The 288,358-nt window shown below is 40.8% G+C and overlaps 3 long non-coding RNA genes across 3 annotated transcripts; 1 reads left to right on the top strand and 2 right to left on the bottom strand.

Annotated features, from left to right (window-relative positions):
- Positions 1 to 136,917: 136,917 nt before the first annotated feature.
- On the bottom strand, positions 136,918 to 254,870 carry LOC120398471. The gene is made up of 5 exons (XR_005594460.1): positions 254,774 to 254,870; positions 219,843 to 219,958; positions 213,707 to 213,766; positions 170,120 to 170,199; positions 136,918 to 137,043 (listed from the first exon to the last, which is right to left on the bottom strand). It is a non-coding gene; the product is annotated as an uncharacterized LOC120398471 (long non-coding RNA).
- A 2,115-nt stretch (positions 254,871 to 256,985) lies between these two features.
- Positions 256,986 to 274,137, bottom strand: LOC120398470. Its single transcript, XR_005594459.1, has 4 exons — positions 274,090 to 274,137; positions 266,738 to 266,828; positions 266,349 to 266,420; positions 256,986 to 257,499 (listed from the first exon to the last, which is right to left on the bottom strand). It is a non-coding gene; the product is annotated as an uncharacterized LOC120398470 (long non-coding RNA).
- A 1,401-nt stretch (positions 274,138 to 275,538) lies between these two features.
- LOC120398472 lies at positions 275,539 to 288,015 on the top strand. The gene is made up of 3 exons (XR_005594461.1): positions 275,539 to 275,591; positions 285,381 to 285,454; positions 287,960 to 288,015. It is a non-coding gene; the product is annotated as an uncharacterized LOC120398472 (long non-coding RNA).
- The last annotated feature ends 343 nt before the right edge of the window (positions 288,016 to 288,358 follow it).

Here is a 288,358-nt window from a genome sequence, read left to right as displayed (position 1 = left end):
CTTGAGGCTGAAGAGGATCCTAACAGGAGCGGGAAAGAATCCACTGATTGTCCTTCATGTGGGAATGAATGATATGGCTAGATTCTTGCTGGAACATATCAAGGGAGACTATGCCAGGCTGGGGAAGACACTTAAGGAAATCGAGGCTCATGTGATCTTCAGTGGTATTCTGCCTCTTCCTAGAGAAGGGTAACAAAGGTATGACAAGATTATGACGATTAACAGATGGCTTAGGCAGTAGTGCTATAAGGAGCACTTTGGGATGTATGGCCACTAGGAGGGATTCATGGACATAGGACTGTTCTCTCAGGATGAACTTCACCTGAGTAGGGACAGAAATAGACTTCCAGGATGGAGGCTGGCACAACTGATTAATAGAGCTTTAAACTAGGAATTGGGGGGAGATGGTTGGGAGATGTCCAGGTAATCTCCATGACGGATTTTAACATTGAGAGGGAAGAAAACGAAGTAAGAAAGGATACAGCCATGGGTAGGAGAATGGACATAAGGAGGAAGGGTAGTGTAGATACCATTCTAATAGGTGATACTGGTGGTAGAACGTCTGGGCCTAATCGGGTAAAGAATGTGAGCGAAGCTAAACAGCAAGAATTAAGATGTTTGTATACCAATGCGAGGAGCCTAGGTAACAAAATGGAGGAACTAGAGTTACTGGTGCAGGAAGTGAAACCAGATATTATAGGGATAACAGAAACATGGTGGAATAGCAGTCATGACTGGAATACAGGTATTGAAGGGTATGTGCTGTTTAGGAAAGACAGAAATAAAGGCAAAGGTGGTGGAGTAGCATTGTATATCAATGATGAGGTAGACTGTAAAGAAATAAGAAGGGATGGAATGGATAAGACAGAGTCTGTCTGGGCAAAAATCACATTGGGGAAGAAAGCTACTAGAGCCTCCCCTGAGATAGGGCGTGGGGTGGTCTATAGACCACCAGGATCTGATCTGGATATGGATAGAGAGCTTTTTAATGTTTTCAATGAAGTAAATACTAATGGAAATTGTGTGATCATGGGAGACTTTAATTTCCCAGACATAGACTGGAGGACAGGTGCTAGTAATAATAATAGGGCTCAGATTTTCCTAGATGCGATAGCTGATGGATTCTTTCACCAAGTAATTGCTAAACCAACGAGAGGGGATGCCATTTTAGATTTGGTTAGATTTAGATCGAAGAAATGGTTGTAGGGGACAACCGTGGTTCAAGTGATCATGAGCTCATTCATAAACCTAATCATAAACTAAATGGAAGGATAAACAAAAATAGATCTGTGACTAGGGTTTTTGATTTCAAAAGGGCTAACTTTAAAAAATTAAGGAAATTAGTTAGGGAAATGGATTGGACTGAAGAACTTGGGGATCTAAAGGTGGAGGAGGCCTGGAATTACTTCAAGTCAAAGTTGCAGAAACTATCAGAAGCCTGCATCCCAAGAAAGGGGAAAAAATTCATAGGCATGAGTTGTAGGCCAAGCTGGATGAGCAAGCATCTCAAAAAGGTGATTAAGAAAAAGCAGAAAGCCTACAAGGAGTGGAAGATGGGAGTGATCAGCAAGGAAAGCTACCTTATTGAGGTCAGAACATGTATTGATAAAGTGAGAGCAAAAGCCATGTAGAGTTGGACCTTGCAAAGGGAATTAAAACCAATAGTAAAAGGTCCTATAGCCATATAAATAAGAAGAAAACAAAGAAAGAAGTGGGACTGCTAAACACTGAGGATGAAGTGGAGGTTAAGGATAATCTAGGCATGGCCCAATGTCTAAACAAATACTTTGCCTCAGTCTTTAATGAGGATCTTAGGGATAATGGTAGGATGACAAATGGGAATGAGGATATGGAGGCAGATATTACCACATCTGAGGTAGAAGCCAAACTCAAACAGCTTAATGGGGCTAAATCGGGGGGCCCAGCTAATCTTCATCCAAGAATATTAAAGGAACTGGCACATGAAATTGCAAGCCCATTAGCAAGAATTTTTAATGAATCTGTAAACTCAGGGGTTATACCATATGACTGGAGAATCGTTAACATAGTTCCTATCTTTAAGAAAGGGGGGAAAAAAGTGACCTGGGCAACTACAGGCCTGTTAGTTTATAAGGTCTGTAGTATGCAAGGTCTTGGAAAAAATTTTGAAGGTGAAAGTAGTTAAGGACATTGAGGTCAATGGTAACTGGGACAAATTACAACATGATTTTACAAAAGGTAGATCGTGCCATACCAACCTGATCTCCTTCTTTGAGAAGGTAACAGATTTTTTAGACAAAGGAAACGCAGTGGATCTAATTTACCTCGATTTCAGTAAGGCATTCGATATGGTTCCAAATGGGGAATTATTAGCTAAATTGGAAAAGATGGGGATCAATATGAATGTTGCAAGGTGGATAAGGAACTGGTTAAAAGGGAAACTACAATGAGTCATACTGAAAGGTGAACTGTCAGGCTGGAGGGAGGTTACTAGTGGAGTTCCTCAGGGATTGGTTTTGGGACCAATCTTATTTAATGGAACTGGCACATGAAATTGCTGACCTTGGCACAAAAAGTGGAAATGTACTAATAAAGTTTGTGGATGACTCAAAGCTGGGAGGTTTGCCAATACAGAGAAGGACCGGGATATCATATAGGAAGATCTGGATGACCTCGTAAACTGGAGTAATAGTAATAGGATGAAATTTAATAGTGAAAAGTGCAAGGTCATGCATTTAGGGATTAATAACAAGAATTATGGTTATAAGCTGGGGACGCATCAGTTGGAAGTAACAGAGGAGGAGAAGGACCTCGGAGCATTGGTTGATCACAAGATGACTATGAGCCGCCAATGTGATATTGCCATGAAAAAAGCTAATGTGGTCTTGGGATGCATCATGCGAGGTATTTCCAGTAGAGATAAGAAGGTCTTTGTACCGTTATACAAGGCACTGGTGAGACCTCATCTGGAATACTGTGTGCAGTTCTGGTCTCCCATTTTAAGAAGGATTAATTCAAACTGGAACAGGTACAGAGGAAAGCTACTAGGATGATCCGAGGAAAAAAACCTGTCTTATGAAAGGAGACTCAAAGAGCTTGGCTTCTTTAGCCTAACCAAAAGAAGGCTGAGGGGAGATGATTACTCTCTAGAAATATATCAGAGGAATAAATACCAGTGAGGGAGAGGAATTATTTAAGCTCAGTACCAATGTGGACACAAGAATAAATGGATATAAACTGGCTCGGCAGCTGGTTCTGGATGCAGGTGTGTGTGTGTGAGGCTCAGGGTATACGGTATGGTGTGTGTGTGGGGAGTCCAGATACACAGGTGTTGGGCAGATGGGGTGGGGGTCTGACCTGGCCCTAGCCCCAGGTGGATCTGCCCTGGCATTGCTGGGGCATCCCCAGCACCTTGCCCCCTTCCTCTGCAGAAATTTACCTCTTTGCCAGCTGCTCCAGGAGCCTGAAATGATGCTCCTGTGCTGTTGGGGAGAGGTGCATGACCACTCCTATGGCTTCCCTTTGCTTCCCCATCAGAAAGTTATTTTTCTGCGGGGAAACAAAGAAATTTGTGGGGGACATGAATTCTGTGCCTATGCAGTGGCATAAAATCCCTCCAGTAGAATATGAATCTCTCTCTCTCTCTCATTTTTTGTGACAAAATTTCAAAAGTTCTCACTTTTTAAAGACAGTGAATTCTTGTTTTTTGGTCAGTCCTAATTGTGAGTCCACACTTACAGGCTTTGAAGGGAGTGAAACTGTAGCTAACAAACTTTAGGGACATCTTAACAGTTACTGATAAGCACTTTTTGTTTATAAACATCATAGTGATTCAGTTTGAGTGTCCGGTATCATGGAATGCCCGAGATCTAGAATCCAAGTATCTTGTAACAATGGAAAATGGGGACTACCTGCTTTCTAATGGAATAACTCTCCCATGTTTAGCCCTCAATGAGTTTCATGGTTTATGTAAAATGACACCTTAAACCATTCATCAACTTAATATTGTCCATCCTGGACTTTGGGACAATTCTGGGGAAGAAATTCCACATTTAGGAAAGGAAGAAGACAGTTTATTTTATTTTTTTAATGGCACCTTACTGAAGAGGCTTAAAGCTTTGGAATGGCAGGACTAGTCAAGGACAGAGATGGATTAATGGGCAGAGTGCACCAGGGGCATGATTAATGTAACTGTATTAAAAGATGCATGATAAATGTAATTTGTCACATGGCTATCAGCACTGCATGTGCACTATATAGTGTAATATTAAATTATTGTGGGAGATCGGCTACCAAATAGCATGAGTGGGCATGTGGGACTGGGTGATTGAGGGGTTAGAGGTAGGAGTGATAAAAGATGTATTCATTGATAAGAGTGTAAAGAATGATAATTGCAAAGGGACTGCTAGGTAATGCAGAATAAGCAAATATTGCTTCTTGTATTATCATGATTTATTGTCGTTCCCTGATGTTAAACCTGCTCAAGGCATTTTATACTTAGGAACCAATTTTTGGAAAGGTCCTATCCAGTTTTAAGAAGCCTACAGATGCACCCCCCCACTTTGCATAATTGTTCATCTACTTGTTGTGCCCTCAAACTTTCATAAGGGAAAATAATATAACAAGGGAATTGCATTATGCTGCCTGTGGGGATTTTGTTGTTGCTTAAATTATAAAATATTAGGGTACAGAGATGTGGGGCATTAGGAAGATCAAAGAGTATCCTTAAAGATGTCTCTTTTGGCCAGCTATTTTCCTGCAAGACTTCAGAGGGCCTGTTTTGAATTGTTTAGTAGATAACTAGATGTTTTTCTGCCTCTTAGGAAACATTTATTATTTTAAGAAACAGGGATTTATATAAAAATAAAAATACTATATAAAATTTTTAAATATGAAACTAAACAAACAGCAGGTCTACACAACAAGCAGCAATGAGCAAATCCTCTGAAGTGCTGCATCTAATTAGTGGAATTAGTGTACTGTTACTATTGTGTGTGGTATTCTTAACTGAAAATGACTAGACTGTGTTTACTGTTGGCAAACATGTATTGTTCAAGGAAATCACCCCGGCGCCTTGTAGATGTTCTGCAAGACCACAGAATGCTTCCATGTTTCAACGAAGAAACAGAATGCAAAAGTCAACGAAGATTTTATTATTAATTACTAAAAACATGTCCTTTTTTTTAAAACGTCCTTGTGTGGAAAAAAAACTTTTTTATGATCAGGCTCTCTTAAAAATCAAGACAGTCACACAGGTTACCTGCTGCTGCGAAAAAACTTTCAAAGCCTCTCTGATGCATATCGCGCTTCCTGGCTGGGATATTCTCTCAGCACGGGTGTCTGATGATCACAAAGCAGCAGCGCGATTTGCTCACCTCAACTCCCAAAAGGCCTCGTCTCGCCCTTGCTCTCACAGGAGCACAGCAGCACAAGCAGCAACAACAATAACTCTTCTCTTCTTTCTTGTCGCTGATGTCCAAGCGAGTCCAAAGGTCCCCTCCTTCCCCCGTCGAAGCACACTCCACCACCATCACCACTTGCTCAGCCGGTAGTTGAAGAGTTCCTTTTCAGTGTCAAGGCGCCCAAGGCTAGCTGTCATGGAGCAGAGCGGGGGTAGGCCGGGCAGGTCCCCGAGGATCACTGTAGGCTGTAGCACATCTCAAACCCCATTTTTGTGTTCCGGGAAAAAAGCCTGCCCCCTGCCGCGTCTAAAACAGACCAGAGTTGAACACACTGAACACACGACAACCCCGCCCCCCCCCGACGCCCATGTTGGTAAAACGAGCCCCCACCTCCACCACACAGCACCACAGCACATTGAAAAGTAGCCTTGGCCTTCTATGTTAATGCTGGCCTGGCTGGTGGGGCCAGGGGTAGGATGTGGATGTGCCAGTCCCATCTATGGCCCCCCCATCTGGGAATCCCGCGCGGTGATCTGAATCTATGATGACCTGGACAGTCACTACAGTCACTACCTTGATTGAGAGCATGCGTGGATTGCTGCTACTTGAATGACAGCAATCCCATGACGGTAGATTTTTTGCCGCGCCAGTGTTTCGCTGTGGACCGGTGGCTGTCTGGGCGCGTGGCAAGCAGGCAGAGGCCTGGCAGTCAGCGCTGGCTGATCCTGGTGTCCTGGCGTCCTTGCGCGGGACAGCAAGTCACACAGTTCAAGGAAAGTGTTCAAGGAAAGTGTCCTTACGCATCCCTACCTGTCAGCAGCCAGTTGTCATCCACTGTGTGCAGCCACCAGTCTCTGCCACCAGTCCCCCCAGTCTCGGCCCTCCACGGCCTGAATCGCACCCACCCATGACATGACCCACATGCCTGCCATGATCTCACTGCCCGGCCCTTCTGCTTTGTGAGAGCTCTGCCCTCTCACTCCTCACCGTGCCCGGAGCCTCTCAGCATCTGACTCTGGAAGAGGACTGGGATAAGGATAACGATGTGCGAGACGGCCATAAGTAGCGGCGAAGTGCAGCGGCAGTATGGCTCGGCCCATGCTCGTGCGCCGCTGCTGAAGACTGTACCGAGCAGAGAAAGGCGCCGGAAGATTTCGCCCGCGCCAAGGAAGAGGAGAGAGGAGGCGGGATTCACCATGCATTCTTAGAGTAGTTCTTCAGATACAGTTTCAGGGTTTCTTTGTTCACACTGTTATGCTTTCTGTGAGAGTCCAGGCCACATATCCATGTTTTGATTAAGACACTAATGCTTTATTAAATTTGGAGCAAGGTCAGTTATTGAAGTAGCAACAAAAATGATCTAGAGTTGGTTTGTGAAAGAATGATGAAAGGAGTGTGTGTGTGTGTGTGTGTGTGTGTGTGCGCGCGCATGTGGGGGTGGGGTGTTTGGTGTTTCTTGTCCTATTTAATCTACATTTTTATGGGACAAATTCTCTCCTGAACAGGCTATTCTCAGGAGTGGAAACACCACAAATGGAAAGGTAACCTATGGCATTTCCCAGCAATTCCTTCAGGAAGAGGTGGGATTTATTCCTTCACAAAAGGTGACTGGTTGCGGTGGTGAATCACAGGCCTCTAAACCTGCTGATCTCAGAAGACCTACCAAAGGCAAGAGACTTCTTCAGAGAGGTACCATGTCTCTGCTCTGCTCCTGCACACTGGATCCCAGACAGAGCAACTTCCGCAGGACCTATGCAACCAGGCGATCTCTTGACGCTGGAACACGCTCAAAGTAGTGTTAGGTCGGGAGGGGGAAACAGTGTTAAGCTGAGACCTGGGGCTTCCTCCCCAGCCCAGTTCCCATGGCAGGGAGATTGTACAGACTCAGGGGAAAATCATGCTGCAGAGGCAAAGATCCTTAGGCACAGGCTTGTCCCACTCAGGTGCCTTTAATGCTGTGGTGTTTTTTGTTTTTGTGTTTGAAGCCCTATCACCAGTCGGAGGGCAGACTAGACTGGAACATTGGCTAGCTTTGGATGGCTTGTGTTATTTGTACACTTGTCAGACAATATTTTACATTCTTTGTAAAATCTTTATTATTTTTGAGAGAGAAATCTACATTTACAGTGCAATTGTCCTCTCAGGTGTGCAAGTGAATCTGAGGTACAGGAAGTGGCAGAAATAAGGGCTTCTCTTGTCTGCAACCCAGCCATTATTTCTGCACCCCATTTGATGGCTCAAGCAGAGATTTGCATTGCATGCATTTCACACCTGGACAGGGGCAAATACATTATTGCTAATCCCAAGCATTCAAAAATCATGAGATTTCAAAAATAAATTAAATAAATTAATTAAAACATACTGCATTATTTACATCTTGGTTTTTGAGCCTATAGGGAGGGAGCTCTTGGATCATGTTTTCAAACTTTTCTCTGCAACCACAAACAACTAGAAGCTTACTTTTTAAAAAGGAAAGCTGAGATTCTCACATATTCACATGACTCCAGAAGCTGGGTCTTTAATAAAGCCAACAAGTATCCTGTGGGTTGGCAACACAGCAAATAAATTACTATTAGGTGTGGCCTGGCCAGAAAGAGCACTGCCCCCACCCCGCCCTAATTCACATACTCCTGTCCAAACACCAGCTGAAAGGATGGGAAGCCCTGGTATCAAGGCTTTGTTGGAGTTGCTGCTAGGGCGCAGGGGTTGGGACTTGAGTTGTGGGGGCTGCAAAGCATGTGAAGAGATCTGTGTAGATTTTTTTGGAGGATTTGGGGGCTAGATCCATTCCTCATTCTGCAAGGAACTAAATCCCAAATACGGGGGAAACTTTGAAAGGGAATCATTACTGAGTTTGCCTCCCTCTTAGCCACATTCTCTAGGTTTTAAGGAAGATCTGGCCAGATATCTTCTGCACAGTGCACTTTGGGACTTTCACAGCACTGTAGCAGTGTCCACACAGGACATCACTGCATGGCAAGCTGGTGCGCTGCATATGGACACCCCGGTTTGTTGCTGTGTAGACAAGTCCTTATACCTCAGGACTATTTGGACAATGTGCATTCTGGGTTGCATACTACAGGTTACAACATTTCTGGGTTGCATACGATGGAATCTGAAAGTGCTTACAAATAATAGGCATATGGAGCCTGGCAGCTTGCAATTTTCATCTGGGCTTTCAGTTCTATTTTTATTGTTATATAGTATTTATGGAATTACATTTGTGTATTGTGGCTACATTTATGCTTTTATAGGAACCCCAACTCCTGCATTTCCTGACTTTAAAAAAATGTGGCCTGTGCAACATTATCATGGCATAAACAATCACATCATTTAATTGCATATACTGCAGTGATATCACAAACACATTATAAGTACCAGGTATGCATCAGTAAAGTTTGAATATGATGAAGCACAACATTAGGTTCTTACAGACCAGTAGATCAGCATTCAACCCTATGAGGAAAATGCTTTCAATTCATTATCTAAACAGTGAGCATTTTCATACAATATTAACCTGCAGTGCGCAAAGCATCCTCCTATAGGTTATAGGCAAGTGAGACTGCATAAGAGTGATTGGGCCGTGTTGTTCTGCAGAGGGGATAATGTTTGTGCTTATCCAGTAAGATTTAGAAATCTGACTTCAATGTGAGTGCCTGAATTTATATTAACACACTGCTGATTTCTTCAGGTCGCAGACATCCCTTTGAAGAGATTTGTCATTGCTCCATGCAGTAGTCCAAAAATACTGCTCTTTTTATTTTGAGAAGTGTTTTAAAAACAGAATTATAAGCAGTAGAACTCTCCATCCCTTTCCCAGCAATACAATGTGATATAGAAATCAAAAGAGTGATTTATTTCATGGGGAATATCATCAGGAAGGTACAGTCCAATTTATGGTCTGAGACATGGAGAAATAAATGTCAAAGTGATGGTAATAAATAATAATAGTCCATTAGAAAGAGAGAGCTTTAATAATTGACATTTGATGGCATGTTGCAATACTTAGGATCACTGTTTACCTTGAGGAATTTTCAGTATTAATTCTTGATATAATAAATCTGAATAAGTTACTGTTTTGCTTAGAGGGTACAAAATAAGTTTTGACAATTAAAACACTGATGAATCCATATGTGGAACATACCTTAGAGAACAGAATATGTAAGATCTAGGAATGAGCCAGCAGAAATTAAAATGACAGTCTGTAGTTTATAACTTGAATTGACTGAACATTGGATCAACAGTGCATAACAGGGTTTAAGTATTTCTACATGCTAGCCAAACACACTGTAAGTGGGATCTGAGAGTCAGTGCCTGGCAGGAAGTTCTCGCATGCTTACAGAGTTGGGCTCTTTGGCCCCAACTCAGCAAAGCAGATAACTCTAAATATGTGAGTAGTTGCTTTGACTTCTGCAAGGCTACTTGCATACTTAAGTATCTTGCCTGTACTGGAGCCTTTGATGGTACCAAGAGAAATTGAGCAGGAGCCAAATCCTGATTGTCTTTCTCACATGTGAGGTCACGATAATTTCATTTCTTGTGAATGAAATGAACAAGGATTCCACCCCAGATCAACAATGCTGTTTCAGCAGTAACGGCTCAAACCTCCTCCCTTCTATGGAAGGCAGGCTCTGGCACTACATTTCACATCTGGCTGCTGTTTCTGAAATCATAAATAATGTCACTGTAATGTTTATTTAGAGTCAAAGGTTAAATAAAAGGTCTGTCCTTGCCTATAATTGATATTACAAAAGAGAATTGTTAGTCCTCATTGAATACTCAAGATAGAATGGTTTGCTATAAACACTCAGCTACTGAAATACCTGTAGCCACAAAATTCTTAAGACTGCCTCGAATGGCTAAGGTGCACTGAACTAGTGGTGACAAGTGGTTTGTAAATAAATCGACCACTTTCATAACATTGTCTCAGAGCTTCACCAGAGCATATGTATTTGAATCATTAAACACCTTTCATATTTCTTCTAACTCTCTTAAACCATATTTTCCCCCTCAGCATTCCTCAACATGGTATTGGCTATAAATCTTATTTGATGTTTATAAAACATTTCTCAGCTACTGTTGCTGAGGCTTTTTGGATTTTTTTGTTTTTGGTTATAGAAACATTGCAGTTTTGGGAAATTACAGTATTTAGTCATGATTTTCAAATATATATATAAAAATAAAATGCTCCATATGATTGTGTATTATCTCAGCCAATGAAGTAAAATTACATACTTCCATGTTAAGGACAGATGTTTGCATATGTTTTATGCAGGCTACTTTAATTTTTTCCGTTAAAAATTTATGTTTCTCAAATATCTTTCGAAGACAAAAAATGCAGCAGCAAACTATTAATCAGGAATGTAAAATATAGATAAAAGATAAGGGCTATTGATACAGAGTTACCAAGCCAACATTAACCTTGCCATGGTCTTCTGTAAGACACATTTGTGTGTGTCTGTGTCTATGAGAGAGAGAGAGAGAGAGAGCAAGAGAAGAAGAAGAAAAGAGGGCTATACTTCAGTGAAAATAACAAGCCAAATCAATCCTGTTATTTTTCTAAAGCATGAAAATCACAGCCTTCTGATGTCACAAGTGCAGACATGATATGCCATTTTGGAATTTTTAACCATAGGAAGATGTATGTTTTACACTTTGTAATCTGAATTTTGATATGTAGGAACATAATTTCTTATGTGTTTTATCAGAGCTCTCCACTAAAATTAAATCCTACATATTTTTATTGGAAACTTAGCTTAAGTCTGGTGTTTTCATGTTTTTAAGGAAGCAGTTCTCAGCTTCTGTACTATTTTAGTAGTTCACATTTTTATTTAAAAGATCAAATTAGGGTGACTTTTAATACCATAGCTAAGTAGCAGCAATGAAAATGCTTTTTCAAGCCATGGTCTTACTGATACCAACTCTATGGACATGCAGATGGCTCTAAAAATAAAAAATATATTTTTAATAATTTACAAGTTATTTTTTTTCAAGTAAAGCTGACTTTTGAAGTGCTGTCTCTACTTTGGGCTTAAGGAGTCCTTTTACTAGCTTTGTATTCAGAAAACTCATTAATATTCATTAATAAAATGTAAATGAAAAAGACTTTGGGCCACATACTGCCCCATGGAAGAAAGAAGTGATTAGGCCAATAATTTCAGCAGATCTTTATATGCTGCAAGGGCAACAGAACTCCTGCTGAATTATGGCTTGTTGGATTTTCACAGATTTGGGTTGTTTGAGATCCAGCTATTTGTGACCTGTGCAAGGTGTTTGTAAATCCTTACCTTCAAAACACATGCTCTTTCAACTCATGGTGAATCCCATGTCTGGGACTAGGTTAAAGCAGTTTTCCTCATTCAAGGTGCGCCAGTCTGGCTTTGAAAGAAAGAATGGGCTCTCTGCTAATCTCTTTCTTGGAGATACACTAATTTTTATCATAACTGGGGACACAATGTGATTCACATAATGGATGTTTGTGCCTATATTCTAAAGGCCCAATGGATAATTTAAGCAGTGATTCCACAATTTACCAAAAATGTCACATAGAAAGGCGAAAAGTATGTACCAGGCTATGCACCAGAAAAGTGTCTATGGCAATGAAATATGTACATGTGTACAATGTATTGCCCAATATCTGGAGTGTAAGAAGTTTGCACGCACTTTGTTCAGACAGCAGTCTAGTGTCCCTTTCAGTATTATCATTGTTTAAATTTCATCAATGTTAGCTTGTATCTAAATGCTACATTATGTATAACCATGCCCATGTATTCCACAGTTCTGCAGCCACAGAATATGCCATAGAAGTCACCAGTTGTGAGGGCTGAATTAATGCAATCTGTGGCCCTATGCACACTCCCATTATCGGCCTGTCCCTAACCTGTTATCCTGTCTTTCCTTGTGGTAGCAGCAGGTCTCAGAGTTAAGACAAATAGGGAAGTTCACACCTCTTGGATTGGAACTATTGTTTCACACTGTCTGTAGACTCAGACAGGCATCAATTACATTCAGGTTATGTTTTCAAGCTTTTCTTTACACATAGGAGGGCTAGAAACACAATATATAGTAACAACGAGGAGTCTGGTGGCACCATAAATACTAACAGATTTATTTGGGCATAAGCTTTCATGGTTTTTTACCCATGAAAGCTTATGCCCAAATAAATCAATTAGTCTTTAAGATGCTACCGGACTCCTCATTGTTTTTGTGGATACAGACTAACATGGCTACTCTTCTGATACTTGATGTACAATATATAGTGACAGTTTGGGGGATTTTTTTTATGTAAAATATGAATTCTGATTGATCTTAATGACTCTTTGTATAACTCTAACTCTTTGTATGTGTTGAATCAGCCATTTGCTAGCAAAGCCTGGTCCCGTATCTCACAAATGTACTGAAAACTGCTACAGGACAATCAAAATGCCATTAACATTGAATGGCTCTGCCCTGGTAGAGCAATGAGTATGCTGAAGAGAGTGGCCAAACTAAAGGAAACTGGTTCTCCCAGATGATCTGCAGGAGGTGAAGCTGGAGCAAAGGAAAATCCGGAGCAGGAAGAAGGAGTAAAGAAAGAGATGCTCGGACTGGAGCAGCTGTTAAAAGGGGACATACTCTCTAGCAGCAGAACCTTAGACCGTGGCAACTGAACAAGCTAAGTGGAGCTTGCTGAAGGGGAAAGAGAGACCTGATCAGAATCAGAAGATTCAGGAGAAGGAGGCAGGAAGGAGCTGGGACTCTTAAAAGAACTGACCAAAACCCAAAGGCCTCTCAGAGTGGTGAGGACCCTGAGGGGAGGGATTTGTGAGCAGGTTGTGTTATTTTTCTGTAAATCGGTGCTTTCTTTTTGAGTAAAGTGTGTATATGTTTAGAAATTCCTTTGCAGAGTCTGTGGGTTACTTGCTTACACTGTCATGTAGCCCTCCCCTTCCCCCCTGTAGAGGGGAACAGTAAACCAGCATATCCACTATTGTTTGTGCAATCCTGAGTGGATGCAACAGTTACTGGCAAGGCTTGGGAGAGTCAGCACTTGTTTCAGGGCCTAGATGACTTGACTGTGGGGTCACCACTGCTAAGAGGAGTGAAAGACACTGGGTCTGCCCCTGGAGGGTATGCCATAGACCCAGGGCCAGAGAGAGAAGGCCTAAACTCTGCCCAGCCCCAGTAAGTCAAGAGCAAGTGGGACCCAAGTTTGGGTTCAGTACAACTGCCTGGAGAGCATCCCGGAGGGAGGCACTTATCAAGGGTTGTGACATATCTCTCTATATAAACTGAAAGCTAGGGTTTTGATCTAATCATGGGACTCCAGCAGCTGGAGCCCTAGTCACTGGCCTAAAGTGCCTACTGCTCTTAATTCAGTCCTGACCCTGGTAACAAGATTATGCACCAGAATCTCAGCTTCATTTAAAAAAAAAATTCTAGCCCTCTTGATTGCAAATAAAAGATGGAAAACATGGCTTCAGTGTGACTGATGCAGTATTGTTTTCATGAGTTTGTAGACAATCTGAAAAAATACTCTGTATGTGAAAACCACCTCATTCATCTCAATGAAGTGGATTGCTCTCTCTCTCTCTCTCTCTCTGTGTTCTGTGATGATCTCCGTAGGCTCTCTCTGGGCGTCATGTCTGCTAGCTCATGTCTCCTGTTATTTGGATCACTTGCCCTTCTTATGTAGTCACCTCGTATGACCTGGGTTCTACCTCTCCTTTAGTTCACTCCTTCTGGTGTCTCTCTAATGGCTGGATTCTCACAGGAGTGCCTGTTTCCAGGGCTGGTGGGTTCTTGGCTGACCTCTCATTCTTTAATGCCTGCTTTCTCTGATTGTTGGCTATCTCCTTTCTGTAGTGTCTCCATTCTTCTGGCTGCAACAGGTCTCCCTTCACTGGTATCAAGGTTTTGGTCCTTCATCCCATCAATGCCTGTGCTGAACTGTTTTGGCACCCCTGGGATGGGTTTTCCTTTATGCCAAAAATGCTAACAAGGGGTCTGAAACAGAAGAAACAGCCTTGTGAAACAGTCTCTTAACTGTTTTTACAGCTGGTTCCACTTTACCATTACTCTGTGGGTATGCTGGGGAGCAGGTGTGATGATCAAACTCCCATTTGCATGCCAATTCCTTTAAAATCTTCTGAGGCAAACTGGAGTCCCTCGTTGGTGAATACAGTGTCTGGAATGCCTTGTCTCACAAAGTGAGCCTTCAGTTTGCCAATCATTCGCTTGCTTCTTGCATCCGGTCAGGCATCAACCTCTGGAAAAAAATTGGGTGGTAATACACTGTAATCAAGTATTGCTTTTCCTTGAAGGTAAATCAGTCTGCACCCACCTTTTCCCATGGTCAGGTGGGCAGCTCAAGTGGTCACAGTCTCTCTCTGGTGGTGGTGATTACACAACCAGAAGGTGTCACACCCTTCTACCAAGGAGCAGATTTGTGTATTCATTCTCCAGTAAACACACTCTTGAGCCTGTCTAAGGTCTGAAGCACGTATTTTTTGCATTCCATGCTTCTGTAATGAGGCGGGGACAATGGCTTTCTGTCTGGAAAATATGATTCTATCCTACTCATTCAGCTCATCTGTAATTTGAAAATATTATTAGTCTCTTGCCGGTATTTGGCTTCTGCCTTCTGGCTACTCTGCTAGTATTGCTCTCTTGATGCCTGTAGCTGGATGTCCTTTTCTGTAGGCTCTTTGATTTTCCTCAGCTTCACTGTTGAAACTGGGAGATAGTGCAGTGTGTTAATGGAGTCAGTGTCCTGATCCTCTTCCTTCAGCTCTCTGATGCTGGGGATATATGCCTTGCTCAGGGTGTTAGCTCACACCAGTAGTCATCCTGGACAATATTTGATCTCTACTGGTAGCTCTGGAGATGCAACATGCATTGCTGTTTCTTTGGAGCACTAAGAAGGGCTTTGCCTGATTGTCTCTAGGTGTTAGTGGTCTGATTGCACAGTTGCTGGGTGGCCATGGGTTTACTGATGGAATCACTCCACTCTAAATACCACAGCCAGAAGCTCTTTTTGGGCACACCCCTGTTCAGTCTCTGACAGGGCTGTGCTTGCATAAGCAAATGGCTACTCCTGCAAAAGAGCGATACCCAATCCTTTCTCTGATGCACCGTGCTGGAGTGACAGTGGCTCTCCTGACCGGTAGTATTTCAGGACGGGGCTTCAATTATCATTTGTTTGTGTGAAATATTTGTTCTTGGGAACCTGCCCACTCCCACCCAACATCCTGCCTTGTGAGCTGATATAGGGGTTCTGCTACTGCAGCCAGTTGTGAACAGAACTTGGACACAAAATTTATCGTGCCTTAAAAGCCCTGTACTACTTTCACACCCACTGGAGCTAGCATGTCTCTGACTGCCTTGCTCTTGTTGGGATCTTCTTTCAGTCCCTCCGTTGCAAGCAGATGTCTAATGTATGTCACCTTCTGCTGTTTGAGTCATATTTTTTCTGGGTTGAATTTTATGTTCTTGTCCCTAAAACACTATAGAAAAGATTGTAGTTTTCTATCATTGTCTTGTTCAATGTTGGTATCATTGATCCCTTCACCTACAGTGCAGTTATTTTCACCATAGGCAGACCTTTCAGTGCTTGGGTGAGCATTCTCTGGATCATCTCTGGGGCTGGGCTTATGCCCATTGGCATGTGCAGCAATTTTTGGTGACCAAATGGTGTTGCAAAGGTTGTCAGCGTGCTGGATTCTCTATCCAGATTTATCCCTGGTCCAGCGGCTTTAGGTCTATGCAGATGTGTAATTTGCTGATAGCTTATTTACCACCACTACCCACGTTGTAGTGGCCTCTACAGGTATTATGATACCCGTGGTCTGTGGACTTTTCAGCTCCTTTTGTGCTGGATTATATAATGCCACTGGACTTTTGCTACTGCCTTATTCCCCTATAAGGTAAAATAATTGTTATACTTTCCTGTCGTTGTAGTCCTTTTGCAAGGCAATGTCTGTATACAGCTCAAATTCCTCCTTCCACTAGGTCCATCGCTGGACTAGGTTTATGTCTGAAATATCCAGGGTTCTGGGGACCTTCTGGCCGAGTTCCATGGCTGACACTGCCAGGTACTACACTTCAGCAAACTCACAGCTCCAGCACTGCCACAATGTTTCATTTGCAAAGAGGGAAGCTGAATGCATGATAAGTGGAACTTCATTACATCTGTACACTGCTCTGTCCATGTGGCTGAGTTCCTTCCAGCCAATCTCCCCAGTTCCCTCTTTCCATTGATGTGCCATCAATAACAGTCTGTCCAGGGAACATGGGCCCTCTGACTCCAGTTTCACTGAACATGATGCAATGTTAACTCTTGAAGATGTCAACCTGTAGCAGATTGAAAATTGAACCCAACAGGCAGTATAAAATAAGCAAGATAACTCATTGCATTATTAATTTTCAGCAAAACCCATGTTCCTTAAAAACCTCCACTTCAATTATGTATCTAAAGTTGCTGCAAAATTTTCATCAGAGTGCTGCAGAATTCAGGGACTTTGATGCAGAATTTAGGTCTGACTTGCCACACAGTCCACTGGGTCCTGACTAAAATCCAGAAATGAAGTATTAATGAGTTTTATATATTGCACGCTATGCACTTGTAACTGTCCTATTTTGTGGCAGAGAAGTCACTGAAGGCAGAGGAGTGATCCACACCTGTATTTGGCAAAGGTCAGTCACTACATGGCACGGTCTAGATTTCATTTCCTTTTAGATATGTGCAATCTTTATTTGTACTCTCATATAGAACATGATGTTCTGAAACATGAACTATAAAAGTCATAGAGACACAGCTATGCATGTTACAGATGGCAATATTAACTTTATGTAGAACTGTAGTAATCTGTTCACTGATTTACAGAGCCTAAATCCTGCAGGGAGTGTCAGAAATCCACATGATGTTTTTGAATGCTGTATTTTGCATTTCTATTCCTTAATTAACTGAGATGCTTAAAATATAGATACACTGGCAGTTTTCTGTTAGTAACATAACTAATGATGCTCTAGAGAGTAACATATTCCAAAAAAGGTTGTGTACTAGGAGTATACTATTATGTTTGCAGTTTATGCTCCTAAATTAGCTGAATGGTCATTTGTTCAGGAAATAGCATTAAGAATTTAAGTATGTGGTTAAATCCAATCATTTTTTGGTTAAACTGCACCTTTTGGAGCTGGCCATAGCATTTTGGGGCAAGTCTCCAAAATAGCTTGTCACTGCCCTCACCCAAAATATAAACAGACTCCTCTGGTCCACTGCAATTACACCATTATGCTTGGGGGGAGCTCAGAGGCTTTTGGGAAGGGTGAGCAAAGGTGATTTTACATCCCAGACTTTTTGGACTCATTAAAAGTGTAGGTGGGGCCAGGGAATCTTTATGCTGCACAAGTGGATTCCACTTGTTTAGACTAGAAGGTTGTGCGTAGATGCCAAAATATGTCTAAAGTTCTACAAGGAGCATTTGGGCTATTAGACCACTAATCAGCAGAGGTTTGAGTGTGTAGTCTGGTGGATTTTAGCACTCATATAGCACTTTACAAATGTTAGCTACTTTATCATCACAGACCATCATGATCATCCAGTCTGACCTCCTCCACATGGCAGGCCACAGAATCTCACCCATCCACTCCTGCAGGAGGTCCATATCCTCTGGATGAGTTACTGAAGTCCTCAAATCTTGATTTAAAGACTTCATGTTAGAGAGAATCTACCATTTACATTAGTCTAAACCTGCATGTGACCTGTATCCTATGCTGCAAGTACAAATAAAGAGGAAAGGAAAAAAAAACCCAGGGTCTCGGGAGGGAAATTTCTTCCTGACCCCAAATATGGTGATTAGTTAGACCCTGAGCACATGAGCAAGACCCACCAGCCACACACCTGAGAGAGAATTCTCTGTAGTAACTCAGAGTCCTCCATATCTAGTGTCCAATCACCTGGTGTTGGAAATATTTGCTGCTAGCTGTCACAGATCGGCTACATGCCATTGTAGGCAGTCTCATCATACCATCCCCTCCATAAACTTATCAAACTCAGTCTTGCAGCCACTTAGGAACTAGTCCTTTATCCCCCTTTCAGTTCTCATATTAATCCCCATCTTCTCCAATTTAACCAATAATTTCCCAGGTGGAACCGTATCACATCCAGATCTACTGCATTTCCCTTGTCTAAAAAAATCGGTTATCATCTCAAAGAAGATTAGATTGATATGGCATGATCTACCTTTTGTAAAACCATGTTGCATTTTATCCCAGTTACCATTTACCTCTATGTCCTTAACTTTCTCTTTCAAATTTTTTTCCAAGCCCTTGTATACAGTTGAGGTTAAGTTTACAGGCCTGTAGTTTCCCGGATCACTTTTTTCCCCCTTTCTTAAAAATGGGACCTATATTAGTAATTATCCATTCCATCACTTCTAATTTCTTTACAGTCTACCCCATCATTAATATACAATGCTATGTTTTCCTTTATTTCTGTCTTTCCTGAACAGCGCATGTACCCTTCAATTCCTGTACCCCAGTCATGACTACTATTCCACCATATTTCAGTTATCCGTATAATATCTAGTTTAAATTCCTGCACCAGTAGTTATAGTTCCTCCATTTTGTTACCCAGGCTCCTTGTGTAACCTTTGGGTGCATTAGAGTTTACTTTATTGCCCTTCTCTAGTGCCTAAAAGGCCATCTCCCATAGAAAAGCAGCTGGAGACCCAGAATTCAGTCACTGAGGATTTTCAGCAAGGCTTGCACCGGCTCAATCTCCCCACAATCAAGTCCAAAAAGAACAAAAGGAATGAACTTAATTCTTAAGTAGCAGTGACATAAAATCTTATGATAAAGAAACAATGTATAGTAATAATAACAATTTAATATTTACAACATAGCATGGCTACTTTATGAGTCGCATACATTATCTTCACAGTTATGCATAAATATAGGTAAAGCAAATTAAATCTAAATAGGTCAGTCCCCACAGAAACACAGTGAGAAGAAACTCAGAGTTCCCAAAAGCTTAGTTTGAGTTCACCTGAGCTTATGCTCAAATAAATTTGTTAGTCTCTAAGGTACCACAAGTACTCCTCATTCTTTCAGTTAGAGTAGTTGATCACCAAATCTGCTGAGTCAAAAGCAAAATCTTCCCTCTATTTACTTGTAGAAATCTTCAGCTGGAATCCATGCAGACTCTTCCTCCTTCTCTGCTGAAACCAGTCAGTTAGCTTGTCAGGTAATCAATTAACCAACCACTCAGTTAAGCATATAGATTAAAAAAAACATAAGAAAATACAAAACTGAGAATAGCAAAATATAAGTGACTCTTTCCCCATTATCGCATTTAAATAAGAGAAAAGTTGGTGACTCATACTAGTGGAAACAATTTAACTAAAACAGTTTGGCTAAAAATCAAACATTCAAAGTATACAATTAAATTATTTTCCCTCTTTTTTCCCTTTCTATAATTAACATGGCCAGGGCTTCCTTTTGGAAGGTTAACAATATCAGTAACCTGTTGCAAAATGCTTCAGAGCTAGGGAAAACATCCTGCTTTCTGCTCATGGGGCTCAATTCTCCCAACCCACAGAGTGCACATGGCCTTTTGCAAAGCAGCTGTCCTGTCTGCTTGCCCTCATGGAGTAGGAGTCCACAACAGGGAACCTACTGAGAATACCCAAAACTACCACACTCAATTCCAGAAACTTCTGAGTGTGGAGAGCTAACTGTGCATCTGCCTACCAACAATGAGCCAGCCACAACTCATTCCTATCCCCCTTCCCTAATAAATTTTTTAAAGAGAGAGCTCTCTATTAGGTATGTGGGTTACACTTGCACTGGTGTTCAAACATCTCAGTTGTTTCTGCTTAGCTTCGCCCACATTTCTCACCCAATTGGGTACAGTCATTCCTCTACCAGTATCGCCTACCTGACTGCTGATACCAATGAAGCTCTATCTTTCCTCTTAACATCCATTCTCCTACTCACAGCTGTTCCTTTCTCCATTGTTGTGGCCTTTCTTACTCCTCCCGCTCAATATTAGAATGAGGGGTGGAGATTACATGAGAATCTCCCAACCATCTCCCCCAGTTTAAAGCTCTTTTAATCAATTGTGCCAGCCTCTGTACCAGAAGTCTATTTCCCTCCCTACTCAGATAGGTATATCTCCATATATTTTAGACTCTATCTCATAGAGCTGGAAGGGACCCTGAAAGATCATTGAGTCCAGCCCCCTGCCTTCACTAGCAGGACCAAGTACTGATTTTGCCCCAGATCCCTAAGTGGCCCTCTCAAGGATTGAACTCACAACTCTGGGTTTAGCAGGCCAATGCTCAAGCCACTGAGTCCATCCCATGAGAATAGTCCACTGTCCATTAATGCTTCCCAGTGGTCAAACTGTTTCAAAACACTCCTTATAACCACTGCCTGAGCCATCTGTTCATCATCATAATCTTGTCTCGCCTTCACTCTTCTCCTTTAGGGACAGTTAGAATCCCACTGAAGATCACCTGAGCCTCCATTTCCTTAAGCATTTCCCCTAGCCTGTCACAGTCTCCCTTGACATGTTCCAGCAAGCATCTAGCCATATCATTTGTTCCCATGTGAATGACGGTCAGATTCTTTCCTGATCCCATTAAGATCTTCTTTAGCCTCAGGTCCACATCCTATATTTTAGCTCCCAGCAAACAGAACTCCCTTCTGTTCTCTGGATCAGCTCTGGTGACAGGTCCATCTGTTCTTAATAGGGAGTCACCAGTCACATAGACCTGCCTTTTCCTGGTGATGGTGTGATTCTCCAGCCTTCCCCCTTCTGTTCTTTCTGGCTGCAAGTCATCCTGTATCCTCCAGGGTCTCTGAACTCTGGCTATCTCCATTGACTTTTCCCCCTTTTCTTATAGGACTAACTGCTCTTCTCTTCTTCCTTGCCCTCCCACCATCAGTTACTGCCTGTTGTGCATCTTCTTCATTTTCCAACTCAGCAAGCCTATCCCTGAGCTCTGTTTCTCCTTCACTAGTCAGTCTTTTCCTCTTCCTGGTTCTTGTAGTCACATGCTTCCAATGGCCATTTTCCTCACCCAGAAGTCTCTCCTCAGACTTCTTCAGTCCAGCTTCCATCTGCGAGTATTGACTTTTCCCTTCAGCCTCTTCTTGCTTTCCCTCCATCATCTGCTTGAATCCTCTTTAAAACTCAACCATAGTTTCCACCTGCATCTCCAAACCTTGGATCTTTTATTCTGTCAGCTCTATCAGATGGCACTTCATACTCGTTTCAGGTACTCACTCCAGGATCATGTACATCCTGCAGCTTCCACATCCAGGCATCTTCATTGTCTCTTCTATTCCTTAGGTCACGTCTTTCCTGCCTAAAGTCTTCTCAAGAAAAAAGAAAAACCAAAACCAAAAAAACAAAAACCAAACCAGGCCACCACATACTCTTCTCCCCCAAGCTCCTCCAACAGAACTCCCATTCAAACTCCCCTTTTTACAGCTCTGCTTACCACTGGCTGACTTTTTGGCTGCCTTTATAGGAATCCTAATCAGGGAAGCCCTGCCCCTATGCAGGGCTCTGTGTCTCACAGCACACTGCCCCCTACCAGCCCCAGCAAACTGAACAGGAAAAAAAAAGGCAGAGCAATAAAACAAAACCACACAACACACACCAAACTCACTTACTGCCCATAAGGAACAGGGGCTTGTCTCCTCCTCCAGAGAAGTGCTAGTTTCCCCTCTGTAAAAGGATAATACTAAGGCAGAAGGTTTGTGACTTGACCAAGGCCACAGGGTGAGCCAGTGTCAGAGCTGTAGTTAATAATTCAGAGTCTCTCATGCCAGGGCTACACAGCCTCTCTTTGCTACTGAGATCCCCCTTTTTCTAGCTAAGGGTAACATTGGCAGTTCAGAGAGGAGCTGGCCTAGCTGGAGGCATCCCTGGAGGCAGCCAACAGAGATGGAGCTTTCATCATCCATAATGTGTGACCCAGGAACCCCTTGGTGCCAATTAGAAGAGGGCACAGGGGTGCATAGGGGTTTACAGGGATCCCCTGGGTCTCATTTCTACACAATAGTGTGCCAAAGGGTAGCATGTGAGGTCTCTTCCAATAGCCAGTAACACACGGGTGATTTTAGTCACTGTGAAATGTACATATGAGTATTATTCAAGTTATGTATCTACACTAGAAATGTATGATCTGAAAACACTTATCGTTAAAAGCATGTCACCAAGAGGTGACTGGCCTTGGACAGATTCTGTTCAGGCAGGGGATAGGAGACACTTATCTCTTTTTGTCTGGTCAAGTGTGTAGGCTGCATTGTGAGATACACAATGCACAATATCTACATGTGGAGCCTGAGGCTAATTAAAAGATTGCCAGATCAACAAGTGAGGGAGGCCAAAGGAAAGAACATTCAGTAGGGGAGTGTTCTGTTTATGAATCAAGATCAAAGGACTCTTTTGACATATCTTGGATTGCAAAGAGACACACGAAATCTTTCTACTGAGGAGTCAAGAGGAAAGCATGACTTGTCTTATGAATAGAAGGTCACAACCAAGCCTGGCTGTAATATGTTGGAAGGATTTGGGGTGAAGCTTTTGGTCTGTATGACATGACAATAGCTTGTTAGTTAAGTTTAGGCTCTAGAAAGTGTGTTAAGGTTTTATTTTCTATATAGCCATTTGTTGACTTCCTGACCCAAATAAACATGTTTATCAACCTCTTGGATCTGCTCTCCTCCAAGAGTTATTTGGGTTCTTGGCAGAACATCTGATCTCATGTATTTTGTTTTCAACCGATTCATTTTTAATCTGACTTGACTACTTTTCGCATTCAGTTCTTTAAGCATTCTCTCAAGCTGGACTGTATTTTCATCTATCAGCATAATATCATCTGCGAACCTGAGATGGTTTAGCTGCTTGCCGTTGATATTAATCCCACATGCACCACGATCAGAAAGGCGAACTGTCGCGCAGAATAAAAGCTGGATGGTGCACATTCAATGACATCAAGGACATCCTCCAAGGAAAGATCAGTAAAACAGCTTGTGCCAATCTTTTCAACTCGACCGTGCTTCCAGCGATGTTATATGGCAACAAAACCTGGTCGCTGATAAAGATTGAAGAACATCAACTGTCTGTCACACAGAAGGTGATGGAACAAACATTTTTGGGCATTTCACTCCGCGATCATATCCCCAATGAAATAATTAGGCAGCAGTCTGGAGTGCGAGACGTTGTTGAAAGCAGGCTCAGCAAAATGCAGTGGGCGGGACATGTAGTCCGACTCAGCGACAACGGGTGGACTGCAGCTATATCCGAGTGATATCTGGAAGAACAGAAATGGCCACGCGGTCGGCCTCCAAAGAGGTGGGATGATTTCCTAACAAGGAGATATGGACAAGCATGGCAAAGGATGGCCAGAGCGAGAGACGATTGGAAGACATGCTGTGATCGGCTCAGTCTCAACTGATGAAGGACCGACAGTCTACACATAACCATTTGTTTCCATTATTTCTACTTGCTTCTTCTTGAATCTCTGTTCTGTGTTAAATAAACTTTTTGTTTTTACTATAAATACATCTAAATGCTGTGTGTGTTACACAGAGTGGTGATCCTGAGGTGTAACTGGAAAGCTGGTGTGTACTATTCTTTCGGGAATGGCAGCTCTGGGCATTCTCTGAGTGTATAGAGGGTCGAGGCTGGACACTCCAGGGAGATGCCTGGAGTGCTTGGGAGCTACAGTGTATTTATTGCTAACGTGTAAAGAGAGAGTGGGGCCTAAGAAGGCCCGGAAGTCAGTGCTGGCATCACCTGTGGCTGGTAGAGCTGGGGAGCTGACCCACAGCAGGCAGACAAAGTTTCCTCATGCTAAGAGCAGGTGGTAGCGAGATGCCTGACAACCCTAGGTACCTCTGGGAAGCTTGGACAGCCATGCTTCCCACAGCTGCAAACTGTGTTGAAGTCCTCCCACAAAATCAAGGTACCTGTGGGCATGTTTTTCACAGACCCTGAAGGCTAACCCTGGGTGGCTGTAATGAGTGTGAATAATCTGTGATCTTCATGAATAACCAACACTAAACTTTCAGCCCTAGTGATCAGTTTGTGTAGCTTTACATCTGCAAATTTTAGAAACGCAGTTACACTAAGATACTCCTTTATGTCTCTAGGTCCCCAAATCAGGAGAGGGCAGCAGCCATTGGATTCACAGGCCACAAAGGCTGGCTTTGCAGTCTCCTAAGAGGTCCACTATCCCTAACATGAAAGATGTGCAAGGCCATAGTTTACAGTCTATATGGAAATCCCATGATAGAGAGTGCACACACAGCTCAAGGTTGGTATATGTCCTGTGGTTCTGGATGTCAATGCTTAAAGAGGTATCCCCGTGGAATAAAAAGTACAGGGGAGATACTTGGCTTATTCTGTATTTTTGTGATACCGTGTATGGTGCAGATCTGAGAGCAGGCCTAGACTTTAATGGATCTATTCACCCTTCAGTATTCAGGTGTAATTCCCATTAACATCAGTGGGACCTATGTCTGTAGAAAGGAGAATGTAGCCTTAAGTAATTAAAAGGCTTTGTTTACTAGAAAAATACAGTGATGGACTGTGGTATAACAATTTCCCCCCATATGTAAGAGAGCTACTTCCACACATGTATAATGTGTTGTTTGAAGATGGTGGGAGTTTGGTCCTACATATGTAAACACTGCATGTGTCAAGGACTAAATAAAGCCCATAGGATTGTGTCATACTGACAGAAGGGAGGTTCCCATCATATATTCATTCCATTCATTTTCTTCTGACAGTGGCTGTTACTCTGCTAACAATTGGATGTTCAGATAGAAGCAAACGTTGGACATATATTATAGTCATCCTTCATTTCCAATCAGTAAGGGGCATAAGCTAAAGTGTAAAAATGTGTCCCTGTAGTTGATTTTTCTAACATGTCTTAATTCCTTTCACCAATATTGTAAGACTTTTAGCTGCAATCCTTACATATTAGTGAAAAACCTATCATGTGATAGTACCATATTTGCAAGTCTTAAGTGGTGCTTGACATCATTGTAAGAACAGTTTATCTTTGATTTCTGCTGTGAGATGTGGACTTCATTATTTGAGCAACTATATAGCCAGGCTAACATGGTTTTGTTAGGCTGCAGAAATGTTTTTATTTTTTTCAGAATGCATTGTGCTTTTAAATAATCTAGTTGGAATGAGACTGATAGCAATAAATATTGGCAGTGTAATAAATGTTCTTAACATCTACATTTACAGTTTCAATGAAGCATCCAAGTCACGCAAAAGTTTAGCAAAACAGTTTTTCTCTAGCTTTTATGGAATACTCGAAAGAGCTATTAATAAAATGTCTTTGATCTGCAGTGCATTTGTTTAGGCAGAGTGTCAACAGAGAATCAGCTTTTTAAACTTATTTTCTAGCTGATATAAATGACTTTTTTCTTTAAAGGGCAGCATGGAAATGGTTACCAAAAAATTATAAAGGATTATCTGCCCAGGTCAACATATGCAAAAGCACAAGGACTTGGCTATGCATGAGGCCTATTGGCCATTTCAGAGGAGCCCTTGGTGTCACGGAACCCAGCTGATGACAGATGGTCAGATTGTCCTTGCAAATTTTTCACCTTACCAGGCTTTATGGAAATGTCCTATTACCACTAGGGATACTCCAAATGTCCCTTGATAATTCACATAAACTGCCATAGTTTTTAATTTAGAACACTTAGCAATAATTTAATGATTTCTTTATATCTAAAACTTGTATCATGTACATATCACTATTTCTGGCACATAAACAATACAAATGGCTGACTACATATTATAATAAATCTTTAACTATTTAGAGAGGTGGGACAGTTTAGTACATGTGTCTACTCAGACAGTAATATGCTCAGAAAAAAATCAACAACAAGCATGACATAAATGAAAAAGGAAACTAATATATTTCATAATTTATATTCAGAACCCACCATTCACCTCATTTGATCAAGCACTCTTATTCCATTAGCTCTGTGCAAGAGACAGAATTCTTTAATGTTGTGTTCCATTTCTTTTCAACAGGAAAACATTTTCTGTGAATTCAGGACCAACTCCCACTTGATTTAGCTTATTCCCATCAACTTCAATTGGAATACTTCAAGAGCAGGATCCAGCCTTTTAGAAAGCTTAATGCTGCTCAGGGTTACAGCTGACATAAATCATTGTGTAAAACAGTTAAATCTCCCACCAGGGGCATAAGTGGCCTACTCAAAAGCAGAACATCAACTACACATCCAGATCTAGTCTTGGCATGTTACCAGCCACCCTCCCCTTATGCCCTCATGCCACGTTCCTACTAAATTTGCAGTTTTGAAAAGGGAGGGCATGCTGAAGGTGAAGATAGGACAGGACCAGAAATGGGCATTAAGTCCAAAACGTTGCCCTAAATCACGATGAGTAGCAGCCCTGTAAAGAGAAAATCTTGTCTCAGTGGCAAAGTGGATCAAACGAGGGCCTACGCTGTAGTGAGTGCTGTCCCAGGGTGAGTCGCAGACTACACTTTCCTCCTGGGTTTCCCTACTGTGTATTTTACCTGCATGGGTACTAATTTCAATAGGTTCTTGTTCAAAAGGCTGCCCCATGTTGGTTGGCCAGGTAAATGTTGAGATACTGTGCTGATAGGTAGGATAGAAAATCCCAAGGTACAGGGATAGACTATTTTATCAGTGCTTTTGTCTTGAGGAGATGGTGCTTCCCCTCAGTGCAAGCTGGCAGGGCCGCCCAGAGGATTCAGGGGGCCTGGGGTCTTCGGCGACAGGGAGCCGCCACTGCCAAATTGCTGCCAAAGACCTGGCACTTCGGCGGCGGGTCCCGGGGCGGAAGGACCCCCCGCCGTGGGTCTTCAAGGCACTTCGGTGGCAGGTCCCGGAGCGGAAGGACCCCCCGCCGCCGAATTGCTGCTGAAGACCCAGAGCGGAAGAAGCTCCGGGGGCCCGGGCCCCGCGAGACTTTTCCGGGGCCCCCGGAGCGAGTGAAGGACCTACCACCTTTTATTTTTAATGAAAGGTGAGAGTCTGATCTCATCATGCAACTCCAAGAGCTAGGGCCTAAAACACAGGCTATAGTGCCTGAATCTTAATCTAGCCCTGCCCTATGGTTGAACTAAATTTTTGTTTGGAGAAAATTTAAGGACAGGGCCCAAGGGACATCAGGCTAACTCTCTTTCTTACCGTCTTCCTTTGCATTTAGATAGGATGGTGGTCCTCCGTGAAAGAGTGGATGGCAGAGTGAGAGCATGCATCTGAGTCAGTGGGAGTTTTGCCTGATTAAGAATGGCAGAACTGACCTCACTTGAACATACTTGAACATGAAATCCATATTTAGGCACCTAAGTAATTTTTCCAGCATTACAGAGGTGCTGAATACTCAGAACTCCCTTTAAAGTCAATGAAAGTTTTATTCAACAACTTTGAAAATCAGACCACTTCAATTTAGATGCCTAAACATGGATTTAAGTGCCTAGCTAATTTATGTTCCCACCCAGATTTGACAATTTTGGCTTTTCAAAATGTATTTACACAGGCTTTGTCTAATTCTCTGTAACCACATCCAACGTAGATATGAAAATTATAAGGATAGATTTCTGACTTGGAAATAAAGATGGCTTAGGTTCACTAGAAATTCAGCTATTCAGCTATATATATATATTTATTTATTTATTTTGTGTGTGTGTGTTTGGCCAGAAATGAAACATACTTGATTTTTTGTTTGTTTTCTAGAAGAAAAAGTTAGCTTTTACATTTTCCCAGCATGGATTTTAATGAGGAAAAACTCTGCTGTCATTTCTTCACTGTCAGCATCAGCTACTGTAATTTGCTCATGTAATACATTGTGGCCCAAAGGTATATTGCCGACCAATAGAATGATTTCATAACAAAAGAATCAATAGCTCATTAGTTTTGGATTCAGAATAGTTTTCATGTTACTTGAGAGATGTCATTACATTTAGGAGATTATTTGCAAATTAAAACAATCTTTGGATCAATCCGTTAAATTGTCAGCTAATCTTCTTAAATTAGACTTTGTTTCAAGCTCCATGTAAAAGGAATATTAATTTTCTTTTTGCAAAACATGTAGCAGAAGATTAAACTGGTTATCTAAGAGCCTGGATGATGTTGTTAATGTCTGAGTAGTTGTTCCTCCTGTTCCATATAAAAAAATATCAACAGTATATTAATGGTAAATATTAAAAGTCATTTTCTGAACGATTTGGTCAGACAATTCCAACATGCTGTACTCTAGTAACTAGATCCCCCCCAAGCAATGTTGCATTGCTATTTCTGTTACCCAATAGTTGCATTTGAAACAACTTTCTGGTCTAGTCTCCTACTTGAAAAATGTTGTGCAATGCAGAAATACAAGTTAATAAGACACTGAAAAACTACATATGTTTTGAGGGTGTTTTTCAAATTCATTTTAATAGTTTAGAAAACATCAGTATTTGGACGTTATTGATCTACTAAACAAACAGATAAATAAAGGCCTGATTCTATAGCCTTTCCACAAACAAGTAATCCGTATGCATGCAGCTAGTCCGATTGATTTCAATGGGCTACTTAGGTTGGAGGTTTGGGACCCATATTTTTCAGTGGGCCTCTGATTTACTGGTAATTAAGGCCCCAGTCCTGCAGTGTGTGCACAAGTAGACTGAGCCTGCACAAAGCACTGAAGACAAATGTGGGACTTGAAGCTACTTTTTCATGATAAGGTCTCATCCTCTTCCCAGCCCGCAGCCTGAATAAATGAGAATGTGCTCTGAGGAGGTCTGCCTGGGGAAGAGATTCGTCTTCCTAGAGGCTATATGGAATAACAGCTTCAAGGCTGAAGTTTGCTCTCATGCCTTCCCCCTTAACCTGGCAGCAGGAGGGATGGTTCTGCATACACAGGCCCCAATCCTTCCCTAGCAAAGCCCCTGCCCCTATAATTTTTTGCTTGAGAAGGAGCCCGTGTCTATCACTGTTCTGCTGTATGCACTGAATCATGCCCCCATCCCCAGCTCACACAATGGAGCCATGCTGCTTCCTCTCTAGTCACGGCCTTCTGTGCCTGCAAGGGAGGGAGAGGGGAGTTTTTCTCCAATGCAGTTAATCTGTTTGCCTGCAGTAATTTTGGGTGCATAACAATCAGAAGTCCACTGAATATTTGGGCAGTGATGTTTCTAAAGTATCTTTTTTGGCATCAGGCCTTGCACCATGTGGAGCATATGCACTAATAATTAGCATATGTCCTACCTTCAAACTGAAAATGGCAGCTGTCAGATGTGGAGGAAAAGCCTGCCAAGTGCGTAGATCGAGTCCTAGAGGCCAAAACCAGGGTAATATCAGTGTATATCGGATGTATCACAGGCATGAACAATTGAAAGGTCTGACCACTACAAGTCAGAACTGTGCTCTCAGTGTTCAGATGCCACCATGTCACCTAAATGTCACATATATCAACATTCAACCTTTCCAGTTCTTCAGCCAGGAGAGTAATTTTTCTCAACAGATTTTTAACGATCAGACAATTGATGATCCCATCTTCAGATACTAATGTCGCTGCAGAAGTGGATATACAATCTTTCTATTGGGTGCTTCCCCCTGTCTGTGGGTTATGGAGGAACCATCATCATGTGGTCCGCCTCCTCTGCATGTAGTAGAAGATTTAAATGAATACTGATGCCTGGTTCCATTGTGCGTAGCAGAGGAAACTGCCCAAGAAGATGAACCTGACAAAGTGTCATGTCAAAACTAGAGATGCTTTGCCAGGTCATTGCCCAACTCTCCCACTTTAGCCGGGCATGAGACTGGCATTAAGAACAAGAAACCCAAAATCATGTAGATTTTATGCCATATTAGATGACATTATATCCAATATATCACCTTAATTATATAGTCATCTTAAGAGATATGAATGCAAGAATTGGCCATGCTACCTCTGGATTTGAACTGGGACTGGGACCACACAGCTTACCAGAAGAGGAATCAGATAATGATGTGCGTCTATTAGAATGTGCTTGGCCTATTTTTAATGGTTACCTGGTTTCAGCACAAGAACTGCCCTACATATACATTTCAATATCCATTGGGTGACAATGCAACTTTGACAATGCACATTTGGATCACATTCCAGTTCAGAAACACTTGACTGAACTCATTTTAATAAAGTTCCACGGATGGGTAACTATTAAAGCAAAATGCTTCATTGATGATAAGCATTATGATGAAGCGATTGCTAATAGTTATGCAATAGTGATTTTCAACTAATATTCTCTATTGTATGCCAGGGCTTCTCAACCTTTTTCTTTCTGAGGCCCCTCTAACATGCTATAAAAACTCCATGGCCCAGCTGTGCCACAACAACTATTTTTCTGCATATAAAAGCCAGGGCCAGCATAAGGGGTAGCAAGCAGGGCAATTGTCTGGGGCCCCACACCATGGGAGGCATCACAAAGCTAAATTACTCAGGCTTTGGCTTCAGCCCCAGGGACCCAGGCTGCAGTCCTGCACGGGGGAGCTTTGGCTTTCTGCCCTGGTCCCGAGCAAGTCTAATGCCAGCCATGCTTGGTGGACCCCCTGAAACCTGCCTGCGCTCCCCCCCAGGGGGCCTCAGACCCCTGGTTGCATACCACTGTTGTATGCCATCTACCTACCGTGGAGGAAGAGTGGATTTTATTTAGAGATTCTGTCTCAGAGATTGCTAGAGAATAACTGGACTAAGGACAATGAAAAAGCAATGTTGGCTTATAGATGATACCATCAAATTATGGGAGAGAGAAAAAGAGGTGCAATGAAGAATGGATGCATTTGAAGGTCAGGGTCAGTGAAGAATGGAGGAAATGGGCAGTACAGAAAAAGAAATGTCTTTGAACAGTCAGGAGGCCTTGTCAAAATTATCATAATCAATTGTGGGAATAGTATGGTGCAATGCATTGAAGAAGCTTCTGAAAGACATGGCCAGAAGTGTGCATTTGAGACTTTGTGGGGTTCCTAACTGGACATCCACTCTTACAGCTTCTGCCACTTAAGGACAAAAATGGGGAATACAGCCAGGAAATTAATGCAGAATATAAGTGTTGGCATGAGAATTTGTGTGAATTAAGGAACAGATCCTTCCCAAGATATAAACTACAACTTAATTCAGAAATGAATCCAGCAGAAAACAGGCCAGTGACACAGGAGGAAGTGATGCTTGTGTTCAAACAGTTATAAAATGATAAAGCACCTGTGTCAAACTGTCCTGCAGTGACTCAGGAGTGCAAGTACCAACTTCAGGACAGACAGTTAAAAACCAGGGCACAAACCCCAAGTTGGGTGACTTTTATACTTAGATTTAACCAACCAATTATCAAGGGTAAACTTCTCAGGCACTATAACAGCCTAATCATGGAGCAACAGACAGTCCCCTTGGGTACTCTGATCTGTCTTACCACCCAAATAAGCCTACCTTTGTCATAGATAGTCCTTTATACCAAGAGTCACCGCAATATTCAGGTTATTCCCAGTCCCAAAGGACCAGTCACTTATTCCAGGTCAGTTACACCTTAGATCTCACATCAAAAGCAATGCTTGTGGCCAATCCTATCATAAACTATCTAATGATTTATTAAGTAGGAAAAGGAAATGAGAGTTATGTACAAGGTTAAAGCAAGTAAATATACATGCACAAATGAGTTACAATCTAAGTTTCAAAAGGTAATAGAAGCTTCTATAATAAGCAAGCTCTATATGTCCTTTAGGGCTTTCCCAGGCTAAGCATCTGGGGATCCCTTGCTTATGCTTAGCAAACTCACTTCCAGAGTCCAAGAAGCATAGAGGTCCAGTTCCTTCTTGTTAGGTGTTTTTTTCACCTTGTCCCAATGTGCTCTGAGCTGTGAACTCAGCTGTTGGGAGGAACTCATTTGCATGACTCATCTTCATGGGGAGGGGGAAGGGTAGAACAATAAAGTCTTGTTTTCTTTAATGTTCCAACAGTTTACACTAGTTAACGTCTCTCTCCTGTCTAGTGATTTACACAATCCCAGAAGCTTACGTCACAAATATTAAAATATTACCTTACAATATGGGATACAGATGCTATAGGTTAGATTAATGCATGCAGTAACTTGCAAGCATTCAATAAAATTTAAATACTAAACACATTCTTATATATTCCTAATACCTATTTTAACAATATGAACACACTGGTGAACCAGATTGACTCCAGCTATGTATTTGTCAGTGTTCAGTTGAGACCTGGAGACCTTGGCATGAGATGGCACCTGGTCTACCAGCATCACAACCTGGTCTTGGCAATATTTAATCAGAACTACTTAAAAGTGGAAGCCCAAAGTTGATTCACTGGCTTCATAGAATAGTTTTTAAAGTTTGTGAAACCGATCAAGCTCCGGAAGAGGCTGTATCATCCCTTCATTCAAAAAGGAGAGCGATGAGCTTGCTCAAATTATAGGGAAATAGCGCTGTTGTCAGTCCCAGGGAAGATATTTACGATCATACTATTGAACCAACTGACACATTATCTCAACCCAAAAAATGGGAGACAATCAATATGGTTTCTATACAGGTTGATCGACAATCCACGCTGTATATGCTCTGTAGACTGTTACTGAAAAATGACTAGAACGACAAATGGAAGTTAACATCACATTTATAGACTTTGGAGCCATTTTTGACTCAGTGCATCAATCAGCACTATGGATACTACTATGTCAGTATGAGTGCCTGAGAAGTTGTGCCTAGTGGAGGAACTGTACTGCAGTACATTTAGCTGTGTGCGGGTCAATGGTTGTTTTACAGACTGGTTTTCAGTAGAAGCAGGAGTACACCAGGGATGTATTCACTCACCAACGTTATTTAATGTTCTAATAGGCTGTCTGATGACAAAGCTTACTGAGGCCAAAGTAGAGGATGAGCTGTTTAAAGATCCATCTTTTGAAGAGTTCAAGTATGTGGATGATATTGGCTTACTTGGAGAGACAACTCACTGACTGCTGGAAATGCTGGAAGAGATGCAAAAAACTGCAGAATCTATGGGACTTAAGACCAATGGCAATACAATCAAAGCTATGCACGCCTCCTATAAAATGGAAATGAATGGCCTGCCAACACTGCATGTAGATGGCTATACCATTGAATGGGTAAGTAGTTTTCGCTATCTGGGTAGTCAGTTGACAGCAGGAGACTCTATATCTGAAGAAGTCACATGTCAGATGGGTTTATACTATATATAGTGCATACACTGATCAAAATCATGGTCCTGTTCAGGTCAGTGAGAGTTTTACCATAGATGTCAATGGAGCCAGGACTTCACTCCTAATGTCTTACAGTTAGATAATCTTTTTTATTAAAAAACAAAAACAAACAAAACCAAAACCTTCTCAAATATATGTATGATCACTCAGAACATTTATAATGCATTTTAGCTTTGGCACTCGTATTTTCCAGTAAATAGAGTACATTTTAGTGTACTGATCAAAAGTTAAAACTGCAGGACGATATTGTCATGTACTCTATATTTCTGACCAACTATGTGTTAGAAATGCAGATTCGATTTTAGTTCACAAGAATACTTTGTCCAACAAAGACATTATAAAAACATTATTATGCCTCTTCATACATTCATAATACAAATAGTTAATTCTAGAATCAAGTAATAAAAGCAAAAATTTGAGGGAATCTAACATTTTGTCTTCCAAAATCTGAGTGCCCTGAAATAACATAAGTGGTTTCTTCTTTTTTCAAATGTACCATATTGTATCAAAGTACTGGGGGCTGATGGCAGAGATGTTTATTCCATTAGATGTCCTGGAATTTATTATTGTCTGTACTGTATTGTCAGAGTCTTTTAAGGAGATTTGCAGGCTAAAATAATTTGCCATGTCTTAGAGTTGATATTGTTGTGCAGTTCTATGCATAGAAGATACCCTAACTGCACAAATTCTACTGCTATTATTATTTATATTTTGGTAGCATCTATGAGTTCCAGTCATGGACCAGGACCCTGTTGTGCTAGGAGTTGTACAAACACAGAACTAAGAGAAGGCCTGTTCCCCAAAGAGCTGACAATCTAAATAATAGTCTTGCCCCTTCCTTTATTACTGTTCCTGACACTGGTTTGTATTCTCCATCTTATTCAGATATATCCCATACCCAGAAATGTTACTTTTCCTAAGGCCATGTCTACACTATCACTTATGTTGGCAAAACTTGTGTCGCTCAGAGGTGAGAAAAAAAGTCCCTCTGAGTGACATAAATTTCACTGGCATAAGCAGTAGTGTGCACAGCACTATGTTGGCGGGAGAGCTTCGTTGGGGGTGGTTTCATTATGTCGACGGGAGAACTCTCTTTAGTTGGCGTAGAGTGGCTACATGAGAGATCTTACAGCTACATTGGTACAGCTTTGCCGCTGTAAGCTGTCTAGTATAGACATAGCCTAAATGTTGAGCTTGCAGTTTGCTGGTGGGTGATAACTGTACCTCAGCACCTGAACTCCATTTCAACTGCAAATAGCATTTTTTAAAATGAGTGCTCAAAGTTTGCACCATAAAACATTAGGATTGTCTGTCATGAAGATTTAGGGCTCGATCCTGCACACTTTCCTGCATGTGTGGCCTCCATTGTAAAGCCCCTGATTGCTGTTATCTTAGCTGACACACACAGAAATGAATTGTAGACCTCCAGAACTAAAAGCATGAGCTTAGAACAGCTTTAGTTAAAACTCCCTAGCTAGGGCTGTAACAGACTCAAATCCTCTGTGGATTGGGCACAGAGGGAGATTGTAATACATATGAACCAGTGTTTTACACCTACGCCTGCACAGATCCATTTCTCCTTGTTGTTTCTCACCCACTTTCACTGTGATGTACAATTGGGATAGGGTGAGGAACAGTAATAAGGGGAGGGGTGGGAGCCTCGTATGCCTGATCATCATGCCTGAGAATAGCGCCTACTAGCTGGGAGGAGGAGCTACATACAGCACACCCCGCCTATACTAGAAAAACTTGAGATTTTCTTCCTGGGTGTCATGATTCCCACCCCCATTCCCCACTTTTATGTATTTATTTAGATCAGGTAAATATAGCCCTCTGGATCATGGTGAGGCTTAAGAACTGGCTTCATTGCAGCCCACCGGGCTTCTCTGCTCTGTCTCTTTCCTACTTAACATCTCTCTCTCTCACACAGTTGCAGTGTCTGAGGCCCTGCTTACGAGGGACATCTCAGCTGAGATGAGTGGCAGAGTGACAGTGGTAGTGAATCTGTACCTGCCACTCAAATAATTCCATGAGATGAATGACTCCTGGCAGTTATGTCTCTCCTCCACCAAGGTACTGGAAGAAGGGATTGATCTGTCTGGAATCCCTCTTTGAGGCCCCTCCCCCCACACCATTAGTTTGCTTAAAGTGTGCAAAATCTCTGTTTTACCAATGAGGGGGAGGTTTTCCTGTATCTCAGAGCTGAGGAACATTTTTTAATAATAGCCACAGTGAAAATAATATTATTTGCAGCAGTAGTAGCTAAGGGGTGCACCTCTTGCTACTAGGACTTGCTGCTCTGTCTGCTCTGAGGCAGCAGCCTTTCTTTCTTCCTTGCTGTACACATTATTCCCTTCACTAGGCCCCTTCCCCCACACAGAGGGTACGTCTACACTATGGGATTATTCCGATTTTACATAAACCGGTTTTGTAAAACAGATTGTATAAAGTCGAGTGCACGCGGCCACACTAAGCACATTAATTCAGCAGTGTGCGTCCATGTACCGAGGCTAGTGTCGATTTCCGGAGCGTTGCACTGTGGGTAGCTATCCCATAGCTATCCCATAGTTCCCGCAGTCTCCCCTGCCCATTGGAATTCTGAGTTGAAATCCCAATGCAAAAACAGTGTCGCGGGTAATTCTGGGTAAATGTCGTCACTCAATCCTTCCTCCGGGAAAGCAACGGCAGACAATCATTTCGCGCCCTTTTTCCCTGGATTGCCCTGGCAGACGCCATAGCATGACAACCATGGAGCCCGTTTTGCCTTTTGTCACTGTCACCGTATGTGTACTGGATGCTGCTGACAGATGTGGTACTGCAGTGGTACACAGCAGCATTCATTTGCCTTTGCAAGGTAGCAGAGACAGTTACCAGTCATACTGGACCGTCTGCCATTGTAAATTGGCGATGAGATGATGGTTATCAGTCATTCTGTACCATCTGCTGCTATCATGGGTGCTCCTGGCTGGCCTCGCTGAGGTTGGCCGGGGGCGCATAGGCAAAAATGGGAATGACTCCCCGAGTCATTCCCTTCCTATGTTTTGTCTAAAAATAGAGTCAGTCCAACCTAGAATATGGGGCAAGTGTACTAGAGAACCAGAGAGCACAGCCGCTCCGTGTCAGAGCCCCAGAGATCCCACAGAAATGATGAGCTGCATGCCATTCTAGGGGGTGCCCCTGCAACAATCCCACCCATTGCTTCCCTCCTACCCCTGCAACAACCCCACCCGTTGCTTCCCTCCTCCCCCAACCCTCCTGGGCTACCGTGGCAGTGTCCCCCCATTTGTGTGATGAAGTAATAAAGAATGCAGGAATAAGAAACACAGATTTTTTAGTGAGATAAAATGAGGGGGAGGAAGCCTCCAGCTGCTATGATAGTCCAGGCAGGACATTAAAGGGTGGAGGGGGAGAGGAGCCCAGCCCCCGCTGCTATGATAGTCCAGGCAGTACAGAATCTTTTCTTTACACATGACGGGGGCGGGGCTGATGGAGCTCAGCCTCCAGTTGCTATGATGAGGACAGTTACCAGCCATTCTGTACCATCTGCTGGGAATGACCAGGAATCATCCACGTGCGGCAAACAGGAAATGAAATTCAAAACTTCGCAGGGCTTTTCCTGTCTACCTGGCCAATGCATCCGAGTTCAGATTGCTTTCCAGAGCGGTCACAGTGGTGCACTGTGGGATACCGCCTGGAGGCCAATACCGTCAATTTGTGGCCACACTAACCCTAATCCGACATGGCAATACCAATTTCAGCGCTACTCATCTCATCGGGGAGGAGTACAGAAACCGGTTTAAAGATCCTTTTATATCTATATAAAGGGCCTCATTGTGTGGACGGGTGCAGGGTTAAATTGGTTTAACACTGCTAAATTCGGTTTAAACGCGTAGTGTAGACCAGGCCAGAGAAAGCAAAATAAAACAGGGAAGAAATTCCTAGGCCCAACTCCCCAGGTATACAGGAACAGTAGTGGGGTGGCAAATTTCTCATGCCTTCACCTTCAGGAAGTGAAAAAGTAAAGAACTCTGTGCCCTCCCCAGAAGGAAGGAAAGATGGGATCATCTCTATAATCCCTTCCAAGCTAACCAGCTCTGCTGCTCCTAGCTCACCTTGAGTGGCTAGAGAAAGCGGGATAAAACTTGTAATAAAGTTGCGACATCCAGGAGTGCTGGTAAGAGACTGATATTCATTTCCAAGCCCCAGTCACATGACATATGTTGGCATTTGTGATGTTTTGCGGTCCGCCCAAACCAGTAAGTGGTTCTGTTACCACTGCCCTGTAACTTAGGGGGACTTTGTGCTGTGCAGCTATGGTTTAGTTCCCTGATAGTGGTAGCTGCCCACAAGCACAAGGATACATGCTGGCTGTCACAAGTCTCGCAGGGTAACACGAACAGCCCTTCCAGGCCAGAGTCTCCCCAAATACACCCTCCCTGAGTTCTTAATTACCACATGTTCAGACTGCTCTCCTCTGGTTTGTCACCCACAAAGGCATGAAACCAGCCCCTCCAGTTATCAGCTCTCGTTGACACACACACTTCACAGAGTTTACACACCAGAGACCTGCTTGAGGTGAAAATAAAAAAAAAAGTTTATTTAATAGAAAAAAAACAAGTTTCAAAGATGAATTAATAAGGGGAAAGCAAATGTAGACAAATTACACAGAAAATAAACATAAAGATGCAACGTCAGGCTTTATGCTTTCATGTTACATAAAACCTCTTTTCTAAAAAGAGTTACATATTGCCTTAAAACATTTTCCCAGTATACCCTTAAGATAAAGAAAGGATCCATCTTTCCTTGCCTTGAGGCTGTCCTCTATGTTTTGTATGCTCTTCAGATTAAACCCCATCCATTTTAAAAGGGTTTGCAGGTTTGTTTCTTCCCTCACTATAGATATTCAAAGTGGGGAAAACTCACTCCTTTCTTAGCGTTTGAAGCCTAGGGTGTTCTTTTCAATTTCAAGTTATTCCCATTTGCTTTGATGGTTCCTTATTGTTTTTCCTGGTCTGGACAATGGCTAGGTGCTTGAAGCCACTCTCATCTGGTTGGGGAGGTAGTCCCTCCCTGCCTGATTGCTCCACCACCCTGTTATGTGGTGATGCTGAAGTCCCACCACAGTTACAATTAGGGCTTGGCTATGCTTGCGAGTTACAGCACATTAAAGGAGCCCTGGGCGCACTAGTTCACTACCTGTCCACACTGGCAAGGCATGTAGAGCGCTCTGACTCCACAGCTAGAGCGCTCCTGGTACTCCACCTTGGTAAGTAGAATAACGTTTGATGCGCCCCCCCCCCCCCGCTTGAGCGCCCCAGCATCAGTGTGAACGGGGTGTTGCATTACTGTGCTCTGATCAGCCTCTGGAAACGTCCCATAATCCCCTTAAGTCAAGTGGCCACTCTTGTCATTGTTTTGGATATGCCCTTTGAAAGCTCTATTTGACAGCCGGCTGCTTATCTGCTCCGAGACAAAGTAACCATTACTGTGGAATGCTGTGTGTGAGAGAGAGAGGCGTGCGGGGGGGGGGGGAAAGGAAGAGGTCTGCTGCTGTCTGAATTTACAAGACATCATGCTGACATGCTCTCAGACCCCCAAAAACCCACTCTCTCTCCCCTCACATACACACAACACACTCCCTGTCACACTGCACCCCCCCATTTGAAAAGCATGTTGCAGCCACTTGCATGCTGGGATAGCTATTACAATGCACTGCTCTCTGTGGCCATTGCAAGGGCTGCTAATGTGGCCATGCCAGTGCGCAGGCAGCTGTCAGTGTGGACAGACTACAGCGCTTTCCCTACTAAGCTCTACGAAGGCTGGTTTAACTCAAAGCGCTCTACATCTGCAAGTGTAGCCATGCCCTTATGATTTTCTACATACATGTAATACATACATTATTAACCACACCCTCTAGACATATCTCAGAATGACTAGTAAGTTCAGTGCAATACAAACTTTCACAGAAAACATTTCTCAATACAGTAAAATAATGTAGTATTTTTAGACAGTTGGTTTAGTTGCTTATTTTGGATGGGGTTAAACAGTCTGTTTTCCCATTGGGGTGTCTGGACCCTGATTTTCACAGGGTTACCAAAGGCTAATACCCCATCACATACACCAGTGGCTAGTTTTACAGACCATGCCCCAGTGTAGGATGAGAAAGAGAGAAACTAATCTGTCATCTATGCCCTGAATATGCCAGAGGAGGGCAAGAGATCACCAAGGGGTAAAAAAGGGAGTAAACAGTGAGGTGGCAAAATTTGCAGATGATGCAAAGCTACTCAAAATAGTTAAGTCCCAAACAGACACTACAAAAGGATCTTACAAAACTGGGTGACTGGGCAACAAAATGGCAGATGAAATTCAATGTTGATAAATGCAAAATAATGCACATTGGAAAACAAATCCCAACTATACATGTAAAACGACAGGGTCTAAATTAGCTGTTACCACTCAAGAAAGAGATCTTGGAGTTGTTGTGGATAGTTCTCTGAAAACATCCACTCAATGTGCAGCGGCAGTCAAAAAAGTGAACACAATGTTGGGAATCATTAAGAAAGGAATAAATTATAAGACAGAAAATATCATATTGTCTCTATCTAAATCCATGGTATGCCCACATATTGAATATTGTGTGCAGATGTGGTTGCTCCATTTCAAAAAAGATATTTTGGAATTGGAAAAGGTTCAGAAAAGGGCAACAAAATTGATTAGGGGTATGGAACAGTTTCCATATGAAGAAAGATTAATAAGACTGGGACTTTGCAGACTGGAAGAGAAACAACTAAGGGGAGATATGATAGAGATCTACAAAATCATGACTGGGGCAGAGAAAGTAAATAAGGAAGTGTTTACTCCTTCTCATAGCACAAGAACCAGGGGTTATCAAATGAAATTAATAGGTAGCAGGTTTAAAACAAATAAAAGGAAGTATTTTTTTCAAACAATGCACAGTCAACCTGTGGAACTCCTTGCCGGAGGATGTTGTGAAGGCCAAGACTATAACAGGGTTAAAAAAAGAACTAAATAAGTTCATGGAGGATAGGTCTATCAATGGCTATTAGCCAGGATGGGCAGGGATGGTGTCCCTAGCCTGTGTTTGCCAGAAGCTGGGAATGGGCAACAGTGGATGGATCACTTGATGATTACCTGTTCTATTCATTCCCTCTGGGGCACCTGGCATTGGCCACTGTCGGAAGACAGGCTACTGGGCTAGATGGACCTTTGGTCTGACCCAGTATGGCCGTTCTTATGTTCTTAAGCATTACTCTAAAGCCAGGACATGTTGCTGTAGGGAGAAGGGTGTGTTTGTGTACATAGAATTAGAGAATCTGGATGCATATCCATCTGAACCAAATCCCAACCTTAGAGATGCACCCATTGCTGCCCTTTAGGGGCCTGTGTAATGTTAGTCCTGCTGCTCTCGTGTATGGCCTTAGGTCTATGTTTGCAATAACAAGGTTGATAAATTGTTGCCTTTGTTAGTCTAAAAATTCATCATTGAATAAAAAGTGGCTTATAGCAAATAAATTGTTAGCGGACAACTAGTGTGATCCATATCTTTGAAATGTGTGTCATAGCCATTGTTGAAAGGTTTGTACTCAATGATGTGATCCCAACTGATTGGTACTTATTATGACAAGCAGTGCCGTGAGTCCCATGGGTGAAATCCTGGCCTCCCTGAAGTCAATGTTAAAACTCCCATGGGCTTCCATGGAACCAGGATTTTGCCCCATAGATACAATGTGTACAGTTCTATTGGGCAAATGCATCAAGAAAGGTTTGCAAGCTCCAATTTGAGACCTGTGTAATTATGATTTTCATGTTAGACATAAAGTAAAGTTATCTGATGGCAACTATGATGACTCTCTCCATTTGAACATCCTACCTCCCATATTGCAGATAGTGAAAGGAAGCAGAGGGGAAAGGGAGCCAGCGCAAACTCAGACAGGGAAGCAGAGTCATCTGCTTGGCAGCTATCAAAAGGAAGAGCATTCCCAGAAGTAGGCTGGCAGCTTTCTTTCCCAAGGCAGCTATCTTGGAGAGAAGGGAGAAAGACTGAGGCAGCAGTACAATCTGCTCCTTCCTCACCTTCTTCTCTACCTGGGAAAAACTGGGGAGATTGAGAGTCCCCTTCAGCCCCAGGCCTCAGCACCAACCACTCATGTTTCACTATCTGCAAATACTACTTTTTCTACACCCCCAAATATATATATGTAATAGATGAAATATTAACAAAGGAAAGAAAATCTATATCTTAAAAAATAAAAAAAAAGAAGGCAGAGGTCAACCAGTCCCTGCGTAAACTCCCCTTTTTCTCTTCACCCTCTGGCAGTTTATGATAAATTGAGAGCATCTTATCTGTGATTTGCTTACATAATGAGGTTGGTCTTTATTATTACATCACTGCTGTCTCTGGAAGGAAAAAGGGGGTGTGCTGGTTTTAGATCTTTTGTAATTACAGAGAAATATGCAGCTAAGTCATGTCGTTCTCGCAGGATTCTCAAAGCTTTTCCATTTGATCCAGCTTACTATTTTAAGAAGAAAGTGTTTGGAAATCTGTGTGGTTCTTCTTTTCATTGCCCTGATGCTTTAATAATGCACATTGTGATTGCATCATTAATGCCATACCTACTTGTCTAAGAAGATAACGTTAAAATATTTCAGAGGGTGTTTTCTCCAAGTGATGCATGCATGGAACTCCCCTTAATATTAATGTGAGCCCTGCAGTTATACACAGTGACTGAAGAAAAGGCAGAAGGTGTGATAGTTATGTTAGGGCTCATATCTTCATGGTATGCTGACTGTAAAGTTTCTTGGAATCTAACTAAGAGCCAAGTTAAAAAAATGCCACTTGTGTGTGATATGCAGATGTATCACCATTACATTTTATGCCTAAATCTTATAACTGCAGGGCTCACATTAATATTAAGGGGAGTTCCATGCATGCATCACTTGGAGAAAACACCCTCTGAAATATTTTAACGTTATCTTCTTAGACAAGTAGGTATGGCATTAATGATGCAATCACAATGTGCATTATTTAAGCATCAGGGCAATGAAAAGAAGAACCACACAGATTACATAAATAGGCTTCTATTAAAATGTTGCTTTCCAAACTAGTTTCCCATCATTCCAGTACCATAACTGGAGCTCAACAAATGATTTTAATAAATGGTCATAAACTGAACATTGGCAAAGATGGCATTTAAAGCCTCCCCCAAAACAACTATTTCTAGAGGCAGCAATGAGCATGAATTAAACACCAAAACAATATGGAAAAGGTCCTGATCCTGCATTCCTTCCCTATTGTGTACTGCCAGTGCAAATTAAATGGGAGTTTGTGTACATGAGGAATGTAAGCTGATATCCAATATTTGCACATACAACATCTGGCCCAACTTCCCCTAAATGAACAGAAAAGTTTTGCCACTCAAAAAGCTACTTTCTGGAAATGTCACTACCAATGACTGTTTGCACCTACCATGGAAGCAGAAAAATGGAGTTTTAAACAATTTAGTGGAATTTCTAGACTCAGTGCAGTATAAGTTTTCACTTTTCCTGTAAAACTGGTGAAGTGTGAATTTTGCATTCAAAGTCTTTGAATTAAAGACTGTATTGCTGATAGAAGTTTATTTTCCTCTCTTGTCTTTTTTAACAAGCTCTGCTCAAGCCAAAATTTTCAAAATTGGGTGAGTATGTCTATAATTAGGAACCTAAATGAAGATAGCCTGATTTTCAGGGGTGCTGATCAACTACCCTTAAAGTCACAGAAGCCAAACAGTTAAATTAAAATGGACTTCTTGAATTGTTCAGGTAAAAGTGATAATGTTGGAGTCTTGAATGTGTTTTTATAGAGGGGAAAACTCCCCGTGAGCATGACAGGTGAGAATCAGCAGCTGTATCCAGAGAGTTCTTATAACAAGTGTTCTTATAAGTGGTGCTGACTGAGCTTCTATTTATTCATATTAATGGTGAAGTCAATTGTATTACACAGGGACATGTAGCAGCTCCTATTGGAAACAGATGTGCTGATACAGACTCCTGTATCTGAGTGGAGTTCCCCGGAGGTCAATAGGACTTTATGGAAGCACCCATATTTGGGATTGGGACCTAGTAAGTAACAGAGAAGACAAAAATATATACTGATCATTCTGAGGCATTTGTATATGTATGACATTGACATAAAATTGCCACTTTGTCAAGAACCTTTGTAAATTTACACTAATTCAGTTTTAATGATATGTTATACAGTTGCGCTCTCCTGTCCATGGGTGCCATTCAAGGGCATCTTCCATTGCCTCCTGAGCACCTTGAGTCACGAGGGGACAATAGTTGACCCTGGGTCTCTGTCCTTTCTTCCTCCCTTTCTGAGCTCTGTTGTAGACAAGTTGTTCAGAAGGATATCATGCTTTGGTTACTGGTACCTTTAAAATGCCTTTCCTGGTGGGCTGTCAGTAAACCAGCATGGAATCTGCTCCTGGTAAGGACACTGACAGTTACATTGCTACTTTTCCCATTTATCTGAGTCCATGATATATCCCTGGGAAGGGCACAGGTTTGGACACCAGTAGAATAGTTGTTATTGACACTGCCAAAGGGGAAGTACCCTTCTTCAAGTGAGATGCAGCTTCTGTGACTGTGTAATTCAGGAGGCCAGTGGAACCTGCTCTGGATCTGCGGAGTCAAATTTTGTGTGGAAAGAGACCTCTGTCTGGGAAGTGACTTCTTATAGTGCATAGATACCACAGTGATAGAAGTTCTATAAAAATCTAAGACAGATTCTTTAAGCAATCTCAGTATTATAGTAGCTTTCAGGAAAGATCTTGAACAGAAACTAGGAAGTTAGACATGCAGAGACACTTTTGGATATTTGCTCCAATTCAGCAGTCTTTAGTCTTTAGTCTTCCAGTCTTTAGTCAAATCAGGATGAAGAGGATTATATTGTCTCTGCAGTAGAAAAGCAACTGTGGTCTTAAACAAAAATGGAATGATGATGTCCTATTAATTTATTATCAACGTTAACAGATGGCTTTGGAAAAGCTAAGAGTTACCCTAGCTGAACTCTCCTATTTTACGCTGTTACTAGTTCAGGCTTGTCTTCCCTGGGAATCTCAAGTCAATACAGAGAGTGTAGGATACAACAGAAATTGTGCATTAATTGATTAGTTGAATCTCTGTCTCTAAAAGTCGTTCTTTAAAACAAAACCCAGATTCATCCACTAATATTTTTTGTTTTTTTAATTCTACAACCTACTTTGAAACCCAGAAGTCATAAAGTTTTGCCTTGTCATAACCTATACGTTATGGTGGCACAGTAATATTTTTTACTGTCCAGATAAAAAGGAAATTACTAACTCAATCCTTGCCTGGTGAAGCAGTTAGCTGCCTGAGGTCTCAGTGGTTTCACTTCATTTAACATAAGAAAGTATAAAACTGACATATAAAAATTCCCTTGAGGGATCACTCATAATTGTTTTTTTTTTAAAAACTTTTTCTAAGTTTTTTGACCTTGATTTCTATGCAGTGAGTATATCTCCTCCAAACACACTCTAGAGTTCCTTACAATCTTTATCCATGTCTGTTCATTTTAGTTTTCCTTTATTTTGAACACTGGATTTTTCCTCTACACCCATCCTTTGTTGTCCATTACATGATCAAGTATTCCCATTGAGATTACAGCTGTCGTGCTTTCTCCAAGCATTCCTGTGTGCTGTTGGTATTGGTAATAAGGCTTTTCTAGTTTTCTTTCAATAAAACCATCCAAACATTTCAGCTGCTCACCAGGAAATTTATGATTGATGCTATTTGGTGAAGCTAGCGTCCCAAATTCATTGACAGAGAATAATGCGGTACTGTTAGCAAGGAGTTCTTTCAGTCATGTGCAACTGTACAACAGAGATTTGCAACCTTTAATTACAGCGACTATAAGCTTCTGCACTTAAAATGTTTAATTTCTTCAAGTATGCTATCATTACAAGAAAAGAAGATGTTCATGCTGTGTGATTGGTGTTGCCAGATACAAAGTATTTGGAGCAATTACAAATATGTAATAACAAATGTGCTAGCAGTAATGATTTGTGTCAGGCATTGAGGTCACTATCAAAGTCTTTCCAACTGTGTTGAGCGTGTCAGGCCTGAGTGACAACAATTCCATGAATGAGGAGAAAGATAGCAGAAACATGTCTGGTGGAGGAAAGTTTATTGTATTAGCTCATTAAAATGACACTGTCAAAGGTCTGCAGACCAAAATTGGAGCTGCCTAATTTGTCTTTCTGTCTAGTTACTAAGTACTTATAATTCTTTATCCTATGTATTTTTTAAACAGTAAGTTGCTGCTGCTTTTATTCTGAAGTAAAATAGTAATGTCAACAACCTTGTACTATTGAGTAACAAACAACTGTACTTGTAGATGCATTTGAGGTATTAAGGCTGATAAGGAATGATTTCATTTTAAAGCTTTCAAGGAGCAGATATAAAGTGAGTTTGAAAAAAATGAACAGTAACTGCAGCTTGTTTAAAATGAGGCGTTTAGATAGATTGACAGTATGGCCAACTCTCACAGTTTTATTGTGAGTCTTACAATATTTTGTGGTCCAGGAATCATGTGACAATGTCAGAATCTCAGCTTTCATTTAAAAACAGTTTCTAGCCCTCATACTTGTGGAGAAAAGCTGGAAAATGTGACCCTTCCCACCCCAAATGGCACAAAAGAACAAAAATAGAATAGAACCCAATATTTTTGTTTTTTAAAAAAATCCCACATGCTTTTAAGACAATCTTATGATTGTTGGGGGGTGAGGGGACTGACTCATTCTTTTTGAACACATGGAGTTGGTAATACTACAATATGATCATTTAATCTTTTCTCCTGTATAACACAGACCATAGAATTTCATCCAGTAATTCCTGCAATAAAACAAAGCCTTTCTAATGATTTCAGTGGACCTAAATGATCTTAAATCCTGTTAGGGCACGCTGGCAAAAAACTTGTTAAATTTACTACTACTAATATTTTTTTAAATCACTATATAGAAGATGCTAGTACTCTGCAATGTCAAAAGTGCAAGATGAGAGAGTATAAGGGCTTGTCTATAAGGAAAGTAAGTGCACAGAAAGCTAGGGTACAAATCTACACTGCTGTAGCCTGCTGGGTACTAAGTTGCCATGTGGACCCTTCTACCGTGGACAAGAAGTTCTGCAGTGTGGTTTGATGTACTGTTGTGTGAAACAGCACTAGCTCTTCATATAAACAAGTTCTAAGTCCCAGGCAAAAAATAGTTTGTGATTATATAATTAAAGACTATATCATAATGCATATGCACCAGGGGATCTAATTAAGACACTTGCTAACTTTTGCTTGACTTCAATATTGATAAATGCAAAGTAATGGATATTGGAAAAAACAATCCCAATTACACATATATAATGATGGCTTCTAAATTAGCTGTTACCACTCCATAAAGAGATCTTGACTCACTATGAATAGTTCTCTGAAAACTTCAGCTCAGTCTTTGGCAGTGGTCAAAAAGGTTAACAGAATGTTAGGAATTACTGGGAAAGTGATAGACAATAAGACAGAAAATATACCACTATATTAATTCCTACTGCGCCCACACCATGAATAGTGCACCTGGTTCTGGTTGCTCCATTTCAAAAAGGAACTGGAAAAGGTTCAGAGAAGGGCAACAAAGATAGCCAAAGGTACGGAACAGTTTCCATATGAGGAGCTACTAAAAAGATTAGGGCTGTTCATCGTACAGAAGAGACAACTATGAGAGGGATATCATAGAGGTCTATAAAACATGAATAGTATGGAAAAAGTGAATAGAGATGTGTTACTTTACTCTTTTCTGCAATTAAAAAGAAACCGGGGTCACCCGATGAAATTAATAGGCAGCAGGTTTAATATAAATAAGAGGAAGTACTTTTTCATGCAACACACAACTAACCTGTGGAACTTATTGCCATGGCATGTTGTGAGGCCAAAATTATAACTGGGTTCATAAAAGAACAAGATAAATTCAGTGAAGATAAGTCCATCAGTGGCTGTTAGTCAAGATGGTCAAGGATGCAGCCCCATGCTGTGGTTATCCCTAAGCCTCTAACTGCCAAATGCTGGGACTGGATGGCAGGGGATGGATCACTTGATGATTACCTGTTCTGTTCATTCTCTCTGAAGCATCTGACGTTGGCCACTGTAGGAAAACAGGGTAATTGGCAAGGTGGACCATTGGTCTGACCCAGTATAGCAGTTCTTATATTCTTATGACTTTGCAACCTTGATAATGATCTTTTAAGGTAGTGGTCTGTGTCATTTATGGTCTAATTATTACTTAGTCCTGCCGTGAGTGCAGGGGACTGGATTAGATGACCTGAGGTCCCTTCCAGTCCTACACTTTTATGATTCTATGATTTCCTAAATTAAAAAAAAAAGCAAATTGATAAAACAGAAATTCCATTCTGTGACCTCATACTGACACACACACACAGGCCATCAGCAGGACTGGAAACTTTAGATTCCCAAACCTCTGCCATTTGAACTAATGGAGTAAATGATGGCTATAGTAGGCTGTCATCCTCTATAGCGACCAGCATTAGTGGTGGATGGGACACTTTGCCAGCGGGTTTAATAAATATTTCCTGTCAGCAGAGGAAAGGTGAGACTCAGTAATCTTGGCTCCATTGCAGGCTGTAGAAAAGAATGTGCTCTAGTGGGTACAGACTTTCCTGCCCCTTCCACTCCCCTGTCCCCAGTCCTGTTTTCATCACATGTGGCTCCTAGTCCAATTCTCCTCACCTAGCCAGTCCCAGTCTACACTCTTCAGGCTTCCCATTCCCAATCTGTTTGCCCAGCACAGCCTTGTCTCACCCCTCACCATGCCCATTACCGTCCTCCACTCACAGTCGCAGTCTCCTTGGCCAACCATGTCCATTCCTGCCACCCCCTGGTTCCTGGTCCAGTCACTTTGCCAAACCAACCAGCCATTGTCCATCACCTCTAGGTTTCCTGTCCAACCAGTGTCTCTCCCCCTTGGCCTCTTGTCACTCCCCCTCACCCTGCTTTCTACATCCAACTGTATCCCAGTTCCAATATCACACCCCAGGCTCCTTGTACAGTCTGTCCCCCTTCCCCTGGTTCCTCATCCCAGTCTCTTCCCAACCAGTCCCAGCTCTCCCTACACACCTCAGCTCCTTGCTAGGTCAGTCTCTCCTCTCCCCTCACCTCTTTCCCCTCACCATGCTGGTTCTCAGTCCCAGTCTCCTACCCACCAACTGGCTCCCAGTCCCCCCACTGTTTCCCCTCTCCAGCTCCTAGTCTCCTTGTCCAGCCTATCCCAATCTCCCCTCTACCACTAGTCCTCATTTCACTCTGCACCCCTGATAACCTTCAGTCCCAGCTCATTTCCCCAAATCTGCTCCCCCTACATAGCCAGCAGGTCCAGCTGTTGTCCCCTTGGCATTCAAATCAGGCAACATCCTCCTCCATAGTTCCTGGGCCTAGCAGGCAGAGCACAGAGAGCACAGAAGAGACAGACAACCAGTCCCCTGCTCTCAGGTCAGGTGCCTGGATCCAACTTCAATTGAAGGGAAAGTCCCATTTGGCCCCAGGCTGGGGCATGTTCAGTGCAGACAGAATCTTCAGGGTATTTAGCTGCTAAAATCTAGCAAGTCTGTAAAGATCCTATGTGAACCGTGATTTTTCAAAGGCTTATAACTTGTTCAAGTTTAGGTTGATTTTCACAGGGCTAGCAAAAGGCACATCCCTGCCACAAAGGCTACCCCCTGCCACATTTCAAGTCACTGATCTTTGAAAAAGCTTTAGGCTGCCAGAACTTGTAAACTTATATATATTAGCCTGAGACAGAAACCCAAAAATTTCAGTCCAAATGGTTAAAGTTTGGCAAAGTAATAAGCAACTTAAAACAAGGTCTTATAATGTGAAGTGTCAGGTAACCTTACAAACAGGCTGTGCTGCTAGCTCTGCCTATAATTAATATATATCAAAAACACATGCAGAATCTAACAACACTGATTATATATTTTATTACATAATTGTAACATGCTCCCAAATAGACAATGTAGTCATCATGAATCTCATATTTATGAAAAAAAATTGGTTAAATGTATTAAATATAGAGATACTTATGCTGTAAAATATTGTTGCAGGTATAATATATATTCTTCATAGATTAATACAAATATAATATATATTTAAAACGTGTGTATTTTTAAAACATACAGCGGTGAATGTTTGAAACAGATTTTCAGTATATACTGCTTAGATGCCATAGTTATGTAAAAAGGTACCTCCTTAATAGCCATTTAATTATATTAAAAACATTTTCAGTGTTGAATAGCTACTTGGGTGGACAGGACATTCCCACAACATTAGGGGTGCTCAGTATGCTGACAACTGTACTGTGGTTTCCCTAAAGAGAGGCAGACATGTAAACTAGGAAATCTCTGTAAGTCACTTCTGTGGAGTGTCTTTGGATTTACACCAATGTAACACAACACAGTTTGGCTTCTGGAGCTTGTAAACAGGAAATGGGATACTGGAGATGGTGTGAGTTTAGAAAATTAGAGCCAATGTAGCAGGATGAAAAGCTTTGGAGATTGTGGCTAGTAAGGAAGATAGACTGGGAAGGTGGGTTACTCAGACCAACCTGCCAGGGAACATTAGCAATAGCCTAAGTATGCTGCCAAATGCAAATAAGCAACACTTTGACTCTCAAATGGCACTGACTGCCAGGCATTTGCTGAGTGGTACCAAAGCGCTACTTATAGGGGGCAGGTATTATGTGATCCAAAGCCTGCATTTTTTTTGTACAGGTATCTTCTTTTATGTGTTGCTTTCTGAACATATTGCTCATTTGGACTCAAAGCTTTCACATTTTGAATGGGCCCTTTGTGTTGGGTGTGTGTCAGATGCACTTTGGGATAGCACATTTTTATTTGTGTATGTGTTGCTCTAGGAAACTGTGTTAGGAAGACGTTTCATCAGCAGTATCAAGACTTGTGCTGCTGTGGTGTTTGTTTGCTCATGCCTCCTCCTGCTGCTTTTGTACCTTAGTAATGGGATAACCTCACTATGTTCTTAATACAGGAGTTCTTCCCTGTACACTGGTTTGTATTTCGTTCACCACTAGCTGAGGTTGCCTGGAGAATGGTCTATTTTTTTTGCAGTGGATTTCACTCAAAATTTACACAAGTGTAACCAAGATCAGATACTGGACTTCAGTTTTAAATGTTATACTTTTTGTGTGCCTAATCTGTAATATTTAGGTGAATGCCCTGCCTAACTTTTTATACAGCCACTGATACCTGAACAGAATGTGGCCTGGGATTTTGAAACTGTTATGTAAAATTAAACTACCTGGTCTTATCCAAAGAGTCTACTCTATAATCAAACATGAATCAAAAAGATGGGCAGTCATCCTCATTTACATTCCAGTCTTCACCACTGAGCTTATCACCATCCATTCTCATTCATCATGCACATCAGTCCTACCACAAAGGCTATAATGACAAACTAACTAAGGGCCATACATCTGCTTTCACCACGGAGGGCCGGATCCAGACCCCAGCGCGGCAAGCACACGCGTGGGGCGGCCCTTTCTCGGGGGGGCGGCAGGCTGGGCCGGCGGACCTGCCGCAGTGATGCCTGCGGGAGGTCCACCGGAGCCCTGGGACGACCGGACCTGCCGCAGGCATGACTGCGAAGGGGGCGCTGGTCCCACGGCTCGGCTGGACCTCCCGCAGCCATGACTGTGGCAGCTCGAGCGGAGCCGCCGGACCTGCGAACCGTCCGCAGCTGCGGGAGGTCCAGCCGAGCCGCGCGACCGGCGGACCCTCCGCAGTCATGCCCGCGGCAGGTCCGCTGCTCCCGCGGCTCCGGGGCGCCTCCCGCACATGACTGCTTGGGGCGGCCAAAAAGGTAGAGCCGCCCCTGTCACCACCAGTACCACTACAATCCTAATTCACCAAAATACTCTGTTGTGCATATACAGCTATGTGTAACCACTTAAAATGTCTTAACTAAGTAAATTACATTTTAAAATGAATGTATTAATATTAAATATTAAAATGCAAAATATTAGCAATAGTATATCTGCCACAGAAAAACAACACCTGTATACATCTAGTTCACAGTAATCCAGTCATCAGTTTATTGATTCTAAGCCCTGCAGGGGTGTCTCACAAATTCAGGTGATGTCCTATGGTATTAGAAGTTTGCATTTCAATCTCTGTGCTGTGTCAGCTCCCTATTGGTTACACATCTGAATATGTTCAGGAGAATAAGTTATTCTTTTCACAGCCAATAATGATTTGCTGTGACTAAACGGGCTCCAGAATCATCTGTTTTGTAGACTGGCATAGTTAGGAATATTTTTTTCTATTATCGGGACTTGGGAGGAAGGGGAAGAGAATCCACCATTTTGCAGAGTCTTCCCTTACTCCTGTGGGCTGGCAATTCTGGTTTCAGGGCCAGTTTGTGCTTAGAGTGCACCAAAAAGTGGCTCCAGCACAGCCAAGGAATGAAGTCAAAGTGTGGATTAGTGAGGTGCCACTTTATTGTCAAGTTGCCTGTTGCCTGTTTTATGTGTTTCTGCTGTAATGAGACCTTTTCTGAAGCTTATGTCCCAGAATCAAATGTACTGGGCATACGCAATGAATACTTTGACATGCTGCAGAAGCACCTTTTCTTTAATAGGTCCTGCCCCAGATTTAGTCTTAATCCACAACTACTGACCCTCATCATGGTCCTTTAGGAACCATGTTGCCATTGTCTGAGCCCTCTACAGTTGTGCAGTGTTAGCTATGGATAGGACCCAGCTTCAAGCTGTATTAACTCCTGATCGGATTTCCTTTTGGAAATCTGCAGGGTCTGCAGAGGACAATTCTGTGGAACTGGCTGTTCCCTTCATCCACTTCCTCTCACTCCCAAAACACAGCAGAGCCCTAACCCCACAGAGTTTGTGCAGAGCAGTTTCTGCATAGCCCCACACAGTGAAAAATGATGCCACAGAGGATTCATTCCCCACCTTCCACATGACCAAGATAGGATCTGCCAAGTAAAGTTCCCTCCACTCACACAGGTGGTGAATGGGGTCTTAGAACAATAGTATCAGACAACCCCATTAGCCTTGTTGAACCACAGCACATGACTGTCAGCTTCCTCTTGGCCCTTGTTCCTTAGGTCAGTCACTAGATCACATGACATTACCGGAGGCGGTGTAGATGTTCCTGTTACATTATCTGCTTGGCCTGGGTCCTGCACGCTTAGACAGTGACTTGCTGTTAATTATCAGCAATTGGCCGTGCATTGTTTTCTAACAAAACATTTGAGGTTTTCTCTAGCACAGACTTGACATCTCAAGGATACAGTGATATGACCTTATTTCCATTGACAAACTACTGATACATAGCAGAGACCCTCTTATAGCTATGATACAATGGAAGGATAGGTGTAGTTTTTAGAACATAGTGCTGGAATTCATTTACTTAAGAAGCCATTCATGTACTCAAGGGTCTTAAATTTTTGTGTGGCAACTGGCAAGGGGTCTCCAACTGTGTGACAATTGGCGAGGGTGGCAACCACTGAGAATTTGCGTGGTTTATAGGGGCAGAGCGGAGATTTGTTAGAATCTTAACTTTAAATCTTGTGACTTAGTAGGTTTAGTTTTTGTTTTCCTTTTTAAATTATAAACATTCTATTAATGGTCTTACATTCTTTAATAGGGGAATATATTTTCAACCTTACATTTGTGTGTGTGTGTGTACGAATTTTGTTCCCAACATCTTTAAAAAGCTTAGTGTGACAAAGGAATGTACTGTATATCAGGACAGATGTGAATTTATGGCCACTAAGCTGAATTTTACTAAACATATACACGTTGTTAATTGTGTTTGTCTTTTTTAACGAGATCTGTATATGCTGCAGTTTTACTGTACAGTTTATTCAGGACCTAAGTATGTAACCAACTGAAATGCTCATATATACTATTAAACCAGAGATGGGTTCCATCCAGCAACTGCCCTCTGACAATTCAAGAGAGCAGAGCTTCAACCAAAAGACAATTCAAAACAACCTATGGAATGTACCTGACATTGATAATTGTCTAGATTTAATAATGCATCTGTGGAAGATTATCTTTCAGGGCCTTAGTGATAATCATCTATATGATTTCCAAAGTACAAATATGTACATTGGAAGGCTTTTAAGAAGTATGGTTCCTTTCATCTTTATTTTGAAACTCATTATTTTCCAGGGTATGATTTTTTCTGACATGTAGCTGAAATGTTGTGAGAATATGACAACAGCAGCCCAACATTCTGGCAAAGTAGAAAAAGTGAAAATGCAAAAATGTCTAGAATTAAGCCCAATTGCAAAGTGAATTTCTACTTTTTTTGTAGTAAAATGTAGTAACAGTGTTATCAAAAGGAGGAAGGATGGTCTTGTGGTTAAGACAGAGGCCTGGGAGTTGAAAGGCCTGGGTTCTACCACAGATAAAAAATATGACCACAGGGAAATCACTCCACCTCTATTAGCCTATTTCTTGATCTGTAAAAGAGGGACAATAATCACACATTTTGTTTGGAAGCTATGTTAATCAATAATTGTAAATTGCACTGAAATCCTCAGATAGACATCTGCAGAGTCTGAAGGTCTGGGATCTTCACTCAGATCCATTTGTATTAGTAAGGGCAAAGCCATATGGGTTTGGTGTAATGTTATCTTTTAAAACCCTTAGTGTTAAATTTACACAAAAATAATTATTTAACAAAATTTTTAATTATATTTCTAATTTATTGTGAAATCCAAGCACAACATTTCTTCCACAATCTTGAAGATATTTCTCTCAAGGGGCTTGGAAGTTTGTGGATATTTCTACTGATTATTGTGGTCCAGGTTTCCACTGAAGTGAACCTGAATTTGGTCATGGGAAAATAAATGCACATTTATATGCTGTTGTCACGTGCACAAGGACATGTTACTTTACATATACAAATATACAGTTGAAGTGTGGACTAACCTCTACTTTGCTCCTATGAATGCGGGGGCTGGGGGGAAAAGGGGAGATCTTCAGCAGGTGTAAATTATGAGAACATAATAGAAGAACTGCCATACTCAGTCAGACCATAGTCCATCTTGCCCAGTGTGACAGAATGTACCCTGTGTCCACACCCTAAACACTATTGTAATAATCATTGTCCATTGTGAGGCATCATTTGAAAACTCATAATTTGCTAGTCATTATTGTTCTGATAAAATGTGTGTCAACATTGTATAAGAAGTTATAAGATTCCACTGTGTGTTGTTATTAACACATGTTCCAAACGGATGTTGGCAAACAGGTCTGTCCTAAACAAAGGAATGTGTGCTTTACTTAGTTTCCATTTAAGCAGTACAAGAGCCATCAGACAGGTGAGAAAAAAGCAGCAGGGAACATCCTTCCCCGTAGACTTTTTATCTCCTGGCACCCAACTGGAAATGTTTTTCAAGAGGGACCTATAAAAAGGAGGGACAAAAACCCTAAGGCAACCCTTTCACTCTCCCTATCCATTGCGAAGTAACAAAAAGGAAGCCTGGGATTTTAGGTGACGGGGTCCTGACCTAGAGGATTTGGTCAATAATGCTGCTAAAAGCATATGGTGAGAAACTTTGCTTGAGTCTCATATCATTCAAGTTAGGCACCAGTAGCTTTTTAACTTTATTTTCCTGTAACCATTTCTGACTTTTATGCCTTATTACTTGCACTTACTAAAATCGATCCCTTTGTAGTTAACAAATGTCTATTCTTGTTTTGTCTAATCCAGCGCATTTAAACTGAAGTGTCTGAGAAACTCCTTTTGGGGTGGTAAATTGCATGTGTATTATTTCTATTAAAGAAACAACAGACTTTATATAAACTTGTATTGTCCAGGAGAGGGCTGGGCAGTACAGGACATATATTTCTGGAAGAAAATCTAAAACTGGAAATGTGTTGTGGTCACCCTGCAGTATAACCGTGTGGTCACCAAGGCTGGTAAGAGCCAAGGTGTGGCTGGCTGGCTGCAGCCCACATGCAGACATAGCTGGGAGTGACTTGCATGTTGGAGGCTGTTTGTGAGCAGTCCATGCTGGAAAATACAGCAGCAAAGCAGTGTAAAGGGCACCCCAGGTTAGAGGGCAGGAGTGACACGGCTTCTCATTAGTCTGCATTATACTGTGGTATGTCACACCCACTGTCCTGTCTCCAACAGTGGCCCATACCAGAACTTCAGGGGAAGTATACAGAACAGGGCAATTATGGAGTGATCCATCCTCTTTTGTCCACTCTCAGCGTCTGGCAGTCAGAGGCTTAGGGACACCTAAAACAGGGGGTAGCATCCCCGACCATCTTGGCTAATAGCCATTCATGGACCTATCTCCATGAATGTATCCAGTTATTTTTTTTACTGTTATGTTTTTTGACCATCACAACATCTCATGGCAATAAGTTCCATGGGTTAGTTGTGTGAAAAAGTACCGTCTCTTGTTTGTATTAAACTTGCTGCCTATTAATTTCATTGGGTGACCCCAATGTCATAGCGTCATTATCCCAGCTGAAGATCTGCCCCGTCCAATATGGTGCAGGTACTCTGCAGCAGTAATGTTGGTTACACATAGCTGTATATGCACAACAGAGTATTTTGGTGGATTAGCATTGTAGTGGTAGTGGTGGTGAAAGCAGATGTATGGCCCTTAGTTAGTTTGTCATTATAGCCTTTGTGGTAGGACTGATGTGCATGATGAGTGAGAATGGATGGTGATAAGCTCAGTGGTGAAGACTGGAATGTAAATGAGGATGACTGCCCATCTTTTTGATTCATATTTGATTATAGAGTAGACTCTTTGGATAAGACCAGGTAGTTTGAACATCTGATCATTGCATGTATGGCAAAACCAAGCTTCGGGGCCAAATTCTCTCCTTATTAACTACACTGAAGAAAATGAGTTAGCCAGCAGTAGGGTGACCAGGTGCCCCAATTTTATAGGGACAGTCCTGATTTTTAGGTCTTTTTCTTATATAGGCTCCTATTATCCCCCCACCCCCGTCCTGATTTTTCACACTTGCTGTCTGGTCACCCTAGCCAGCAGAGAACGTCATAAGGAATTTCATATTTCAGTAACATACATATAGCAAAACTTCCTAACTTCACATACAATGGTAACATAATTCAACAGGATAGTAATGATCAACAAATCATGACTTCTCAAATGATACCTCACAAGGCATACTTTGTACAAATCATAATCATATAACAGTGGTGAATATGTGGGTACAGGGCGTCATTTTGAGGTACAGGGTGACACAATATGGTACTGGAATCTTCAAGCATTCTTATTCTTGAAGACTTCATTGTCTGGTATAAGTGGAAATCAAACTCATTGGCTTTTAAGCTCTGCCAATTAATGAGCTCAGTAGAACTGTTTCAGCATGTTATATAAGATGCTGAAGAGAGGGATTCCACATTGGACCCAATCTCTTTTTGCATAGCTATCTCCAGGATATTTCTTGACCCCAGAGTGATAAATGCACTGGGGTCAAGAAAAAGTACTGGGGTTCCACTTCTAATGCTTATAAAAACCAAACCAGATCTCAAAATATTTTTAGGTTTGCCCATCACTAGTGTAAATGTTTCCATATACATTTCAGTTTATGCTGTCCATGCTTACCTCAGCACTTCTAACTATGTACGTATCTTGCTTAAAGACTTCTTTGTTCCTAGATCAATGGTGCAGAGCACTGTCATGGCATCTCTAGGATGAGATAGTTGTGCACAGACACCATAAATGAACAATCTTTTAAAAAATCTTGCTAAAAATAACAGTTACTTGAACATGAGAGATTCTGTAGTTTCTTCTAAAAAAGGAAAATATTTTTTTCTTGTTCTTAATATCCAAAGGCAATAGTTTGCATCATGAACTAATGGACTGCAAAATGTCATTTAAAAATAAAAGATTTGTTTGAGTCAGAGGAATAATAAAACTATCTCTAAGCAGTATCCTGTATTTCTTTCTCCTTCAATTTAAAAGTCACTTTTTTCCTCTCGATGTAAATAAAATAAAATAAAATAAAAATTCAAAACAGAGCATTACAGTCCATAGCAAGGTTTTGGAATCAATTTATGTAATCCTGACGACAGTGGTTTAAGGGAAGAGACAGTATCACATGCTTAATTCTAGCACTGTTAATTGCATTGGTCTAAGGGGAGATCTGATCCAGAGTGGACAATAAGTTGGTGGTTTCTGTCCATTTCATAGTGAATACTGTACAAAAACCACCACTCTAATTTGCTGTAATTGGCACCCATGTTGGCAGTCTCAGTTGGACAGGAAGAATGAAGTATCAACTCACCCTTCCAGGTGATGCTTCTTAATCAAAACTGAGGCACATTGGAAGGGCAGTGTGATAAAGCTGGCACTTCTGATGCCCTGTGCTGTTCCTATTCTGGGTATAAGCCTAGTACTTGAATGTTCAGGCTCCGACTGCCAGCCTGGTTCCTTTTGCAACACCGTCTCCACCATACAGTGCTTTTCACCAGTAGATATCAAAGCACTTTATGGGGGAGTACAGCATCATTATCCCCATTTTACACACAGCCAGACTAAGGGACAGGGAGTGAAGTGAGTTGTCCATCATCATCCAGCAAGCCCGCGAAAGAGCCAGGAACAGAAGTCATGTCTCCCAAGTGCTATCTCTCTCTCTCCATTAGGCCACAAGGCTCTGAATTAAAACCATATGTACTGAAATTAACTTTACATTTTTAAAAAGAAAGCATAATGGACAATAGAAAATAAAAATGTACAAACAAAATAGCATCCATGAATGCATGTGGGCCTGTGTGAATGGTAAATTGGGAAGGGAATTAATCTAACCCTAACAAAAATTTAATATCCTCTGAAGCCTGTTTGTAGGAGTTCATGATTTTAAAGACATATTATAGCAAATGTTTGCATAAAGAACTTTTTTCTTTAAACTAGAAATCATTGCAGTAAGAGATCTGGGGTTAGGGTGGCAATGGCAGCAGTTTACCTTGATTGGAGGAGGCTTTGTTGGAACTGCAGGGCTGAAAAAGCTGACAAAGCACTTAATCTGGCTTCGTAATAATTGAAAATGACATGGCCTATTGGCCTGGGATGTGCATTTGGTTTTTATGGAGCTGCACCAAATCAGATCTTAAGGTGGAACCTATGAATGGCTTTTGTACAACACAAGGCTATTTCATGCTGCTTTCATTTCATGAGGTAGAGTAATTATCAGCATAAACTCGGTGCTAGAACCTGGTAAATTTCTATCAGTGCCAGAATATCCAAGATCATATGTAAACAAAGGAGGTCTGCATAATTAAAAAATATATACAGGCAATTTTAAATGTCGTAATGTTGGTACTCGTGTTAAGTAAAATGTCTCTACAGCAGAGTGTATGACTGCCAAGATTTTTTCATTTGACAGGCTGTGCCAATATTTAAATTCAAATACTCCAAAACCCAGGGGGAAAAAAAAGACATTTTGAATGAAAACAGAGTGCAGCCTGTCCTCCATAACAGAGTGAAATTTGCTCTGGTAACTAAATGTGATCAGCTTGCAGTTCTGCATGCACTACCATATTCATCTCTGATGTTTATTAATATTATATTTCCTGTGCAATAAATCCAGGTTATTGTTAAAAGGATATTGTTCGCATGCCCTGGGGTTCATTGACCTAGAATTAGATGTAAGACTAAACCCTTTTTCCTAAGACTGAGTGTAGTGAACACACACAGGCTGATGTATTCACAAAGGTGCATTGGTAGAAATTTGAATTTAAATATAGCCGCTATACCTGCTGATCGTAGATAGCGGCACTCTTTTTAAACACAATTAAATCCTTTTGTTATCAATTGCCTGCACCTGGAAGAACTAGCAGTGAGGCACAGCACTTTCAGAACTGAACAGCTAGTGCTTATTCTCAAGAGAGTAAAGTTTGATTCCACCAATAGGTCAGGAATGGTCACAGTGGAAGCGTCAATTTGCTTTTAGGTCTTAATGTGTTGGATGAGGAGTGTGTTTGAGACACCATTAGAAATGTCAGTGGTGAGGAGATGAGAAATCCAAGAAAGGTTTGGATCAGCTGGGGCCTTCCCTAAGGGATCAAGGAGAAGCACATTAAAATGATGACTCTTAGTCCTCCTCCAGTATTGTTTCAAAAGGCCAGAGGACTAGCCAGAAGGGCTGGCCAACTGGGCATTTGCCCATGAAAACAGAGAATGAGACTAGAGCAAGAAAGGCGGCCAAGGGGAATATAAAGAGGATTTAGGTACTATCTTTAGTGCTCATACACTGTAAAATGCATGCTTGATAGGTCTGCCTACTGGCAAGGACAATAGTACTGCAATGATTTCACATAAAGGTTATGATTCATAACAGGGTAACAGGGTGGGTTTACTTTACATTTTCTTAATTTTTAAAAATGCTGCTTTCTCTCCTATCTTGTTGGTTGGTGCTGTTTTCATTTAAACAAAAGGTGCAGGAACATGCAAGTGTTAGTGCAATATTGTGCAATTGTATCATCATTCTGATTCAAAAGTCAGTGGCCCTCCAGGTACCATATAGTAGCCCATATGTCAACAGGATGGGGAATAGAAATATAAAGGGTGGGAAGGGAACATCACAGATAAGAACATAAGAACAGCCATACTGGGTCAGATCAAAGGTCCATCTAGCTCAGTATCCTGTCTTCTGACAATAGCCAATGCCAGGTACCCCAGAGGGAATGAACAGAACAGGTAATCATCAAGTGATCCATTACCTGTCACTCATTCCCAGCTTCTGGCAAACAGAGGTTAGGGACACCATCCCTGTCCGTCCTAGCTAATAGCCATTGATGGACTTATCTTCCATGAATTTATCTAGTTTTTTTTTAATCCTGTTATAGTCTTGGCCTTCACCACATCATCTGGCAAAGAGTTCCACGGGCTGACTGTGCGTTGTGTGAAGAAATACTTCCTTTTGTTTGTTTTAAACCTGCTGCCTATTAATTTCATTTGGTGACCCCTAGTTCTTGTGTTATGAGGAGTAAATAACACTTCCTTATTTACTTTCTCCACACCAGTCATGATTTTATAGACCTCAATCATATCCCCCTTAGTCGTCTCTTTTCCAAGCTGAAAAGCCCGTCTTATTACTCTCTCCTCATACAGAAGCCGTTCCATACCCCTAATAATTTTTGTTGCCCCTTTCTGAACCTTTTCCAATTCCATTATATCTTTTTTGAGATAGGGCAACCACATGCATGCAGTATTCAAGAAGTGAGTGTACCATGGATTTATATAGAGGCAATGTGATATTTTCTGTCTTATTATCTATCCGTTTCTTAATGATTCCCAACATTCTGTTTGCTTTTTTGACTGCCACTGCACATTGAGTGGATGTTTTCAGAGAACTATCCACAATGACTTCAAGATCTTTCTTGAGTGGTAACAGCTAATTTAGACCCCATCGTTTTATATGTATAGTTGGGATTATGTTTTTCCAATGTGCATTATAGGGCCTGATTCTCTTCTCACATACCCCATAAAAAATCAGGAGTAACACCATTGGAGTCAATGTAGTCTCTGGTGCATGCAAGAGGAAAATCAGGTCCATTATGCATCAAAATTCTTTGCCTATCTCTGGGTTTAGAAGTGAAAAGCCAACCAAAATGCTTTCAAAATGACATTCGCTCAAAATGCCCAACTGAACTAGTGCTTCAAATGATATTTTCTTGTGTTCTTTGAAGCACTTAGTCAACTAAATCATTTGAAATATATTACTATAGAGGCACTCAGCATCACCACTATAGCTAAGGGTCTGTTAACAGATCCATTATGAGCCTTGTGTTTGAGTGTTTTCCACAGTAACTCAGCCATTTTAATTTGCTTTGGATTGATGCATGACACAGAAGTTCTCAGTCCATATATGTTTTTCCCAAAAATTGCATTTAAAACAATTTAGCTGTTTTTAGTTGATAAATTAGTGTCTTAAACCCATCAAAATTGTTTTAGATTCTTCTAGCTAAAAAGGCTATCTATCTATCTATCTATCTATCTATCTATCTATCTATCTATCTATCTATCTATCTATCTATCTATCTATCGACTGAACTTCATGTGTTAATATGTCAACATTCTTCTCTCCACATGGTAGTTTTCTACTTTGGTATTCTTCCTATCTGCATGGAAGTCCCATTGATGTCAAACCTGCTACAAAAACTTTGCACCTTTGCATACATGAAAAATGAAGTGATGGTGACAATGTAATAACTTCTTTGCTTTTGCTAGTTTAATGTCAACATTCTCTTCTCAGATCCGCATAGTAGCAAGTTTGGTAATCTGATTCTATTCTTATGGGAGCTGCTGGTATGAAATGTCACACTGTTTCAGAAACACCTGTACAACATAGAGATACACTGAGCTCAGCTGAGGCTGAAAAGGCTGCTTTATCTAAGAAATTTAATTCTTTTGGTCAATTTAAGTTGGACAATTAACTCTATCTCAACATAATTCTTTGTATTTGTTTTACTAAATTGATTTGAAGCTTGTTAAAACCAAATGGCAAGATTCAAAATATGGTGGCCAAAGCCTATATTATATACCAAAATGGATATAACCTACTAGATGTCAGACAGTATGTCCTTCTGTACATATCTTGGCCTGTATACACCAAATGTTCATTACAAGCACAGCTGGTAGCACCATCCTTCATTAAAGTTGTGTGACACTTCCTTTTATAAAACCCCTGTTTCAATTGCTTGTAACTATGTCAAACTTTAACCATTTGTGCTGAAATTTTCTAGGCCAGATGTCAGTTTCATTTTTTTAATTTCAGCTACAAAGTTTCAGCCACTACAAAACACCAGGCACAGGAAAAAGATGTTGTTTTGCCCATGTTAAAAAATTCTGGTGAACTTTCATTTGAGAAGTTCTAGTGCCCCAAGACTTTGGTGCGTGAACTTAATTCAGCAGAGTGGCCATTGTGTCAGGGATGTGCCTTTTGTCACCCATGAAAACCAGCCTAAATTTGACCAAGTCACAAGCCTTTGAAAAATCACAGTTCATGCATGCTTAGTACAGACTTCTTAGATTTTAGAAGCTAAATTCCTTGAATATTCTGTCCACACAGGGCTCCAGCTCAGGGCTGAACAGAACTTTCCATCTCTAGACTGTTGCTAAGGTTGCCACCTCTGAGGCACAAAAAAAAACCCAAACAAAAAACAAAAAAAAGGACATCCAAGATGACTCTGGGCCCATAAAGCTGGACAGATGGTAGTGGGTAGTGAGCACCCTGACAGATTTCCCAGAACAGCTACCTCAAAGAGGAGATGGTTCTGGTAAAACCTGGACCTCCCTGATCGGCTCATGGAGGAGGAAGCTGCTTGATTAAAATGAGAGAGGACAAGAGCTGGAACTGATGGGGGAGTAGTTTGGGGTGAGAAGCCAGGAAGTGGGATTGGAGGCTGGCAGGAGTGGAGAGGGAAACTGTGACTGGGATTAGAGATTCTGCCACTGTCTGGGCAAGGAGACTGAGACTGGGATCTGGAGAGGGGAACAGGGAAGGACTTAGAGCCAGTAGATAGATAGAGACTGAGATCTGATGAGGAGCCAAGAGAGATTGTTATTGGCTAGGCAAGGAGACTGCAAACCAGTGGAGCAGGTGGAACGAAGTAATGGGGGAGGGGAGACAGATCTGAAAAGCAGCTGGGATGCTGGGAGACAACTGGGACTGGCCGTGAAAAGGAGCAGTGAGGGGTGAGGACACTGAAACTGGAGACGAGGGTGGAGACTGGGAGCCAATGGGAATGGGGAATGTATGTGTGTGTGGAGGTGACTGGAGGCCAAGCTAGAGTAGAGGGACTGATTTAAATGAGGAGCAGTGGTGGGAGGACCTGGCTATGTAAGGAGACTGAGGACAAGGAGCAGGGAATTTGGGGGGCAGAATTGAAATGACTGGGCAACAAGACTGGGACTGTGAGTGAGAGGAGGAGATTGGGATGAGAAAACTGGTTAATGAAATGCCAATTGCCAGAACTCTGATCCTGGCATAACCCACATGTCCAGTGACTTCCCACTGAGTACATCTTCTTCCCCCCCAAACTTTAACTAGAGGTAAAGCGTATTACCATGTGTGACCAAACACTTGTGAAATAGCCTTATTGTGGGCCATGAAGTCCTGTGCATGATATATTCGTTCTCCAGAATAGTTCATTTGGCTAAAATCCATAACATTTGTGCTTTTTTCACAGCAGTGCCATGGCTCTCTTCCCTTGGTCTTGCCCCTTTCTGAAGCACCCTTCAGCCTGCCTTTTACAAAACAAGAGGAAACAAAAGTCTATATTTTGTGCCATGTCAGGATTTGATATATTCATCACTGATGCAGTTCCCAACACCTCAGTCTGGTGTCTGACTGTAAGTATGTGCACAACATGACCTGGAATTTTGCTCTGTGTTTATAATGAGACATTGAGTGTTTAGAAGAGACTGCTAGAATATCATTTAACCAGAGACACTATGTTCCAGAAGCAAATTGTTGTTGTTGTATTAGTTTTAGGCATCAAGGAATCAGGATAACACTATTAAATATATTTTAAATAAGTGAAGATTAACTTCAAATTATGGGGCCAAATTTTGCCCCAAATAAGTGTTTTTCCAGATTTATACCAGTCTTACTGAGAGCTGAATTTATCCTCCCGGAAGTTATTCTGGATTTATACCAGTTAATTGAGCAGAAGTTGGCCTATGTTGACTGAAAACCTTAAATAATGAATTAGAAGTGATCACTTCTATTCTTCTATTCATACCATAAGGCACAGAGAAACAGTAAACTAGCTCTGGAGGACCAGAAGCATCTCTTCGAAGGTTTTGTTTGTTTATACTTCTTTGCAGAGTTCTCAGAATTTCTCCTCTGATATAGCAATTAAATAAATAAAAGTTAAGGCAACACAGAATATAGTGAGACAGACTCATAACATTTACATCCGTGTAAATCCAGTATATTCTACTACTGTCTCTAAGGCAGTTACTCGGGCTGTACACTGGTGTAGGCGAGATCAGACTTTAACACTGCGTGTGTGTGTGTTTATTACCTTTATGCAAAATTGTCCGTTGTCGTTTATCAGCTCTTAGTACATGCCCAAAGTATTTCTTTGATTGTGACCTTTAATATCATTTTTTTCAATTTGCTGTTTAGCAGCTGCCTTCAACATATTTCAAATAGTGCTATTTAATAGAGCCCATTATAATTCTCCAACCTCATCATAATCTATTTTTCTAACAGGGTCACCTTTAGCACATGATGAGATGAACGTATTTTATTAATATCAATTCTTTTTATGAGGATGTCTAATTCAGAGTAGAAAGCTGAAAGAAAAATTCTTTTTTTAATCTGTAAGAAATACTTTAAAATCATACAAAGATCGAAAAAAACCAAAATGGGTTATTCTTGGATAAAAACAAACCATCTTCTTCAAAATGTCTCCTTTCTTGAATAATATTTTGTAATCTTTCCCTGACAACTGACTCTAAACACATCTAATCTGTTGTGAGATATGGCATAAAGCTGACAATGGTATAATATCTGTTTCTGCTGAAAAGGACATTTAAAATAGTTTTCTACATAATTTAAATGTACTTTATAGTAGATTCATTTTAGGAAAACAAGGCAACTCAGAGTTCCATTGCTGGAGCTTTCGGCTAATCTTCTTCTATTGTTTTGTTTACACAGATTTATGAAATCCCAACATCATTATATTTGTTTGTATGTAGCTCTGTAAACTACTTTGATATGAGGAGAAAGTACTGTTTTTGCCTCTCATACACAAATGCATCAAACGTTTTATTCAATTTCAGCTCTATTTGTTTAATCTGTTAGCCAACAATAAGAATAAAAAAAAAAGCTGATCAACAGGACTGTTGTTTAGGTCAAACTCTAAAAATATAGATTTTTTTTTTAATCTGGTAGAAGGTTTATTCTGGTCTGCTCTGACAGAAGGGTGATAGGTTTCTATCTCTTAGTCTAATTAATACCTTTAATCTTTTTTAATGGTTAAACAGTCTCCCTTTGGATGCAAGGCAGACTAGAGATAAAGGCACATAAGGCTGGAGGTTAATCCCTGTATTTTATTTCTTAATTTCTGCCATAGGGATTCCCTTTCCATCATTTGTGTTTACTTTTAAACACTCTTCAGATGCAGGGAGAAAGAGACAACAGAAAGTTTGATTAGGACTCTCATTCAAGATTAGCCAGACATGAAACTTTCTGGGACTTAATAAGAAATAATTGTTAGCCGAACAAATGGACTAATCTGATTCTATGTCCTTTTTTGATTATTATGTCTGGCAAACAAACAAAAGCAATACTTTTATGAGCATGGTTTTGCACAGATAGTGCTGTGCCTAGAATTATTCTAAAATAAATAAATACATAAAATGCATATGACACAGCAACTCCCCTCTTCCAGCCCCCCCCCTCTCTCTCTCTCTCTCTCTCTCTCACACACACACACACACACACACACACACACACACACACACACACACACAAGCAATAGTAGAGTACTGGATTAGGAAAGTACTATATTAGCTAGGTTATAGCAGTATGAGAGATTGGTCCTCCTTGCATACAGAATCTAATGCCAATTTTATGTTAGTTTAAGTATGAAATTAAAGAAGTCAGAGAACTTTAATGGCATTTTATATGGTATGGTAGCAGTCTTACAAATATTGGTGTTATAAGAAGAGGTTTGCTTTAAGTAAACTCTTGTCTATTTCAAAATGCTCTATATAGAAATAAACAAATGTATGGGTTGAATAGAAACCCACTGAAGAGAATGAGAGTTTTGCCATTGAATGCAGTGGAGCCAAGATTTCACCCATTGTCTCTTCTGAAAGAATATAATCAAGCTATTATGTCTCAGTAGATTTTAACAAATGTGCAGAGGCTGACACAGTCCTTTAAAAGTTGTGAAAATGATCACACAAAGAATTTGGTGACAAAAATCACTTTTTCCAGACTTTTCCATTTTGAATATTAATATGTTTAAGTGAACTGTAGACATATGAGTATTCTGTAAATAAGATTAGAAGCTCTGATATAACCCTTTCAAACAGATTATAAGATTTAGGATTTGGGCTCAGACACATACATGTCCTCAATAAAAGACTTGAAAAAAAGTTTTGACAATGTTTTTATTTTTCTGTGCAGTGTGTGTATAAATCACATTTCAAATACTGTCCTCCTCCAAACAGAGGTGCATATATGTTAAATTAACTTGGAAAATAGTCTTCCCATCTCAATGGAATTAATCTGGAGATAAGGGTTAGATTTTTTTTTTTTTTTTTTTGGTGTTTGGTAAAGTTTACTTTAAAAAGTTCTATTAAATTGACCATACAATTCTTTTTGAGATCAGCTCATTTGATTTTCATCCAATGGGGCAATTCTCTGATAGACACATGAAATATACAATGGAAAAATAGGGCAAACAGACTAGAAAACAAAATTCCCTTGTCTCCCAAAGATACAGCTAAGATATATTTATAGGGAAGAAACACAACAAAGATTACAAATTCTGGTGCTTAAGGTGGCATTTTGCTGTAGAAATAGCCATTTACTAACCAAAAACAGGGATTGCACAGCACAGCCATACCCTGCAATTTTCAAAGAGACATGCAGTGCCACCAGAGCAACTCCACAGCTGAGTGGAGAATTTGGCCAATAATATTATTTTCTTAGTAAAGCTCACTTTTCCAATAGCATGGAATTATTAGATCATTAGAAAATATCTTCATAGGAGACAAAGAGGAGTAAGAGAATTCTTAGAGAAAAATGTAGGGATTAGTTCTATTTCTTCCTCTCCCTCAGAGTTTTAGGAGGCATAGTAAATACAGGCTTTGCCTGTGGTCACTGTACAATACAGAAGTACTCTAATAGAGCAGGATACTGGGAATCAGGGAATGTTGAGCTTCACTACTGACTTGTACATCCTTCTGTTTCTCTGTATGTAAAATTGGGATAAGTAATGCATTCGTCTGAGGGGTGATCTGAGGTCTATTAATTAAATAAAGACTTTGAAGTGCTTTGAGAGGTTTGTGTAAGGGCTTAATCCCACAAAGTGTGGAGCAACTCTGGCCCCAGTCCAGCAAAGCACGTATGCATGTGCTAAACCTTAAGCTCTTGAGTAGTCCTGCTGCAATCAGCTGACATTGCCCAGGAGCCATGGACTCCCCCACAGCCCACCAGGCTGGCTGCCGAGGAGTCGGGCAGAAAACCAGACAGGGTCGATGGAACTCTGCCTGGGTTCCAGAGGAGCTTCATTGAAATTTAACTGTCTCCACAAAACATTTAGCTTTCAACAAATTGGCAAATTCCAGTGAAAAAGTGTTTGGAATTTCTCCAACCAACTCTTCCTTAAAAATTCCACCCATGGAATTTAGTAAAACACTCAGTAATTTCCTGGGAAATCTGACCATCACAGGGCCTGATTCGGCAATCTCAGTAAGGCTCAATGTGAAGCATTGTTTCATTGTTTGCTTGTGATCTGACTGTCTGTATCCACCTGTTCTTTTTTGTCCTGTTCTTAGATTGAAAGCTCTACTGGGCTGAGACCATCTCTTTTTTTCTGTGTTTGTACTGTGACTATCACAATGGGGCCCTGATCCATGACCGGGACCCCTAGGTGCTACAGAAATAAAAATAATAATTAATAATAAGTGGGTCTTTAAACGAGGGATTTAAAGGAGGAGAGCATATTGGCTTTATAGGCTAGTTCATTAGACGTGGAATTTGCATTACAAAAAGCCCAGTATAGTTTAGAGTTGCATAAACAGGAATATCATGCAATGTCTATAGGGCTCTGCCCCTGGAATTTGGCAGTTAGTTCTGAATTATTATCATTATCAGAAGGATATTAACAGGCTATTGTTAGAAAAAAAGCAAGAAGAATAATTTGATGTTTTCTGACCTAATTGTCTCCTTAGTGTCTCTTTTGTGGATTTTCCTGAGAAGGGAATCTTGGTACATTGATATCTTTCGCCACACTTAAACACAGTTTCTGTACACAGAATCATGCTCATGAATTATTATTTGACTTCTGCAACCAATTCTTTGCCAGAATGATTTGTAATTGTTTTTGTCTTAATAGAAAATAAATTTTAAAAATGATTAGTGGGCTGGAAGGATAGGTTTACTTATGGTGATAGGTTAAAAGAGCTAAAAAATTATAATTTAGCAACATGATGATATTAGTCTACAATATTCAAAGGGTTAGCCCTCGCCAGAAATTATTTAATGTGTTAAAATTAAGAGTAATGGACTGAAATTAGAAAGAGAAAATTTAGGCTGACTAGCAGGTAAAACTTCCTGACTACTGGGTTGATTAGGCTTTGGAATAGTCTTCCAAGAGAAATGGCAGAAGCTAAGAACTTGGTAAATTGAATATTGGACTGGAAAATTCCCAGTAGGAAAGAGTCCTGCCTTGGCAGGGGGAATAAACTAGGTGACCTAATAAGGTTTTGACTCTCTCACACAGCTTTTGCATTAAAGGAAACATTGCTTCACTGGGCAGCTTTGGAACAATTGTCAGTTCCCGTTTCCTATTCTTCTAGGAACTAATGCAGCTTCTTAGGTCTGAATTCTCACCACAAAACCACAATTAGTATTTCTGATTTTAGATGCTTGTAAGTTAAGTGTCAGAAGTACACAAAAATGGCTTAATAGGTATCGCTATAATAGATAGTGCAGTGCATTTGTGCTGGACTCTGAACTAAATTAGCAAATTAAAACTCAAACATGTTAATGTACTTAATGAGGCATGAAGAACAGAAAGGACTACAAAAATGAGAGGTTGCTTGTAAATGCTTGTGGATTGATTGGCATAAACCACAAATATCTTGACAAAGCGAAATGAGATAGAGCATAACATCCACTGGTTATTCTACTTTGTTCATCCATAAGGTATAGTGTTATAAATTGATTTTGATACTGAAACAACTAAGCTATAACACAGTATTTTTCTGAGAAAATGATCACAGGGTGATCCAGTCTTACGGTGATCAGATGTCCCGATTTTATAGGGACAGTCCTGATATTTTGGGGTTTTGTTTATATAGTTCCTATTACCCCCCACCTCCTGTCCTGATTTTTCACACTTGTGATCTGGTCCCCCATCCAGTCTTAAACAGATAGCGGTCAATATATACCCATAAAACTTTCCAGGTTTAAATCTCTTCTAACACAGTGAGTGTGTATTGAAAGCAACTAATCTAGATAAGGCTGGGGAGAGAGGAAAACAAAACTGGTGTGCGTCTCTTTTGTGAGGAATATTGTCTTATTGCTATTTTTGCTCTATTTTGTCCTAACCCTTCCGTATAAGTCACCCTATGCTGCAGTTGCATTTTGCATAAAAATGAATGTTAAACATATGAATTTTGGCCAGGAGGCCATTTTGTATTCTGATAAGCACCATTTATGATTTTATTCAGCTGAACTATGCTGTGGTTTTCCCCACAGCCTGGAGATACCTCAAAAGACAAAAACACCATTTGTAACTCCATTTCCTTTTTTAAGGATTTAATTTGATAAATAGAACAATATAAGACAGCTGTGAGTGACAGCCTTCTCCTCCTCTCTCCAATCTAATTGTCAACTTCTTTATTGTGTAGGATATAAAAAATCCAGGTTGGATCTAACTTTGGGAGTAACCTGCTTTTTATTAAGCCCAAATGACCACATCAACTTCCAGGGATGGGTTTTTTATTTAAGTAATAACTTAAAGTAGATTCGGCTGTATAATCACAAAGGATATCATAGTCTTTTCCAGGTATATGAGCCTCAGTTTCCTTCAATTTATAATAATAACAACACTCCAGAGTCTTGCCCCAAGACATAACCACCCAGCCAGGTAAGTATTTCCCATAAGTCTCCAATTTTCCTTCTGAAGCCAGCCTTTTTCATTGGGGAGAGGATCCATTTGATCTTGCTAGTGAAAGAGGATCCACCTGATCAACCTTCCTCCCACAGTCAGATCAGGAAGAGGGAAGCAGTTGTGCCTGGTTAACTCCAGCTGTTTTTTCGCTTGCCTTGGCTTTTGGTAATGTTGTTAAAAGGAGATGGAGTATCTCTGTCCCGAAAAGGTAACCCCTTACATTCCCAAATGCCCTGTACACCCTGTTATATACAGAATACTGATTTATGTAATAGTCCATTTTAAAAGTCTTCATCCTCAAAAGTGAAAACAATAAACAACCCATTAACAGTATGAAACCAAACGGACTTCCTCCCACACATAGCTCTATTTCCTCCCTATTATCCCCGAATCATTCAGGGAGCAGCCTGAGTAAGCATACCACACAACATCCTGAAGATCAACAGGCTTGTCTGATGGACCATCAGCGGCAGTGAGAGTTGGAATCAAAGACCAAAAACCACCTTGCCTCAGGTACACAGGCTTGTAAAGAGTATTTCAGCTAACAATCTCAATTGTCATGGCAGCAAACAGGGAGAGGGGCCATCTCTTAGGTGTCCAAGGTTCAAACTATATAGGACTATATAGAACAAAAGCAACAAATATCAATGACAAGATAAGCCATGTTTTAGACTAGCTGAAGAGCTGAAGTTTCTGAGTAGTCTTTGAGTGTTGCACCACATGGAGTGGATTATAATAACCCAGGTGGGACCACAAAAGCATGGACAAATACTCTCTGGTCCACATTGAAAAGAGACATGGTCATTATAATTGTCTAGCTATTATTCTAATGATGAAGCTGATCAGGACGCATTTTTATAGCCCACTGACAGGAATACCTTTGCAAAATGTATATATTTACTTTGTGAATTAAGCAAAGAATGTGTAATTTCTTTCTTTCACCATTTCTTCATTAACCACAATGCTGAACTGAATTATATTTGCTCTAAAACTTGGTTGGTAATTTATTTCAAAATATAATGAATGCATCTCTGTTTCGTAGTTTAAATAGATTAAGCCTGCTAGTACAACAATGGTTGATTAGAAGCGCTATCTAACAATCCTAATTTAAAATGGAACTAAATGCTTTATAACTTTCAATTCTTTGCCACCTCTTTTTAATAAAGAAATTGTGTTTCTTGAAGCCTGGTAAGCTTCCATACCCTCTTGTTTTTTTCAAATATATAATAAATTTAGGAAGGTAAAGACTGCAGCTTTATTTACATGTCATAACAACTGCAAGAGTAGCAATAAGCTGACATCAGTCCCACCACAAAATGTTCTTTTGACCTTGCTAATGAGCCAGACTTCTTTTCAGGTAGGAATAACATCACTTCAGGAGAGAGTAATATTCCCAGTAAAACAGAATGAATCAGTAGCAATCAGTTGCACCTATAAGTGACAAGACCCTAACTATCACCATTACTAACGTGTCTGTTTAGAATAACCTCATGGGTAGACATAGATGTCAGCTTCATAAGGTGAGGGGCCTCCAGAGGTACCCCCATCACAGCTTGCCCCCAGAAGCTTTGTAATATCTTCTCTCCCCAAACACACACACATTTCTGCCTCATCAAGGTGCCATCTCTGTAAATATACTTAAATATTGTCAAGTATCAGAGGGGTAGCCGTGTTAGTCTGGTTCTGTAGAAGCAGCAAAGAATCCTGTGGCACCTTATAGACTAACATCTGTTAGTCTATAAGGTGCCACAGGATTCTTTGCTGCTTAAATATTGTCCACTTTCACAAACATATTTTTGATACATTGGATGAATTCATAATTCTCCCCAGTGACTGTACAGGAGGCCAGGGTGTGATTTCTTCAGTAGAAGTGGTATAGGGAAAACCCAGAAACATTCATTTTTTGTGGTCTAGAAGCAAAGTTTGGCGAACCAGATCCTGACTCTAAAGCTATGCAGCACTGTGACATGATAATGAATGTCACCACATAGTAGCGCCACTCTTTCACTCATAACTTCCAAAATTTGCAAGCACCAGAATGTTTTGTTGTGTTGAGTGGGAGTGTGGGCTCTAGCTTGTATTCCTGGTAAAACCATTCTGAAAAACTATTTTCATGAAAAAATTCAAACTGTTCATTGTTTTAACATCAACATTTTGAATTTTTTCATGAATTTTTAAACTATCAGTTTTTGTAAATTAACAATTTCAATAACATTAATTATTAAAATAGGGGGAAATGTCTAAAGAAAGGCAGGAGATGCTTTGCAACACATTTCAAGAATAAGAACACTGTCAATTTGTCTCCCCCCCCCCAATTTTTTTTTTCATTTTTGAAAAGAGGGTATTTTTGTCTAAAAGAGCTTTTTTGTTTGAAGAAAAAAAAATCTACCTAGTTTCTAGTCCCTAGTTTTGTAACTGAATTGCCATGTAGCCTTGGGCAAGTTCCTGAATATTTCTGTATTTCATCTCATCTATTAAATAAAATGCCTGCACAGCACAGTTCACAAATAAAAACACTGCAGGACAAAATCTAGCCTCATTACTCCCTTTCACTATCCAGGTCATGGGTGTAATTTTAGGGAGGAATGGGAGACAGCTTCCACCACCTTTAGCTCAGGGTTCAGGGGGGCCAGTAGGGAACATCATTCTGTTTCTCCTCAATCCACCTGGTGAACAGAGGGGGGAGGAGAGAGCAGCCTGATGCCCTCAGCAATGTTGTTTTTACTCCCCACCTACTAAGTTTTGAGTTGATAGCCTGGGCAAGGAGGAAGGTAGCCATAGTCGCATCCTCCTGCCACTAGATGCAGCTCTCTCTGCTGGGCAGACTGTTGCTCTATGGAACCTACTCAGCTGCCTACCTGGCACCCTCCACAACTCTGAATGCAGATCAAGGGGAGTCCAGCCAGACAGTAAACCAGCTCAGGAGGAAAGCCCTGTGGCCCCCCTGCCCAGCTCCAGCTTCTCTTCCAACTCATGTCCCACCCTGCAAGGGAAGTTCAGGTAGGGGGAGAGCAGAGCTGAGTGGGATGACCCACACTCAGGGTTGTGGAGGGAGGATATATGATGAAGGGAGGGTCACAGCAATCAAAGGGTTTTGAGAGGACTCAGCCTTAGGGTCTTGCAGACTGCCACAGAATAAGGACTTTGTCATAAGAGTAGAAATGGTGATCGAGAGGAAATGGGGAGAAAACAGAGTCACAGGGGGATTTTGGATAGTTCAGTGGCAACAAGCTAGAGGAAGGCCCGTGGGGAGGAGAACTGGATAGGGAAGACTCATGGGCCAAAGGCCCTATGTGTGTCTATGCTCCACCCAACATTGCTGGCAAAGTTACTCCACTGATCCAGTAATATATTTGATAACACACAACCTTATTATGAAATTCCCTCAGCCAGTACCCAAAACTTGTTAAACCTATTTAGCATGACAATAGAGGTCGGAACACTGGGTCAAGTCAGTACCTACATCTGGCAGATACCAGTTCCTGAAGGCTGATTATCAAATTTGCTTAAGGAAGGATGCCCAGTTCTGCATTTGGCTTTTTTTGTGTCTAAAATGAATACTTGGGCACCTATGTGCCAGCCTGGGTACGTGCAGAACTGGGAAGCAAATGTCAGGGGAAGGTGGCTAATTGTTCAGTGGCAGGAAAACTCTCTGCCAGACCTTTGCTGCAAGCAATGTATGCCTATTGCATTTGGTTTCTTATGATGATCTTAGTAGTCAGAACTACTAATCTAGCTTTGCCCGGCTTCTTCATAAAATCAAGGTGCAATATTTGTCCAGTTTTGAGTTGAAAGAATCAAAAAAGAAATCTCAGTGAGAGTCATAGAAGAAACAGGACCCATGCATTACTTCACCACCGCTCGTTCAAACTGATTGCCATAGTTTTCCATCTCTGCCCCCTTAGGCCAAATTGTGTCATATAGCCGCCGGCCTAAGTAAGGGTTGAAGTGGTATGGATCTGCAGAGAGATGGTGCTTCAGGAAACATACTCCTTCTTCCTAACCCTGCACCTCCTTCCCAGCCCGCTTTGGGCAGGTACTGAGTGTAGGGCTGCCCCTTCATTGGTTTGTGGAATAGGAGATCAGGATTCCTTGTGCCCCTCACCTCCCCAATGTCTGTGTAAAGGCCACCAACAATCTGTCCCTTTGTTTTTCTATTGTCTATTTGTATTTTACGTTTTTCAGGCAAGGATCTTGTCTTTTTACCTGCCTGTAAATGCATCGCCCAACCCTGGATCATAAACAACATTCATTATACACATTTTATATACAATGCAGCAGGCACTTGATAGCATAATTACTTTAATTAAATGCCTGATCCGGCAAGGTGCTGAGCACACACAATTCTCATTCACTCAGTGTTGGTGTCTCTTGTGAGTCTTGGAGTCTCATGTTATTTGGTGTTTTTCTTAAATCTCCAGCTCCTGCAGTCATGCAATAACCTGAGAATCTCAGCTGTCATTAACAAGAACATTTTTAACCCTTATGGAGGTCTGTGGAGAAAAAGCTTGAAAACATGAACCCGAAAGGCTCCAACTCTAAAAAGCAAGTACAAGTAACCAAACATTTTTTGATTGTATAATCGTATGACTTTCAGGACAATCTCAAGATTTTTAAGCTAATCCCATGATTTTTGGACATTTGAGGTTGACAACACAGTGGTTTGAGCATTGGCCTGCTAAACCCAGGGTTGTGAATTCAATCCTTGAGGGGGCCATTTAGGGAACTGGGATAAAAGTCTGTCTGGGGATTGGCCCTGCTTTGAGCAGGGGGTTCGACTAGATGATCTCTTGAGGTCCCTTCCAACCCTGAGATTCTATTATTTAAATTTTAAAGCAATGAGTAGTACCCATCATTCTTGCTCAGCAACAACCTCCTCAGTGGCTTATCTTTTCATCTGCACATGTACTTTAAAAGTAGTGAAGTAAATACTAAAATTAAAGAAAGTGTATTAAAACTAGCAGTTGCATATACGCATGCCTAATTGGTGGCTTGGCTGAAGAGATGAAAAGAGAAGGAGGGTTAATGAGACAAAGAGCATTGTGATCATTTGAATTCCAGGAAGGTATGCAGATAATACACTGATGAGTGCCATATAAGTACCTGGGTAGGTAGATTGTGACTGAGGTACTGAGCAGCACTTATTTTAAGTAAAATTAATATAATAATTAGTCTATGCTCTATAGTGGATACAATAATTATTGTACTTATACTACTATAGTGCTATATAAATATTATATTATATACAAAGCCTCCCTTGCAGGTAATGTGGAGCGGGGAGAGCATGGCAGGCCTGGCGGTAGCATTGCCAACTTTCTAAATGCACAAAACTGAACACCCTTGCCCCACTCCCTGCCCTGCCCCTTCTCTGAGGCCCCACCCCTGCCCCAACCCTTCTCCAAGGGCCTGCCCCCTGCTCAATTCACCCTCCCTTGCTTGCTCTTCCTCACCCTTGCTCATTTTCACCAGGCTGGGGCAGGGGGTTGGGGTGCAAGAGGGGGTGAGGGGTCCAGCTGGGGGTGCGAGCTCCTGGGTGGGGCCAGAAATGAGGGGTTCAGGGTGCCTGAGGGGGTTCAGGGTGCAGGAGGGTGCTCTGAGCTTGGGCAGAGGAATGTGGTGTGTGAGGGCTCCAGGAGGGAGTTTAGGTGTGAAAGGGGGCTCAGGGCTGGGGCGGGGGGTTGGGGCATGGGAGGGGTTAGGGGTGCAGGCTCCAGGAGGCACTTACCTCAGGGGGCTCCCAGGAAGTGGTGACATGTCCCTTTGGCTTCTAGGCTTAGGGGCCAGGGGGCTCTGCTCTCTGCCCCTGCCCACAGGTGCTGCCCCCACAGCGCCCATTGACCACGGTTCCCAGCCAATGGGAGCTGTGGGACCTGCGCTCGAGGCAGGGGCTGTGCTCAGAGCCCCCATGGTCACCCCTATCACTAGGAGCCAGAGGGACATACCAGCCACTTCCCGGGAACTGCGTGGAACCAGTGAAGGAGCCTGCCAGTCCCGCACCAACTGGACTTTTAATGGCCTGGTCAGCAGTGCTGACCGGAGCTGCCAGGGTCCCTTTTTGACTGGGCATTCCAGTAAAAAACTGGACACCTGGCAACCCTACCTGGAGGGGTGGGGGTCGCTGGGCAGAGCAGACACACGGGACAGTCACATTTCTCTCCTTTAGATTGTGCCCCCCGCCCCAGAATGAGGAGGCATGAGTCATCTATGTTTGTGGGACCCAGGCTTGTGGATACAGTGTTTCCACTTCCATGCTTGAGCGTCCACATAGTGTTGTAAATCTGGGTTTACAGCTGCTGGACCTGGGTCTCAGAGTCATGCTAGCATGTTCATAGTGCCCTACACAGACCGTCTGACTCGGTTCTGCAGCTTGAGCTGGATTCACACTTGAAAATGACAGGGCTTGGATCCGAGTCCCAGAAGCTTGGGGCTTTGACCCAGGCCTCTAGTTAGGTCCTAGGACAGGGTCGTAGGTGCTTGCTGACCCAAGTCAGACTGATTTGTGTGTGTAAGTGGAAGTGAGGGTCTTTGGTCCAAACCTGAGTCAGAGTCTTGGCTTGATGCAATGTAGACATACAATAGGTGCCGGGTAACTTTGTGTTTGTCTTTGACTCTCGGGGAGTCAAATGATAGCGTCTCTTTTTTAAATAAGAGTAGGAACCACTCTGCTCACAGATGCTAGATCTAATTAATTCCTTAACAAACTGCAAGGGCTAACCCCAGAAGTCTTTCTCGAATGGATTGCATGAAAAGTAATACAGAAAAATCAGGTTGTTAAGGCAGATAAAAACACATTCAATTTTTTATTATACGAAAGGAAGGTGGCACGAGTGGGAATTCCTTGCATAGAACAGCTAGAGGATTGGGCCCAGAGCTAATACATTTAATTCATTTTATACCTCTTATTTCATTTTACAAGTTGTTTTAATAAAATATATCTGATAATTATTTTTACGATAAGGGGAAAGTATTGATAACGCCGACAAAGGAACGCTCAGAGCAAGCTGAAATATAAATAGCAGTACTTTTTCATCTCCAATGGCTAGCAGTCCCAGTTACAGAGAGTACAGTTTTCAAGTGTCTAATCCACTTAGCAGCCTAAATTCCAAAGTTCTTAGGATCCTAGGTGACTTAAGAGCTTAAGACTAATTTTCAAAAGCATCTAAGTTGCCCAGGAGCTTTTCAGACTTTTACCCAGAATACCTATATATGGCCCGAATCTGCAAACACTTATGCAGGGTGAGGAATTGCATGCATGTGTGTAGTCCTATTGAGTTTAATGTGTGTAGTGCAAGAGTAGATACATTACAAAATGTCACTAGGACCTTTCCATTTAAGAACTTAATAGCCTTCTGTGGAAATTCATTGTTTTTGTGATGTGTCTCAGTGAACAAAAATACTTTTTCTTTTTTTCTCCAATTATACATATTTTTTACTATACCTATCCCCCTGCCCCCGGTGCTTATAATCACTGCTATTGTGTGAATTTGTGAAGTAATAAGATTTTAATAAATAAGCAGAATCAATTTGTGGTGTTGTGCTAGGAAGGATATTACCATGGCTATCGACTCATCAAAAAGCAGAACTCTCTAGTGCCATTCTATAATTCATATTGAATGCTTCTTTATATTTTATATTTATTTCTATGGAACTAAATCAAATATGATTATTTAAAGAAAACCAGAAATGGATACTAGATATTTGCACCCAGAATTACTCTGTCAATTTCTGACCTTGGCATGATGTAACCCTCTTGCTGAAATGATTATAACTGGATAGTAGCATAGGTAAGAAAAACGTTTATTCCTATTATCGGTATTCATGTTTTGATACCCAAAATGCAACTTGTAAAATAATTTGCACTAATAAGGTTCAGGGATGTTCCCGGTTTGTCTTGATGACTAGTAATAGATTATTAGTATACAGTACTATCTTTAGTCTAAAAAGTACTTGAGTTGGCTGTTGTCTATAATATTAGAATAGTGATGGACATGTAGGCTAATACAGTCCAAAGGCAGGGACTGCCTTCAAGCAAAATCAAGATGAAATTCAATATTTACAATTTGCACAGCATGCTATTTCTGATGTTTCTAATTTGGGAATGGGTTTATTTAGGAATAGGGTAGGGTGCAGTAATTTTTAATCATTCACAACAGATGGAATAGCTTGCTGCTGTTGCATATCTTTATTTTCTGTAGACTGATTATTTTCTGGAACATTTTTCATAAGTTGCCAAGAAAGAGAACTGTGAAACAATTATAATTGTTGCTAGAAGAATTTTTTTGTTTCTTGAAACTTTTATCATCAGTTGGAAATCTTATGATTGAAAACGTGAAGATTATTTGATTGTTAATGTTAAACTTCCAAATTCTATATAATTTTGATTTTAAAAGATCATCTTGCTAGTGCACAAACTTATTTTCTATCTACCTGTGTTCTCACATAAGCGTCTAGTTGTCCTATGTGACTGCCTTCCAAGAATTCAAAAATAGAAATAATAATAATAATATCTGTTTCTTCATTCCCAGGCGGTAGGAAAATGAGCTTGATTAATTTAGAAGAGAGAGAAAGAGAACACAAGCATATGAATGAGTGTGTTATGTATGAAGAACTCCCTGGGGGAAAGCTAAATTCAGAGATTAGGTCTGAAAGTGGTGGGATCTCTGGCCATTCTTGTCTCTTGCAGGTGTGAATCCCACAGCCAAGAGCCAGCTCGTGTTAAAGTTCTGTCTCCTGCACTCACGAGCCTCCTCCTACTGGTTGAGAGCTTCATTGCTGCAGTAGAAGGTTGCTCATGGAGGTTATGTTCACAGGTGGGAGATGCTGTTCATGTTTCAAGTAAAGGAGCTGTGGAGCTGGGTGTCATCTGAGTACTACTGACACTTCAGTCCACGTCATTTCTCTATCTGTCTCAATGGCTTCATATAAACATTGAATAATATGATTGAGGGGATTGAGCCTTGTGGGACTCTGTAGGTGAGGGCTTTGGAGGAGGAGGAAAATATATTTGTAACAATCCTCTGTACTTTGCCTTTGAGGAAATTCACCCTGCAGCTTTTTGGAGGTGCGACAGGAATATGTGGCAATTGATGATACCACATGCTGCAGAGAGGTACAACATGATGAGTGTGGATACACACCTGTCTATAGGCAAGAGAAGCCCATCTGTCAGAGCACTAAGTGCTCTTTCAGTACCATGCCCTGGCCTGAAACCTGACAGGGGATCCAGGATCCTGGCAGCTGAAAGATGGCACTGGAGACTTTTTTTTTTGCTAGCTTCTCAATTAGTGAGCTTAGAAAAGGGACGCTAGACAATAGGTAAATAAGATACATAGCTAAATACATTAAAAGATCATGAGGTGTTCAGATACTGTGATAATGGGGATGTACAAGAATTTGAGATAAAATAGAAAGACAGAGAGTGGTTAATAGTTTGTGAGGTAGATAATTTACCTCAAAGCCTGCCTACAATGTTCAAGAGAATAGCGTCTCATTGCCAATCAGGTCTGTTTTAGTTTAATGAACTAATATTAACAAGCTTCACGTAGTATATCTTTCACCATCTTTCAGTCATGTAGCATTCATTAAAAAGAATATGTGCAAATTTTAACAGCATAAACAGAATTTGAAATAAGGAGCAACACCATAAACATTCTAGAAAGCTTTGTGTTTTCCTTTTAGAACGTGCTGTTCAAAGCTCATCATACCTGGGGAGACTGTCTACCACACCCTTGCCTCTGATCTATCCCTTAAAATGAGGACACCACATTGATTAGAAAGAAAAGGCCACAACATTACTTCACCAACAAAAACATTAGAAACATTATGCCATAGACATCTTGCCTAAGGAATAACACCATGGGTCAGTCCTGCTTCTACTGATCAAAATGGGCAATGTTCCCCTCCCCATCTGAAGCCAAATCTCTCTCCATACAGCTTGGACTCTTCAGGATGAATATAAAAAGATGACATCCTATTTTACTGCTTTACTAGGCAGAGTTCATCTCTTAATGCATTCAGCAATAAACTCTTTAAAACATTTACATGACTTGAATTTGCTTAGTCCAATGACCACCATTCAAGCAGCTACCACTCAGAGCTTGGTTCAATGTACAACCTTTCATCCAGCCACAGCCTCGTATATGGGGTGGGCAGCTCAGGTAGAGCACAAGTGTTTTAAGCTTGCCTTTCATCCTTTCCTGGCTGGCTTCAACTCTCTCTTCTTTTGTCTTTTATGTTGTCAGTTGACTCCCATCCCTTGGCTCTTCCACTGCCGTTGGGAACTAATGAGCTAACAAGTGGACCACTCATATCAAGGAACAGGAAAGGGGACAGCAGCTCCATTGTAGTCTCCTTCTTTGTAGTGAATTTATGATTTAATAATTTATTTTGTACCACTTGCCATGACCTTGAATTTATCTACTTTAAAAACAATTAGGCACTAATATCTGTATTGGTCAGCACTAATATCAGTGCTCCTATCAACCACTCTAACCAACCAAAGGGAAAAGAACTCCAGTATGCTTAGGCCAAAGGCAAGTTATTCTGTAGAACAAGTGACATATAAATAAATAGATTATATATAATAGTACTTATGAAAGATGGCAAACTTACAGCCCTGAAGACTGAAGTCCTCTGATTATCCATAGCAAAGATACAGCATAAGCAGCATCAGTGCAAGTTTACCCACAACATTACACTTACGTGCCTTAAGACTAATTGAGAGGAACCACTTTTAGAAACGTAGTTCATTGTCCATAAAGAAAGCTGCTAAAGGGAGAAAGAGGCTGCAAAAGCCTGAGCAAAGGTTTAAATTAATGAAGAGGAGGGGAGGAAGGGCCAATAAGCTCCCATCTTCCTCCGGTTGGCCAATTGGAGGTAGAGAGCTCTTGGAGGAAGAGGGCCCCATGCCTGCATTTCCCCAGCGTGCACTTCCTCCACCCCTTCTGGGGCTGCCTACCACTCTGCAGATCCAAACAAGTTTCCCACCCAGGGAGCTGAATGGAAGGCATTTTAGGTCTCAGCCCTACAGCACATTCTGCCTGGGTGAGCTTGTGCACCTTCACAGATTTATAGGAGTCAGCACTGCTCTGCTGGGGCACAGTAGTCTTCCCTAGGGTGACCAGATGTCCCGATTTTATAGGGACAGTCCTGACTTTTGGGTCTTTTTCTTATATAGGCTCCTATTACCCCCCACCCTCTGTCCTGATTTTTCACATTTGCTGTCTGGTCACCCTAGTCTTCCCTCAATGCAGAATTGAAGCCTTAGTGACCAAAAACAGAATGTTTGAAAACATTTCTTCTAACTGCAAAATAAAATTTTACTTCCTGGGGAAAAACGGTCAGATAAGCAAAGTATACAGTTGGCTAAAACAATGCATTGGGTTTTTTTCCCCATCTATTAAAAAAAAATAAGCTGTTTAAGTTCTTTTACTTTGTGATTTGCTGAGAAAAATGAAAATCATTATTGCATTTCATAGAATGGTAGATTGTACAACTCTTTATTTCACTAAATGAGAATTGTACTAAAGTAGAAATCTAAGCTTAAACCCTTCTTGTTGTTTAGATGTATAATACTTTCTCCTGCTTTGCATGTCTGGAACGAATGTGGCATTAAGTATATTCTAATTTTAAAGAATTTAATACATGCATAATCTGCTTTACAAGCAGAGATTAGATTTTGTTCATATTAAAATAAATCAGCAGGACAACTGAAAGGGCACAATTTATGGCATATTCATTTTAACAAAATAGGAAAAATCCTTTATTTTTAACATTCTTTTTAATGCATTGATAGACTGTATCTTTAAATTTACTGTGTACAGCTTTCATTGAAAAGATCTCATATACTCTGTTACTTAAAATGAAAAATAGAGGCCTAATAATTGATCCTAGATGCAAATTTATAGTATGTATATACACGTTTTTGATATTTTATAAAGCACTGGAATTGTGTTGCCGTGCAGTTCAGAAGAGTAGAGTCACTTGCAATAAAACCTCAACCTTGCAAGATTTTTCAGAAGCAGGAGCCTTTTTTGTGTGTGTTCCCAACTGGAGACACCGTAAAGTGACCCGATTTTCAGGCAGCGCTGAAAAACCCACTTCTGAAAAATCAGGCCTCTTTACAGGGTATCAGATTAGATATGTAATAATTGAGGACCCTGAAATCATTAGTCACTTTCAAGAATCTTGGTCCCCCAAGTTCCTAGAATTTCCTTTTATTCTCTCTCTCATGGTGATATCATTCAGTATTATAGCAGGTGGGCAAAAATGATTTGGCAAACATCAAATACCTCCGCCCTGTGCCCTGTCCTTTTGTTGCATTATGCAAGTAACTCCCATTGAACTCAAGGAGGAATACTACTACCCTGCAGCATGGGAATTGGGCCTTTAGTTTTGCATAGGTTGGCAGTCATCCCTGGGATGTCTTTCTAACCCTAAAACTCACAAAACCCGCATTGGAATAAAAAAACATTCCTGTCAATTAAGGGAATTTTTCAGAGTGAGAGAGAGAGAGAGAGCCCCTTGTTACTACTTAAAAGGCTCTCAATTAGTGTATGAACCTTTAACAGCAGTCACCATTTTTATTTGCACATCATTTCTCTTATCAAATCAACACATTATAAAAAGCTGTCATAACAATTGTACACTGTTTTTGCCCGAGTGACCGCCTGCAGATCTTGGCCAAGCAGATCTTGGCCAAAGAATAATAGCACAGGCTTGATCTGGCTTCCGCTAATGTCCCTTCTAGAGTTTTAGGTAACTACACATGCTTATCTCCCTCAAAAGTCACAAGCAAACACCACCTCAACCTCACCTAAAAAGATGAACAAGTTCCACATAAGATTGTCATGTATACAAAGCCACAACCACGTTCCTTTCTCTAATATTTTCAACTACTCAGGTGGCATGCAACTGTAAAATGGGAGCCTCCTGGGCTCGAAGCAAGCCTTATATCACAGTTCCCTCTTTGGACCTGGATCACACCCCTCCCCCCCCAAGATATGCAAACAAACGGACCCCCCCTGCATGCAGAAGTCTCTTGTCCTGCACAGAAGGTGTCTTGGCCACCTCTTAGCCACTATTCCTTCTGCTCTGGATACCACAGAGTCTGGCATCTGTACTGGAGAAGTGAGCAGTGACTGGGAGGCATTGAGGTGGCATTGTCTTTTCTACAGAGTTCGCAACCATGTGGTTTGTGGGGGCATCCTGAGCCAGGATGAGTCCCTGGATGTGAATTTAACTCTCAAAATCTGCTAAATATTGACACCAAATGTAAATTTTGAATCAAAGTCAAGATAAGTAAAGAAGCTCAGAGTTCTTTCCAGGCAGTGTAAATAACAGTTCTCTTTAAGATGTCTTTAGGCAGTTGTCTGACCCATATATATGCTTTATACTGCAACATAGTATCTGACTACCAGATCACTACAGCCTAGATAAGATATAAGGGATTTTCAAAGTGACACAGCACTGATAAACTGGGAAGTTAACTGTGTTCCTATTACCTATAGGCATTTACTTTGGCTACACTCAGCTATGCAATAAAACCAGAATAGAGGCAGGCTGAAGAAAATAGAAATAGTTCTTACCACAAGCATGAGAAATACTTGCAGCAACATTCTCTATAGTCCAGACAAAAAGTGTGTCCATTTAGCCAAAAATTCAATGTCATGATTTTTAACTCAAAATTGGACCAATGTTCCAGTGGAAGAGAACTTATTTCTAAACAAAAATGGACCTGTTCTGGGCAAAAGGTTCAAAATTCATAGTTTGAACTTCGAATTGTTGTGGGTTTTTTTAAGGCCTTTTAATCACATTTCAAAAAGGGTACTTTGAAGGGGCTCAAAATTACCCAAAATGGAATAACATTTTTTCATGGGGGGATTTTCATCAGTGTTGCATAATTCTAGCTTTTATCCTGCTTTAATTGAATTGTTTTTCCTGCACATATACTGTATGTATAGTTAAAAGGATAATCATAGTATTTTTAAAAAGGTACTTGACACAGATAAAACTCAAGATATAGTGAGTGTGCCACAATATACAGCAGGAGAGTTATATGAGTACCTACAGTGTGTACGGTAAGTCAATGTTTCTTTAAAGCATAAGAAAAAGTGTGGCATTAAGAGGGAGAGAAATGAGTGAATGTTATTTTATCACATGGTGCATTTGTTTGTGTATCATGCAGTATGAGAGTCAGCAAAGCAGTTCAACACATGCTTAAGTGTTTTCCTGAATAGGGATGACATAAGCATGTGCTTAAAATAAAGTATGTGCTTATGTGAACTTTGCTGAATCAGGGCCTATCTAATGCAGGTATATTTTACTAATTGTAGCCTTAATCATATAGAAGCAAAGAAGTGTTTATCTCCCATTGAGTAAAAGAACAGAAGACAAATTAATACAGAAGTCCGTGGGATGGTGCATCCCTTTGCCAAAGACTCCCATGTATAAGTATTTCAGATGAGAATTTTAAAGAGGTACATAAATGTATTAGTTGCCTTGCTAAAAGATTAACCATTGCCATGCCTCAAACATATCCTCCATTCATTTCAGAAAAAAAAGATGTAATCACACTGTAATAAATATGCTGGTACTGTACCAAATATTCAACCTGCAATTATTTTTGGTCAGCTCCATGGGTTTAAAAGATGAGTTGCAGGTATTTCAGTCTTTTCTTGTATTTTAGATCATTTGTATTCCTGGGTAACTACATATACAACCATATTTTGCATTTTGAATTCATAAGTAGACTACAAAAAGGGACATAGATCCCTCTTTATATACAGTGCTTTATATGAAGTCCTCAAATTACCACACATATGCTACAGTCAATCCTTTACCTATGCAAATAAATGTAGGGTTTAATCCTTAATAACATGTACTGTAAACAACCAAATTAATTTGATGTCTTGATAATCACATAAAATTAATATTAGAAAAGAAGTTCTGAAAAACTCTTTAACAAACACATTTTGTTATTGTCTGTATTTATAAAAAGGATTCCTAGGGGAGGTTTATTTTTGTTTTTTGGGTTTTTTTTGTTATTAAATGAAAATAAAATCCTCCAAATATATATATATATTTTTTAAAAAGGACCTCTATGTGGTTTTGGATCAAATTAATAAAATATGTAGATGTTTTTAAGAATGAAACAATTACAATAATTTTATTAGACATGTAAATCATTGTCAAAACATTTACTGTAAGTTATGGTAGCCATTATTTATGATAAAACTGAACAATTATTTAAATATTCAAATGTATATTATAAAAGGCATTAATTTTTTGAAAAAAGTATTTAGATTTAAAAACGAGATATGCATTGTTTACAAATATTTTCCAAAGCCAGACCATTTTTTATTTATTTACCCATTTATTTATTTATTTCCGGTGGCATTTTTTCCTTCTACAAATTTGTTCTTTTCACAAAGTACAACATATTAAAGTTGCCACACTATCATGCACCAGAAATCATAAATAATATTTTCATACTTTGAAGCAGATGATGATGATTACTACTGCAGTAACAGTTCGAAATATTCTTATAAAGCAAAACACAAACTTTCCAAATATCTAGAAGTGACAAGCTTCAAGATGCTGACTAACCAAAACAGTCAATATTTGAAATCATACAACATAGCTCAGTTTCTTTACAAGAAGGCGTTGGAACATTGCAAACATCCTGTGAATCATTTCTATCAAAAGAGAGTGCACATAGATTTTTGTCAAAGAGCAAAATAGTTTTTTACTTGTAAATACTAAATTATTAATCACTTTATTTTTAACAACTATTTTAGCAAATTTAAAGCTTCAATTAAAAGAAAATATGGTCATAACAAAAGCATTGTGTGCACATATTTAGTGCAGATAATGGATTTTTACTATAATTATTTCTTACAGTAATATGTTTTACAAATGTTTGTACTGTATATAGAGAGAGAACATTAATATATATAATTTGGTCAGATGAAAAATATGGTGTTAATGGATACATTTTATGCATATTAGAAACTCTACTATGATACCTTAAGATGTTCTAAGACTTTTTTACAATACATTTTTTTCATACTACTATATTTGGTTTGATTGCAAAGATTACATTTGCTTAATCTCTATTGCGAATTGTATAGAAGATAAAACAAAATACACAGAAAACTATTTACCCACAAAAATCCCAAAAGAACCTTCAGATCATCATATTTGTTTTAAATGTTCTTTTAAATACTCTGTGTACCAAAACATTAATTATTTATTTCTTTGTTATAAATGGACATTTTTATATATTATATCCTACTGTTAATCAAAATACATCCATAGAATACTACATGGCCCAAGTTTTTGTTTCAGAATAATGACTATGGCCTGTTTCTTTTTAAACTAGCCATGCAATATTGGTGTCATGTTAACTTTATAATCCTTTGGAAACGATAGATTTGTTACACATACTTAATACTTGCTTTACAGAAAATATAAACTCCTAAAGCTACTTAATGAGAAAACAATCTTTCAAATGCAAATACTTAGAAAAAAAATCTTGACTTAGATTTACTCTAAATATCATTTATAAAGCTATGGATAATTATTTTCAAAACATGTGATTAATAAGTGTCCATTTTCATGCCATCATTGGTAATAGATGCAATCTCACTCAGGCACCCTGCCATTCTGTTTAATACAAGTGTATCCTAGTGTAAAAGGAGCTTGTCATACTTATCTCTAATGGTGAGTGATTTCATTTCCCCTTCATGAAGACACTTTGCACCCAATATTCTCCAGTCCTACCAAGTACACACTGACAAAGAAGCTAACAACAAGATAGGTAGCACAATACATGTATATATACATGGCATATAAAATATATATTGTGTATAACTATATAATTTTGATAAAAAAATGTACATATGAAAAGTCATATATAGAGGAATAAATGCAAAAGTTTTGCATTTAAGTAAAATACACATTCTGGCAGAGCAATATATTTAGCAAGTGTAATTATGTCACCAAAAAGTAGGAAAAAAATTGATGGATGTCATGCTTTTGGTACCAGTTCAGTGCCTCAAAAAGCAGAAAATGCTTGTCCTTAAATCAGTGTTACAATTAATACTTGTAACTTTTAGTACTCTTGATGTGTGTTCTTTCTTTATAGATTTTGCTATTTTCAGGCAATTGTACTATCTGAAACTGACAATTGTTCTGATTCATGGTTTAGGAGGAGTAGCTGATTAAACGCATGTCAACACTCTTGACCCTGCGTGGAAACTAGAATCATAGATGATCTGCTTAACAATATGTCAAAGGGTACAGTTGCTTAGTTTCTCTATTTTGTAAAATCTATAAATCACCTGTAAATACAATGTAAGTTAGGGTAGTTTACCTCACCACTATTCTTTTTGTCCTTATCATTCCAGGGTTATTTTGATATGTAGAATATTTTGGTGGAAAACTACCACTATATTAACATCCACTTGGGTTCTGTTTTTGCTTTTGCATTCTAGAAAAAAGAACAAGTATTTTTAGCTGTTGCTTTTCTTTTTGTCTTTAAGATCAACAGCTGTACAATATATCCAAGCTGCAGGGGAAAGACACCTCAAAAGCTGTGAGGGGACCCCTTTACATTTTTAAGAATTGAGGGGCCAATTCTGCAAACCCATGTTTGCATGAGCAGTCTTAACTCACAGGAGTAGTCCCATTGGCTTCAATAGGACCAGTTAGGTGAATAAGAGCTTGCAGGATTGGGTCCTTACATCAAAGCATTTAAAGATTTAATTCAATTATTTAAAGACACGGTTTGAGGAAATCATTTTAAATGTTTAGTGTTCTACAGTAGAGTCTGTTCTTAGAGACACTGAAAAGTGTATGTTCCTTCATTAGTTTAAGTATTAAAATATAATATCTGGTTTATCTTAGACCTGAAATTACAAGACAAACCAGATGGAATAAAACAAATATAACAGTCATTTAAAATATAGTTCATGGACAGGAGAGAACTGATGTATGCATTTTTGTTTTACTATTAAACCATAGTGAATCACCAAAGTCAATACATAAATCTTTAATGAAATTTTACATCTTAAGGTGTACAAGTCTATATGGCAGCACCAGAAGAGAATGCAACTTTCATTATTGTAAGCCATGCACAACTAGAAAAAAAACAAAAAAATGTTCATGGCATAAGTAGATAAAGCTGAAATCTGCCGAAATTTTCTCATGTAAACTGCATAATAGCACTTCAAATGGCCCCTTTCTGTCATCCACTGTAACCATCACATTCCCATTTCTGCTGCAGTCAGGTGAACTGTCAAAGAGCTATTACGGTTGGCTGCATAGAATTCCGAGGAAAGACAAATCTATGCAATTTTCTCCTTGGACAATAAATGGTTCTTTTGGTGCTTTTAGGTTTTCCTACAAAATTTTGGTAAAGAAATCATAAGATTTTTTTATTTTATTTTAATTTAATTTTACTTTTACTTTTTTTTACATGTACACTAAAATAAAGGGCTTTATTTGTGCTGAAACCTTTACTATGAATGTATAGCTCTTTGATGGATGCACATTAGCATTTCTGTATCTGGGTAAGATTTTATTTACTTTTTCCTTCTTTAATATATAATAAAGCTTTAGCTATGCTTAGAAACATTATGATGTCATGTAATATTTTGGTGTATGCTCACTATTAAAAAATGGACACACAGTGAATGGTAGAACAAAATGTATATACAACTGCAAAAATACCCAGTTTATGATTCAGAACTAATAAAGACCATACACATATTACATCTATTTAGTTTTCCATGGCTGCTTAAGATACTGCATGCTCAAAAATAAACACATTATTGTGATATGTAACAGTACATCTTCTGATAAGCCTTATCACATAAGTAAAAAAGATGTATAAATGATGAATTTCTGAAAGGCTTTTCTTCAGAGACAAGTATTTTGCACATTATGGTGAGGTGTGTAGCTTAAGCAAAATGAGGGTTTGATTATGTCTTTCATAAAGTTAATAATAAAAATGTGGTAGTAGAAAACCACAATGAAGACTCTCTCTGCTTGTTGTCTTGTATAAAAAAATAAAGTATTTTTAAAATGACCTTTGCTTACTGGAAGCATTTTTAATACAAGAATGTACATCGCACACTGCAATAATTTGCTTTCCTGGTAAGCAGAGGGAGCCAGATTTCTTATCCTCTAAGAAAGATGGCAGAAGACAATTTGTTCTTTATAATTTTTGTAAATTTCTGGTGTTTTTGTTTCATGTATGCATTTGTGTCTATTAAAATGCTGCACAATACATTAAAAAAAAGTTATAAAAAATTAGTAATTCAAACCATCGTTGTGTTTACCTTGCAGTGAATTTCCTCATAGTCTGGAGCTTTCATATAAAATAGAGCATTCTTTATATTTCGTTTGGAACTATAGTATAAGAAATTGATTTGAAGTCATTGATTTTAATCTTTTAGATGATAAAATTTTAATTCAACATAGCTATTGGATTCCACATACAAATAAGCACATTTATTTTCAGCATTATTACTATTAAGCATATAGCAGCAAGCTAACCTTTATAAAAAAAATAGCATAAGAAGTGGTCCCTGCCCCAAAGAGCTTGCATTAGTGATAGAAACTTCAATAGTGAAGCACTGTCAAAGCATTAATCAAAAATAAAAGCAGAGCATGGGACAAATTATGTAGCACTCAGTAAAAGAATTTGTTCCTAATATCAACAATATCCTGCATTATAGAAGAGGCGGCTTTTAGTGTCTTCACTAATCTGCTAGTTCTTTCTGCTTTTTCCCCCTATGGAGATATGCAGCATGCAGCATCTCTGAAGATGTTTGATTTTTCTCTGATACTATAGTTTGGAAAATGCTGTTTGCAAGCTTATTTGCTTCTGTGTTGTGTTCATAAGCAGGAGAATATAATTCATTTCTGCATATCTGCTAGGCTGGACAAATCAAGGTGACAATCCATGGTTAGCTCTGTCAGGCCCTTTGTCCTGCTGTTGCTGTGAATCAAAATACAATGCAAACAAAGTGGAATATATAACTGTCCAGCTGCCTTGTTGTGACAGCACAGTCCCGGTATTACAGTGTGTCAGCTCTTGTTTGTATACCGGTAGCCAATTCATAAGATGACAATGCAAATTGTGTGAAAACTCTTATATAAGATAACAAATCCTGTCAGTGGGAGGGGAAGGATTCAGATTTGTCTTGAAAAACAATGCCTTGTAAAAGCTTCTATTTTTGGTACACCGATTACTTTCCTATACAGGGCCCACTTTCTAACTATGGCATGCTTCTAAGAGAAACAGGTAGGCTCTTGCACTTAAATCTATCACATGGTGTCTGTTTGCAGAGCTGTGCGTTGATGTTACTTTTAAGGCACTTTATATTTCATTTAACCATGCAATTAATCATCTTTACAGTGTTGGTGTGACTGGCAGCAGCAGAGTGATTTAATTAAATCTGAAATTATTCTACAGTAAATATAGGCTTCCAACTAGCCAGTCCAAATTAAATGCTCAGGTCTATTTCTTACTCATGGTGTTTCCAATTTAAGTGTTCATCCAAAAGGTTACACTTCATGAATTGAAATCATTTTTGTGTTTTAACTGTTGCTAAACTAAAATACCATCTGTACAGAATCCTGGGCATCTAGTAGCTCTAGGAATATGTATGAATTATCTATATTTTTCATATTCCATATTATATTTGTGATTTTATGACCGATGTTCTATAAGCACCATTTTTCTTCTAATGCTTTTTCTCTTCTGTCATGTCAGCACTGAGCTGCTTTTGCAAAAAAGTCTTTCCTCCATTTTGTTTCAGTCTGGTAATCAAGCAATTAGTTCACAAAATGGAGGTTCTCTGCTTTGCTTTTTATACTGCATGTTACTTTGGGTGATCTTTACCTGTAGGAAAGCAACAGACAGAACAGTTTGCTGTTGATCTTGTTAAATGGGCCTCCAAAGAATATTCCCATGATGTCAAATAAATGATTATTGCTTAAGGGAAAACTTAGAAGATTAAGACCTTTATGGGGTTAGTACTAGAGAATTACGCACAGTACATGCAATACCTGAAATAGCTGCACATGATAAACAAGAGAGCAAATGACTGCATTGCTTTTCTGAAAGTGTTTAATCGCTACTTTCTATAATAAACTTTAAACATTGCTAACTTCATGTTTTAAAAAAATCTGTTTTGTGTTACAGTTTTCCACAGACAATTTGCCACATGTCTAGTAAGGCAAGGAATCAGACCAGAAACACAGTCTCACTCCTATCACACACACACACATATATATATCATACAGCTTCTGAATACTGGAAAATTTGTCATCCGTTCAGTGCAGCTCAGGTCTTGTGTGTGAAAAGCACAAGCTTTTTTTTTTTTAATGCAGTGCTTCCATGTCTGCACTTTTTGAAACTGCATATTTATCAGGCTATGAATTATTTATGAAGTGGGAAAGGGGGGTGCGTAGTGGAAGGAAGAGTGCAAGAACATATGCTTGGAAAGAGGAATACCTTAAATGTACACAGAACAAAGTCTTTTGAAGGAGTATTCTGTGTAACTACTTTTTTTTTCTCCTGCATGTTTCACTAGTTTTGTAGCCTTCTGATTTTTTGTTTGTTTGTCTTTTTGAGGGTGTGGCAAGGTGTTTGCAGCTAGCTAAGAGTTGGAAGATTTTTGCTGCTGAAATGAATCGAGCATTTCTTTGACTTCTGAAGGATAGGATGTTTAATAAATATTAATCCTTCAAATGTCAGGCTGCATTATTGTCAAGAAGGGGCTGACAGATTGAGGATTAATGAAATGTTTCATAAATTAGAAATGAAACTATCAACAGAATGGCCAAAGTAGGGATCAAGAGTGGACCAGGCTTATGCCTTGGACCGGTTGAATATCCTATCTTTTTCAGATCTTAGATCAACCTCCAGTTTGAAAAAATAATCCTTCTGCTCTTCAATCACCAGGACCTGACATCTAGATGCTTTCTTCTTTGGGCTCTGTGTGTACAAAAATAGCAAGGTTGACTCATACACCAGATAATTTGATTAGACAGAGTCAGATGCAAATTCTTTTTTCTTTCTGTTTTGTAAAAGGAAAATTGGGGAGGGGAGCAGAATAATTTCTGTTCAAACATCGTGATGTTGTATTTTCCCACTATGAAAAATACGACATCACAGAAAGCTGAAGACATGGAGTTATAATGGTAAATTGCAAAAATGGTAGCTGCCTCTTCAAAAACACACAGAATTTCCTACATAAATTATGTATTAAAGGAAGAATATTTGAATAAAACAAGTAGCAGTCACTTAATAGGAGGTGACAGGATTTTTAGGAGAAGCTAATGTACGTCAAAAAATATTATAGTGTATAGCCTTTAATCAAACTCATGATCTCCAGTTCAAGGACTGAATGTAAAGCTGATTTTACTATATTTTCCAATTTATTAAAAGAAAATCATTATCTGTATATATTGCTTTCTGCAATTATTAGAGGGAAATTAATTTGAATTTATATAACATCAGATCTTTTTGGTGTGGGTGAGTCAAACAATTATCTGAGGTGCCATTCTTTCTATCAGCACAGAGATGCACAATATGAAACTGGGCTACCAGAGTGTATGAAAATGTTTAGCCTAATCACTCCCAAATGACAGCGACTTATGTCCTTAGTGCAGTCGATTTGTTTCCTGGGTTTTAAAAGTAGATTATTTCCATGGTGCAGGCTTAGTGTAAGCTGTTGAGAAACCACAAGCACTGCACTTCAGCCTGAGTTTGGGACGTTCGCCAAGGGTAATCTGATTAAAAGGGCATTTTTTACAACATAGTGGTGCTTTGAAAATTCTGTGCAGCCAGATAGAGTGGGGCCAAAAAAAATTGCTTTTTCAAGGCTAACAATTTCACCCAAGCAGAATTAAAAGCACGATAAGCAGCATCACACAGAAGATTCTCTTCGACAGACTGGCAACTGGGTAAACAAAGCATCCTTAGTAACACATCTGTTACAGACCCACAAGCAAATTCATGATCTATTTAATGGGGCTTTTTGCTTGTTTGTTCTGCCTTAAATCACGTTTGATGACTGCATAGGTGTGAGGTTCTGAGGCCTTGCTTTAGCTTTAAGAACTCAAAGTGTTTCCCTTCCTACAGTAGTTTTACTCTTCCGTGTCCTGACATTTATAAAAGCTCTGCTAGGAAAGTGGTTATTTGTGATGTGCTCAAAAAATCAGTGTTGGGTACTATTTACCTGAGAAGTTTAGCAGCTGTACATTGTTAAAAGGTAATTATACTATCTCAAATCTTGGGTTTCTTATAAAAGATAGAACATAATACTAATTAAATATGTCATGTTTGCACACACCAGAATACACTTAAAAGAACTGTTCTTGGATCATTTGCCTTGTTGAACTACTTTCATATTCTTTTGCAGTATCTAAATAGGGAAGAGCAGATAATGGATTCCTGTTCTTCTTTTCTCAATCTTCTTGTAGATCTATGCATGGCAAGTTCATCTTGGTCTCCACACGTACTAACAGGAAAGGACACTTACACCAAAATGTTTGTGTACACAGCCTACTTCAAAATCATTGGGTTCAGTCAATATTCTGTGCACCAGAGCTCACTGGTATGAGGCCCCCGTGTGACAGGCAACATGTAATCTGTTTTCTACGAAAGAGGCTTTTTTATTTTGCTTAATAAATATTGAATGAAAGGCACCATCTCTTATCTTCTGCTACATCACAGGATGGCTTTTTAAAGGGAAAATGTATAATGAATTAAACTACAACAAATTTTCAACACTTGTCCCTTAATTGTATTGAATAAAATAACAGATAACTTGCAAGAAAAGAAAGAGTGCAATGCATCATAAACTATAATGCTGCCCAAATAAATACCAGTGATGGGATTGCAATTAGAATGATATTTCCTGAAAAATGGAGCTTTATATTTCATTCATCTTTACTTCATGGAGATAGGTCAGAACATCTCTATCCCTTCAGTGTGTTTAGTTAAACAAGGTTTCCCACTCTCCAGGAACATCTTGCCATTTCTCTACCTATCGACTTTTCAAAAGTGAGACCATTCTGAATAAGTCAGCCTATTCGAATCTCACTCAGATTATTCACCACAATCCTCTACAGTTACTATAGTCTTACCTCTGTGTATGTGAGTATATACCTCATGTGCCCAGGCATGTATTCATACATAAACATATACACACATTATATAATTGCACGAAATGCCTCAGTTTTGAGGAAGCTCTTCATGATATTTGACAGTTTCTTGCTGAACATTTCCCACATTTAAGCATGAATGTGTGCATGTGTGACACATATATAAATTATGTTACAGTAGGGAAAGAAGAAACGTTAGTATCACTAAAGACACCAATAGAATCTAGCAACAGATTGTGCATGCTGGAGCCTTTAGTTAAATAGGATCTGGAATGTTTAGTGCGATAATTTTATTTTAGCATATTTACTGATATGTGTCTTCAACATCAGTGGAAACAGCGTGAAGCTGTAAGATTCAGTCTTTTCCAATCCCAGTGACCAAGCAGCCTCCTGAAGCAGGAAAAACTGCTTCAGGATAGCTGTATCCCATCAATTTACTGTGTGTGACCACTAAAAAAAGACAGGAGAAATACTATTTTACTGGAGAGGAAGACTGAACCAAGTGTCCTTGAGTCATGCTCTGTATATGGCATGTTGTTGCTCAGATGTGGAAACACAGCGCAAGCAGAAATAATTGTGAAACATCTGTTTCCCATCACTGTATATACCAAGTAGTTGGAACAGCATCACTTTGTAGAATATTGAATATTGTTAACCAATTTTTATCTTCAAATTCAATGCGTGTTTTTTCCTGGTATTTTAATTTTTCCTTTTAAATTTGAATTTTGTACCACTTAAAATGATATATTCACGTCAGAAAGATGACCTGCTGTTTGAGGGGAGGGAAGGAGAAACCATTAAAAAAAGATTTCTTGATAATCAAGTACATCTGTGATCCTGTATTACTTTCTAGAGCACAAAGACCTATACAGCTGCTCTCCCTTCCAAAGTAAAATGTCTATGATCCATAAGAAGCTCCCATCCCTCTTTCTCTCACCCCAAAGAAAAAAAGAGAGAAAGAAAGAAAATTATGCACCAGCAGATCAGCCGCTCTGTTTCTTCTTTAAAAAGCCGAGGTTGTTGCTATTTAACATAAAACCTTTTGACCTCACTACTGTGGGTGATTTGAAACACCAAGCTATTTAATGATGCAAATTACAAACAGAGGGAAAACATCAGAAGAATCTGTCTGGAAATTAGCTTGTTTGACTGAAAATTAACTGGCTTAATCGAACTTGCAGGACATAGATTTTCTATTCAGAAGCCTGGCTTGGAGCTTTTGTCCATTTGCATTATCTTAATGCTCTGTGGGACATTTGGAAGTGTTAAGACTTAAGGGACAAAATTATATGTGCAGTACCTTGTTCATATCTGAGCTGCTCATATTTAGGCCTAAAATGTTCCTACAGGAGTACCATATATTAGGCAATACTAAACTGTATTCAGTTTAAATCCCTTGGACAGGTAGGCCGAGCAAACACAGTGGGCCCAATTCTGTACTTTGTTATACTGGTGAAGGTAATGGTGTTAGGTCAGTGTAACTAAAGGCAGAATGTACCGCTCTGCCAGATTGTGCCCTCCCTCCTTCCCCTCCCCCCAGCGCCATGCACAGAAGAGACCCTCCACACATAGATGTCTTCCTTTTTACAAGGAAGAGAGAGCTCACCTGACTATGTGGCGCTGTTGTCCCCTTCTGGGCCTTGTAGCAACTTCTCTGTGCTGTCCTGGGTTACACTGAGGGAGGTGGAGGAGGCCTCTACGATGGACTGGGCAGGCCTGGAGCGGTGTCTACTGGGGAGCCTACATGGTGTCTCCTGATGATTGTTAGGGGGGCAAGCCTAAACATCAGCAACACAGTGGGGCAACCTCCTGTACCCACCTGCCTGAACATGTGTGAGGTTCTTAATGAGGGGATACGCACTCACCTCATTAAAACCATCCTGCGAGTTTTGTCATTGGAGGGAATAATGTGGGCTCCTATCCTTTAAGACGAGGAAATCTAACACCTCTCCTTTCAATTTTCTAGGGCCCTTCTAACACTACATGCCATATAATAATTTCTTTCTGGCCCCCGGTTGGAAGCAGGTGCCCATCCTACCTCATGGCATCTGAGTGCAACATGACCCCTAGCTCCAATTTCTTCTGATCAGCTACCTACAGACCTCACCAGCACACAGCTCTTCTAACTGCTTCTTGGTGAGCATCCATTTCTTTGCTCCTCCTGCCTTTTCTGCCACTTACTCATCTATACACATTCTCTTGTTCTATTTCCTTTGCTTGGAATTAACAGAGAATAATATAACTGCAGCTGCTCTTTGACTGTTCCCAGCCTTTTCTCTTGAGAATCACTTAAAACTATTTCCCCAGTGCTTAAAGTGTAAACTGCAGTTAAGTTAATAATGCTTTTGTCTCTTTTAAGGAGCAAACAAACCTTATTGTTTCTTGATCTAGGAGAGGGTTGGACTCTTCAGGGCACACAGCTGTTGTGCTGTTGGCTGGCTGCTGGATTGCTGATTCAGGGATGTACAGCACACTGGCACTCACGGTATGACCCACATGCTTGGCTGCTGGTTGTGAGCCACAGCAGCAGGGCATTTTAGGTGCCCAGGCTAACAGAGCAGGTGGTGACACAACCCCACTCTTGTCTGGACTGCACCCCCAGAACCTGGCAAACAACATAATACCCTAGACCTACACACACCGCTTCCCTTCATTTCAGCGGCTGTTGCGCCATGGAGTGAGGGCAGCATAAAACATGGGACCGTCTAATAAAAACAATGTTCTGCATGTCATCTGGGCTATAGGACGGCTTTAAATATAACTCTGTAAATTCATCTCCCGACTTTTAACATAACGAGAACTAAATGAAGTTCATTTTAGTGCATTTGTAAGAACAGAAGATGTCTGTGTGGCTGTGATCTGAAACTGGACTTACTGTGTAAAGGGAATGTTTAAAGGTTACTAATTATAATAGTCATACTCCATTACAAGCTGAAGTAAAAAGGGTGACCAAGTAGTAAAGAGCTGGCTGAAAAGGCTCACATACAAAGGCCAAAATTGTAAAGACTGGTGCCTAAAGTTAGGTTCCTAAATCCATATTTAGGCAACTTAATAAAAATGATCTGATTTTTGAAGGTGCTGAGCAGCTCTTTAACTCCAGTGGGATTTGTGGGCAACTCTGAATATCAGGCCATTTTTATTTAGTAACCTAAATATGGAGTTAGGAGCCTAACTTTATGGACCTAGGTTTAAAAATTTAGGCCAAAGGACAAAATTCATTCTTCAGGCCAAAGCTCATGTTAAAGTCAATTGGAGGTTTGCTTAAGTAAGCATTGCAGGATTGCACCTAAGATAAGCGCAAATTTGCTGCATATTTATAGAAATATTATATTTATAGAAAGCAGAAACATTTGTAGAATGTTTAGGAAAGATTCTCAAGTGTTGCCAGAAATGACTGCAAAATTAAGCACCAAATGGACATTTGTGCTTGTTAATTAAATCCAATACAATGTCACACTGCAGATATTTTCATGAATGTCTCCGTTTTTGCTAAGAAGGCCAGAAGCTCTGAACTGCTCCACCAAACAACCACCATTGCTTTTCTGCAGATCTAACACTGCTGTGTTCCTGCCTTCATTTGATTCAGGAACTACAGTATGTCCCAAAGCAAAAATATCCATAGATACAGTCATATTTACAATTACATCTAGAACCATATTGCAGATGGAAATTCGCTATCAAGGAACTTAATTGGTCCATGCCCTTCTATCCTGCCACACAAACTGGTTTATTACAAAGATATGTCTAAAGAAAGTTGTTTTACTGCTTTTATTCCATCATCGCAGCAGTTCTACCATTCCAGTGGCACAGGGCAGGAGCCATCAGAGAGGTAACGGAAAGATATTTTTCATATTTCAAATTTTATCGGTAAGTCTTCAGTCCTACAGGGAGGAATGTCTGCTTGGACACACAGGAATCTGTGTGGATGAGCTCCTTGCAGGCTTGAGCTATAATGGGCCAGTCCTGTAAACCCTTACTACTCCGCATAGCCCCACAGGTAGTCCTGCAGAATCAATCACTTTATGTGAATCTTTTTATCCAGCTCTACTGCTTGGCTGCCCGTTTTATTCTGTACCATAATGTCATGATTACGTTGGCTTCAGTACAGCTATTCACTCCAGTAAGCACTGTACTCAGGAATCAGAGGTTGCGGGATTCAGCTGCAAGGCCCAAACGCTACTTTTTGTATATGAGTAAAACTTCCATTGTAATGACTGTAATTACTTAGGTAGCTGCTGCAGGACTTGGCTCTTATTGCATTTGCTCTGTGTTAGCACTAGAGGAATAGGCCCTAACTGACATTTTAATGAATTGTTCAGATAAAAGTCAATCTGTGGAACTCGTCTAAAAGTATAACTGGGTTCAAAAAAGAATTAGATAAATTTGTGGAGGACAGGCCTATCAGTAGCTAATAGCCATGATGGTGAGAGACGCAACCCTATGCTCTGTGTCGCCCTAAATCTCTAACTGCCAGAAGCTGGGAGTGGACAATATGGGATGGATCATGCAAAATTGCCCTGTTCTGTTCATTTCCTCTGAAGCATCTGGCACTTCCCACTGTCAGAAGACAGGAATTAGGACTAGATGGACCATTGGTCTGACCCAGTGTGGCTGTTCTTATGTTCTTAATTTCAAAATGTCTGTGTTCAGAGAAAATTAGCAATTAAAAAACAAATTGTAGATAACAGAATTGAATATGTTTGTTTTAAATGCAATATAGAAATTCAGGATATCTCTGTAGGTATTTACTTAAATTTAAACTAGGTATAAAAATAAGAAATAAAAATATTTATACAGGATAGTGAATTTGGAAAATGTAAACTGATGACTTGTAGCATTTCACAGTGTAGTATTTACATCTGAAAATTGTTAAATATAACTACTTTGACTGGAGTCATACAATAACTATGGGTAATGTGTATTTGTAATACAATGCAACTAAGCAAGCAAATAGTAATCACTATCTGGTTAGTCTTTTATAAATCTTTGAGAAATGTCTCCAGTGTTTAATAATCAGAAATCATTTACATCAGTCTTTTTTTTTTTAATATTATCCTCTCCATGGAAATGATATGTACACAAATTTCAGAATTTTATTTTGCTATTAACTACCACACCGGTCTAAATTTGGAGGAAATACTGAAAATCTCTTTATGCTGTCCCATCTGGTATTTGCCTTGTTTAAGTTTTAAAGTATAATTCATATCATTGCAGTGCATGAGTTAATGATGAGCCCCAGTTCAATGTGAAGTACTTAACTACACTGAAGACAACAAAAAGACTCCTGGGACATTAAAAAAACATTTCAAAATAGTCACTGAAATAAATGACAATGTTACAGAGGAGAAAACAAAAAGTCAGTGATAACTGAGTCAGTGAAAACTGCCAGTCTCCTAGGTCAACTTAAGTATTGACAGGTCAGAATCAATAGAAACCACATTTTTTAAATGAAGGTGCAGCATCAGCTATGTATTGCATTTACTCATTCAGTTCTCATACCATCGCCATACAGGGATTGCTTGGCCACTGACACTAAGGGATAGAAAGGAACTTTGCTTTAGAGTATAAAAAAAAGTAGAAATTTTATTCTGAGAAATTGATCCAAACATTGGGATTCCATCAGCTTGGACGTTAGGAAGAATTTTGCCATGGGAATGTATGGGGTTTAAGCCACTCAACTTTCACCAACTTCTTTATGTCATATGACCAAACCCTGCAGAATGTTTTGGAACAGTACCACTAAATGCACTCTTGGTTTATAGTTCAGCCTCTGAATGTAAAGAAGGCGACCTCAAGGACCTCACTAAAAGGAGAACTGTTACTTTACTATATACACTCGACCCTGTAGCACTGATACTGTAGTTTTATCAACAGGAGAATACGATTTCACAGTGCTCTGTATTCATCTAAATACTGTATCATCTCTGGTATACCATAACATTTAAACTCTTTGGACCAGGGACTGTTTTTTTGTTGTTGTGTGTTTGTCCTAGCACATTAGGTCATGACTGGGGCCTAGGGGCTAGTAATAGTATACTAAAATAAAATAATAATAATAATTAATTACTAAAAGCACTTTAGCATTTTTTTCCCAACGAAGATATGATGCTATAATGTGTTTAAAACCTTAACATAGCCCTCCATAATCATGGACTTTGCACAGGAAAATTTACATAATTATATGCCATATATTCTAAACTTTAAAATATGTGCTTCTGTTCTGTAAGTGTAATGAATTAATAAATTATATACCCATTTCATTTAGATTTAATTAAACTGTCCTTGAAAAAGAACCACATTTACTAAGGACTTTTTCTGTTCTTTTAAAGGTACATTTCAAACTGATTCAAGCTGCTGATTTTTGCAGTTTTAAGAAATGCCCCCTCTAAAGCCCCGATCATGGAAATACTTAACCGTGTGCATAACTTTCCTGATGTGCAGCTAGTCAATTGAAGTCAGTGGGACTAGTCAAATGAGTAAAGTTTGCTTAAGTATTACAGGTTCAGGGCCTAAGTTGGCTAACATTCCTCACTGAGACACTTATGAAAATAAGGGATTCCTACAAACTCAGACCTATATTCACAATGAAAATCCAACTTCTGTAAATCCTAAAGATGTGAAAAGGGAGATTCAAAAAAGGGAGGAGAAAGCTGGCTTGGATAAAATACCTAATTTTTCACCTAAGTCAAATATTGAAGGTTCTAAAACATTGTTAACTTAGACATTATTTTTCATTTTAGCATCTCTCTGATTCCAGCTGTGTCCTGGATGTGAAAGTGATGCCATGAAGGCATCTTTAGAGACTTTGCAAACGGTTATCAATAAGATTATCTCTTGTGATCAATGGGACTATGGCCAAGTGTAAGGGTTTGCGAGTCTGACCTTGTGATGTTTTCGGCCTAAAGAAAAGCAGGGTATACTAGCAATTTCATAAGAAAGCCCAGTCTCATGATGTTTCCAGCTGAATTTTACAGGATTTCTTAAGTACCCAAAGTTTGCTTCTGAGTTTAACAAAACATAATCTACAAACCTGCTGAGGTTTGCCCATCATCTGATTCAAGAAAATGAAACAATGCTTCCCAGCCTCCTTGGAATGTATTACTTCTTCTTGCACCTATATGATTTCCATTGATGCCAGACAGAACCTACCAGTTAAAAATGCTTATGACCACACTGCATACCATGAGTAACAAGTTTAGTCTTTCCACCACATTGATTTTAAAGAGATCACACAATGGAATGCAACAGGTTCTGAAAATATTGTCCAATGTATATGAAAAAAGTTTTGCTATTTTCGTCATTGGCATTTCCAAAGTCTCTACACACTCTAGTTGTTGTCTCCACACTTCCCTTTAACAAAAGGAGAGCTGCTGTAAACATTTTTTTCTGTTCTCTTAGTTTCATTTGTCGGGCAAAGATCATCATGCTCTGATTTAGTGTTTTCAAATAAGTGTGCCCTCTGGTGCAGCACTCTATTGAGAGAGAACACAGCCCAGACAGGAGAGTTCAGCATGGCCACTAATAAAACACAAGTGCTGCTTTGTCAGGCCACGAGTGATTACTTGAACTAGTGCCAACCAAGAAACCAAACATTAGAGCTCAGCTCTTCAGACCCTCAAGACAAAGGGCCAATTGACTTTCCTCATTAGTTTTTGTGCCAAACATGTAAACACAGTTTCCTCTCTATCTTTGATGCTCAAAACATGCCAGCTTGTTAACATCTTGGGTGGTATGGTAGTTTGTGAGCCTGTAAAGGCTATTGTGTAGTGGTTGTTTTCGTCCTAATTGAAAAGATTTATCCTATAAATGCCCTAAACCACGATCTTTTTGGCAATTTAGAAATTCTGTCTTTGCTGCTATAGACTCTGATGAAGCGAGTTGGAAAAACTAGACCACAACTCCTACAGGGGATGACATGAAAGTTTTATTGGAATTAATATTAGTCTGTAGATTACATTTATAAAAGAAAAAGTTACCTTGAGGAGATAAGAGGGGGTTTTGCTACTTCTGGTGAGTGATGAAAAATGAATGGTAACAGTCATATGGAATGCTTTCTACAATTATTTTCCTTTTCTGATTTTTTAAAAATGCCCTTATTTTGGGGGCTGCTGACATTTAAACTTCCTTGCCCTTTTATTTCAATCTTTCTTGCCTGAAAATGCTGTGACTAGACAGATAATGGAAGTCGGAATATGGAAAACAATTCCAAACAACCTGAAAGGTTCAAGGAAGGTGCTGAATTTAGGCAGTATTCAGTGAATATGTTTTTTCCTGCCACTTCCCTTTGCATACACTTTGGCTGCTGGAAATCATATTTGAGTAACGCATTTAATGTATCTGAAAGTGTTCAGCTCAAGAATTACAGTGCAAGATACTGAGTTTTACGGGTTGGCTTTTCTTTTTGTTTGTGCAAATGAAATACCCCACTCTATTAGCTGAAAAGTCTGATCTGGCTAAAACAAGTATTTTTTTTCTTTGCCCAAAAATATTTGAAGAAGTTTTAGGAAATAAGAATGATTGTGTTAGAAACCAAAACTATTTACAGTTTCTAAATAAAGCCAAGGAAGTGTGATGAAACTTACTTGATTAGCCAGCATATTTTTATAACAAAAAAAAATAACTGAACTCACCAAGTTCACAAGCCAACTTCAAGTTAATAAAGAAATAAAAGAAAATAGGGATGTGAATAAGTGTCTGTGAATCTCCTACCTAAAATAACATGTACAAAAAGCTAACATATGTGCATGAAAAAAGAAAAAAATGTTGTAGTTATCACTCTCTCTCTCTCTCTCTTCTCTCTCTGCTAATTCACCTTTTTAAATAAAGAAACTGGCATGTACGGTGGTGTTATTTGCAGCTAGAACAGTGAGCACACTGTGCATAGCTGGAATACAGTTTGCTGTTCTTTTGATGACTTGGTAAAAGAAGCTGCAAGATTTTTGGTGGATTTGCCCATAGTTGTTGATGGGTCAGGGAAGGCATTGACCTAGCTCTATTATTCCTTTACATTAAGGTACCAGTCTGGTATTAGGAAGAGTGAGTGCTGGTTGGAAAAGGGAAAAAAATATGATGGCTAAAAAAGTATCTGATCGCTAAAGCCCAGGGTTTCCAGACTCCCCTGCTCTTGGGCAGCTCTGGGGCAGCCTGTCAGATATGGTATCTCAGATTCAGTGCTTCCAGGCTCCCAGCTCTGAGCAACAACCCATCTGGCAGGCTGCTGCACAGCTAGGGGTATAAAAGCTTTCAGAGCCCCTGGCTTTGGAGCAGCACTCCAGGTAAACCTTGTCTCCCAGCCTCCTCGGCTACATACCTGGCAGGTTAACCAGGCTCCCCAGTAGCTTACCTCATGCCCCGTTCCACCCCCCACCCCTAGCTCCCAATGACCCATGGGTTGTTGTGGAGCTGGCCAGCTGTCTCACCCATGGAGAGTGCATGAGTGAGCTGCCCGCCTCTCTGGGCGCTAATTATTGTTATTAGAATGTCATGGGGACCGAAGGTATGTCTACACTGCAATTGGAGGTGTGACCACAGCATGGGTAGACGTACCTGGGTAGACGTACCTGAACCAGCTTTAATCTAGCTAGCGTGAGTACCAACAGCATCAGCTGTGGCAGCACTACACAAGCCTGCCTGGGCCCTAGGCCAGCTGAAGTCCATGCTCCATGCTATTGGTATTTGCACTGCCTAGATGAAAGCTATCTTGGGAAGGGCTATACATGCTGCACTCACACCTCCTGATTGCAGTGTAGACATACCCTAAGTCAAAAGCCTTACGGTAGTCTAAGTATATTGTCAACACAGCTAAATTTGTAAACGCATCAAAAACCTATATCAAATTTGCTTGACAAGACCCATTTTCCATAAAATCATGTTGATTGGCATTAATTATGCTACCATAATTAAATTCTTTACTGACTCCATCCCAGATCAGCCTTTCCATGATTTTGCCCATGATCAATCTCAGCCTACCCAGCCTATAGTTATACAGGTCATCCTGTTTACCCTTTTTAAATACTGGTACAACATTAACTTTTCTCCAGACCCTTGGAACTTTCCCACTGTTCCAAGATTTGTTAAAAATCAGCATTAGTGGTTCCAAGAGTTCCTCAGCCAATTCTTTTAAGCATCATGTCTGAGGCAGGTGATTCAGCCCCACATAGCTTCCTACTGAGAGCTGTGCCTTAATGGAACAATCTGGGGCCAGAGTGCTTAGAGATAATGGGCCTGATCACACTACCCTTTGCATTGTTTTCACTCTTGATTGGGCTGGAAATTTCATGCGGACAGCCTTCCTTGCAACAGGGAATTTACACCAGGGTTGAATCTATGTCAGCCTGTTTTGTGTCAAATGTTCCTTTTATAGCTTGTTTTTAAAATCCTCTTCTCTTTCTAGTTAGATTTGCTTAAAGAAATAGTCATTTCAAAATGTATTTCCAATGGACTTACATTTCTGATTGCATGATGTTCAGGGTGAGTACATTAATAATGCTCAAAATGTGGTTTGCAGGCTTTCTGACAGCCCAACACCGTAGAATTTCAGCAGTAGACTCTGACCTGGAAGACCCTGCACTCAAATCCACTGAATCAATCATGCTGCACAAAGCAAAGCTTGCTATGGAATGTAGCCTTGCTGAAGTGAAAATTGAAGTGTACAGTACAAGTCCTCTGCTACAGAGTTCATCATTGCAAATTCATGGGCTTACATTAGACCACATAATTATAATGAAACTCTCAGTGGTATGATGTACAAGCCAACACCAATGCCCTGGGCTTTTTATGTTTGTCAAATGGAAGTAGCAGTAGTGCAGCAGAGGCTTATTCTTTTACAGCTGCACACAGCATATCTTAGTGTGGAGACGTGGCTATATTTGTATAACAAGCATCATTCTAGACATGTTGAGATCTTTCTGTTAGGGTTCAGAGTTGTGCCAAAACAATGTACCTAGAGCAAAAGTGACAAATTACCCCTTTTCACCAATTTCAAATACATCACTGAGACAGAGAGAGAGCACGTGAGAGAAATCCCTTTTTGCCAGTTTTGTCATTGCAGAAGCAAATGACTGTTTTTCATCTCCTGCAAAGCAGAATGATTATGTTAGCAGGCAGGTAAAATGAAGGTTAAAGTTTAAAAAAAATACAACTTGATGCATCACTTGGTCTCAATCTGAATGTTACTCATGTGATCATCTGCTCCAGAGTTCATTGTTAGGGAAGAGATTGAGAGATCCTCTTAGGAGAGGGAGGTTACTCAAATGTTGGCAGAAACAACGTGCACACTAAAATGACTAGTATTATGATTGAGAAACTGCACCAATGCATAAGGACACAGATAATAATAATAATAATTAATAATTATTAAAACCTACATCTTATCTGGAGCTTCGCAGCCATAGATCTAAAAGAAACTTTATGAAGAAGATCAGTATCCTTATCCTCATTTTTACAGCTAGGGAAGCCAAGGAACCAATAGACTGATTGCTTACAAAAGAGTGTTGTATCAATAAGGTCCTCCCATCTTCTTCTTCTTCTATTTGTAGTTCCAGACATGAATAAAGAGACTAGGACATTGATGATGTTCTTGATCCCAAATGGGCTGGAGCCAAAGGCTTTTGAAGTCAATGGAAGGACACCTATTGGTCCCAGGCCTGCCATGAGTTCTGTAGGAGCAACCCCCTTTGCCCACATTGTAGGATCGGGGCCTCTGAGTTCAATGGGCTTTGGCGCAAAGGCAACCAAATTAATCAGGTAGTGAGTATATTGATGCAGTATTGTTTGAAAAAGAAAGAGGCCACAGATTCCTAAGGAAGCAGTGTTGAGATAGGCCTAGTAAAAGAAAGGGAAAAAGTGACTAAAAATATGGACCAAGTTAAAAAACAACTCTACAAGCTACTGTAAATGGACAATGAACTCCCTTTCATCAACCATCTTTCTAAATTGTAATGATGCCTCTAGCATTGTGTCTGACTGCTGGGATGTTCATCCACTGTGGATATACTTTAGCCTGGTTCACAGCATTGAGAAAAAAATCTGCAGAACTTGGCATTTTCCCATTGCCTAGTTTCCTAACATTATTACTATTTAATGTGTGTAAATATCATATGCATTTTTATAATATCCCTCACCTCCAGCCTTTGTATGTCATCTGCCCCAGGCCAGAACAAATGGAGCTAACAAGATGTGTTTTTCTCACCAACTTGACCACTGTGCTTGTATGCTGTGTCCAACTCCCCCTCCCTTGTTTTTCTTTTGTTACCTTATACTGCATAAGCTTTTTAGGCCCAAGGAATGCCTCTTACTATATTTGTACACACCTAGCACAATGGGACCCCAATCTTGTTTGAGGCCTTAAGCACAACCGCAGTACAAGTAACAACAAACAATAATATTAAATTTCTAGGCCAAACAGGCAATTTAGTGGATCATCTTATAACTTCTAGTAAGCTGGAAGCTAGTTCTAGGAAATGTTCTTCTGAGATTCTGAAGTCAAACTTTTAAAATAGTATCTTTTGTAATTAGACTTTCCCCTGGGTAATGCACAATTTTATTCTGTGTATGGAGGATAAACTTTCCACTTTATTAAACACTAGTGGTTTGTAAGTTACAAAACGAATCAGAGAATGTGTACAACCATGCCTCTTTCAAAGCAACAATGAGAGAGGTTACGTACTTAGAGTTCTGATCTAATCAGTCATTTTAAATATCAGATTATTGAATTTTGTTCTGTTTTATATTCAGATTGCCTCTCAAAATATGTTAAAGATCCTGCGCATTGAAATTCCAGAGTGAGTGCTGGGCTTCCTACTTTTGTTCTTCTGCACTGATAGTTTTTAAAATGGAAACTCCAAGCTGTATTATGTAGGATCATTTATTTCTGCATTTTACACTTGAGCAACAGCATTCTGATTATCTGCTGCAATGAAAAGTAAGCAGCCATGCGCCTATAGACTTAATTACTTACTGCAGGTCCCATCCCTTCCGCTATGGGGTCAAAAGTGTTATTAAAAAAAACAAATTACTCAATGGATAGAGAAAGCCCACATGCAACATTGTACCACCAAACCTCACCTACATAGGAGCCAAGGCACTGGTTGAAATGAATGGGAGTTAGGCTCCTAAATACGTTTGTGGAACTGAGCCAGGCCCTGGTATACATGTTACACTGCAGTGTTGTTGTAGCCATGCTGGGCCAGGATATTAGAGAGACCAGGTGGGTGAGGTAATGTCTTTTATTGGACCAACTTCTGTTCGTGAGAGAGACAGGCTTTTGAGCTTACACAGAGCTCTTCTTCAGGTCTGGCTTCGCATGAGCTCGAAAGCTTGTCTCTCTCACCAACAGAAGATGGTCCAATAAAAGATATTACCTCACCCACCTGGTCTCTCATATACATATTATCAGTCACATTGGCCAGAATTTGCAAAAGAGCTTAAAGGAGTGTCAAACTGAGCATTCAGAAAAGGAGGCAGCCAAAATCAGTCACTTTTGAAAAACTTGGCCTTGAACTAATTGTACACTACATACACACACACACATTTTGATATATGCTTTGCAAAGTTGCCATGACTCCATAGGTAGTCTGCACACTACTCATTGATGCAGATAATTATATGGTGTCAAGTATCACAGGGGTAGCCGTGTTAGTCTGGATCTGTAAAAGCAGCAAAGAGTCCTGTGGCACCTTAGAGGTCTAACAGATGTATTGGACTATAAGCTTTCGTGGGTGAATACCTCTTCGTCAGACGCATGTAGTGGAAATTTCCAGAGGCAGGTATAAATATGCAGGCCAGAAACAGTCTGGAGATAACAAGGTTAGTTCAATCAGGGAGGATGAGGCCCTCTTCTAGCAGTTGAGGTGTGAACACCAAGGGAGGAGAAACTGCTTTTGTAGTTGGCTAGCCATTCACAGTCCTTGTTTAATCCTGAGCTGATGGTGTCAAATTTGCAAATGAACTGAAGCTCAGCAGTTTCTCTTTGGAGTCTGGTACTGAAGTTTTTTTGCTGCAGGATGGCTACCTTAAAATCTGCTATTGTGTGGCCAGGGAAATTGAAGTGTTCTCCTACAGGTTTTTGTATATTGCCATTCCTAATATCTGATTTGTGTCCATTTATCCTTTTACATAGGGACTGTCCCGTTTGGCCGATGTACATAGTGGAGGGGCATTGCTGGCACATGATGGCGTATATAACATTGGTGGACGTGCAGGTGAATGAACTGGTGATGTTGTAGCTGATCTGGTTAGGTCCTATGATGGTGTTGCTGGTGTAGATATGTGGGCAGAGTTGGCATTGAGGTTTGTTGCATGGATTGGTTCCTGAGTTGAGTTGCTATGGTGCGGTGTGTGGTTGCTGGTGAGAATATGCTTAAGGTTGGCGGGTTGTCTGTGGGAGAGGACTGGCCTGCCTCCCAAGGTCTGTGAAAGTGAGAGATCATTGTCCAGGATGGGTTGTAGATCACTGATGATGTGTTGGAGAGGTTTAAGCTGAGGACTGTAGGTGATGGCCAGTGGAGTCCTGTTGGTTTCTTTCTTGGGCTTGTCTTGCAGCAGGAGGCTTCTGGGTACACGTCTGGCTCTGTTGATTTGTTTCCTTATTTCCCCGGGCAGGTATCATAGTTTTGAGAATGCTTGGTGAAGATCTTGTAGGTGTTGGTCTCTGACTGAGGGGTTGGAGCAAATGCTGTACCTACGCTACATTGATGACATCTTCATCATCTGGACCCATGGGAAGGAGACTCTGGAAGAATTCCACCACGATTTCAACAGCTTCCACCCCACCATCAACCTGGAGCAATCTACATGGGAGGTCCACTTCCTAGACACCACAGTACAAATACGTGACGGTCATGTTAACACCACCCTATACTGAAAACCCACCGACTGCTATGCCTACCTTCATGCCTCCAGCTTCCATCCTGGACACACCACACGATCCATCATCTACAGCCAAGCACTGAGGTACAACCGCATTTGCTCCAACCTATAAGGTCTATAAGGTGCCACAGAACTCTTTGTTGATGATTATATGGAGGAACCACATGAAGGATAAGGAGGGGCTATCTGGGAGTCGTAGAAGAGGGAAAACCTCATGGGGAAATGTACCCAGCACTGGGAATGAGAGGCAGGTTGTCTGGGAAGGACATTCCTGTATGGTTTGCAAGGTCAGGAGTCTCTGCATGGTTTGTAAATCCTACAGGGATTCCTGTCACAGAGCAATTCTTACTCATCTTTTAAAATGTAAGGAAATTTCCAGACCAAAAAAACCCCCAAACAACCCCCACCCAAACCAAAAACCCTTTGTGAACCTATAATTACATAAGAACGGCCATACTGGGTCAGACCAATGGTCCATATAGCCGAATATTCTTTCTTCCGACAGTGGCTAATGCCAGATGATGCAGAGGGAATGAACAGAACAGGACAATTATTGAGTGATCCACCCACTGTCATCCACTCACAGCTTCTGGCAGTCAGAGGCCAGAGATACCCAGAGCATGGAGTTGCATCCCTGACTATCCTGGCTAGTAGCCATTAATGGACCTACCCTCCATGAACTTATCTAATTCTTTTTTGAACCCAGTTATAGTTTTGGCCTTCACAACAACCTCTGGCAATGAGTTCCACAGGTTTACTGTGTGTTGTGTGAAGAAGTACTTCCTTTTGTTTGTTTTAAACATGCTGCCTATTAATTTCATTGGGTGACCCCTGGTTCTTGTGTTATGTGACTGAGTAAATAACACTTCCTTATTCACTTTTTCCACAGCAGTCATGATTTTATAGACCTCTATCATTATCCCCCCCTTAGTCATCTCTTTTCCATGCTGAAAAGTTCCAGTATTTTTAATATTAAGGTTAAAAGAATCTAAAACTTCAGCCAAAACAGTCAGGATAACATTGTAATTTTCCAAAAATAACTTCCCTCTCTCATCCTGAAAAAAAACAACAACCAAGAACAAGAAAGAAGAAAGTTTGAAACCATGGTAATTTCAAGGTACAACTTGGAAAGCAAACATTTGAAAGTATGCAAATGCACATTTAAAGTCACTCAGACAAGCTCAGATGTCCCATCATACCACCCTGAGACTATCATGAACTGAAACAACCTTAACCCATGTGCACGGATCAGTTAGACTGAGTGCAGTTTTGTGGTCACTGGGATACGTCTGTGTGATAGAGAAGTTTGTCCCACAGTTTCTAGTCAGTCTCATAGTGTTAACTGGGAACAGAGTTAAGATTATCTGGGTGACCTTCACTGCATATTAGTTTACCTTAATTTTTCTGATTTGTTTTGTTTTGTTTTGCTTGTAAAGAGGAACTTTATCTTGGAATTTCCAAGAAAACATTTTCTTCTCTGAGAAAGCTATAATATTCTCCAAGCTTTTTGGTTGGTAGGCTTTCTGACTGAAGTGAGTTATTTTTACAAACTTGATCTCAGCTGAAAGTCTTTAGCTTTTTAGCTATTCTTGCACATAGTATAAATACACTAATTAGCATAACTCCTCTTCTTTTTAACCATCAGAAGTCTAAATATACATATTTATTAGAGCTTACAGAAAATATTTGACATTGGAATTGCAAACACTATTAGCAATAACAACGAGGAGTCCTTGTGGCACCTTAGAGACTAACAAATTTATTTAGGCATAAGCTTTTGTGGGCTAAAACCTGAGTCCTTTTGAAAAGCAATAGCCTATTGTTTTAACACGATGTAAAAGAATACAGAGTAATATTTATAGGATTTTTCCATTTACATGGATGAGAAAAATGTATCTCAGAATTAGTTTTTCCCTGTCTAAGAATTTAATGGATGATAATAGAATTTTAAACTATAAATGAAATGCTGATCAAGTTATATGAACAGAGATAATAGTATTTGCTTGCAATATTTATAGCAATAGTATGCTTATCTAATTTTTAAGACTCTGGGCTAAAGCATCTATTGTTTTAAAAAATACGTTAAAAAGCAACAGTAAAAGAAAATGATGAAATATTTAAAGTGCATACAAGGAAAATGAGTCCATAAAATACATAGTTAACATTAAAAGATAGCTCAGTACCATTTGGAATTTGTCTACTTGAGTACATTGTACACAATTAACTGTAAGCAGTGAAAATTGCTGAACCTTAAAAATATGATTCAGTCCAGCACAGCTTTCTTAATAACAGAATAGTATTTTTTTTTGTGTGTAAGATAATATAAAAACATGGTACATTTTAAATAAGAAAACACTAGTAAAATGATCAGGTTACATCGCAAAACAATTGCAAGTTTCACATGAAAATGCAAATATGAGAATGAGAGAAAGAGAGAGTGAGAATATTATTATGGAGGTAGCAGCAGCAGTTCCATGGTAAAGACTGTTGTGACTAAAATCCCTCAGTTTCATATTTATTGAATTTAGTTTTCAAATCTGGTACAATCCTTCATGGGAGAGCTGATTTTTTTGTGTACTTTATTTTTCGTGAAATACTAACATTTTCCAATTATCCCCTTTTGAGATTTTGCCCAGTTTGCCTTACTTTTTTGGAGGGGGGTGGGGGCGTAGGCAAAGAAGTACACTCCCCACCAATTCCAAACTTCTCAGACACGCAGCAAATACCTTGGATATAGGTCACATGAAATTTTACAATTAAACACATAAGGAGTTCCCTTATTCCCTGTATTCAGAAATAACTGTTTTAAGGTAGCAGAACTGCTCTGATCTGTCAGCAGTTTCTGTCTTCTGAGGCTGCTAGCCCACTTCCCAATTCACCAACTGTGCATATACCCCTAGCGAGTCCCAGCTCTGGCTGAGGGAATGGGATGGGCTTGTAGGAGAGAAATGGGGCTCTGGAAACCATATGGGTGAGCAGTGATGTGGGAGCAGTGGTATGTAGAGTGAGCAGGCATTTGGGGGTAACAGGGGTTGAGCTGGATTTATCAGGAGGCTGGGAGGCATAGCAGGACTGGGGAGGGCTTGAGGGGCATGGGCTTAGGAGAAATACTAGTGCACGGAAATAGGTAGGCCTGAGATCAGGGAGACCAGAGCAGAGCTGTGCAGGGGGACTGGGAGAAATGGACCCAATGTCTCTGTGCCAAGGCACTGTGCTTGAAGGTCTCTTGTGGCACTGCTGCCTCATTTCTCCACTTTATCGAGGCAGCAGCACAGGGGCAACTTCACTGTGGGCTCATGGGTTCAACTGCACCCAAATAAAAATGAAACCAAGGATGCAAAATCAGGCAAATATACACTTCTCCTGGGCTGGTGAAGAGGGGAGACCTCCAGCAGGGTGCACGGCTAGCGAGTGAGCCTGCCTGGCACTTACCCTGCAGCAGTGGCTCCTGTCCCAGTGGTCTGGGCTCAACTCCTTGCTCTGGGCCTTGCAATCTGCCACACAGGGTTGCAATGACACTCATGTTTGGCCCAGTTGCCCTCTGTCATGTGCGCCAGGTCGCAATGCTCAGAGAGGACAGGAGCTGCTGCTGCAGGGGTGAGTGTGGGGCAGGTTCGTTCCCAGGCCCCTTATTCCCCGCCGGGGTTTCCCCTTCACACCAGGCTGGGATTAGTGTCGTGGTGACACTGTGGAGGGTGCTGCTGTGGGTGGGCAACGTGCTCTTGGCAGTTTATCATGGTGCATCCATTGAACTGGGAGCCTGCCTCTGCCCTGTGGCAGCACTGTGGGGGGGCCTGTCACGTTCTGGGCTCAGACACACTTCTGGCACTGCTGCTTCAGCAACCCAGACTTTACAAACCGAAGCTGGGCTCCTGATGCATTTTGTAAGAGTGCTTCCAAGTCACTTCACTAACCCTCTCTTGTCACTGTGGTACAGCATTCTGTGTACCAACTGCCTTCTGCTGCCCTCTCCAGAAACTGCTGCAGTTCAATGGTGCTGCATGTATATAATCTGTAATATGCTTTTGGATGAAAGCTGCTGTATAAACGGACATACGTATTCTCAGATTACTCTATTCATTTGGACTCACTAAAGCCCTGATCCTGCAAGACCTGCAAGTTCATCTGTTTGTATTGATGCTGAGCTCCATTGACTCTGGTGGGTCTTTGCCCGGGCCAGGTGTCTGCTTAAATTACCATAATTTGATGGCAGGACCTGGGCCTAAATTGTGATGTCTGCTTCACTGGGACATCTCTGCCTGGTGAAGTGCCAGGAGTTGTGGATCTCTTGTGCCAGTGCAGGCCCTCTCCAGTTGTCCTTTCTGGCATTGCTGGCTTTGCACAGTGCTAAATCCCACATGTGCGCATTTACACACGCATCACCCCACATTGTTTGGGTAAAATAAGTCACATTGTTAGGTTAAACAAGAAGCATCTCCTAAACATGAGATGATCAAAGCTGGAGCACTGAATATTTTCATTTTGTTTTTTGACACAATTCATTGTAACAGGAGCAGTGTGTCAAGTAGAAAATCTAAGGACCTGTTGTTGATACAAACATTGGTTTTTTTCACCTGTTTTTAAATCCGTCTTTGTAGTCTGTAGATTTACAGACTAAGAGGTGATATCAATTGGTATATTTCTAATGACCAGGCGACTACAGATGCTTGGAGTAAAGGAAATAAACATAGCCCATCCCCAGTGACTTGCTACATACTCCAGGAGGATCCTTAAATCAAGTCACAATTATTTCTGTAATATTTACACTGTGAGAGTGGAGTTTCTTTTTACTTCTGTATCTAAAAATGTCACTGAAGCAATATGCATAGGAGTGGTAGCAAAGTTGTCCCCCACAAGAACCACAATTGTAATTGGGGGTTGCTTTTTGGTTTGTTTGTTTGTTTGATATATTCATATCAAATATCATATTCATTCTCCCTTCTCCTGCAGGGTTTTCTTGACCTCAACAAACTGAAAACAACTTAACTGCTCTCGTCTCCACACTCACCAGAAGCTCGTCCTTCCTCTTACCTGTTCCTTTTCCATTTCTCAACAAAATGAGGCACCTCTCCCTCTTGCTGACCTTCCCACAGTACTGCCCAAAATCCTTTCCTAGCCATTTCCTGCCCATCACTGAAGTGAAGCATTTTCACTTCCATTTTCCCTGATATGCCCTTCTCTGGTTCTAAGCCATTTTCTGCCTCAGCTTCCCAATTATGCATTCATTTCTTGGTCCTGAGGAAATTGGTTTTGATTGGAGAGTTACTGGTCATGCACAGTAGAGGGTTTTCCCCCCCTAGGATTCCTCATCATCTTGGCATCTAAATGTCATTTCTGCTAAGCCTGTAAAGTGCCTCACTCTCTATCCATCTTGTAATTGTGAAGTGGTCCATGTGCACTTTATAAAGTGTACCCATCAGTTCAAAGCAGGAAAGTGTCTGTGGCCCACTTCATTGTGTATAAAATGTGCAGGTGTCTGTAGGAATGCTTGCTTCAATCACTGAGCACCTTGCATGTAAATGACTTTCAGAGAGTTATGCAGTACTACAAGGTTGTCACAAAAAAGTGTCTGTTGTATTACTTGAAGAATACTTTGTAATTGCACAATGTTGCTCAATCTCACATTATCACAGGGCTTATGATATTTGGTATTTTTCTTAAAGCCCCAGATCCTGGAGTCAAGTGATTACATAAGAATCTCAGCTTTCATTTAAAAACAACAATAACAGCAGCATAAATTTCTAGTTCTTGTGATTGTGGAGAAGAGCTAGAAAACATGACCCAATTGCACCATAAAGCCTCAAAATATAGTAAGCAAATAAAAAGCCTTCCAGAGCTGTTGGCTTTTATAATCTCATGATTGTTAAAACAAATTCAGTGTTGGGAGTTGGGTGTCAAATCCATGATTTTTGAATAGTTGGTGTTGGCAATGCTGGATCATGTAACAAAGTGCTATAATGAATGTATACAAAAAGGAGATACAGTAAAAGCTGTATAAGCAACCCTAGCATTAGCATCCTCTTAATTAACAGTACACACACAATGTTCTTTTAACAGTTCTATATAAAACATATATGCACACATATGAATATTTATGGGGCTCTGTTTAATCTTTTCATCAGCTTGATAGTGTAGGGCCCTGCATAAGCCAGTGAAAACTGGGCTTGTTGCAACAATCTTATCCTAACACTTTTCAATCATGCATTCACAAGAATGAAGAACCCAGGTCAAGAACGCCAAGCAGAAAGACAATCTCAGAAAGAAGGAAAGCTGGGTGACTCATCACCAATCAGTGCTGTGGCAAGGAGGCTGCACCAAACAGGGTATCAGGGCCTACTTTTAAATCCTCACTCTCTGTTCCCTGAATGATCAAATGGCAGCCAGATCCCATTCATTCATGTCCATTGACAAAATAGAAATGTGAGCATTCAGACAATATCTTCCCTATAATGAACTGCCTGTGTACTGTCTGTACACTTTCATAGGCTGGATTGTGCCAGTAAAAGTTGTATGGCATTATTGTTTTGTTCCTTTTCATTTTAAATTTACAATGAGCATGTTCAGACAATAATCCTGTCGCTAAGCTCAGCAACATCTAATATTACAGTTAAAAAAAGCCCCTAGAATCATTTCATCTATAGCTTTCTTTATTAGCCTGTACTGTGATAAATACTTTCAAAGGGGGGGTACTTGAATGAGTTCTGCAACAGGACTTTGTTCAAGGTTGTACTTTAAGGGCATAGAGCCTATAATAGATCAATTGACTACTGTATTTTTAAAGGCTATGGGGGCCATTTTTAAAGTACTGTCACTAGGTCTTTAAGGAACAAAAGAAATAAACTAGCCTTTAGAAAAGATTACCTCCCCTTGCTTGATTTTAAATAATTAAAGTAAGTGTATAGTAGGCTATAACTTTGCATGATCAGTAGTGCACATTTGTACTGATGACTTTCTAATAACACACCTTGTTTTGAAGGTGCAATGGAAAGCAGATCAATTATGTAAACTTCTCCAAATATAGTTCTGAAACACTGTGTGATGCAAATTAAACATAGAAAAATGGTTTAGAGGTGATGCATCCAACTTGTATAGAAGACAAAGTAGGTTTACCCTTGCAAGTAAGAGAATATAATAAGATATGATACAAACATTGCTTTTTAAAAAAATTGTTAAAGCAATTTATATTTTTTTAAAGAAAGTTAACATTTTCAGCATATTTTTACATTTTTCAGACCATTAGATAAGAATAATATGTGAAATGAGTTGTTAGAGTTGGTGATGAAGCTTGCAGAGTATCTGTCTATTCTTTTAGAATGAATCTAAATAAAATGACAATACATCTGGAATGCAAATGGAAGCAAATACTGATAAAGACAAAACCATGCATGTCAACAACAGTGTTAAAACCAATGTACTTAATTAAAAAAGTGAAGTCAATTAAAATCAAAACAACAGTGCAGCAAGTACAAATGCTGGAATAATCATTAGGCCTTGCTGAATAATGGAGGAGTATAGAATTTTTTTAAGTGAAACAGCAGGGGTGATACATTACACAAAGCAACAGTCTACAACAATATGACAATTGAATTACTTCAGCCCCATTAGGCAGGTGCAGAAGAATAATTAACATGAATTTCTCCAGTGGAAAGGGAAAAAATAAACTTTTTTGTCTAATGCAAACTGTTATTCCCGCCCCCCCTATTTCCCCCAAATTGATGAGAAAATATGACAAGGAACCCAGTGATTAAAAACAGTGGCTTTATGCCATTGTTGTGAAGTTGGGTAATTGTGGGATAAAATATGCAGACAATGTATTCTCTAACAGCCTGACAGTGTTAAAATAGGCCAGGATGGCATTGCTTTAACTTTTTCTGTTCTGTCTGTGTATAAGCTTTGATTGTTTAGATTAAAAACAAAATATAAAAGATCTGCTATAGTTTTTGATTTTATAATCTCCTTCTGATATAAAAGGCATCCAGTGGTGCCTCGGGATCTATCTGATATCTAGTTTTCCATTTCAAATTCAAAACAAATTGTGACCTCCAATTTCATTCTGCTCCCTAAAATGCCAAAAAGAGTGAAAGAACTTCACATTCCTTCTTGAAATGTAAGCAGGTTCAAAAGCAACCGTTCTTTCCAAAAGAATCATCCCATTCCAGACGTCTTCTGCTTAAAACCAGAACAAAACAAAAAACCCTTTTCTTTCCTTCCATTGGGAACTATTGATATTGAAAGAAATGGCTGTATAGTTTACGGGGAAGATCAGAGACATTTGATTTTCTTTAGGATTATGAAACTGGGAAAACTCCAGCCTTCATCTTGCAATGACCTCCCTACTTCAGAAATATACAAATTAGGTCACATTCACATCTTTGAGTAAATATATCATGAATCAGATCACACAGAACAGAAAGAGACCTGAACCTCTGCCCCAAATTCAAACCAAACCCAAACTGAAATGAATTTTTGAAACATTAAAACCAACCAGTCACCCTTTAACAGTATTTTGTAGTTCACATATTTATGAGCTTCTTCGACTGACACTGAAAACACAGGTGCCAAAACAACATGACCATTACCTTAGTTCCATGAATATCTCCTCTGAAGCCAGGAATTAGTACTGTAACCCCTGCTAAAAATTGTGATTTGGTTCTGCGGCTGGCTTGCCTGGATTAGATACAAGTATTGTGCTATTGCTTGTTGCTTTGATTCCCACCCCCTCCACCCTAGACGGAAGGGTTGGTTTTTGTGCAGAGGTCCATGGCTGGGACCTGCAACCCCTCTCCCAACTCTAGGAACCGCCCACCTGACAAGTGGTGTCATGAACAGGAGTTAGGGAGTTTAGGTACGGATCCCTGGGGACAGTGTCTAGGTTCCAGGGACACCTTTGAACCATACCGACTCTCTTACAACCCCCTCCAACCTAGCATCCCTCCGGGCAGCCAGCCTGGCCACAATGACTGATATACCACAAGGGAGACCTGTGGTTATCGTGGTTGACAGGGATTGGCAAGACCAGCTTCTCAGCTTTCCAGGCAGGGCTGGAATCCACATTTAACAAGTACAGCCGCCCTGAGTACCAGAAGGTGAAGATCCTGTTGGGCTAGCTGTGGGGAGCTGCCTTAGTGGAAGTGCAGGCCTAGCCCGATGACCAGAAGAGTACCAACAAAAATATTTTAAGTGACTGGATTGGATTGATAGGCCCCTGACCCCGCCCTCCTTCCCCCCACCCGAACAGATGAAAGGGCCCCCAAAACGACCAAGATGCACAGAGAGTTTGCCAATAACCTCTAAGTGATCCTCTGCACCACCAAAAAAATGAGCCCCTCCCTGATCCAGAAGCTAGAACAGGACTTGGTGCAATGATTGTTAGAAGGGACCTGTGACCCAGGTACTGTGCAGGCTCCGAACTCCCTTTGGGTCCAATACCCCAATATAGACTTTGAGAACTTTAAGGAAAAGGCTGTGGATGCAATTGGGTCACAAACCTCTAAATGCCAGGAGCAGACACAGATCATAATCTTTAGCAGGGGTTACACAGACTCCCTTGTCCTGGCACAGCATACAGCGAAACAGCCTGCCTCCCACTCGCTCCACACCTGACTCGACACACACAGACTCTCTTTTTTTATCCTGACTCAGGGCCAGACTCTAGTGTCCCTTCCCTGGGTCCCCTGATCTCCTCACACTGCTGTAGCTTAGGGCTCCAGCCTCTTGCCCTGCTGCTTCCTTTATCTCTGCTTCCAATCTTCCCAGACCAATGCCCTCCGCCCCGCCCCTGTCATCTGCTCACTAGCTCCAACCATCACAGAGTCAGAGTTAATTCTGTGTCCTTGTTTTGGGGTGGCACTCCCCCTCAGCCAATCAGGTTTGTTCAGAGTAGCTGAGGTGAGTGGGAGGGAGGGGAAATGGAGGCGACAGGAAGGGAAAAAGGACCTGAGGAAGGATCTGTCCCACCAGCTCCACAGTACTGCAATCTCCCCAGAATACCTGTGTTCACAACATTTTCAGCCATTTTTAGAGACTCAAGAAATATGAAATGTTCAAATGTAGCATTGTTTCAGAGTAGCAGCCGTGTTAGTCTGTATCCGCAAAAAGAACAGGAGTACTTGTGGTACCTTAGAAACTAACAAATTTATTTGAGCATAAGCTTTTGTGGGCTACAGCCCACTTCTTCGGATGCATAGCTATGTAGCAGAGATGCATCATATTGCTTAATCCCTGACCATCTTGTCTAATAGCCATTGATAAATATATCCTCCATGAACTTACCTTATTCTTTTTTTTAACCCAGTTACATTTTTGGCCTTCACAATATCCCCTGGCAATACTGGGTGACTGTGCATTGTGTAACAAAGTACTGTGCATTGTGTAACGAAGTACTTCCTTATTTTTTTTTTTAATCTAGTTTCATTGGGTAACCAGTATGGTAGGTGTGCTCAAATACCACCTACCAGATTGGAGCCGATTCAAAATTTGGCTGGGAAGGAGATGGTGGTGCCCATTTTATAACTTTTATCCTAGTGGTTAGAACATTCACTCAGGATGTGGGAGATTTGGGTTAAATTCTTCTCTCTTGCTGAGAGGGGAGAAAGAATTTGAACAGGGGTCTTCCACCTCTCCTGAGCGTGCCTTAACCACTGAGCTATAGGATATTCTGATGCAGGTCTCGCTCAATCCGTCCTGTTGAAGCTCCACTGAATAGAAATATTTAAATAGTCAATGGGCCAGAGATAGAGAGAGAGAGTGTGAGCATGAGACTGACTCTATAGCATGGTAGTTAGGGCACCTCTCTGGGAGGTAGGAGACTTAAGGTCCCGGTCTAATGATTTTTTAATTACTTTTAATACACAGCAGAATTGCTTCAACAGGAGAGATTGCTGAATGTGGCAATAATTAGGACAGGCCTAAAGCATTAGAAAAGTTGCATGGTGTAACAAGATCAATTTAAAATTAGACTAAGTTACAGTTAAGTGTAACCCTCTAATGAAGACATTCTTAATAAACCAGTTTACCTTTGCTTATTTTGATTTAGCCTAAGTCATTTAACAGAATCTACTGTGTACTCAGCACTTTTGAAAATAAGCACATGTATTTGAGAGGCTGAATCAGGATTTAGGAGTCTAAATTTAGGTGTCAAATTTTGAAAACTTGGTCAAAATATTATTAAATGTTCAAATTTTGAAAACTGAAAGAACCAAATTTTTTTTCTAAAGTTTAATTTATAATAAGCTTAAGTGTTACTTGAATCAATACCAAGTTTTAAAAAAACCAAAAAACAGACAGGATTTTCTTCTTAAAGTTGACCATGTCCCTTTAATTTGGCTTCAGCACAGCTTTCTTCACATTTAAATAAGTTGTAGTCAAACTTCTTTTTACGAGCTGCCAAAATCCTCTTCTTGGCATAATGAGATCTAGTGATCAAGGAATACCATTTATTCAGCTGATGCAGTACATACTGGATTTCAGTTTCCAACATTGACCTCCAGCTTTACCTCCGCGGTGACACAAAGCAATGATTTCAGGATGCTCACTGTAGTTTTCTGTGACAAAGCCAGTGAAAACTAGTTTGCTTTTGTGATGCTGGCAATATTACCCCCAGGGAAAAAGAAAATGTGCTGCCCAGTTCTGGAAAAAGCAAAAGCAAATGTTGGCAGTTTTCTTGTAGGCATGGAATTAATAATTAATCCTTGAAAGTTAAATTAAGCATTAGTCTCTATGTCTAGTAGTACTAAGCTGCATTGCACTGTCTTTATACCAGGCTGGCTTTATGTACCAGCACTTTCATGCAACTTTAAATTAATATTCAAAATAAATATCGCGTTCATATTTTTAAACACAAAGTTCTAAGGGCTATAATGTACCACTTAGGCAAGACCTTAACAAGAAGTCACATGACGCTATACCACCAGACAGCATTTTAGCTCCTGGAGGTAGGATACCTCCTGGCATTCCAAGACATGCAGAGGCTACATGCCCACTACTACACCTCCTTGCGGGGTGCAGATGATCCCATGTGGCTTGCCAGTGAGTGCATATGGAGGGCTATATTTACAGCTCCTGCTTACCCTCTTCATAGTTCTTTGCACTCTTGAGGAATCAGGACAAACTCTGTACTTCTGGGGTCTGCACTGCAATTGGAGCTGTGCTTGCAGCTTGGATAGGCATATCTACACTAGCTTTAATCACGAGTACTAGTAGCAGTGAAGGTGCGGTAGTAGGTGCTTCAGCACGGGCTGTACAAGCCCACCCAGAATCCTAGGTATGTATTCGTGTTGCTTATCTGTGCTGAAGCCCATGCCACTGTGTGTCTTCACTATTATTTTTAGCTAGATAGATTGCAGTGTAGGTAACCTATAAGTGAGGAGTGTGATGGGATCCCCGGGGTGCAGTCTGGACCATGGGACCGCTGTGCCCCTTTAACTCTCCAGCCTGGGCTGTCTCTCACAATGCTTTGCTAGTGACCAGCAGCAAACCCCTCCAGGTACTATTATCACTCAGCACAACTGCGTGTGGCGCCCCACACCCAGCTAGATTGCATGTATGCTCCCAAAAGCACTCAGGAATCACATAGAGACAGGCACCAGCCAAATCCCCCCACTCCCAGCCTTGTACCTCAGGAATATACTGTCTTGCACTGCTCAAGACCCTTTCTTGAGCAATGCAAGTTTTTTAATTGGTTCACCTCACCACTTCATCAGTGGTAAGTGGACATACACAAGCCTTTGTAACCTGAGCAGATTTACCAAGCACTTCAGGCAAACTCATTGGTAAAGATAAACAGTAAAAAAAGTTTATTGATTACAAAAGATAGATTTAAGTGATTATAAGCGATAGGCAAAAAGTCAAAGTGGTTACCAAAATAAAATAAAATATAAGCACTCAACTCTAAACTCTCAACCCTATCAGATTGGGCAACATCTAGATTAAGCAGTTTTTCTCACCCCACTGGATATTGCAGTGCATAGTACACAGATTTCATCCTTGAACCCTGGGCCAGTCTCCTCTGTTGGAGTCTTCAGTCTTCTGAGTGTCCTTGTTGCTTGCAGCATAGGTGGGGAGAAAAGAAAAGGCGAAGCATGGGGCCACTGTGTTCTGCTTTATACCGTTAGTCCATGTGCTTGGAGAACACAAATCCAGTCATGTCTGGTGGGCATTGCTGAGTCACCAGGCAAGGCTGAGCAACTCCCCTGGTGGGACCTTGTGCAAGTGAGTCATTGAATTGTAACTCCCTTGGTAGACAATGGCTGTTGATGGTTGTTCAACACCCACCTGGGCATCGGTTAGCTCCCTTCTCCTTGTCTTTCTCTGTTGGGAGCTACCTTCTGGGCAAGTCCCCACCGCACAGCATATTTTAGTGACAACCATACAACAAAATCTCATAACTTCATATGAATTAATGATATACATATTTAGATAGAATAATGGCTTTCAGCTAATCATAACCTTTCCCTGATACCTCATGTGACATGCTTTATGTGAAATATCACAATTATATATAACTGATGAATATGGGGGTTACAGGGTGCTCCCCTAACATATAGACTATCACAGGGGGCAAGACTCCTTTATACCCTTCTCCCTCCCTGCCCCCCATCACGCTCTATGTATTCATGTAAGGGCAGCAAGAATTCAGGCTTAAATGGACAGCTCATTTAGGGTCTGATCCAAGCCCATTCACGTTAATAGAATCTTTCCATTTACTTAGTGGGCTTTGGATTAGGCCATTACTTGGGGGACATGTTCTTCATGTGAAATCTGCAGCAGAAGAGTGGACTCCTGACATGGAAACACCGCAGCAAACACAACAGCAGCAATGTGCTTCTCAACTGGGATACCTGGCACTGGTCACTGTTGGAAGACAAGATACTGGGTTAGATGGACCTTTGGTCTGACCCAGTATGGCCATGCTTATGTTCTTAAGCTATACCACAGGAGTTACTGTACTATTGCACCATTGCTGCATTAATCCTCTTGGCCTTTGTGTCAGGGGATAAGGAGAATTCTGTAGAGGGCCACTATATGGGGTGATACTCTGGGGACCTTCTTTGTGAGCTCTTTTCCCGCCCTGCATGTAATTACTAGTCCATTCACTCTTTTGCACTAGCCTCATTATCCTAGAAACTGGCTGAACCAGTGTAAAGCTGGCATAAATAAGAGTAGTGAGTTAGTGATCTCTGTACTACAGCATGACAAAGTCATGATTTTGCCCATATGAGCCTGTATTAAAGTAGTGAACATTCAGATACAGGGCTTAATACTCCTTTGTAACATGAGAAAACAAGAAAACTTTAATGGTGTGGAAAGACTCTTCAGGATTCTTAAAACCCACAAACTTCCAAAGAGGAAAAAATGTATGCGGTTGTTCTAGCCATGTTGGTCCCAGGATATTATAGAAACAAGGTGGGTGAGGTAATATCTTTTATTGTACCAGCTTCTAAATGGGATGACAATATTCTCAGTCTTCTGCTGGCTGAGTGGGCTCTAGACTTTGCTGTGAGACCAGGGTAATTGAATGCTATAGGCAGGGGCGGCTCTACAAAGTAGGCTGCCCCAAGCAGCGCGGAGCGCTGCGCCGCCCTTCCCCAGTCCCGCGGCGGGTCCCCTCTTCCCGCGGCTCCGGCATCCTGGGGAGGGCGGCATTTGGCTCCGGTGGAGCTCCCGCCGGCATGCCTGCGGCAGGTCCACCGGAGCCCGGGACGAGCGGACCTGCCGCAGTCATGCCTGCGGGAGCTCAACCGGAGCCGCGGGAAGACGGGACCCGCCGCAGGCATGACTGCGGCAGGTCCGCTCGTCCCGGGCTCCGGTGGACCTGCCGCAGGCATGCCGGCGGGAGCTCCACCGGGGCCAAATGCCGCCCTCCCCAGGATGCCGCCCCAAGCGGGCGCTTGGCCCGCTGGTGCCTAGAGCCGCCCCTGGCTATAGGAATTACAATACAAAAATGATACATAACAAACAAAGTAGTAGTGATAGTTTTTCTGGCTATGTCCCAGAGTGAGTTATTGCTGGACTATACACCCTAGAATGATTAGGCATCTTGTTAGTTTCACTCCTAAGCCAAATAAATAGTAACTGAGACCCAAAACTTTCCCTAAAGGTGGTAGTAATGGCAAACACCTTTGATCACAACACAGCCTGACTGCTGTGATCAGAATTTACTGTTGGATAACATTAGACTTTTATGTGGCCAGTGAGTTTTACATGAGTTTCATCCCATCTTACAAAGAAGAAAGTCTTTTCCTCCAACTCCTCACCACATCTAGCTCCTCACATCCACCTTCTTTTTGTGCTTCCTTTGCCCTTAGGCATCCTATTATATAGCTTCTTGTACTGAATCTCCATCTTGTGTGTGGGGGAGCTCTTACTGTAGAATACACCATGATAGATCAATACCACAGCCACCCAATTGGGCAATTATGAGGGAGACATCTCTTGATGACCCCAGGGCCTTATTCTGCACTGAGAAATGCTGTCAGAACTGGCCTCTTAATCATATTTTCATACATAATATACCCAAGTGTGTTGATTAATCATGTTACTTTTATGCATAATAGTAGCACACCAGCTGTACACAGAACTTTCAAGTGCATCATACACAAGTTATTCTGAGGCCAGGATGTATTACAGCAGTAGACAACTTAAGACAAGCTATAATTTGAAGCACTCCCTTGAGTGGGAGAAAAGATATAAGGAGACAGAAGAGGCACGGTGAACCAAGTAAGTCTAAAACAGTGTTTTATTTTGAATGTAGCAAGCAAGAATTTGGTGGGGCTTAACCGGATTCTTTCCTCAAATAAGCTCACAAAACTGTCACCACTTCACCATCTTGCTGCTGTTCTCCTCTCTTTCCTTAGGGTATGTCTACACTACAAGAGTAGTTCGATTCAACTTAATTCGAATTTGTGGAATCGACCTTACGAAGTCGAATTTGTGTATCCACACTAAGGACACTAATTTGACTTTGTGATTCCACACTAATGGGGCCAGCGTCGACTTTGGAAGCGGTGCACTGTGGGAAGCTATCCCACAGTTCCCGCACTCCCCGCTGCCCATTGGAATTCTGGGATTTCCCCCCAATGCATGCTGGGGGGAAAACTGTGTCGAGAGTGGTCTTGGGTAACTGTCAGCATTCAACCGTCACTCCCGCCGGTGGGAAATCAGTTCGCGCACTTTTCCTGTTAGTGACAGCGCGGACGCCACAGCACTCCACTGCGATCATGGAGCCCGCTGCGATCATCGCTGCACTTATGGCCGTTGTCAACTCCTCACACCTTATCGTCCACCTCTTCAACAGTCAGATGCTGAGAAATCGGGCGAGGAGGCTCTGACAGCGCGGTGAGGACATGAAGTCTCAGAGTGGCACAGACCTCTCAGAAAGCACGGTACGCCGCGCCGTGGAGATCATGGTGGCAATGGGTCATGTTCATGCTATGGGACGGTGATTCTGGGCCCGGGAAACAAGCACAGACAGGTGGGACCGCATAGTGCTGCAGGTCTGGGATGAATCACAGTGGCTGCGAAACTTCAGGATGCGTAAGGGCACTTTCCTTGAACTCTGTGACGTGCTGTCCCCTGCCCTGAAGCGCAAGGATACCCGCATGCGAGCAGCCCTGAGTGTGCAGAAGCGAGTGGCCATAGCCCTCTGGAAACTTGCCACGCCAGACAGCTACCGGTCAGTAGCGAACCACTTTGGCGTGGGCAAATCTACCGTGGGGGTTGCTGTGATGCAAGTAGCCCACGCAATCGTTGAGCTCCTGCTCTCAAAGATAGTGACCCTGGGAAACGTCCAGGTCATCATAGATGGCTTCGCCGCGATGGGATTCCCAAACTGCGGTGGGTCTATAGATGGGATTCACATCCCTATCCTGGGACCGGACCACCAGGCCAGCCAGGCCAGTAGACCACCAGGCCAGTAACTGAAAGGGCTACTTTTCAATGGTGCTGCAAGCAGTGGTGGACCATAGGGGACGTTTTACTAACATCAATGTCAGGTGGCCGGACAAGGTTCATGACGCGCGTGTTTTCAGGAACTCTGGTCTGTTTAGACGCCTGCAGGAAGGTAGTTTCTTCCCAGACCACAAAATAAGTGTTGGGGATGTGGAGATGCCTATAGTGATCCTCGGGGACCCAGCCTACCCGCTAATGCCCTGGCTCATGAAGCCCTATACAGGCGCCTTGGACAGTGACAAGGAGCTCTTCAACTACCGGCTGAGCAAGTGCAGAATGGTGGTGGAGTGTGCTTTCGGACGTCTCAAGGGGAGATGGCGAAGCTTACTGACTCACTCGGATCTCAGCGAAAGCAATATCCCCATTGTTATTGCTGCTTGCTGTGTGCTCCACAATCTCTGTGAGAGCAAGGGGGAGACCTTTATGGCAGGATGGGAGGTTGAGGCAAATCGCCTGGCTGCTGATTACGCTCAGCCAGACACCCGTGCAATTAGAAGAGCCTAGCGGGAAGCGCTGTGCATCCGGGAGGCTTTGAAAGCTAGGTTCCTCAGCAAGCGGGGTAACCTGTGACTGTTCAGTTTCTTTACAGAGAAGCTGAACCTGCCCCTGCTTCACTTACTGTTAACTTTCTTCTGCGGTGACATACCCCGTTCACCACGTTTCCCCCCTTCCAACACACGTTTAAAAATAAAGTTAATGGAATATTTTTAATTAGCAATGTTTTATTTACTAATGAATTCGCGTTAAAGGGTTGAAACAGGGATGCAGACTGTGGTGGGTAGGGTGTGCAGTGATGTACAGACCGCTTCTACACTCGAGGAATGACAGGCTCCTGCCCCTAAAGCGGTCTGCACTGCCGGACTGATTGTTTCAACGGAGACTGCCATCCCTCCTTTTCGGGACTCTGTGTACGGGGGCTATATGGCCTTGTGGTGGGGGAGGACTGGGGGCAGGACGTTTACAGGTGGGTGTGAAGGAAGGGGTGAGGGGTGCAGGCTCTGGGCTGGGGGTGGGGGCGTAGGAAGGGGTGAGGGGTGTGTGGGAAGGGGGAGGTTGGTGTAGGGGGATGAGGGCTCTGGCTGGGGCTGAGGGTTTGGGGCATTGGAGAGGCTCAGGGCTATGGTGGAAGGGCAGGGTAAGGGCAGCCTGCCTTGCCATTTTTGTATGGCAGGCGCTAGGACCCTGGGGCACCAGACAGCATTTCTGCGGGGAGCCGCTCTACTGTCAGGCAGGTACGGAGCACGGCGGGGTGGGGGGGAGACCCGTGGGGGCCAGGGCCAGATCCAGGCAGGAGCGGGGGAGAGACCCAGCTCCAAATATAGCTGGAGCAGGGCACCTTCCGCCTATGCACAGAACATGAAAAACACCTCCCAGACTGACCAGGGTGCCTAGTGACTGCACTATGTGTGTGTGACCTGCTGTAGATCCTGCCCCCGTGTATGTATCCAGGTAATGGTGAACGTCCTATGCAATTACCAAACCCCTCCCCCCCCCCTTCACACAAAGTCTTCTGTAAAGAAACATGACGGAAACAGTAATGAACAGCAAACTATTTTTAATAATCAACTACACGGTGAGGGAACGAAACTGGGATTTGGGCTGGGGTGATCCAGGAAGGGAAGGACTTCTCAAAATTTAGCGAATGAGAGCTTTTTGGTACTTGAGCACTCTGCTGGGGTGGAGTGACAGTTTTCACGGCTCCTGGCGCACCTCCTTCTTGTTATTTTGCGTGAGGGGGGTATGGGACTTTGTGGCAGGGGAGGGCGGTTGCAGATACACTGCAGGGGGGCTCTGTCCTCCTGCCTGCGGTCCTGCAGAACATCCACAAGGCGCCTGAGCATGTCCGTTTGCTCCCTTATTAGTCCAAGCAGCATTTGAGTCGCCTGCTGGTCCTCCAGACGCCATCTGTCCTCCCGTTCGCTGTGTGAGCGCTGCTGCTGGGAGAGGTTCTCCCTCCACTGGCTCTGCTGGGCCGCCTCGGCTCGGGAGCAGCCCATAAGTTCTGCGAACATCTCGTCCCGTGTCTTTTTCTTGTGCCACCTAATCTGCGCCAGCCTCTCTGAGGGGCATGCTGGAGCAGGTCGGGATACAGGTGCAGCTGTGTGATGGGAAAAAGGGATTGACTTCCTTATAAAGATACATTTCCGCAAAGAGGAAACATAGTCTAGTCAGTCTCTGTGAACAAGACCATGCACAGCACTCACTCAGGGAAAGTTCGAATTTTCGGAATTCGCTTTCATTGCCTGGGGGATTGCACTGCAGACCAGACAAGCGGGGCAGGACAGCAGAATCCATGGAGCAGCCAGGCATGGTAAGCCAAAAACTTTTGGCTGCTTAAAAGTCAATGTATACCACTGTCCTCTTGCTACAGGCAATCCTGAAAGCATAAACTCTGCCCCTGTTGCACCCCCTCGTGTCTGTTCCCTGGGAAAGAGCCCTGTATAATGCCACTCTGCAGCCTCCACCACGTGGCTGTAAAGTGACGCTCATTGTTATGCAAAGGAACAGTGAAGCACTCCCAATACTAATAGTACACAAATTACTGTAATTAAATGCAGGAGTCTCCGAGCGAGATCACCCTGAGGAGGGTCACTGAGATAGAGAGCGCATGCTACGTGAAAGCCAGCACAAACCAGGGGCCTATGTGGCCATGCTTGTGGAGGCAATGCTCCCGGAGTACCTGATGCTAGCTTGGCGCGGAAAAGTGTGCTACCATGGAGCACCCAATAAGGCAGCTCTCCCCAGGAACCTCATGCGGAGGCTTTTCGATTACCTGCAGGAGAGCTTCTCGGAAATTTCCCAAGAGGATTTCTGTTCCATCCCCATATATATTGACCTTCTTTTCGCATAGTTAATATTCCTGTTCTGTTAGAAAAAATGTTTGCATGTTTAAAGCACTTACCGACTGATCCTTCCCCTGATTCAGGGTCCGGGGTAACGGCTGGGGAGGGTTGGTAGGGGATCTCAGTGAGGGTGATGAAGAGATCCTGGCTGTCGGGGAAATCAGCGTTGTAAGCTCTGTTGACTGCCTTGTCCTCCTCATCTTCCCCGTCTGCGAACATCTCCGAGGAACAGTCCGTCGACAGTATCCCATCCTCAGAGTCCACGCACACTGGTGGGGCAGTGGTGGCAGACCCACCGAGAATGGCATGCAGTGCCTCGTAGAACCGGCATGTCTGGGGCTGGGCTCCGGAGCGTCCGTTTGCCGCTCTGATTTTTTGGTAGCCTTGTCTCAGCTCCTTGACTTTCACGCGGCACTGCGTTGTATCCCGGCTGTATCCTCTGAGTGCCATGGCTTTGGAGACCTTCTCGTAGGTCTTTGCATTCCGTTTGTTGGAGCGCAGCTCCGAAAGCACAGACTCATCGCCCCACACAGCAATGAGATCCAAGACTTCCTGGTCAGTCCATGCTGGGGCCCTCTTTCTAGTCTGAGATTGCATGGACACCTCTGCTGGAGAGCTCTGCATCGCTGCCAGTGCCGCTGAGCTCGCCACGACGTCCACACAGGAAATGAGATTCAAACTGGCCAGACAGGAAAAGGAATTCAAATTTCCACGGGGCTTTTCCTGTGTGGCTGGTCAAAGCATCCAAGCTCGGACTGCTGTCAAGAGCGTCAACAGAGTGGTGCACTGTGGGATAGCTCCCGGAGCTACTAAGGTCGATTTGCATCCACACCTAGCCTAATTCGACATGGCCATGTCGAATTTAGCGCTACTCCCCTCGTCGGGGAGGAGTACAGAATTTGAACTAAAGAGCCCTCTATGTCGAATTAAATGGCTTCCTGGTGTGGACGGGTGCACGGTTAATTCGAATTAACGCTGCTAAATTCGAATTAAAGTCCTAGTGTGGACCAGGCCTTAGTCCTTCCCAAAATTCTGTCTTGTGTTGTCCAGAATGTATTACATTAATTCCAGATCTATCAATTGACATTAGGTACAAGAGAAGCTTCTTCCCATCATTGCCATTAATATGCACTGGGTGTTCAGAACTTAAAACTTGGGGCTTAAGTTTGAGATTTTTCAATAAAGGTAAGGGCGTTAGACACAGAACTCCCATTGATTTTCAGTGAGATTTGGGCATTTAACTGCCTTATACCCCCTTGAAAATGTTTAGGTTGGCTAATTCTCATGCTGTCAATTGGACAGCATAGCGGCCGCGAAACATGTTATGTGCCTCCATGATGCTCTGTCCTCAGCTAAATATGGAGCATTAAAGGGTAAGATGTCTGTGAAGGACTGGTATCTGTTGACACAATCCAGCCATTATGTTTTAGGTCTGATGGGGAGGCAGGGGGTGTCTTTTCCATCCTGCAGTCATTCCATCAAAATTAAAATTAATTCTCACAGGGAAGTTGATAGGTGTTCAGCGCAGATGACCGAGTGCTTGACACAGCCTCTTCCCCCATTTAAAGAAACAATTGTGTGTTCAATTCTTAAGAAATGGACAAGCACTGTAAAATGGAGTTTTTCTCTGTTCTCAAAGCAAAGTCACAAATAGAGCGGAGATTCATTTGCCTTTACACCTTGATATTTATTGTGTAATATTCTGAATACAGAGATGTATTTATTCATCTTTCATTCAGCTTCCTTATTCGTCATTCCTATGACTTTAACTAACTTATTAAATGTCATTTAAGAAGAACTATTTGCTAACTTAATGCCTGGATCTGGTACAGTGAAGTCACTGCAAAGCTATATACCATGAAGCAGTTGGTCAAATGGTATCTGCTACTGGTTCCTATACTCTGATTTCAATACACAGAATTTAATGTTATAAGCAGACAATTAACTATGATGATTACTCACAGGCCATTTATATAAGATCTTAGCAGAAGGAAGTCATTTTGGCTGCACTATGGTATTTAATAGTATTTTAATTTTTAATAATTGGAGATATACCAATCTCCTAGAACTGGAAGGGACCTTGAAAGGTCATTGAGTCCAGCCCCCTGCCTTCACTAGCAGGACCAATTTTTGCCCCAGATCCCTAAGTAGCCCCTTCAAGGATTGAACTCACAACCCTGGGTTTAGCAGGCCAATGATCAAACCACTGAGCTATCCCTCCCCCCTTGTGTTATATTGAATACACCCCCTACTCCGATATAACGTGACCCGATATAACACGGGTTCACATACAATGGGGTAAAGCTCTGACACGCTGCTCTGAGCAGTGTATTAAGGGTACCAGGCCAGGGCTGAGGGGTTCGATAAGGAGCAGAGGGTCTCGGGGGCAGTCAGGGGCTCTCCCACCCCAGGGTCTAAGAGGCAGGAGCTGGGGGGAGCAATTTTGGGGACCCCGCAGTTCCAGAGTGGCCCGGGGGATTAGCGGGGGGCTGGGAGCAGCCCGCTCCACTTCCCTCGCCCCCGCCCCAGCCGTGTCGCTCTGGGGAGGGGGTTTGGGGGCAGGGATCCCCCCCGCACTCAGTGGCAGCGGTGGAAGAAGAGCAGCCCAGCCCCAGCCCACTCCACTCCGCCAGCTCCCAGCCACGGCACTGCGCTTCCCGCCGCAGGTGAGTGCGGGGCCTTTCCCCAACCCCCTCCCCCCTCCAGCGACATGGCTGGGGCCAGGGCAAGGAAAGTGGAGCAGGCTGGGGCTGCGTTGCTCCGCTTCCCGTTGCAGGTGAGTGTCTGTCAGGGGGCGGGGTGTGTGGATAGGGGTTGAAGCAGTCAGGGGACAGGGAGCAGGGAGGTTGAGTAGGGGGTGGAGTCCTGGGGGTGATTAGGGACAGGGGTCTCTGGAGGGGGCGGTCAGGGAACAAGGAATGGGGTGGGGTGGGCAAAGCAAGTTTGATATAACGCGGTCTCACCTATAACACGGTGAGATTTTTTGTCTCCCAAGGACCGCGTTATATTGGGGTAGAGGTGTACTGTGTCTGACTAGTTAGGGCATGCAGGTACAAGAGCTATGGCTACAAATAAGTACTTGAGAGTCAAATTTTCAGTTACTGCTTTACCTAAGAACATAAGAATGCCCATACTGATGGTCCATCTAGCCCAATATTCTCTCTTCTGACAGTGGCCAATACTAGATGCTTCAAAGGGAATGAATAGAACAGGGCAATTATCAAGTGATCCATCCATAGTCATACAGTTCCAGCTTCTGGCAGTCAGACACTTAGGGACACCCAGAGCATGGGATTGCATCTTGGCCAATAGCCATTGATGGACCTGTCCTCCATTAATTTTTCTAATTCTTTTTTGAACCTAGTTATTGTTTTGGCCTTCACAACATCCCCTGGCAATGAGTTCCACAGGTTGACTGTGCATTGTGTGAAGAAATACGTCCTTAGTTTTAAACCTGTTGCCTATTAATTTCATTGTGTGACCTCTGGTTCTTGTGTTATGTGAAGAAGTAAATAATACTTCCTTGTTCACTTTCTCCACACCAAACATTTTTGTGTAGTTTCCCTTTCTGAAGTTGAACGCTACTGTGTTAGGGCTTCTTTGGTATTCCCCCCCCCAAGGATGTTACATTTAATTATAGTTTGGTCACTATTACTGAGAGGTTCAGTTATATTGACCTCTTGGACCAGATCCTGTGCTCCACTTAGGACTAAATCAAGCATTGCCTCTCCTCTTGTGGATTCCAGGACTAATTGCTCCAAGACACAGTCCTTAATGGTGTCTAGAAACTTTATCTCTGCATCCAGTCCTGAGGTGACCTATACCTAGTGAATATGGGGATAGCTGATTTGTGCTGCTCCAGTGGTGCAAAGCATTTGTAAAGCCAACCATGTGGCTGGGGATTCCCCTAATATAAGGGAAATTCCCTAGGTGACAGACCTAAAGTAGTGGTTCTGTGCCATCTGTTCCCCACACATTGTACACACTAGCACTCGCTGCTTTAATAGACCTATGGGGATTGTTGCAGCTGGGCACAACTCAGAGCAACTCACAGGCTGCTCTGAGTTGCACCAGGGTGAAACCAGCAATAGGTGATCCCAGAATCAGAGGGAAGTACCTGCTCCTGTGTGAGCAAGTGACCAGTTGGGTATCTAATTGGTCATTTGTATTTGCAAATATAACATTTGCACAGGGTGGCTGTACGAAACCTTGTGTTGGAAAAAGGAGATGATAAATTTGCACATGCAATCATGTTAATTGCACATGCAAATTGGGCTTTCAGCTGTGCACACAATTTTAATGCACACCTTTGTGGACGCACAGTATATGAAGGATATCACTGAAGGCTGTCATCGGTAATAGAATATAATACACTATCTTGTTAACTTCTATGTGACAAGAGAAAAATCGAGTGTTGTAAATACAGGCAACAGACAAACTCTGACTTTGCTAGATATCTATTAAATATTCCCAAATCAAAACTACATTAAACTGGAGTTAAGATTGAAAGTACATATCAGTAATTTAGGGTAACATACATTATAGGGAAATGGAATGTTTCCCCATAGTGGCACCATGCAATGACCATATGCTTATGATATAGATATTTTATTGTCTGTTAGATTCAACGTTTTAAAGACAGATTCCATTTTCTGTCTCTCTCTTTTTATTTTTAAACCATCATAGTTTCATGTTAGGGCAGAGTAAAGGTTGTTTGGGTTCCTTACCTGTGCATTTCTGTACTTTAATATGTTTGGATTTTTATTAAGAATAATCATAACTCTGAGTTTCATAGATTGGAATTACAACATCCTTGTAATATAATTACAATATCCCTGTAGTATATGTTACTGTAAATTATTGATCTGTCCTCTCAAACTTAACTCTATTTTAACAAAAACGTTGGGCATTTCTTTTTTTTTCTGAACTACATTTTTCTCATAGGAACACTAAACAATAAACTCCAAGAATCTGTTACTGCAGGATATTTCTAATGCTATGTAGCTATTTACTGTTAACCTTACATTATTTTTATATTTTAATTTGTCGGGTCACACACACTGGTATCCCACTGGCTGTTTTGTGCTGTTTGGAGCAGCACAAAGCAATCATAGACTACTAACCAGCTGGCTTCATAGTTGCTTTGCATCGCCAGAGTAGTGCAAAGCAGCTGGTATGTACACCCCATGTACATGTTTTGCTCTCCTTTATGTCTCTCATGTTCCCCTGCATGCATGCACGCACATACCTGGTTTCCCACTCTCTCCAGTCCTCTTTGTTGACTCAATCTGGTACAATGGGTAGTTTTGGAAAGGAAATATTTCAGATTAATGGTAATTTTTTTTATCATTTTTTCCTCCCTGGAAGTTTATCTCTCAGCAAAGGCTGGAGAATAACATCATCTCCTTCAGAGACACTCATGAAGAATTATCGTTTTTCAAAATGGCCACATCTCTCATTTTCTCAGTGGGATTGAGGCCACTGACTGGTCTCTGCTAAAGATACCCATTTTCAAAATACCCACTGCCTGTAGGGTGACCAGATGTCTCGATTATATAGGGATGGTCCAGATATTTGGGGCTTTGTCTTATACAGGCACCTATTACCCCCACCCTCTATCCTGACTTTTCACATTTTCTATCTGGTCACCCTAACTACCTCCCACATTTGCTAATGGGAGTTAAGCCCACCTATCCTTGGGTAAAATATTAGCCCCCATGCTGTCAGGAGACAGAGAAGAATTTAGACAAGTACATATACAGGGACATTGAAATAATTCCCAAACTGACCCTCTGATATATGCTTAATTTGTATTCATGTATCCCCAATTTTGAAAGTTGCTGGTGTTTACATCACGTGTGTGTGTGTGCGCGCGCGCGTGTGTGCGCGTGTGTGTGTGCAGTGAAAAAATATTGCAAGAGTACTTTGATGTTGCATATGTTCTGCATACTTGTCAATTTCTCCATTGACTCAGAATTAAAAGGAGCTGTTCCTTCACTGACTGTAGGAGCTATTTCTGTTCCTCTGCTATCATTGCTAATTTTGGGGCGGGGGGGAGGGTTATTTTGTATTTCTGAGGAATTTTCTGTGACATAGGTGTATCTGTCCATCTGTGTATAAATATGGAGCTGCTTGTTTTAAGCAGCTGCTCTGTCTCCACTTTCCATCTCTCTCAGTTGGAGATGGCTTCCTGCTTGCTCTTTGGCCTGGTTTTCAGCTCCGGCAGCTTTTTGGTTCCTTGATTGTGTGTTCGACTGCTTTGCAATGATGCCAATTTTGCGATCTGTCACTCCTTCCGCAGCCACTAGCTGCAGTAATTCATCGGCGGTGGGGAGTAGTGTCCAAGTTCACATGGACTTTAGCTGTTGTACAGGGCTGCTGGTGGTGCCTTCTGTTTGGGTATGCTGCCACTCAGGTATAACTTCTCCCAGATAGTCTTTGCGCTATTTTCAGTGTTGTTTTCCTTTTAGTCTTATAGACTGGAAATGAGTTTGTGAGCTCAACGTCAAACCGGGCAAATCCAGCCCTAGAAGTACCAAAGTGCCAGTCTTCTGTCTATTGGCAATATGTTTTACAAAATTGGTACAGTATAACTTAGTCACTATTATGCAAATACAGTGAGGCATTTGGGATCAGGAAGCTCCTTTCTGTCAGCAGACAGCAATTTGTTAAGGGATTTAATATTGGACAAGCTCAAAGAGCAGAGATTAGCCTAAAAATGAATATTCAAAGTGACTGAAATACTGTACTATGCTACCTCCAGTCTGCCAAGTAACAAGACATCATTCAGTGATGTATGCCTTAAAGTATCCAAACAAATAAGAAAGTAGTATCTCAGAAAGTCACTTGTCAGAGATTTAATCATTGTCAGAGAATTCTACCTTTCAGTCTTCTTATCTGTGCTAAAAGTGATCTGTACAACTTGAAATTGCAAGTGCACAATCTGCATAAAGTGGAACTAATATGCTGTCAAAGTCCCATACAGGTAACAATCAGCATCATTTTAAAGGAGATACAATATTGCTAAGATGTTTTAAGGATGGACCTGCCAGACAAGCATTACAATAATTACCCCTGATTGTCAGAGTACTGGCCAGACCTAACTCTCAGGTGCTAAAGCATACAAATGTAGCACCCCTGTTCACTGGCCCAGTATGAGGTTGTTCAAGATAGGAGAAGCCTGCCTTGCGACTTTTTACACAACTTTGGGAAACTGTGCCTGGGGCTCCTTTGTGTGCTCTGCATTGTGCGTCAGTGTGTGTTCACCTCAGACCAGACCCACTCAGACAAACCACCAGGAACAAGGCTTTATTCTGTAAGAAACATAGAACAGGATTACAGTCCAGCAGCCTCCTCTCTCCTTGCCTGCTACAAGCTCCCAGCTCAGTCAGTCCTGAGACCTCCTGGGTGGGAGGAGGGAGGGCAGAGGGTAAATCCTGGCAGGAAGTTCTCCCAACACGCTGCAGTTTGTAGTCCATAACTTGTAATTCCCAGAGCAGCTGCTGAAGCACACTGGACCTTGGGCTCCACCAATAAATAAATCAAAGATTGCTTGATGTTCATCATTGTGTAGGGGCCATGAGTCTGAAACAAACATCCTGAGTTTGTAAAGATAATGGCTCATTCACAACTGAGGTGAAGGAACAACAGGAATAGGAATCTTTAAAGGTGACCTGCAAAGGGGGAAAAATGGGTTTGTACCATTTTCACTTCTTTGTGATGAATAAAAAAGGCCTGAAAGCTATTTTTTCTCCTTTAGAAAAAATATAGAAAAATCACATCTTGTTTTCATTGTTTTCCTGGAAAATTCTATAGAAGACTGGAGAGCAAGTATAATTATACTAAGGAAGTGAAAACCAATTAACAAAGAGAAGTGATTGTTATTAAGACCACTAAAAACATTGGGTTTTGTGTCTTTTTCTTAACAGCTAGTTAATTAAAAGACATTTTCACAAGGATCTTTTCTTCTACTTGTTCAAAAATTTAACACTCCCAGTCCCTCAATTAAAGGCTGAGAAAACTTCAAAATCCACTTGTTTGAATCCTCTAAGGCAGCAGTTTTCAAACTTCATTGCACCATGATCCCCCGGCTGACAACAAAAATTACTTCATGACCCCAGGGGGGAGGAGAAGACAGGGACAGCCCCACTGCCCTGGACGGTGGGAGGGTTGCCAGGTATCTGGTTTTCAACCAGAATGCCCGGTCAAAAAGGGAGCCTAGTGGCTCTGCTGATCAGGTCATTAAAAGTCCAGTTGGTGCGGGGCTGGCAGGCTCCCTATCTGGCTCTGTGTGGCTTCCCAGAAGCGGCAACATGTCCTTGCTGCTCCTAGGTGGAGGAATGGCCAAGGGGGCTCTGTGTACTGCCCCCGCCCCAATCGCTGGCTCCACAGCTCCCATTGGCCAGGAACTGTGGCCAATGGGAGCTGTGGGGTGGCACCTGCAGATGGAGGCAGCGTGCAGACAGGGGCGGCTCTACCTTTTTGGCCGCCCCAAGCAGTCATGCGCGGGAGGCGCCCCGGAGCCGCGGGCATGACTGCGGAGGGTCCGCTGGTCGCGCGGCTCGGCTGGACCTCCCGCAGCTGCGGACGGTTCGCAGGTCCGGCGGGACCAGCGAACCGTCCGCAGTCATGCCTGCGGCAGGTCCGGTCATCCCGGGGCTCCGGTGGACCTCCCGCAGGCATGACTGCGGCAGGTCCGCCGGCCCAGCCTGCCGCCCCCCCGGGAAAGGGCCGCCCCACGCGCGTGCTTGCCGCGCTGGGGTCTGGAGCCGGCCCTGCGTGCAGAGCTGCCTGGCTGCACTTCTTCCTAGGAGCTGAGAGACATGGGTGGGACAGGGAGACACCCGAGGTAAGTGCTGCCCAGATCAGGCACCCCAAAACCCCTCCCATACCCCGACCCCCTGCCCTGAGCCCCCTCCCTCACCCAAACTCCATCCTGGAGCCCAAACCCCGCATCCCCTCCCACAGTCCAAACCCCTCGACCTTGCCTGAAGCCCCCTCCTGTACCTCAAACCTTTCATTCCTGGCCCCATCCCAGAGCCTACACCCCAAGTCGGAGCACTCACCCCCTCCTGCACCCAACCCCCTGCCTCAGCCAAGAGCCACCTCCTATGTGCCAAGTCCCTTGGTCCCACCCCCAGCCTGGAGCCCCCTCCTGCACTCAAAACCCCACCCCAGAGCCCACACCCACTGCCGGACCCCTCATCCCCTCCTGCATCTCAACCCCCTGCCCCAGCCCAGTGAAAATGAACGAGTGAGTGAGGGTGGTGGAGAGTGAGCAACAGATGGAGGGGGAATGGAGTGAGTGGGAGGTGGGGCTTCCGGGCACGGGCAGGGCAAGAGTGTTTGGTTTTGTGCAATTAGAAAGTTGGCAACCCTAGGAAGGGGGCCAAAGCTGAAGCCCAAGGGCTTCTGTCCCAGGCAGGAGGCACATAACCTTAGTGCCCCGCCCCCCCAGGTCTGAAGCCCTCGGGCTTTGGCTTCGGCCTCAGCCCTAAGCCCCACAAGTCTAACACCAGCCTTGGCAGCCTCATTAAAAAGGGGTCACAACCAACTTTGGGTCCCAACACACATTTTGAGAACCCCTCTCTAAGGAGATGTCCAGTAAAAATCAGGATAAACAAGACATTACTGATATTAAGCTTCTTATTCTTTTTTTTAAAGTAGAATAAAAAAAATAACTAATTTCAGGCTGCCTTTAAATATTCTAAAATCCATTTCCTTCCCCATCTTTTAATTCCCCTATAAGCACTCTAGCATTGAAAGATTGATGATTAAGCTGTTACATGGGATCTTCTGTGACCAGCATCAGTATCTGACACATTACAAAAAGTTCCTGCAGAATCATATGCAGCCTTAGCAATTCAACAGCACTGAAACAAACCTAGTCATCAAAAAGTGTCACAGAAAATAATTTGCATGTCAGACAAACATACATAGAAACTGATGTCTTGTGAATAAGTTAAATCCTCAAAAAGCACCTCACAAATCAAGACTGGGGTTGGTGGAGCTCTTTTGTAACAGAAGGCATTGCTCAGCAACAGCTCTTACTACCTGGGAAGGAGAAAGAATAATCTGAAGTGACCCAAACAATGTCACCAGAAGTTCCACCTGGGAAAAAAAAATGCATGATTTATGACAGCCAATGCAGTCAATAAATCCAGAAGGATATGCATAGATGGGGAAACAGTTATAGCTAACCAAAAAATCAATCAGAAAGTAACCCACAGAAAACTTGGTGCCAAAAGTAATTGACATAGTCATCAAATCAATTTCTGATGGTGCAGATACTCTAGCAGTCAATCTGCTTCTCTATGCTACAAAACATTTGCATTATACACTTGCCTTAATTCAGATAGTCAGTGCCCAATGTGAGCCTGTCACAATGAGCAGACAGGGATGGTCTAGATAATACTTAGTCCTGCCATGAATGCAGGGGACTGGACTAGATGACCTCTCGAGGTCCCGTCCAGTCTTATGTTTCTATGAAGTAAACCGTTAATTTCCTGAGTTTACTTTCCACACATTTGTATCCTAGCTGTGGATGAAATTATTATTTCTGGTAACTGAGCACATACAGAACTTAATTTAGAGACAGCATTTCCTTGGTATATCTTTGCCCGCGCCCCCGCCCCAGCCCTCCTGTCTGTGACACTGGGGACATACAGCTCTGGGATATTCCAGACCTTTTCATAAAATGTTCTTCACAATTATTTTTTTTAAAAGAGTACAAACCTTATGATTTCAAGTGTGCTTTCAAATCTTAGCCTTTTGGTCATTAGCCACAGCAATACCAGTGAATTATTCTTCTGCAGTTCAAACTGCACAAGGTTATAATAAAGAACATTTCCCACCCAGAAGTTTATTGTTTTCACAGAACTAAAACAATTTTCAGATGTAAAATTAAAAAAGGAGTATGTATTGGTGTATATGGCTGAGCAGAAGAGACAGAAGAGAATAATATATGGAGGTATAGTCAAAGAGGAATTGAATCATAAATTGACTTTAGTGCTTCTTTACTGTAGCAGAGAACCAGTAGAGTGGGAGCAAATTGTATTTGTTATTCAGATACACTATGACCAGTAGAATAATCCATGCACTGTCGATGTCTAGCTATTTATCAAAGGTCTTTCTAATGTGCCTATCACCTTGGTATCGAGATACTAAAAGACCTTTAAAGACGCATAATGGTCAAAAAGTCTTTGCATTATCAGTATATGGAGTGTGCATATGTGTGCAACTGGAGAAGTGAGCTTTCTTGTTTTCATTTTAATCAGTCTGGAGATAGTGCTGAACTGTTTATGGTACACTTGGACAATAAGAAAAGCACGTTGACTTTCCTAACCCATTCTGTTTCTTGCAGGAAGAGCTAGGTAACCTAGGAATCAGACATTTCTGCACCCAGTGGAAATTACAGTCACTTGAGGGTGAGATTGGAGTTTATGGACCAAAAAGCCATTCATTAGTGTCATGAACACTTGCTACTGATTCTTGGAATGAAGGATACTGAAAGGCTAAGCAGCTTCCTTTTTCAAAGGCATACCAGAATTAGGGACAGACGTTCTGTGTTAAAAATAAAGGACACAGCATCACTGGTAATTAAATACAGCATGGACATCAGACAGATTGTCCTAGCCAAGCTGATACTGTTATTCTTTCTAATAATACCCACAAACAATGCAGCTTCAGAACTGGCCACCCTCCACCTCTCCAGCTGAGAGTAACACCCACAAGCTTAAAAATACTATGTACATGTAATAAATCTATGACCACAAACAAGGGTCACCACAAATGCCAGCCAAATTGCACACATCTGACACTGGGCATAGAACCCAGGATCTTCTGCTACAAAAATACAGGCTGCTGGCTCTTGAGCTAAAGAAAAACCTGTTAGCCGTAGTAACACCAAGGCTTATATCCTCAGTGCCCGAGCCACTTGAAGGTGATATAACCTTCCCACTAAAATTCCCATAAATTTGCTTTAAAAACATGGAAAGACCCTGTGCATGGCAAAGTAAGTAAAAATCCCAGATGAAAATTAACTCAAACGTGACATATTCAAGAATGGCGTGTGATGACTGTTAACCAGATTACAAGTGTATGACCATTAACCAGATTCAGAATATATTGGCTGACATTTAAGATATCCCAAATATCCCATTCTAAAATCTTGAAATCAAAATAAGAAAAATGTCAATAATTGGGGTGGGGAGAACCATGTGGGGGTCTAGTCCAAAATCTCAAAATAGCCCAAATTTTGCTATCCTGATCATAATCAAGGTCACCAAAAATTTAGAAGGAAGCATATGATTAAAAGAAAATTGCATCTAAGGAATTTCACAAAAGCATTACAAAAATGCGGGAGGGAATCCTTGATGGAGTAAAAAGTAAAGATAATACATTGGGGATAATTATATTGCAAGAGGAATTTTTAAATCCACAAATTGGTTTGACTAAAATAATGTTATGAATTCACTAATTTACTATTAAAACATAAATTATATTGAAATGACCACTGGTCATGGTGTTGAGAATATATGCTAAAGAGTTCAAACTTCCATTCATTCGCTACAAATACTCTTGAAATATCCTGTTTTGTAACTCAATATATCAGGCACTAGAAATATACACCATTGTAACAGAATTGGTGAGCAGTATCTCTACATTCTATACATTAAAAATTTAAATAAAGAGCTAAAGAGTAGACTAAGAATTGAGGTAAAAGTATGGGTTAAAGATATAGGAGATCCTAATTTGGATCTGGATCTGTTCAAGGTTGATAGTAGTAAAAACAAAACATATGAATGCCTTGGAAGATATAGATGCGTCAAGTGGGAGAGACGTGTCCACAAACTTAATGGTGATTGATTTGCAGGGGAAAAGAAGAACTTGCCTAACAGGAGAAAGCAAGGCTATCATAAGGATATTTCTGAAAAGACTTGGTGCCATGTTCAGTATATATACATAGGTAATGGATGTGATTAGCATGTAAATTAAGGAATAATGAGATGATTATTTGACTCTTGTCTGTTGTATTTTATGTTTTCACTCATATTTGAAAGCCAGGATTGTCAAAGGTGAGTAGTGATTATGGGGGGTGAGCAATGTGAAGTGACCTGATTTTCAGAAAGTGCTGAGCACCTGCCCTCCAATAAATCATGCCCTTTTACAATGTCTCAAAACAAACTCCAAAAAAAACAGAGGCACTCTAAATTACTAGTTGGTTTTGAAACTCTTTGCTTAGTTTCTTTTGTATATCCAAGGAAGACAGGAAAAAGAGTGCATGCGGTAAAACAAACAAAAAGTTCTTCCGAACTTTACCGCTTTTTGAAGGAGAATTCAATATCAAGGATGATTTTTTTAAAAAAGTTTTTGATTTGGATCATTTTGACATTATGTAACCTACAACTACAAACAAAACAAAAAGAGCAGCTAAAGAATAAATTAAACTCCTCCATATGTCTCTGCAACTCTTCCACTGAGTGGACAGAATCATTACAGTCCATGATGCGAAGACAATCCAGAAGACATTTCAGTTCACATAGTATTGTCACAATATCTTAAAACCACTCCTTCAGTGCCATCACATTCTGTTGCAACATTGCAGTCACTCTAATTCCACATATTAATAATGCTTATGAAAAGTAGATACTATAAATTCTGCATCAGAGAATTTAGTGACTAAGTAACTTCCCCTCCTTACACTACAACATAATAAAAAATAATAATCAGATAATATTATAAGCTCTTCTATAACATTTCATTTTTAGAGAAGACTTTTGAAAACTTATTTAGGAAAGTGGAAAATGTAGAACTCCACAACGTTTGTTTTGCTCCAACCAAACAATAGTGAACCATGTTTAAATGAAATGTAATTACCTTGTACCTCCTCCCTGCAGTACTTTCCCCAGTTATATAACCCCATTCCTTTCCCTTGATACAGGCCTCATATCACCAGACTCAAAAATTAGGTAGTCGCAAATCTTCTACATAAACTCAAGTAAAACTCAGTGATTTTGCAGTGAGAGCAGAGAGCTTCACCATCCACCATAATTCCCTTTCCTGCCAACAGGATCATGTTCTCTTCTTAGCAATACATGTCTTGAATTAAGGTTGGAGTAATTTGCTACTCATATTTCCCTCCTGATGTCTTCACTGGGTAACTAACTGGCCCACGCCCTCTTTGGAATTTTAGGTTCTAGAATGTAGGCAGCTCCCCCTACATTTCTTTCATGTCTTTGTGGACTCCGCTGGCTTGCACACCTTTATGCTGCTTTACTGCAACAGGACTCTGAAAACTTCCTGTGATCCAGCTCTTGCTACTTATCGAGTCTCTTTACCACATTTTGGAACTGAAACATACCAGAATACAAAGTAATGGTGGGTCTCTGCATTCCTCCAGTTGGGAACTCCTATCATCCTAATGCATTCTGCACAGGGCTGGCTCCAGGCTCTAGCGCAGCAAGCAGGTGCTTGGGGCGGCCCACGGAAAGAGGCAGCACGTCCGGCTCTTTGGCGGCGGGTCCCTCAGTCCCGCTTGGGTAGAGCTGCAGCTGAAGTGCCGCCGATTGTAGCTTCCCCCCACCCCCGCTGCTTGGGGTGGCAAAAATGCTGGAGCTGGCCCTGATTCTGCAGCATATCATCTTTAGTCCTTGATAAGGGGCAGGATGGGGATCAGAGATACTTCTGCAATAGGAATCAAAATGTAACATGGGCATGTAATTCCTCTCTATCTAAAAACTCCCCCAAAGAAAATTCACCAAGATTTACAGGGCAGCTAACTGCCTCCTGAAGTCCAAGAGTGAGAGCCAGATGACTGTCCCTGAAAACATTAGGAATGCAGGGGAATAGAAGACCACTGCACCCATTATCTCCTGTAGTTATGGGGAGCCTAGGCTGGTTGTAAAGAGGAGGAAATGTAAAGGGCAGGACTGGCCTGAAACCAGACACCAACTACCTGATCCAAAGTCTATTGAAATCAAAGGAAAAACTCCCATTGACGTCAAAAGGCAATGGATCGGGCCCCAGCTGAGTTTTGCCTGGTGTCAAGTTTTGATGCAAAAAGCTCACAGAGCCCTACTCCCAAAGCCCAGGTCAAAGAGTGAGAATCAGTGAGTCCAATTGTTGGAACCCAGGTCTCCCTCAAGCAGCACACTGCACTTCCTGCTGTATCACTGAGCCAGCTTCATGAATAGGATTTGAAAATAATAGATAATTTTAAAAGACTTTTAAAAAATCATTTAATTAGTTTTCATTTCTCCTACCTGCTCCTGATAAATGAACATATTAAACTGCGAAGACTCAGGAGCCTCTGAAAGCCTTTGATGTATATTAGAATAATCTAATAATTAACCTCGGGATTCACCAGCATGACACATTTAGGCAAAATGAATCAGTGCTTATGATGAAGGGAATTCCAGATCTGCTGGCCCCAAGGTATCAAGCTGGTTTTGTTCACCTCAGTCTAGCAACGGAGAGCTCTGAGCTCCTTTCACTACATTTTATTCTTGGCGAGAGATTCTTTTTCAGTGCATATTTTTCTAAACAGTTTTCCACATAATTGCTTCAAAAGACAATACAACAATATGAGAAATAACATTTGGTTTCCTTTTCTGTCCAGCTTAAGTAATGCATATGTGAAACAAAGATCTACCTACTCTCTAACTGTTCTGTATCAGTGTCTGATTTTAAAGGGCATTGTTCAGCTTACAGTAGTTATTAAACACCTCCTACTGATGTAGCCACCAAGTTTAATTGTTAGGTCTTTCTATATAATGAGTTAGAGATAGACTGTGCTCACTATTTATCTCACTCATTCTGATACCACTCTTACCTTGTGCTTTCTAATGAAGGGCAATAGTTACTCAGACTATTACAAGTGTCATCAAACAGAAAGATTTGATTTACTGCTCTAACTCCACACAGACATATATACGTATGTGCACATACTTATGAAGTATAAGTATGTCTCAGCAAGAAAGCTTAAATGCTAGTTTTTTGAATGTGACATATCTTGGCAAACCAGTTTGGGTTTGACAAACTTTTGTCACATCATAGGCAGGGTTCCGTCTGCCAGGCAGGGCAAAACCTGCTTGGCTCCCAGCTAGCTAGCCTGGCGGGCTGCTGGGGAGCTCAGACTTCTAGGGTCCTGGACTCTGGGGCAGCCCTGCCATACAAACTGCCTTGAGGTCAGGTACCCCAGTTTCTAGGGTCTGTGACTCCAGGACAACTCACACTGGGAACCCCAAGGTTTCCAGACTGTCAGCTAAGCTGAAGCACCAAACTCCAGCCCAGGTCACTCCACATGGAGGGGCTGCCCTGGTGCCAGACCCTGGAAGCCCCAGCAGCTGCTGACAAATTGACATTCTTGTCAATTTCACCACTGTTAAACTGACAAAAATGGCAGTTACACTCAGCTGCTGCTGGCCCCAGAGGGCATATTTAATTTCAGAAACACCATGTGTCCCTGTTTCCAAAACGCCGTTTTGGAGTTTCCAGTTCACACGAAATCTTGAAAAATTTAGTTTCTTTCCCATTCAGCAGGAAATCAATTTTTAAAAAAGATAATTAAAATTTCTCACAAACCAGAAATCCTGAGTTTTAGTCAGCTCTTCGACACATTGTGTATTCCAAGTCAGTGTGTCTCTAGTGTTTTTGTGTGTGTGTGTGAGAGAGAGAGAGAATCAGTTTGGTTTGTCTCTGCTTTAAGTGCCCCATAATAAATGTGTAAATAAATAAATAAATAAAAATAAACTTTGCATTTATATAGGGGTCAAAAGTGGCCCCTGATTTGGGGTACTCAGCTTTGAAACACTTTGGGCCTGATTTTCTAAAGCATGAGCACCTTTGATGCCAATTAAAATCAATGGGAACTGCAGGCGTTCACCACCCCTCTCAAGCTGGACTCTCAAAAACTGAAGCATTTAAAATAGTGACCTTTAGAAAATGTGCCAAAGGCGTCTGTTATCTGAGAATCTCAAAGTACTTCAGTGACATTCTGCGAGGCTCTGGTAGGTCTCAGGACCAATAGAAGAGGAGCATAACAAAGATCTCATATATCTAGCAGCCAGCTCAAGATTTTCAGTTGTAAAACAGCACTTTCATTCAAAATGACCATTATTATAGATGGAGCTGGCAGCAATGTTAAGGTTGTCTAGAACTTTGAGGCAGGGGTCATATGGGAAAAATAGTATGTGGTCATGTAGTTCAAGACTGTACTGGGGGGGTCACACAGACTGGGGTTCAGAAGGGCTAGGACAACACTGAGCCAGGGACTGAATGGAAGTGGGGGTGCAGGGATACATGGGGACAGGGGAAGCTATGCCTGGTTGATTGAGAGTGCAGGGCTACATGAGGGAGTTGGGGTGCAGGAACACACAGACAGAGACAGATGTGCCTGACTGAATGAGGGAGGCTAGGGGGTCAACCAGGGTCTGCATGGAAGAGGCTTCCCAATTCCCTAACAATCCCTTCCTCCCACAAAAAACCCGTTCCATACTTCTCCCACCCACACCCAACAACACTTCAAGAGCATTCCCAGGCACCTTCCCAGCTAGGGTGACCAGATGTCCTGATTTTATGGGCACAGTCCTCATTTTGGGGGCTTTTTCTTATATAGGCTCCTATTACCCCCCACCCCGTCCCGATTTTTCACACTTGACCTCTGGTCACCCTATTCCCAGCAATTACTTCCCTCTCCCTCAGCTCTTCCGTTACCCCTGACTCCCTTAAGCCTTTGCATTGCTTCTGAGGGGTGCAGGAAATACTTTTCTGTATTGTAGTTTAAATGTATTATTACTCAAAGTTCACTATTAATATTCCTAGTAAGGAATCTATTTGTCAAAAAAATTTCCTGAATCTTTTTTTGTTGCCTGTATTGTTACAAGCATACTTGCTGACAGGTGTTTTGAATAAATTACCAAAATAATTGAAACTGGCAGGATTATACAGTGTTATTTTGACAAATAAAATATGCAGAATTTTAAAATATTGTGTGTGGAATTTTTAATTTTTTGGCACAGAAATTTCATTTTTTTGGTGCAGAATTCCCCCAGGAGAACAATGCACAAGATGGCTGAATTAAGATCGTATAGGCTAACTCATACTATTTTTACAGCGCCACCTTTCAGAGTAAAGCCAAAATTAACTGAGAAATGATGTAACATGATAACAAATCACTGGTGAGACTCAATTCTATATTTCAGTTTCCACAAATGAAACCACAGCTTTTATAAGGATATCACAATGCTCACAAGAGATCAGCTCCTAGATGAAGAACAGATGGTTCAATCTGAACCCAGAAAAGACAGCTGATGCTGTTTGGAAGAGGAACACTTTGAAGACTGGCTACAATAATGTCCTCCCCTTCTATTGAAGGAATCCATTCCTCATTTGTTAACAGAGGTCCTCCTGTTCAACTTCTCATTGAACACAGCATATCAGTTACTATACATGATGAAAAATGCTTTCTTCCACCTCCAGTTCGCAATGAAACATTGTCTTTTCCTCCCAGACAAGGATCACAGTGATCTATGCTTTCATCAGCGGCAGACTGTGATGCTATCATTCATTGTAAGTAAAGTTGAAGGTGGGAGCAATGCAGAGGCTCCAGCTTGTACAGAATGTGGCTACTGCTTCCTCGGTGGAACGGGCTGCTATTAAGCACATCCATCACTATACTTGAGTCCCTCCACTGGTTCCCAGTCCACCTCATTGTCGTCTTTGTACCTTAGCTTTGATCTTCAAAGCCATTAACAAGTCAGGTGCCAACTACAGCAGCTACCACATTCCCATTTGTGAGCCTACAAAACACTTGTACTCTTCTGAGACAATGTAGCTTCACCTGGTCAAAGATAAAGCACTCTCCATTGGGGCAATTCAGCTGGGGAATGACTTTCCAAAGGAACTAAGACTTATTCAGAGTCCAACTAGTTTTAGGACACATAGCAAGATCCTCTTCTTTGATCAAGCTTTTCTTTTTTACTGGAATATTTTTAAACATAAACATATATCTTAAGCAGAGACTTGTATAACCAAAGATGACCAGAAGACTCCATGAGGTCTACTAGGTATCTTCCTATGCCAACCTAATTTACCAAGGGAGTATGTATATAATGCAGTGAGGGTGCTATAGAAAACTTACTAGTAGACACACACATGAAACTATAGTAACAGATACCAGGATTGAGGGTAAATCATGTTTATTCCTACCAAAAGGGCTTTCTCTTTTCCTTTAATTGTCAGTGTTCCAAAGGCTAAATCCTCACCCTTCTGCTAAGCCTGAGTAGGGGAGGGGAGAATGTATTGTGAAGGGTAGAGGATGGAATCTCTTTCTCCTGTCTTTAGTGACCCCACTTTACAGCTTGTCTATCTGTCTGGAAAGAATGTTAGGATCTACACATTCTATATTGTAAGATATCACTATTTGATATTACCACCTTGATACATTAAATAGTAATGCACTATTTCCCCTCCTCCCTTCTGTTTTCTCTTCTTTACTGGGCAGCAACACAGTTCATGTGCTACATATTTAGTATTAGCTGCAGGTGTATTTTGTCTGGTTGTTAAAACCAATGGACCAACTTCAAACTCAGAGTTTTACCAGGGATTAATTTGGACCAATATGTTGCCTTCACTTGAAACATTTAGAAGGAATTCAGTCAGAATCCCAAATGAACTTTAACTCTTACCAGAACCAGAGATTCCTGTTAGAAGAACTATTCAGATCTTCACAGCCATCCACAGCAGCCCTTTTGGAGTTTGCTGAATGCACTGAAGTTAAGTAAGCTCAGGGTCAGGAAGCTTGGTGTTGTGTTACCATGATGACTACATCACAGTGTGTCACAACATCTGCCTAGAAGGCATCATGCTCCACAGTCCCATCCCTAGAGCAAGGATGGCAGTGTCAGTGGAATTAGGGTGACCAGATGTCCCGATTTTATAGGGACAGTCCTGATGTTTGGGTCTTTTTCTTATATAGGCTCCTATTACCCCCCACTCCCTGTCCTAATTTTTCACTGTCTGGTCACCCTAGGTGGAATCCAGATGGTGAGGTGAACACCTGCGCACCTTTGATAGCAGTTGTGTGTATGTAGGGTTTGGTATGTTGGGAGAGAAGGGAAGGGAGCACATGTTGGTTAGCACATCAGTATCCACTAGGACAGACTAGTCAGAACAGAGGGACTAGGGGGCTTAGCAGGATCAGACAGCTGAGGCACAAAGGACAGGAGACTTCAGAAGACAGACACCAATTATTTGAAAAAACAAACAAACAAAAAACAAAGCATCCAGCTGTCTGCTTAGCAACCCAGTCCTAGAAGGCCCCTCTAGCCATTGAGGCTGTCTGTCTGATTTTTTTTTTATTAGTAGTAGTTGTAATTTTATTTTTTTCCTAGTAGAAAGTTCTGGCAAGTCTTCTTCTAGCCCAATTTTGCAGACTCCAGAATTTTGGATAGCTTGGATAAGCTTATTTGCAACTGAATTTTGAATTGTATGGGGGTGCTCTCAAAAAAATCATTCATGGTGCGCTCCAAATCGCTTGACTGTCTGATAGAAGGAGTGGTCTGAAGATGGTGGGGAAATAGATTTACACAGATCAAATTTAAGGTAGTGGCTGAAAAGCTCCTATGCAGTAAAGGCCTCTGTGATCAGATTCTTTTCTGTCTCAGTAATTGACTGTTACTGGAAGTGGTATAGACAGGAAGGCTACAGTTAAAACAACCTGATCCTGAAAGACCACTGCAAGCAGACCTGCCGCTACATCATGGGAGCAGGGGCAGCTCCAGGCCCCAGCACGCCAAGCACGTGCTTAGGGTGGCAAGCTGCTGGGGGCGCTCTGCCGGTCGCCGCAAGGGCGGCAGGCAGGCTGCCTTCAGCGGCTTGCCTGCAGAGGGTCCGCTGGTCCCTTGGCTTCGGAGGCGTGTCTGCGGGAGGTCCGCTGAAGCCCCGGGACCAGTGGACCCTCCGCAGGCAAGCTGTCGAAGGCAGCCTGCCTGCCATGCTTGGGGCGGCAAAATGCCTAGAGCCGCCCCTGCATGGGAGATCTGCATGCTGGGAGTCTGCAGGAGTAGTCTTATGGTAAATTAGGCCCTGAATGCTGAATATACAGCTGCACTAGGCAAACCAATTTTTTTAAAAAAAGCCTGTAAGCACATACAAATCAGAAAAGCTGACATCTTTTTCTGCCTTCTGCAGTTACAGGCGTGATAGACTGCTTCCTGTTAGTGTGGCAACATCAAAGTAAGCTAAGGCAAGCAAGAGTAATAAACACACACCAACTAAATAGGAACTGCCAGGAAGCAAGGGAGGGGTGGATCATGGTTCCAACCCATAATACTGTAAGCAATCCAGTTAACTCTTAACCAAGTATGTGAATTTCCTGAGTAGGGAAGGAAGGGTAAATATTGCTTTACATTGCAGGATTTTTTATCTTGTTGAAATGAAAGATTCAGCTTGACAAAATGGGAGGAAGCAAGTGGACTGTCTTTCGGGTTTCATAGCTATCATATTGGGCTTTATTTGATGCCTGTAAATGTTACTGAATAGGCAACTTGTTTTCTCTGTCTTTATATGCACCGTGGATGATACCAGCACAAACTTCCTTATGATTATATAGTATCATTTGTAATCAAGATCATGACACATCTTCCAAACACAACAGTGTTGAATTCTCATTCTGTTTTGTTTTGAAAATGTAACATTAAACCCTGGCAAAATATCAATATAATGAAAAATAGGGGAATGTCAAGCAAAGCTGTCTGCAGCCCACAGTATTGTTACTTTAAGATCTGGTTGTGCTGCTCGGAAGACAAACAGTGTGTGCACTAGTCTAGAGTAAGATGGACTACAGATAAATTATTAAGCTTTTCTAGGAGGCGGATGGGCTATTTTCATGTAGACAGCAATGTGTGTCATCACATACAGCAAAAGGATAAACAGACTTGGGCCAACTTGATGAAAATTGATAATGACTTGTACATCCTTATTCATAACCAGTTATATCCAGATTAAGGCAGTTTCAGCCAGCAATTTCCAGAATAATCCTACATAACACTTCCAGGCTTCCCTGATCATTAATATGTGTTGATTTGGAAAAGAGTTTTAATTTGCTGATTCAGGGGTTCCAGCAATTTCCTACTGAATAATTAGAGGAGATATTTTTTTCATTTTCATTTTGTATTGAAGGCTAAGAGGTTATTGTTGGAAACCTTGCTGTAGAAATTCAGCCTGAAAGTATGTAGATATCTGATTTAGTCTGATTAATGACATCTATGTATGACAAAATGATTTAGCCCCAGGATAAAATTTTCAAAAACACCTAAGTGTCCTAGGCACATTTGACAATGTTAGACTCAGTGTGCAGTCTGAAAGCTGAAGCATTTTAGATAGTGTACCTGTTATGATTAGGGTGACCAGATAGCAAGTGTGAAAAATCGGGATGGGGTGGGGGGTAATAGGAGCCCATATAAAAAAAAGCCTCATAACTGGGACTGTCCCTATATAATCAGGACATCTGGTCACCCTAGTTATGATCCTATAATCATGGAAGATGATTCAGGGCTTCCTCTTGGCCCTTCCATCTCCTTCCATTCCTTCTCTGTTTGACCATCCTAGCCTGCTGCTGTGGGTTCACAACATCTTTTCCCTTCCAGCTTTTGGCCTGCATTCCTCCTCATCAGGGCCAGTGCCAGTCTCATCCCAAGGTGACAGGCCACAGAGATTCCTTTAGTGCCCAGACACATAGCCAGCCTTTCCAGCCCAGGACCCCCCTGCTCAACCTCTTCCATGGGGTGGACCACATCTTGTCAAGTACTCACAAGACACGTACAGGGAACGGCCAGTCCATCTTTGCCAAACCCCTGTTTACTGGACAAGGGTATGCCTGCAAATGGAGTCCATGAGGCCTTCCACTGACATGCTACCTGATTAGAAGCATGTCTGTCTGAGTCTCAGTGCCAATCAGAGAGGACCCCAGACCACAAACCTGGCTGTGAAAATAGACCAGGTAAAAGGTAATCATTCTCCCTTATTGCGCTTTCTCACCTGATATGCCCAAGCTTGATACAACTGAAGCACACCAAATGACTTTCCCCAGAAGTGCTCTGGTAGCTCCTCTGCATCCCCTTGTTTTGGGCTACTTGGGATCCTCTCCCTCTCCAGTAACCAACTGAAGTCCTCAGAACCCCTTGGCCTAACTGCTTGTGCAACCGCTCTTGTTGCTGGAAGGGTGCCTCTTTCCACCATTGCTGACCTGCAAATTGTGCCATTTGCTGTTTCTGCAGGCTCTCCAGCAGTTGCAGGAGCAAGGTCTGGATCTTCTTGCTGCTGTTTCTGCTGCCACTGAAGCATGACTGTCTGCTGCTGCTGTGCCATCACAGCGGATATATCAGCTCCTCCATCTTTCCCAACTACCCAAATTGGGTGAGGTGTTAGTGAATTACTCACAAGCTTCAATTTCTCCTCAAGGCCCAGGTCTGTTCACCTACCCGCATGTTCCACCACATGTAACTGCATGTCTTTACCAGAGCACCCACTTTTGGTGTTGTGTGGTGCAGCAGCCACTTGGATCCTGTTTCCCATTTCTCTTCCTCTGCTCCACTTGGCTTCCAACACTTTCTGGGTTGCAAAGACTTAGCACTCTTGCTAGGTCTCTTACCCTCTCAGGGTTCTCAAAATCCACAACAGGTATGAAGCAGCACAAACTCTTCCCATTCCTCCAGGAGATCTGCTAGGCACCAGTCTGACCCTGACCATCCTTTTATCCCACAGTGACAGCTCCGCATCTGCTATCTGCCTACTCCCTCCAACTGAGCACGGCTTTTCTTTTTAAGCCCCTTCCTGGAGCCCACTTCCTGCTCCAGGTGCCTCAGTTAGAGCTAATTAGGTCTTCAATAGCCTATTAACCCCTTCCTGCCTTGTGTGGAGACTTGTGTGCCCCCTTACAGACCCTCCCCCTGCAGATTACAATGCAATAACAGAAGTCAGTCTGCTTGACAAGAAAAGGTTCAGCTGTGCTCTCTGTGAGCCCCTGAGATCAGGATAGTGACCATCAGCACCACGAGAGGCAGAGTGTTTGACCAACCTCTTTGGTGAGAGGCAGAGAACAAGAGACGAACGGGTTCTTGGCCTTCAGAGGGTTGTGAAGAGACAATGACAGAATTTGTGATGTGGAGCTAAAGAAACAGAAAAGCAGGATGGCAAACTAACCCACAATTTGACTTCCAAGATAGATACTAGGGAAGAGGAAACAGAAGCCAGGTCACATCCATCATGACAGTGAATGTGGCTGCAGGAGGAAGAGTGCCACAGGGAGCTCTTCAGTGTATACATGCAGAGACAAAGGCAAATTGCACACTATGGTCCTCTGCAGGCCATGTGCAGCATGGACTAGCTCTTTAAAATAGTGCCATGATACAGGACAGTAGCAGTGCCTTATTCTCACCTATTCCCTTCCGATCATTACCATGGCACTCAACTGTCACCTGTGACCAGGTGAAAGAGAGCAGGAACCCACACAAGCCACCTCGCTTGTCTCTAGAATACTTATATATGGACAATGGTTTGTTCTCTGAGTGTGGTTTTTACACTGGTTTCTCAACTGATGTGAATGTTTTGTATTCAATGAAGTTGTTTTTTGAACATTGATCTTTGTTAGGATTTTGTGAATCAGAATATGATTAACCTTCAAAGCATTACCATATTAAAGCCTACTGGCCACCTACCTGCTCCACTATCCCATAGTATTTCCTCACCCTAGACCAGTGGTTCTCAACCTAGTTAAATTTGGGAGCCATATATGTGGCCCATGAAGTGTTATGTGGGCCGCATCCAATGCTACCTGTATGGCCCTGAGGAGGTCACATGGGCCACAGCTGTGTGTTGATTGGGCCACAAGCCGCCCACGGGCTGAGAGTTGAGAACCACTGCCCTAGACCATATACATTAACAATATTAATTACACATTGATAAAGGGGCAAGCCCAGCTATCACCTACAGTCAAACACTCCACCAGCCAAACAAAACAATAATAAAAAATGCTAACGTTAAAGTCTGCCAGCTTCAGCCCTCTATGCCATCTATCCCCTCACACTGTCATTTCTCCCCCTGCACTAGCAAAATACGTGCACAAACTATCTCACAGTAGATTTGCAAGCTTGATGCTCGCATCTTTCACCACACCGGGTTACACTGCTTCTCTGTGTGTTGATACATTATTAGCAGGAAGGCCGCTAACCTCCTCAATCCATTTTGTCTGTTAAACTCTTGCCTCACCCTTGCTTTCACAAACGTTGTGTAGGAGGCAATGGACAGAAAAAATACTACCCATATTGTTGATTGCTTTTGTCATTGTGTGTCAGCTGGCACCTCCACAATAGCTATTCCACTGAGCTGCTGTCTGTCATGTTTGTGTAGTTGGGCTATGGCTTCCTAATCCAAGGGAGTAGTAGGTATCCTGGGCCTTTGAGAATAATGGTAGGGAGGGACAGTTGATTAACATCTATGTGGGATACAGAAAAATGTACCCTTCTGGATCTGGCCGTGATACTCCAAAAAGGTTTGTATCACTATGGAGTAGTAGCTTTCTCTCCTTCCAAAGCCCCTCTCTTGTTCCAGTTATTTCAGGCCTCACTTTCTCATCCACCCACTTTATGCTCCCAATTTACTTCTCTTTTCTCTCTTCCCGCTTTCCTTTCTCCTCTAAATCTTGTCCCTGCCTCGCCCCTTCAGCCTTTCTGGCTCCCCTCCAAGCTTGCACTTCCAAGAGCAGGAATTTCCAGATATGACATGCCCATACATTTTGTATTAGCTCTAGGGACTCTTATGCCTTCTGACTTCCAGGGGTTACACAAACTAGCAGCTGCTGCAGCAGCCCAGTAACGCACCTAGAAGTAACAGCACAGAGCGGAAAAAATTAAATGCTTCGCAACAGGAGTGCCACACTTTTGAAGTATTAACTAGCTATTCATTCAGTCTGAAAGAACTCACATCAGAATTAAAAAACAAAAAACAACAATTCCTTAGCTAAAGGCAGAAAATAAACCCAGGATTTCTTTTTCACTGCCTAGCAGGAAAAAAAAACACCCTTAATTACAATACTTGTCTTTGAATAATATTTCAGTCGTAACAGCACATTGCTCAGATTTTACATGAGTGCATTAATATTTATTCAATTGCTATGACCTTTAGATAATTCTTAAGGGCTCTATTTTCCTAGCATTGATGTTTGCTCACTTTTTGCACTCGTTTTGGACACTGTGAACCAAAGCTTCAGTGAGACTCCGCATGTGAGTAGGATGAACTGGTTTAGGTGCTAATTTAAACTCACTTCCATGGGCCAACCTCTTGTGTTCATGCGGATGCCAAGATCAATGGAACTCTAGGTGGGTGCAAGGGCCAACCTATGCTGGGAAGCTTGCTGCACTGGGGTCTGTAGCAACAGAAGTAGAGCTCCAAGGAACAATGCCTAGCATAGCACTACCTTGCTCCTTACAGAAATGTCTCCAACAATTGGCATTATAAACTGCTTTTTTTGGTCCCAGTTCTACTCCTGTTGAAGTCAAGGGGATTATCTGGGATGCTGATAGATGTTAATTTCTCTGGCAGACTTTTTCTCTAGGTTCTCCCTCCATGGAAAAACAAGTGTTTTGTTCTCCCAGGTGCTGGCCCATTCCTGACATTTTATCTTTCACATTGTTGACTCTAGTCCAAATCCAGCTTGCCTTCCCCATGGGACTACTTGGATAAGCACGGTGATCAGATATGTTCCTCTGGTTGTAAGTCTCTATTTTGTTTTCAAAGACGAGGTAATGGCATCTGTTGTATTACAGAGGTGCTCTCTGAACTCTCACAACTGGTCAAACTTGGGACTAAATTTTCACATACACAGAAATGCTTAAATGTTGTCCCTTTTCCCCCTTGAAATTCAAAATTAAGGATTTTTGAAATGTCTCCACCATCTCGATAGCTGTTTGCCAGACTTTTTGTTGAATGTCCCTTTTTTCTATCAAAACGCAACATGTCAATGAAAAGTCCCAAAATCACTTTCAGGAAATTTTGATGAGTTCCACTTATAGAAAACATAGTATAAAAAGGCAAATATTCAAAAAGGGAAAGCTGACTTGACCATGCAAAAAGCGTTCTTTGAAACACCCTGCAAGCACAAGTTTCCTCTATTTATAAATCAGAAATTTCTAGGGCAGTCATGATAGTGGCTGTGTAGGTGCCGGTATAAGGAAGAGCCCATCTACACTGTCATCTCTGCATGCAGGAGAGAAAGCACACTTCCTAAATGCTCGTGTGAAGCAGGCCACAACTCCTAAAAGCCTGTCTTCTTCCATTTGGTAAGACAAGTTCTGAACTCCTAAGCAGGTTGTTCAGAAGTTTTTGGATAATGAAATCATCTGAAAGGAGTGTCAGTACCATTTATGCAAGGAAAAACCGCTTATCTACAGTACGCTGGAGAATAGGCCTCTACAATGTTATCTAAAGTGCTACACTTTACCCACAGAAAAAATACTCTTTTTTTTAAAGGCTCAGTAATTACAAGAGAGTAGAAAGATACCCGGGCAAGGTGATGGTGAACACAACATGGGATAGCTATCTACATATCAGTGGATCAACAGTTCCTTCTAAATAATTTAGAAAAACAAAGAGACACTATCTTTCAGAATAGCTTTGTTTCTTTCGTAAACAACTTCACCTGATAAGGGTATATTTCAGCCTTCTGCTAAAGACTGTTCTGTAATGGAAAAAAGTATCACATTATTATCTGATCTTGCACTTGTCCCAGCGCAGAGAAAGCTTTTTGAAAACTGAAAGGGAAAAACACAACTTCCTTGATATTTGAAAATCTCCTAATGACACGATATTTTAATAAATACTGATATTTTGTATTCAAACAAGGTACTAAATCTAGGGATCAAATTAATTCCAACTCCATTTATACAACCGATAAAAAACTGGCCTATACGTATAACAATTTCAATAACAAATGCTTAAATAGGGGGAAAGAATGGTCTTGTGGCTAAAGCACAAAGCTAGCACGTATCCCAGGTCTGCAATAAACTTCCTATTTCACCGTAGGCCAAGTCACTTTTAGCTTGATTTTCAAAGATTCTTAACACTAATGGGAAATTCTCAGTACCTTCGAAAAATCAAGCTGATAACATCCCTGTCCTTCAGTTTACCCATCTGTAAAATCAAGCAAATTCAAAGTTAAGGTTTCAAAATCCATCCTTAAGGTTGAATCCTGAACCCTGGTAGTTCTCTCAAATGTCTATAGATCTCTGTTCATTAGCACATTCCTAAATCTCCCCCTGCAACAGGGGTTTCTGAAATACATCTCAAGCGCCTAGTTAGTGGAGAACCAGTAGCTATCTCTATATCTAGGGACAGAGGGCAATATATTTACTTGTACCAATATGCTTGTTGTACTGACAAAACACAAGATTGCTCCTTCCTGGGAATGAGGAAGGATATTCTACTTGGGAGTTGGGACAAACACATTCACTGTGAAGCACAGGTACATGTGTGGTTAAAACAAGACATATGAAGTTTGGTGAACAAGAATTTGGCGTTGGGTTGCCAGTTTGCCATACCTTGAGGAGGTTCTTTCTTTCTGTGACATATAAAATATGTTGTGACTTGTGACTTGGGCCTGGTCTACACTGAGGGGGGGGTGTCGAACCAAGGTACGCAAGGTACGCGAATAGCGTAGCTGAAGTCGAACTACCTTAGTTCGAACTACTTACCCGTCCTCACGGCGCGAGATCGAAGTCCGCGGCTCCCCTGTCGACTCCGCCACCGCTGTTTGCGGTGGTGGAGTTCCGGAGTCGACGGGAGCGTGTTCGGAGTTCGATATATCGCGTCTAGATGAGACGCGATATATCGAACTCCGAGAAGTCGATTGCTACCCGCCGACCCGGCGGGTAGTATGGACGTACCCTTGTTGACTAAAGGTAAATAAAGCAGATTTCTTTCATATTTAATTAAGTGTGTGGGACATTTGCCCATTGAATTGCTTGGGTATTTACATGTAGAGCCCAGCATGAATACCAAATTTCTATCCGTGAATGTGGATATAAAGTGAATATTTGAGGAGCTGCAGGGCTCTAATGGGAGCGGCAGTGGCAAAAGCAGCTGCACATCAGGCCACAACTCGCAGCTCCTTCGGCGTGGCTGTACTGCCCCAGTAGCATGACCAGATGTCCTGATTTTATAGGAACAGTCCCGATTTTTGGGTCTTTTTCTTATGTAGGCTCCTATTATCCTCCCCTCCCATCCTGATTTTTCACATTTGCTGTCTGGTCACCCTACGCACCAGCCCGATCCACTGGGATGGGCACCAGGCTCAGCAGCAGCGGTTCCTGGTCACGCTAGCTTGGGAGCATGTAAGTCTCTGAGCCTGGTGCCTGCCCCAGTGGGTTGGGCTGGGAGCAGTACAGCTATGCCGGAGGAGCTGCCCACGTGGGGTGCTGGCTCCTGCGAGCGACAGCCTGATGTCTGGCTGCTTTTGCCACTGCCATTCCTGGTTGAGCCCTGCAGCAACTCCGATGTTCACTTTATATCCACAGATATCTGCATCTGCGGATATACATTTGGTATCCACACAGGGCTCTGTTTACATGCATAGCTGCCATTAACTTTAAAGGCAGACTAAATCTCTCTCATTCAGTAATAAAGCAGGTTCCTACTGGATAGGTTGACTAAGGATAAACATAGCAAACTTAAGTAACATTTTCTTTTAATTGGAGTATAAGTAAATCAGGCTAAACATACAAAATAGAGAGAAAATTAACTTCTATGTATAGAAACTATAAAATGCTCCAAGACAACTTGAATTTTCCATCAGGCTGAGGACACTGCAACATTTATTTATTTATTCATTTATTTATTTATTGAGTGGTCATGTTTCTTTCCCTACCTTGCCTTCATGTATTGATTCAATCTCCTGTCCAGTGCACTGTGTAAGTGTGAACATATCTAATGGGAGAAGAGACTTCAAGGTAAAAGCTTTTCTTTTCTTTTTTTTTTTTTGGCCAGACCACACACTCTTGGCACTTTGTTTGGCCCAGAGATGATGTTGTGCACAACTGGCACAATCTTTATTTGAAGCCTGGAGGGGATCTCATGAAATGATGTTTGTGCATTGCAGGTAAAAAAACAAACAAACCCTAATTTGAGGTGCTTATGACTGGTCCATGCATAACAGATATGAGAGGAGGATTTTGCCCTTAATTTGTTCTCTTGTGTCTGTATAGTTTAAGGTCTGAGATCAGTGCAGGATGTTACATTCCATATGTGCTGCAATATGTAGGCATAACTAAGTAGAGCGAGGATGAAGTTGCAGCCTCAACTTTGAATGTTATGTTAGTAAACCAACTTTAAACATGAGCCAAAGGACTTAGTCGGGTATATTTAATTAGAAACAGAGACAAATCACATCCCATTTGAATAGGATAGAAGGGCAAGGTAATACTGAAATGAATGGAATTTCTCAGGCTTGGCAATCCCTTCTCCCTCAAAAACGAATTGGTGTTCCAGACACTAAAAATCCATAAAAACCCCAGTTCTAGAGTCGACTGAAAGATGCGGCCCCAAGATTTCACATATTCTCTCTCTTGCTGAAAACAAAAGCTTTTTATAGCTGTTTTTATTTAGCTAGGTTGTTTCCCCCAAAAGTATCCACTTGATAGATTTTAGATTAGAAGCTAATCAGTCACTTCAAGGGGTGACAATGACAAGAGGTAAAGACTTCCTAATTTATTCATAAACTACTTTATCTGTCGATTCAATTTATTTAGTTCATTCTTCATAGGTAAAAGTAGTGAAAGACAATTAGTTAATCCTGACCTCAGAGGTGAGAAAAAGAATGCTGATAATGGAGGCATTGAAAGGAATGAGTCGGTTGAGATTTTTCTCACCCAATGAGTGAAAAATATGATAGACTGATATTTATCTCTTACATTTTCCCCTGAATTCTTGTAGCTATCACAAAACCACCGAGGTGACACTGACCTACTCACCAGATACTCATATGCATTGTGACTAGTCATGTACCTTGTTTTTAGATGTGGGATCTCTGCCGGCATACAGATTACATCATCTCAGATATGCCAGCATTTCTAAAAGAATTTTTCAGGAAGTTTAAGGAGTGCAGAGAACTGCAGTTTCCTTTTAGATCAGCAGCACCTTCACAACATTATTGTGCAAAGCACTACCACAGAGCAGTGAGAATTCATTGACCAGCCCTTAGTGCCTTTTTTGAGGGGGTCTTTGATGACAGTTGAAAAGCTATGTAGAAATCACTTAGGATTTAATTTCTGTAGAACTTGTACTTTCTGAAAGCTTAGTTTGTGCAATATAATTTTACGGAAACTCATTGTCCCCTAAATACTGTATTTTTTTTTGCATGGTAAAGCTTGGTACAGATTTTGCTGCAGAAAGGAACAAATCCTTCACACGTGCAGAAGTGAGCTATATCTGTGTAGAATACATTTATTCAACCTGATTGAGGTAATACAAACTACACAACCATACTGGTTTTTTGTTTGTTTGTTTGTTTTAAATGAGGGCTTTTTCCACCAGCAAAAAACAGAAAGAACCCAGACTCGAAATCCCAGCAAAAAGCAAGTTTGGCTGTAGATACTCAGAATTAGAGCTGGGTGAACTTTTTTGGCTGAATAGTAAATTTGCTGAAAAATGCAGATTTGGGGCAATCAAAACTGTTAGAGAATTTGGGTTGAATTTGGCAAATAGATTTGGTCCAATGAAAAAAATAAAGTTAAAATGCTTCATTTAGATATTTTAAAAAAGAAATGTTTCACATTTTCTTTTTGAAACAGTGTTTCATTTAGATTTGTTTAAAAATAATAAAAGAGTAAAAAACACCCCAAAACCAAATGAAATGAAAAACTGGGGTGTGTGTGTGGCATTTTGGGTTAAAAAAGTTTTGTTTGTACAAAATGATTTTTTGGGTTAGTTTTTGTTTCAGCAAAAACAAAAAAAACCCAGTTTCTATTAGACACAAATAAAATTTTTTCCTGATTTTTCAGTGCTTCACAGAACAGTAAATAATATAGTTTCACAACACCCCAGTGAGATGAGGTATTATTTTACAGATGGGGAGCTGAGGCACAAAGAAATTAAGTCAAAAGTATCCACTAATTTTGAGTGCCCAATCTGAGATGCCTAGTGCCTGGTTTTTCAGAGTACTAAGCTGGCATGATATGGTACTTTATATGTTCAAAGCACTGCACTGGTTGACTTCAGTTGCAATTGTGAGTGCTCAGCACTTCTGCAAATTAGACCCCAGCAAGACACCTAGAAAATTAGGAAAGCACAATTAGTGGCCACCTGAGAAAAGTTTGGTTTAAGTGACTTGAATAGCATCATACAGGAACGAGATTATCCTTTCTCTTCCTGCAGTCCCCTGCATCATTCACCACACACCTTCCAACTTCCGCAACAAATGAGGCCGAGGGACTATAGTCGCTGCACAACCCTGATTCATCCCCAGAGCATAGTATATCCTGTGCACTGAATGAGTCAGAGGTCCTGTGGAATAAATGTGTTCATGTAATTAAAGGCTGTATCATAATGCATACACACAAGGGAGGCAAATCAAGATTGCACAGACACATAGGAGCTGTGTGAAGCTAGAGCGTGCTCTCAGTAAAGGTGGAATCTTTGGCGAATGTTGGTGCTAAACTCTAAGTCTCATCTGAGCCTGTACAAACCAGGGGTGGCTCCAGGCACCAGCACACCATGCGCATGCCTGGAGCGGCAAGCCACGGGGGGCGCTCTGCCGGTCGCCGCGAGGGCGGAAGGCAGGCTGCCTTCGGCGGCATACCTGCGGAGGGTCCACTGGTCCCGCGGCTTCGGTGGACCTCCCGCAGGCTGCCACCGAATCCGCGGGAGCGGGGACCTCCCGCAGGCAAGCCACTGAAGGCAGCCTGCCTGCCGTGCTTGGGGCAGCAAAATACCTAGAACCGCCCCTGGTACAAACTGAGATTTTTTCAAAGGTATAACTTCGCTCAGTGTGGGTGGTTTTTCCCCCAGAAAAAGGCAAATCCCTGACCCTCACCTTGCTCAGTGTCTGTCACTTATGAAAGCATGGAGGTGCTAGAACTTCTCAACAAAACAGCTATCTGACTGTTTTTAACATGGGCAAAACATTTTTCCCCAATCACATTTTTGGAAATAGCAGATTCATTTTTGTTGAAACTCTTCAAACAAAATTCAGCCTGGAGCAAACACCCAGCAAGGAAAATGTTGTCTGAGCGGTTAAACTTTAGCAAAGTTATAAGCAACTGAAAACAGAGTCTTAAATGGGAAGTATTGGACAATCTAAGCTAAAAGTAATGCTATCAGCCCTGCCTATAATGAACATATAAACTAAAGCTCTTTTTACAAATGGTATAATTATAGAACAACCTCTGAGGTGAGGGAACAGCAGCAGCTTATCAGGGGGACATTTTTGGATGAGGCAACCGTGGCAAGCTTCAACTCTCATGAAGAATGTCATACAAGCTTCATTGTTCACAGAAACTCAGATTATAAAATCTCACCTGAAAGAGCCCACACAATAAACTTTTTTGGTTGAATAGTAAATTAGATGGAATTAATTATACACATGAAAAGGTACTATCTGAACTTGTGGTTTCAGAGGGTCTGGGTATATTGCACCTATAATTGGACCACTAAGCTGCTTCTCATGGGGATGATGTGTTTCTCTCTCAAATGAAAACAAGCCCATAGAAGAAATGACAGTGAGCCTGCATATGCCACATGTCCAGGATGCCAATTTAAAAACCTTATTCTGCAATGAAATGATCTACAGTGGCACAAGTGATTGAGTTTTATGAAAAGGTAAATAAGGCTCCAAGCAGCTTTAAAGAAAACTGTATTTAAATAAACTATCAGCAATGATTCAATTATTTATTTACCTAGTTATTTGTTTATTGATTTATTATTGTATGTTTTATTGAGTCAGACCTAGACAAAACATGAAAGCCTTGAGGAAAGCCAACAAATGGATATAAACTGGACACTAGGAAGTTTAGACTTGAAATTAGACAAAGATTTCTACCATTAGATGAGTGAAGTTCTGGAACAGCCTTCCAAGGGGAGTAGTGGGGGCAAAAGACATATCTGGCTTTAAGACTAAGCTTGATAAGTTTATGGAGGGGATGGTAGGAGGGGATAGCCTAATTGCCCAATTATCAGCAGGTAAGTATGCCCAGTGGTCTGGGATGGGATGTTAGATGGGATGGGATCTGAGTTACTACAGAGAATTCTTCCCTGGGTGCTGGCTGGTGAGTCTTGCCCACATGCTCAGGATTTAACTGATTGCCATATTTGGGGTCGGGAAGGAATTTTCCTCCAGGGCAGATTGGCAGAGGCCCTGGAGGTTTTTCACCTTCCTCTGCAGCATGGGGCACGGGTCACTTGGTGGAGGATTCTCTGCAGCTTGAGGTCTTCAAACCACAATTTGAGGACTTCAATAACTCAGACATAGGTTAGGGGTTTGTTATAGAAGTGGATGGGTGAGATTGTATGGCCTGCATTGTGCAGGAGGTCAGACTAGATGATCATAATGGTCCCTTCTGACCCTAAAGTCTATGAGTCTATGAGTCCCCAGCAGAATCAGCTTAGTGGTTGTCATCATTACATGTGTGTGTGCGTGTGTCCATCTCCACCTGTGTTTATGGAATGCTAATGCAACAAAGTAAATCTGAGATTACATATAAATATACACATACCAGTGCATCAGGAATGGCAGAAGAACCTACCTCTATGCTAAAACCAAGCAAAAAAAAATAGAAAACAGGTCAGATGAAATGATCACTGCATACCCCCAGGGGTACACATATCTCAGGTTGAGAACCACTGGTGTAGAGCATACAAAAAATAAGGATACTCTCTTCACTTCCTAGAGTTGTTCTGCGTGAGCTACCTCACCATTAACAGTGAAAAGAAGGGAGGAGACAGGCGGGGTGGGGGGGTGTCCCCCTTCTCAAAAAAAAAAAAAAAAAAGAGAGGGGAATGAGAAAGGAAATCCAAGAGATGAATGAAGAGAGGAGAAGTTCTTCCATACTGCAATTTAAAGGTAAGGGATGGTTTTAGAGGTAACAGCTTCTTTTCTGTATATTTCCCTGTGATCATTTCATCTGACCTGTTTTCTATTTTTCCAATTAATACATAGGTATTTTATTTTTCAGTTAATTTGGAAAAACTTATTTCTTATTAAACTGTGGTCATTTCTATTAAACTAATATGTATTATTGAACTTGCGCTTGACTGAGGCCTTATATTTTTCTTTTGTTTGCTTGGTTTTAGCATAGACTGCAACAGATGCGAGGGTTATAATGTAAATATAGATGTTATAAAATAGCGTCTTTGTCCAGGAGCTGCATTTCAAAGTTGTACAGCTCAGTATATTACAATATCAAGATTCCAAAAAAGCTGACTGACTGAATAGCCCCCTAATGTGATGTGATAGGAGAGAGAACCAGGACTTCAAATTAGGCCCAGATCTATCATGACCAAAATTAGTTACCATCCCTCAAGAGAGTGAGTGGGAATATAATTAGAATTTAGAAGTGAGAAGAAGCACACAGTATGGTGCTCAGGGGGTTTACTGTGGTCTATAAATTATGTGAATTTTTTTATGTGACTCCGTTTATTTCAAAAGAGTCAAGCCAGAGATGAATTTGGTCCTTTATATTTAAATATTTTCCTCAGCTTGACTATAATACACAATGTCGTTCTTACTTCCGAACTGGCCCCTAGTTCAATAATTCACTTGGAAAAGCAAAAGGTCACAGATCCACTTCTAATGTGAGCCATAAGACTGCCGACCTATAGAAGAGACCATAACGGATATCAATAAATGGAGTGGATTTTTCACTTTATTCAGTGTTTTCTCCCTTGAAAGACCATCAGTATCTCTAGAGCAAGGAGAGAGACCTACAAGGGTAAGATATCATATGCCTGACAGATCCAATGGGAAATGGAATGAAGACATTTATTCCAATCATCACACAGACATTTCCAATTTCCCATTGAAAAGCCTCTTATGTTACATGTGAATAAACAGCATTGTATTTATGCTTTATATGCAATGATCCCAAAATAATTACTGAAGTTTTATTCAACTTAGAGCTCAGGTGCAAAAGCAAAGCAGCATAGTTATTTATAGCCATTCGCCATACATAATGTTTGTTATATTGCAACTGCAGTGTAATAAGTATCCATTAACGCATAAACAGACAATATCACTAAGTGAAGAAATGCAAATCATGAGTCCTAATGCACATGGTGACTATATTTGAAATACTGTAATTAATACTTGGCATATAAGTATACAACACTTAATTGTCCAAGCCTAATGGACAACTCTTTCTCATATGGATTGGGAAGCTCTTGAGTTAGTGTAATTCCAACCAATTCACTCTCTCTGAACTGTAACGTTATAATATAAGGTTGCTTGTTGGAGAAATTGCCATCTCTTCCCAGGGCTGGCTCTAGCTTTTTTGCCACCCCAAGCCAAAGCAAAAAAAAACAAACAAACAAAAAAAACACCCTCCTACTGCCTACCGGACTGCTGAAGGGGAAAAAAAAAAGGCAGCCGCAGGGAGCGCGTGGAGGGCGGTGAAGGCAGCTCACAAGGAGGTGAAGGGCTGCGCTACAGCCCGCTCGTAGCCGGGCGAGAGGGACTCCCTCCTCTGGCCTTAGGGTGCTTCTCCCGGCCAGGCAGGTGGAGTCCCCGGGGGCTGCAGGACGTGCTGGCTCAGCCGCTCCTTTAAAGGCAGCTCAGCCAGGCTGGTCTCAGAGCAGCGAGGGAGGCGGAGGCCAGTGCAGGCGGTGGGGAGTGACATGTCCCGGGAAGCCCTGCGGCACGGTGAGTGGCGGGGATCACTAGTTCCTGCCCCCGGGCCGGGGTCCGTGCCCCGGCTGGGCTGGGACTGGTGGAGCGCAGGGAGCCGGCTGGGGGCTCTGGAGCTGCGGACCGGGCTGCCAAAACAAAAACAAAAAACAAACAAACAAACAAAAAGAACCACGGCAGGGTGGCCGGAATGTGCTGCCCCAAGATTGGCCGGAATGCCGCCCCTTACGATGTGCCGCCCCAGGCACGTGCTTTCTCGTCTGGTGCCTGGAGCCGACCCTGTCTCTTCCCATTAAAGGAAACAGTTTAGCTTCCTGACTTTCCCATTTTCATCCAGCAGATGACATCATGGAGCTCAAAGTGACCTTTCAATATATTTTAGTGAACAAATGCCCCATAACTACCTATTTTTCAAAAGAATCATTAATGCTTCTTTACTAGAAAATATGCAGAAAGTTAAACCCTTCCTATACAAACTGCAGAGTATTTGGTAGAATTATTTCTTTCATTCATATAGCTGTTGACTTAGCTGATTACCCACAAACTTCTTGCTTCTTGATGTCCACTATTAGTATTTAGTTTCTCTTTGTTTTATTAGGGTCTGGGGGGGAGGGGGGAAGGGCATGGTTTCATATGACAATGGAAAGAAATGACTTGGGAAACATGAAATAGCATAAATGTTTAATACACTATAAACAACTGCCACCATTTAAATGGCTAAGAGCTGTGAGGTAAAGAAGAACAGCAAGAATGGAAGGTGTTCAGTTTAGAAGCAAAGATGTCATGATCACAGTACTGCAGAAAACACAGGTATGGTGTCTCCAAATATGAGGACACATCCTACTTCTGTGATAAGGCATACATTTTGATGCATTTCATTCATTTTAAATATCAGGGTTCAAAGGGCAGTATGCAGACTTCCATCAAGCCCTCTGGCATCATGAAGAAACTACAGGCTTGTTCACATGGCAATTTAGAATGTGGCAAGTCAGGGTGTGAACGTTCAGCACACTAACTTGCAGCATTCTCACTGGCCCCGCTACAGTGCACTGCAGTGCTTGGAGGTACTCCCATTTTAAACAGCAGGACATCAAAGAGCACTTCGGACATTTTAGTGCATGGTAGCAGGGTTCACATGGAAACTTCGAGCACAGCAGGCTAATGCACACCCAGGCTTGCCATACGCTAAATCATCATGTTGGTTTGAAATGCTGTAATTATAAGAATGGATTAACAGTGCCTGAAATGATGATCCATTGTCACCTGGAGCAAGAATGTCTCTGGGAATGGTGGTTCAGAGGGGTGTTACCACAATTTTTGGTAGGTTTTATGTATTTTAATACATATATTGTGTGCGCACATGCTCCAAAGTTCAATGATATCATGGGAGTCTTTCCATTGACTTCAATGGGCTTCAGGATCAGGCTTTATCAATTGGTCACAGTCATAGGCACCAACTTCTCCTTGCACGGGTGGGTGCTTAATCACCCCCGGCCCCGCCCCAACTCCACCCCCACCCTGCCCCCTCCTTCCCAGGCCCCACCCCCATTCCAACCCCTTCTCCAAAGTGCCTGCCCCAACTCCACCCCCTCCCTGCCCCTATTGGACTCCTTCCCCAAATCTCCACTCCAGCCCCGCCTCCTCCCCTGAGCACGCTGCGTTCCTACTCCTCTCTCCTCCCTCCCACAGCTTGTTGCTCTGCAAAACAGCTGTTTTGTGGTGGCAAAGGCTGGGAGAAGAAGCGGGGATGTGATGCGCTATGGGGAGGAAGTGGAGGTGAGCTGGGGTGGTGGGGCGGGGAGCTTGGCTGCCGGTGGTGCAGAGCATCCACCAATTTTCTCCTATGGTCACAGTATATTCTGATGTAAAGAAAATGGAAACACAGCAAGTGCATAAAATATCTTGTGAAGATTTCTGTGTTTACAGAAAGAAAACAAAATACCCTTTGTGTTATTAAAATGCAATAAACAGTTATAACTGATAACATTTAGGACTGTGCAATATGTTTTCAGCAAACTTCAAAGTCCTCAGAACTTGTGGTTTCCACATTCTATTTCAATTTCACAACAGATGCTCTGTGGATGTTTGTTCAAAATTGTAGTAGTTTCACTAAGAAAGGTCCTAATTTTGGGGGGGTAGGGGTGGTGGGGGGAGGATTTGTAAAATTCACAAGTGTATTTGCACAAAGATTAGTTTCCTTAGAGAAACATACAATTTTGCAGTTTTCAATATGAAAAGACAACATTTTTGTGAAAATTCCACATAAAAGGAAGTTTTGGCCCACAAAATATATTCAGAGGGCAATTGGGAATATTGTTTCTTGAAGAATTATATGCTGTTTTCACATAGCCCTCATAATTCATCTACCACCAAAAATGAAACCTGAGTAAAATCAACTCTAAATGAAAGAGCAGATAAACTAATAAGACCTCCTTTAATGTACTATAGAGCCAGGTACAAATAAGTGGAGTTACTCCAGATTTACCCTGTGTAACTGAGATCAGGATCTGATAAATGAAATCTAAACAAATAAGAACATTTTCCTGCCTTTAATTCTGTCATTATGAAATTACTCCTCTGTAATAATGGCATCAGAATTGCTCTCAAGTCACCAGCTTTAGAGAGATCACCACAGGGAGATCAGGAGCAGGCAATTAAAAGAGAGTTTGCCTTTTACTGTTGCTGCTTTTTTCATTTTTTGTCATGTTTTGGTGGCAGTATTTGTATGTGCATGCACTCAAATATGTGGCGTTGTGTTAGCCAATACATACATGTTAGGCATAGTATTAATATAAGTGTTGGGAAGTTATGCTAACAATGTATTTATACTTTCCCCTGAATTCTGTTCACCTATGTCAAGTATCCCATAATACCTTGCATTAGCTGTAGTAAGCTTTGTCTTAAGTAGATCAGAAAACTGTCAGGTTCAGGACATATGGATGTTTTACCATCGCAACAGGTAGGAGTTACTGTTACAGGGCAATACTGGATTGTTCCAAATGAAAAGGACAAGATATCTGATTGTTCTACCCTGGTACAGACCGAGGAGGTGCCTTCATGCCCCTGGTAACCAGAATATATGTGTAAAGAACAAAGAGATAAAGGGTACACCATGGTACCAGAAAAAAAAGGTAGATAGCTGATTGGTTAAAGCTAGTTTGAGATGAGGTGCCTAGCACCTTTCTATTTGTAACAGGATTGTTATAAAAAGGATCGCTTTAGGGGTGTAACTTTGGAAGGACACCTTCTGCGTAAGGTGAAGATAACAACACTGCATGAGACAGCTTCCCAGAAACTGCTATCATATCGAACCTTTTTCCCGTACTATATTATTGTTGACTTTTAGCAATAAACCTGACTAATATTGGTTATTTGATCTCTTGAATACATTTCATAACAAACATTGTAGAAGTAAAAATCCTAAGGCCATCTTGGATCCTCTAAAGGACAACTAGGTGTCCATGTTTGTGAGCCTTCTTGTTCCCTCCCCACTCCAGTTTGGTGCCTTTTCCATATTTAGGCAGGAAAGACAGTGGCTGTCAATCATCTAATCAGCCTAGTAACCAAAAGTCTATATAAGGTACTGTTCAGATCAGATCAGAGCTGACCTGTCTGAGTGGCAGAGTGCAGAACAGACAATTAAGGGTAAGCCATCCATCCCACATGGGCTATGTTAAGTAGGGGATTACTCACTTACACACATTTAATCCATCTTTTGTAAGATTCGCTTACTGCACGCACGACGACGCAGGTAGAGGGAGTTCAACAACTTACCTGAAAGAAGTTCGTCTGGCCCTGCTTCAAGATCCTGCTTCCATCCAGGGGATCCAGTTGTCCTGGCGTGCCGTACCAACCTAAGGAGGAAAAGGACATCAATACTTCAAACTGCTGAAGATGGTATTGTAATCATTGCGTGTTTGTCCGTACAGTTCCCTATTGTTACAGCCTGCCTCGTTTTGTTATCTGCTTGTTGTCATCTTGGTTATTTTGGGGGTCCTTGCCATTATCTCCCTTTAATAAACTCTGTTGTACCTTTATTTCGTAAAGTCTTCTGTAAAAATACAAACCCCCGGTGATAGATACCTTAGGGATGAACCTAAGACTGAAAAATCTGGGCCGCTTTAATCTCAGCCTCTGTTTCAGTCAACAACATATGGTCAAGCAACTGACTATACAATTAACAACGTGTGGCTACAGAACTAGAGAGGGAACAAAGCGTGAATGTATGTTCTTGTAACTGTTCTGTTATCAGCCTTTTGTGATTGACATTGAACAAAAAGGTAAATGCCACACAGTACAAACCAGTGCCTTTGCCACACAGACATGCTCCAAAAGCCAAGGAAGTTCACTGCACAACCCCTTTCACATTTCTCCTTCAGACACACACTCACAAGCAGCATTTTCCCTCTTACTTTCCAAAATAGAAAATATCTATCTTATTACAGTCAAGCATGATGTGGTCTAGAAAGAAATCCACACAAGTGTACTGGATGAGCCTCTCTGATATAAGAAAGTACAGTAGCTACATACTTGTATAAGTGTACGCAACTTAAATACACTTTTGTTATGGATGGGTATACTGAGAAGGACTACAGGTCAAATTCTGCTCTCGGTTCTATCTGTAGGCAGTAAAGCACTTGGTTGCTGTGGTATCTAAATGCTGATTTCAGTGGAGTTTTCTGAATTTACATCAATGTAATCGAAAGAGAAACTTGGCCCTCGTGTTCAAAGAAGTGCTAATAAATCAGACATTAGAAGCGGATGAAATGATTTGCCAATAAGAATTGCAAGCTGTGACTATGGTAAACCATAATTCGTAGTGGGGAATTTGAGTTTTATTTTTTTCTTTGTTTGACTTCAGTGTAGTGGTGCTGACTTGTTTGTCAGATCACGATGCTAATGGTATAGTTTGATGGACCAAATCAGCAAACAGCTACACAGAATTTAAACAAAGATGGATATGGAGGAAATCATGCAGACTGCAAAGATATTGAGGGTTCATAGAAAAGATCTAAAAACCAATTGGTCAGATTGAAAATGAGCACAGAGCAATGGAACTCAGTTATATACATGTCAAAATATAAGTCTGATCTTCTAAAAAGGTAGTCAGGACAAACCAATGAGCTAACTTGCTAATAAGAATATTGGGAGCAGTGTCATATAGTATAAATCACTGGGCTCAGAACTTGTGAGAAACATACATAGATGTACATATAAAGTTGTCATATAACATTTTATGATGACAATAAGGCACTCTAGTGCAAGAATTGTGTTACATCAATTCATGCTTAGCTTCATTAATGACACTTGGTCACCAGCCTCATGCTTCACATGACACACTAGGAGTTAGCTGAATTAATACATCCTAGTATATCTTGCCGCTTAACAGAAACACACTGGTCAAACTTTTCTAATTTGTTAGGCATATCCATATTTAGGAACTTAAATAAGTGGCTTGATTTTCAGAAGTGTTATTGACTTCAAAGCCTTGCAGTGGTAAGGAAAAATGGTCCCGTGATTAGTCCCCTGGACCAAGATTCAAGAACTATCATAGGCCGACTTTGTGACCTTTGATAAATCAATTACGCCTACATTTTCAAAAATTGGCTTCTAACTTTGGGTGGCTCAGATGTTGCCTGAGTATCAGAAGGCTGGACACCCACACCACTAACAGCAGTTCTTGAATTCTTGAAGTCCAAAACTTGATTGATGAAGACAATGGCAAAATGAGGACAGACACATGCATAGAATTAAGTGACAGGCTGCAACTTTAGTTAAACTTTAGCACAGGCAAGGAGTGCTATACTCTCCTATACCAGGCATTTAATTGGTTCCAGTGTTGGGGTTACAGAGCTCCTTACCATAATTAGGGGTAAGATCTCCTCAGTTTACCTGTCTTGGACTCATCTCTCTCAGCCCTAATACATTCCCCTCTCTCCCCCGCGCCCCCCACCTCCCGATGATGGAGACAGAGGGTGCAGAAGGGTGGGGATCTCAGCCAACAAAGGCCACATGGTTGCACCCTATCCCATGAGCCCAAGGCCCATCACATCACCAAAATCCCAGATCTTTTACTTCTGGAACCTGTTCATTTTATCCCTTTAACCGCATTGGAAACAGGGTGCAAGTTGTGACAAATTAACAACTCAACCCAAGTACTTCGGTTAGATACTAAATGTATTCCTACTTAACCTAGTGTGACTTGAAGGTGCTGTGAGGAAGGTGGAAAACTCTGGTCCTCTGCCAATTGGCTCAGGCAAGAAAAAGTTCCTTCCTGACCCCAAAATGGATGATCTGCTAGACCCACAGCATCTGTCAGGCTGGATTCCATTCATAGATCAATGTGGGTAAAGCGAGGTTGCAGGAACAGACATGAAAGAGGCTCCACAAGACCCCACTCCACGTTAAATCCTGGGTGCTGGGGAATGCTGGCCAATCAGTACCTCTCTCCCGCCAGCTAGCTAATGGGTGCCAGAGACTCCTGGGGGCGAGGGGGCTGGAGGAGCTCCCCACTTGCTGCTTGGACTGTTACCCTTCATGGCTGGATCCATCAAGTTCCCCCACACACTGAGGCAGGAGAGTGGCATGTGCTCAAAAAGTGAAGCACTGAAAATTCCAACCCACTTTTGAAAGCATTTCTGTTCCCTCTGTAAAAATGGGGATAATAATCCACACCTTAATGTTGATGACATGTGCTCGACTACTCTGGCAATGAGTAGCAGAGAAAAGCCTATCAATAAAATAACAAAAATTCAGTGAATTTTGGGCCCAGCAACCCGTTGTAAATCAGATCACTTAGTTATTGGCAGATGTCGAAGTGTGGATTTCTATGCCTAACTTTCAACATTTTGGCACTGTATATGTGTTCTGTGTGTACCCGTCATATACTGTGGAGATTTGGTTCGCTTATTACATTTCAATATAATAAGTAAATGAAACAAACCAACAACAAAAAATCTGAGTAACTTTTAGTGATATGCTATTTCTTGAGAACATCATATAAACAATGTATGTATTTCTTTTCCCATAGCATTTTCTGTTGATCTCAAAGCACTTTAGTAAACAATAAGGAATTCAATCTGAAATCACCTCACACAATGTGGAAACTAAGGTAAGAAACATTCAGTGATCTTCTGAAGGGGACATAGGAAGACTATTGCAGACCCACCTGGACTTTTGGTCCTCACTTTAATCACAAGATTAGCCTACACACATACACACACTTGAATTAATCAAAAGTTGTTTATTGACTAGTTAAAAACTTTAACTAAAACAATATTAATCCCACTGCTGTTAGGCTGCTTTGTCATGCATAGATATTGTACCACTCTCTGACTCCTTGGGATGAATCTGTACTAGGAAAAGTGGTGAGAATATAAATATGTGGAATTGTCACCATATGCTATAATCAACTAATATTAGTAGAATTTTAAGGTTACAACCTGGCCCCATTGATGTCAATGGGAGTTTTGCTGTTGACTTCAATGGAGTAAGGCTTTCACCATTAGAGAGCTCGATCCTCCAGTCCTTACTCAAGCAATACTCCCAGGAATGAGCCCTCTGGAAAGTCATAGGAATTGTGGATAAAGAAGGGAGGGCCCCAGTGGAACCTTGAGAGAAGGGTCCAGCCAAGGATGTGGCAACTGGGACAATGATGTGATGATTATGTTTCCTTGGTTCTAGCAGCTTTGGCAGTCCAGTTATACAAATAAATATCCCTATTGTTAAGGAAACAAAGATGTCTTCTATAAAGCAAAAAGCTTGAGCCCATCACTGACTGGAAACAGCGAGTTTGTATATTCTTCCTGTTGTCAGTTGGGTTCTTAAAAAATGTGACTAATCCCTGGGGCTTAATAAGTGAATTTCAACCTTAGTACAGAACTTCCTTGTTTTTTTGTCAGTGTAAACAAGACCTGTTAATGTAGGATTTCAGTAGTTAATTCAAATGTATTTTCCATTTTAAAGTTATAATGACTAAGTACACCTGCTCACTTAAAAATTATCACCTAGTTAGAGAGTTTTCAATAGCCTAATCATCTTTTGATTGTCTCTCCTGGTATCACATGCAGTTCACCTGCTCTGCATCTTAACTTAAATGTTTCCTGTTTATACAACTGAAAACACAGAAAAATGATAATATTTAGAAAACAAAGAAAAACTGAAACCTACACTCAAATGCATTATTTATATAATTATCCTGCAATTAAAGTAATTACAGTTTATGGAAAAAATAGTTTTTATTTTCATGTTCAGGTTTCTTGAGGGGTAGTGCAGTAATCACCACACAGAAAGTGCACACACAAAAAGTTGAAGATCTCCCATTTATAGGAATGATGCAAGTTTTATAGGAAAGAGAGAGCATTCACATGTATATACTCTTCATGAAGCAAATATGTATCTTGAAAGCTGACCTGCATCTGTTCATTGAGTTAATCCTGTAAAGTGGTATTACCTAGATTGAACTTTAAGCAAACATTTGATCCTTTATAATTTCAATAACAATCACAGCTGCCCCTTACTGTGCCAGACACAATTTTGCTGGATAAGAGGCTAAAGCAGACAAATGACATGTCTCTTGGATTTGGCTGGGGAAGGTGGAGGCATCATGGAAAACAGAGTGCAGTAATGATTGCAGCATTGCCAATCTCGGGCATGCAAAAATTATGAATCTAGCCCTCCAGAATATTGAATTATCTTAAAAATCACACGATTTAAAAAAAATACATGTTGAGTTCTCTTAGTCAGTCTTCTGGGTTTCTTTGGTTTTGAGCCTTTTGGTTCCATGTTTTCAAGTTTTCCTCTGCAATCATGAAGACTAGAAACTTACTTTAAAAAAATAAATCTAAAGCTCAGATCCTAACATAAAAAACTGGTGTGGCTTTAAAAACAAACAAAAAAACCCCACCAAACATGGCAAGAATTGGTAACATTGAGAATGAGACCCAGAAACCCAAGAGATTATCAATGAGGCCAAGGCAAATACTCATCTTTTGGGTTTTCTGTACATATACAGCAACAATTTAAGGGGAACAGTCAAAGGATCAACGAGTAAGTAAGATTATTTTATGACAGCTCGATCCATACCATTATTTTAGACCATTCTTTGATTCTGTGTTTGTACTGCATCTAGCACATTGAGGTTCTGCTCTATGACTAGGGCTCGTAGGTGCTGTGTATATAAAAATAAGATTTGTAGCCACACTCCACAAATCACACTTTCACAACAGAAGCAAATTCCAACCCCATTAAGGACTGAATACACTTCCAATTATCACTGTTTAGCACACACTCAATGACATGAATATAATGATCCTACTCATTACACATTGATGCTTTAAACTGGCTTCTTGGCTTCTTTCTCTGCCCTTTGCTCCCTCTATGTGTGTGTGTGACACTCAAGATTATGATTTTTAGAAGTGTGTCAGTCTGATGGGTTCCCCGGGGACTGTTCAACCTGGAACTGGAGTACCACTGTTTTACCAATCTGGGCTCCCTCTCACACTGTGATGCTGTGACAAACACGGAGCTTTAAACATGACTAACTGTGCTTGTGTAACGCTGACATACCCTGGTTGTTGTTGGCCGGGATCAAACCTGAGATCTCTCGATCTTAGCACATGAACATCTACTGCAGGAGCTAAAAGATGCATCTCTTTTAGCCAAGGCTGTAGCTGGCTCCATCCTGGCTAATAGCCATTTATGGACTTAGCCACCATGAAATTTATCCAGTAGAAGAACTTCCTTTTATTTGTTTTAAAACCTGCTGCCTATTAATCGTTCTTGTATTATGGGAATAAGTAAATAACTTTTCCTTATCCACTTCTCAACATCATCATGATTTTTTATATATCTATCATGTGTTTCTAGTGCTAGAATATCATAATATATTCTCAGTCTTATTCTCTATCCTAACATCATCATGTTGTATGTATAGTTGGGGTTATTTTTTCCAATGTGCATTACTACATTTATCCACATTAAATTTCATTTGCCATTTTGTTGCCCAAATCACTAGTTTTTGTGAGATTTTTTTTTCTTCTTCAATCTGCTTTTCTCTTAACTATCTTGAGTTTAGTTTAGTGTCACAGATCATTTATGAATAAATTGAATAGGATTGGTCCTAGACTGATGTCCACATGTTTGTTGACCTCTTCAAAGAACTCTAATAGATTAGTAAGACGATTTAAACCATGTTGACTATTGCTCAAGAGTTTATGTTTTTCTATGTGTCTGACATTTTTATTCTTTACTATTGTTTTTCTTTCAGAACTCTTGGGTGAATGCCATCTGGTCCTGGTGACTTGTTAATGTTGAGTTTATCAATTTAATCCAAACCTCTCCTCTAGTGACACAATCTGTGACAGTTCCTCTCAGATTTTCACACCAAAAAAAGCCAGCAGGTTTGGGGAATCTCCTAACATCCTCAGCCGTGAAGACTGAAGAAGAAGAATCCATTAGCCTCTTTGGCTTTTCTTATTACACTCTTGCACTTAAGTTGTTGTGTTTTCTTTCTCTTTCTTTTCTGGGATTTGACTTTGATTTTGTTAAGCCACGGTGGCTTTTTAGTTCTTTTACTGTTTTTTTAATTTGGGGTATACATTGAAGTTGGGCCTCTATTTGGGTGTCTTTTAAAAAAGCATGCATGCAACTGGATTTTCACTTTACTTCACTGTCTTTTTAACTTTTTTCTAACCCCCCATTTTTTTTTTTAGTTCCCCTTTTGAAATTAAAAGCCACAGGCAGTTTTGAGAGTTTGTTCCTTCTTCACCACAATGTTGTTGAATATGCTTGTATATTGGTCTATTTTTTATCTCTGCATTTCGTCCTGAAGTGAAATGTTCCCCAGTCAATATGGGGATATTTGAAATCATCACTATTACTGTCCTGGTCAGGTGGTCGATAATAGATCCCTACTGTTATATTTTTACTAGAGCATGAAATTTCTATCCATAGAGACTCTAGATTATCCACTCATTAATCTCTAGATGTTCTAGCTACCACTAGAGGGGAACAGAGTGCCACACCAAGTGGGGATGGGTTACACTTGCTCTAGGGAAATCCATTTGAGCTGGGGAAGGAATCCCTGAGGGATGCTGTAGTACTCATGGTTGGTGCACTTTCCTCCACTGACAGGAATGGCTGGAAGATGTGTAGTTGTGGGAATACTAGTGGGAAATATGTACACAATTCAAGCTGAGGACCGTAAAACGTATTAATATAAGTTATTAGATGCTTAATACAGTATTGACTGTTTTGTTCCCTTTAAGTAGGGTGACCATATTTTCCTAAACTGAAAATGAGACACTGAGTAAGAGATGGTCAGTTCTCAAGGGAGTTTAATGATAGTACACACAAAAGATAAGGCAGTTCATCCATTTTATAATTTCATATACATTGCTTACAATTCAATAGTTACTGGCATTGTTCCTTGTCTTGCTGCTGTTCTTCAGGGTGTGAAACTGATTGATACCAGTTCTATTTCTCTGACGGTGCTATTTTTCTGAGGGTTTTCTTGTCTTTCAGCAACTTGTTATAGGATGCAGTCCAGTCCAGAGAAAAGTTAACTTGCATGCACAAGACAGCCTTCAGGGTGGAGACTTTCAAAGGTGATTTTTCAGAAGACCACACATCATTCATAATTGAAAAGACATGTTCAATGGGCACTATAGTACCAAGCAGACACAGCACAAATTCCACAGCCTTGCTTACGGTCCATCTCTCAAAAAAATTTCCTCCACTTTTCACTAATGGGCATTCTCTGATGGTTCCAATCTAAAAGACAACTGGAGACAATTGATTTTGCACTGGACCACTCAAAGAGATGATTCTCATCCAACATATTTAAGATGGGAATTCTGATGCAGCAAGGCTGTCATGCATTTCTTCCCAGTGTGGTATATTCCTCAGCAGGGTGCACTCAAAGGCAAGTCTCCAGAGCTCTAAGTAGGACCAACATGTTGTGTAAAAATTGTTGACTACATTGTAAAACTCTTTTTCTTTTATTTGCCCACATTCAACAAGAGTGTGCAATAGGTTCTTCACTTCTGTTGTAACAAATCTTTTTCCAAGCCTCTCCGATAAGTTAATTTGCAGGGAACGGATTTGCAGTGCAACTTCTGTCACTAACAAGTTCTTTTTCTCGATCGTCTCCATTATCTTTTGGAATGTGGCAGTTTGCTGGCAAAGAGAAGCCATAGTTGAGTAGCAGAATCATCAAAGAGCTTCTTTAGCAGGTTGGCACTTATCTTGAGAAAAAAATATGCTTTAAGTCCATCAAATAAATCAAAAAATCCTGTGTATTGCTGGTCCCAGTGAGAGGAATTGTGTGCTGTCATGCTCTAGTAATTTGATATATTCAAGTTTGACAAATCAACAGAAGTCTTTCAGCTCTTCAACATGCACTGTATAGATATGAAAGTGTGTGTAAACCTTTACATCGAAAATCTCCATGTCTAAATGAAGACAGTTGACTGCAGTTTCGAGGTAGTTATTCACCATATGCACCAATACTTAAGGTCTCTTTTCCTAAGTTGGCTGCATCTTTTGCCAAAGTTAGTGTTGCTCTTGTCTACACAAATTCCAACAATTTTGTCACTAAGGGATTGGCTACATTTGTAGATGTAGAATGCTGGGAGTTAAACCAGCCTTCGGAGACCGCAGCAGGGAAAATGCTACCATGTGTTTACACTATTAGCTGCAAGCGCAGAGAGCAGTGCATTGTGGTAGCTATCCCAGTGTGCAAGTGGCTGCAGTGTGCTTTTCAAATATGGGTGTGTGTGGAGTGTGACAGGGAGTGTGTTGTGTGTATGTGGGGGGAGAGACAGTGTGTTTTGGGGAGCAGAGAGTGTGTCAGCATGCTGTCTTGTAAGTTCAGACAGCAGCATACCCCCTCCCCCCCACCTCTCTCTCGCTCTCTCTCTCTCACACACACACACTCACAACAGCAGCATTCCACAGTAATGGCTTGCTTTGTCCCGGAGCAGATAAACATGCCTGCAGCCAAGTTCAAAACAATGACCAGAGTGGCCACTTGGCTTCAGGGGATTATGGGACGTTTCCGGAGACCAATCACAGCGCAGTAATGCAACACATCATCCACACTGACACCTGGGGTTTCAGCCGGGGTGCAGGAAGCTTTATGCTTCTGATGGAGGTAGATTACCAGGAGCACTCCAGCTGCAGAGTCCAGGCATTCTAAGTGCCTTGCCAGTGTGGACACTTCAGAAGTTAGGGCGCCCGGGGCTCTAACTTGCAAGTGTAGCAAAGTCCTAAGAGTACCTCTCAATCACTTCCTGGATGAATGCACACTGAAAATCAGATGTTTCTTCAGGTAGAGATGAAAACTCAGTAATTTTGTGCAACTCCACTCAGTGGGAGAAAATACTGTACAAGAACAGGAATTAGTTTTTGTTCCTTTTTGTTTGATGCATCCAGACTAAGCACAATAAAGGAACACTTGTTCAATTTAAACTGAACTTTAATGAAAAATGGGGCTAAGATGTTGCAAATGATTGCCTCAGATTTTGTGCAAGCAGATAAACTTAGAGTTTCTTAATTAATTCTGATGAACAGTCACTAGACTGGAAACTGTGTCTGTGCCACATTGAGTGGTAAGCAAACACTCCCTCACTGGCAAACACTTTTTCAGCTTCTGTGTCTTGTCTCAGAAAAAAATCCTGAAACTCTTGGTGTTGAACACTTACTTTTATCAGCATCTCTGCTTTGAAGGTGCTGGGTAATGTCATTTTGGCTGCTGTGGGCAATCGATAAATGTGCTCCCCATGTCTCGCATACAACTTTGCTGTTGTCCGATGTTGAAGTGTCTTTTTAAAATCTTGACCTGTTTTTGGAGATCTTCATTAAAATTACACAGACATTTCAAGACATTTTATAGCAATAAATGACCACACACAAACTACGGATTCTTCTAACGACAGAAATATGCACTGTGACGTTGCACTCTATATGATTTTATAAAAATATGCTAATGAGTTTGAATATAATATAACTGAAATATGTTTCATGCAAAAGGTCTCTTGTAAGGTATCATTACAAAGCCTATAATCTACTGAGTGTGTTCATCCTATTTGTAAAAATGCATCACTCTTGTATCTGAAACTAGAAATATGAAATATAATTCTGAGGCAGCCATCATGAGAAATCCCCTAGCTACCATCTGAGCTGGAACAAGGGCTGTACCAGGGGAAAGTACTGTGCCCAGATTAGGAAGGTGTCCAGACTGTGAAAAAAACTTATTGAAACATCTCTGAGGGTGATATTTTATCTGTATTCAGTTTTATTATTGTATTAGACTTAGGTTTGCGTGTTTTATTTTATTTTACTTTGTAATTCACTTTGTTCTCTCTGTTACTACTTGGAACCACTTAAATCCTACTTTCTGTATTTAATAAAATCACTTTTTACTTATTAATTAACCCAGAGTATGTATTAATACCTGGGGGGCCAACAGCTGTGCATATCTCTCTATCAGTGTTATAAAGGGCGAACAATTTATGAGTTTACCCTGTATAAGCCTTATACAGGATAAAACAGATTTATTTGGGGTTTAGACCCCATTGGGAGTTGGGCATCTGAGTGTTAAAGACAGCAACACTTCTTAAGTTGCTTTCAGTTAAGTCTGCAGCTCTGGGGCACATGGTTCAGACCCTGGGTCTGTGTTGGAGCAGACTGGCATGTCTGGCTCAGCAAGACAGGGTGCTGGAGTCTCAAGCTGGCAGGGAAAGCAGGGGCAGAAGTAGTCTTGGCACATCAGTTGGAAGTTCCCAAGGGGGTTTCTGTGATCCAACCCGTAACATGCACAAGCATCAAAAAAAAAAGGACAAAAGCATCACATGTGCAACGTGTGATTGCTGCTGGCGGCAGCACTGCCTTCAGAATTGGGTGGTTGGAGAGATGCAGCTGCTGGCCAGGCGCCCAGCTCTGCAGGCAGTGTCACCACTAGAATCTGCACAGAAATAAGAGTTGTGTGATATGGTATTGCCATCCTTATTTCTGCACTGCTTCTGGCAGCAGCGCTGCCTGCACAAGACATCAGCAGCGACAAATGCCCAGTTTTGGCAAAAAAATTGGGATCCACAGGACAGAGCTGAAAAACGGGACTGTCCCAATCAAAATCGGACGTATGATCACGGTACCTTTAATTCACGTTTTATGTCCTCAGGCCATTCTGAAGTAAAACAATCAACTGATTAATCCTAGAAATTAATCTATCCCATCCAAACTCACAATTTTGAACATTAATTACATACATTCAAAAAGAAATACAAGTCAGCTTTAAAACGTATTTTATTATGGCCAGGTAAAGTATAAATATTAATAAATGCACAATCAATATGTATTAGTGATGCCATAGCACACACAGTGTGATCTTTTGATGTTCTATTGTAATCATATAGCTAAAGAAAAGCTAATATATGACTAGATCTCCTTTCAGGAGCTTCTATGAGTTGTTTGAAATGAGCCACATCAGAAAGAGAAGATGGATATTTTTATAATAGCCAAAGCATGACCTGTGTGTGTTTCATTATTTTCCTTTAAATGTGACCTGCAAAGGAAACATCAAAACTTAATTATGTATTGAATGTCCTCAGTAACCGGGATTAAGGGAGCACTCAGTAAACACTTTTACATAAAGCTCGGGGGGAAAAGTCCTCCCTCATGGATTCCAATAAAGTACTTTGTCCAGTTCCAGATTCAATATAGCTAGGTACTTACATGGTCCTCATCGCCATCATATGCCTGAGCACTTTCAATATAGATTCATTATAGACTCTCAAGAATGCATAATTCTGCAATGTCAGAGTCTGGAAAAAATCTATTGCACTAAGACAAGCTCTGGAGCTTCAAGAAAACCGTATTTCTCCCAAGTTTGAAAACTGCGTTCAAGTTGCCCCACCAGATTTGCATCTATATTACACTTTGCAAGAGTAGAAGTGACCTTTCAGGGCAGCCTGCTGACACCTTTCCCCCATAATATATAGGACTCTGAGCCTGATAGGTTTCCCAGTTTCTCATAGCAAACCAGCAGTATGGCTACTCTGTAACTCATATTTCTTCAGGTTTCTTGGAGTTTCAGGTTTCTATAAAATCCTAAATTCCATGTGAACCTGAAGTGGTTACCATAGGTGCTGGGACTAGGAATGCTGGGGGTGCTGCCTCACCCCCTGGCTTGAAATGGTTTCCACTGTATACAGGATTTACAGTTTGGATCAATGACTGAGCTCCCCCACTATAACAATTGTTCCAGCACCCCCGGTGGTTACTACATGGTGCTTAATCAGGCAATCCAGGCCTTGGTAGCATTCAAGACATTGGGGCTCTAGGGATCCTCTGGTACTGAATTAGGGCATGGAAACATTACCTCTTTCACCCAGGTGGTTTATCCTGGTTCAGCAGTAGAGATCCATTTGCTGTCCTAGCCAACAGAAGAGCAAGATGAAGGGAATGGGTCATTGCCAGAAACACTGGAGCAAGGTAAGACAGTTCAGGCTAGCAGGCTGAAGAGTCCATGAACTTCGGTGAGTGTTGGGTTCATGAAACACAAATCAGGTGAGTTTCACTGGATTTGGCTATGAACATTTTCCTTCTCTAATAATTTGTTTATTCTACCTTTGAAATCCTCTATCACCAGAAGAATTTCTGATTTTCTTATCAATAGTTTAAATATTACAATGTTTGGAAGAACTCAAATCAGTCTTAATAAAAACCTATAAAATTGACTTCAACAAGCATCTTTCTAGCATTCAGAAGTACACTGTCATTGCCATGTTTGCACTTAGTAATGGGTCAAAAAATCCAGTCCTGAGGGTAACAGATTATTTCATGGGCTACCAAATTCAGGAATTGATAGCCCGTCTGTCTTCTTGCCACAGGGAGCTATTTTTATAATCAAACTCATTATTAAACAAAGAAGCTCAGACTGGCAATTGTGTCAGAATGGCAATTTACACCTTTAGAAAAGGATTTAACAGAAGTATATTGTTTTGACATGCTTCTTTCACTTTCCCTCTTCGTTCGGATCTATGGATCCACTCCTTTGTTTTAATCCTGACATTCTGGAGGAGTTTTAAAATGCACTCTCTTAAAATATTTATTTTGTTGTTGTCACCAGGTGAACCTCAGAAAAAAGAGAGAAGTTTGATTAAAGCCATATTCTAGCCATTGTTTCATTTAAAGTTAAGAGAAATTTGTTTTAATGAAAATTAGTTTTGCAGCCAGGAGTCCTGTACTAACACTTTTCATAGGACTTGTAATTCCAGTGCATGGCCAATGTATGGAGAGGTACATACAGACCTGTAGGAGAGACTCGAGAGTCCTGACTCTAGCAGTAGACATGGGAGGTGGGGGCAGTTAGCAACTTGCAAGATTAGGCCCTTCATAGGAATGATTGAGCTCCACAAATTTGACCAGACCAGGACCAATCTGGTGGTTTAACTCTGAAACTTGTGCAGAGATCACCAAACAGACTTAACTGTTGTTTTCTCTTTGCAGTATCAAAATAGCAGGAGGAGACAATTCCATATCGATTGTTCTTTGCACCAACAACTTAGTGGGCTCACAGCCTGAGATCACTTGGGGTATTATTAAGGAAATGAAATAGTTTTCTTCCATCCATATTGGAAAAGTAGGAATGCCCTGAGTGGCAGTAAAATTATAGCTGTAATCCCTTGGATAAAATAAATTTGAGAGGATCTACCTAAATTGTCTCAACCAGCAATGGGAATTTTGAAAGTTAATAGGACTCAGGCAGTAGTTGCAGCAAAAACTATCTGCCTTTTCCATAGCTATTGTGGTTAATGAAGTTGCAGTCTTTTTTCATTATAACTGTTAATTTATTAAGTTAATCCTTTATCTACATAATAAATTAATCTACCAACGATAATTGAGTTTCTGCTTTTTATTCATAGTTTAGCAGCACCAGCACGCCATAAAACATTTTAGAACTTTAAAAACAATCTTCTCACTGTGTTTTGTATTAGAAAAAAAATGAGTAATTCAACTGTATATTGAAGCAAGGACTGTATTGTGTTTAAACCTGAAACAAGAAAGGTACATCTTTAAAACAACCTCTTATCTTCACAATGCATTTGTTATCCCACTAACTTCTAAATTATTGGTAATCTTCCTTCATTTGCTTTTAATTCCCCCCACACTGTTTCCCCACTTTGTATTCCATTCATGGACATGCATAGCCTCAGTTACAATTAATGCTTCATACAATATGCTGACATTTTGTTCTTATTTTTTTTAAATGAATTATTAACTAATATTGCATTGGTTGTTGTTATTGTTTACAGTACCATAATTATTTTGTGGGTTACTAGTTCTTCTGATTCCTATTCATGTTGTTTCAGAAGTTCTCTCTCTCTCCCACCCTCCAAATGAAACAAAATTTGTTTTGATTAAGGGTGAGCTATTAAAAAACACTAGGTGCTGGCTCCATTACCATTCAAGTCAATGATAACATTCCCATGGACTCAAGTATGAATAGAGTTAGGCCAACACTGAACATTTGAAAAAAAATCACATTCTAAATTATGTTTAGTTTGACATCTTCTTTCACATGGCCCTTTCTAATTTATTCCCTATTTTTACTTTCCTATAATTGCTTATCTATTACCCCCCTCCCTCCCTTTTTTTTTTATACATATCCTTTTCTTTTCTTCCTCTGGGACTACAGTTATTTTCCCATAACTCTATATGGTGAGTTGCCATAGAACCATTTTTAAGCTATTTCATTTTTATTGATCCTGCCTTCTGATATATCATAGATATTTCTGTGTACCTTGGAAGATCAGCTGTGGCTCATATGTACAAGTAGACTAGCTGTGGGGTTTTTTCCCCTCCAGAGATGTATCATAGAATCACAGAACATCAGGGTTGGAAGAGAACTCAGGAGGTCATCTAGTCCAACCCCCTGCTCAAAGCAGGACGAAGCCCCAACTAAATCATCCCATCATGTGCATAATTTATCAGAGGACAGGGTCAAGCCCTGTAGGTAAAAACATTTAATTGTGTCAAATATGTAATTAAATATTATTGACTGATGTTTTTAATCAAGAAATCACAAAATGAAACAGGAACTTCAAAGTTCCAGAAGGCTCTAGATTCTAGAACCAGAGCAGTAACCAAGACAGAATAAGTCTTACTATAGGATTTTGAGTTTATGGTTACTGCTCCTCTTTACATGTACATCATTCTATCCATATGGTAAAGGACACCCCCCACCTCCGCCAACACATAATAAAAAGTGAATAGGGGCCCCTTGAGGTGCTCGGGGCTCTAAGCAAATGCTTAGTTTGCTTATGTCTTGTGCTGGCTCTGTATAGGGCTTTCTGCAATAACAGGTACATCAATCACCAATTGTTTCCAAGTATCTTTGTCAAAAAAATGTAACATATATCTATTTACATAGAACTATTTTACCAACCAAGCAACTACAGTAAAAGTTTTTGGCAGTTCTTCACCTACAGGATCCTCAGGTGTCTATACACCAAGCAATAGGTACAGGTCAAAAAGAGATTATCCACCCACACCACAGAAATGCTCCAGTCCTCATATTTTAATCAAGAGCTGGAACACAACATGGTAATTGTTTTAGGCCCCTCCAAAGTCTTTGGATTCTGTATAAATTTGAATGGGATATGAAAGGCATTCCATCCTTTAAGCAATAAGTAACATTTTTTCTTCACTTGGATAGTAGAATTTGCATGGATGATGGATATCTACCCTTCATTGAGACTATTACTGTAAGGCCTGATTCTCTCCTCAGCTACACTACTTTTTCCACAGGTGTAACTCCCAAGATGACACCCAGCGGAGTTACTCCACACTAATGTAAATGAAAGCAGAATCAGACTCTAAGCTTAAAGGGTGAAATCCTGGCCCTGCTAAAGTCAATGGTACTTCTTTCATTGACTTCAATAGGACTAGTATGTCCCCCAACATTTTTTTAATGATAGTTTGAAGACTCCCCATTTTTGACTGTTAAATAATTTTGTCTTATTTAATCAAAACATCAGAAAAGGTTAGGGCTGCCCCTCTCTGACTAGGAGTCATGCACCTTGTTTGATTGATCTGGAGATGACAACAATCCAATCAGGGCTAAATGAACTTATTCTTGATTCAAAAACTTTCAAGAAAGTATCCAATAAAATGTCAGTTGCCCCAACAATACAGAAGTATTTTGCAAGGAATCAAATTTGCAGCTGTACTTACTTCCGAAGCGGCTCAGTGCAACAGGAACAGGGTGCCAAAACTGCTTTCACTCCAGTTACAGTCACTGAAGTTTATTGGTGCAAGAACTGCTTTAAGGCACTTGCCACCTGATTCGTCCTTTCTTATGTCTTCAAAACTATCTCAAAACGTGTGCCAAAATATGAAGTCACTGGAGATTAAGCCTCTGGCAACTACTAGATTTCTGTACAGAAATTGCTGAAGATCAAGGGAACAGCTTTCAAGGCAGTGTGATGAATGAGGACTCATCCGTGCAGTCATCATCTTGCTTCACTCCTTTACTCTCAATTCTTTTACTTTGTAATTCCCTCTGCCCATTCCACCTTTTTAGTAAGGAAATGTGATCTAGAGAAATGAACGAGGATTTGGGAATCAAAAGCTCTGGAGAGGCTCTGCCACTAACTTGCTGTTTGGCACTGGGCAGGTCACTGTAGCACCTTGCCTCAGTTTCCCCACTGGAAAATGGGGGTGAATATTTATTCTCACAGCTGAGGGTTGTGAGGATTACTTAATACCTGCCCACTGACTTGAACATCTAAAGTGTTATGTATTACTTGGAAGCATTATTGCTACAAGATGACCACTTGCATACACAGTACCATGTAACCTAAATGTTTTTCTCGTCTCAGGCTACCTTAATTGGAATAGATTTTACATTTCTCAGCCTAACAACATAATAAAGAAATAAAACCCACATATCTCTTAAGAAATGTCCATTGTGCACTTAGCAGCCACATGATCTCATTGCTGTCCCTGTCTTCCGCTCCCTATTCTTACAACATATTAAAACAAAAGGAAATATTTTTCACACAATATGCCATTAGTCTGTGGAACTCATTGCAATAAGATATCATGAAGGCCAAGGAATTAGCAAGATTAAAATAAAAAGGACATTTATATGGAAAATGAAAACAAAGATTTACAACCAGAAGGACTAAAAAACTACAAGACTGATGGAAAGAACATAAATGCTTCTAGAGCAGGAGTGGGCAAACTTTTTGGGCCGAGGGCCACATCTTGGTGGGGAAATTGTATGCAGGGCCAGGGCAGGGGGTTGGGGTGCAGGAGGGAGTGCGGGGTGTGGGAGGGGGTGCAGCATTCAGGAGGGGGCTCCGGGCTGGGGTTTGGGGGCCGTGGTGGGGTGGGGAGTGTATGAGGGGGCTCAGGACGGGGTTGGAGTGCACAGGGGTGCAAGGTGCAGCAGAGAACTCAGGGCAGGGGATTGGGGTGCAGGAGGAGTGTACGAGGGGGCTCAGGGCGGGGAGTTGGGGGCAGGGGGCAGGAGGGGGCTCAGGGCAGGGGTTCAGGAGGGGTGCAGACTGCGGGAGGGGGCTTAGGGCAGGGAGCTGGGGGGCGGGGTGCAGGAGTGGTTTGAGCTTCGGCCCAGCGCCACTTACCTAAAGTGGCTCCAGGGTGGCAGCACACGAACCGGGGCCAGAGCAGGCTTCGTGCATGCCTGCCCTGTCCCTGGCCCCACACCACTCCAGGAAGCACTGCGGCCCCTGTGGGAGGGGGAGTGGAGGATTCTGTGTGTGCTGCCCTTGCCATGCCTCCAGGTACCTCCCCGAAGCTCCCATTGGCCACGGTTCCCCATTCCCGGCCAATGGGAGCTGTGGGGGACGGTGCCTTGAGGCAAGGGCAACAAATCTTCCAGGTTATTCCTTAAATGCCTGCTAGAGGGCGTCTCATAACTATGTCTGAAGCATCTGGTGCTCACCACTGGAGATACTCGATTAAATGGACCACAGGTCTGATGCAGGGTGGCAATTCCTATGGTAGCCAATTAGACTACTAAATATAGTCAGTTTTTTGTCTGATGTTGTTTTCAGAATTGGGCCCTGAGGCACCTGCAAACACTTCTGTACATGTTTAGTGCCCCTGAAGTTAGTGAGATTACTCGTGTGAGTACAGTTAAGCATCTGTGTAAGTGTTTGCAAGATCAAGGAACTAGATCATCAGTTCTTCTGAACAGGATCTATTATCAGTATTGTAAGTACTATGCACCTTAGAAATAGTTTTATATATAATTTAATTATATATTAACATATCTACCAAAGGTCCAGTGTTATTCATTTTTAAGAATGTTTTTAAACACACATCTGGGAAAGGTTTTTTCTGCTCCTGTAGAAAGAAATCAATTAGGCTGACATTGTCATTAGTCCCACACTCTTTGAAGGTGCTGATGTCAACAGATGGAGGCTGGCTTGGCCCTTCTTGATGGGATCCAGCACTGATTCCATCAGTGTCCATTCAATAATCATAGGTTTGACCTGTCAAACGCAAGTCACTTGACCAATACCAAAAGGTCAGCATTTATAATAATAATCTTTGAACAAAAATAGATAATGAAAGTTTCAGAGCTGAATTCCTGTTGTGGTGCACAGGAGGAGCACACAAAAATCCCCTTATTTGCTAACATGATTTGTATTCCTATGTCTCACATGCCTCTTTGAAAATTTACTGAGTCATCTAGAAGCAAAGTAATGTGCAAGACTTTCAGGACTGAGTCTTTTACAAGAAGCTCCATCTGTTAACATGTATAAAGTATTATTATAACAGAAAAATATTTGCTTATGGTTAAGAAGCTGAAATCTGTGAAGAACATGAAACATTTTCTTTTCAAGTTTGCCTTTGTCCAAAGAAAGCACCCAGGTGTGAGTACTGGGAGTGTCTAATTTGATAAATGCATACAGCTGTGTGTGTTTCTCTCTCTTACAGTTCCTTTGCAATTGTTTACAAGAAGTTTCATTTTTCATAATTGCAAAGTTTACTTTAAAACTAAGGCCATATTCCAAGGGACTTCACATTGTGCAGTCATAAAATTTGAATATGCATTCCTATGCCAAACTAAAAAGCTGCATGTTGTGCATTTACACTTCTGATTCAGGTAAGTGAGTGACTTTTGCATTTATATTAATTGTAAATGCCTGATCCTAAGCTGTTGTAAATCAGCATAGATCCATTGACCTCAATAGATTTTAAAGTCAAATGCATAAGGAATATGGGCTGAGAATTCTGTTGTGGCCAAGAAACAACTTGGCTAGAAGAAATGACATAACAAGGACTCCATAGAGCAGAGGTTCTCAAACTGTGGTTCGCAAGCTCCATTCAGGTGATCCATGGATAGTTCCCTCTAAGGTATGCGCCTGGACAGCCGCACATGAGACAGTGAAGGGCCACCCACCTAATTAGTGGAGCCGTGCACGCGTGGCTCCACTAATTAGGTGCCTGGAACCTGGAGAAGATGCACATGTAAGGTGAGGTGGTGGCCTTCTGGGGAAATAGGAGGTAGGTGGGAGGGGCCAGTGGGGTGAGAAAAAGGGGGTGGGGGGGAGTTGGGATGTGCAGGGCCAGAGAAAGAGGCTACTTTCCCCAGCTCCAGGGCTGCTGCTACCAGGGAGAGACCCCGCTCCTTCCCAGCCTCAGCTGTGGGCTCCTGTGGTGGGGGAGAGACCCCCCTCCTTCCCAGCCCCATCTCATGGGCTGCTGCGGCAGGGGAGAGAGGGAGAGACCCCCCTCCTTCTCAGTCCCAGCTCGGGGGCTGCCACGGCGGGAGAGAGAGGGCACATCCATCGCATTAGAAAGGTAAAACTGCTGCTATTAAAATGAGTTGTGTGCTTTTATTTGTAGAACAAAATGTTTTTTATATAGTTCTTTTGTCCAAAGCACTTTACAATGGTTAGCTAATGGTACAAACAACATTTGAAAAGATCATTAAGTGGTCCGCCGAGACCCTCAGCAATTTTCAAGTGGTCCACGAAAAAAAAAGTTTGAGAACCGCTGCCATAGAGCAAGCCCAGAAGTGTTCTCCCATGTCTTTCAACAGCAAGCATTTTTTTCCCCAGATGAGCTCAGACAACAAATATTTGAGCCCACTGGTGAGCCATTAAAGATATAAGTAGCCCAAGATCACCAAAAAATTGCTTGCAGTTAAAATCTTAACATTTCACCATGGTGTGGGATGAAGAGTTCACCATATCAAGATTTAAGTACATGAAATGCCAATACATGGGAGAAGCTACATTTTAAAACATGATCACTAAACACAAAGAATGATAACACCAAGCCTTCCAATGCAAAGGAGACATTTGTCTCATGTCAGGAGGTCTAGTGATGCTTTCATTCCCTAGAGTTTTGTATACATGCCAAGTTTATTCCAGAATCCACACTCAAAGTACCTGTAATGGAGTTACTGCCTTCCCTCCCCAGAATGCATCTCACTGTAAACTGAGTCAGATATAAAAATTCTCATGAATCAAGCTAGATTTACTGGTGGTGGCAGGGGCGGCTCTAGACATTTCGCCGCCCCAAGCAGGACAGCACGCCGCGGGAGTTGCTCTGCCGGTCGCCGGTCCCGCGGCTCCAGTGGACCTCCCGCAGGCATGCCTGCGGAGGGTCCGCTGGTCCCGTGGCTCCACCGAAGCCGCGCAGGACCAGTGGACCCACCACAGGCACGCCTGCGGGAGGTCCACCAGAGCTGTGGGACTAGCAGACCCTCTGCAGACACGCCTGCGGGAGGTCCACCGGAGCCACCTGCCACCCTCCCGGCGACCAGCAGAGCACACCCTGCGGCATGCCGCCCCAAGCACGAGCTTGGCGTGCTGGGGTCTGGAGCCGCCCCTGGGTGGTGGAATAGAACTCATTAATGATGTGGTCATGCTAATGAACTCTCCACTCCTACAAATGTCTTTGCTCCCAGAGCTCCAGCCCTGAAAATTAAAGACTACCACCCCAGGCCGACCTATTCTTGGCAAATCAGCTAGCTGAATATGGATGATCCTCCCTGTCCCACAGAGACCATAAAAAAAGGAAAAGCTAACAGAGCACTGGTTGGTTGATAAAGAACAACTGGCAAGTTCTGCAAAAGTTGTTAGATATATTCAGAGCCTTTTAATCATTTAGCAAGGCCCATACTCCTTCCCTTTCTCCTATTTTTTTTCTAAAAGTATCAAGTGAGTAAAGTTACCCTTTGACAGGGTCCACTCACTGTCACCACTAAACTGTCTCCTCCTGGTTGCTCTGGGGTTTAGCTGGTTCCAGGTCTGATGCCAACTTCTGTTGGTTACTCATCCTATGGTCTGTCTCTTTCTCTAGGACTCAGGGTGCTCCTTCTTCATGACTCAGCCCTCCAGCCAGGTCATTATAGTCCTCCTCTTCCAAGGTATCAAAGTCCCTCCAAAAAGGGCAGTCTTCCCTTCGCTGCCCTGACTGTGCCACTCCTCCAGTGGCTGGTAGGGTAAACTAGGCCTGCCCTTTACTCTGGATTCCAGTCCAGAGACCCTAGCCCTAGCAACAGTGGCCTGCTTTCTCCCAGACCATTTTGCTCTTCCCCTGGACTCCTTCCTGCCTCTCAGCTCTACTTTTTGGCTCCCCCCGCAGGTTTACAAACCCAAAATCCCAGGGAATAATGCAGGCTAGTTGGCACTGTAGCCCCAAACACACCTCCTTTCCCCCAGGCAATGACTGCAGACTCTTTCCCACACAGCCCCTTTCAGCTGTCAACTTCCTGTCTTTATAAACCCAGTCCAGCTCCTCCCACAGCTGGACTTCATCACCAATTAGGCTTTCACACTCACTGGATTTCCTTCAGATGCAGTCTATTGGGTAATTGGCCTAATTTACTCTTTCAGGCCTTGTGTGGAATTGACATTCCATCACATACTCTTGTCAATGAAAAGGTTTATGTATCTAGGAGAGCTCAGCCTCTTTTGGCCTGATCCAAGGCTCTCTGAAGTCAATAGAAAGACTCCCACTGAAGTCAATAGACACTGGACCAGGCTTTTTGTAATTAATCCTTTGATTAATATTTATTATTTGTAGGGCTGCTGATTAATCACAGTTAACTCATGCGATTAACTCAAAAAAATTAATTGCAATCAATCGCAGTTTTAATCGCACTGTTAAACAATAAAATACCAATTTAAATGTATTAAATATGTTGGATTTTTTCTACATTTTCATATATATTGTATTCTGTGTTGTAATTGAAATCAAAGTATATATTATTTTTTATTATAAATATTTGGACTGTAAAAATGATAAAAAGACGTATTTTTCAATTCAACTCATACAAGTACTGTAGTGCAATCTCTTTGTTGTGAAAGTGCTTACAACTTACAAATGTAGGGCTTTTTTGTTACATAATTGCACTCAAAAATAAAACAATGTAAAACTTCAGCGCTTACAAGTCCACTCAGTCCTACTTCTTGTTCAGCCAATCGCTAAGACAAACAAGTTTGTTTACATTTACAGGAGATAATGCTGCCCTCTTCTTATTTACAATGTCACCAGAAAGTGAGAACAGGCATTTGCATGGCATTTTTGTACTCGGCATTGCAAGGTATTTACATGCCAGATTTTCTAAACATTCATATGCCCCTTCATGTTTCAGCCACCATTCCAGAGGACATACTTCCAGGCTGATGACACTTGTTAAAAAAAATAATGCCTTAAGTACATTTGTGACTGAACTCCTCTGGGGAGAATTGTATGTCTCCTGTTCTGTTTTACCAGCATTCTGCCACATATTTCATGTTATAGCAGTCTTGGATGATGACCCAGCACATGTTGTTCATTTTAAGAACACTTTCACTGCAGATTTCACAAAACACAAAGAAGGTACCAACGTGAGATTTCTAAAGATAGCTACAGCACTCAACCCAAGGTTTAAGTATCTGAAGTGCCTTCCAAAACCTGAGAGGGATGAGGCATGGAGCATGCTTTCAGAAATCTTAAAAGAGCAACACTCCGATGAGGAAACTACAGAACCCAAACCACCAAAAAAGAAAATCAACTTTCTGCTGGTGGTATCTGACTCAGATAATGATAATGAAAATGAACATGTGTCAGTCCACACTGCTTTCTATTGTTATCGAGCAGAACCCATCATCAACATAGACACATGTCCCCTGGAATGGCGTTTGAAGCATGAAAGGACGTATGAATCTTTAGTGTGTCTAGCACATAAATATCTTGCGACACCAACTACAAGAATGCCATGAGAATGCCTGTTCTCACTTTCAGGTGACATTGTAAACAAGAAGCAGGCAGCATTATCGCCTGCAAATGCTAACAAACTTGTTTGTCTGTGCAATTGGCTGAACAAGAAATAGGACTGAGTGGACTTGCAGGCTTTAAAATTTTACATTGTTTAATTCTGAATGCAGGGGTTGTTTTTTTTACATAATTCTACATTTGTAATTTCAACTTTCATGATAAAGAGATTGTACTAGAGTACTTGTATTAAGTGAATTGAAAAATACTATTTCTTTTGTTTTTTTTAGAGTGCAAATACATGTAATCAAAAATAAACATAAAGTGAGCACTGTACACTTTGTATTCTGTGTTGTAATTGAAATAAATATATTTGAAAATGTAGAAAACATCCCAAAATATTTAAATAAATGATATTCTATTATTAACAGTGCAATTAATCACATGATTAATTATTTTAATCACGATTAATATTTTTAAATTTGTAATATTGCAGTATCTATGAGTCTTAGTCATGGACCAGTGCTAGGCACCGTACAAATGCACAAAAAAGTGGGTCCCTGCATCAGAAAGCTATGAGAGATGTATTTTATAGAAGTTCCATATGTTATCAGTGTATGGATTGAATGGGTGGATTTTTATATTTCAAACAAATTAAATCAATTGTAATTAATTTCTGTCAGAATCCATCTCTGGCTGAATGAATCTGACTGCTCAGCTATAAGACTACAGGTCTGATTCTCATTTACACTAAGGCCCCCCTATAGTGCTCTGTGTAGAGGGCATTAGTATAAATGAAAACCGGGCCTTTAGCTGTTAGCTTGTTTTATAAGATTCTATTGGACACTTTCAGTATTTTAGGTGAGAATTATATAGTTTGAATACTTCTTATTAATGATTAGCCACCACAAATTCTTGTTCAGGTAATTAGGTCTACTGTAATTGACATTCACCATCTCCACAGAGCTATTATAAAATCAAGGTTAGAGAGAGAACCCACCTTTTCAAAAATCCTTTCCAATCACAAATTATTCTTTGATTCTAATTACAATTTTGACCACTGACAGTTAAATTCTCTTTCTTAGGCATTTGAAATAATCCAGTCATTTGAGCTCAGAAGCTCTCACATTAAACATTATATGTATATAATTGCAGTATAACTGATAGACTCGAAAGTAGCTAATCAATATAGTTCACATAGAATATGACATTTTCCCTTCCCCCTCTCAGTTCTCAAGAGAAAACTGATTCCCCCAACCACAGAAAGTCTTAGCTTCAGTCTTTGGTGGCTAACCTAGGTATGGTTGAGTTAAACATAGATTTACCTGTGTTTGAGATTTTCAGAGTACAGTGTTAATAATGAAGGCCTGCATATCTACTTCCTCATCAACTGTTTTCAGAGTATTTTCTTGTGCTATTTATAAAAGGTATGAAGAAGTCAAGGCATTCAAATTTGGCTTCTAATTTGTGGGACTGCTTGACAGTTGTTTTTTTCCCTTTATGTATTCATCCCAAGATGTATTGGTTATGCAATGGAGTATTTTTTTAATTGCTAGCTTTAGAAATATTTAAGTACCCAATTAATTTTAACAAAAAGATCACTACCAAAAAAAAGGAAAAGTTAAAAAATAGTTAGGGCATGGCTGGACAAGGGTTATGAGCTGCACTGGAAAAGCACTGAACTGTTGATGAAGTATATACATAATTAGTAACATACTTTAAAAAGTCTGTCTCTATTCATGGCACCTATGTTCATTTCATTTCAGCTGAAAATTCACAGTGAAGGACAGATAAATTGGTGTCTAAGTCAATGTAGTGATTTTTGCTCAATGACTGTATGCACACAAATCAGGCATTTCATTCATGAGTGTACAGTTAGATTAGGCATCAATGCACATGCAACATGCATGAGCAAAGACACAATTTTTATATGAACAACAGGTATTTGGATACATCAGTTATTTGCATACAAATTATGTGTGCAATTGCTTGTGTCTAATTTTGAAAAATTGGCCCTGAATTCATAGATGATGATTAACAAAGATGGGTGAACTTGCACACACACGCAAAAAAAATCCAATTATTTTGTCACATGTATGCTTTGGTCATGCTAGTGTCCCGTTGCATTTACTTTCCATTAACGTTAGGGCAATTGAGCTTTGCTGGCACAAATGTTTGCAGAAAGTGAATTTCAAAATCAAATCCATATCTTCACAAAACTGGGTTTTGTAAGTATTTATACCAGTTAGGGACGGATTTTCACATTAAAGATGCAAATAGGCACCTTGTGAGTTTTTCAAAAGTGTCTAAAGAGGTTAGGCACCTAATTCCCATTAGGCACTTTTGAAAATCCCATTAGGTGCCCTTCTGCATCTTTAAGCACCTATATACGTTTGAAAATCTGGCTCATATTAATCAAGGCAGGGAACAGAAACAATTCTATATGGATTATATGATCAGTCAACTAACCAACCCAATTCAAATGGCAAATATTAAATGCTTGTGGAGAACTGTTCCAGATCAATCCATAGACTTTTGGTTTTTTTTTTTAAAAATCACAGAAATATTCACCAAATAGCAAATATATTGCTGGTATTTTGTTGTTAATTATTCACTCAGTTTTAATGATTTACAGACTGCTATAGACAGTGTCTCCCAAAAAATTGTTATTGGGCTAATACAAAATCAATTCCTGTGTTTTTTGTGTACATTGCAGCCTCTCATACACCATTAATTATAATGATATGATTTGATATGATATGATATATGATATGATTGATAATCAGTACTATTCCTGATCCAGCGGTAGTACTTGCCACTTGAATGAATTACTGTGGATGAGTTGAAGTGGATCCATTAGAGGAAGTCTACAGTAGAATTAAGAATAACATTATTTTCAAGAGCTTCCTTATACTTTTCTTTAATTTGTATCAGTGGACCAAATTCAGAAGTAACATATAATGCTGTACCATAGATGCCATTAAATAGTTATTATTTGTCAACATATATTTTCCATTCTAAGATTCACGGCAAACCATGGCAGTCTCATATACCATTGTGTGGTAACTGCTGACTTTGGTAATGAGCATTGTCACATGCTGGCCTGTGCTACATACGGAGGTGGCAGAAAGGTGGGGATGAGGGTATAAGGTGTAACATAATACTCGGCTAGGGAAAGAATTGTTCTTAATGTAAATCAAAATGTCATGGAGATCCTCATACAAACAAAAAATACTTAGGGGTTTTATTTCATTTCTCAAAGCTGTTAACTCCAACTATGTTGTCACATTTAAAAAAAAAATATTATTTCTATTGTGATATTGCTTAAGCATCCCACACCTGTATTGTGCTAGGCATTGTACAAACAAGTAACACAGAGACATGGACAGCTCACAACCTAGGCTATGCCCCACCGGGCTGGGCCTCACTGTTGTTGCCAACTCACTTCACCTCTCCCTGCCTCTGTTTCCTCTCTCATCCTTTGTCTGTCATATCTATGAATTTGTACAGTGCCTATCACCATGGGGCCATTGATCATGTTCAGGGCCTGTAGGGATTACCATAGCACAAATACATAAATAACAGCAACAGGTGGATAAGCAGACCAGACGAGTATTTTCACTTTCCATTATAAGTCTCAGACAGTAACAAAATGTGCATATGCAACATATAAAGTTCATAATGAAAAGTCAATGTATGGTAAAAATGTCCAGGTTTAAAAAAAACCCTACTTCCGACAAACTCTGACAAAGATTTTGTGACTCCCTAAAGTGAAAAAAGGTAAAAAGCAAAAAAGCAACAGAAAGTCATAGTATAAATCCCTAGAAAACACCCTATCCCTGTACTATATTTAACCTTTATCTAGGTGAATATTTCTTTCACCCTAAACATCCATACCTAGCTCATTAACTCTGTTGTACATGATGATATTTATACCAATATCATTACAGGGGGGAGGGATAGCTCAGTGGTTTGAGCATTGGCCTGTTAAACCCAGGGTTGTGAGTTCAATCCTTGAGAGGGGCTTTAGGGATGGGGGGCAAAAAAATCCTGCTAGTGAAGGGGGGGGGGGGCTTGAGATGACCTTTCAAGGTCCCTTCCAGTTCTAGGAGATTGGTATATCTCCAATTATTACCTTTATTATTACCTTTTATTACCATTACTGTACCCTTTGTAATGTTTTAAGGATTTTCCTCCTGATATATTAAAATGGCAGAATGAGAAACTAGAAAAGGCAGGGAGTGTTAAGAACTGTTGGTAGTTTTTCAGTCTAACCTGTGTAATATCTTAGACAATATGTTAAAAACAAACAAACCCTGTTGTATAAAGCTGGGTTATCAGTCAGCCATTTGGTATAGTTGTACAAAGAGTCTTACCTTTCCACATCAGAAAAAAAAATCCTAAAAATAACTATCACTTGCCAAATGTAGTGATAAAGTGCTGCACTGCATCAGTGTAATTAGACGGTAGATACTGTATGCTTATTTAGTGTCTGCTACTTTCACAATAGCTACAACATTTTGTTTACCTCAGTTGCCCTGATTTTGGGGTCAATACCCAAAATAATTTCCAGGAAAAGAGACATAACAGATGGGAGGTAAGAAAGTTAATGATCAAGACATTTTATGAGCGACATCCTTAAAAAAAAAATCTGTATCAGAATTATGGAAATGGCAAGTGTGTTTCATATGAAACATTTTGAAAAAAGTTTGTTTTCTCAAAAATATTCCCAATATATTTCAGCATTTTAAATGTTTTTGATCAAAAATGGAAAACCCACAAAACCAAAATCACTTTGGGTTTTGGCCATTTTGTTTGCCCTCTCTCCTTTTCCCCCTGACCACTTTTGCTCCCCCCTCCCCTGTTCCCTTCTTTTATTCTCTCTTTTTCCATTCTGCCAGTGAAAATATGGGGAAAATGGGACAGAACAGGGGGAAAATAATAACTGACACCCCCCATTTTTCATTAAAATCTTTAATTTTAAAAAAAATTCCATTAAAAAAGTCAAAAAAATTTGGAGGGAAATGGATTTTTCTGTGACAATTTGTGAACAAAGCCATTTTTTGTTAAAAGTTTTGAATGAAAAATTTCAATCAGCTCTCATCTTTGTGTTGATGAGCAAGACCCAAAACATTTGGTAGTTCAGGCTGTATGTTTATCTGAAAATATGGGGCGAAATTGTGTCATCTGGCCACTGGCCAATGAGATGGCAGTGCTGAAGGTGCACTGCCCCCTCGGGAGCTCAGGGAAGGATTCTGCAAGGGGACTGGCAGCCTCTAGAAGGTTACGTTTTGTAGCATGTCTCCAACCTGATACTTTTGGAATTCCAGCCATCCTTAAAAAGGCAGCAAGGGCTCAGTCCAGTGTCCAGTCAAGTCAACAGAAAGATAGCTGATACCCACTTAACTCTACCAGTTGCAGTTGAAGAAGTATCCTCAAAGTAAGTCCCCATTTTCAAATGACTAACTTTCTGAGAAAATTACCTTCTGTTAGGAATGTTCCTATTCCTTCTTCACCCAAAGGTCAATTTCTTTTAGAACATTTCATATAACTCTGTCGGGCTGCTTTTTAAGATATGAGCATGAGAAGATGGTATTTTTAGCAGATAACAGATTTTAGCTGCCTTTTTTGCACTTAAATAACTTAAAAAAAATCTCTTTTTCAAATGTTCACCCAAGGATTATCCTCAATGTCAGCTAGTGCACTGGACACATTGTTGAGTTAAACTCATGAAAGCCTCTAGTCTGAAGGGAAAAAATGCATTTGAGATCTGACCCTTCTGTGAAGATCTCAGCAAGCAATAACGCATGATACAGTTCTTTACCACACGGACAGTCTGGAAAACTAATTAAAATTAAGATCTAGAGTCCCTATTATGTTAAATAATAACAATAAATGGGAAGTGATGTCGTTGAATCATGATCAGCAGAGATTTCAAACATTACCTTTCAGCTCACACACCAATGGAACTCTCTCCACAAAACCTATGCTCTTGTCTATATTTTTAAGTGTGCTCTAATGCAGCCCTTGTCGGTTGTAGAAGCAGCGGGGTTTTTGGTTCAGCAGCACTGATTTTCCAGTTAAATGTGTAATGCACCAGATGGAAGGCTGGACACCTTGGAGACATCATTATTCTTCACCTATCAGTCAAAAACTACAGAGAAACTAGATGGTTCAATCACAATTCTTTTATCTTCATTCTGATTCCTGCAATATTTTGAAATAGATCCAAGTGCTAATGCACATCCTTTGCACTATGACCAACAGTTTCAATTCTAGCACTGACAGTTATGTAAGATCTGAGTTTAGTAAACTAATTTCTCCTGATTTCAATCACGTAAAGCTGTAGAGTTGGAAAGGTCGCTCTCATTAATGATGAGATATACTACTGTCCTTGTGGCCAACCAACTTCACATACTTTTAGGCAGCTACTACCAACAGATCTGGGACCATTCAGAGATAAGCAATGGCTGCAGGGAAAAATGCAGCTAACTCTTCTCTAGGATCTCCCAGGAAAGTTACCAGAGGTTTTCTTCTATAGCCTGGATATGTGCTATTGGTAATTAAGTGTATAAACATGAAATAAATGGAAACATTGATTAATTTAGATTAAACTCCACTGGCAAGAAGTATTCAGTGAAACTAAATCTAGGACTGGGGGAAAATTTTCTTCCGTAGGACACTACTAGGTCAAGTTTGGCCCAACATTTAATTTACTTTTGGAAAAATAAATCTTTATAAAACCAAAGACCAATGGAAAAGTTTGCTCTCCATCAATATCATTTTAGGTCCTGATCCTACAATTGACTATGATGGGCCAGGTGTATCCCCACACGAATAGACAATTGCAGGACTGATCCATAAATCCCAATAAAACTGCTTGGTTTAACAAATAGATGTGTTCTACATTGTCCACAGTCCATTTGTTGCAGCATTGCATTCATGTATTAGACCTTGAAATTGAAATTGACCAGGCTGGTGGTTAGAGCACTGCTGTGGGCAACCACCAGGCTACAGAGTCATTTTCATGCTTGCTCCCTTTCACTGGCCCAACGTTAAACCTGTTCAACTGTGGACCTCACTCCTACAAGAGATGAGGAGGGGCAGAAGCATTAGGAAGACAGGAAACTGTGTCCCTCCTCTTCATCACTGTTCATGGCCTACCTCTTCCTGGTCCCAATCTACCCACTCCTCCCATGGGGACCTGAATCCACAAAGTGCACAGCTGTGTCCAAAAGCAGGAGGGGAGGAACCCCCCTTCCATGTGGAAGTTGGTAGATGTTTAAGGATCTGAGAGCACTATGCATCCCGTTGCCACACACTTATGGTTGAGCTGATCAATGGGGGTCTAAAAACAGTGTTTGAAAACCACATTCTAGTCTCTAGACTGCAGTGTGACTTAAAACACATTTTTGATGTATTTGATGTCCATTGCACACCATGTTGGCAGGAACCATTTTAAAATTATCCCAATAACATAATTTGTCTCAACCTAGAAAAGGCCTAAGTGGGGATAATTAAGCCCTTACAGCTGCAGTGGTATATCATCAGGCACGCACCTAGAACAAAAGACTTTCTGCCTTGCTGCAGCAAATTGTCAAACCTTGCTCACTGTTGCACTGAGTCAAATTTGTTCATGTGTTGTTTCTGTTGCTTGAGGTTAGAGCTGGTCAGAAAATGGGACAATTTTGAAGAATACTTGAGCAAAAATGTCACTTTTTTCCACAGAGAAATTTCTCAATTCAAATTTTTTTGACTTGCCCCACTTAGAATTGATGGCTGCCTTTTTCTGTATTTCCCATGTATTTAAAAGGAAGGCAATAGAAGAGTTTGATGAGTGAAAGAATGAACTTTCCAAAATGATTGATGGTGCTGTCTTACTTGTATTGATTGATTAGTGATTTGGTTATCAAACTGTGCCCCTGGACCATCTGTGGTCTCCAGAGGACTTGCGAGTAGTTGGCAGAAGCTATCAAGTCACACTGCGATGGCTCTCCTCCTTGTTTCCAGCTATGACGTTGTATTAAGAGAAGCTAGAAATACATTAAATATTTTTACAAAGCCAACTTTTCCATGAAAGCAATTCTGCAAGGAAAGATTATTTTTGCATCTGAAGCTGAACTCTTTAAAATAAATACATAATATCTAATAACTTATGTATAAAGCTCCATCCTAGTCATGACCACTGAGGTGCTTGTGGCACTGTAGAACATCAGAAAAACATGATCAAAACAAAAGGAACCAAACTTCACCCTCCCTAACGTTGAACCAAATACAAGTAATATTGCAGATGACAGTAATCATGGCACTGCATATATATTTTTAAATATAATTTGGGGATTAAAAATATGCAGTGCTCAGCCTAAATCCACTGTGTGTGTGTAGGGCGGGGGGTGTCTCTCTCACACACGCACCCCTATTTAGAATATATTTTGGCTTAACTTTGTCAAGACATAATTAATATATTCTCCCACTTGAAATCATCTCAAACCTTTATCATTTTGTCCTGGCTCCTGTGACTTGTCCTGCAGATTCCTGTGCCTATATGGCACCCTATTGAATCTGCATGAAACAAATTGCAGGATTGAGACCTTAAGCTTTTGCAGACAGCTGTATTCCAGCCTATGAATTTCAATGGCTCCATCCCAAAGCATTGTCATATTAATAAACAGCTGACATATTAATAAACAGTGAAAGGAAATATTAAATCATCAGAATGATTTTACTATAATCATATAATCACAAAAATTCCATCTGATCCATACTGCAGTTAAACTCTAACTACTTTTTTTTAATCCAGCCAGAACTACAACTTTCACAGTGTAGGCTTTTAAATATTTAAGCTGGGCATACAAAACAAGCGAGTAATAAGACCCCTCAGGCAACAGCTAAACCACCACCTTTTACAAATAGGTTAAATAGGTTAAAAGAAAAAAAATATAGGGGGGGAAATAATGGAAAATGTATAACAAATGTTAGGCTGTCATTAGTAGCAGCTGTTTCTGATAAGGTTCAGCTCTTAAACTATTAAAACTGGGAAAAACAGATTAAAGCTGTTGCTTTGATGCCTTAATACAGTATCTATTTAATTTGAGATTACATAGTTCATGAGGCATAAATCCCCAAATATTTTTGTGAAATCCTTTAACAGCCTTCAAAAATATATCAGAATAATTTGTAGAATTCACTCTCATGATCTCATTTTTAGACATATACCAATATGTAGCTGACTTGCAAGTGGAAAAGAATTGAGCATGGCTTTGGATTTGTACCTCTGGTAACCGCATTCACTCAAAGCCATGGGTTTCAAGCACGCTCAGCTGTACAGAGGACACACTGTAATGGGGAAAGTTCACAGTGGGCAGCGGGTGCCTGGGCAGATAGATATGAACACGTTCCATTAACAAATGGTTAGATTTGATTTGCATGTGTGCACTCCTCACTCTGCTTTGAAAACATATATTACAATATGCCGTCTGACTAATTAAACTCTGCATCATTCATAGAAGCAAAATACTGACATGGGATAGGAGAAGTATGGCCCCGATCCAAAGCCCACTCAAGTTAATTGAAAGACAATGGAAATCAATGGAAAGATCCTGAGCATTTTTAACGTGGCCAGCACTGTAGTGACGAAGGCATCATGTACACACATTAAAGAGCATAAATTCCAAACAAAAGAACACTGATCTCCATTTCATAATTTTTGCTGCCTTCTTTGGCATTTTCTAGAAAGGAACAAAAAAATGATAGCAGACTTCAGTCTAGCAGACAAAGCTGTAACAAGATGCAAAGTTGAAGCTAGACAAATGCAGACTGGAAATAATTTTAATAGTGAGGGTAATTAGCCATTGGAACAATTTAACAAGGGTTGTGGTGGATTCTCCATAACTGGCAATTTTTAAATCAGCACGGGATATTTTTCTAAAAGACATGTTCTAATTCAAACAGGAATTAATTCAGGGAAGTCCAAATGCCCTGTGTTATCAGACTAGATTAGCGGTGCTCAAACTTTAGCAACCCAAGGATCCCCATTTTAAGATTTTTTGTGGACACCCAAACTCCTCACTCCACCCAAGACCCCACCCCTGCCCCACTTCTTCCCTCCCCTGCTCCACCCATGCCCCCCCTCTTCCCTGCCTCTTTCCTCCCCATCCCCCAAGCGCGCCTCGTCCCTGCCTCTGCTCCGCCCCCGCCCTCCCCGTGAATCCAACACGCCACTGAACAGCTGTTCTGCAGCATGCAAGAGGCAGTGAGAGGGAGGGGGAGGAGTTGATCAGCGGGGCTGGTAGCCCCGGACATGACTCGTGGACCCCCTGGAGTACCCTTGTGGACCCCGGTTTGAGAAACCCTGGACTAGATTATCAAAATTGCAAAAATAAGTGGTATCTTGTGCTCTGAAGGTGGTGGGATTTAGGCTCACTCATCTCTGGTGGCAGGGAATGCCATGGTTGAGGCCCATGCCTGAGAATGCCCATTCTCCAAATATGCTCTTGGGCTCTATCACTGTAACATCCTAGTTGACGTAAGTTTTTGTGGGAGAATATTGGGAAGGGAGACTGTATCTAAGGAAGCTATGCCCCAGCCCACTTGAAGGATTCTTTTTAAAATCTTCAGGAAGATCTGGAAATGGATTAAGAGCCAGTGCAGAGTGAGGGAAACTGGTATGATATACTCTGCCCAGAAAAACCACGAGGAGTACTTGTGGCACCTTAGAGACTAACAAATTTATTTGGGCATAAGCTTTCGTGGGCTAAAACCCACTTCATCAGATGCGTGGAGTGGAAAATACAGTAGTAAGATATATATACATAGTACATGAAGAAGTGAGTTTTAGCCCACGAAAGCTTATGCCCAAATAAATGTGTTAGTCTCTAAGGTGCCAAAAGTACTCATTGTTTTTGCTGATACAGACTAACACGGCTACCGCTCTGAAATCTGCCCAGAAAGTGGACCTGTCTGTTTGACCAGCTGAAACATCTGTGTGTGTTGGTGGGTGTCTGTTCATGTGTATTATATATAAGTACATATGCTGTACAGAGGGAATATACTAAGACTTTCTTTAAATCCTGTATTTGTTAATTTACATATGTTGCTCATGAGTGGCAAAAGAAAATGCAGTGACAAGGGACCCAAACCGTCAGTCCACTCATGTAAAAAATAAAAAAATATTTCAAGGCAGATCTTGTTACTCAAAAATATACAAAAGCACATGGCCAGAGAGCCCTGTCCTCCTTAAAATTAGGGATGTTCCACTTTATTGCATTTTGAACATAATCTTTTGTCCTAAAGTAAATAGGTGTCCCAATATTTTTATAAAGCTTTCTTCAATAGCATCCGTCAGTGATTTATTACAATGCTAGCATCGCATGGAATCATTCTGCCCTAATCCTCCACTTCTAATGGCCTGTTTTTTAAATCATCCCCTATTTCTGAGCTCCTTACCTAGGCATGACTGTAAGAACCCCTCAATGCCAACAGTCAAAGAGTTCACTGTTGTGTAACAGCAACTCCTAACAGGCCTGACAAACTCATTACACCTAGCCCTGGTCTACACTACGAGTTTAGATCAAATTTAGCAGCATTAGATCAATTTAACCCTGCACCCGCCCACATGATGAAGCCATTTTTGTTGACTTAAAGGGCTCTTAAAAGCAATTTCTGTACTCCTCCCAAACAAGGGGATTAGGGTTGAAATCAACCCTGCTGGGTCTAATTTGGGGTAGTGTGTTATTGGCCTCCGGGAGCTATCCCAGAGTACTCCATTGTGACTGCTCTGGAGAGCACTCTCAACTCAGATGCACTGGCCAGGTAGACAGGAAAAGCCCCACAAACTTTTGAATTTAATTTCCTGTTTGGCCAATGTGGTGAGCTCATCAGCACAGGTGACCGTGGAGTCCCAGAATCGCAAAAAGAGCTCCAGCATGGACTGTCTCTGATTGCTGTATGGGGAGACGAATCCGTGCTATCCAAACTCTGTTCCAAAAGACAAAATGCTGGAATATTTGAAAAAATCTCCAAGGGCATGAAGGACAGAGGTTATAACAGGGACCCGCAGCAGTGCTGCATGAAACTTAAGGAGCTCAGACAAGCCTACCAAAGAGCCAGAGAGGCAAATGGCCACTCCAGGTCAGAGCCACAGACATGCTTCTTCTATGATGAGCTTCATGCCATTCTAGGGGGTTCCCCTACAATTACCCCACCCCTGTGCTTCCCTCCTCCCTCACCCCTCCCAGGCTACCTTGGCAGTTATCCCCCCATTTTTGTGATGAATTAATAAAGAATACATGAATTTGAAACAACGACTTTATTGCCTCTGCAAGCAGAGATAAAAGGGGAGAGGGGAGGGCAGTTGGCTTACAGGGAAGTAGAGTGAACCAAGGGGGCGGGTTTTCATCAAGGAGAAACAAACAGAACTTTCACACCGTAGCCTGGCCAGTCATGAAACTGGTTTTCAAAGCTTCTCTGATGCACAGCACACCCTGCTGTGCTCTTCTAACTGCCTTGGTGTCTGGTTGTGCGTAATCAGCAGCCAGGCAATTTGCATCAACCTCCCACCCCGCCATAAATGATATTGTGGAGCACACAGCAAGCAGTAATAATGATAGGAATATTGGTTTGCTGAGGTCTAACCGAGTCAGTAAACTGCGCCAGCGCACTTTTAAATGCCCAAAGGCACATTCTACCACCATTTATGCACTTTCTCAGCCTATAGCTGAACTGCTCCTTACTACTGTCCAGGCTTCATGAGCCATGGAAGCAAGGGATAGGCTGAGGTAGGTGCAACCACAAGATGCTGCCAACTGGGAAAGCAGCCTGAGGTAGAAGCCTCCAGCTGCTATGATATTCCAGGCAGGACTGAATCTCCATTAGATGAAACTTAAAGAAGAGAAAGACCTGGAGTCATTCCCATTTTTGTCCAGACACCCCCAACCAACCTAACCAAGGCTGGCCAGGAGCCCTCGACCAACCTAACCGAGGTCAGCCAGGAGCACCCACGGGATGACAATGATGGTTAGCAGTCGCATTGCGCCATCTGCCGTCCGCAAGGCAAGGCAAGGGGATGCTGCTGTGTAGCACTGCAATACCGTGTCTGCCAGCAGCACCCAGGAGACATACGGTGACAGTGAACTGAGCGGGCTCCATGCTTGCCGTGGTATGTTGTCTGCACAGGTAACCCAGGAAAAAAGGCAAGAAATAATTTTTTGCTGTTGCTTTCATGGAGGGAGGGACGGGCCCTGATGACATGTACCCAGAACCACCCGCGACAATGTTTTTGCCCCATCAGGCATTGGGAGCTCAACCCAGAATTCCAATGGGTGGCGGCGACTGCAGTAACTGTGGACACATACACAGTGCAATGCTCCGAAAGTCGACACTAGCCTTGGTACTGTGAACACACACCGCCGACTTAATGCGCTTAGTGGGGACACACACAATCAACTGTATCAAATCGATTTCTAAAATATCGACTTCTATTAAATCAAGCTAATTTTGTAGTATAGACATACCCCTAGCATGATGCTTTCATGGTATTTATCCATCAATGACGTCATGTAAGTTCTCTACTAAAAGCTTATGTCATACTGAGCCTTGTAATCATTTTGATATGGATAGATGTCATTTAAGGAGCTGTGTATATGTACTGAAAATATATTTCAAAGTCTACCAGCAACTAAAGAGAAAAACAGATTTCTTCCAGACAAGAGGTAAGATGTATATCTCTGTCAAAATGTAAATTAAGAGTTGAAAACCAACACAATAGCCATTTACATACTGAGTCACTACATTTTTTTAGTCTCTAAGGTGCCACAAGTACTCCTGTTCTTTTTGCTGATACAGACTAACATGGCTGCTACTCTGAAACAGGAAAGGAGCTCACCAGAGAATGAACCATGGGGAGTTGCCCTGTGTTTGGGTACAGACAATTAACTTTGGAAAATTTAAGGTCAAGACAAAAAGACACCCTTTTACCATGCACCCAAGGAAGTAATTGCAGGCAGTCTGATCATGCTCATGAAAATGGGATCCCATCCTGCCCTAGTTGGAAGCATTGTAAAGGACGTCTGGGTGAGATAGACTTCCTTGGACAGAAAGGTAGCCTGTTAAGTTTAATCTCTAGAAAGCATATTATGATTTTGTTTTAAAGGTAAATTGTAATCTTTGATAATAATCTTGTGATTGTTTGCACCATAAATATAAATCAGTGTTGTGGTATTATACAAAGAGCTGATCCTGAGCTGAGTCATTAAAGCTGATGTGTATAGTGTCCACTTAAAAATAGCAAACCTGGTATTTATGTGAGTGATCAGTGGATAAGAGACTGAACACTACAGGAGAACATTTCAAAGGGGCTCAGGGAATGAGGAGCATCTATTGTTAATCTGCAAGGTAAAGCAAGGGCTGGCTTAGCCCTGAGGAGAGTGCTTGGGTGGCTAATAGATTGGAGATGTCAGGAAACTGACATCCAGTTAAGCACAAACAAGTCTTCCTCTCACTGGAGCCAGGTGGGTAACGAGGTGACTCTCAATCCTGGGAACCCCGAGATCCGGCACGCGATATAAAAATAACAAAGAATCCTGTGGCACCTTATAGACTAACAGACGTTTTGCAGCATGAGCTTTCGTGGGTGAATACGTGGGTATTCACCCACGAAAGCTCATGCTGCAAAACGTCTGTTAGTCTATAAGGTGCCACAGGATTCTTTGTTGCTTTTACAGATCCAGACTAACACGGCTACCCCTCTGGTATAAAAATAGTACATTGTAAACTCTTTTCAGTTTTGAAAATTACCTTTACAATAATAAACTATAGGACACACGTGCAACTCCTAATAGTTTAGGGCGAGTTCAAATCCAGCAACTCAAGATCATAGATTAAATCTTGAATAGATTTTATTGTATTGCACACCTATGGAAAGCTACCTTTCCAATAACATGGTATGATCTTCAACTCCTGCAAGAGCAGGATGAGCTCAAGCAAGAACTAAACCATAGCATAAGAATATCCCCATTGCCCAGGTCCAGAATAAGATTCCAGTAAAGTAAAACAGTTAAAAACATGAGTAATCACATCCTTATTCCAAAAAGCACTTAAGCAAATGCTTAACTTAAAGCCTTTGAGTAGTCCCTTTGAACTTCAATGCGACTTTTCACATACTTGAGGTTAAGCACCTGCTCAAGTGCTTTGATGAATAGGGGTGGGGTTACCTATGTGATTAAAGTTAATCATTTGCTTAAGAGTTTTGCTAAATGTGTGCAGGGTGATCATGTCTCATTTTGCACACATGTCCTCCTCCCTGAAACCCCCTGCCTCCACCACCCAACTACAATACTGCAGGTCTTATGAACATTCTAGCCAGGATTTTCATGCTAGAGGGCAAAATTGCATAACAGCAACTTAATTTTTTAATGTAGCTGAATCTTCCTCTGCTTTCTAAAGCTCTAATAACAATGTATAAATAAGAATCATCAGAATGTTTGGTAATTGTTTGAGAGTGAGCCCACACGATTGTCTTGGTATCTTGACCAAGCCATTGGTAATATTTGTTTGTCTACACACAGGAATTTTGCTTTACTCTTGATCATTTTTAAAACTGCCTGCATCAGGATAAATTGCAGAGAAGCAGCAGGATGTGGCAGACAAATGTAAAGTCATTTTTTTCTTCCCAATGTGATACCAAAACCAGTGGGGCATAAACACAAGGCCAAGATAGAAAATAAATAAAAAGGCCTTCACATTTCCAGGGGAGAGGCAGGAAAAAGTTATCAGTCAGCCATTATTTTAAAAAAAATATTCTGGCTATTATCTTTTAAATATATATATTTTTAAGCTTGATCATAATGAGAGATGAGAAGTTTTCTACCCACTAAGGCAAAAAGTTAGCCTCTTTAGCCCACTGGAGTCAACAGAAATTACTAGGCATTTACCACTTTTGAAAACCAAGCCACAAAGGGTGGATCTTACAAAGTGCTGAGCACCCTTCCCTCAGGAGTTGCTCAGCAACCTTCGCCCCCATCCTTTCTTAGAATTTAAGGCCAGAAGGCAAAACTGTGATTATCTGGTCTAACTTCCTGTGTAGCACAGGCTGCAGGATTTCAGGGAGTGATTCTTGCATCGAGCCCATGACTTCTGGCTAGATCATCTGTTTTGGAAAGGCATTGAATCTTGATTTAAAGACCTCACATGACAGAGGCACCATCACATGCATCAGAAAGATGCTCCAGTGGCTAATTATACTCTTTGTTAAAAGTTTACACCTTATTAATGGCCAACAGGAGTTGAAGGCATTCAACACCTCCCAAAAGGTGCTCAATCCTTTGCAAGACTGAGTCCTAAGGGCCCAGTTCCCTTTAAACCAAACATCTCTGGAATCCTAAATAAAGAAATAGCTGGATACCCAATATTAAGGCTACTACAGATTTGTCCAGATCCATAATAAAATAGGGATATTCAAAATAGGTCCTATTCTGGACTGCCACTGAGTCACAGTAAATAATAAAATCTAGGCAGGTTGCATAACTTTTCTGTGCCACAGTTTCCCCATAGATAAAATGGTGGCAGTAATCTGTATCCTCTTTGGTAAACCACAGATTGTTCATCCCTGACTTGCATTACTTCAGTGGGACTCCTCAGATGAATGCCCTCACCCACACAGATAAGGGTTTCACAAATGAGGCCCTTGGAATGAAAGGCACTAGATATACAGTTGTAAGTGAAGTGCATTAAGATTGTTGATGCTGCAGAAAGCAAATGAAGGTGTACTGAATAGTTCCAAAGCAATATCAAATAAGTAGGGACAATGATGATGTGGTGCCTAAGCAGTGCGGTTCCCATACTGAGAAAAGAGAGAGACTGTTTCTTTGTACTGATTTAGAGGGAGGCTACCAAGGCACATCCAGTAAATTACTATTGTCCAGAATCATCTGAACAAGCATCTCTAAAAGGGGAATTTGATATAGCGGAGAAATACTGCAATGATTGTTATATAAGAATTGACTGAAGAGCAAGGGACTGTCTATGGAACTGGGGAGTGTACATCAGGCTGGGTAAAGCTTTACATGCTTTGTCAAAAAGCCTGAGGCTTTACTCTCTATTGGAATTTACTCTTCCAGATGGCTCAGAATGCAGGCTCTCATCTTGGCTTGTTCTGTTGGCATGTAATCTTTTCTAGCCTTATAGAAAGCACAGCAATGAACTGAAAATTTTATAAGAAATACAACTTTGGGGGGGGAATCAGCAACTCATATTAAAGAACAAGGTCTAGCTAAAAGAATGAAATTGAAGAGAAAGGCATTGGCAGTGAAAACAGGGAGAGAGCATGTGCAGAGCAGCATAAACAATTGCATTTTTGTCCTTTGTAGTTAACTTGATGCTATATTCAAACACACACACACACAGTTATTTTTAGCATCCAGAAAGGCCAAACAAAATGCTCCAGGCAGCTACACCCTTTACTGTCTTCAAAAATCATTTCTTTTTATTAATTTGATTCTTACCCCAAAAGAAGTGGAAATTTGTATTCATCTTTGTGTCTTTTCTCCCTGTGCCAACTTTCTGAAGTCTGTAGTTTGAAGAGAAAGATTGTACCCTAAGCCATACTCATCCTCAAAGTGTCTTTCCCCTAGAGAAGGATCGGTGTTTGATACATCTGATCAGCCTGACTAAGGGTTAGATTGTGTTCTGCGTTACGTAGCAAGGGAGTAAGGGAGAGCAGTCTCCTGTCCCCACTTCATTGTTCCACCTGCCCAGATATTGGGTTTGGAGCAAAGTGCAGCTTCTCCTTTCTAGATGCCGACTCTCCACATGAGCAAGTGGGCAGTGACAGGATGGAGTGGGCAGTGATGGTGTGGAGAAGGACAGGGAGCAGGTGGAGAGTGGCAGACAGTACATGACCACTCCCCCTCCCCTCACACGCACCAAAAATAGCTAGTCAGTCACCAATGGTGAAATGAGCTGTTTCCTTTTAAAGGCTGCAGTAACTTACATGCCCCTTGAGCAAGAGGGGAAAGGGAAAGGAGTATGATTCTGATTTGCATTTCTCTGATGGGCCTGCTGTTCAGCCTTGTCTACACGGGCAAGCTTCTGCACAGTAAAGCCGCTTTCTGCGCTGTAACCCCCAAGGTGTACACACTGCCAAGCCGCTTAGTGCACAGAAACTGTGCAGTTGCAGTGCTGTAAAAAAGCCCACCCTGACGAGAGGCGTGCAGCTTTCTGCGCCAGGACTACAGCACTGTGGCGCCAGTGTAGACGCCGTGGCGATTACAGTGCTGCGATTGGCAATTGACACGTTCTTATCAACCTCCTGGGTCCAGTCTGTACCTGCTGCATTCTACTCCTGCCCAGTCACAGTCCAGCCCTGCAGACTCCCAGTACCCACTGCACTCAACACCCATCCCTCTGCAGTTTAGCCCTGCTGAAGTACAGTACCCGCTGCGCTGTACTCCAAAGGAGAAGGTTGCATATGATACCTGGACATAAACAAATCTTTAACCATCCCGGGACCCCACCTCCTCCTGGGACCCTCCCTTCCCCCATCCCCCTCAGTGCTGATGTGGTTTTTTTTGTTTATCTCTCTCTCCTCCCATTGTTGTTTTTAATAAAATAATTGTTTAAAGCAATCTTTATTCCATTTATTAAAAGCAAACAGAGCCCTGCAAAGTAACAGGCAATTTTCTTAGATCTTCATAGTGCATCATCTGCACCAATCACAATCAGCTTCCTGAACAAGCCAGTGTTCCGAAAGATGCATGAGTCATGCACCTTTCCTGACCAGCCTGCGTTAATGCCTGTGAAACACCCATGGTGATCCACAAGTGCCTGGAGAACCATTGAGAAATACCCCTTCCAATTAATGTACTTGGTGGCTAGGTGGTCTGGTGCCAGAATGGAATGTGCGTGCCATCTATCGCCCCTCCACAGTTATGGAAGCTCATTTGTGCAAAGCCATCCACAATGTCATGCACATTGCACAGAGTCACAGACTTTCAGGGCAGGATGCAATTAATGGCCCTGCACACTTAAGTCAACAAGAGTCCAATGGTCAACTTTCCCACTCCAAACTGGTTAGCAACCGATCAATAGCAGTCTGGCGTAGCCAGCTTCCACAATGCAATCGCCATGCACTTCTCCAACGACAGGACAGCTCTTATTCTCGTGTCCTTGCATCGCAGGGCTGGGGTGAGCTCATCACACAGTCCCATGAATGTGGCTTTCCTCATCCAAAAGTTCTGCAGCCACTGCTTGTCATCCCAGATGTGCACAAGGATGTGATCCCACCGCTCAGTTCTTGTTTCCAAAGCCCAAAAGCAGCGTTCCACTGTGGTCAGCACCTCCATGAATGCCACAAGCAATCTCGTGTCATAACTACTATGCATGGAGAGATAAATATTGCACACCTCTTGCCTTTGTAGTTTAAGGAATAACTCCACTGCCACTCGTTAGTCAGAGCGAGCAGCATATTGGTCATCAGTGCAAGATCCTTTCCTGAAAACCGAAGAGGCAGAGCTCACAGTACACCCATTGCAGACGAAAGCACAGAGATTGCTGGGATGCGAAGCAATGCATCATGGGCATTGGGACAGGACCCAGGATGCCCTGCGACTCCCTCCACCTTCCCACAACTCTTAGTGGCAGAAGAGGAAGAGATGCTCTGTGAGAGAGCTGCCCAGAGTGTACTGCTCTGAATACCGGGGCAAGTGCCACAAGTGTGAACACGCTGTTGTGTAGGCAGCTGACAGTGTGAACACACAACAGCAGTTTCCCTTCTCTTTGAGCGGCACTGTAACTGCTGGCACTGTAACTCTGCCAGTGTAGACATACCCTTAGTGTGAAACAGTTACATGCCACCCTTGCTCAAGGATGATTCTAAAGGCTTAATCTAATTCTAATTAAAAATAGCCAATCTGCCTGTGGGTAGGTCATGAGTTTGCCAGGTGTCATTATGAAGGACATCATCTCAGGAAACATTCCGAAACTTCTCAGTAGCCAAACAACACTCTTGAATGCTATCATGTCACACCTAGTGATGGCCTCCTGCACTGATGTCATTCAAAATGGTCTTGTGAATTGTTTCAGGGGAAAAACAGATAATCAGACATCCAACCAACTCACTGGTCTGTGCATTCAGCGGCATTCAAACTTTTCTGGGCCAAGGAGCTTCATCTCTACTCCCTGCAAGGAAAAAAACAAAGGCAAAGACTGAGAAAATGTACATGAAATATAGTTCTAATTACCTCTGAACATTTTTATTGCAGTGTCAGAACCTTTTCTCTTTCCTATTTCTCATGCTTGATCACACAGAGAGAGACCAGTCAAAAGGGTTTTACTGCCGCTGTGTATCCAGAAAGGATTATCCCCCAAGCAAAAACAGCCAGGCTGAAATCCTGCACATCTGAAGGCAATGCGAGTTTTGACCTTGATTTCAAAGAGGCCAGGATTTCACTTCCCCATGTTTTAGCTAAATTACCCAGGTTTTCATTTCGTTCCAAGACTGCTAGTTTGGGTAGATGGTGATATTACATGCCTGTGAGAAACAGAAATAAAGAGAGTAGTAAATAAACTTTTCTCAATATTCTACTTGAGTTGAATTTGCCCATATCCCTAGAGGGGTGCAAACAATCTCTGTGGGTTAAAATCCCTCTGAGATCCCTGGGTGGGAAACCCATATCTTGGGTCTGGGCATGCAGAAGTAAGTAGGAGATGCACAACTGCTACTTCCCCTTCCTAAACATGTGGGTAGGAAATGGGTAAATAGGGATGGAATCTGACCCTCTGTCTTGGATCTGTCCCCCATTCCACTCCTCAGTTTGCTGGAATATTTGCTTTTGGTATATACAACTACCCCCTGGAGGGAGTAGTGGGTGGGGAGCATGGAGAGAATTGTGTTTCCCTGGGATGGTGCTGCAACATGCTGCTACTTAATATGAACTGACTATGTGGCACAGTCCAGCCCCAAATAATTAACTGTGGGCCAGATTTTGCCACTCTTACTTGTAGTGAGTAGTACCTTACTCCACAAGTTGTCTCCATTGATTTCAATGGGACTACTCAGGAGCAAAACAGTACTCAACGTAATGTCTTGTGTCTTTAATTGTGGTTCTTGTGGAATTAGACAGAAATTACAACTAATAGCAGGAGGAACGAAAGTTAACTTGATTTGGGTTCAGATGGGGCTAGTAAAAAAGTGAAAACTAAATTACAATTCTTGCTTATATGAAAAGCATATATTTTGACACTATTTTTAAGCCTATATTTTCTGAATTAGCATGCTTGTCCAATTCTGCTATGCTGACAGCACAAATGACAGCAGTGACAAAAAATAATACAGGCTGTTGCTATATATACGATATTAATCTTTAAGCTTCGCAAGCAAAGAGTTGTTGGATTCAGCCAATGCTACTTAAACTAGAAAGTAAAGACAAACTTGTTTCTTATAACAATGGCAGTTAATGCCTTCAACCATTTGGACAGAAAACAAATAGATCTGCCCGTCTCTTTCATACACAATCTTTATTCTGTGAAGTATTTTAAAAGGACTATGATGTTAGTAGGTCTACTACATACCTTCACATCATTTGGTCTCTGTAAACATACATATAGATGCCCTGTATGTGATGTCTATATATACACACAGGACACAACCAATATCAATTTATATATTTCACAAACTATAATAGAAGCTGACATGATTCTGCAGTTGGGGGGGTGTCATGAAACTCCACCTATGCTTCATAACTTAAATGTTTCCATCAGAGCTGTGGCCCTGATTCAGCAAGGTATTTAAACACACGGGGAACTTTAAGCACAGGATTAGTCTCATTAGCTTCGATAGCCCAGATTCAGCAAAACATCCTTGTTTAGGACAGCAGTTAAAAAAAATGTTTAAGTGCTGTCCTGGATGCGAAGGGATTTAAGCAAGTTCTTAAGGCCCAGATTACAAAGATATTTAAGTGCTACTGTTCTCAGCATTGCAATGCCTAACTGATCCACGAGCCTACATTTCATTTTCAGAAGTGATTTAGGCACTTAGAAGCCAAAATGCTATTGTCTAAATCACTTTTGAAAGTGCATCTTGGGCTCTTAAATCAATCAGCCATTGCAACACTGAGAGCATCAATACCTAAATATCTTTAAAATTCAGGCCTAACTATTTTCCTTAACAGGGACCAATTACTCAGGTGCATTTGATTTGATTGATGTGATTTGATGAATAAGGCTTTAGGGCCAGATTTCCAAAGGTGAAGATGCAGATGAGATAGGCACCTGATGGGATTTTCAAAATGCCTAGGTAGGTAGGCACCTAATTCCCATTAAAATCAATGGGATTTAGTGGACTAACCTGTTTAGGCATTTTTGAAAATCCCACTAGACACTCATCTGTATCTTTAAAAGCCTAAATACCATTGAAAATTTGGCCATTAGTTACTATGGGCCTAAGAAGAGGAGAAACATAGAGGGTCTAATAGAAGCCCCCAATGCTATCAACACGAGACATACATGTGGAATAAACAGAATGTGCAGGGTATTGTTCTGTTAAATTTGTATGTTTTAAAGATCTTCATAACTCACCTGTAGCTTTGATAGTCTAATAACTCTCGCCAATTGAGGACAAGAGCATTATGGTTTGCTCTTTTACAGAGCCAAATTTGAGGGACTATCTTCTCTAGAGTATTGCCATTGCTACAATTCAAAGTACTGAAATAATATTTTGTTCTTCAGACCATCTTGGCCTGATGTCAGTACTAAAGTTATTGCAATAGGTATAGTTATGGAAGGCTCAATAGCAATACAAATAAATAAATAAATAAGAATCACCATTCTCTGTATTCTTCTTGTTATTGAAGAAGCAAATTATACTGTAAATTAAATCTTATTTATGACATTTTGCATGCATATAGATCTTGGCATGAACTCAAGGGAGCATACTTTATATGAGCTCTGTAGTCCTTATACTTTTTAATTAATTATTCTTTGTAATTCAGAATAAGTTCCTAATAGATTCCTGGAACATGATGGTATCACTTAGGGATGATTTTAATACCTGCAATTCCCATGGTTGTTAATCAAAGACTGTTTAGTCTTTTAGATAAACTATCTGTCTTATGTTTAAGAGATTGAGATTAAGACTGCAAGAGAAAGTCTGCCTATTGACAAAAAAAATCAGCATTCTGGAGATCTCACATAAGAAACAAAAAATATTTTCTAGATTCTAAGATTTTTCATTTTCCATCATGGAAACAGTTTGCCATGAAAATAATAAAGATTCTCTACAAGATCAGTGAGAGATCCACCTGTTTATAACAGGAAAACATTGCCATGATCTCAACAAAAGCTGTTATTACTGCCAGAAATAGCCAAACTTTGCCTTATTTATAATATCCAAGTTCTTAAGAATAGACACAAAAATCTCAGATTTTAACCCAGAATAACTAGGAAGCACAAATTGTTAATTTTGCATGAGTTTAGTTTTAGGTTTAGAACTAAAATCTGTGTCTAATAAACATGCTGGACAAAATCTTAACCCTTTGAAGTCAATGGCAAAACTCCCTTTGACTTCAGTGGGGCCAGGAATTCACCCACTAAGCCTAATACAGTCTATTGTTTGCTGAAGAAGCAAAATACAAGTTCTGTCTGATTTTTATTAATCGGGTCCAAACAGCCTTGAACTTTGTTGGAAACTTGAAGATCTAAACGTCATGGCTTACACCCATCTTTATGCCAGAGCGAAACTAATCCACTCTGTTCACAACTATTTTAGGTACTTATACAGCACCTATTACAGACCTTCTGAGTACCTCACAATGTTGATCATATTTATCTTCACAACAACGATATGAGGTTGGGAAGTTCAACTATCCCCATTTTACAGAGGGGGAACTGAGATGCAGGGTGGCTAAGCTACATGCCCAAAATCACACAGGAAGTCTGGCAGAGCAGAGATTTGTACCCAAATCTTAAGGTAGTAACTTAAGCATTGGCCCATCCTTTGGCTCTCCCACCTGAGCCACTGGAAATCAGGGCAGGTATGCAGAAATAAGAAAAAGCAGCCAGAGCAAGAGCTTTTAATATATCCACATACCTAAAACAAACAAAAAAACCCTCATGAAATTAGGTTCAACCCAGGTCTCAGAAACTGGGTAAGGAGCCCTCCTTTCCCACAGGCAGTCTCTTCTCTTTCACTCATCAGTAAGTATTTTAAAATCTCTTTTTCATGGGGGGCTAATTAAAGTCAAGACATTAAGTGACTTACCCAAGGTAAGAGAAGGAGTCACTATCAGAACCAGAATTAGGATATGGGACGAACAAAATAGTCAGCACTTACATATTTGCATACTAGAGAATGCATGAGTGGCTCAATATATTCAAAATTATATATATATATACACATACACATACACACACACACACACATATTGTATGGTACAGAGTGCATTTTGAAATTCATTGCTTGGATAGCATTCACACTGGATACAGTTTATGCTTTTTTTGTTAGAAAATGCATGCACATTAAATGAGGAGTGCTAGCTCAGTACTCGGGCTGCCAAGCGAATGAAAGGATTAGCATTAATACACTTCTGTTTCGTAAGGACATGAATTGTACAGATATTTTGAATTTTCTTCATGGGAAAAATATGTCAAAATATTAATGTGATCCTAAAAGAAGTATAAAATGTCATTTCCCCCATCTCTGAAGGGGAGAAAGGTGACATGTCTCAGCTTGGAGAGCACACAGTACATCTACACTGCACACAAAAACCCAACCCTGCGACAGCGAGTCTCAAAGGCTGGGTCAATTGGTTCAGGCTTGCGGGGCTCATGCCATGGGATTGAAAATAGCAGTGTGGATGTTCCCACTGGGGCTAGAGCCCAGGCTCCAAGCCTCCCCGCTGCTGGGTTTCAGAGCCAGGGCGCCAGTCTGAGCGGGAATATCTATACTGCTGTTTTTAGTGCTATATCGTGAACTCTGCAAGCCCAAGTCAGGCTCCTGCAGGACTTTTTTTGCAGCATGGATGTACCCTAAGAGAGCATTTATTGTCAGCATTTTTTTTAAGGTTTCAGAGCTCTAATTTGATTTGTTACCTAAACTAGGCATTTTGCAGAACTGTCTTACTGGGCAGAGTGAAGCTAGTATAAAGCACATTTCCCCTCACGATCCCCCTCCCCCCTCCTGGACTCCTTTCTTGAACTTTCTGCTGACTTTGTGACATTTAATGTGTCAGGAGCATATTTGCAGAAGAATTGGGATACTGAAAATGGCTATAACAGCATAATCTACATTTTCCATAATTCAGCCATTGGCTTTGTTCTGGGGCATGATTGGAAAAGCAGCTTTCTCTCAAAGGAGAGACAGTGTGAGTCAAACCAGATGGCTGTTGACCTTGAGGCAAGAAGAAATGGGCGGGGGAGATGATTCTCAACTGTGCTACTCGTTGCTCCAGACACTGACCATATCTGAAACGCACCTAAATCTCCCTCACTCTGTGTGCAAGCTGGGAAACTCATGCTTTTGCCTTTAATATAATATATTTCATTTTCTTTAATACATGGCTTTAGATATTTATAAAGGTAAATATGTAATATGACAATGGGAGGAACAATGCACTTTATTTTCTTGTATTGTGGCTACGTGCTTTATACAAGTGACAGTGCAGTGAAGCTATGAGTGGCTTTGTGCGTAGTTTTTTCTTTTGACCTATCCTGCAAACACTTCATATTTAACAATCCACTAGAACTGTTTAGAAAAAATGCAGATGGAAGCATTTTCTGACAGATAATGCAGTTCTGATTAAATTATGAAATTGTGTCAATTTCAGCAAAAATTCATTTAGGAAAAAAAATCCAATAATTTTTAAAAAAGAACCCATTTCAACATGTCTGGAAGGAAATATTTCAATTTTTCATTTTGAAACAAATTTTCATTTCAATTTTTTTTAAAATGTATTTATTTATATTACAATATAATATAAAAAATTACAAGCTCAAATTGAAACAAAATGTCAAGGAGAAAGAAAAACATTGTGACTGCTTTGAAACAATATTTTTTAAAATTTTGCCTTTGCAGAGAATTTTGGAATATTTCAAAATCTCAAAATCCTCTGTGAGTTGAAATCGTCATCCTCTGGCCAGCTCTACTATTAATTCATTCGTTCATTTGTGTTATACTCATCAGTGTGACATCTGATTTAGGTCTGATCCAAAAACCATTGAAATTAATTGGATTAGACCCTTCAAGTCTGAATCTGCTCACCTTTAGTTAAGCAAATAGTCACAATGAAGTCAAGGAGACTCACTCACAGCAATTAGGAATTATGCCCAGTGGTGCTTTGATCCTGCAGTTGACTGCACACGGGTATACTGCTGTACCTGCATGAATCAAACAATCATAGTCAAGAAAAGAATAAGTGACAACTCGCGCACACACACACACACATATATTTGAAAGGAAATTGTATTATCATAAAATATGACAAATGAATATATTTCTAATTTCTTGGTCATGAAATAGTTGTGAATTTTAACTTGATTAAGTATTTTAGCTTTATCTGTAGTACCAAGGTCATCAGTTTATTCTGTCAATTTCAAGGCAGGTTCTGTACATTCTGTTCTTTATTTGCAGTAGTTCTAAAAAATATCAAGACATTTATTTTTCTTGAGATAAAGTATTGTTGTAGCATGTTGCAGCACTTTTCAGGAGAACAAAAATCTTTTGAGTTTATGCTACTTTAAACAGCATCAATATGTTGCATGAATATCCATAATATTGGTCAATGGCTGGGTAATTATAGCTGTATTCCCTTGTATAACTAATTCTATCCAGGATTTGTAATTCATTCACAACATTGCTTTGAACCTCTATTACATAATTTCTACTAACATTGGTATATATTATTTTGTACCAGGTTAATCTAGTTATTTATATGCTATATAGAAATGGAACAATCAGTGCAGGGATTTTATACATTTACTGAATCATAATTGTGCAATTTTCTTTCCCCGATTACTTAGTTCCCTGTGTTCTGATTGGCTGTACTGGATTTTTTTTCTTCTGGAGTCAATTTGCCAATACCCACAATTTGTACCTGGGCAGAATTTGGTAAGTAACAAACAAAATATACTTCCCTCTACATAGTTAAAAATCGCAATATTTTCCGCTTCAAACAAATTTGTGACTTTGACTTCCTTGGGGCTACACAAACAGATAGCACCTGAGAATCTCTCTCTATACACCCTGTGGGAATGTTGTGTGTTTGTTACATGAGACTCACAATAAATCACTTTCGATGTTACATAAACCTTTATTATCATATGAACTTTACATATTGGCAAAATCTTCTTCCAAATAATGCAGAATCTATTGATTAAGGGTATAGAGCCTGATATTGAGACTGGACCCTGTTCTGCACTGAAAGATGCATTATGAACTGTATGGATGTATATGTACAGAAGTGGACCATTCTCAATAGCATGATTACTCGTTTTCATTATTTTTCTGCACTGGTATCCCAACTCATCCTATATCTGTTCAAAAACACAAACAAGACCAGCTAGCACTTACCATATCTTCACCCTTCAATATTTGCAGATTATATTGAATTGAGAAGAAGAGTAAATAATGAGAAACACTGCAGTCCAATATAAGAGGACTTAGAACATTAAAGTGCCTTGGCTAACAGATGGCAAATATGGTTCAATACGGATAAATGCAAAATAATGAGCTTTAAAGCAAAGAATAAAAAAGAGGAAATATCTGCTTACTGAAAAGGTGCTGAGGCATAATGATCAGAAAAGAGATTTGGGGGTTATTGCAAAATAATATCCTTGCAGCCCTGAACCCAAAGCTGCAGTGAAGACAAACAAGATACTGAGTTGCGTTCTTAGAAATATATATTGCAAATAAAAGCAAGAATTATGCTCAGATAAGGCACTAATACATCTGCTGAGGGCACAGCACCATACTGGTCAGGATATTTCAGAAAAGGAACAAATGCATCCGAAACATATTCATCCCACGTTGCGCAAAACAACAGCAGAGTGCAAAATCAGATTGCAGAAAAATGAAAAATAAATGATCGGTGGGCAAAACAAGCTAATTGCACTTGCAAAGAATGCAAAAAATGAGACCATCCAATGTTGCTATTAGAAAATTGGAAAGAAAAAAGTGTAAGGAAAGTTGTTTATGAAAGCTCACTGCACAAGAAGCATAACTGAATTCAAGATGTGACTAAAAGCCTTTCTAAACAAAGAAAGCATTCAGCTACAATAGTAAATAAAGTCAGGCATGGGAAACAAAAGGAAACAGAGATGAAAGGTTATTAAAAATAATACAGTGCTGCTTAAAGGCATCAGCTGAGACCAGAGACCCATTGACCTAGGTGCTGTACATACACAAAGCAAGAGTCAGATTTTCAGAAATATGAACCTAAAGTTCTAAATCCTTATTTAGACTGCTAAAAATGTGACTTGATTTTCAAAAGTACTGAGCACACAACAGCTTTTATTGAAGTCAACGGGAACTGCTGGGGGGCAGATTTTTTGAAAATATGGCCCCACATTTAGGTGTTAAGATTCTGATACTGCAAACATGTATGCACCTAGCTAACTTTAAGCATGTGAGCAGTCCCATTGACTTCAGAGGGACTACTCATGTGCTTAGAGTTACACACACGTGTACGTGTTTCCAGGACTGGGTGGGGCCTTAATATGAATTTAGAAGCCTAACTTTAGGCTCCTATTTTTGAAACTCTTGGTCCTTTTATCTATCTGTTTTCAAGAAGATAGAAATTTGCCATAAAGATTTGTTCCCTCCATCTTAAAAATAAACCCAAAGAGTTCTTCATGCAGAATTAGTACTGTACATGTTTAGTCAAACTACCCACATAGACTTTGCATTTAAATTTGGTCTCAAATTATTATAGAAGGAGGCCTAAATAAATAATTTTTTAAAACACCACACACCTGGACTTTAATGAAGTCCAGATACAAACCTCTTGCCTAGCCTCTCCCTCTGTAAAGACCAAACCAAAACTCTGAAGATCCAAACACAAACCCAATACTGGAGAAATTCAGGTCCAGATATGAACTTTGCAGCTCAGGGACCTTCTCCACATGGACCTAGTCCAAAATCCATTAAAGTCAATAGGAATTTTTCCACTGAGTTCAAAATTCTTTGCATCAGGACCCTTTTGGGTCAGTAGTTAAGCTCTTTACAATAATTAGTAACTCTGTGGCTGAGAAGCAACATCATCAAACCCCGTTATGTTTTTAAATCCTTTTTTCCAACTTCGTGTTTTACAACAGCTTCTAAAATCAGTGAACTAGAGTACTATTATTTTTAACATAGATGTCCCCAATCTTTTCAAATTTCTCTTTTCTTCAATCAATATGATAAGACATAAAATTAACTCAAAATTAACATGGCACACACTAAATGGATTAAAAGCTATCTAACTGATACGTCTCAAAATGTAACTGTAAATGAGGAATCATCATTGAGATGGTGTGTTTCTAGTGGGATCCCACAGGGATCAGTTCTTGAACTGCACTATTTAACACATATTAATGACCTACTTGGAAGAAAACATTAAATGATCATTAATAAAGTTTGCAGGTGACACAAAAATTGGGGATTGGCTGGTAAACTCAGTGCAGGCAAAATTGATCTGGATTGGCTGGTAAGCTCAGTGCAGGCAAAATTGATCTGGATTGGCTGGTAAACACTGTGCATTTTAAGATGGCTAAATGTAAACATATACATCTAGGAAAAAAGAAAGTAGGCCATACCATCAGGATAGGGGAATCTATCTGGGAGAGCAGTGACACTGAAATATTTGGAGGTTGTGGTGGATAATTACCTGAACATGAGCTCCCAGTACAACACTGTGGCCAAAAGGGCTAATGCAATCTTTGGATGAATAAACAGGGGAACATCAAATAGGAGTAGAGAGGTTATTTTACTTCTGTCTTTGGCACTGGTAAAAAGAACAGGAGTACTTGTGGCACCTTAGGCCTGGTCTACACTAGGACTTTAATTCGAATTTAGCAGCGTTAATTCGAACTAACCGCTCAACCGTCCACACCAGGAAGCCATTTAATTCGAACTAGAGGGCTCTTTAGTTCGAATTTGGTACTCCACCCCGACAGGTGGAGTAACGCTAAATTCGACATGGCTAGCTCGAATTAGGCTTGGTGTGGATGCTAATCGAACTTAGTAGCTCCGGGAGCTATCCCACACTGCACCACTCTGTTGACGCTCTGGACAGCAGTCCGAGCTTGGATTCTCTGGCCAGCCACACAGGAAATGACCCAGGAAAATTTGAATTCCTTTTCCTGTCTGGGCACTTTGAATCTGATGTCCTGGTTGGACATCGGGGCGAGCTCCGCAGCACCTGCAACGATGCAGAGCTCTCCAGCAGAGGAGTCCGGGCAATCCCAGAATAGAAAGAGGTCCCCAGCATGGACAGACCGGGAAGTCATGGATCTGATCGCTGTGTGGGGCGAGGAGTCTGTGCTCTCGGAGCTGCGCTCCAGCAAGCGGAATGCAAAGACCTTCGAGAAGATCTCGAAAGCCATGAAAGACAAAGGATACAGCCGGGATGCGATGCAGTGCCGCGTGAAAGTCAAGGACCTAAGACAAGGGTATCAAAAAGTCAGAGCGGCAAACGGATGCTCCGGAGCCAAGCCCCAGACATGCCGCTTCTACGAGGCACTGCATGCCATTCTCGGTGGGTCTGCCACCACTGCCCCACCAGTGACGGTGGACTCCGAGGACGGAATAGTGTACCGGGACAGTTCCTCCTCGATGTTCGCCGATGGGGAAGATGAGGAATGGTCTTTGGAGGACGGCGCAGGCGACAGCGAACCCACTCCCGCTTTCCCTGACAGCCAGGATCTCTTCATCACCCTCACAGAGATCCCCTACCAACCCTCCCCTGCCGTTAACCCGGACTCAGAATCAGGGGAAGGATCAGGCGGTAAGTGCTATAGACGTGTAAACATTTATTTTTTATAAAATAGGCATAGAAAAAATAGAAATACTATATAAAAATTTTTCAATGTAAAACTATATAAAAAGTAGGTCCACACATATAGGGATTGAACAATAATCCTCTTGGGACAGTTCAACAAAGCTCTCAAAGAGGTGCTCGAAAAGCCTCCGCAGGAGGTTCCTGGGGAGAGGTGCCTTGTTGGGTGCTCCGTGGAAGCACACTCTTCCGCGCCAGGACATCCTAATGTACATAGGAACCATCGCCTCCACCAGCATTGCTGCATATGGTCCTGGTCTGTGCAGGGCTTCTCTTAGCATCCGCTCTCTCTGACTCCGAGTGACACGCCTCAGGGTAATGTCATTCTGGAAGTGCTGCATCTAATTAGGGCAATTAGTGTACTGTTACTATTGTGAATGGTAGACTTTTACTTTGCATAAGAATGACCCTCGCTTAACAGCCACGTGTTGGAGGCCACAGAGGAAAAGCATACAGTGATCTTTCCCGTGCACTGCCGGGAGGGGCTGGAAAAGGCTCAGACTTTATGCTTTCCAGATTGCCTTTAGCGGGAGGGCACAGCTATCCATTAACTGTTAAGCAGACTCTACTGTAAGGCTTACCAGGACTGGCTGCTAGACGGATTCAGCTGTCCCTCCCCGCTTGGCGTCTCTCCTGTGCAAGACCGCAACCACTGAAAGCGTATTTCGAAATCTCGAACTTGTCCTGAGATCTCGTGAGACTAGGTGCCCTGTATGGTCTTGTTCACAGAAACTGACTAGACTGTGCTCACTGTTCGCAAACATGTATCTGTTCAAGGAAATCACTTACTTTTTCGCATCACACAGCTTCGGCTCTTTCCCGGACTGCCCCGGCATCCCCCTCGCAGAGGCTGGCTCAGATTAGACGGCGAAAGAAAAAGACTAGGGACGAGATGTTCCAGGAACTGATGGCCTGCTCCAGAGCAGAGGCGGCAGAGCAGAGACAGTGGAGGGAGACCCTGTGTCAGCAGCATCGCACACACATCGAACGGGAGGATAGGTGGCGGCAGGAAGACCAGCAGGCGACTCAAACGCTGCTTGGTCTAATGAGGGAGCAAACGGACACGCTCCGGCGCCTTGTAGATGTTCTGCAGGACCGCAGGCAGGAGGAGAGAGCCCCCCTGCATTGCATCTGCAACCGCCCTCCAACGCCAAGAAGTCCTGTCCCCCCCTCACCCAAAGTTACAAGAAGGAGGGGCGGTAGGGGCCGTGAGAACTGTCACTGCACCGCAGCAGAGCGCTAATGTACAAGACACCTCTCGCGCTCTAAATTTGTAGAAGTTCTTCCCTTACAGGATCACCCAGTCCCAAATCCAAGTTTCAACCCCCCACTGTGTATAACATTATTAAAAGCGGTTTGCTGTTACTCTCTGTTTCCGTCACGTTTCTCGTGTCAGAAGACTTTGTGTGTAGGGGGGGGGATTTTCAATTGCAGTGCATAGCCGACATTACCAGGGTACAGACTTGGGGGCAGGGTCAACTGCAGGGCACACACAGACTGCAGTCACTAGGCACAAGGGTCAGTCTGTGTGGTGTATGCTGCCCCGGGTCATTCGTTGATGTGTATGCTTGTCCAGGGTCCTGGTGCCTGCCATCCCCAAATGTAAAGGCAGGCTTCCCTTACCATGCACTTCGACCGTAGCCACGAGCCTCTCCGCTGCCCTGAGCCCCAAAAAGAGCCCTCATTCAGGGACAGATACTCACCCGTCCCCCACACCCCTCACCCCTTCCAACGCCCAAACCCACAGCCCACAGCCATCATGCAAACCCCTATCCAAAGACGGCACCCCTCGCCCCTTCCTGCAAACCCACCCATTCCTGCTATCCCACCCCTACATGCACAATCACTGTAAACCGTCCCCCACCCCACAGACCTATGTAGGAGCAGGAGGCTGTCCATCCTGTATTGGACAAGCGGTCCGTCCTGGACAAGCGGTGTGCACTGTACATCAGTGCACACCGAACCCACCACAGTATGCTTCCATGTTTCAACCCAGGAACAGAAATGCAAAGTCAACGAAAGATTATTAATTACTGTTACATGTCATTAGTTTTAAAACGTGCTTTGGAAGTGGGGGAAACTTGGAGAACCGGGTTTGTGAGCTCAGATCTAACTCGACACATACAGACACAGGCCCATGATCAGGCTCTCTTAAAATCAAGTGGACAGTCACAGGTTACCCTGCTCTGCGAGGAAACTAGCTTTCAAAGCCTCCCGGATGCACAGCGCTTCCCGCTGGGATATTCTCTTGGCACGGGTGTCTGGCTGATCGTAAACAGCAGCCAGGCGATTTGCCTCAACCTCTCATCCGGCCAAAAAGGTCTCGCCCTTGCTCTCACACAGATTGTGGAGCACACAGCAAGCAGCAATAACTACGGGGATATTCTTTTCGCTGATGTCCGAGCGAGTGAGTAAGCTCCGCCATCTCCCCTTGAGACGTCCGAAAGCACACTCCACAACCATTCTGCACTTGCTCAGCCGGTAGTTGAAGAGTTCCTTCTCACTGTCCAAGGCTCCTGTATAGGGCTTCATGAGCCAGGGCATTAGCGGGTAGGCCGGGTCCCCGAGGATCACTGTAGGCATCTGCACATCCCCAACCGTTATTTTGTGGTCCGGGAAGAAAGTACCTGCCTGGAGGCGTTTGAAGAGACCAGAGTTCCTGAACACACGCGCGTCATGAACCTTGCCCGCCCACCCGACGTTGATGTTGGTAAAACATCCCCTATGGTCCACCAGTGCTTGCAGCACCATTGAAAAGTAGCCCTTTCGGTTAATGTACTCGCTGGCCTGGTGGGCTGGTGCCAGGATAGGGATGTGAGTCCCATCTATAGCCCCACCGCAGTTTGGGAATCCCATCGCGGCGAAGCCATCTATGATGACCTGGACGTTTCCGAGAGTCACTACCTTTGAGAGCAGTTGCTCAACGATTGCGTGGGCTACTTGAATCACAGCAACCCCCACGGTAGATTTGCCCACGCCAAAGTGGTTCGCTACTGACCGGTAGCTGTCTGGCGTGGCAAGTTTCCAGAGGGCTATGGCCACTCGCTTCTGCACACTCAGGGCTGCTCGCATCCGTGTGTCCTGGCGCTTCAGGGCAGGGGACAGCAAGTCACACAGTTCAAGGAAAGTGCCCTTACGCATCCTGAAGTTACGCAGCCACTCTGTTTCATCCCAGACCTGCAGCACTATGCGGTCCCACCAGTCCGTGCTTGTTTCCCGGGCCCAGAATCGCCGTTCCACACCATGAACTTGACCCATTGCCACCATGATCTCCATGGCGCGGCGTACCCTGCTTTCTGAGAGGTCTGTGCCACTCTCCTCACCATGCTGCCGGAGCCTCCTCGCCCGATTTCTCAGCAGCTGACTGTGGAAGAGGTGGACGATAAGGTGCGAGCCGTTGACAACGGCCATAAGTGCAGCGATGATCGCAGCGGGCTCCATGCTCGCAGTGCTGTGGCATCCGCGCTGTAACCGACCAGAGAAGGGCGCGATCAGATTTCCCGCCGGCGCTTTCAGGGAGGGAGGGCGTGATTGACGGTTCAATGACGACAGTATCCCAAAACCGCCCTCGACACATTTTTTCCCCCAGCAGGCATTGCGAGCTCTACCCAGCATTCCAATGGGCAGCGGGGACTGCGGGAACTGTGGGATAGCTTCCCACAGTGCACCGCTTCCAAAGTCGACGCCGGCCCCGTTAATGTGGACTCAGAAGTTCGAATTAGTGTATTTAGTGTGGATACACAAATTCGACTTCATAAGGTCGAATCCACAAATTCGACTTAAGTAGATTCGAAATAGTCTTGTAGTGTAGACAAGGCCTTAGAGACTAACAAATTTATTTCAGCATAAGCTTTCGTGGGCTACAGCTCACTTCTTCAGATGCATAGAATGGAACACACAGACAGAAGATATTTATACATACAAAGAACATGAAAAGGTGGAAGTATGCATACCAACTGGAAGAGTCCAATCAATTGAGATGAGCTATCATCAGCAGGAGAAAAAAAAAACCTTTGAAGTGATAATTGAGATGACCCATAGAAGGTGTGAGGAGAACTTGACATAGGGAAATAGATTCAATTAGTGTAATGACCCAACCATTCCCAGTCTCTGTTTAAACCTATGTTAATTGTATCTAATTTGCATATTAATTCAAGTTCAGCAGTCTCTCTTTGGAGTCTGTTTTTGAAGTTTTTTTGTTGCAAAATTGCCACCTTCAAGTCTGTCACTGAGTAGTTAGAGAGGTTGAAGTGTTCTCCCACTGGTTTTTGAATGTTATGATTCCTGATGTCAGATTTGTGTCCATTTATTCTTTTGTGTAGAGACTGTCCGGTTTGGCCAATGTACATGGCAGAGGGGCATTGCTGGCACATGGTGGCATATATCACGTTGGTAGATGTGCAGGTGAATGAGCCCCTGATGGCGTGGCTGATGTGATTAGGTCCTATGATGGTGTCACTTGAATAGATATGTGACCACTGCTGAAATGTTGTGTTTCTAGTGTCCACAATTCAAGAAAGATGTTGATAAACTGGAGAAGGTTTAGAGAAGAGCCATGAGAATGATTAAAGGATTAGAAAACATGCCTTTTAGTGATAGACTCAAGGAGCTCAATTTATTTAGCTTAACAAAGAGAAGGTTTATGGGTGACTTGATTATAGTCTACAAGTGCCCACTTGGGGAAAAAAATATTTGATAATGTGTTCTTCAATTGAGCAGAGAAAAGTATAACACGATCCAATGGCTGAAAGTTGAAGCTAAACAAATTTGGACTAGAAATAAGGCTTACATTTTTCATAGGGAGAGGAATTAACATTGGAACAATTTACCAAGGCTCATAGTAGATTCTTTATCACTGGCAATTTTTAAGTTTAGATTTTTTTTTCTAAAAAAAATGCTTTAGGAATTATTTCCCATGGCCTGTGTTACACAGGAGGTCAGACTAGATGATCACAAGATGATTTGGCCTTGGTATCTATGTGGTGGCATCAAATTAGTTATTTGTTGAGGGAAGGGGCAAATTCCATTGCCCCTCAAACCCTGGCAGGATTCCAGTTCTAGTCCCTGATCATTCCTCTCACCTTCCTCCCACAGTCTCACCTTCCACCCCGGTCTCCCTTGGCTGGGAAATCTCCTTTCTCCTACCCACACAACATATGAGCCAGTGCTGGCAGAAGTCAAGTTCTTGGCAGACTTCCCTGTGCTCTGCCATACATGAAAAGATTCTCTGTGTGCCAGGTCACACCACCATTTGTCCCAGATGCCCTTCAGTCTGGATGGAGGGGAATCTGGGTCAAATTTCAGTGGCATTATGACCATGCAGCCAGAGTGATGCTTTAGACTACTCCGTCAGTGGCCATATTGATTTAGTACAGGGCCAGTGCATAAAAGTGGTTAGGCCATGACCCCTCTGGTTTTGCAGCCTATGGAACTTTGAGCAAGTGCAATCACCCTCACTCAACCACCCCTAATTTGTGTGGCTGAATCTGTGAGATGTCACAGAAGATACTGCTCAAGGATTGGAATCTGGTTCAAAATTCATTTTATACTGTTTCTGACTATCCTACCTAAAATAAACTCAAATGTCCTTGCACTCAACCATTGCTGTATTCATCATCATCACTTTTATCCTCCACTGAGGCATTTTTGATTCTGCGATACTTTCTCCCTGTATGCAAACCCTTAAGAAGGCAAAGGCACAATGAGACCCTACGGTGCTCCAGTAGATTAATATAATAAAGTTTCTGGAACAAGATTGATTTTCTTCTTGGCATACACCCTTTTGTTACATCTGTTTTTTTAAGCAAAGGAATAGCAATTCTGTAATGGATCTCATCACATTGCACTTCCCAAAATGTCAACATTGCTGAGAGGAAAAACACATTCCTTTATAGTACGACTAGTGGGAAATAGTACAACTGCTAAACACTTTCTATACTAGTTTCAATATACATGTAGCTGTGTTTTGGTAGGTTTAATTAAGAAAAGCAACAATGACTTCTTTATATACAGTACAGCTATTTGAATTAGAATTGGATCTATGAAAAGAACTAAGTTTTTTTATCTATCACATAGTTATCTCCTTGTCAATGCTAGTAAAACAGATCTAGCATATACCTTTTCAAATGGCAAAATTACCCATTTTACTAGTGTTAAGCATCCTTGATTTTCAGCAAACCCTTCTTTTTATTTATTTATTTATTATTTATTTGGTGTTAGTGTAACATGCCTATTAACAGCACTTCCATCTTATCCATCAAACAGCTAAAGTAAAGGTGTATGTATTGCACTGCTGCTAGCTCTGCTGTATACAGTCAGCTGAAGTGTCCCCACACTAACCACTTAATTAGTTTCAAAAATGACCTAAAGGAACTGGATGTGAGGATAGCAACTGAATAAGATGTGAAAGAGCAATTCAGTCTCCAGGCCCATTCAGTCCTTGGCCTCTCTACTGATAATGTCAGAAAGGTTCCCCATTAGTGACAGTTATGATGTGCAAAACTTTTTGTATACTAGACCATATACTGAATCTACCAGCATATTTGATATAGGTTAGTAAGCAGCCATTGCTGGTAACAACTTTTAGTCACCACTGACCTGGGCCAAATATAAACTTGTCACCTCAAAGTAAAACACTCTATATTTCATTATTAATTCCCTGAGTGAGCCAGTCTCTCCAGTACACCTTCCTGAAATGATTTTGATACTATTTCCTCTATAAAAGGATTATGAATTGCAACAAACATCTTTACATCTATGAAGAAATAGGTTGAAATCCTTGACACATTGACATCAACAGCAAAAAACCTGTTGATATCAATGGGGTCAGGATTTCACCCATGGTATTTGCAATAGTGAAAAAAAAAAGAGTGGTCCATCTGCCCTGCTCTCAGTATGCGTTATCAGGTAAGGTTCTCTCTAAGGGTACGTCTACACTACGGGACTATTCCGAATTTGCATAAACCGGTTTTGTAAAACAGATTTTATAAAATCGAGTGCGCGCGGCCACACTAAACACATTAAATCGGTGGTGTGCGTCCATGGTCCGAGGCTAGCGTCGATTTCTGGAGCGTTGCACTGTGGGTAGCTATCCCGTAGCTATCCCATAGTTCCCGCAGCCTCCCCCGCCCCTTGGCATTTCCGGGTTGAGATCCCAGTGCCTGATGGGGCAAAAATCATTGTCGCGGGTGGTTCTGGGTACAGCCTCACCCCTCCCTCCCTCCCTGACAGCGGCAGACAACCGTTTCGCGCCTTTTTTGCTTTGCTTGGTGAACCGTGCAGACGCCATAGCACAGCAAGCATGGACCCTGCTCAGCTCCATACCGCAATCGTGGATGTTTTAAACACCTCGCGCACTCTCGTGCAGTATATGCTGAACCAGGACCTTCGAACCGAGGCGAGTAAGAGGCGGATACGGCAGCGCGGCGATGACCGCATTGTGTTGCAGGTGTGGGACGATTCCCAGTGGCTGCGAAACTTTCGCATGCGTAAGGGCACTTTCATGGAACTTTGTGACTTGCTTGCCCCTGCCCTGAAACGCCATAATACCAAGATGAGAGCAGCCCTCACAGTAGAGAAGCGAGTGGCGATAGCCCTGTGGAAGCTTGCAACGCCAGACAGCTACCGGTCAGTCGGGAATCAATTTGGAGTTGGAAAATCTACTGTGGGGGCTGCTGTGATGCAAGTAGCCAAAGCAATCACTAAGCTGCTGCTACAAAAGGTTGTGACTCTGGGAAACGTGCAGGCCATAGTGGATGGCTTTGCTGCAATGGGATTCCCTAACTGTGGGGGGGCGATAGATGGAACCCATATCCCTATCTTGGCACCGCAGCACCAGGGCACCCAGTACGTAAACCGGAAGGGGTACTTTTCAATGGTGCTGCAAGCACTGGTGGATCACAAGGGACATTTCACAAACATCCACGTGGGATGGCCAGGGAGGGTTCATGACGCTCGCGTCTTCAGAAGCACTACTCTGTTTAAACGGCTGCAGCAAGGGTATTACTTCCCAGACCAGAAAATAACAGTTGGGGATGTTGAAATGCCTGTCGTTATCCTGGGGGACCCAGCCTACCCCTTGATGCCATGGCTCATGAAGCCATACACAGGCAGCCTGGACAGTGGTCAGGATCTGTTCAATTACAGGCTGAGCAAGTGCAGAATGGTGGTGGAATGTGCATTTGGCCGTTTAAAGGCTCGCTGGCGCACATTACTGACTCGCTCAGACCTCAGCCAAACCAATGTCCCCTATGTTATTGCTGCTTGCTGTATTCTCCATAATCTCTGTGAGAGTAAGGGGAGACCTTTATGGCGGGGTGGGAGGCTGAGGCAAATCACCTGGCCGCTGATTACGCGCAGCCAGACACCAGGGAGATTAGAAGAGCACACCAGGAAGCGGTGCGCATCAGAGAAGCTTTGAAAACGAGCTTCATCAATGGCCAGGGTACAGTGTGACTGCTGTGTTTGTTGATGAACACCCAACCCCTTGATTGACTCAGTCCCTGTAAGCAACTCCCCCTCCCCCTTCGAGTACAGCTTACTTATGCAAATAAAGTCACTTATATTTAAAAGCATGAATTCTTTATTGATTCATTATAAAAAGAGGGAGAGAAGTAAGGGTGTGCTTTGGGAGGAGGAAAGGAGGGATGGAGAAGGCCATTAAAAAAAATTCAGAGTAACGGCATCCTTCTGGTTGGGCTGTCCACGGGGGTGGAGTGGGCGGGTGCACGGAGCCTCCCCCCACGCGTTCTTACACGTCTGGGTGAGGAGGCTAAGGAACATGGTGAGGGGGGAGGGTGGTTATACAGGGGCTGCAGCGGCACTCTGTGATCCTGCTGCCGTTCCTGAAGCTCCACAAGACTCCGGAGCATGTCAGTTTGATCACGCAGCAGCCCCAGAGTTGCATCCCGCCACCGCTGATCTTCCTGCCGCCACCGCTGATTTTCCTGCCGGTCTTCCTGTCGCCACCTCTCATCTCGGTTGTCCCTCCTGTCCTCACGTTCACTGGCCTCTTTCCTGTAATTTGAAACCACGTCCTTCCACTCATTCAGATGAGCTCTTTCATTGCGTGTAACTTCCATAATATCCGAGAACATCTCATCTCGCGTCTTCTTTTCCTCCGCCTTATCTGTGCTAGCCTTTGGGATGGAGGAGGGACGCTTGAAATTTTGCAGCTGCATGAGGGAGATAAATATTTAGAAAGATACATTTTACAGAACAATGGTTATACTGTTTCACAGTGAACATCACTATTCACCTAGCACATGTGATTTCCCTACAAGGTCGCATTTCTCATCTTAATAGTGACCGCTTGCAGCTCTGGGTTTACAGATCTCACAGACACATCAGGTCCAGGCATCAGAATTCAGCTTGCATGCGGCCATGGTAAGCCACTGTCTCAGTGATTTACCCTCCCCAACGCATGGCTAATACCATGCTAGCTCCCTGCTAATCAACAACCTTCCCCTCCCCACCCACCGGTGACCAAACAGAAAAGATCATCGGCATTTCACTACTCACCTCCCCCCGCTTCGCTACGTGCAGGAAAGTGTCTTTTTTAAGCTGCTGCATTCCACGAAACCAGTAGAAAAATGGCCACCCCCCTTACTTAAATTCCTGATTTTTAACCAGGTTATCCTGAACGATATCACTTTGCTGAGGATAACAGAACAAGATAAAGAGCGGATGCTTCTTGAATGCCAGCAGTCCCGGGACCATACGCTGCGATGCTTTGCCACGCAATGATACCTGATTACTTGCTACATGCATGGCATGGTAAAGTGTCCTACCATGGTGGGCGGAACAAGGATGCCTTGCCCAGAAACCTTCTGCAAAGGCTTCTGGAGTACCTACAGGAGCGCTTCATCGAGATGTCCCTGGAGGATTTCCTCTCAATCCCTGGACATGTTAACAAACTTTTCTAAGTAACTATACTGTCTGCGAATGCATCCCAAGTCCTCTGGGCAAATCAATCATTAAAAAAGGCTTGCTTAAAAAACACTGTTTGCTATTTGCAAAGGTACACTCACCAGAGCTCCCTTCCAGGGCGTCATTCTCTGGAATAGTTGCTTGTGAGGGCTGGGAGCAGGGTAATTCCGTCAGGGTTATAAAAGCTCCTGGCTGCTGGGGTTCATGGAGTGCTGTGTGCTCTCTGCGAGGTCTTCCTCTTCTTCTTCCTCTTCATCTTCCCGTCTGCATAATCCTCAGACATGGCAGAGATTACAACCCCACCTCGGAATCCACGGTCAGGGTGGGGTACTTGTGGCGCAGCCCCTAAAATGCGTGCAGCTCAGCATAGAAGCGGCATGTTTTTCGACCTGCCCGGACCTTCCGTTTGCTTCTTTGGTTTTCTGGTAGGCTTGTCTGAGCTCCTTAACTTTCACTCTGCACTGCACGGAGTCCCTGCTGTGGCCTTTATCCGTCATCGCCTTAGAAATTCTTTCAAATACTTTTTCATTTCGTCTTTTGGAACGCAGTTCTGTTAGCACTGAATCATCTCCCCATATAGCGATCAGATCCATTACCTCCTGAGCGGTCCATGCTGGGGCTCTTTTCGATTCTCAGGAGACAGCATTGTTAACTGTGCTGATGAGCTGTGCGTGGTCACCTGTGATGATGAGCTCTCCACACTGTCGAAGCAGGAAATGAATTTCAAAAGTTCGCGGGGCTTTTCCTGTCTACCTGGCCAGTGCATCCGAGTTGAGAATGCTGTCCAGAGCGGTCAGTGGTGCACTGTGGGATAGCTCCCGGAGGCCAATACCGTCGATTGCGGCCACACTAACCCTATTCCGATATGTTAATACCGATATTAGCGCTACTCCTCTCGTCGGGCAGGAGTACAGAAACCGATTTAAAGAGCCATTAAAATCGATATAAGGTGCCTCCTAGTGTGGACGGTTGTGGCGTTAAATCGGTTTTACGCTCCTAAAACCGATTTAAACGCCTAGTGTAGACCAGGCCTAAGATCCATCATCCTTATCATTTTCAGGTTTCTCTTTACAGATTCCAAGACAAAGGTGTATTTTTTTTTATTCTTCTCCTGGTATCAGAGTTTCTTTTTAATCTCTTCTCTAAATATGCACCTTCTACCAACACATCAATAAAATTTCCCTGGTGTCTCCTTAACTTCTCACAATGAGAATTCATGAGCTGAAATGTAGAAAAATGCTGCTATTGTGAAGTGTCAATATCACAGTCAGTACATGAGATCTGACTTCAGCAGAATTTCCTTGTGTTGTTGCTGTAAATAGCTTTTGTTGATTGGGCTTCTTGTGTTTTGAATTCTCTATTGTCTGAGCTAATTACAGGTTGGACACATAACACAATGTAGTGCTCGTGAACTACTGATTTAACTTGAGTTATATTCTGTTTGAGTCGCAAAGCCAAAATCTGTTTTGCTAACTGGAAGGTTCTTTCAAAGAATCCTTACAGGGGAGTAGTCCAAAGTTCCAGCACCTTTGGCACTTGCTAGCATCGGACTCAAGCTTGCAAGGTTCTGAGCATGCAAGCCCTGATTGAGTAAAGAACTTGAGCATGTGCTTAATTTTGAGCACATGACAATGCTTAGTTGGATCGGGACAGAGTGCTCAATACATAGTAGGATTAAGCCCATATCGTGGAAACAAAAACCCTTCAAAACACTGGACTCTGTAACCAGAAGATCAAAAAACTCTTATGTTACAGTATTATTCTAGTATTCCTTTGAGTTTGCATAAAAATTGTGCAATTATGAGTGTTGATGTGTAAAAGTATAAGAGGAAGCTGAGGTTTGATCTTGTACCATAGTATTAATGGGAGTTTTGTCATTAACTTCAATGGGTGCAGGATGGAGCCCTTAACAACAAGCCCAAGGTCACAGAGCAAATATCTAGCAAAGGTGAGAAAAGAGCTCCTGAGTTTCAGATCAATGCCTTACCCACAAGACCATCTTGTAATGACTATTGTTCTTGATGGTGATGTATGTATTTATGTATGTATTAGTGAAGCAGGGTCAACTCTTTACTGTGGAAAGTTCTCTCCTTTGTATTCTCTTTGTCCAAGTTTTCAGTTGCAACAAATGTCACATGTTCCAGGAGATACTTTTCCAATTTGAGTTATTGTCTAGTATTTAGATTGGGTGAAAATTAGCATGGCAAATTCCTTTAATGCAATGTTGATCTCTTTGCTATGCAATCCTTAAATCTTCCATAGTTTTCATACAATGAAATGGCTTAAAAATATATCAGTACACCACTTCATTGTTCTGAGCAGTTAGCCAATATTTGGGGACTTGTGTGTTGTTTGCATTAGAAGGGGGAATTGGTGGAGTTATGTATTTCTTAGATACAATCCTGATTATTTACAAAGGATACCCACAAAGTTCAGTTTCTCTGAACATAGTAGGTATTGAACAACAGGAGGCAGTTTCTTTGCTCAGTATTCCAAGCCCTGTTTTCCAACCAGAACTTTCCCTACAAAGCTCTCTCTGATGGCTTTCTTTCAAGGTCATACTATGTCTGGCTGTCTCTGGGGCTTCCTTGTTGTCTTCTTTGTCTGCTTCTGTGCTGTTTCTGGTTGTGTCTGCTCACACACAGCTCCATCAAAACAATATCCAGCCCCCGAGTCTGCATCCAGCCCCCAGTGAAACTACCATATATAATAATTTATTAGCTCGTTCATTTATAAGCTGACCCCCCTCAAGATGGTTAGGTAAAAATAGCAAAAACTGTATGACCCCTTTCATAAGCCGACCCTATATTTCAGGGGTTGGCAAACTTTGGCTCCTGGCCTGTCAGGGTAAGCGGCTGGTGGGTCGTGATGTTTTGTTTACCTGGAGCGTTCACAGACACGGAGCCCCTCAGCTCCCAGTGGCCATGGTTTGCTGTTCCCAGCCAATGGGAGCTGCAGGAATTGGCTGGGAATGGCGAACCGCGGTCACAGGGAGCTGAGGGGCTCCATGCCTGCAGACTCTCCAGATAAACAAAACGACAATGTATTAGATATTCAATTAAATGAATCCATAGAGTTTAAAATCATCAAATTTTGGTGTAGACCCATTGATAAGATGACCCTCGCTCTTTGATGCATCTTTTTTTACCAAAAATATTTGGTTTATGAATGAGTATATACGGTACTCACATATTTCATCCCAGCTCACATAGCTCAACTCCTCCCTGGCCTACCACATGGCCAGTGTTTTGGGTTGAGGATCCTATTGTTTCAGCTATCTTACTCCAAAAGGAGCTTAACTGTTTCTGACATTTGAATGAAGGGTTGCTGTAGGACCGAGTAGCTTCAATGGGGTTTCACCTAACCCCCAGCATAACACTGGATTAAACACTGAATTGTGACAAATTCAAGTGTCAATTATAACTCAAAATGATCAAAATAAAAGGTTAATTGGGCTCTGTTATAGAATATTGAAAATTAAACTAAAGTTATTTTCCCAGAAGTCAGCTATTGGCTTGAGATCCCTTGAGAGCACATTGTAAACTGCTGGTGAAGCTGAATTTTGGGAGAAATTATTTTTCTATAAAGTTAATGGAAAGATTTAATTCTTCCTATAACTTTAAAAGAAAAAAACTGCAGAGGAATTGTGCTTAAAGACTATGGAAAATGTTATACTAGCACTGCACTCTGCACCCTATTAACATAGAGAACACAATGCAAATACAGTTGACATATGTAGGAAACAGGCAGGTCTTGTTTTTATGAGCAAGTCAAAATGATTCATTTGTAAAAGATGAAAGTATTTCTCCTTTTACCTGAGTTTATCATTCTAAAATGCACATTTTGCCTAGAAAATTATTCTAAAAATGGTACTGTGTAGGTCCAGGTTTATTGCGCTGCAGCCATTTTAAATCAAAATTTACTCAGTTTACAGGAAAAGAAAGGAGAATTTGTTAGTGCCGCAAACTTGCAGCCCCCGAATTCAAGCTGGGCTCTTTCCTTTTCATGCATGATCACCAAATAATGAATCTGCAAGCCAAATTCAGCCCTTTCTTCAGCTCCATTGTCTTCAGAACAAGCCCTAAATTACAGCTGTGCAATCTCATTGTGTTCAATGGAGAAGAATGGTTTTAACTAATCCCCATTTCTGCAGTTATAGAGTGAGGACAGAATTTAGACTAGAACTTGGATTCTTGTTGACTGTGCACAAAACAGAGCAAATCTAGTTCACACACTCATAGCTGTGTTAGCTCTCCAGGGCTATGAGGAGAAAGTAAATAGTAAAAGCTATTTCTGTCACTGTAGAAATCCGAAATGACTCTCTCTGCTCACAAGGAGCATATATCTGTTGAGTAAGATGGCATTTCTCCAATAACTATTGCTAAGAGTAGAACTATGCAGTAAATCCAAAATAAATAAGCTAGCTGCATTTTCAAGGTTCTGCAGAGAGTTGTTTGAGCTCTTATGCCAGGCCTCTGTATTCAGGAATTTAATGCTTTGTAAAGGCATTGGCATCAGAATCTGTGGAGCAGATGTCGTATGCCTAAAAGGCTGGATAGATGTTGAATGCCCTGACTTGGCACCATATTAAATAGAGATATGTAAACCTCACAAAGAGATTAGTTTCAAACTTTCAAATGTATGTAATGCTTGGATTTCATAGGGCTTGCTTCAATCTTCCCTTTCAGTTTGGTCTAGTTGAGTGGAAGGGGGAAAAGGGACAAGAGAGCAAATTTAGAAAAAAAAATCTGACTAGTCCATCTCTTTGCTTTTGCTCAGTTCAGGTCTCCCCTCCTTTTCATTCCAATTCATCTTTCTTTTCATTTATGCCCATTCTATTTTTTCATATATAGATATCTGGAACTTGCGGCTGTGTTTTAAATCAAGTACTAGGGGAAGGCAACTTTGAAGAATTTTCTTTGTAAATCCCATGATTTTATCTATTCCTAGATCTATATTTACAACTATGACAAAGACTGAGCCATAAGTTACACGCAGAGGTTGATGAACCATTTTGGTTGAGGTTCAGCTAATCCTAACTAATTAGTATCTTGCATTGAATTAAGTATTGCCGGGAAATACAAACATAGCTAGACAGTGTATTCAGATAAATCCTTAATATTGTTTTGTTTCCCCTTTGAAGGGTCTTTTGTAATGCCATGAGGGATTCTATGGCGGATAAGTGCCATAGCACCTTTGTGCAATTCTGGAACCCAGGTTCAAATCCTTAGGAGAAAGGAACTTGATGGTGGCACAATAGTTCTTGTAAATTGCTGTAACCCCATCATCATCATCATCATCATCAATGAAGCTACACCGATTTACATCAGCTTAGTCTCCATTTGCCCACAATACAGAACCACCTCAAACCTTTGTACAAGTGTCATTTTCTGTTCAAGAGAATCCCCAGGGTGGATAGAACTTCATTAATGGTTCAGCCATGGCCTCAAAGACATTTGAAAAGCTTCTGCCCAGACTACACCTGTTTCTAACCAGTGCTATTGCTTCACAATGTTCACATGCAGTAAATTGACCTAGAATTATTTCTTAAAGTCCTTTTCAGTGTGAAGCCATGCTCCACACTCTGAGAGTAATTTGTGAAGATATAAGCCTTCCCTGCCACTCAGATGAAGCCTTGGAGCCCAAAGGATTTCATAAAGTTACAGATTGTATTAAAAGATTAAGGCCCAGTGGTAACGTCCTCTGCCATGAACACAGAGGAAGCACAACAAGTGAGTTTAGGCATGCAGCATGGGGAGGGTCAACTTCCATGGCATTCTCTTCCCATTCTCCTAATTATTATTGGAGAAATACAATTACTTATCCTACAGATGCACCACCAGGTTCAAGATTGATGGGTTGACATAAGGGCAAATGTCCCTGTCCACATAGGGTTGTATACAGCTTGCCTCACCGTGCTATTTGGAATGCCCCATGAGTTAGATGGTTTCAATCTAATTGGAATGATCTTACATGGATTCCTCCATCACTTGGTGAACCATTATGAAAAGAGGTTCTGAGGCAATGAGGATGCACTGGAATAAATTGTCTAGGGAGGTTGTGGAATCTCCATCATTGGGGATTTTTAAGAGCAGGTTAGACAAACACCTGTTAGGGATGGTCTAAATAATACTTAGTCCTGCCATGAGTGCAGGAGACTGGACTAGCTGACCTCTCAAGGTCCTACGATTCTATGATTAACAGCATGATTCCTTCAGGAGCCAAGCTGCCATTTTGGAAAGAAGTCTGGATGTACTGTAAAAGCACTGGTGCTCTGTGCAGATGTCCCAAAAGCCATACAAATCCTTAATGGAACTTCAAACTGAATTGAAATCCATCCCCAACATGATTATTTTCCTTTGTAGGGGAGAGTTCGTGCCCAGGTTTTTCATGAGTGTAGACACAAATGTTATGTAACAATCCACAGGTGACTGGAAAAAAAGTGAAAAATCTGGATAAACATTTTCCCTTCTACTGTTGTTATTGTTTATGTATTACTTAGCTTGCAATAAGTATATCGAGCATATTACAAACACATTGGAAGGCAAGTTACTACCCCAAGAAGCTTACATTTGAATTACTGAACTCTGCATTCGATATGGAAATAACATGTACTGTACTATATATGCTCCCTGAGAATTTTGTATGTATGAGGGAGTGGTGAGGTAACCATAATGAGCCATTAGCTTGGGAAGAAAGTCTTCGTTCTTGTGTTTTCAGTTCATCTTTTGTCAGAAGGAATTAAATCAATAGATTTTATTTATTTTTACTGTAAAAATACTTACTTAAATTTGTATTTATTCTTGTTGTATACAACTATACTATACCAAAAGTGATAAAACCTTCCATTAAATCACTTCTCAGTTTTATTTTTAATGACACTTCCCTTTATAATTTCATCCCAGAATATATATATTACTGTATAATAAAGCTCTAGATCTTGTCATAAAATTACAACCAAACTACAGTTATTATAGTAAACCCACTAATTATTCTGCAGTTTATCAAAATATAGTAAATCGATCCTAATAATAGTAAGACTATAGTGATTATGTTGAATAATAGCTGCAAGTTATCTGTATATTTACTACAATATTACAATAATTACAGTTCAACCACAATTTTTTTTTAAATACAAAGTCTAAATATACCATGGTAATTTTATACTGAGTTTCTTCTTTTGCATAATTCTCAGAATACAATTAGTGTAACTTTTTATTTGAAATATGAAAGCTTCACATGTATTTTTTAAACTGTCATTATAATGATTTATAATTAGGCAAAATATTTTTAAATGAATAAATCTGAGACTCTCTTTGGATTAAAAAATGCCTGCTTTTCCTGTGGTACACAACATTTTACAATATGCCAAAACAAACTAATTGGTAAGCATAAAAAGGAGGAAAAAATGACATCTTAAGAAATACAATGGATTTTAACAAATCAATTATTCTAAAAATCCATAAAGTATCAACTAAAATGGTCAACTGATAAAATGGTACTTTATTATAATCTGTGGTGAGAGCAGTGTAGATACTATTTGCACAGTAAAATGGCACTACTTTAGTATAATTTCAAAGATAGCAACATGAATAAGTTATTCATGTACTCTATTTTGTGTGTGTGTGCGAACACATGCATATGGAAGTGTGCATTCGATACTTATGCAATAATACTGCAATTCCTACAGCTTCTCCAGGAATTTAACATAGCAATTGAATTTGTTCTCAGGACTCTATTTGTCCATCTGTCTTTGTGCTCACCATTCCAACCACGTGCACCCAGACTCTTTAATCTCTCTGCAAGGCACCCCATATGCATGCTGCGTCTTCTAGAGTTCTTGCCGCCAATCACAATGACACTACTTTCACATATCCCACTCTTTCCTGTAACACTTCCTGCAGACCACCCATTGCAAGTTTTTATCCAGAACATGTTGCAGCCATCCATAATGCCCTGCTTTCCAGTCAGATGAAAATCAGCTGTCAGTTTTCTGAGTAGCTTTTAAGACATTCAGGAATAGCTATTCCAGCTGGTGATTTAGAAAACAATTAATTCATTGCTGTCTCACTAAGCATGATTCACAATATTAGCCATCTCAACCCACCTCCTATACGGGCTTCAAAGGAAAAGAGAGTCAATTTCTCATGCTCACTTGAATTTCATACTCAAACTTACAAATCAAAGCAAGTCTTTAACAACCATGGGCCGAATGTGGATTTAGGAAAGCAGTCCCATCCCTGCCCTAAAACCCCCCTAAAGCAAGGGGAAGGTTCTAATAAACAGTCAGGTGTATGCAAACTAAATAAATGGGACCAGCTGCCTCCTAAAACCAGTGAGAGACTTCTTGAAGGCAGTCAAAAGCTCAGCCATAAGCAGTAATAAAAGCAGCAAAAGGTCACTCTGCCCCTGCAGGTAGTATATAAAGCAGCAAGGATTCAAACATTTTTAAGGTCTTCTAGCTCTTCTGTATACATACAACACACTATCACTGCAGGTAACCAGTCTGATAGCATGTCACCTTCTCTTGAATTTAAAAAGCATACTGCAGTCAGAGGCGGCTCTAGACATTTCACCGCCCCAAGCAGGGCAGCACGCCGCGGGGGGCGCTCTGCTGGTCGCCGGTCCCGTGGCTCCGGTGGACCTCCCGCAGGCACACCTGTGGACGGTCTGCTGGTCCAGCGGCTCCACCGAAGCGGGAGGTCCACCAGAGCCGCCTGCCACCCTCCGGGGGACCGGCAGAGCGCCCCCCGCGACATGTTGCCCCAAGCACGCGCTTGGCGTGCTGGGGTCTGGAGCCGCCCCTGACTGCAGTGAAAGTGAAGCAAGCTTATGTCTGCTCGCACCAAGACAACAACAAGCTTGAGGTTGGTTCAGTCACCTCACTCATTGGCTTATATGCCACATTGACAACAAAGTGGCCAGGTAGTGCCAGCACTCAGGCTAGGTGATACTATCTTCAATTTAGTAAAATATTGTGAAAAATAAGGTTGTTTTTTCTAATACTCCCATTGAAATCTCTGGACCTCATTTCCTGGATATAAATATGGGAGGAATTAATCCCAGGAGTAGAATTGTTTTTAGTTTTTAATTTTTGAACACAAAAATATTCACCATTTACTAGGTTGAAAGCTCTTTTGCAGCTGTAAGGTCTGTGGATGCCTGAAATTAATTGTAACCACAGATAATGAATAAAATGATCAGTAGTGATAATTACCACACTTCACAAACATTAAAATACGGTATGTTCATATCCTGATTTTTCTACTGCATAACAAAGTTGTGTCTATTAGTTTTTAATATTTGAAATTTTCTTATATCTAGCATTTGAACAACCATGTTATAAAAGAGGTTGTCGTTTATATTTCTCAAACAATGAAAATTTAAGTCAATAATTCTGCATATATGATCAACAGCTGCTGCTTAGAAATGCTCACATACCGAGGTAATCAACTTTAGCAACATGGGAAAGAAGAATAAGATCTGGAGCTGTAGGGAGCTCTGACTCACAAAGCAGCAAGATGAAAATATAGCTATGAACCTTTTGAGTGAGCCTATGAGAAAGAGTTCACTCTGCCATGACAAAAGAAATCACAGGGGAACAAGATGTTTGCCAGTACAAAGAAATCTAGCAACAGGTGAGAGGTAAAAGTCAAGAACTGCTGTGTATGGGGGTTCTAAAATAAATCTTAATTCAGGAAGTGATAGAAACTTCCCCCAGGAGACCCACTTTATCACAGAACAAGCAGAAACACAACTGAAGGGTATTATGGAGGTGTCTTAATCGTTAAACGGAATCTCTCACCCAGTGGCTGGGTCTGATGGACCAAATTTTCAAAAACATTCTCTGATTTTGAGGGTGAAATCAATTGAGGGTTCTATTCTGAAGATATAGTCAATTGAGGAAGGCAGATATTAGACTGGAGGTGTCTCATATTATTTCTACTGCAGTAGCACCCAGAAGTCCTAATCTGGATAATGGTCCAGATGTGCATGGCAATGCACAAAGATACAAAGACACAGTGGCTGCCTGTAGACGGGCTGACTCACCCCTGCGGTGCCTCCTGCTGGTGACTCCGGGAATTAGCTCAGTTCCAGTCCAGAGCGCCCTCTGCAGGCCAGTGATCCACCTGTCTTCAGGCCCTCATGTCCCGCCTTGGACCCAGTGCCCTTTTACATGGGGTGCTGCCCCCTAGCAGTAACCCCGTTCTTTCTGGGTTTCCCCTGCCCAGGGAACCCCCACCCTCTATCCCCACCTTGCCTCAGTATTGGCTACTGCCAGTCATGGTCTAGCCCCACACTCTGGGGCAGACTGCAGTATCAGCCTACTCATCACAGGCAAAGGGGTTTGGACCTGCTGCTTTGGCCTACCCCTGGGCTGCCCTCTGCAACCCCCAGTACCTGTTGGCCCTTCGCTAGGCCGCAGCCTGGGGCTTTCTAGGCTGGAGCTCCCCAGCTCCTCTGCCTTTCCCCAGCCCTGCTTCACTCAGGTATCCAGTCTCAAGCTCCCTACAGCCAGGCCCTTCTCTCTCTAAAGGCAGAGAGAGACTGTCTGTGCTTCTGGCTTCCCTGGCCTTTTATAGGGGCCAGCTGTGGCCTGATTGGGGTGTGGCCCAGCTGCAGCCACTTCCCCAATCAGCCCAGCTTTTAGAGCCACCGCTCTCAAGCCCTGCCAGGCTGCTTTTTAAACCCCTCACAGCAGGAGCAGGGTCCACCCTGCTACACTGCCCCAAAGAGCTTACAGCATAATAGAAGAAGTCCTCAGATCAGGTAACTGCTTGTCTAAATTCTATCATTTATGCCCACAGTTCACTATAATGCAGATGCAAACTGCAGGCACAAAATTAGAAGTTGGGATGAAGTCTTTTTTTAAAAATGGATGCTTTCAGGTATATCCTCTGGTAAGTTACTGCACCAGAAACTACAACCCTGACACTTATCAGGAAGGCAGCAGATATATCAGGTGAACCAAAAGGCACCATCTGTCTCGCTAAGCTAGTCAGACTGACTGCGCTAAACCTGTCTCGATGTTGCTCTTTGGATACTTTGATTTCCCTCCCCTTTTGGGAGCTGCACATGGTATTGAAGTCTGGTCACCGGGTAGCATAACCTGCTAGTAGAATTCCTCCAGTGAGTCAAAAGAGATTCAAGACCTGACTAAACCAGCTGGAGCTTTGTCTCAGCTGGAAGTCACTCTTTGCTAAAAGGACAACACATAGGAAGTGCTGAAGGCTGAAATGTTTACACATTGGAAATGTCCATTTATGAATGCCTGAGTGACAAATGAAAGTGTGCCATGCAGATACTTTGTCCTTCCAGCAGTGTAAGGATCCCTCACACCTACCTGGTCTGCTGTGAAAGTGTGCTAATCTGTGCTCCATTCACTCTGCATGGACTTCAGAAGAACAGCAGTAAGAAGCATGCTTCCCACTCTGCTTGGGGAATGATGACCAATCAGACTTGGTTGTGCAGGAATTTCCTAGTTCACCCCAGCATGGAAGTGAGAAGAGGAGAAAAATGGACAAACGCTTTCCCCTCTTCCTTCCTCAGGGAGAGGAGAAAGCAAGGAAGAACTGCTCAGAATTAAACACAGAAGTCTCTTGAATTTATTCTACCTTCCATTAGAAAAAGGTTCTCGCTTCTAGAAGCCAAGATAGAGAGAGAATGGCAGATCTCCTCTATCCCAGTAGCTGGAGAATGGAAAAAGGGAGAAACTGATTTGGAGGAGTAGGTGAGCAGAAAAGCACTCCTTTCCCCACCACCCAAAGATAAAGTACACACTAGGGGTGACACTCACCTTGGTGCAGAAGGCCAGTGCAAGACCAATGCCTCAGTTAAGTCCACTTACATTTTCAAAACAATGGATTAAGTAGAATTTAAAGTGCTGCACTCTGCACAGGAGTGAATTTCACTGTGATTGATTAAAGTATGATGAAATGGATCACCTCATCCAGAACTCATGACCTCAAGGCTCCATCTCGCACCCCAATATGTTTTTCCTGCAGATCTCTATCCTTTATGGACAGCTTATTGTTTGAGAGCCGTGTTGGGGACCTGCATTCCAAGCCATATACCTAAAATTACCAGCGATCACAGACTGTTAGATCCTTTTTATCCATAAGCCATAAAAAATATGAACATAGGTCATCTCAAATACCGAAAGGGAGATCCTGTAATGTTGAATAGTCACATGCCAAATTGCCAGACCTTTGCTTTGCCCTAGATCTGGCATTAGTGTTAGGCCCTGTTAGCGTCAACGTTGTGGAGTGTGTTGCTAAAATAAGAGCAAGATTAAAAAAAAAAGTAATAACCGATAAGAAGAGGGTAAAATTGGAAACAAGAATGCTTTATAATTTTTTTAAATAAATCAGTTGAACCCCACCATGTCATTTGCTCTGTGGGTTCTGTGATCCCGCATGTAATAACGTGCTGCAGTAAATTTTGATCTGCATCAAAATTAACAATCAGTCAGCCACTTTATGAAATATTATCTTTGTTAGCTTTACCACTAACAAAATACACTTTCAATTCTTCACATCCACATAGCATGCCTATTAAAGCAATCTGGGAAATTAGTTTGAGATAAACTGTACAGCAATTTTATTCATAGCCTCCCTGTATCTCACACTGTTAATCTGCATCACAGCTCACTAAATAGTGCCTAATGTTTATTGCATTTAACTGAATGTATACGATTCTGAGGGTACGCCAGGGACCGATTATCATAATTATACATGTTTCTATGGAAACCCACAAGTCTATCAGTTTTGATTCATTATATTGTTATACCTTCTAGCACTTTCTAATTATTAGGTGCCCATAAAAAAGTCTCAGTCTTGCTGTTACTATAGAAATGAGCTATAGACAGGCCTCAATTGTTAACCCTTAGAGGACCAAAATAAAAAAGGGGGGGGGAAAACACAGGCTCAGATAGCTGGTAGCTATTCAAATAAGAGAAACCATAGGTTATTTTAGCTCTTAGTTTAACTTTCCATAATTATTTTCAGTGAACTTATTTTTTGGAAAAAATATGTAACTAGAAGAAGTGTAGCTGTTTGCAAAACTATCCTTAGTATGATATTTCATATATCAGTGCCACAGAAATACCCATTCACAGCAATTACAATAAACACTTGACAGATAGCATTGCAATTAATACACAAGAATACAAACTACTTTAACTTTGTTTATGTCTTTCTTTATTTATTTTGCCCCATGGATAAAGATGTTTTTCTCATTATCAGTGAGATTGATTCAGATCGCACACATACACTGGTGTAAATTAGGAGCGACTATTGAAGCCAGTGGCGTTACATAATGGTAAAACTGGTGTTCCTGAGGTCAGAATCAGGCCCATAGGCCCTGATCCAAAATCTATTAAAGTCAATGGGAAACTTTCCATTGTCTTCAGTAGGCTTTGGACTGGGCCCATAATGAATTGTAATGAAGATGATAGAGCAGAGGTTAGATTTAAGGCATGCTGGACACCAGGAACTTCCATTGCTCTGAACAGGAATTGCAGGAGTTCAGTACCATAAAGCTGTATTCTAGGTAAAAGTAAAGTTCCATAAGGGTCTAGAGGAAATATCTGAAGTGCATCACAGTGATATGGTTACTTAAGTATAATTTAATACTGTTACTTATACAGTAGCATAATATTGTCATGTTACTCCTCTCCCTATATTTCCTAACAGAACCCCACAAAAACTGAAAAGGACTGAGTGGTTCCATTGTCTCCCTAACCCTCCTGCTATTACAGTTTTCAATTAGAAGTGCCTTTTAATTTAGATCAGCAAAGCTCTCCCAAAGTGACAGCTCGTCCTTCACACTGCATATCTATTTATTTCGGAAGTCAACACACTATTCAATAACCTGAGAACAGGCCTGATTGCTATGCTAATAGTATTCAAAAATATGTCGACACCAATCGAAACAAGTAAACTAGGGCTAATTCATAAAGTGAATAATAAAAGGAAAGGGGGAAGCATTCATACTTCTGCTTCTGCATCTGAAATCTTAGTCTGCACATTTATTTATTTTTCCTCAGGGAAATGAAAACTGTACGATAACCATGCTGAAATTAGGTTTCACCTAATATTACAGTCTTTCCTATTTTGTACAGTTTGTACCACTATAATAAAAATAGTAAAGAAACAATTACCTTATTGCCTTTGTGCAATGGTAGAAGTGCAGCATTGTTCAGCTCAAAACTAAATGTATTTTCTTAAGAGGGAAGCAAAAGAACTGACAATTTAAAATACATTCCCATATTGTGTATCTAGCTGTTCTCGGCATATTCAGTTCTAAACCAGACTTTCACAACTTCCAGTCAATTAGAGCTAAGCCATATTACAAACAACAGAGATGTATACTTGCATTTATATGTTAGAATTATCATTAAAAAAAGACAGAGTGTTGTTCTATATAAAGGTATCACATTTGTACTATATTTTCAAGAACAATTTTGTTCAAGTCTTATTTTACTATTTGCATCAAATATCTAGATTTGCTGTTAAACAAGGAAATTTAAAGCAACAAAAGAATTAATTCAATCAGATTATGTTTAAAATGTCACCAACTGGTAAATTAATATGAAACATGTATTATAATATGCAATACTTTTAACCAGATTAAAATTAAAAACATCTAGCAGAGAGGATGAATATTCATATAATTTTAGTATCTCCAAATAATATGACAAGAGCACTTATATGTATAGGGCCAGATTCTCAGATGAGTTCGATGGAGCTGTGCCAATTTACACAAGCTGAAGATCTTGCATACTATCACTTCAGTTGCTAGTGGTTATGCTAGCTCCCTAGGTCACACTATAAATACTTTATAGGTGTTTTCACATATTACATGGTGCAATAACATTTCTAATATGATAGTGCTCTGAACAGAGGCTGCGCACGGGGTGAAATCTTGATCCCATTGAAGTCAATGGCAAAAGTCCCACTGACTTCAACGAAACAGAATTTCACTCTGGATATTCAGACAAAACTTGTTTCCTTCCTGGTGCTTGCCTTTATTGCTAGCATTATATTATATTGGAAAAGGATCCCTTGAAATTAATGGGACTAGTTATGTGAGGAAGGGTTACAGAATCTACCCCTAGAAGATTATAAAAGTCACATTTTCTATTCTATACTTTTCTAATACAACAATAACAAATACCGGAACCTGACTTGCTATAAAAACTATGAGTTAGCTTATTACAATGCACTAATCACACAGTAGTTACAAATATAGATGTTCAGAGTCTATATACACTTACATCAATCTATAACATCATATAATCAAAACCACTGTTTCCTAATACTAAATAGATTACTCATCCCATTGCTATTCATAACAATATTCTTCTATAACATCACATTATGTGCAAATGTACAAAACTTAGGCAACACCTTAAGTATTCTGAAACTTTATTTAATAATGTCAATACCTTTAATATACATTTCATAACCAATATACAAAATCAAGAGACTACACCCAACAAAATAAAGCAAGGGGGGACAGTTCAGGATGTAAAATGGATGGGTGACAATGAGTGATGAAGGCAGAGTGGAATTTCTAGAACTGTTCATTGCCAGACTAAATTACCTTTTCTTTTAAATTTTGTGAGAAATTGTTTTTGAAGTGTTAGCTGGACCCCACTAAGACACACTTGCATTCTTCAGTGTTTTATGAATGAGTTTTGCTTGGGAATATATAGTTTATTAAGACCCTGATTCAACAAGGTACTTAAGCATGTGCATAATATTGAGCATTTGAGTAGTCCCATTGATTTCCATAGGAAGTAAGGCTTGAGCTTCTTTGCTGAATTGGGACTTTACATTATAAGCTCTTCTGGGTGGCAACCTTATCTTCTTACATGTCTATAAAGATCTTAACACGACCTTCCCCCGTCAGCTACGCCAAATAGAGTTCTGATGAAGATAAGGATATGGGATATTGTCTTGTTTTGTATTATAAAAGGCAGTTATAGAAGTTTTCCAAGAATGATTTTTACATAACTGTGTGGCACTATACTCATTTTAGCTCTTAATTTATAGCATTAACTATTTTAAATGGTTTCATAGTTGAAAGGGGGTGAGAAGGAATCCAGTTAAACGGCAAAGTGCTTTCCTTCTTAAAAGATATTTGGGTACAAAATTAAAGTGTCCAAATTACACCTTCCCTTAATCTTCTGGCCCTTCATTGCATGCATTAATCAAATGATTATTCATTTTTACTTTCTCCAGGAGATTGTTGGCTTGACCTTGAATCCCAGCATACAAATGTTTTCCCATTATTGATCCTCTAGCGCATGGATGGATACAGAACTGCAGCGTCAGTCCCTTTGCAAACTGTTTCTTTAGTTCTGTCAATTTTTGAACAACTTTGAGTTCCTTTTTAAATGTATATTACAGCAACCAAGGGCAATACGAGATTCAGCTAAAAACACATACAGGTAGAAATAGGAGTTTGACAGCCAACTAACACTGGGAATTTCTCAGTATATTAGTTACAACATAAGTGTTTACATAGTTGTGTGCTCATCCACACTAAAAATACACAGCTCCTTACCTATCACAATGTGATCCAGGAGGTACTAGGTGAAGTATAGAGATTGTACCAACACTGATTCAGTGTGTAAGGTAAGTTAAAGTGCACCTTTATCAATGAATTTGCTTTGGTATTTATACTCCAGCAGATAGAAGGGCTAAAATAAGTGTTGAAGGTCCCACTGATATTGCTATAACCAAACAAAGAAAAGATTGGAAGATTTAATTCATGACTCTTATAGCTTACTGTATTGACAAGAAGCCACTTGTCTACAACCAAGTTCAAGATGTGATGACAAGGGGCATGATGATGTTATATGTCTGAAATTCATTTACTTCACTGTGCACACTAGAGAGACAGAAAGGTTTTAGAGCTACTGAATGGTACTGAGGATGAAATCCCCCCTTCTGCTGCAGGCCAGCACAAAGCCTGTAAGGATGTCAGTGAAACTTAAGTGATGCATAGGCCTTGTGCATAGCCTGATGCATAGGAGTGAATTTCACCTGAGCCAGGAACCCTAAGAGAAAACAAAAACAGGGAAATGTGAATAAGCATTTTGAAGGTGGCTTGAGCCTGCTCATTGTACAAACGCAGAGGTTATGCAGGAAAGCACCTGTTTGCAAGACGAGGAAGAGCACTGAGGGAGAGAGCAGAACTGAGGAGAGCAGCAAATCATGCTGAAGTAGGGATAAGGTACAGACATCTGAGGAGAAAGCAAATAGGAATGTGTCTTTAATCCCATTGAAATTCTCTTTTTTTAAGGGACAGAGGGGAAACCTTGTTACAATTTTACTATCAAATGAATAAACAGACAGACAAACAAACTACCTCATTGGCAGAAACAGTTGTCATCTCTTCAGTCATCATGCCCATCTTCCTCTCCAAACATCAGGGTCTCTCCTTTCTTTGGACCATTTCCAGCTAGACCTCTGACCCCCATGTATAGCTATTATCCAGCTTTTCTCTCTTTACCTCATGTACACCCTCTTATTTGGGCATCTCTTTCTCTCAACTCCTGATGCTCTTTCATGGACCAAGGCTAACTGCTCCTCTCTAAGCCCCTTATTTTCTGCTGTGGACCTCATTCTTTCTCCTACAAACAGATCTTTTTCTGCCTTTGCTTCTACTCTATTTATCTCACTCCAAGTTGTGCGTGCGCTCACTCTCTCTCTCTCTCTCTCTCATATCTTTCTTCCAGGCATTCTTCCACAGTGTTCAATCTCTGACTAATCAACCATGCTGTTCATTACCCTCCTGATTCCATTGCTAGCTGTTTAGGTTATTATAAAGATGCCCATCGCTGTGGTATCATGGTGCATCCTCAGAATTCTGTGCCACTCAGTGTTTTTAAAATATACTGTTTGCTCTAAATAAATGATCCTGTAAGGTTTTGCTTACAATATTCACTATTTTGGATGGTTTGGGGTTTCTTACTGTTATAAAAGAAAAACCTCTGCATTTTATTACCAATCCTGGAAATGTCACTGATTTCAGCCACTTTCTATTTGCTATTTTTTCAGTGCTTATTTTCTCCGTTTATAATGGAAATACTGTAAAACTATTAATTATAGCAGCATAGAGAGTGGCAATGTAATTAATGTAATGGTTTAAGTAAAAAACATCCAAGGTAATTTTCACTGGAAAATTCAATCTTGTTTTGGCAAACCCTCTAGGTATTCCATTCCACCATGGATTATTACCCCCACCCCCTTATTTGGCATCATCTCTTTTGTATTTGTCCATGTAGCCTTCCCCCGACTTGACTCTTCTCTCTTTTACTGCAACTGTTACCACAGCCTGAAGTCTGGACATATGGTCTTTCTTTGAGTCATCATTAAGGCTGCTCCAAGGAATGACCAACAGGTAGTTTCAAGGAGAAGGGGCAGTTCACACCTATTCATACTCTCCTTCTCTATGCAAGAACCAAGCACATCAGCTTGACAAAATTCAATGTGTACTATCCCAGGAAGAGGGGGAACAAATCACTCTCTAGTATCCAGAATCTTATGCTTCTAACAGTTCTTTGGGCTGTGTTCTCAAAACGTACTGGTATTGGAGTATTAGTCAGTAAGTAGGAGTACTACTTTGAGTCATGATCTCGGAGCAAATGTTGTGGACAATCTTCAGCTTTGAAAACAATAGTAACATTATGCACTTCAATACCACTTTCCATGGGAGGATCTAATCACTTTATAAGCAATTAACTAAGTCTCACAACTCTCCTACAGAGTTGATATTATCCCCATTTTATACAGATGGAGAAACTAAGGCATAGGGAGATTAAGTGTGGCAGAACCATGCACAGAGCCCAACAATTTCCTTTAAAATCCGTTTGCATGATGTTTACATTTGTCACCATAGCATTACTCGGTGATGATTTGCTATATCACTACATTCTTCTTCTTTTACAAATTGTGGCCTTGATTCCACAAGGTACTTCAAGCACTTCAAAATTTTCTGTCAACATTGTTTTTCTACAGATACTAAACTAATTTTTTTGAGAATATCTGCCTTTTGCAAAAATTTCGAGTTGTTGCCAAACTAGAAAGTTTTCAGCTTGTTTTATTTGTGCATAGTTGTTGGTCAGCCCTGCACTCATCATTTCTATAGTCGGTTAAGGGAGCAGTAAATAAAGAGCCACCTTTCTGCATTATGTTCAAAACAAACAGAAACTTTTCATACACCCATCGTTTGTCTGGAAGTAGTGAGTAAGCTTCCGATGCTGAAAGGAGGGCTCTTCTCCTGAGTGCCCTCATACCCAAGTCAATGGTAGCTGAGTGGGTGCCACACCTTTTGGGGAAGATACACAATACCTTGCAGGACTGGAAATAAAAGAACAACATGATCTTTCGTTGATTTCACATATTGAACTAGTTGAAGTTAGCATACAATATGTCTGCATTTCATATCTTTGCAAATTCTTTGGTATTCAGAAATGAAGCATTATGCACAGATTCTTCTAAATATGTATTAAAAATGTATGATCTTACTCAGCTGATTAATTATTGACTATGTTTTCCACTTAACTATCCTTATTTTGCCACTGATATTTCTGCATTGCTCAACTTACTGAAATAATTTTTTGAGTTGGTGGGGGTTATAACTAGCTCATCAGCTTTAATTGGTTGCAGGGGTGTGTGTGTGTGTGTGTGTGTGTGTGTGTGTGTGTGTGTGTGTGTGTGTGTGTGTGTGTGTGTGTGTGAGAGAGAGAGAGAGAGAGAAACCGGTGGAGAGAAAGAGTGAGAACTAAATACTGTTCTATAATTATTTTAGGTTTCAAAATATCTTTTTTCCTGAACATACTAGCAAAGCTCCTTAGTAGGAAACTCAATACATGCCTGGATCAGTAACCCATAAGTCTTATTTTAGACTGTAATTGTAAATCCCGCTGTGATTGAGGGTCACACTGGGCTGCCTATGTCACTTGCAGCTTTGGAAATAGAGTTCCTTCCAGGCTACACTGAGGCTTTATTCAAATGGGTCTTAGGGTCTGGCTTAAGCTGTTAGATTTGAATATTTTATTTGGGATTTATTTTGCTTTTTTTGGAAAACTCCAGCTACACCTTTACTTGGGATTAAGATCAGATAACTGAAGTTCCCAATTCTGTGGGTATTTTTAGTTCTGATGAAGTCTTTTCATTCCCTTAAGGATGCATCAAGAATTGCTTCAGACTTTTACCTATCTCTAGGAAAGGGCTCGGGCCAGCAGTTCAGTTGTCATGTTATCTTCTTTGGGAGTCAGGAGTCTTATCTGTTCAGATCCACCTTTGATGGAACTGGCAATAGAAAATGGAGGTAAGGTTCTACCTTTGTTCTACCAGCAGTCTTCCCCAAGAACCTGATTTTACAAGGAGCTGAGTTCCTACCAAAGAGCACTAAGAGCCTTCAATATCCAATTAGCTCAATAGGTGAGGGTACTCAACATATCGCAGAAGGAACTCAGATCCTGGGAGGATCAATAGTGTTAGGTTTAGCAGCATAAGCCATAGGAATCCCTGCAAATCCAACCCTCTTCAGCACAATAGCTGAACTCATGCCTGCTACACAGGATCAACCAATAACCCTGAGTTTAGCTGGCATACTCCATCAGCAAAGCCTGTAACCAGTTTTTAATCTGTTATCGTGTTTCCAGGTTGAAAACATTGGATACCATGTCTGAGAGATCTAGACAAAGGAATCCAGGGCAATTGTAAGGAATGTCATCATACTTCATCCTTTGACTTTCTACTGAATGGGCATGATGCTATGGTTCACAATTCAGTTTGAGTGATGCTTTCCAGTCCCATCTCCTGTCATTTCTCTGTGAAAAACTATAAGAACAAACCAAGCTGTGAAGCTGGATATAAATGAGTGCCACTTGGAGTGGTGATGGGGTAGCCAAGCCCAAGTGGATTTAAGTCTTGAAAGGAGGCTAAAACAACATCTGCACATCATGTTCCAAAAGATCTGTCACAGCCTGTTTGTGCTTGGCAACATTCTTCACCCCACAGCTAATCCTCTATAGGTGCTGTGTTTGATCAACAGCAGACCTACTAACAGGGCTAACACAGGGCTGAACCATAACCTCCCATGCACACAAGTTGGGACCAGCTCAGGTAGACTAAGCCTTTTTTAATGAAGAGCACAAGACCTAAGGAGATTCCTTTATGAGCTTAGAAGTTTAGGACCACCCATAAAAAAAACCCAGTACATATGCTGTTAATGTGTTTCCTGTCTATAGCACCTGCACATCTGCATGTTTTCATCAAGTGAAGGGAAATTTATTAAGAACTTAGCTTGATAACCTCTTTCCTCCAAATCAGGACATCTCCAGAGCCACACTCACTCACTCCTTGCCACCACTAAGAAGAACCCAAAGTAACATTTACTGAAGGAAGACTAATATTTTATCTCAGTACCAAATAGTAGTGGATCACTATCCTCTACCAGAACTGGTACATTATGCAAAGAGTCTTTACTTTGTAGCTGTTCTCTTAGGAAGAGAAAAGATGGAGGGAAGTGGAGGGATTAGAGGAATCTATGCTGTAAGAGGGAGATTTTCAAAGACACAAAGAGCAGCTAAGTGAACAACTCCCATTGGCTTTCCAAAGAAGTCAAGTGACTAATTGTTTTTATGCTTTTGAAAATCTTTACCCAAATGAGCAGATTCCATGATCGATAGTCAATAGTGTCTTGGCCAGAAACTAACACTTGTGACACTATAAGCAATGATGTTATAGAGAACTATGGGATGAAAACACAGGAGCAAAAGAAAATCACTTCTTTGGCATTGCACTGAGAGACTGTTTAGGAGTAAATTCTGTGGTACTATTATTCTGATTTTAAATATAATTTATATTCTTCCACAGAATGATCAGGTCTTTTACAGGGTCTGATGTCTGCTTTCTCTGTTAATTCTTGATAATTTTGTACCTTCTTGACAAGAAGTAGACTAGATCTCAAACTCCTATGTATTATGCATTTCAGCATTTTTATATTCAAATCCAGATACTGGGTTCTGATTTTCTACTTTCATTCTATAATTGGGTCATCAGGTTTTCCATTAAAAATTCTTAACAGAAGATTACAATTAAACTCTAAATCTATTACATTTTGCCCTGAATACGTTTATAATGTTCTTATTTTAGTATCTTGGGTGAAAACATTTCTTTAAATAAAAGATTAAATTAAAAAAGACCTGTTTTATATAGTAATACACTAAAACCATTTTTAAAAACCCCAAATCCTACAAAATGACATTCATTCTGCTAGATTTTCAGAAATATAAACTAGGCAAAAATGGTTATAATGTGCCTAAATCTGAAACAAACACCCATATATTACTCTCAGGAGCTTTCAGAATTTTAATCCAGTTTGAAGATCACTGACCACCATAATTAATCATTTTTTATTTTAAATAATTAAACTGATTAAAATCCCATTCTAGCAATTATAACAGTACTAACTGACATGTTTACTGAATTACATAGATATATTTGTTTGGTGTGTACACATGGATATTTGGTGTTCTAATATTTAGAAGCAGTGGATGTTTTGTTTAACAGCTTTGAAATTCATTGACAGATTGTTCTCTCCTACAAGACAAATATATGGACAACCCAGTAGGAGTCCATTCTGACCTCAAGCGAGTGCCCTGGAGCTGTCCATAGGAAGGTGCTGGAAAAGGCAGACGCAGATGGCCCAGGTACACAATTATGTCAGCATGGATGATGGCATAATAATCAGCCCCATGTAAGAGCATTGTTCCAGTAGCTCTGACCTGGAAACTGTAACACCGAGGATGCAAAACAACCTCTCTCCAATGTAGGGTCATTTCCAGAAAGAAAGATGTTCCATCAAATGATAGTGTCAAGCTTCAAACAGCACTGGATTGCATTTCATACAAAATTTCTTCTGTCCAGTATTCTACATGATAAATATTTCAGGGAAGAAAAGAAAAAATGTAAAGTTTGTTAAAATGTCAATACATTTTGTGTAAGAATAAATTACACTTTATGCCAACGTTCACACAATGCACTGTTACTGTTGTTCTTAGTTTATATATATATTTATTTAATTAATTATTTGTTTTAGGGCTGTTGATTAATTTAAGTTACCTCACGTGATTAACTCAAAAAAATTAATCACACTGTTAAATAATAAAATACCAATTGAAATTTATTAAATATATTTGAATGTTTTTCTACATTTCCAACATATCAATTTCAATTACAACACAGAATACAAAGTGTACAGTACTCATTTTATATTACTTTTATTACAAATATTTGCACTGTAAAAATGATAAACAAAAGAAATAGTATTTTTCAATTCACCTCATACAAGTACTGTAATGCAATCTCTTTATCATGAAAGTGCAACTTACAAATGTAGTTTTTTTTGTAAGAGCACTCAAAAACAAAACAATGTAAAACTTTAGAGCCTACAAATCCACTCAGTCCTACTTCTTGTTCAGCCAATCGCTCAGATAAACCAGTTTATTTACATTTGCAGAAGATAATGCTGCCTGCTTCTTGTTTACAATGTCATCTGAAAGTGAGAACAGGCATTTGCATGGCACTGTTGTAGCTGGCATCACAAGATATTTATATGCCATATGTGCTAAAGATTCATACACCATGACCTCTTCATGCTTTGGCCATTGTTCCAGAGGACATGCTTCCATGCTGATGACACTTGTTAAAAAAAACAATGCATTAATAAAATTTGAACTCCTTGAGGGAGAATTGTATGTCTCCTGGTCTGTTTTACCCACATTCTGCCATATATTTAATGTTATAGCAGTCTCAGATGATGACCCAGCACATGTTGTTCATTTTAAGAACACTTTCACTGCAAATTTGACAAAATGCCAAAAGGTACCAATGTGAAATTTCTAAAGATAGCTATGGCACTCAACCCAAGATTTAAGAATCTGAAGTGCCTTCCAAAATCTGAGAGGGATGAGGTGTGGAGCATGGTTTCAGAAGTCTTAAAAAAGCAACACTTCAATGCAGAAACTACAGAACCCAAACCACTAAAAAAGAAAATCAACCTTCTGGTGGTGGCATCTAACTCAGATGATGAAAATGAACATGCGGCGATTCGCACTGCTTTGGATAGTTATTGAACAGAACCTGTCATCAGCATGGACGCATGTCCACTGGAATGGTGGTTAAAGCATGAAGGGACATATGAATCTTTAGTGCATCTGGCATGTAAATATCTTGTGACACCAGCTACAACAGTGGTATGCAAATGCCTTTTCTCACTTTCAGGTGACATTGTAAACAAGAAGCAGAGAGCATTATGTTCTGAGAGTGTAAACAAACTGGTTTGTCTCAGCAATTGGCTGAACAAGAAGTAGGACTGATTGGACTTGTAGGCTCTAAAATTTTACATGGTTTTGTTTTTAATGCAGGGGTTTTTTGTACATAATTCTACTTTATCAACTTTCATGAAAAGAGATTGCACTATAGTATTTGTATTAGGTGAATTGAAAAATACTATTTCTTTTGTTTTTTACGGTGCAAATATTCGTAATAAAAATAAATATAAAGCGAGCACTGTACACTTTGTATTCTGTGCTGTAATCGAAATGAATATATTTGAAAATGAATAAAACATCCAAAAATATTTAAAGAAATGGCATTCTATTATTGTCTAACAGTGCAATTAATTGCATGATTAATTTTTTTAATTGTGATTAATTTTTTAACCGCTTGATAGTCCTAATATATGTATATATAAAACTGAGAATAACAGTGCTCATTACATACTATATATATACACACACACGAGAGAGAGAGAGAGAGAGAATGTAATGGGAAAATAGGGTTTAATCACTGTGTTTATTCTCAGTAGAATAACTTTGCAAATAAACAGGGATGATGGGATGGGGAAGTATGTATTTTTATCAAGATATAAATATTTATTTTCAAATTAGAAGTAAAGATCTGGGACATTATTTTAAAAATAAATGAAAAGGCAGCCATTCCATTGACCCCAGAAGATTCCAAAGTACGATGGGCACCCACAGACATTGCCTCAAAGCATGCTTATTGTGATACCCCAGATGACACTGAAAGCACTATAAGGTGTCCTATTTGCCACTACGCTTTTCACATTATGTATTCAGTTATTGTTTTGCATTCTCTGAAAGATACAAAAGCATTTGGTTGAAAAATAAACCACTGGTTTTATGCTTAACACCAGGATTACAAAACGTGATGTCATGAATTATTCATATTATTCAACTTCATGTAATCATTTTCCTTCCTGCACTAAGCCTCTGTGAATAGTCCTATACAGCCACTGTTTTGAAGAACTAGGGAGGAAAACACCTGGCATTAGCTGACAGTGAATTAGGTTCATTGTCACTTGGAAAAAATACTTTTGCAATTTAATCTGTGATCTTCTGTATATCCTGATTCCAAAGAGCGTTTATCAACTACAGAAAATGAATCAACCTTGAAAACAACAGGAAATATAGATAGGTGAATCTTAGGCAATGGCACTGAATCCATCTAGCTGTTGCAATCCCAGCTGTATTTGGAAAGTAATTTTTGCTCTTATCATTCAGTGAGAGATTTTTTATAAGCTTTCATAATTTACTTGGATTAACCCTTTTTAAAAACTACACACCTCAGGACAATGGCTTGATGCACTCACTGCTCTTGCCAATGTACATGCTAGTTTACTTTCTTGTTAAGGAGAAATAAGGAGATAAACTAAAAGCTTGGGCTAACAAGAGAGTTGGGTAAAGGGGACTAATTTCTAAAAGAAAACATGAGTTCACCTCAGAGTTACCCACACTATTATTTGGACTATCAGAAGGAATGTTATTCAGAATCAGAGCCATATTCATCACAACAGTTTTGTTGGCCCTCACACAACAATCTTGCAATCTGGAGTAAATAAATAAAATATTCCTCTATTCTTCTGACTTAAAATATGACCCATTGCCATAAACTATTAACTGTTGCTAAACACGGCATAGGCTAACACCATCAATGGAATCATTTCTTCTTTATCTGCAATAGCATTAAAAGTACCAAGAAAACATAATTAAAAAAATTAAAAACAACACAGTAGAGGAGAAGAGAATATATCTTTAATTTATACTTCAGAGAGCAACCATGTAGTAAAATCTCAAGTGTTACAAAAGCCTAATTGGTATTATTTGATGATATCTCAGAGCACAAAAATATCAAAACAACAACAAAAACTCGAGGTGTGAGGGGAAAACAATGTTGTCCAAACTAATTTAGTAATGAGCATCCTGTGCTGTTTATATGGAGACTGGATTATAAAGTTTGTGGTATTTCCCCGCCACATTATGTTACACTGTCGCCATGCTCTGAAGGAAAAGGTTGACGAGTTGTTCTCACATGCAATATGACATTGTTTGCAATTGTTCACCGCAGTGTCCACTTCATAAAACCGTGGCAGTATTTCCAAATCAAACGCTTCTTCAGGCTGCAATTCTAACTACATATCCTGTTTGCTTTCTAAGATTCCCATTTTCCCTCACCCCCCAGCCCCCAGAGTCTGGGGAAGCACCAGTTCACCCCATCATGATTATTATGCACTTTTATTTATTAATCACATTAACAATGTATTTGAGCTACATTCTAATCAAAATTGTGAACTGGGCCAGAAGACACGGCAGCCATGTCACTTTGTATCAGCAGCCTCTCTTTTATTCCAGTACCACTCTGACCTTCAGCAATAGTGTCATGTGTTTCTATAATAGTTCTCATTGCTTCCCTTTGCAAGCAGCCATAACTCCCTAGAGACTGTCTGCATGGGAAGATAACTTTAGGAGCCTCTAGGGGTCTGCTTTCTGTTTGCTCCCATACTGGCTAAAAAACAGTAAAAATCCCATTTGTTCAAATCCAGAAATTGTTGTGCTTTTTAAAAAACAAAATCAAGTGCACAGAGCAACACAGTCCTTGCTTTAAGTCTCTCAGCAAAGCTACAGCCTAATTACTGCCTGCTGAGTAGCGCAGTTAAACACAATCAGTCAGAAAGCCTTAAAGATACAATATTCTTTTTCATGAACTGCCTGCTTGTCAATTCGAAGTCACCCTCCTGCTATAAATCAACCAACCACAGAGCTGTTATGAACAGCAACTGATTTTCCACACAGTGCTGCAAAACAAAATCACACCGTATCCTGTTTTTAATGGCCACAGTTTTTCAACTGCATAACAAGAGGTAGCTAGCACTGCTGAGCTGAGCCATATCAAAAAATGGGTTCAAGTAGAAATAGCATGGAACCCTTGAAGTATACAAGTAAGACCCAAGTGCACGTGCATTGTGATGCTCAATACCAATTACAGCGAAGTATGAGTGGAGTGTTTTTCCCTGCATAGTTGCATTATAGACATGGGCTGCTTTTATTTTTTGTTCCTACAGGAAACAATAAGAATGGATCCTAAATATTATTTTATTACTACAATATATATTTATGCATAAAGGGTAATTTTTTTAAATGGAATTAGCGTAGGAATATTACTCTGTCAAACTCACATCAGCATCAGCCAGCAGCAAGAAGGATATAATACCTCCATGGATATTTTCTCTCTCTCTTCAAACATAACGTAACTATTGCAGATATGTTTATTTCTCCATATATATATCTATATTTGATAATCACATAACACTAATTTAAACTCAGAGGATGGTGTGATATATAAATGCTTAATGAATCTCCTAAGATTGCTTTGTATTAAGTTGCACATCACCTTGTATGATTGTTGTTAGCCGGTATTAAAATCCAAATACGGCAAGACTGATAGGCTAAAATGTCAAAATACCAGCAGTGTCTTTCACAGCATGTTCTATCTATCCAGTTACATATTTGTCCCTCATTACATATCTGAACACCTACACTTGTTCCTTACTAGTGACTCCATGCGATAATGACATGTTTATGGTTAAGGTGTTTTAATGTTGGCGGTCCCTGAGTAGATTAACTGATTTGAAATGACACATTAGATTTTTGCCTATTTTTCACCCTCATGGGGAAAAGTTGTTTTGTACCTTAACAAGGCATTTGTTACCTTAATATATTTAGATTTCTTTTAATCTTCAGTTTCCTAAAGTAATAATAATTGGTATGGGGCTAATTACAATAGTCTAGTAACATTTTTTGCCCTTAAATTAACCCTAAGCCTCAACCTTAACTCTATATTAATGTAATTATTTGTCTAGGAATTTCCGTAATTTTAAAAAATATTTAATTTTTTTATGCACAAACACGAAACCCAAAGAAAACATGGTGATATGATCTTTCTAGTGATCTGAAGATATGTACTAACAATATTCATTTTTTAAAATTTAACTTCTAAGGGCAGATTCACAGATACACCCAAGTAATGCAAGCAGCCAGTTAAACAGTTTACAGCTGCTTTGAACTACCACAGCAGCACAAAGCAGCTGAAGTGTACCAGTGAATCTGGCCCTTAATTTGCAATTGACTTATTTGTTTTAGAGGGCTGTGTTAATGAGACCAGCACTATGTGAAGGGGGGCTAGGGAGATCTTAATCCCTGTATCCCAATGTATATGGGCTCCTGCCTCAGTTTCTCTGGCAATGCTGCTGAGGTGGTAGCAGTGCCATAAGGAACATTTCAAGCCCTGATGACCACCTTGTACACAGCCACACAATCTTTAAAGAGCAGTGACAGTTGCACTAGTTAGTCTACCAGTGAAAACTCTTAACCTGTGTCCACTCTCCCTCAGACCACTGAGTCATTACAACCAATAAAACTGTTGCACTGAAATTAGCTGTAGAGGATGAGTGATATTCATTGAGTTACTTCTGATATCACAATGGACTCACTTAAGAGTTACCTAAACCTGTCAGTAGCCTACATAATCAGAACAATTTGATTCAAAATCATTAATAACTATCTTAATTACATCCTAATTTCCTCACATAAAGCCTGTGCAGAAGATTTCAATTAATTTGAATTATATGGAAAGTATAAAGCATCTGCATTATTCCATTATGATCATTCAGGACAAACTAAAGACTGACACACAGACCCCCAGTTTCTTAAAAGACCCAGGGTTTAATTAATTTTAACTTGTACACTTATTATTGGATTGACTTGTAAATTCTCAGAACATTCATTCTATGCTCAAATAGTAATTGTTATTATTTTGGGGAGGATAGCTTTCATACATATAAAGAGGTTGGATCCTTGTTTTACGTACAAAAATGGGATCCAACTTTAACTATACAGTTATGAACAACACTTCCATAATAAAAATCCTTAAACATACTGCAAATTTACTCCAGTTACCTGCAAAAACTCCATCTGCGGTGAGTATGCAACAAAATAGTTACTAGAAAATGAAATCATTTTCTATAAGGGCTAAAAACAAGCATCTAGTCTGATAAAAGTTTAGGATGTAACCAAACTCCCAAAAGGAAAATGACATTAATTGAAATCTTACAAGAAATCATAAGAATTTAGTGGGAAAAGGTTCATTAAACTCTGCCCCTGTCCAGGATTTACTGTCTAATCAGGTAAATTGCTGAGTGTTCTGGACCCTATTCAGCTTAAGCATGGGTGAAATTCTGTTGAAGTTAATAGGATTACCAGTACTCACATGCTTAAAGTTAAGTGTGTGTTTACGTGAGGTGCTGGATGGTGGCCACAGTGCTCAGTACACCTTGTAGTGGACATGGAATGGTCTGTCTGAAGCAAAGGCACAATCGTGAATGGCTGTATTCATGATTTTCCAAGATCAAAACAATAAAACACTCCCAAATCAGTTGCAGTAGGTTTGTGCTGTCTTGAAACTACTGTCTATTGGATCTGTAGTCAAATGTTTTGAGCCCTGTCACCAGCAGGATCTTGTGCTAGGTGTGAGCTGTGGGTGCCTTGATAGCCTTCATCATGTAATTATAGATCTGCATTCAGGACCATGAGTCAGCTTTACCTTTAAAATTCCTAAAGACAATAAAAATCTAATGGTTGAGTTCAAATACTCAGAAACATTCTGTTTCAGGATCACACGTCATAGCACTTATTTGTAATGAGATTTATAAGGCATTTACACATTTTCTCAGTGGCACTTTGATCAACTCAGAGCTTGATGGTTTTTTACTCACATACATATCACATAACAAAAATTATGTTGTATGGGGGTGATAATTAAGTGGTAATAAATGGCCCTTTTCATGGTAGTAAATAAACCAAGAGGCCTGTGACCTTTATATAACTTAGTGGGATCACTTTTGCCTTATACTAATAGTTACAGCTATTAAGCTATTAATTCTCATGCTGTCATTTTTTTTTCTTACTGTGGTTGTTGGCATTATTATTATACAGCAGCAGAATATTATCCGACACATCAAAGAAAGCAACCTATATTCAGCTGAATGCTACTAGTGCCATTATCTTAACCACCTCGTTACAAGATACATGGAGCTAGAATCAAATGCATAATAATCATCAGCTATTCTTTTGTTTTCTTGAATTTTAATGAATAAATGGCATTTCTATTTACCTACATTCAAATATTAATGAATAGATCCACAGATAATTACTGATTTTTCTCTAATTACACAAAATTGGCACTTCATAAATATCATATTGTGCTATTTTCTATAATTGAGCCAGTTTTCTGTTCATTTGAAAATTCACTAATTGCCACTAGACCCATAGGTTAAAGTGTGTATAAAAAATAAAACATGCAAATGTCTTAGGAATATAGGAATTATCCAACTGGATCAGACCAAGCTCCATCTAGTCCAGTATCCTGTCCCCAGCAATGGTCATAATAACCAGATGCTTCAGAAAGGTGTGAGAATCCTGCAGCAGGCAGATGTGGGGTAATTATGTTAGGACTCATTCTTATCTATCAGAGACAGAGATTGGCTTAAGCCCTGACAGATGAGCTTTAATATCCCCTTAAGCTAAATTTTTATAATTAATTATGACCACTTTGTATATTCTTGCTATCCATATAAATATCCAATCTTTTTTTCAATCCTGCTAAATTATTGGCCTCTAGGACTTCCTGTGGCAATGAGTTCCACAGTTTAATTGCATGTTGTATGAAAGAGTAGAAACAACAAGGAGTCCAGTGGCACTTTAAAGACTAACAGATTTATTCGGGCATTTTGTGGGTAAAAAAACCACTTCTTCAGATGCATGGAGTGAAAATTAATTATATAATGCCTGCATCTGTAATTTTCACTCCATGCATCTGAAGTAGTATTTTTTTACCCATGAAAGCTTATGCCCAAAAAAATCTGTTAGTCTTTAAGGTGCCACCAGACTCCTTGTTGTTTCTGCAGATACAGACTAACACGGCTACCCCGATCCTATTAAAGAGTATTTATTTTTATCAGTTTTGAATTTCTCATCTTTGAATTGTATCGCCTGTCCTCTTGTTCTTCTGTTGTGATGACAAAACAGAAATTCAAAATCTACCTTGTCTATATCATTCTTTATTTTATACACTACTCTCATGTCTTGGTGGGTGAATACCCACTTCGTCAGATGCATGTGACGGTTACCCCTCTGATACTTGATCTCATGTCTTGCAGGACCACAAATTGATCGTTCCAAGTGTCTGATCATACATGATGATCAGATTTGGAAAAAGCAATCTGTGCTACTGTTCTTGCAGTCCTTTGGCATATGACACTCCCCTTGATTGTAGAGGATAGGAGAGACTGTAGGATCAGAAACTTGGGACTGTATAATACTTCATTTTATTTTTATAGTGTACAAATCCTTTGCATTTCACCTCCATAGGAAGGTTGCATAATTTTCTTATTATAGGCAGATATGTCCATCCCAACTGCTGATGTCTTCAGCCCTGGAAACAGAGAAAGGTTTTCTGACATAAGCAGAGACCTTAAAGAGACCCATATGAAATAACAGGGGCATTTAACAATGGATTTAATTTCCATATACAGTGAAAATTTATTTGGAGTCTAGATGGCAAAAGGGACTGGTAACATGTTACCATTTCATGGCTGCTATGTGGTCTATGTGAAATAAGTTGGTGGTTTCACTCCAATTCTGAGGGGGACATGTCAACATCTCCCTTTAGCCAAATCAACATCATCACTGGTAGTGCCAACCTGCAGGACCAGGGACTGAAGAAGTATGGAAACTGAACTAGCCACTTACCCCATGGATACTCCCTCCACATTGGGGCTGGGGCACTCTAGCAAGGTGGTGTGTGGAAGCTTACACTTTCACTGTCCATGGCATGGCTGTTCTGTGGATAGAGGACTTCAGTTTCCAGGGTTACCAAACCAGTATCTTAAATGGGCACAACATTCACTAAGAAATTTAAAAAACCAAAATCTGAAACTCGAGATTTAATGTGTTGTATTTTCTCTCACCATTACAATATGCCATTTTTATGGGGCCCGTAAATATTCAAGGAATGTGTATCTGTGAGTGGATATGAGTGAGTGTGTGGAACATCAGCCACTTTGAACCCTTTCAATGGGAATATATATGGATTAGTAGGTGTATTTTTAGATGTGAGTGATCCCACGTGAACCCAAACGAATCAGCAAGTAAAAAATTAATTAAGTAGATTCCCATTTTGCGATGGAAAAACACTATTTTTTCCTCAGAATTTTAATACTGTCCTATCCACTGAATACATTTAATGCAGTTTTTGTATTTCATCCAAAAAACCCTCAAAAAACAAAAATATTTTGCTGAATGCTTTTTGGTTTCTTTACTGGCATTTCAGTTGCAGCACCAAGACTAAACTTCACAGAGGTTGCATGCCACTGAAGTTTTGATGTACTAATTTTTGATTGGCACAATTTTGAGAAGGCTATCTATTTTAGAGATAAACATATGCAGATAAGCCCTTTTGGAAGATGCATTCTATGATGGAGTGTTCAGTGAACATTCATTTTGTGGTTGGTTATGGTACTAATTTTTGTATTAAGGCCAAATTCTTGTTTAAATTCAATGTGTTCCAGACAGCAAAGACTGACTCATTGAATATTAAGTGGAAGAAAGAAATTATATATTTCTAAATCTGCTTGGTAATTCTTTTCCGAGTCTCATTTTGTATTTTTGAATATAGTCTCAGTAAACCTTCTGTTTTTTAAATCATTTCCAGATACAACTTTGTAATTCCATACATCTTATTTAAATACAAAAACCTTTAGGGTGTCTCTCTTACTGATATGAACATCCATTATTTTCTTGTACCATTAGTTATAACATTAATCCTGATCAATTAGGGCCAAACTGTGGCCCCACCCCTCCCAGAGATGATATGCGATGAAGGAGGGGGAACAATGTGCCTCTTCCTGCTACCCCTTGAATCCCTATGCATGCGTCTAGCACAATATGATTGCCCCTCCCTAGCACCCCAGCAGATGCTAGCTGCCAGAACATGGGTGGGGCCATGCCTCTGCCATTCACCACACTGTCTAAAATAGCTGTCTGGGTGGAGAGAGAGAAAGACTCATATATCATAGTGAAGAGCATGGTACGCTTACATACAGATACAATCCAAATTGCCTGGGAGACCCCAATGAGGAACTCTGGCTTAGTAAGGCAAAATGCCTCCTGGAGGCTTCAGCTGCTGCACATAACATAAGAACAGCCGTACTGGGTCAGTCCAAAGATCCATCTAGCCCAGTATCCTGTCTACCGACAGTGGCCAATGCCAGGTGCCCCAGAGGGAGTGAACCTAACGGGTAATGGTCAAGTGATCTCTCTCCTGCCATCCATCTCCACCTCTCTGACAAACAGGGTCTAGGGACACAATTCCTTACCCCATTCTGGCTAATAGCCATTAATGGACTTAACCTCCATGAATTTATCCAGTTCTCTTTTAAACGCTGTTATAGTCCTAGCCTTCACAACCTCCTCAGGCAAGGAGTTCCACAAGCTGACTGTGCACTATGTGAAGAAGAAAAACTTCCTTTTGTTTTTTTTAAACCTGCTGCCCATTAATTTCATTTGGTGGCCCCTAGTTCTTGTATTATGGGAACAAGTAAATAACTTTTCCTTATTTACTTTCTCCACATCACGCATGATATTATATACCTCTATCATATCCCCTCTTAGTCTCCTCTTTTCCAAGCTGAAAAGTCCTAGCCTCTTTAATCTCTCCTCATATGGGACCCATTCCAAATACCTAATCATTTTAGTTGCCCTTCTCTGAACCTTTTCTAATGCCAGTATATCTTTTTTGAGATGAGGAGACCACATCTGTATGCAGTATTCAAGATGTGGGTGTATCATGGATTTATATAAGGGCAATAAGATACTCTCTTATTCTCTATCCCCTTTTTAATGATTCCTAATATCCTGTTTGCTTTTCTGACCACCGCTGCACACTGCATGGACATCTTCAGAGAACTATCCTTGATGACTCCAAGATCTTTTTCCTGATTCGTTGTAGCTAAATTAGCCCCCATCATATTTGGGGTTATTTTTCCTATGAGCCTTACTTTACATTTATCCACATAAAATTTCATTTGCCATTTTGTTGCCCAATCACTTAGTTTTGTGAGATCTTTTTGAAGTTCTTCACAGTCTGCTTTGGTCTTAACTATCTTGAGCAGTTTAGTATCATCTGCAAACTTTGCCACCTCACTTTTTACCCCTTTCTCCAGATCATTTATTAATAAGTTGAATAGGATTGGTCCTAGGACTGACCCTTGGGGAACACCACAAGTTACCCCTCTCCATTCTGAAAATGTACCATTTATTCCTACTCTTTGTTCTCTGTCTTTTAACCAGTTCTCAATCCATGAAAGGACCTGCCCTTTTATCCCATGACAACTTAATTTACATAAGAGCTTTTGGTGAGAGACCTTGTCAAAGGCTTTCTGGAAATCTAAGTACACTACATCCACTGGATCCCCCTTGCCCACATGTTTGTTGACCCCTTCAAAGAACTCTAATAGATTAGTAAGACGTGATTTCCCTTTACAGAAACCATGTTGACTTTTGCCCAACACTTTATGTTCTTCTATGTGTCCGACAATTTTATTCTTTACTGTTGTTTCAACTAATTTGCCCTAGACTTACTGGTCTGTAAGTGCTGGGATCACCTCTAGAGCCCTTTTTAAATATTGGTGTTACATTAGCTATCGTCCAGTCACTGGATACAGAAGTCAATTTAAAGGACAGGTTACAAACCATAGTTAATAGTTCCTCAATTTCACATATGAGTTCTTTCAGAACTCTTGGGTGAATGCCATCTGGTTCCGGTGACTTGTTACTGTTAAGTTTATCAATTAATTCCAAAATGTCCTCTAGTGACACTTCAGTCTGTTATAATTCCTCAGATTTGTCACCTACAAAAGCCAGCTCAGGTTTGGGAATCTCCCTAACATCCTCAGCTGTGAAGACTGAAGCAAAGAATCCATTTAGTTTCTCTGCAATGACTTTATCGTCTTTAAGCGCTCCTTTTGTATCTCACTGGTTGTTTAGCAGGCTTCCTGCTTCTGATGTACTTAAAAAACATTTTGTTATTACCTTTTGAGTTTTTGGCTAGCCATTCTTCAAACTCCTCTTTGGCTTTTCTTATTACATTTTTACACTTAATTTGGCAGTGTTTATGCTCCTTTCTATTTACCTCACTAGGATTTGACTTCCACTTTTTAAAAGATGCCTTTTTATCTCTCACTGCTTCTTTTACATGGTTGTTAAGCCACGGTGGCTCTTTTTTAGTTCTTTTACTGTGTTTTTTAATTTGGGGTATACCTTTAAGTTGGGCCTCTATTATGGTGTCTTTGAAAAGCGTCCATGCAGTTGCAGGGATTTCACCATAGGTACACCAGCAGCAAAGTATAACCACAATTACTTTATGTAATATTTTCACCCAAATCTATTTCAGATAATAGTTTCATTCACTTCAGTCTAGTCCCCTTTTCCTTTACTTCTAAGTCATTTTCACACCACTGTCCTATGCTTTTAAGGATTTCTGCTGTGGCACCTTTCCTTGTCTCTCAGGTCTTGTCTACACTAGGGTTTTAGCCACCAAAGCACCTGTGTTTGTGCACCACTCCTCCCTCCCCCCAACATACACATGGTTTAAATCAGTGCAACAAGATTTGTATCAAAATAAGCAGCAGGGAAAAAACCCTGTGTGATCATGGGGGACTTCAATTTGAGTGACATATGCTATAAGTCTCATGCTGCATCTTGAAACATCCTTGGAATTTCTAAATATTATAGATGACAATTTCCTACCTCAAAAAGTGCTGTGTCCAACATGGGAGAATTCTATATTAGACCTCATCTTGACAGTAAATAGGGACCAATCACGTAACTAAAAATTAATGGTAACTTACAAACAAGTGATCATGATTTGATCACATTTATAATGCACAAAGAGAATAAAGAGCAGTCCAGTAATATATACACTTAGTGCTTTAAAAGAGCCAATTTCACAAAGCTGAAAACAGTTATAAGCCAAATCAGCTGGGAGGAAGAATTTAATCGGAAAAATGTGAATGATAATTGGGAATTTAAGAACACTTTGCTAGATGCCCCCAAAGCCACAATCGAGAAAGGAGGCCACATTGGTTAAAAAAATGATTTGGTTTAGAGGGAAAGTGAAGGCAGCTATAAAAAAAATTAAACAGTAATATATAACAAATGGAAGAAAGGGGACATTCATAATAATGAATATAAATCAGAAGCTAGGAATTCTAGAAAACTGATAAAGGAAGCAAAAGGAGACAAGGAAACATCCGTGGGCAACAGAGTTAAGGACAATAAGAATGAAGAGGGGGTTAATATATTAGGAACAAAAAGAATCCTAATAATGGTTTTGGTCCATTACTAGATGGAAATGGTAGAATTATCTATACTAATGCAAAAAAGGAAGAAGTATTCAGTAAATATTTCTGTTTTGTATTGGGGTGGAGGAATGATGATGTGGACATATCACATGATAACACTCTTTCCTTTCCACTACTATTCCAAAATGATGCTAAGCAGCAGTTACTAAATTTAGACATTTTAAAATCAGCAGGTCCAAATAACTTCCATCCAAGAGTTTTAAAAGAGCTGGCAGAGGAATTCACTAGACCATTAATGTTGCTTTTCAATAAGTCTTGGAACACCAAGGAAATGGAAGAAAGCTAATGTTTTGCCAATATTTAAAAAGGATATATGGGATGCCCCAACTAATTATAGGCCTATCAGCCTGATATTGATCCCTGGCAAGATAATGAAGCAGCTGATATGGGACTCAATTAATAAAGAATGTAAGGAAGGCACTATAATTAATGCTAATCAATATATGGAAAATAGATTCTGTCATACTAACATGATATCTTTTTTGGATGTGATTACAAGTTTGTTGATAAAGGTGATAGTGTTAGTGTTTTGTAAGGCATTTCACTTGGTATCACATGACATTTTGATTAAAAAACTAGAAAGATAAAAAATTAACATGGCACACATTAAATGGATTAAAAGCTGACTGAGTGATAGGTCTCAGAATGTAACTGTAAATAGGGAATCATAATTGAACAGATATGTTTCTGGTGGGGTCCCTCAGGGATACGTTTTTGACCCTATGCTACTTAAATTTTTATTAGTGACTGGAAGAAAACATAAAATTGTCACTGATAAAGTTCATGACACAAAAATTGGGAAGTCAGTCTAGATAATCACAATGGTACCTTCTACTTTGGAATCTATGACACTATGCACTGGTACAAACTGCACTGCACCAGTTTAAGTTGTGTCTATACCAGGGGTTGCACCTGTGTAGGGTGAACTACCTCAGTGTAAACTGTGTCTACATCAAGTTGCATGAGTGTGGAATAAGTAGCACTAGCACTAGCACAAATTGCACTGTATCATTGTAAATCATTTAGATTAGTAGTTTCTACTCTATGATCGAATGGATTTTATAAACCAGAGGAAGAACTGAAGAAGTCACTTATGGGGTAAACATTCATGAGAAAACATATTTGTATGAGTATTCATGACACTTTTAGTGTAAATACATAGACAGAACTCTTTCTCTTTCCATGAATTAAAAAAAAGTCACTTGTTTGCATGCTGAAGGACAATGAATAAAAAGGGTTGTGACTCCAGCTGAAGTGAACCATTGTTTTTAACATGAATAAATGTTTGCTAATGCTCTATCAAGTACTGTTCCTCAGTTTCTCAGATGCTGCTCCATTTCTCCAAAGATCCGCTGATTTAGAACTGGTTCTCTGCATTCTTTCTGTGACATAAGCAGATGTCAGCAATCTAACAAATAACCAGTTCTCCTCAGACTGCCTGACTTAGTTACTTCAGCACATATCCAGCTCTTTGCAAAGCTATTTGATGCAAGTTCATTGTCTCGATGGAATGGCACAGAATGAGTGAATTCATATAGCAATTTTGGACTTTTCTCTAAAACTCAAAAACATGTTAGATTTTTGCTATCTTGAAACTCAAAAAACAGCTTGTTTAATCTGTTTAAGACTTGCCAATAAATTATCTTCTTTGACCTGAGACTAAACTGAGAATTTTTAGGTCAAAAGAAACTTTGTTTGTTTTATGTGGCAAAGTTAGAAGAGATTCAATACTACTTAAAATGGGATAGTTGTTACAACATTAACTACCAATAGAAGCTATAAACATGGTTCGCATAATCCAGCTCATTCAGGATCATCACATTGGTTTGTTTTCCATGTACTGTGAATCCATAGAACAAGGAATAGATTACACTCATCCATATGCATGATGTTTTCCATCTGTAAAAGATATAATATTGATAATATAAAAATCTTCATTTAAAGTCCGATCCAAATCCCAGTGAAGCCAATGGAAAGATTTGGATGTCTACTTTTAGGAACCACATTTGAAAATTGGGAAGTTTGTGATCTTGATTTGAAATAATTCTGGATTCCTCCCCTCCTCAATCAATTCAGAATGATAGTTTAAATAAAATAAAACAATCATCCAAAGAAACAAAAACATTTTTACATACTTTATAGTCATGTCTACATGCAGATATTCTAGACGGTCTCATGACAATTGCTGCACATCTATCCTATGAAAATCAGGCCACTTCAAGGTGTCTCTAGGTGAGCATTCAAAAACTGAATCACCCAAGATCACGCTCTAGTCATGGTCCCGAATCCCAATTTTCAAATGTGGTTGCCCTGAAGAGAACATCCAAATCCTACATTTGAAAGTTCACACCAGCCTTTGGAGGCACAAATGAAAATCATCCCCATGCAAGACATTCATACAAGACTCCTTGCACCACTTAAGTGATTTGTGATTATTTAAACTGCATAGCTTGGACCTTCTTTATTGTCCAGGACTCAACACATGTAATATTAATGCCCCTTTTCCAGTGGTGCTCAAATGAAATATATAGTGTCCATGACTGCTGGAAACTCATCAAGACTGAGAGAAAAGTGAACATGCTCAGGAAAGTCTACTCTTTCAAAAGAAAAAAAAACGTTTTAAATTTAGGTCCGGTATAAAAGTCTTAAAAACTAAAAGCTAATCAGAGAGAAATTATTTACATTTTCTTAAAAGAAGACTTTTCTGATCAGGCTCTCAACCTCAATCACTTTGAAAATGCCAAGAGAATACCGGCAATTGTTTGTTCTAAACTGAAACTGAGATTTAAAATTACTCAATAGTTCAGTCAAATGACCTTTAACCTACATGGGGCAAATGTTTTGGCCTTTCATGGCAATCTTCATATCAACTTTGAAAATTAACTATATAAACAACATTTTGGTTCAGGGTCAGAATCTGATGCTATTTTTTCCATGTAGTGGAGGTTTTTCAGAACAGATTAGACAAACATCATCAGGGCAGGTGTGGAAATATTTAATCATGTCTCCATGTGGCAGGAGGAACTAGATGACCTTTTGAGGTCCCTTCCAGCCCTACATTTCTATGATTCTGTGATTTTATTTTATGAGTTCATTGACTTCAATGGGACTATTAATTGAGTAAGGTATTATTCAACATGAGTAAGGTTATCAGAATCTGGCCCTAGCTATTTAATAATAATTTAATTAAATAAGGTTTGATTCTGCCTCCCTTACTCATACTGATTAGTCCCCTTACTCACGAGTAATCCCAGTGGGACTTCTTGCAGAGGATGGTCCTAACTCTACCTGAATAAAGTTAGAAGAATCAGGGCCTTATTAAAATGTTACCAGACTTTTTAAAATTAGCAGTTTCAAGCACAATGTAGAGAACGAATAATTTGTTCATTTTATAACTATATCTCTTTAGAATACCAGTGGTTTATGATTTAAACTCCTAAAGTTGCAAAATCATGCTCTGAAGTATCCCGAGCCTCTGTTTGCCAGAAGCTGGGAATGGACGACAGGGGATGGATCACTTGATCTGTTCTGTTCATCCCCTCTAAAACACATGGCATTGGCCACTATTGGAAGACACGATACTGGGCTAGATAGACCTTTGGTCTGACCCAGTATGGCTGATCTTCTGTTAATATTTGAGATTTTTTTCCTTAAAATCAGCCTAATTCCTCATTTAAAAAGTAATTTCTTTTAATACATTATATATATTTACTCCACCCCCAATCTTGCATTTTTTCTCTAGAAATTCACCATTTATAATTACAACAAGGCACTACAGGTGTATACTGTGGTCTAATAAAGTCATGCTTTGGTGCTTTACGGCACTCTGCCTTCTGCTTCATGCCCAGCAAGTGTCAAGGTATGTCATTATATTAGATCATAATACACACATCTCTTTAATGATGAACTGATTTCAGATAAATCAATGAGGAAGCAGAAAATTGCATACAATATCTGATTGGCTGCATTACAGTTTGAGGCTAACCTACTGAGTTCTGAGATTGTGTGATATCATTGATCAATGTTGTGGTCTTCTCAGGAAGTTTAAACCATGGAAAATTACTGACTTGCCACATGCCTGATCTCCGCCAGTTGTGAGGTGATTTTCTTCTAAGTACAACCATGCAATTTGTGAAGCTGGAAGCTCCAGCTTTTGAAATGTATAAGAGGGACAACAATTTCAGGTATGGGCAAAAAACTTGAAATTCATTAAAGGATTAGAAGGAATAATGTGTAAAAAGATTGAGGTGGCGGTAGCAGCTGAAACAATAGCTGGACTGTTTTACTAATGTTGGACGTATAGCTGTTCCCTCTGGGTGTGCTACCTAAAAAAGCTAAAGGAGAATACAGGATTATCTACCATTTATTTTACCCTTCGTGAATGACAATATTTACCCTCAGTTGTGTTCAATTTGATATTCTTTATTTGATGCAGCAGTAGCTATGGTTTAAAAATGCAACGGGTTAATGCAACTGTACGGGTTAACAGTGTGATGTTATTACATCTGTAATTAATTTTGAGCTGACATAACAGTAAGAAAAGGTCTCTCACAGATAAAAGGTAATGATTGCAAGACCTTAAAGAACAGCACAGCAATAATGGCAATTTTGTTTTTAACTTCCTGAACTAAAAATGCAGACACTTTTTTGTTCTGTGTTTACACTCAAATGACACTGAAAGGTAATGATTAACAATAATGTTCAATTACATTGGCAGCCATAATATCTCATTACTATAATGTAAGAATTAGCCATTTCTCAAACAAAATATTCCCCCCAGTTTCCTTGTATATGTGAACATTGATAACTGGCTAATCTACACAGAGCTTTACCTGAATAGGCTAGTTATAAGAATACATCTCTAACCATTATTATTTTTTTTAAAAAATAAGTATTTTACTATTGATAGGCCTTATAAAGTGATACAAGATTTTTCAATTAAATCACACTAAAGGCCTTTTTATTTATTCTGTATTAAACCTCATTTTATTTACTGTCATCTTGCCAGCATGATATCATCCGGGCTGAAGAGGGATGCTAATGCTATTTATATTATGCTGCACTGTCCTCTAATTGACCTTGTTTGTGCATCGGAATGGCTGCTTTTCTCAAGCTGCCAGCCCTTTACTGCTGCATTTTGACCATGCACTAGTGGCTCGTTGTGCTGCTGTTGAGTTCAAGAATCAATACTGCATTCCCCACAGCCAATAAAGGAAGCTAACAGCATGAATTAACCGAGTGTAGCCAGTTGCATGGAGGGCCATTGTCTTTAAGGAAAATCCGGACGATTACAAGCCTCCATCACTTAGTGGAAATTTTAATGCAAAGTGCAAGGTTGCTGTAATTTAATTTTGGCCTGCTGCTCTGACACACTCCCTTTTGCTACTGCTTCATGGAGTCCAAGCTCCTAATGGCTGCAAACCAAAACACATAGGGAGACAAAGGCAAATACTCACAGTCACACAGTAGGACCAGTTACTTTCTGGTTTAACCGTAGCTTTTAGTGTTTGCTGAAATTGGCAGGCACCCTTTTTTCCCATTGAACTAATCCATACAAAATGAGCCAAACCTAAGCTAAAAATCAACTTGCCATGTCCCTCACACCTAAAGGAAGGCAGAACTTGGGGCAAAATTGAAAACATATCTATAGAACATGGTGATCTATATCCTTCAGACTTATCAAACTGGTTGATAGGTGATGTTTCAGAACAGTCCTTAGTGTAATGGACTAGGGCAAAAAAAAAAAGTATACACAAAAGGGGGAAAGCTAACTCAATGTAAAGTTAATAGTAGAATTTCTTCCGCAAACAGGACAATTGAAATGTCTTTTTATAAAAAGTAATGGGTTTTACTTAAGGTGTGCATTGATATTGAAAACTGTAGTTCCATGTGACAGGTAATATTGTTGATTCAAGTTCAATTATTCAAAGGGGCAGTGTATTATATACAAACCATTTAACTCAAGCTTTTAACTTGTTTTCTCAGTTGGCTGTGGTAGACAAGATTGTCTGGGAGGTAACATTTTTAAAGCAATGCCACTAACATTTTAGCAGTTCACCACTTTCTGTAAACTGGAAAAAAACCTGAAATTGTGGACTCCCAATAGTTGCTGTCTACATTGTAATTGTCAGAGATGAATAAATAGCTGAAAGGAAGCTGGCTTAGTTTAAAAGCTGCTCTGTCTTCTAGGTCATACTCAATATGAAACTACATAATAGAAATCTGGATACTTTATATACTCATTATTACAACCAAACCAACCACTCAACAGATGATGATAAAAACTCAACCCATCAGTAGTTCCTTCCATTGCCTTAATTAAAACTCACACTCCCAGTCATGATCTCTGACCATAAGACCATACCTCTTCCCTGTGCAATACAAATCTAAGGTTCACTGCAAATGTAAAGTCTATATGCTGCATTCCCTTATAGTATGTGTAAAAAATGTACAAAAGACCCTGAGAAGGCTGTCTGAAGGGAAAATACTGCAGTGTGGGTGTGTCCCATCCTGCTGCACAGTCACCACCATTCTGTCCACACCAAATATGTCTGAGCAGTATTACTCACTGATGGGATGTGAATAGATAGAACGGAGAGGAGGCAGGGAGCAGTAACTGTGCATGGCATGTTTCTTGGCAAACAGCAGAAATCATACTCAGACGTAGATGCTCAAAGTAGAGGTGCTGGGGGTATTGTTGCACCCTCTGGATTGAAGTGGTTTCTACTATATACAAGGTTTACAGATTGGTTCAATGGCTCTCAGAACTTCCACTGTAAAAATTGTTCCAGCGCCCCTGTACCCAGAGAAGATGTTACATGAGTGCAGCAATGGGAGGAGAACCACTGGCAGCATAGAGTTTGGGGCTTATGTGGAGGCCTACTGGAAATATGTGCATACCCTGAATCATTACCCATGACTCCTCAGTCTACACATCTTTTGCTGACCACTCCCCAACTCTTCCACTTGCTGGCTGTTTTGCATCAAGCAGGAGGCAGATATGGCATAACTGCTCTTGCCCAGAAGCCACTGATAATTCTCTCCTCAAAAGATCTTCTCAGGTTGATCTCTGCTTCCATGTGCTTTTAGGCGGGATGGGCAGGTATGACCCTGAATTCTTTGGTGATATAAGAAGTTTAAGAATCTATGACTTGGTTTGAATTAGATTATATGTTTGGTTATTTATTTAACAACATCTTGGGCATAAGCCAAAAAGCTAGAGCTACCAGCAGAAATAAGGAAAAAGATGTGCATGTAATACTAGTCTGTGATATTGTAAAACGGTGTCGTTGGGGAGCAGGTGGCCTGTACAAGAGAGCATTGATATGACTAATTAGTGGATAAAAGCATATGGAAAAAACAGAGTAAGAGAGTGACAATAAGCAGAATATTGTAAGATAGTAAGGTGTATGGAAGGAATTTGATTCCCATTTATGACAACTGATATGGGTTTGATTCATTTCCAATTTATATTAAAGGAAAAATTCCAATTGATGTCAATGAGAGCAGATTAGGGCCCTGTGTGAGTTTTTTATATCATGCCTCTCACCGCGGTATCTAATGCTGCTTAAACTGTTCAGTGTAAAGATTTAAACGTTTTGAACTATTAGCCAAATTCTAATCTCAGATATGAGGACATTTCACCCATTGACTTCAATGAGAGCTGTGCGTGTATATTATTGAGGGCAGAGTGTGGCACTACCTCTGCTGAAAAGCACCATCAGTCACAAATGATCAAAAGTTTAGACTATTCACAGTAGCTTGTTTTTCCACCCTAACTCATTAATGAGCTTGAAAATGCATTTCTTACTTTGTAAAAATGTTGACAACTAGAAAGTTTGGAATTATTAGCAAGACCCAGTTTTCAGGAAGAAAACAAGGCCAGACCACATTTAGTTTTCTTTTGAAAATAAGAAGTTACTTGGATTAAAAACAGAAAGTGATGTGGAAGTAAGGTATACCTAATTTGCATTATTCAGTTCAAAAGAAATGTTGCTTTGATACTACTGTGGTATATTTATAGTACACCCAAGTCCTCTTTGGAATGACTGTTTATTAAAATTCCATTCCCCTTTTTCATCATTTCATCTTATATTTTTTCCAATCATAGAATTAGGTGATGAAGCTATTACAACTGAACTTCAATTATGAGAACATTTGCCACTAAGTAACTCATTGCTACCAATAAATAAGAGTAAAATTAGACAGTACATAAAGCATAATTCTTTTACAAATATCAGTACTGAACAATAAATTACATACACACCATATAACACAATATAGGCATTCTTGTGGTTTGTCTTCATTGGGGGTTATGTCAATGAGTGTATTTAAATGTATTACAGTAATTCTAACTTGTCTTCATTTCTGAATCAGGAGCAAATTAAAAATCTCTAATCTAGACAATATCATCTTTAGGATTTGTTAATGGTCACTTATTCCTTTTGAGTTTCTTATGGTTAATAAAATACAAAGTGATTGTTTCCTTGAGGATAGATTACTTTCTAATTTTATATTTATACACCTCTACCTCGATATAACGCGACCCGATATAACACGAATTCGGATATAACGCGGCAAAGCAGTGCTCTGGGGGGGCGGGGCGGTGGATCAAAGCAAGTTCGATATAACACGGTTTCACCTATAACGTGGTAAGATTTTTTGGCTCCCGAGGGCAGTATTATATCAAGGTAGAGGTGTATTACACTAGTGCACAGAGGTCCCAATCAGGACTTTGCCTAAATGTGCTAGGTGCTGTACAAATACATCTGAGGGCAGTTCCTGCCTTGACAATTTTAGAATTTAAGACGACAAATATTGTACAATAACTGGGTGGAGAAGGATATAATTAAATATATACTCTACGAAACAATTTTTTAGGAAGGAAATGGAAGAATTCCTTATCAAATGCAACAGCAGGGGGAATTTAGATGGGACAAAAGTAATAACCTGAATTAGAATTTGGACAGTACATCAGCGCTCACTGCAACTTGATCTTTAATAATCACAAGCAGCCATTGCCTCAGTTTCATGTCTCATCTGAAAGGCAGGTCAAACAGACAGCACTACAAAACTGATGGTGTTTTAAAGCCCCGTGTATGAATATCAATGGTAACTGGAGTCTGTGCATGCTCACCCTTGTTATTTTGTGGCATCCATCCACATAGTCTGCTGCAGACCCCTGGCATCCATGTCACCAATGAAAAGAAACAAGAGTAATTATAAAAGTCATGGTATCTGAGAGTATGTTACAGAAGCTCACAGATTTACAGAGATGCTGTAGGTCTTTCCACAAATTTGTGATCTCTTCTTTTGTATTTTGCTCGCATCCACTTTAAAAATAAAGGCCATATGCTCCCCTTCATTATTTAAATACAGGAGTAAAACTAAAACAATAAGTGGTTTCTAGGTGGGTTACAAATCACAGAGTATAATTGGCTGTAAGGATATAGACAGAACCACTGAACCAAACAGTTCCCAGTCCAGATCTGTCCTGGGAAGCACTGTATCAGATATTTTAGTTAAATACCACTAGGAGAATAATTTGCATTAGATTTGCCAGTGACACCAGACAAGAATGTTCTATGATGAGACAGTATGAAAGATAGCAGTGTCCAGGAGATTTCTAACTTCAGTTTTTGCAAGAAATGAAATAGGATGTTCTTTGTCTTCTAAAGACAGGAACGCAAATTCTGCCTTAACTTCCACTCCATATCAAATCAGTCGATGATGTTACATGGGATGAAAGGGCAGAATTTGGCCCAATTTCCTTATCAAGGGAGAGATCCACAGCACATATAAGGCAAAGTGCTGTTTATACTAACACCACCACATAAATAAATGAGCAATAATAAATCAAAAGGAATATTACAAACCACTTAGTCTAATAAATCCAGGCATTGAGAACAATTCACAATAAACTATAATAAACTTTTCATTTCTTTAACAAGTTTGGCATCAGAAAAGTGAAACCAATGCCTCCATTAAGAGATTAGCTTTCCAGGCAACAGATGAAAACAGTAAGCCAAAAAGTCGATTTTCTTAATGTATTGTAGGTTTCTATCTTCTCTGATGTTCCAAAAATTAAATGTTTTTTAGATAGCTTGTTTCCCCTAATGATAGCAACTAAAGTTCTAATTAATTCATACACTATTGATTTATTTTTTTTCCCATGACTGTAAACTAAATATAGTAATCTTGCCTTTTTGTTAACACTTCTGAGTATCCCTCTTGAGTTAAAAGACTCTGTGGCCATATGGCTTCCTGGGTTGTGCATAATGTATTGTAAGCACAGAATGTGTAAGACAGGAGAGCTCTTGTGCCACCATTTTGTTAATGTTGTGTGAAGGAGCAAAATATAAGCTATCAATATTTCATTGAGTATAAGGACCTGTGCAGTTTTGTCTGTGAATATGCAGGCAATGAACCAAAATCTGCTCTCAGACACGCCAGCGTGTCTGCTGTCAAAATCAATGGAGTTACTCCAAATGTAGCTGATGAAACTAGGAGCAATTTTGCCCTACACATCTACCTAAAAGGGATGCTTCTCTTACTCGAGTCCTGTGCACATTTCAAGCTTGCCTTAACCCCCTACTACCTGCTGTGAGTCCATGTAATAAAAATAAAAGGCAGTTTTCAATGGCCTAAAGATGATTTTCACTTACTAAGAATCAGTAGTGTGAATTCCCTCCAAATAACTGCCAAGTTTACAGAATAATAGAGTTCAACATTAAAAGGTATTAAAAGGGTGAAATTTTGCACTGCAAGCAATATTAACTGAACATTTTTGTATTGTCATATGAAGACAATGGATAAAAATTGAGCCAGGCTAAATATGGATTAAGAAACCAAATATTAGTCATTCCAGTTTGAACATTTTGACCTTTATTTTTTTTTCTAAAAACCATGTTAAAGTTAATATTTTAATGCATAATTTGGAATCATCATTAATTATTTAGAAAAAATAATCACATAGGCACTTTACAGTACAAACAAAATATGTTTCCCTGCCCTGAAAGCATAAGGAATTGATCCTGCAAAATCTGATGCATGTGCTTAATTTTATGCACAGTAAGTAGCTCCATGTGTGCACAATGCTTAAAGTTAAGCACATGCTAAGTCTTTAACAGGATCAGGCGCAATTTTACACATGAAGCAGCAAGTAATAGTTATAAGCATGAGGTAAGGACAGGCAAGGCTCTCAGTAACAAAATTGCACTGCTATAATATGTGCACCTCATGTATTTTATAAAAGTATGTTTCTCAGCAAATACATCTCACCAAGCCTCTTATAAAATCAGCAATTGTGTTTGTCTGCACAGTCCCTGATTTTACAAACTCAATACCTGCTTGCAAATATCAGTTCAGAAAAAACACAAATGAAATATAGTTTCCAAAGGAAATCATATAGCAGACAGGATTAAAATTACTTTTGATAAAAGAAAAAAAAATCAAGAAGCTAACAATGTTACAGAAATGTAATTCACGCAACATGCCCTAATTATTTTAAAGGAAGCCCTAGCAGCATTTGAAAAGCCTGTGGATACACAATCATTAAATTTTAATGCTGATGTTTGTGTGTATTTGAATTTATGGAAATTTGTGTGCAACTTTTCAATCCTGTTGTATCCCAGGGCTCTTTTGAAAACAAGACTGTGGCCTCAGTAGAGTTATTCAACTTAATGCACATTTTAAATAAAATAAATAAATAATGCCCAGTCATACATAGTTTGTAGGCCATCAATCATCCATGTTTTACTTTTGGAATCTGCTAAAATAAAAAGGCACATTGCAGGCTGCAATTTTTAATTCTGTTTCCTTAACTCAATACAAAGGAACAATTTACACCTTGTCTCAGTTTAGAAATGACAGTGCACCTATATGCACAAATAAAATACTCCTCCCCTTAAATAAGCCTGTGAATACACTTCTTAATTTAACAATAATAAAATAGAAAACATGGCCCACATGTAAAGCTCCAGGCAGGGTAGAGAAAATGCCATGAGGTTTACTATGTGGACTGCATGTTCTATTCATGCTCTCCTCAACAGAGGGGTATCTGGGAAATCATGGAGAGGGCAGGTAAGACTTGGAAACCCTGCAAGAGCTCTAGGTTACACTGGGAGACGAGGCTTCATCTGCATAGATATGGGGCACTACAGTTTTTGAGGGATCCAGGATAACGCTTCGTGCCTGCATCTTACTCTTCCAGTAGCAGGCACAGAGGGGTCGTAAGGATGGTTTGAGCAGTGTTAAGTGCTGTGAAGATGACAGCTGGGTATCGGCCAGTACCTGAGAGAAGCATGTTGCACAGAGTGGCTGCTCCCTCAGTGTCCTCCTTTTCCTGTGTTTGCACCCTCTGAGCAGACCTGCAACCCCGCCTCTGCAACATATAGGCATGGAGAGGTTTCCACTGACGCCTGTAGATGGGGCAGCATGTTACAGTGGCAACAGTCCTCACCCCCAGGGATTCTGCTGCACTCCTTCACTCATCTCCATGGCACAGAATGAAGGGAAACATGGAGCTGTATGTTTTCATTGGATTCAAAATCCTCTCTATCTCCTGCAGAAGGGTTTAGCAGGTTGACTAACTCTGAGGATGGTCAGTATGGTGCAGAAGCAGAGACTACAGTAACCTCGGGCTGCAATAGCCACTGTGCAGCAACCTGAGGCCGAAAGAGACTGTGGGGATAGGGAAATGCTCAGAGGGCTCCATAATCCAGCGCTTTTGTTGCAAGAGTGGACAGGCTGCAAGAGGCTTTGACAGGGGTATTTTTGGCCAGGATGTTCCTTACCGCCAACTCAGATTTTGAGCCAATTGCCAGCTTTCGTGCTGTGGAGTAGTTGAGTAACTTGCCCCCTTCATTGGCTACTTCATTGGTCACTCAGCTGAGAGGAGCACATCCCCCTGAGGCGGTGACGTCAAGGGAGGCATTTCTTCCCCTGACATTGCTCCCCAGTAGCCCCCACTGCCATGTGTCAGACTCTCCTTTGGGAAAAGAGTCAGGGCTAGATACCCCCAGAGCGACCCCACTGCCTCTGCTGAAGAGGTTGTCACCTCCTCAGCATTAGAACCCTGCCCTATGGGTGCAGAGCTCAGGAAGGCCACGGAGCTCTGGGCAGACTCTGCATCCGCATGGAAGGAGCATCAGGATTTTGCCAACTACTGATAACTAATATGAAAGAGTATTATGACAATTTTGCATTAGGACTGCAGCCGACAATGACATTCATGGCTGAAACTGTTCTAATACTTGGTGTTATCTCTGCTGTTTCCAGAAATATACTGACCCTTCTGCTTTCACTTTAGCATCTGTGACAGTACCTTTTCTGCTATTTACCTTTAGGGCTGTATTTAACAAATGGGAGTGTTTTAGTGCTCCTGACAATAAGAGACAGATACCCATAGCTATCGTCAGTCTCCGACTGGGTAGCTGTCTGCGGTTCTGTGTTCAGCATACTGTTCATTTAGCATCAAGGTTACAGATCCCTGAACTTTATTTATTTAGGCCAAATGACTTCAATGGGAGCTGCAGCTACTTGGCACTTCTAAAAATCAGGCCATATTGAGGAGACTAAATATGGAACTAATACCTGAACTTTAGGCCTCCAACTTTGAAAATGTTAGCCTGACGTTTTAAATTTTGTTGGTGGATTTGGTGCTTATGGAAGGAAGAGACTGGCATCATTAGGTTATGCAGACATCATGCAGGCTTGCCCATGGGGCTTTGTGAATGACCTCAGACTTGACAGGTACGATACCAGATTTGTGGCAATTGCCTACTGGTTGTGCAATGAAGACACATTTCCACAGGGAACTGAATCGACACCAAACTCGTAGTAACATTTCTATAGTGCCTTCCACCTCAGGTTCTTAATGCACTTTACAAATACTGATTAATTTAGTCTAATAGGTTCTGTGGGAGTAGTGTAAGTATTCTCTTCATTTTACCGATAATCTCTCTTTGCCTCAGTTCATTCAAGGACCAAATTTTCAGGATGACCTCCTTTATGTGTATGCAGTTCCAGCTGAATCACTGAAACAAGAGTGAGTATCTCCATTTTAACTACCTAATTACAGGCACAAATCAGATAGCTAGAGCCCCAAGTGCAATTTGGCTTGTAGGTAAATGTGCAACTTGCCCAAGATCTCTCATAGACCTTCTGGGTGAGACAGAATCCAGACCCCTTGATTACAAGTCTACCTGCTAGCCCAAACTTCCTCCCCCTTCAATCATGTTTCTTACAATATTTTGTGAACCTACCCTTCAGAAGTGATATTAAACCTCTAGACTTCCTAGTGCTACTATTATTGAATGTGTAAAAACAATCTAAAACAAATTATTTTCATAGATTTTAACAGGTTTTAAAATTCACCTCCCCTTTTGGGGGGTTAATATTGATACTCACCCACACACAGAAACAGACACAACCTATTTTAAATAAATCTTTTTGAATGAAATCTGGAAAGAAGACAGGAGCTTCCACTTTTAACTTTTAAAAACAACCTCAATTTCCTCCCCAATTATGGCAACTACACAAAGGACCAATAAGACTCTCAGAAGATTTGTCTGAAATCCTCCAAGTCTATGACACTGGTTTCAAAGGAAACCACTGGTTTCCTTTCAAAAGCACTAGTCTGCAGCTGCCTGATAAAAGGCCACAACCCAGTACAAGGTAATCATTAGGCAGACATTATTATTATTTTGCTAATTAGTCAAAAATCATTGGATTTCCTGTGGCTTCTTCCCGCTGAGCAATCATTTGATCTTGCTTATGTTGACAAACATGCAAGTCACCAATTCTGCCTCATTTATCATTTGACAAGGACAATGTTTGCTTCTTCATGTGTGAAGAAGAGAAGCCTAAGAGTAGGAAAACAAGCAACAGGAATCAGACTATAACTAAAGCTCCTTTTCAGTTCAGCTACCACAGTGACAAACCCATAAAAAGAACAGTGTCTGCAATGCCATGGTTATGTGCTGTGGATGGTGTTAGTGCTGGATTCCTACAATCCACCTTAAGGAAGGATCCCATAAAATATGATGGAAATAATTGTAACTTTTACTAACCTGGAGCACTCAGTATTCCAAGGAAAAGAATTACTGCTACTATCCCCCAACTGCAACATGAAGTGACAATATAAACATGTGTAGTATGACTGTGACAGCTAAGAAAAAGCATTATGCATTCTGTAAAAGGAGGAAGCGCAAGTGCAAATTTGAATAATTCAGACCCCCAAAAATATAGTTTGTGAGGCAGTTAAAAATTCAAGGCAGCAGCTTACTATACAGAAATAGACATTTGAAGAAGGTGTGTGTTTGTCTTCATGTTTATTTCTAGTTGTTAGACATGATGAAAATGAAATGGCTGGTTTTAGATAGATATTTATCTTGCGGTAAAGCTGCTCTTTATGACGCTGGAGCTATTATAAAAAAATCCACTGTATACTCTGTACAGTAGAGTGTTTTACCAGGTAATGAAAATAATAGTAAGTATTGTATTTTTCTCAGCAAGTTACACTATGGTTTTCCAAACGCCTGCTTGAATGTATGTATTAAAGACATACTGCAGTTGTTTTATTTGGAAGTTCTACACAAGAACCTATTTTTCTTAATTCATTTTATGAATTATCATTAGCAGCCTGCCAGAACAAATATAAACAACAGAACCTTGCTCTGAACAAAGAGAAAAAATAAATAGGCAGGAATAAGAGAAAACAATTTAAAAGAAATCAGGCAATTAATCTTCCATACCAGATTCACTCAGAGGCAGACAACACTGACCGCACTATTGTCCTTTCATATATGATTTTAAACAGGGATGGGAAGCTGCTGAATTTCTATGACATTGACATCCGTGTCATCAAGGCTGCCTGGATGTCAAGCTTAGATGTCTTTAAGTTAAAGGGTTTTCATTAGCAAAGATAAATAAGTAAAAACATGAGCAGACAGGGATGTGTGCTGAAAGTAATGCATGTTACCATTTTTATGGGAAAAGTACAAATCTCTCATAATTAAGGATTATGTAAACATAGATTTAAGTGCACATTCACTCTTTTGCTAAACCATGTATTTTTCCAGGGAGATAACAGTGATTGTTCAGCTCTTTTATTTACATATAGTTTAAATTGGCTTTCAAAACTATAGTTCATGTGCTTAACAATACTGATTAGTTTGTGAAATTATTTGGTTTATTGTTTTTATTGGTGCTTAAAAATATTGCAAGTAGGATGAAGCACCACCTTCTCTCACTAAATCATTGTCACAGAGAATATTTAAGACTCAGTCTAGACATAACACTTAAGAAAGGGTCTGTGGAGAGATCATGGCCCATGGACGTTAATGGCAAAACTCCCATTGACTTCATTGTGGCCAGGATTTCATCTCTGAAAGTGCTCAGAGCCTATTGGCTTTAAGGAATTCTGTAAAGAAGGTCATTTTTACAGTCAAAAACTAATAAATTTGTGGTCTTAAGGAATTTTTCCTACAAAGTAAAATTTACTAAAGAATATCAGAGACCAAAAAAAAAAAAGTTTTTCTTTTTCATGCAGGACTCCCATCTGAGGTTACTGCAATTTCATGGATTTCCCACTGAGTGTATATGCCGAACTAGAGGAAAAAGTGCAAACATTTTATATAAACATTAAAATGAGTTTCTTTTGGTCATGTCTGTGAACCTTTTACATTCATTCTTAATACAAATGTTTGCAGAAAGTTAATTTCAAAGGTGAATGTGGAAGTATTTGTAGAAAGTGAATTTTAAATGTATATATTCAAGTACTTGTGCAGGAATGAATTGAACACAATCGATCTCTCAGAGAAACAGTATCGTATGATATACCTGACCAACCACTTTTATAGTCAATTATATTTAACAACTGAGTTGTGTCAGGAATTTTGTAACTTAACGTTTTTTGACTGGAAAATGCTAATTTGTCAAAAACAAGATT

Source organism: Mauremys reevesii, linkage group 2 (assembly GCF_016161935.1).
Source record: "Mauremys reevesii isolate NIE-2019 linkage group 2, ASM1616193v1, whole genome shotgun sequence".
NCBI classification, from domain to species: domain Eukaryota; kingdom Metazoa; phylum Chordata; order Testudines; family Geoemydidae; genus Mauremys; species Mauremys reevesii.
The sequence above is the reverse complement of the archived record's forward strand: the minus strand, read 5'-3'. Positions and strand labels throughout refer to the sequence as shown.